The following is a 229,586-nucleotide window of genomic DNA, read 5'->3' as shown; positions in this document are numbered from 1 at the left end:
TATATTTATCCCAGAGCACCATCAAAACTATAAATTGGCTGGGAGGTAGTAGCACAGGCCTTTAATCCCAGCACTTGGGAAACAGAAGCAGACAGTTCTCTGTGCGTTTGAAGCCAGCCTAGTGTACAGAGCAAGTACCAAGATAGGCTCCCATGCTACACAGGAAAACCCTGTTTCAGGGGGTTGTGGGGGGAGACACAAATTGGTAGGGCCTCTTTGGCAGTGAAACTGGCAAGGTGTTTAGAAAAGTCATTATTCCATCTTTAGGAGCACATCCTAAAGTTGTGTGCAACAGTGTTAAGAAAATGGTAAAATGCTACTGTGATTTACATTTGTTTCCTCTGAATATGTTTCTTTGAAAGCAGCCCAGCATCCTCTTTCAGAAGTTTAGTTAAATATTTATAGTATAATTAGCCAGTGAAATACTATATAGCCCTAAATACAAAATCAAAATCAAATTAGGCATTTAGTTATGGAACGAGATGTTTTTGTGACATAATTGGAGAAATTAAGGCTCATAACACTGTGTATTTCATGGCAATCCAGTCACAGCCTTTCCCAGACTGTGAAGGAGGCTGAATGAAACTTCCCTGAGTAAAGCAGGGACAAATACCTAAACAATATAACTATGTACATATACATACATATAAATCCCTAAAATAGAGGTAGAGTAGAAATGTCTAGACAAGAGGTAGAACTATAAAGGGCAGCATGATAAATATCCCAAATTGTATCAATATACAAACCGTCTTGAATTCAAGAAAAGTATACATAATAGAATATGGCAAGAATAAATGTTCATAAATTGTACCAATATACGAAATGTCTTGAACATCAGTAAAAGTATACATACATAGAATATGGTAAGAATAATGTGCATAAAACATCACAAGTGGAAAGATTTCATACAATATAACACAATATAATATACAATTCTTCCGGGAAGGGAATATAAGCTTAATTTTACATAGCTTACCAAATAAGAATATATAACAATGTAAGCTGTACAATACTATTATCTCACTCTTACTCGTTGAAAAGCATTTGTGGTAACTTTCTACACTGCCTCTTTCCCGCCTATTACTGCGGACATCTGAATTATTCGGATAATATCCTAATCTTTCACAGCCTCATTTCTCCCAAATGTTTTCTTTTTTGTTTTTTGTTTGTTTTGTGTGTGTGTGTGTGTGTGTCACCATGAAAGTAATTATGACATGGTGATTTCATTAATGAAGCCCAAGTGGAAAAAAACGAGAACAGATTGGTGAAAATAAAGCAGGATGAAAATTTTTCTTTCTTCTTTTTTTTCTGTCCCTTCTCCCCTTCTTTCTCCCTCCCTCCCCTTTCCCACTCAACTATCCAACTATACAATTCAGGCTTTCTCAAACAAGTACATTTGAGTTCGATGTAGGCCTTCTCTCTCAATTCATAGGGTCATTAACTCATGAGTTAGGGTGCCCAGAGCTCACAGTCACACAAAATACCCACTGAGTGAGTGGCCTCTGGGACCTGTCTTGGGGATTCAAACAGTACAGATCATAGGGCACGGAAGAAATTGTATTATAAGAAATATTAGTATTAGGAGGAAATTGTATTATAAGATGATAGGGAGAGCTTAATAGAAGAAGGCAGAGATACTGGATAACAGACGTGGTTCCCTGAGATGGGGTAATGTCATGCTTCCAATCTGAGATTGATGTCAGAAACTGAGGTGACACATGGGGGTGAAGTGGGATGTCACTGAGTTTGATGAGGGCCTTTTTTTGTGTTAGGTGGAATTTGCTATAGAAATTAGGCTGTTGGATGAATGGAATTACACAAAGCTTTTACTGAGGCCTTTCCTGTAACTTCAGGTGGGCTTTAACTGGACACTCAACCATCACACACAAAGTCTACTGGGTCAATGACCAGTTGGTTTTGTCTCATGACTTTAAAGAGTGAAATTCAAGGACCACAGAGGAGACTTTTAGGACAAAGTTTTGCTGCAGGTGGGAGCTTGAGAGAGATAAGGCAGAACTCTTGGATGACAGGTTCAGGAATGTGTGCCAGCAGCTGCTAGACTATCTAGCTTCTTGGGAGGGCTACTCTTTCAGGAGAAGAGACTACAAGGATTCAGGAGCCAGAGCTCTCCTGGCATCCCTATTTTCTGTCAGGGACAAGTCTGAAACTGTTGCTTTGGGATCTCTGTCCTACCTGACCAGTTTCTGCCTCCTGCTCTCATCATAGTGACATTCAAGGGTCTTTAGCACATCCAGAAGTCAAAGTATAACTGAGAAAATTCTAACAAATGTTTTAAGATTGATTCCATATCATGAAAAGAAATCAATTAAAGACCTTTCCCAAGTTTCTCTGCAATACTTAGAACACCTCTACATGAATGACTTAAAGGGAAGGCCGTTCTTCCTATTGTAGGGTGAGAACTGTCTCCAAGAGAGTTTTTAAGGAGACACCACTGGATTTCAAACAAAGCCAACTTAGGGTTCAAGTCTTGAATTCTTGCAGACCAGGTAGTGATTTTCTATTTGCTTTAAAAAGAAAAAAAGAAAAATATTGACTGAGCAAATTTAGGAGGATGTGACTAAAGCAGCTGTTCATACTTTAAATTCTAAATCAACAACTAAATCCTTGCAGTGATTACTATTCATTTATAACCTTCTTTCTAATTATTTCTTTAGCTTGATAGAGAAATGCTTGCTTAAACTAACTAATCCTGTTTGCCAAAGAAGCCTCCAAAGTGGTACAAAGTTTCTAAATTATTCTGTTGAACTGTAGTAGGCAAGATTTCACCAGCATTATCAAGTAATTGGTAAGTCTACACACACACACACACACACAAACACAAGTGTGTGTGTGTGCACATGTCAGAATCCTGCAGTGAATTCTTCTCAATTAGAGAAATGTAAAAACAAAACAAAACAAAACAAAACAAAAAAACCTTTAAGTTCACTTTCTATCCTAAGACACCTGCCTAATTTCACCACTAGCATCTTCTTCTCAAGCCCTTGACACACAACTGTTCCTGTTCCTTCACCCTGGACCACTCTTCCTTAAAGACCCAGGAGCCAACTCATTTTCTTGTCTACTTTTTCACTGTGACTCTCACTAAACAAACAAAAATTGAATGTTCTCTATATGGCTAAATTATGCTCACTGTATTCAAGTGTTGATTTTTCTCCTTAGATTATGCTCACTGTATTCAAGTGTTGATTTTTCTCCTTAGCACTTACCTCCATATGACATATTATATATTTAAGTTCATTTGCATGTTGTTAGCTTGCCTCCCCCTACACCGTTAGCTCCCAGTAGATGAACAATGCCATACAGTAGTAAGGAGGTTTTAAAATACATTACTTCTCTGTCATTCTCTATCATCTAAAATAATGCCAGGGGGCCTAAAGATATGCTTGTTGTTCTTGCAGAGGGCCAAATTCAGTTCTCAGTGCCCATGTTTGGGAGCTCACAATTACCTATAATTCTGGCCTCTGCTGGTACTTGCATCACACATACATACCTAACCCATACATGTACCCATTTACACAATTAAAAGTAAAATAAATATGTAAAACGTAACACTGAAACATAAGAAAATATAGTAACTGTTTACCAAGTAAATAACAAATGCCTACTAAACAGAGAGAAGCAAATGACCAATGAAGATACTCAACTAGAAAGACAAGTAAATAAAAATCCAAAATGAGACTATGGTGACCAATGTTGATGCCAGCAGAAGATGATGAGGTGAGAGAAAGTCTTTGAAGATGAGCCATGTGCCAACCAGGAGCCTGGGCAACCAGAGAGTGCAGATTCAGAGGAAGTCTGTTACCCAAGGGACCTGGAGCAAAAATGTCTCATGGAATTGTGATCACCAAAATTAAGGGACATCATCTGGTCAATAATGGCAGAAAGAGAGGGTCCAGACTCCAAAGTAGACCTTTTAAAAACAATTCCCTGAAGTGATACTTCCTCCATGCCACCAGAAGCCATGTCTTGAACTGCCATATTGAGGTTTGTCTTACGAGGTCACTTTCCATTTGTAGCTCATGCTGCCAGGGTTTCTTGCGCTCTTGGTTCACTCAGCAATCATGGTTGGTTAAGGGCATTTGTGGACTTGTGTTGATGGGAAAGACAAGATTTTGGTACTCAAGCAATTAACCACCCAAGTCACTATGCTGACCATTCTTATCTGTGTTGTTGAATCAGCACAATGTAGGCTTCAAATTACAATGTAAACAAAATCAGTAGGTGATAAACGTATGTGGAGTATGGCATCTAGAGCTTCTGGATATGTAAAAGCACTGGCTAGGTTATGGTAGTTAAGTTGTGAAAACATTTAGCCAAAATGACCTAGCTCTAAGTAGGTATCTCTCATGCAGTCCTGGAAATATGGTCTTTCTTTCATTTACCGTATCACAGAACTCACCACCTACTGTCTACTTGTTTGGGAGGCTGTTTATTATTGTAGTAATGTATTACTTTCCCTTAGAAAAGGCATATTTCTTGGTAGCATTGTTACAATCTGCACGTAAAAGAGACAACAAAGAAGACTGCATGATTTTTATCACCCCTGACCCTATTCCCTCCTGAAGGTCACTGTAGGTATCCGTGTTCACAAGCCCTGATTACCTTAACTGTTTCTCTAAGATGTGGAGAAATTGTTACTCTCAGTGGTTTAATGATTCATCGAACCTGACATTCACAATTTTTTTAAAATTGTGAATCTGCCTGCATCTGACTGACTCTCCCTGCCTGTGTTGCCACAAGGAGTGAAGAAGTTTAAATTAATGTTTTATCCAGCAAAAAGATTTAGGGACTGTAGTCTGTCAGGTGTAAAATCTATTCAGCTATCCTTAGCACAGGGCTTGAATATTCCCTGTGGCTCAGCTGAATTGACTGGAAACATGATAAGGCATCTAAATTCTGCAGGTATTCCTAGCAACCAATTTGATTTTTGATGGACAAAGAGCCCCAGGAAAGTAGATGCCTTTGTACCCCGAGAAAAAAGAAATCCCCAACAAGATAGACATACCCTCATCAGCATGTTCCCGGAATGACAGCATGCAAGTGAGTGATCCATTTTGTTTTGAACTCTGCCTCTGTCAATGACAGTACACGATTTACTAGAACAAACCAAATGAATGCATTTGACTTGAGTTTTGACATTTGAAAACATGAAGCTGTATTTCTTTATGCAGCATTCTTGTTCCACAGTCTTAATTTGAACTCTCTTTTACAGACACCATTGCCAGAATGAGAATGCAAAGTAAGAATGAATCAGGGTGTAGTGGTTCACAACGATTTAATATTCCAGGAAGTGCATTGGTCTGTGTGGTTCAAAGCACCCGACCCCAAGAAGACACTAAGTCCTTGACTGTGTAGTCAGTCAGCGGGCACAGATTTCAATGCTCGCCTCCCCGTTCCTTCTGCAGGTTCATGTGACAGCTATGAGTGGAATTTTAAAGGGGATGTTTGAAGAAGCTGACAGCGCCTCACTCTGCTCTTCTGTGTGGGAATCAGATGATGACAGTGCTGAATGTCTTGATAGTGTCAGTCTGTCCACACCTGATCACTTACCCGTGAGTATCTGAAGCTGTGTTTCATGGTTTCCTCTGCATCATATTTGGGTGGTTGGTTCTTGGGGCCTTCAGCTTACTTCACTACCTTATGCCTGCTTCCCAGCTCTTCATCATATGGATGCATCCGGAAGTATCATTTTGTTTAATTAGTCCTCATGGTGTGTGTTGCTCCCCCTCCACATCTCTAATGGAATGGGGCTAAAGGAGGCAGAATTTATTCAGAGGTAAGCAGATAGCGACTGAAAAATCATTTCACCTTCAGCTTTCCAAAATAGGGCTTTGTTCGAAAAATCGAATCAGTGGAGCCATTTGCAGCATCAGAAACTGTAATCATGGTCAGTGTGTTAGGGCATCAGGGTGCTGTACACTCACCTGGACTAGATTTGTTTTTCCAGTTTGAGGACCAAACCCAGATTCTTGCACATGCTAGGCATATACTTTGCCACCGAGGCACATCCTCAGGACAGAGAAAGGGGGCAGAAAGGGGAGGGGAGAAGAGAGGAGAGGAGAAAGGAGAAAAGGTTGCTTAGATGGCTCAATCAGTAAGGTAAAGGCTCTTACCACTAAACTTGATGAACTCAGTCAGATCAATGGGGCCCATGTCATGGAAGGAAAGAACCCACTCTTGAAAATTTTCCTCTGACTCCCACATACATGCCCCCCCCACATAAGTATACACATGCAAATAAATAAATAAATGTATTATGGTAATAAAATGGACTAAAAAAAAAAAAGACATGTCACTGCAAAATCCAGACTCTGAAAGTTCTGAAATTCTGCAGAGGCAAAACTCAGATGTGATGCTGGCACATGAACTGTAGTAAAGATGGCTTTCTTCACGTCTATATTTTTTCTAGGGAGAGGAATGTGAGCAAAAATGTATAGCGTATATAGTAGGATATGTTCTGATCTATTATCCTACTTGCCTTCGAGTTATACTTATTGTAAAAAAAGGCATACATGAGTGAAGTTTCTATAAAGGGGAACGTGTTTTCTATAATTCTGCCCATTTGAACCTAATCATTAAGGAAAGAGGAGACTTGAAAACATGTTACTATTGTTTCATTTTAGTTTTGTGGCACCAGTGCTTGAACTGAGAGCCATGTACAGTTTGGACAGCTACACTAAAATCATCATAATAATTTCTTTATAATTTTTATTATATTTATTTGCACATGTGTTTATGTTTATGTGTATGGACAGCACATGTGTGGAAGTCGGAGGACAACTTGCATGATCTCTCTTTCCATTATAGGAGTCACAGGGATTAAACTTGGGTCATCAGACTTGGTAGCCGGTGCTTTTACCTGCAGACCCCTATAACTATTTCTTCAAAGTGTTACTATACTAAGCATATCGACAAAGCCCTGTAAGTTCACATAGCCTTTACATGATGTCACACTTGGCTTTGTGTTTCTGTGAAGAAGGCCATATCCAAAACTGACTTGGGGAGGAAAGGTTTACTTCAGCCTGTGGTTATATTCCATGATGAAAGTCAAGTCAGAGCATAAACTTGAGCAGAACCCTGGAAGCAGGAACTGAAGCAGACCATCAAGGGATGCTGCTAACCGGCTTGCTCTCCATGGCTCACTCAACCCACTTTTTTAAAAATACAACCCAAGACCACCTGCCTACAGATAGAATCACCTACAATGGGTTGAACCCTTCCACCTCAATCATCAAACAGGCTTGTCTACAGGTCAATCTGATAGGAATATTTTCTCAGTTTACATTTTATGATGAATAACTTGTATCCATTAATAAGTAAAGGCAAAAATTATTCAAACAAAGTAATACAATGTTATTTCCATGTAGAGTTTCCTATCTTTCCTATTTGTATTTAGAGAATTTGAAACTCACTGAGATAGCCTCAAAAGTCTTACAGACATTTGTAGAAATCTTTGTATGAACCCTAAAATTTCATTTTTTGTACCTTTTACTTCTTGCTCAAGATTTAAGATTTTATGTGGTACCTGGGCATATTTCATTATTACTAGAAGAATTTAGAATTCAAAATAGGTCAGATTTTGTAAGAAGTTTTAGGCTTTGTATTATTTATCTCATGATTAAAGTAGAACTTTGTTAAATGAACTTTGAAACAAGTATAAAAAGTCAGTAGAAGATTCACAATTCCTTGGGAAAGGAGAAGGCAGCCACAGTATCCAAGTAAGATTGTTCAGTGACACAAAATTAATTTGTGTCCAGACCAAGTATTTTAGGAGAACATGCTTTGAGGTCTGTTTCCTGTGTTTTTATAACCATCTTCTAAAATGCTGTACCCTTGAGAAAGGCCAGGACACTGGCTTTGTGTCTTGCTATGACCCTCTATGCCTAGAATGGCATAGAACATTTGACAATGTTTAAATTTCTTTGCTGAACAAACAGATCCATTCAGATAGTTCTGTTTTTTCTTTTCTTTCTTCCTTTCTTTTCTTTTTCTTTTTGTGTAGTACTGGAGTTTGATCTCAGTGCTCTCTCACTCAGTCACACTCCTTGCCACAATTCAAACTTCTCAAGTGCTGTAAGAATGACTCAAAATCCATTGCATGGAATTCCAAAGAATTAATGTAATTTTTCCTTAAAAAAGAATGAGTTTACTGAAGGCACACATCCTTAAAACAGCAATAGTTCAAATCAAACACAAGACTGTGGGGAATGCTCCAACGGTACCCCCTCTCTGTACTTGGAGGATCTCCTTTTTGAGCTGGGCACACTAGAGAACCTATCTAGCATTTCTCAATCATTTTTCCCTTTAGCCACTCCTGCAAAGCTCCATCGTCTAAGAGGCTGTTTCCCCGCAGAAGTACCTAATCTGATAGTACAGAGGATCAAGTTCCACACCTCTGTGATTTTCTTTTTTCTTAAGCTCCAATATTTTTTCAACATCCTTGGTATCTGTGCATCTCCTAAAGTCACAAATTGGTTCTTGCCTGGAAAAATCAATCTGAAGACTTCTCTATGCAAGACGTCAATTGATTTCTGCGACTTGTGAGCGCACAGAGTATCTGTAATGCTCATTTAAGCACCATCGGGTCCTACAGATGTGGTTCATGAAGCATTCCGGATGAAAGTGATGTTCTGGCATTTTATGGAATGTTAGAGAAAGTGCAGGTCCAGCAGCTGATCTGAACAGTTGAACAATTTCCTGGAAGAATAAAAGTAGCAGGCAGGAGTTTCCTTAAAAAATATTTTGATGTACGATAACTAGTCCATTACCCCTCTATCACTGCGGCCTATAGAGGAGACTCAAACCTGTTGTCATCAGAGAAGTCTTAAGTTGTAAACCTTTTCTTTTGGAGTAGTGATGGTTTTTGCTTTGTTTTATTTTTTCCATCACAAGGGCAGGTGATGAGCCTGTCTTGGTGACTTTTTCAGTGTTGGAGGGGAATATGTGCTGAGTCTCCTTTGTAGGTGAATGTTGATGTTTTCATTTGGTAACTTGCAAAAGAGACCTGTGAATGGGGCTCTACCAGGAGGAGGAAGATTTAATGAAAATATGATATTCTGAGGACATTTCTGTCAGTCCAGGCTATTCTCAATGTAGTCTCAAAAGTAAAACCTTATTAATTTGTTTGTGAAGCTGGGAGAAGAGAAGAAAACCCACAACCCCACATCCCCTTCTTTAAGATGGCCTAATCCTTGGTGCAGGATAACACAAAAGACAACAGTATTGCCGAATCTCATCCTTTTACTTCAAGAACATTAGCAGTGCCCTTGAGAACAGCTATGCTGATTCTCATTCTACAGCTGTGGAGGCCAAGACCATAGAGAGGTTTTGACAAGAATAAAAATGTAAGCTGTGGTAGAGTACTTAGGTGTCTACCCACAGACTCTGCCTTCCCACCTAACCCTGCAGTTCCATGGTTTACTTACATGACTGACTGCTAAGTATAGCGAACCAAGTCATCAAGTCAGTGACACGACTGCTTCATATGTGCCAACTTCTCTTAGATGTAGAATGAATCTGTCTTTTGGCAAAAGCAAGTGAGTCAAAAAGTGGTAGGCTGAGAATTCAAGCTGAGTGTGAAATGACAGTCTGTGTCCCTTTTCTGCTAGGAAGCGACAGGGCAGGTTTTCCTCGCATGTCACTGACATTGATGGAAATATCTCAGAGCAAACATGTTTTACATTTACTTGAAAGGAATTGGTTTGTGACATGATGTTACTTGTGATAATGATGGAAACATTGCCGTAAAAAGTGGGTGAGCTGAAGTGTGCAGAGAGAATCTTAAACAGCAACCAGCAAATCTAGAGTTATATAACTGCCTCTGTAGATAACAATCTTCATACATTTCAGTTTTGTCCCAGATGGGAACTGGGCATGTTGGACTCCCTGGAAACAGATGATATCCATCTGTCTTTCCAACTCCAGAGCCCAGTATTACTCCTGTCACAATTCAGACCTTCAGAAGCTCACTGTCCTCTGATTTCAGTTGAGCTCGGTCTCAACTTGCCACTAAGGGAGTAATTACATTCTTGTGCAGCCTATGCACAAAATTTGCTTTTACATTTGTTTGCTTTAAACCTTGACAAGCCAATGAAATTCAGCATTGAACGCAAAAGCATAGTGGGACCAAACTTCCAATAAAATTTGATGTGTCTGCAACAGTGCATCTAGAATAACAATGCTATGGTGTTAATTCTGTTAGCTGCAAGGGAAAAAAAGAATCACAGGGTAGTCCCGCGTCGAGGATGGTACTGCCTCTCACCTGAGTTGAAGGATAAGGCTTTATTAACATGAGATCTAAGATGTATAATAAAAGAGCCCCCACTTCCTGCATCTATTATTTACTCAGGATGTTTATCGGTGGATTGATTTTGGAACTGTATTTCATTCAGAGAAGAATTAGAGTAGTTATTAAATATTAATGGTACCATCTTCACATTAGTGATCGAAATGTTTTTGTCTGACAGAATAATCTATTTACAAATAAATCTTAGAACGTTTACATTTTATAAACATCTCAATAGAGTGTCATGTCTATCACTGGTGAGGGGACAGGGGCAGCATGCTGTCACTCTTAGTAGCCTCAGGAGTTCCCTTAATGCTTTAGAGACATCTATTGAAGCCAAACTTAAATTTGTATCTCTGGAGCATAAAATAATTTCAGTAATAGCTGGTTGTAAGCAGGAGTTTTATTAAAGATAATTTTAATGCAGACTTTCAGTAGAGGTTTAAGAGAAAGACACCCAAGTGTCTGTCTAGAGTTACACATCAAAAAGTAGCTAAGAAACTACTTTCCTCTTTCCTTTCTCTTTAATAAGTGAGATAATAGGGAAGCTGGGAGATGTCTTGGATGGAATTATAATCTATATATAATCTATATAAGACTAGAAGATGGAGGATTACACAATGGCTTCGGTATATGTTCCTTTCCTTTAAGTGGGGTTTCTGATGAGAATCCTAGCAGATTACAGGTGTACACCTGAAATGGAGAGAGGTTTCAGTCATTGGTTTCTCTACTGGCCAGAGGTCCCCCTGGATTCCCGGGTGAAGGGCTCTTTTCCATTCTGTGTCCCCACAGCTCCCCCATTTTTTCTTTCTACTTAACCTCAATATCCTTACTCTGGGATCATCTAAGAGTGGCCACAAGCACTGACTGGCTGATTGCTCAAAAATACTGTGGCTTGTAAATGGATCCAAATAAAGTGAGGTGATTAAATTTCTAATACCCATCTTCCTGGAGTCGCAATCTTCTGGGTTTGGTTTGAAATTGGGAGACTCGCTGGCTGGCTGTACACTGACTGCTGCTCATGATGACAGTGGCACTGCTGGTGGCATCAGTGCCTGAGGCAAAAGTCCTAGGCATCCTCTAAAGACTTTACAATTCATGGCATCGATCTGGCTTTTTGATGCTTTTGACAGCTCCAGGGTGGTACATCTGTGTGATGTGAATACGGAGAAGAAGTGCTTAGACAAGTAAAAAGTCATTTGGGGCAATTTCTGCATAGGATATATTATGTAATGCTTTAGTTTTAGCAAGTACATTCCTTTTTTTTTTTTAAATTTCCCAGTGAAAGTAACAAAGAAAGAGCAATCATTACAAACATAGCAAAAGCTAAACCAAAGGCCAATATGCAAAAACATGTAAAGTCATTCAAAGTCATTCATTTCCCTTTTTTTTTTTTTTTTTTTTTTTTTTGAGACAGGGTTACTCTGTGTAACAGTGAAACTTATTTTGTAGACCAGACTGGCTCCGAACTCACAGAAATCCACCTTCTTCTGCCTCCTGAGTGCTTGATGGGGGCATGCACCACCACCACCCTGCCTTTCATTTCTTTTTAATGATATTTAATTCTTAATAGGAAAGTGTTTCAAGTGAGCTAAAATGGAGACAATCTCAGTTGCATTTGACTTTGGTTTTTGTTGCAAATATAATAATGAAGTACTAACAAAGATCCATCTATATAGCTGGCAATTCTAAGAATTTGAATGAAAGTTTATTAAATAGTCAACTGTTAACTGCCACTTGAAATTACTTTTATGGAGGAGGATTTAATGAGTATCACCAAATATTAACATTACCAAAAATACTCCTCAAAACAGAAACCACACACGCAAAAAAAAAAAAAAAAAAAAAAAAGACAAACCCAAAGCAAATAACAATAACAATGCAGTAGACACTAACTGCAAGCAATTCTCAAAGCTCCATGGGAAGAAAATTAGGCAGGATGCTAACACACTGGGTACTTGAGCTTCGAGTCCTGTTGGTTGGAGCAAAGCCAAGGTGGTTTCTTGGTCAGGTTCATTTGTTGTGGGTCCTATTCCTTGTCACACACACGCAAGTGCAAGGATGTGCATGTTTTCTTCCATGGTTAGGCCATCATGTTGCTAGAAATACCATGAGGTACAGATAGGTATATTCTTTTAAATCATCTTTGTGAAGTTACTCTTAAATAGAGCAATACGTACATTTCATTTGAAATTTAGTGTCTTCAGTTTCTACATTTTAAAAGGCATATGTATTGTAAGGTTTGATATCAGAATTTGGCATTAACTCAATTTTGAGATTCTTGGTTTGGACGAAATAGCAAAAGTAAAGTTTAAATATGGGTCATGTGTTCAGTGAATTTAGTCCCCATTTCAACACATAAACTGGTCCATTAATTTTTTTTTCTTTCTTTTCTTCTTTCTTTGATCCTGTGTCAGGTTTGATTTTCTGCCATTTGCTGTTTCTATGGCAACTCTTATTTTGGCTTGCAGAGTAGTAGAGAGTTCAGATTATTTACATTTTCAGATATATATTTCAGGAATACTTACCAAATTTCACATTGATTTACTTAAAAATAGAGATGTGAAAATAATGATAGCTTTATGGATTATTTTTGAAATATTTTTGTGACAAAAATTGTATACAACCTAGATATCTAAAAAATTGTATACAACCTAGATATCTTGCAATTGGTTAGATAATTTCTGGGAAAGTGATAAAACTGATTGCTATGTGGGTGACAAGACCGGTGGGGGTAAATATATCAATTGGTATAAAATATATTCACATTGCTAAACACATATGGTTAATTATGTTTCCATTGGTGTGTGTGTATGTGTGTGTGAATTTTGTATTTGCAATATGAAGAAAAGTAAATGTGTTTTCTGAGAATTTTCAAGGGTGTTGGAATTATGAGTGATTTATATCATCTGTCTGTGTATCTATCTACCAATCTTATCTTCTCTAGCATACAATTTTTTCCCAACAAGAAATCTGTGTTCATGTATTGTAACTTCTTTTTTAAATGATTTATTCATTTTGTGTGTGTGTGTGTGTGTTGAGTGTTTTGCCTACGTGTACTGCATAGCTGGTGCCTGTGGAGGCCAGAAGAGGGGGCTGGATCTTCTAGAAATGGAGTTACAGATGGATGCTTAGAATCAACCCCAGGTCCTGTGTAAAAGCAGCAAATGTTCATTATCACTAAGACATATTTCCTACCCCTGTAACCTCTTCCTAGAATGCATCACTTATAATTGATGTTATGACATGTTCATATTTAAATCACATGGAAACCCTTTAACGATTGATACAAAACTTGACCAATACACACACACACACACACACACACACACACACACACACACACACACACACATATATATATATATATATATATATATTTATATACGCGCTTTAGACATATAAGTGCTTATTACCTGGTACCTTGCCCAAACTGACTTGGAATATGAGACATGTGTGTACATATGTATGTTTGTGGAAGATTAATTTTTATCTTTCCATGCCAAAAAATTAATACTGTGTATATATAACTTATTTTATATGGAGTAAAATTTCACGTTTATTTATGGTGTTTTGAAGATTTAAAATTGTTTTGTTTTTCACTTTGAGGCAGATTTTTTAATATGTTAAATTTAATATGAAGAAAGGTCTAGCTTTTGTTTGTTTATTTTATTTATTTTTTAGTTAAGGTGATTTTGGAACACCCTTCAATTTGGCCACAGATCGCTTTGTTCTATATTAAAGATGTATCTTTTCACTCAGGGTTTTAACCTCATCAAATTCCTTATGAGTACATCTGATCATCTGACCTGTTAATATGATGGACTGGAATATTTTTTCAACATAAAGATGTTATTATCTTTTATTCTTTTAATCTAAAGTAATATTTTAATCTCACATAAATACAATTTGAGTTGGGTGTTAGTGGTATATGCTTTTAATCCCAGTACTCAGGAGGCAGAGGCAGGCGGATCTCTATGAGTTCAAGGCCAGTCTGATCTACAGAGCTAGTTCCAGGACAGAATCCAAACCCTGTCTTGAAAAACCAAAAAAAAAAAAAATTATAAATTGTTATAGTAACGTGTGTGCATTTAAAGCATATTTTGTGTGCGTGTATATGGGTGCAGAGACTCATTCTGAAAAATGCAGCTTTTAGCTTCTACAGCATATGCCAGAGAGAAAGTTAAGACACTACAGCATGGCGAGAGCACAACAGTAAACAACAAAATGTGTTGAAAGATCTGAAGGTGGGGAGTTCATTCTTCAAACAGAATAAACAAAAACTAACTCACTCAAAATTAACAAAAATGGCTACCCATTTCCAAGAATTTCTATTCTATTAAGAAAAATGTACTCACATTTTTCCCTGTGACCTTTACTAAGCAGCTGTGGTGGAAAGAAAGTTCAGCATTGCTGGACTTTTGTTTGGGTGGGTAGGGGGATGTAGGGCTCATTTGGTCCCCTTACATGCTTTTGCAAGTGGGTTAGGTGACAAATCATCTCTTCACTTTGTTTCCCATACTCTCTTCATTTGTCCTGGAGGTAGGGCGTGGGGGACAGACAGCACAGCCCTGCTCTGTTGAACATTTTTCGATCTGTAGCTGCATATTAGCTTTAGACTTAGACACACTTCCTTGTAGTTGAGATCATTTTGTCTTCTGATGTCTCCATCCAGTGTGTATGTGTATCCTTTTTGAAGTCTGATTAGGACACACAAGTCAGAGAATACAAGTGCATTTCCTGTGTAATAGACAGGAATAAATGACCTCTCTAGATTCTGTTCCCTCCCTCCCTCCCTCCCTCTTTTCCTCCTTCCTCCCTCCCTCCACTCCCTTTAACTTAAATAACCATTTAAGATGAAAGAGAAAGTATTATGGTCAGTGACAACCTGCCCACATAACCGTGTTAACTTGCTTTCTCTTGTTGGCAATATATAACTAAGTCCATTAGCTTCATTTATTCTGATGTTTGTTCCCACACATCTTTATTCAGAGCTAATTGTCAGAGTTATATTGACTTTACACTGAAAGTGACAGTGGCCCCGTGCAATATCACTTTAAAAGAGGTGTCTTAGTGCATATAATAGAGAATGGCAGAGGTAAGAATCCATCAGGCAAACATGGACTTGGGGTTGGGACTTCCTTCTCCGTTGTAGCATGGATGTCTTCTGTATAGGGAACTGGGTTTCCTTCAATGGCATGTGGGACTGTGGACTTCTTAGCTGAGCTGTGGAATATTCAGCCCACACATGTACATATACAACCACCAAGCACCAAGCTCCTTTTTCCTACTGTTTGATAATTTATACATGCATACATACATACATACATACATAATATATTTTGATCAAATTCACCTCCAGTTCCCTTCCTTCTAGCTCCTCCTAACACCAGATTTTCCCTTCCAGCTGTACCAACTATCTTTAAAGCAGACAGCCTCTCAGGGGCCTTGTTCCTGAACTGAAAGAGCCCTCCATCCCCCAACAGCCTTCAGTTGCCAACAGTTCTTTAGCAGTGTGGGACTCCATGAGTCTTGTCTGACTCCCACCCCATCCCAATCCATGCTGGTACTTTGGGCTGGCTTGATCCTATGCAGGCCTTGGCCCTGCAGTCATAGCAGCTGTGAGTTCTTGTTTAGCACCGAGTTCTTCCACCCCTGGCCCCAGTTATTTCGGTCTTGAGAATTATTATAATGTGACAGCAATGCACCTCCTTTGTGTTCATAGCTAAATTTTGCTTTCTCTGTAAATTACATTTTTCTGCTGTGTCTACCAGTTTACTGGTTAGCCATGCCTACTAGGTTCAGCAAATAAGAGTCACTTGTGGGACATCGGAGATAGCGAGAAAGGAATGATCACAATGGCTCTAGCCCCAGAGAGCAACTTCTGCACAGGTCTGTTTCCTACCCAGCAGTACCAGGCAACCAACATGATCCCATTCTCCTTTATGCCCCTGCCTGATGGATGATGACCTCTTCCCTCTGTTGCTAACCTGTGAGTTTCTTAGTTTTCCCTGTTTGCTTGGCATCTCAACTCCATCAAACTTCTTTCTGTTATGTTACTTCTTAGGCTCTGTCTTCTGAACTGAACCTGAGAGAGGACCCTGGCATAGGCTCTGCGTCCTTCACTGATTCACTCAGTATGATCAAGAAAAACATGACCACCATGATAGCAATTCCTTTTGATCTAATTATAAATAAAATATTCTACAAAGGGATATCTGACATAATTCTTACATTTTATTTCTACAGAGAAGGTGACAACCTATTCTCACCAGAAAGTCTGTCTTACTATGTAGCTCTGGCTGTCTTGGAACTCACTCTGTACACAAGACTGAGACTCCAATTCACAGAGATCCTCCTGCTTCTGTTAGTGCTGGTATTAATGGCATGTGCCACCACATCTGACTTTATATTTAAAAAAAAAAACTATTTTCCTTTCTATTATTTTTGTGGTGCTATTTTGTTTATAATCTAACAAATAAAACTTGCCTGAGGATCAGAGTGCAGAGCTAGCCACATTAGTTAGCCATTGAGGCCAGGCAGTGGGTGGCACACACCTTTAATCTCAGCACTAGGAAGGTGGAGACAAGAGGAATATAAAGGGGGAGGAGGCAGGAGAGAGATGCAGCCTGAGGGTCCCTAGAGACAGGAATGCCCCTTTGGTCTGAGGATTCAGTAAAGGGAAGAACTAATGGTTGCCTGTTTTGCTTCTCTAATCACTCAGCCTTAACCCCTATATCCAACTCTGGGTTGTTTGTTTGTTTGTTTTTTACTTATTTGTTCATGTGTTTATTTTTGTTTTTTGAGACAGGGTTTCTCTGTAGCTTTGGAGGCTGTCCTGGAACTCGCTCAGTACATCAGGTTAACCTTGAACTCATGGAGATCTGCCTGTTCCTGCCTCCTGAGTGCTGGGATTAGAGGTGTGAACCACTATCACCTGGCTGTGTATTTTATCTTAATACTGATTAGAATTCATGCTAAAATTTGTACTTAAAATGTTTCCACGCATTTTGACTATATTTTCCTCTCTCCCAACTCCTCACGGATTCTCCTTTCCTATCCAAACCCACCAGAAAACAAACAAAAACAAACAAACTCACAAACTGGCATCTAAAAATTAGAGTAAAGTAAAACAATATAAAATAAGATTAATCAAACCAAAAAAAGACAAAGCAAACAAATAGAAGAAAAATAGTCACAGAAAAGCACAAGAAATAGATATAGACATCAAGCCATACATGTTGGTACATGCAGAAATCCCATAAAAATGCAAAACTGGAAACCATAATATATATGCAAATGACCAGTAAGGAAAAATAAAATACAATTTAAAAAAAATGCCTGCAAATCATTAGGGCACAAAGAACCTCCAGAAAATTCCACTGATTTCATTTTGTGTTCCTCATCTACTCCTTGACATGGGGCCTGCCCTTAAGAGTGGTTTTATACCCAGTGAGACCCCATTGGAGAAAACCAGTTTTTCCTTTATCAATTGGAGATAGTTCCTGGGTTAAGGATGGGGATTGTGTCCACTTCCCTTCTTAGCACAGGGACCCCATCTGGCTTATACCTGTGTAGGCCCTGTGCATGATGCCACAGTCTCTTGAGTTAGTATGTGCATCAGTCCGACAGTATTTAGAAAACCTTGTTTCCTTGGTGTCCTTATTTTTAGTTCTGTTTATCTATGTGTGGTCATGTTCAATTAGTGCAATGCCTGTAGAAGGCAGAAGAGGGCATCAGAATCCCCTGGAGCTATAGTTCTAGGTAGTTGTGAATTGCTGGATATTGGTGCTGGGAACTGAACTCAGATTCTCTGCAAAAGCAGTACACATTCCTAACTGCTGAGACATCCCTCCAGCCTTTAGTCCTCATCTTCAAAGAGAATAAAAGTTGTCAAGGTTGCCGTAACCATCAGTTAAGACCTTATTTGGGTATTCATACCCTCTAGACAGGTTTGCAGTACAGAAAACGTCCATCATAACTATTAAGTCAGGCACCTGAGTGTAGCAGGTCTTTATCTGTACTGCCAGCTCTCAAATAATATCATGGAGACTTCTTATTAATTATGAAAGCTGGGCCTATAGCTTAGGCTTCTTTATAATTTAAACTTGTTTCTCTTAGTCTACGTTCTGCCACTGACCACCCACCATCCTGCTTTCTCTGTGTCTCCTGTGTGCACCTAGATTCATCCCCAGTTTCTGTCTATGCATAGAAGTCCCGCCTATTTTTCTGGCCATGCAGCTTTTTAGTACACCAATCACAGCAATACATCTTCACACAGTGTACAAACATCCCATAGTACTTGAGGGTGCTGAATTAATTATAAGTTCAGCCAGCAAAGACTAAAGAGCTATGATTTTCATTCATGCCAGTGGACAGTGCTTATTCTTTCTTAAGTTTTATTTCTGTTCTCTGTGGTTGAGCATGAAAGCATACTAACATAGTGTTCAATTTAGATGTTTTCCTAAGACTAAGTAAGTACTTAGGCATTTCCTGGGAGCCTGGTCAATTTTAGCAATTCTCCATTTTTTATTCTTTTATTTATTTATTTATTTATTTTGGTGGCTTTAAGAAACCCTAATATCAACTTTAAAAATCCAAAATGTTTTTCAAAAGAGACTAAAATATTGTGCACACTGTGTTCTGGTTTACTTGTAAGTGTGCTTATAAGTAGTTGGGAGCTTTAAACTTGAGTGCTTTCATACTGACACATGTTTTTCTTTATCTTCATATCACAGAAATTGCTTCTGTTTTTTCTTTTCTAATCCAATTTTTCTCTCTTCCCCCTGTAAGTAACTCTTCCACAGTCTGCTTTATAGCCTTTCATGCTTTAATCTAAATATACATATTCCGGTGATAGCATTTTGTAAAAACATGAATCATATATATTATTCTGAAAACTAGTTTTCTCACTTGATAGCACATGGAATTTCCCAATGTTATTTATCATAGTTTTATTTTACTTTTTAAAATGGTTATAAACATTGCAACACACAGACATGTAAAATTTTGATAACTATCCCCCTGTGGGAGTTTTCCCTTCATTGTAGTTTTTATCCTACTATGAATATGCCCCAATACATAGTATTTTAAAAGTTTTCTTATATATATTCCTGCTTCAACTTTGTTGGATAGATGTACCAAGTGGAAGCAATTAGCACAATGCACACAGACAAATTATACTCTTCTCAAAATGAGGCAAAATACACACTTTCACACTTTGGGGGTACAAGTACAGCATTTCCTATGATTCCTGGCAACAGTTTTATTTATTCAATAAGGTAATCTCTGTGTGTTAATAATAATGGACAATAATAATAAATAATATTTGTATTAGCAGTCAAGGTAGACCATAAGCAAGCAAATAAAATAACATCACAAGTTTGTGATGTAGACAAAGAAGGTGGAGTGAGAACATATGAAGACAGAGTATTACAATTAAGATAGTAATGGGATCCTTGTCCAAGGAGGACATTGGTAAAGGCCTGATGGAGTCAGGGAGTGGGCCATCAATACCTGGGGCAGGAGAATACTTCAAGAGGAAAAGAACAGAACGCAGAAGATGATAGGCAGGAGGCTGGTACTTCTAGGAACAGGCAAGAGAAGCAGCAAGAAGTCCAGGTGGGGCCGTGTAGCCATGAGGAGACAGGGACTAAAGGAGAAATGGCAGAGCTGACATGATTCTAAACTTTTTAAAAATAATGGGCTGTAGGGCTGGAGAGATGGCGTAGAGGTTAAGAGCACTGATGTCCTGAGTTCAAATCCCAGCAACCACATGGTGGCTCACAACCATCTATAATGAGATCTGGTGCCCTCTTCTGGCCTGCAGTGGAAAAATGCAGGCAGAATGTTGTATACACAATAAATAAATCTTAAAAAAAAAAATAATAATAGGCTTTATTTAGGCTTTATCTTTGCTTTCAATTTGCAGGGCTTTGTATATGTTATTAAATAAGTGTATTAAGTGTAATAAAAGTACACAAGAGCCAGCCCAACAAAGCTCTTGATGCTTAGGGTTGGGACAGTTTAGATGACACAAACTAAATAGTTTTTTCTTTTTAATTGGCTTATATTGTATGTATGTAGTGATCACTTCATAAGACATTTTTGTTCAAGTATTGCACGTGTTTTAACTATATTCATGCTCATGCCCTTCCATTTCTTCCCTTCTAGTCCCTTCCTTCCTTCCTTCCTTTCTGTTTTTGTTTTGTTTTTGAGACAAGGTTTCTTGGTGTAGCTCTGGCTGTTCAAAAATTCACCCTGTTGAACAGGCTGGCAGACATCCACCTGCCTCTTCCTCCCATGTTCTGGATTACCAGCATGCACCACCATGATGAGCTTTTAAGAACTGAACCCAATACCTCACACAGGATAAACAAGCACTCTACTACTGAGCTGTATTCTTATCCATAAAATAACCTTTATTGCTATTATTATTATTATTATTATTATTAGTTTTTTTGAGACCTGGTTTCTCTGTATTGCTTTGAAGCCTGTCCTGGAATTAGCTCTGTAGACCAGGCTGGCCTTGAACTCACAGAGATCCCCCTGCCTCTGCCTCCCAAGTGTTGGGATTAAAGGCGTGTGCCACCAATGCTCAGCCAACCTTTCTCATTTTAAAATAACTTTAGATTCATGGGGACTTTGCGAACAAAGCACAGAGAATGTCTTGCCCAGCTTCCTCCAGTTAATTTCCCACACAACCTTGACACACTTGTCAAAACTAAGAAAATATCACCAAGACAATACCATTAAATAACTCCCACCTTATTATTAGTTTATCTATGAATATTCTTTTTGTGATCAAGGACCAACTGAGATAATACACCGAGTTAGATGTTGTGCCTTATTAGCCTTCATCTCTGGCTATTCCACAGCCTCACTTTATTTAATTCAGTGAATCCAGTTCACCTTCATGTCAGGAGTGGGGATGGAGCCTTGTTTCTCTATGTGTCACTTGGAGATCTTTGTAAGAATGTTTTCCTTCTTTGGCATGTTTAAGTCATTTGTTTAATTGCACAATCATTTATTCCTTGGGTTATGAGTGTATAGTATTGTTATTTAATCATTGCTTACATTGTTCTAACTTTGGCCACCAATCCATCTTCCTGGTAGTTGTTGAGTTGTTTTGTTTCTTCATTTTTTTTCTTATTGTGAGGGCTTAAACCATGGTCTTCAAGCACAATAGGCAGATGACCTATCAGTAAGGTATAGCCTCAGCCTGGCTAGTAATGTATTTATGAATGTTCCTTTCTTTCTGTATTATATGAACACCTTGGAATTCTACTGTCTTCATCCTTAGAAAATAAGATACTTGGTTTTTAATATGACTAATTATTGGTCTGAATGGGGTGTTGTGGCTGGCAGGAGAGGGGGGTCATGTTGCTCATGGTCCACCAACTGGTTATGCAATACTAACTAGTCCTTCCTGAAAACATAAATACAAATGACACTATACAGACTGAACAGGCTCTATTTATGTATTTAGGAATATGTATGTATATATAAAAAAACAGTAGTTAAAAAGAAAAGAAAAGCCATGAATGTGAAAGAGAGAGCAAGGTGCAGTATAGGGAAGGGTTTAGGAAGAAGACAAGGAAAAGGGAAACGATGTCATTGTGTTATAATTTCAAAAATACTTTTTTTTTTTTTAAGAATGCTTCTGGTTCCCCCTGAGGAACTGACATCTAAGGGCTCGTTCACCTTTTCCTGTCTTCTGTAGGCACCTGTACACATGTAGCACACACACACACACACACACACACACACCACCACCACCACCACCACCACCACCACCACAAATAAAAATAAAACGTATAAATTTAAATAGCGACAATCTACCCTTAAATGGGAAAAACAGGAAGTCTAGAGGAGGTAAACTGTTGTGTGTGTCTTCGTTCCTTCTTTCCTTTCTTTTCATTGCATTTGTGGACATTTCAAATATGAGAAGGCTGTTGGCTATGCAGGTAAAACTATGAAATAGAGTGTAAAGTACCTGCTACTCTCAAGGTCGTGGTAGAAGTCTGTTCTAGAACTCTGAATTTTCTTAGATTTATTTATAAATGGCACTATTTAAAGACATGGTGGTGGATATGATTTCTTAGGATTGATTTAGAAAAGAACTCATACCCGAATCTGCTAACAGGGAAAATAATCAAGCAAAGAGGTTGAAAAAAAGACAGTAAATGAGGTACAACTGAAGCCAGGAGAACGAAGCCTCGCTTTGCAATCGAGTGATGAAATGAGTTCGGGAATGGGCAGTAACCACCCCAGTCACATTTCCCTGGGCACTTTGGGTGTAAAGCGCTGAGGCGTCCTGGGTGCTTTGGTAGTGCTCAACTTCACTGCTGACCTGTGAAGTCTTCGTGGAGCAGGGGAGAAGAACCTTTGTTTGAATGAGTTCAGCTTTTGCTAAGAAATGCCCTTCCTTTAGAAGTTTTCTTGTAAATGTAATGGAGAAATGTGGCGACAGCAAGATGGAGAGATCTTGTAAGAGAAAAATGTGTGTCTTGAGGATGGGAGGTCTCATAGCATATTTACATGTGGGTGTTAATGAGTAAGAAAAATGGAGGATAAAAAGATGTTAGCAATGATGTGAAGAAGGAAGAAAAAAGAAAGAAAGAAAGAAAGAAAGAAAGAAAGAAAGAAAGAAAAGAAAGAAAGGGTATAATTGAAGCAGTAAAGACCTAACAGTGAGAGGATATAGAGTCAGAGATTTCAGAGGAGACATTGTTCTTAGGTAGCAGAGAGAAGTTTCTCTGTATGACATGACTAAAGTTTAACAATACAAACACCATGTGATTTGTGGTGTCTTTCTTAGTTTTTCTAGAGGTGGTAACATAGACCAAGCATAAGCAGGTAGGAGGAAACAGGGAGATATTCAATGGAACTATTTATTTGTATCACATAAATCAAGTATAGCTTAGCAAGCACACTACTGGGGAACCATTAGAAGTTCGAGGTTGTAGTTTAAAAGTTATACTGGTAACTCAAAGACATTTGCTTTCTGTGGTTGCAGTCCTCTCTTTAGCTACTGGGGTAGGAAGAAAGGTGAGTTTAGCTAGTGATGCTGTTGTTGCTGCTGCTTCTGCTTCTGGGAGGTGAGGCAGTAGAATCCACCAAAGGGCTTGCAATCAGTTTTACTTGTTGAAAACAGAATCTTATGTAACATTGAGACATGGTTTCTTTCTTTCTTTTTTAAGAAAAAGAATAAGAAGATATCAACAGACTGAGAAAGTATTTTTGGAAATATAGACTCTTCAGAAGATCCTGCAGTTCATGAGGCCGCAAGGTGAGGTGTCTACATTACTATTGTAATGCCTTCAAGCGTTGAATGGAACTGTGTCATTGTCCCTGGTTATGACTGCTAATTTGTAATTGGGAAAGCAAACTGTTCTTACTTAATGTACATGATGTTTTTAGCAATGTATCTTTGCGGTCTTTGAAAGCTTATCTATAACAGAATTTTAGTATTTAGTTCCATGAGGGGTGATTTAAAAAAGTAATAATTTCTCTCATTTTTAGAAGGTAGCACCATTCTCAGGAAAATGAATGCTAGGCATATGAATACATTTTATTTCTTATTACATTAACAGCAAGGCATGCTGGTGCATGCCTTCAATCACAGGACTTGGGAGGCAGAGACCAGTGTCTCTCTAGGAGTCCAGTCATGCAGGCCAGTCAGGGTTATGTAGGGAGAGCTAGTTTCACAACCCTATACGTCAGGTTCAGAGAACTTCAAAAGAGAGAAGGTAGAAAGATTTTAAGAGTGAGGAAACCATGGCATCTGCTGGGAGAGGGTCTATTCTAAAAATAAAAAAGGGGGGAAGGGAGGATGAGGGGGAGCATTAGAGAAGAGATAGAGAGTGGGCACATATGGGAGGAATCATGGAGATGAGTTGGTGACAAATGTGATCAAGCTGCGTTATATGATATTCTCAAAGAATTATGTATACACTCGTATGTATATGTACATATATATATATGTATATATATGTACATATACATACATATGTGCACACAGATGTGTGTGTGTGTGTGAATTCATTATCTGACTTTCTTAAAAGTTTAAGAATTACTTTTGTGAAGAAATTTTGCCAGCTATAAAATGATGATTCCTTTGAATGATCAAAAAAATCCTATAAAGAAAAACAAGTTAAGCTGTTGTTAAATACCTTGTTATAATAATGACATGAAATATGTACTTAGAAGTTATGACTGTAGCATGGACTAAACGTCACATCATGGGATCCTTTTAAGTAGTGGATGATTTCTTCCTCACTGATATCGTGAGCCCAATTGTCATAGATCATAATTTTAAATAAAAATAGTTGATGGACTTTTATTTTGATTTGGTCAGGCTTGTCTTCAGTCTGGCTTTTCTTATTCATCTAAGGGTTGATTTACTTATTTAGGATTCACCATATATAAACCAGTGGATTTATGCTTGGGTTATTTGGAAATGAGTAAGATATGGTCTTGTTGCCAACAGCTGTCCAATGAATATGTTATCCAGAGCAAATTTTATTATTAATTCAATACATAATTTAAAAATAAAAGCTAGATTGTAGAAGGGCATGTAATGAATTCTAAAGCCATGTGGAAATTATGTGGGGATTATTCATGTTTTGACATCATGCCATGTATTAGCCTAGAAAACCAAGAGTTTGTACCCTAAAAACCTTGTTTGGTCTATGTGAGCTCACACCCAGTGGGTTGTTTTGCAGTATGGCAGTAGCTCCTTAGCTTATATATAGTAGCATATATAAGAACATAGAGAATGTCAGGCAGGGCAGGTTCTCTAGTCACAATTGCAAATTGAATGTTGTGGAAAATAGCTATGTAAACACCTATGAAAATAACAAAGGGAGTCCCCACCCCCAACTCGCCTTTTTGCCTTATTTGCATGAATTTCATTACCCTCACTAGAGACTTATTTCCTGGTGACTGAAAAAGGCTAACAAGGTGGGGGTGGGATGCTATGAGCTCCTAAGGGATCTCATGCAGATCATAGCTGAGTGGGTAGCAGGACCTGGAACTTTTTCAAGGAAGTTTTGTGTTTGTTTGTTTGTAAATTAAAGCAATCAAATAATTGAAAACTTTAGACTTGGCAAAGATGAAGGGAAGCCAGGTGTGGTGATACAGACTTTGAGCCTTTAGATAGCACTTCAGAAGGAAGCTGTAGGTGGATCTCTCTAAGTTAGAAGCCAACCTGGTCCTCATCACAAGTTCCAGGCCAGCCAGAGCAATACAGAGAGAACCTGTCTTGGTAAAAAAACAAAGCAAAACACAAAGGAGTCAATGAAAATGCCCCACACCTTGTTCTGTCATTAGAAAAGTAGTTCCATTTAGTTATGCAACAACTGTCACTGTTCAGTGTGTGCCAAGTTTGTGCCTCGAAGTGGAGAAAGAGCAATGAACAAAATACATCAGTGTGCTTGCCATCCAGAAATCCCATGCCAGTGGTAGATAATACAGGTGATTAAGTGACGTAGTTGTGTGTTAGGTTTGGTTGTGTGACTGCCATGGAGAGAAATTAAAGGAAAATATGGAGTAAACTTCCATGTGGGATTGATTCTTTAGGAAGCCCCAGTGACTTAGCACAGCACGAGTTACACAAGACATAGATGAGATGCCACTTTCATTCACATGGAACAATTGTGGGACAGTTCCCAAATTATTACCTATTGAGATGAATTTGTAGCTGTGTATCACATAAGTATCCTCCTTAATTTCACCAGAAAGACAGCTTAGTATAACAATTCCTACATCTTCTAAAAGACACATATCTAGCCATCATATCAGCTGAGAAGATTAAGATTCCTTTGCTGGGCGTTGGTGGCATACACTTTTTGTCTCAGCACTTGGGAGGTAGAGGCACACGGATCTCTGTGAGTTCCAGCCTGGTCTACAGAGCTAGTTCCAGGACAGGCTCCAAAGCAATACAGACAAACCCTGTCTCAAAAAACAAAACGAAATTTCTGCATTGTAAGAGTAAAAGGATCATAGAGTGAGTGCCGTGTTTGTTTAGTAGCTATCTGAATTAAACTGTAGCAAGGTAGTGTTTATTCCATGATGTAATGAAGATTAATGGCCAGCTCCCAGAGCTGGCCACATAGGCAACCTGTATTTGTTTTAGAAAACCAAAATTATGGGGGGGGGGGATGACAATGTACAAGGCAGAGGACTGTTAGTAACTTACAAAGAAACAGGAGATTTCTGGTGCAATGTCAATCTGTTGGGTCACAGATTATTTCAAACCTGTATTGACCTTTCTCACATTCACATATGAAAACTTTTATTTGAGGGTACCTAAGGTGTGACTTTGCCAAAGTAAATGTGTTCTCAATTCCTTTGATTTCATCTTCCCAAATTTTGTTCTTACAAATTTGCTATCCCAGGAATCATTCTCAAACATGTAGTATGAATCTAGCTTCCTGTAGATTCTCCCTGCCTTTCACAAATCTGCCCTGCATGCACACAGCTAAGCTTGGCATCACCTGGTGTGGTTCTGCTCACCTGGTGTGGTCCTACTTACCTGTTGTGGTCCTGCTCTGGGCTCTCGTTTCCTTCTCTGCTAGCATCTGTCCTCTGCAATTATCCAGATGGTTTCTGGCCTTCTTCTTCTGTAATTCTGATAAAGATTTGACCTAATATACAGTACTCAACCTCAGCATTGTTAACATTGGTGATGAGATTCTATGCATTGTGGGATGCCTAACACATGCCATGAGTACCCAACTCTACAATGTCTTTGAACATTGCCCATTGTCTCACTTAATCAAAATAATCCACATCTGAAAATCACTAATCAAATTTGAAAATCTAGGCCCTCAAAGACTTCTGTCTACATCAAACAGAAAGCCTTTCACCACTAAGATATCATACTCAGTTACAATGTTTCACTTGTTTAAGTGAACAGTACTGCTGTTTGACCACTTGCATTTTTAAACTTCTCTGTTGGCTTCTTCCTAATTTTATATTTATAATGTGTTTTATAAGATGGTAAGCCTGAATATAAAAAGGGTGTGGAAAAATAAGATAAAGAAGTCAGGGGATGCTTTTATCTTCCTCCCCATTTTTTATACTTAGTGAAAATCCCAGTGCCTTTGAACTTTCCATATTCTTTCCCAGTCAGAAGGGGATTTTTTGCATGTGCACTGGCTGCTTGTTCTGCATTGCTCTCCAGCTTGTTTTCCCAGACAGAACATGTGACCTTGAGCCCACACTACCTCCACTCCTCTCTACCCTTAAAGGTACCACAGAAGCATTTAGGACTGAGCTGAGTCTGCTTTTCAATCTCCAGATAGATAGCATTCAGTAATCCCTCCCTGCTGACTGTGGTCTGACACTTGTAGAATTGTCACCCGCTCCAGTCACAGAGTCTCCCTCCTTCACTCAATGCACCTACTATTCTAACAAGAAAATTGAGGTCACTGTGCAGAAATGACTTGTGAGTCCTTGCAATTTCTTCTCTATAAACATTCTTATTTTCCTCCAGTCTCAAAGCAGGATCAGTTCTTCCGCTATTCAGGCAAAGCCTGCGTCTGATTCTATCCTTTTTCCCAGGCTAAGACCTTTTGCCATCCATTATCTCCGTTTGTCCTTTACCTTCAGCCTTGACTTCACTGATGCCTCTTTATCTTCTGCCTACTAGACTCTGTAGACTTCTATCCAAAAACCAAACAAAAACAATACTGATCGCTTCCTCCCTCACTGCCTCCACATTCAATCTCTCTCCTTCCGAATGCATTGCACTCTGAAGCAGCAGTCTCCATTCATTTCCCTTGTCTCCGAGAGTCTCTCAGTCCTCCACACTGGGCCATCTGATTTCTAACCCCATTTAACAGAGCATGCTCTCTCTAAAGGCATACATGACCTACAGCCTTTATCTTGTCCAGCTCTCTCAAGGGTATTTGGCAGTGTTAACTTTATTTACTTCCATTCTCTAGGCTGTTCTTGCTCCCTTCCTTTGTTTTTCTTACTTCCTAGGGATCTTTTTGTAAAGGTCTGTTTCCTAGTTTCCTATTTGTAGGCCTTCCATTGTGAACTTATGAATCGCAAACCCAAATACCAGTAGATAGTTACAGGTAAAAATAAGTGTGTCTACTTGGCTACCTGAAAACAATAAACACTAATAGGTTTAAAAATCACGCCCACCATACCACGCACAAAGCAAAAGATACCCAGCCTACAATCCACAATCCTAGAGGAGCAAGAACCCTCTTCCAGAAATGGACGCAGATGCAGAAATCCACAACTAACCATTGGACAGAGCTCCTGGAGAACAATCAAAGTGAGGGAGGAGGGATAATATGAACAAAGAAGTCAAGACCATAATGGGGAAATGCACAGAATCAGCTGGCCTGAGCTAGTGAGAGGTCACTGGCTATGCTCTGACATATGGGGAACCTGCATAAGACCAAACTAGACTCCCTTAATATATGTGACAATGGTGTGGCTGGGACAATATATGAGGCCACTGGCAGTAGGTCCAAGATTTAACTCTAATGTGCAAATGACTTAGTGGAGCTCATTCTATATGGAGAGGTAATTTCCTCAGCCTAGACACAGGGTGTGGAGAGTAGAGAGGTGACTTTGGTCCTGCCTCAATGAGATGATGGAACAGACTTAGTAGACTTCCTAGGGGAGGCCTTACCCTCTCCAAAGAGAAGATGGGAGGTGGGGTTGGAGAAAGTTGCAGGGAGCAGAAGGTGAGGAGGAAGGGAGAACTAAGATTGGAATGTAAAAAATAAATTAATAATTTTTTTAAAAAATGCTCACCAAAATACTCAATATTTACTCCTGTGTTGAATGGTCAGGACTCTGGGAAATTGTTCCACAGCCATTCCCTTTTTGTCCTCCAATCATGTTAGTAAAGCTACAGAATTACATTGGCTATATATATCTACAGAATATTAATGCCCAGTGTATCACCTGAGCAATGAAGTCCACTACAATCCCAAAATAGCCTTTCAATGTCATTCTCTCCTGTTTATAAAGACATAATCACAAAATGCAACAGAAAAATAATCATGTCATTGAAAAGGGGTTTTAAAATTGTTACTGAATCCAAAGATTCATAATGAATTAGTATTTGATAAAGATAGAGGGAGGAGCTAATGACTATGACTTATTGAGAGGAAGGTTTTAAATTCATTCCTTAAGGTCTTGAGAAAAACCTAGATAAGGCATATATAACAGCATCAAAGTAAATTCTAAATATTTTAAAGACAATTATTATTTCACACTGTGACTATTGATGTTTAATAAGGATCAGGAGAAACAAACAGGACAAATAGATGTTTATTCAGGGAGAAATAATTTACAACATAGACAGATGAACACCAGCAGGTTTCTGGTCCCAAGGATGCCTCCAGATGTTCTCCTGCCCCTGTGCTGCAAGCAAGAGAGCTCTCCAAGCCCCCTCCTCAGACTTAGTTCCCCAGGGGTTACTTCCACCCCTGTCTCCACCCCAAATGGGCGTGGTCTGTGCCACAGGTGCAAAGTGAATATCTCACTACATGTGACATAAGCAATTTTTTGGACACTGACTGCTCTCGCTTTCCATCTCACTACTACAAAGTCCTGACTACCCGCCCTCCATCTCTACCAAGAGTTCATATCTGTTGTTCTGTTTTGTGATCCCCCCAGGACTAAATAGGAGCATATGTGTGATTTCAATGGATATAACTATCCACTGAAGGCTAATGGGCTCATCAGAGTTAGTGATTCCCCTCTCAGAATCTTTTGGTAGAACAGTTCAGAGGTAAAGAGTTGTCTATATGAGTTCCTCCCCTTTCTTGGTTGACTGTTAAGAGGGTTAGTATTGCATTGGCCCAGTGCAGGTAGCTACAGTTGATGGGAGTTAATAACTATAGCAAATCTAGGGTATGGGGTTCATAGCCCTTCATCTTATCTTTCAGGTCATACATACTACCAGCTTCCTCTTCAGCAATATTCCTTGAACCTTGGAGAGTTGGTTGGGGCATGACCCACACCCCTCACTTACAGGCATCCATAAAGCTCTGTATTCACTACTTCTCATTGTAAGAAGGGGCATGCTTCTCTGTCGAAGGCTGGGAGCCATTTTTGTCTATGGGTATAAGCAGATGTGTTTACAAGGTAGTTTGCTGCTATGTTAACTTAGTTAACTATCAGAAATATGTTCCCTACATTCCCCATGGAGGGATATTCCCTTAATCTAGAGGCAGGAGGGACAGTCTAGTCCCTATTCCAAATGACTTGACAGATTTTGTTGACCCCTCCCGGAAGGCATCACCCTCCCGGTGGAGTGTGGGGGGGATAGGAGAGGGATGGGAGGGATGGAGGGAGGGAGAGGGAACTGGGATCAATATATAAAATAAGAAAAAAGAAAGAAAGAAAGGGAGGAAGGAAGGAAGGAAGGAAGGAAGGAAGAAAGGAAGGAAGAAAGAAAAAGAAATATGCTCCCCATGTGGATCTACTACCTTCCTTCCCATACCTGGGTTTTTAGCCAGGCTTACAGTCCCAGGCATTTATTTTAAAATGCATTGAATATTCAATAAATGCATACAGGTTGCAGCCATTCATATCTCAATTGTCTAGCAAAAATGTTAAGCTCTGTAAGAATGCAAAGGAGTAAGAATCTGGCCTTTGTTTTAAAATTTAAAACCAGTAAAATTTTCTCTTGGTATACCATTCTATTTGGTGTGATAATTTCATGTCCATCTGCCTTCGGTACAATCAAGACAAAGGATAGTTGCATCCATCTCAAAATTATTTTGAGCTGCCCCTTGACAACTTCTTCCCATCTCCATCCCACGCAACTAATTCAACCTAGGAAGTTGTGGTTCTCCCCTTTCCCGCATGTGGTTATCAGTCACAGAACAAAGACTGCAGTCTTTTGCTTTTGTCTCCATCATTAGCTTGATGTTCAGAGACTCATTAATGCTGTTGTATGTGTCACGTTTGTCACTTACTATTGATAAGTCACAGTCTATAAACTTGCCTCAGTTTGTCTACACTCTTCCATCCTGAAGAACCCTTGGATCATTTTGGGAGCTTTAAATGATGTTGCTATCCACATCAGTTTATGAAGTGTTTTGCTTGTTTTACTTTTTATGAGAACTCAGTATGGTTTGAAAATGAAGCACTTTGTACAGGCTGTCTGTTTGAAAATCTGATGTGGGGCAACTCTTGTGAAAGTTGTGGAAAGTTTAGGAGGTGGCGCTGTGCTAGAGAAAGTAGATTGCTAGGGGCTGGCATTAAGGTTCTTCAACCTGGCTCCACTTCCTGTCTGCTTTCTATTTCCTGACTGCTGACAAAGTTCCAGCCACTATGCTTTCTCCACCATAATGAACTATATCCTTTCATGAATGGTAAACCCAGATAAGCCATCCATTCCTTAATTGCTTCTTCTTAGATATTTGGTACAGCGACAAGTAACCATTACACAAAATCCATGAAAGGGAGTGGGGACCGTATAGTGGTAAATGTGATTAGGTATTCTTAGACCTTAGAAAGTGGTTCTGGGAGAGATGTGAAACTTTGGGCTTAGAAAGGCCTAAAATGCTGTAAGTAGAACTTTTTGTTTGTTTTGTTATTCAAGAGGGTTTCTCTGTGTAACACTCCTAAATGTCCTGGAAGTCACTCTGTAGACCAGGCTGGCCTTGAACCCACAGAGATTGGCCTGCCTCTGCCTCCCAAATGCTGAGATCAAAGGTGTGTAGCACCACCTGGCTGAAAGTAGAATTTAATGGGCATTCCGGAAATAGTAAGATCAGAATACTGAGAGAAAGGCAGACAGTAGAGGCCTGCCACATGAGACTACAGAGGGGAAAGGGCATCTGTTGGGAACTGGAACAAACTGGCCGCCTATATTCTGAGTGAGACTGCAAATGAGACTACATACAAAACTAAGGAATGAAGTTTTTTGGCAGAGACAATTTCAGGACGGCATAGTGATTAGGGTGTGTCATGGTGCCTCCTCACTTCTCTTATCTGTGTCTTACCAGAACAAAGAGCAAATGGGACCAGAAAGATGAAAGTGTTCAGTGCGTGAGAAAAGCATCATGGGTGTGTTCAAAGATGTAGGTATGGTTCAGTAGCTATAATTGTTAAGTAAGTGGCATTAAAGACAGACACTTCCCTGCACTGGGATAATATGAGCAACACCCGAGTCTTGCCTTCATTGTAAGATCCTGCCAAGTTGCAAAACCGCACGTTCATTTGAAAGGCGAGAACTTGAACTTCTGATTGGTGTAATTTAAGAAAATCAGCACATGAGAGAAAGATGCCATGCCACAGGATTCCAGCAGAGGGTTTTCTTTTTTGGGGGGGGGAATCATAAAAATGGGAAAGGGAAGGGAGAAGACCAGCCTCTGGAGACAGCAGTAGCAGGAGAGACAAGAGCAGAAAGATACAGAGAGAGGAGGGAGGGAGGACAGATAGACAGAGAGAGGGAGAGAAAGAGAGAGGAGGATGGTAGGTGGGCAGATCCCTTTTAAAAGGGAACATAGTGCATATGCACAGGTGGTGCTCTTAGTGGCTGCAGCTGAGGGCATACTGTCAGAACCCCAAGGACAAGCCAATAGGGATGCCTGAACACAAACACTGATATCAATACCTTTGAGCAGGTTGAAAAGATCTTCTTAGGAAAGTGTTTCAGCTTCAAAGGCATGCAGATGCCACTACAACTATACTCTGTAGGAGCCAGGCTACACTTTGAGCTGACAGCAGAACTTGGCAGCATTGACCATGCAGTACTGATTTTCCAAGCACTACCAGGGCTCTTAGCTGCTGAGCCATCTCTCCAGCCCTAGTCCTTGGAGTTTTAGTCCAACTCCTGTCTCTCTGCTTCCTGACCACAGAACAGACGTGATATGGCCAGCTGCCTCACACTTCTGCTGACATGCCTTTCCTGCCATGATGTACTGTATGCCCTATTGAATTTACTATAAGCCAGAATGATTTCTCCCTCCCTTAAGTTGCTTCTTGACAGGTACATTTGGCCATGACCACAAGAAAGGAAATTAATAATACAGAACCTACAATTTCATTGGATGGGGAATTTTGTTTGTTAAGTGATACAAGACTGTAGAAAGTAACTAGTTTATTCCACATTTCCAGTTGAAATATATGAAATTCACATGTTTTTTCACAGTCCCATCAGCATTTGGTACTATTGTGTTTTCATTTATTTTATCTTAGACACTTGATGTCAAGACCAGATGACTTGCTTGAACATGACTGAAAGGGGGAGTGAGAATTGGGAAAAGAGACAGAAGATAGAGTCAGGAGGGATCTCAGTGACTACTGCAGATGCCCCAAGTTTATTACTCACAGCCACTGTACACCCCAAGCAAAAGGGGAGGGCAAAAGACTTCCTTACCATGATACAAGGAACAAGGAATAAACAAACATAATTACCTCCTTAACACTCAAAACATCTGGTAATCATGCCCTAAGTCAAGCATACTGTTATTTGTTCTTGAGGGCAAAAACATCCAGTGTTCACACCATAGGTGACACATTCTGTTGTTTAGCCTTGAAGAGCAAGAATAGGTTTGAACTCTCTGGCCTTAAGTCAAGATGGAACAGAATCAATAAATCAATAACAATGGATCCTGACACTTGATTGGACACTATGGATTCATCTTATTGATGTTTATTAAAATATCTTACTGTGACTTTGAGTCTCTCTCTCACACACACACACACATATATATATGAAAAAACATACACTTGAAAAACTCCTCCTTGTATATATAAGATAATATATAGCTAACATTATTAAAATACAGATATTAAATATCATTCTAAGTCATATCAAGATAATTTACAAGGCCTTGTGCAAGCTTCACAAAACAAGTTCTGAGGATATTGAAACTGCAAACTCAAAAAAGCTCAATGTAAATGCTGATCAAAGACATTGTATAGTGATCATAGGAGCATATAAAACATTCTTGATTTCTGTAGATTCTTGTGAACCTATCTTATCAGTACATACTTATGATCTGAAGATTACACAAATGTAATAAAAATGAAGATGTTGGGCTAGGCGGTGGTGGCACACACCTTTAATCCCCGCACTCCTGAAGCAAAGGCAGGTGGATCTCTGTGAGTTTGAGGCCAGCCTAACCTACAGAATGAGTTCTAGGACAGCCAAAGCTACACAGAGAACCCTTGTCTAGAAAAACTGAAGAAACAAAGAACCTTAAAAAAAAAAAAAGAAAGAAAAAACAAGGATGATTGTAGCAGTTTATTTATATATATAACTTCCAAATGAAACAAACAAAAAAACTGAAAATTTGTGTTATACTTGGCCAGTTTTGTCCTACTCTGTGTTATGTATTCTCTGAATAAATGTTTTTATTATAGCCATACCTACCCTTTATGAGTTCAAAGGATGGATATATATAAGAAATTCCTAATGAGTATTTTTTCAGAAACTTTTATTTAAATTAGAAACAATCCTATTTTACATACTAATCCCAGTTCCCTCTCCCCCCTACTCTCCCATGACCTCCACGTACCCCTTCCTATCCCCCATCCAATCCCCAGGGAGGGTGAGGTCTCCCATGAGGGATCATCAAAGTCTGTCACATCATTTGGGGCACAGCCTAGGCCCTCCCTCATAGAGTATTTTCATTAAGATATTTCTAGCAGGTGTTACCCCCAAGATGCTTTTTCAAAAGGGATTTTTGACATTATATAAGGATTTAATTTTTTTCACAGTGTGATTTTCACTTATCATTATCAGTGTCATAAAACCAGCTCTGTTAAACACAGTAGAGCTGTGTAGGTATTATATTCTTGAGATATTTTTTATTTTAAAGTGGCATGAGTAACAGCTATTGAAACAGTTAGAATAGTCTAATAGGGAGCTTGAGAGATGACCCAGTGGCTAAGAACACTTACTGCTCATCCAGAGACCAAGATTGATTCTCAATCTCTAAGGGTACCAGGCACCCACATGGTATACGTACACATATGCAGACAAACACACACACACACACACACACATAAACAATTTAAAAAAGGGTACCCTAGTAGACTCAGGTGCATTCTCTCTTTCCTAATTTTCATTACGCACCTTAGAATACACGAGGAACCAGACTGCTTTGAAATCCCTTAGTTCTGCTGTTGTAAAAGGGATTTTTTTTTTTACTTAGCCATGTCTCTTTGATGACTTCATGGGGTCAAAGGGAACAACAAAGTGCTGAGAGAGGCCAAGCCACTTCATGCTCTGTGTCGATGCTTCCAGAGGATTATTGATGCCTGGGAATTTGAAAAATGAGAGCAGAAGCAAGTTTTTACATGACCTTTACCCTTTCTCACAGACTACAAGATGGCCACTGCTATAAAATGAACACAGCAGTTTTCCTTTCCTTTCCTTTCCTTTTCTTTTTCTTTTTTTTTTTTTTTCTTTTCTTTTCTTGTTTTGGTCAACCGAAAATAGTAAATTTCTCTCTTATTAGGGAAGGTTTCATAGAGTAAATACAAATCTTGGCCAAGTATTTTTGCTTTTTTTGGGGGGTGGGGTGCAAGTAGAATATTTCTGTTTTATTTCCTCTATTACTCAATATCTATTATGTAATCTTGTATTTAAGTTTGCAATCTTCATATCAAGTTCATGAGTGTTAGACAAGATTAATATACAATGTATGCACATATGGAACTATACTATCAAATCCTGTTATCTGCATAATTAATGTGTGTTAATATTAATGTTTTTAAAAGAGTTAGGTATGTGTATTTATGAAGAATAGGCCCAGTATAAGACAATACTTTACTGTTTTCAATTTGTGTTGATTATGGTGTGTATAAAACAAATGTACAATAAGCCTTGTATAATTGAAGGTGAATTTTACTCATAGCTATAAACTTTGTACAAAGGAGTAAAGAAAAATATAGTTAAAATAGCATACATTATTAAAACTAGCTATCTAATCAAAACTTGTCCTACTTTTTCTAATAAACAGACTTCTGAGCTTCATGAGATTAAAGCTAGGGGCTGTAGAAGTAGTACAGTTGTAAAGCACTTGCCCAGCTTGTCTGAGGACCTGGGATCAATCCCCAGCATTTGTGAAACAAAACAGCCTGAAAACTACATATATCCATGAAGGTCAGGACAGAAAATTGAATCTATGTTTTGTTTCCTTATTGTTGTCTTCTTACATTAAATTTGCTGACTCTCTACTACTTCTCATTGTCATACTCTGTGCTAACCCTTGTGTATCTTTTCTATGTGGCCTAAATGTTATCGGAATTTGTAATCTGTGATTTAGAAATTTTCTGAGAAAAAGACTTAAAAACATGAAAAATTTTGCCACATGGGTTCTTTTACACACTGAAGATGGGCGTGCAAATTTCCTTTCAAATATTTGTATATGTGTGTTAGTAGTTTTCTGCTGCTGGTCTGGTCCCACTACCTTGCCAGCACCAAATAATACACAGAGACTCTGTATTAGATATAAATGCTGTTGGCCAGTTACTAGTTTCTTATCAGCTAACTCTGTCTTAAATATTAACCCATTTCTATTAATCTAAGTATTTCCACATGGTCTTATCTTACTGGAGACAGGGGCTGGTGCTCTTTCTCCATCCTCCATCTTGAATTTCCTCCCTTCCACTTCCTCACTCCTCCTAGTCTCCTCATCCTACCTATCTTGCTTTCCTATTGGCCAACAGTGCTTTATTCATTGACCAATAAGAGAAACATATTTACAGAATGACATCCCAGCATGTGTGTGTGCAAGTGCATATGTAGGAGTGTGTGTGTGTGTGTGTGTGTGTGTGCACTGTGTGATATATAGGAATGGAGGGGGTGCTTGTGAATCTTTGTGCATGGGGACAACAGAGTAGGACTTTAGATGTCCTGTCCTATTCTTTGTGTTATTCCCTTAAATAGGGTTTTCCACTAAACCTGGGGCTAGGCTGGCAGCCAGCAAGCCCATGTTCTTCCCATTTCTTCACATAGACTCCTGGGGGCACAGGAGAATGAAGCTGTTTTCAGCTTTTCACGTAGGTTCTTGGGCTTTGAACACAGTCTTCATGCTTGTATAGCAAGTGCTTTCACTAGCTAAGCCCTCTCTCTAGCATGAGCAACTCTTTACAATAGTAATGGGAAATATTTTTCAAAACCATCAATTCCTTTGAGTCCTCCATGACTCTAACTAATGTACAGATATATTCATATGGGTATATGAAGGATGTTCATGGGCAACTTGATCACATTAGTGAAAAATATAAAATTTTCTTAATACCTGTCAATTATATCAGCCTATTTAATGGAATAATATATATATATATATATTTAATAAAAGGAATGAAGTATCTCTAATATCTAGAAGACAAGAGAGCAGTAAAGATTTCAAGATTAGTGGGATTGATATGTAAAATAAGAAAAAATAGTAAATATATAAAAAGATTTGAAGATTAGAAAATATTTTGTGTCTATAAGAATAATAATCTTAATATAATACCTTGGTGCATTTATACAGTATACCAGATTAATAATGACAGTTATCCTTGAGAGGTAGGGATATTGCTAAGCTTCTAGCATAGCATTTTAAACCTATATTTTCATAATGTTTTAAATTATTAATGAAGTTACACAAAACATACAATAAAACACTAAAACATTGTATGAAATGTTATCAACTAAGAAACCATTGCTTATGTTGAGACATAAGACCTGATTGACACAGTAATACTGTGGAGCCTATTATAGATGAAGCTATAATTGCTCGGGTTGTATTTACCAGTATTTGGTTGCTTTTTGTTTTCCTACTTAAATGCAAATATTATGCATGGACCTTTGGATCTTGCACAAAGGTTGTGTCTTGAAGACCAGGTACATAATTAAAATGTTTTAGCAAGCTGTTCTTTTGGCTCAAATTTTAAAATTTCATAATTACTTACTTTGGAAGGAGAACAAAAAGCATCTCCCTCCTGCTGCCGAGAAGAAAATCTTGTCATCTTAACCTTAATTATGAAGTAGTCATGGGTTGCAAAATGATTTTGGCAAAATTTCGATGCCCTGTCCTTGTAAACCATTTGGTTCTCAAATGGACAGATGATATACAAAGTGTCCTTCCTGTCATCTTGGACAAGACCAAGAATGAGGCAAGCCTGCTGCAAGGAAGCCAGTGCAGGGAAGGGAATTGCTAACCTTGGCAGTTTTTATGCCCAGTCTGATCACAGTGACAGGTTTATTGCCATGATGAGAGAAAATAAAACCTTGCTGGTCTAGAGAGGGACTTGAAAATGAAAAAGGGATCACTGTGTGGAAAATGAGATCATGGCTTGGACCACTGTCACCATTATCAACAGCAAGCATATACTGAACAGTGCAAGATGAAAGGCACTGAATTAAGTGCACTGAGGCTGTGCTTATAAAACCCACATGTGACACTGACAGAATGGCATATGCTTACAGTAGATTTAATGCTCTATCTAGCCATTCCAGACATTGCCGCAATTGGTAAAGTTTGAAGGTGTCTGTTTCCTATAGAACCATGACTCATTTTTGACAAAAAAAAAAAAAAAACCTACTGGAAATTTGCATGCAAAATTAGAGGTCCAGTTATCCATAGATGCCTAGTTCTATTTTGAAATGATGTTTTTAGCTTCACACTAGAGGTAAGAGAACACCATTTAGATTTCATCTCCAGATTATGTGCATCTTTGCCTGCCAATAGTATGCTTCCAAAATTGAGTTATTCAAATATATCAATGTAAAAATTCTAAGATTTTATGAGTTTAAGTATGATGGATGCTGTTACGTACATTTGTTGTGTGTTAAAAAATAGACTCTTGTTGTGAGAATGATAGTTTAGGACAGGTAGCCTGAGTTTGAAAATGAAGATTCATTTTCCTGCACATTAAGGGTTTTTTGTTTGTTTGTTTGTTTTTGCTGCTGTTGAATTTATTGCAGGAAGTTGATTGCCAAGTGCTGTACGATACTTCCAATTGTTACTAGGTGGTGATGCAGGCAAAGTCAAGGGTTGAGGAACATTCAAAGCTTCTGCAGGCAAGGTTCAAAGAGCCTTAGATACCTTCCCTAGGATGTGGCCAGGACATCAGGTCACTAGGCAAATTACATTCCTCACCAACTTCACAGCCAAGTGCACACTTCGGCCTGGCTAGGCAGACTGACATTATAGTTGTTTATCTGGTTGGTATTAATTATACTTAAATAACTTTCAATGTGTCCATCTTAGTATTTTTTTAACTTCTTCCATAAAAGTCAATGCCAAAACTTTCTGTACTGTTTGCATGACATTTACCTGAATGTGGCTTTCACAAGACTGCCTGTCTACCAACATGCTCGTATTGAAGGACCATTCAAAAGTCCCACCTTATCATATGCAATATTGTTTCCATCTGGTAAAAAATAAATAATGCTAATTTTTAAGATTTTTTTTCTGGGTGTTTATTGCCACCACCTTTACAGAATTACCCTTGGAATTCCTAGAGTACTTAATGTAAAATATGTGTTATGGACTTCCACTCCATATAATGAACAAAAGTATGTGTTAAGGCTTCTTAAGTGACTCCTACATAGACATATTTTTGGCAGAATCAGTTCAGTCTTCCCAAAGTAGTATCTACTCATAAACTCTGCAAATGAGAATTGTATGTATACCAGTTATTGGAAACATTAAATGTTATCATGTAGAAGAACATGACTTCAAAATCCTAAAAATTTGCAATTTCAAATACTATACATTAATGTTAACTGTGTTGCATTTAAGATCTGTTGTGCTGTACTAGCTATTGCCACTGTTTCTGTATTCTGTCATGTGGATGGTATTCAAAGTGAGCAGAGAACAAGATCTAGAAGGAAATCAAGCAAGAATCATTGCTTTCCTTTTCTTCTACCACTTCTCAGTTGACTCCCCAAATAACTAGCCACATTAATCTAGATTTCTGTTCTTTTGAATCACTGTATTATGTCTGCTGTCCAGGAAGGGAGATAAATCCCCTTCTTTAGATGTCAGGACAGAGGGATGGAGGGAACATTCCCCAGTACTAACCACTAACCCACGGTTGCTTTCTCTTCTATGTGACTGAAGCAAAGCAAAGCTGAAAGAACCTACTTTCCAGGAGCTGGTGTGTTTACACATCCCCACCAGATGGGGAAAAGATGCTTCAGGCTTTTGTTAGCACAGTGATTTAGAGACAGAGTCTCAGGTACCTCCAAGGCCCTTGATACCAGGACCATAACGTTAATTTTCTAAATGAACTAGTCTTTTGTATTTGATACATAGAGAATGATGTCTATCTATTCTATCAGATAAATGTCAATGTCATATTAGAAGTAGCTGAAAGCAAGGGCTTATTATCATCAATTAATATGTCAGGTTTATGAATGTAAATGGGAAGAAAGTTTCCAGCAATTATTCAGAACGTGGCTTCTACTTTCAAAGAACTCATTTCAAAAAATTATTTATGCTACCATGAAGAATTATCATTAGATTGTTCACTTAGAACTTTCTTCTCTTGGTCTTATTGAAGTTTTCTTAACTTCTTTTTTTTATCTTGCCTTTCCTTTTCCTCACAACCCCCTTTCTATTTTCTTCTTGTATTGATTTTTATAAAGATTTTTTTTAACCTTCATTTTTTTTTTTTTTTACCTTCATTGAATTTATGGCCTGGAACTGCAGCTTGCCTTCCATTTTTCTTTTTGATGTGTTCAATTCAGAATCATTTATTAGCTCTCACGTGCATAGGCATGGAGGAGCCTGCGTGAAAGAGAGACAGCAGCACTTGACACCACTGGGCTTTCCCAGGCTGCTTTCAGGATGGGGAGAAAAGTAAAATCAGAATGAGTGTGGGCAAAGGAAAAGGACCCAGTGGCCTTGGTCCTGAATACATTAAGGACCTACTCCCATGCCATGCCCTTTTCTAAATCTTCCATGCTGTGCTGTAGAACTGATTTGTGCATGTAAATAGGCTACAGAGAAAAATGGTCAATTAAGCTCTCTCTGTGATCCTCATGGTATTTTTTATACTCCTCTCTGGAGATACATGTAGACATTGTGTTTCATGCCTTCAGTTGAAGTGCCCCTCCCCAATAAGGAAGCAGTTTTTCTTGGTGCCTTAGTTACGTTTCCATCACTGTGATAAAGCACTGTGACTGGAAACAACCTGAGGAGGAAACGGCTTGTTTCCCCTTACAATGCTCAGGTGTACTATGTCACCTAGGGCAATCAGGGCAGGACCTTGAAGGCAGAAGCTGAAACAGGGGCCTTAGAGTTGTGCTGCTTACTAGTTTGCATTCCATGGCTTTCTCAGCCTGCTTTCTCATACACACCAGGATCACCAGCCAGGAGTGGCACTACCCACAGTGATTTGGTCCCTCCCACATCTAACACTAATTTTAAAAATGCACCACAGGCTTACCCACAGGTCACTTCGCTAGAAGCATTTTCTCTATTGAGAGAACCTCTTCCTAAACGACTCTATTTTGTGTCAAATTGAAATAAAACTGGCCAGGACACTTGACATAGGTATATTCTACCCTTCCATACTTTCTGGCATATACCAGTGCATCTGTGAGCCCTGTCTTGGGAACGCACCTCATAAATGATCTTATATGAGGAAGGGTCTGCTATTTTGAATCTTATCATTGCTAGGTAACTACCCTAGTGAATTTTTAAATACTAAGAGCTATAAATAACATTTTCTCCACTCTTTCCTTTACAATTATCCCAAGTATCCATGCAACCTGTTTCCACATTCAGTGAAAAAAAAAATACTTTCAATGATGGATGATATGAAGCATATGCTATCATGTTAGTAGGCTGGGAATGTACAGTAGTATTTAATTAAACAACCAGGCTTAATGTTTTATTTGGATTTTACCTTTTTTGTTTTATTAACTTATTTGTTTAAATTTCAGGCATCTTTTTGCATCAACTTACATGGTTTATTGATGTTTGTGACAGTACAAAGCAATGTTTGTATTAGTTCAAATATTGTCTGTGTATTTTCAGTAGATCTCACAGATCAATGTAATCTGTTTTGACTCTGCAGCATCCTGGAAAACCCACCTGCTTTCCTTGACAAAAGACAGGAAGAAGTGATAATTTGCCTTTCCTTCCTGCTCCCCAACTAGGCCACTTAATCCTCACAACCAATCTTCCTCACTACAAAATTTCTCTCTCCTGGAGGAGCTAACATTTGTATCTGATGGTATAAAAGAGCCCCACCTGTTTTGTAAAATAATAGACATTTTTTTCACTAGTGCCTATGGAGTTTAAGCCTCTTTGCACCACTCCGTCTATATGTCTTTGGTTGAGAACTATAAGAAAACAATAGCTTTAAGTACCTCAGTAGCTCACAATGCAATTCACAGAGTCAACATCCAACAAAAAATGCTTAATAAGTGCATTTTGATGGTTTTTAAAAATTTACATTTTAGTGCTTCCTTATCATAGTTCATTCATATATTTAGTGTGGAGGGTATATGTTCATGTATGTACACCTATTCATGTAGATGTGTGTGCACAACCATGTATTTGTGTTGAGGCCAGAGGTCAACTACAGGCATTTTTCTCAGTCATTCTCCATGTTATGTTTCTGAGACAGGGACTCTCACTGAACCTAGAGTTCACTGGTTTGTTTAGACTAGCTAGTCAACAAACCTTAGGGATCTCCCCGTCTGTAGCCCGTAGTTCAGGGTTTGTAGCTATTTGCCTCTGGCCTGACTTCTAGGCAGGTTTTGTGGACCAAAGCTCAAGTCCTCATACCTGCCGGGAAACAATTCACCCACTGACTTAGCTCCTCACTTTATTTATTTATCTAATTTAAATTTGAAAGTACTGTCAATCAAATCCAGAGTGTTGTATATGATAGGCAAATACTACCACTGTGTTATGTTCCAGCTTCTAGAATCTTTTTGTTTGAATGAATGTGAGTTTGTATTTTAACTGTAAATGGTTGCCTGCTTTAGATGTGATGAACAATAAGACACAGGAGATTATATGGTGAAAATACTTGGTGTTAAAAGGGCAGAAATGGCAATGAAACTCGGTGTATGGCTGAGTATTTAGCACAGTGCTTCTCTACCTTCCCAGTGCTAGGACCCTTTAATATGATTCCTCATGTTATGATGACCCCAAGCCATAAGATTATTTTTGTTGCTACTTCATAACTTTAATTTTGCTGCTGTTATGAATTGTAGTGTAAATATTTTTGGAAATAGAGGTTTGCTAAAAGGGTCAAGACCCATAGGTCCTAGGTCTTATTCCTGCAAGTGTGTACTCTTTCTCTCTCTCTTTCTCTCTTTCTCTGTCTCTCTCTGTCTCTCTCTCTCTCTCTCACACACACACACACACAAGCACATTTTGAATATTAACTAATTCTGAGCCTGGGGTTTCTTATTTTCTTGCAAGGCTGATTTATTTTTTAATTAAAAGTACATTAGCAGCATTGCTAGAGGAAATTATTAGACAAAGATGCTAGAAATGAGAGTATTGAAAAGCAAAGCCTTCACTTCACTTCTGAGAGCTTGTCCGAGTTGATGATTTGCCAGGAAACCTAAAGGATGAAATGCCAGAAGGGACTGACCTGCAGTCTTTCCCCAGAAAAATAACACACATTACAATGCTGTCCAGGCCAGCCTCTGACCTCACTCTGTTCCTGGGTAGCAGACAATGCTGTCTCGCTGAAGCAAGGTGTTGGCAAGCACCCAGTTTGCCTCTCTCCCTCTCTACACCAAATGCTTTGATTCGGCTGCTGCGGAACGTGTTTGTGTTATTTGCTTCAGTGCCTTGCCTTGGCAACAGCTCCCTGTCTTTATTGTTAAATTTAGTGTGCTGATCGTGTTTTAATTTTAGTTTTCAGCATGCTGTTTAACATTCCTACCAGTGTAAACAGTACTGGCTAAGTTGATAATTCTCTCCAAGACAGATGCTAATAAAGTTTTCACCCAGTAATGTGAAAGTCTTCATTTTTGCATGTTAAATTTTCATAGTTCTGTTGGGGGGAAATAATTGCTCTCTGTGATCTGGTCCTTTGCTAGACTGCCAGGCAAGGCAGTTGCTTCTAATGCTTAACTGTGGGAGTCAGCTCCTTGTTCACATTCTCTGCATGCTAAACCCCAGAGATCCCTGCTGACTCTGCTCCTGTATTCCACAGCACACCTTATTGATCTCCCCAGTTTTATTGTACCAGTTGGTTGTTTTCCCCAGGAATCCCTGCTGGCAGGTCCCTACAGGATTCTGGCTACATTCTGAATTACCTACTTAGCAGGAATTTCTCAAGCCTGAATAGTGATTCTAGTGACCTGGAAGGCTGGCTCAGCTATGCAGTCCTGCCTGGGAGCTGCCATTCATTTCTGGTCCCCTCAGTTTGGTAATCCTTGTCTTTGGTATCATTTCTGGGTAGTTTGTGTAATGTGCATCTAGAAATAACATCACAGGAACACTGTGAAAGTATTTATAAAACCAAATCTCTTCACATGGCAATGACAGTGGGTTTTTTTTTTTTTTTTTCTGAAAAATAGGACTCGTGAAAGAACATGTTACATTATAATATCTGTGTCCCCGTGACTGCTTGAATTTGGATTTACTAATTTTTTTCTGTGTTTTTCCAATATGTATTTCTGCCTTGAAATGTCATGTGATAATTGTACATTGTTGCAGGGTCCAGTGTGACATTTCAGGACTTGGGAATTACATGCAGCCTGTGTGGGATGTGCCATCAGTTACTGTTCACAGTTCCAATTCTAGCTTAGTCTCCAGCACTTGGTTTTTCTGTCAGCCTGATTAAATGCTTGGTAACTGTCGGTCTCTACCAAATGCTGGCTCTGTAAATAGTGAGAAAGGGTTACCAAGCTCGTTTTCTTATTGCACAAGGCACATTTGGAAATGACGTATGTTTATGGAGGAAAGACACTTACTTTGCCTTCTTTGTCACATTTAGCATGTAGGACTGTGGCTCTCAGTGGCACCAGAGCACTAGACCGGAGTCCTACAGAGCAGTCATTACACTAAGACTTCTTCTGTCCACTTCAAGCTGCTTAAACACAGGGGTTCTCCCTCTTCCATTATGAATGGCACCTGACTTCAACATGTTCTGCCCAAGTATAGCACAGATTCCTCTCCCTCCCCATCACTGTGCTGGAAGCTATGGCGTCTAGGATACCATAGGATGGAGAAGTGAATGAGTTCTCTGCCCACGGAGGACTCAAAATGAAATGTCCCCTGAACACCCCTGATGGTCCTGCAGACTCCTGACCCTTTGACAACTCGTTCTCCTTTTTATAATCCTTAGGCTGTTTGGAGAATTATAAAATTTGTAAAATGATAAAATTTGGGGAATTATAAAATTCTCCAAACAGTCTAAGAAAGATGCATGTCCGTAGTTACTAGGGAAGGACTGGATAGAGTCAATTATTCCTTTCTACTGACTTTGTATTCTGTTTTAAGTGTTCTTGTTGCTGGCTTTTGTTGCTTTGTTTTTAAAAGTTTACTACATTTAGTAAACACATGGACACAAACAAAACAAATAAATACAAATTAATTAAAAATGTTAATACTGTAGCCTTTTCATGCATGATTGTTCTTTTTACATGTAGTTTTGATATGAATTTTTGTACTTTAGCAAAGAAATGCCTTAACCTTAATGGTGAGCATACACCTATTTTCACAAGCACTAAGCCAAATGATATTTTTGTTTTGAATTTACCAAGAATCTGGGTTTACCTAACTGTAGCACATCTCCTGACTGCTTGAAACAAATCAAAAAACCAACTGGCTCTTATTAGCAGTTGAAGTATGTCACATGGCTCCGTCATTTCCTAGGTGGGCTAAGGGTGACAGTTACCTGACTTCCAGGATGGCTGAAACATCAATTGACTCACATTTAATTTGAAGCCTTGGGATTTTCTTCTTGTTTGCTGGACTAGGCTGCATCATCCATCTTCCTTAAGTGTGTCCTGCATTTTGGACTGCAAACTGCACTTGCCCGTGAGGGCTTCTGAAATCAAATTTGTTATTCTTTTTATCAATTGAATTTTTATCTGATTGTTATACCTTTCAACCAGTAGAAGAAAATGCTTATGGTAGGGGATCTACACATTGAAGTACATTTATTTAGTAAAGATTGGAATACGATTTAGTTGTACTAGGTTACCTAAGATTTTGTGAACATTTAATTAAATTTTAATGAGAACTCAAAACTGGATACATGATTATTGCTGTAGCTCCAGAATCATTCAGCTGTGGTTTAAGAGGTCATGCCTGGCTTTCTATGTATGTTTTTAAAAGTCTGGTATACACATACCAAGATAGGGAAGGGATTTAATTCATTAGGTTCAATCATTTTTTTTCCTAATCAGAGTTTTGCTAATAGTCTTTTGACAGAGGAAAACATATTAAAACACGAGGACTGAATTTGTTTTGTATTTGTAATAAATTTAATGTTTTTAAGTCACTCATCCAATATCTATTAGCTGAACTTATACTATATGCAAGATAGTGTTCTAGGACTTTGAAAACATGAACAAATAAAAAGGATTGAGAAACCTGCCTTCCAAGTGGCTTACCTTTCTAGTGAATGAAGACAGGTAAGTAGTAATCAATAGAATACTATTTTATTATATATATACATATGTGTGTGTGTGTGTGTGTGTGTGTGTGTGTGTGTGTGTACACAGACATGTATACACATATATACCTTGCAAGTGCATTATATAAAATGTAAGAATTCTGTGTGTAGTGAATATCATATAGGATATCATAAAGTAAAATGGAAAAATAAAGAAAATTGGGATTAGGTGAATGGAAACTGAGTACGAAATATTGATGGTAGTAGTTTAGCTCTATTTCACCAAGAAGATGGAGGATTTGTGAGTAGAGGAATTGTGTAGGGGAAACATCCATGTTCTTGGAGGAGAGGGCAGACAAAAGAAAGCCCCATGTTCATAGCACAGTGACAAAGCTATGGATAGCTGGAATGGATGATGAGGAAAGACTTCTAAACAATGACTTCTGAAAGATAAAGGACCCTGTGTATAGGGGCCTTTGGGCTAATAGAGGGCATTAATATAAATAAGCACAAGCCATTGGTGGCTTTTAGGAAGTGTGATGTGATACTTAAAAGGCTCTACTTGTTTAAAATTGAATGTGAAAGAGAAGGAAATCCCAGAAAGAACAAAGAAGAACGTCTTAGGGGCTAGGATCAGAGGGATGCTAATAAGACACAGGAATTGTTCTGTTTCTGAAGACAGCAAGAACTAACCACAGGATCTGTTGACAAGTTTCTAAGGTGCTGGTGAAGCAGGAGTACAAAAACAGAAGTTGAGACGTGGACATGTGAGCTTAGAGTGTCCACTATAGAGAGGATGGAGATACTGGGGAGAGTGTTAAGTCCGGGAAAAGGATGGGATTCAGGAGAGCAGCGCTGGCACAGAATGTGTCACATTACAAGGCCCATGGTAGATACAGCCATGTGAGTACACAAAATCACAAAGAACTTATCAGTGGAAAAGGTAGTTGAGAATGTAAATTGGACCCCGGTTCTCTCCTGCATTAACAGATCAGGGAGGTAAAGATTTAGGACTGTCCAGCAAATCAGGAGGAAACACAAAAAGGGGGTATTACAAGCAACAAGGGAAGAGTAAGTGGCTCTAAGGAGAAAGCAATTGGTATCAGTTGTTTCTGTTGGGAAGTAAATGTGGACTAAGCATTAATTGCTGAATTTGACATCATGAGAAACATGGGCGGTCTTGGTTTGTGCATGTCCATTGGTCAGGTAGAAATAAAGTCTGACTTAAAGGTTTTTTGTTTTGGGGGGGCTTTTTTGTTTTGTTTTGTTTTAAAGAAAGTGGCTGGAGAAGAGCTAAGGTGTTCATTAGCAAATATTTCATGGAGATTTGCTGTAAAAGAAACCCAAGAAAGCAAGAGCAACTGCTGAGGAGATCATGTGAGCAGTTCTTACTTTAAATAAGAGAGATCACAGTGCTGTAAGACACACCATAGGAAAGAAAGTCAGTGGCTAGGGAGAAGGAGAGCTACCCTGCTCCATGTCCTGAGAGGGTTGAATAAGGCGAGATCTAGCATATTAGGGAAAAGATAATGTATTTGACATTGAAGAATGACAGCATCATAAGCCAAGTTCAGCATTCAAGTTACAAGGAGAAGACATTTGGATTTATTGTCATTTTCCCCCAGATTTTGAATATCCCCCCCACATCTATCATCTATCTATCTATCTATCTATCTATCTATCTATCTATCTATCTATCCATCTATCATCTATCTACCTACCTATCTCCCTCCCTCCCTCCCACCCTCTCTCTAACTCTCTTCTTCCCCTCTCCTTCTCCCTCTGTATGTCTCTCTCTTTCTTTTTTAAGGCAGAGTTTCTCTATGTAGCCCCAGCTGTCCTGAGTTTCAATGTATAATTACAAATGGCCTTAAATTCACAGACATTCACCTGCCTTTGCCTTCAGAATGCTGAGATTAAAGATAGGTGCCAACATACCTGGGTAGATTATAAGCACAGACCACATCTTTATTATAAACCATGTGAGTATGATGTTCAGAATAGATCTTGACACATTAAATAGGTACTTAATAAATATTTGCCAATTGACTGGTTATGTAAAGGGGTTATCTTCCTTCCTTTCTTTTTCCTTCCTTCCATTCTTTCTTCTTCTCTTCAGTGATTCTTAAATTTATCACAATAAATTCTTTTTCACTTAAATGAAAAAAAAACATTGTTAAGATTCCAGACACCCATATTTGGTGGTTTTAATTGAAAACGTATATTTTAAAAGTTCTGCTTGGCTGATTTGCTCAATAGTCTATGATTCTGAACCAAAATATACATAGGAACTAAATGCTTGTAATGTGTCAGGGCTTTTCAGTTATAAACTTCAACGTGTATTTTGACTATAGACAAGGAAACCGAGGCCCAGAGATATCAGTTGTCTTGACTGAAATTGCAACATAGAGAGGAATGCCAGGCTTGAATGTTTGTCTTGGTCTGTGGCTTTTCTCCTCACTGTCCTGCTTTCCAGGTCTGTCTGGGATAGTGTTGATGTTCACAAATGCTACCCAAAAGCCCAGGGCAAAGTTTTCTTTGAGTAATTTATATGCTAAATAATTCCCCAATCATGTAATTTCAAAACTGTTTTCTAAGAATTTTACCCTGACTTAAAGAATTTATAAATAGTACCTCTTTCTTTTAAAAAATGCACAACACACTGGAGAGAACTCAGAAAACTTCCCTCAGATGACACCACGTATAGCCAGATTAATTTCTTTATGTCTTTACTTTTGATAGGTACCTGTCTAGTATGTGGAAGGGGGTGTAATTTGGGACTCTGGATACTATTAGAGAACAGAAAGTGATTTATTTATGCTTCTTTGCAAAGACAGAATTCCAACCGACTTAACAATTTTGTCCATTTTTGGTATATTTTGATTTTTTTAATTACATAAAATTCAGCATGTTTAATAAAAATGGAATTTCCCCTATGTTTTTAACTTTCTCTCCCCCTACCCTTTGTTAGTGTTTGATATGTTTCTTTAAACCTTATGTGCTATCTTTGGTTTTCTTTCAGCTTTAAGGCATATCTAGGAAATGATTTCATTTTCACATCCATAGAACCTCCTATATTAGGGTTCACTCTTCACTTAAGTATTTCATTGTGGAAGGGCATTTGAATTTATTTTCATTGTTATAAAATAGTATTACAGGAAACACCTATGTTGCTAAAAGAGACTATGTCCCTACAAATTGCTGGCCAAAAGACCTATGTATTGAACAGCTATGGAAGACAATGCCAAGTTAGGAACAAAAGCTCTCTCTTCAAAGTTGTAGTCAATCAAGAGCCTGTTGTCTATAGAACATTGCCTCCCCTGCCTGCCCTGTCCTGAATATTTGCAGTCTTAATATCTGCCAGTCCACTGTGGTTTTTTCCCATTGATTTGTCATGAGCATATTATGTCAGAAACAGGCAAATATGTTTATATCTTTCCAGAATGTCAGAATTCGTTGAATAATAATGAATTATAAGGTACAGTGGCTTCAATGGCAGTGATTGGCCAGATACTCTCACTTTGCATGATAATACCAGCAGAGGTCTTTCATTCCAATCTTTATTGCCAATACTTTCATATGGAACATTATACATCACAATGTAAACCTATATATATGTTTACAGAGTGAATTTAAAGAGTTACAAGGCCACAGCAGGATTGAGGTAGCAAAAGTTCTAAGAATCAGAGAAACAGAGATGTAAATTGAGTCTGCATTGGTATAACAGAGAAGATAGTTGAAAAAGGAAAAGACACTGGAGAAGGTGTGTGCCAGCTGTGAGTCAAGCCACACTGGTCACATGTTAAAGAGTGAAGTTGCAGAGTTGAGTTCACAGTCAAGGGAGGAAGAGTATGGCCGAGTGTATTTTCTGTTGCCTGATAAAACCACCATGACCAAAGCAATTTGAGGAGGAAAGGGTTTATTTCATCTCATAACTACCAGAAATCAAGGCAGGAATTAGAAAAGAAGCTGTGGAGGACAGTTGCATACCACCTTGATCTTCACCCTAGGACTACCTGCCCAGGGATTGTACCATTCAGTGTGCTGGGCCCATCCACATGGATCATGAGCCAAGAAAACACGATATAGTTCTGACTGTAGTCCAATCTGATGGGGACATTTTTCTCAATGGAGGGTCCCTCTTCTCATTGTATCAAGGTGACAAACAAACGAAACCAAACAAAACAGTAGCAGCAACAACAACAACAACTAGCCAATACATAGCAGGACTAACCAGTGCTGACAAGCATGGGTGGGAGGGCATATGGCAGGTCCAGACAAACTGGAGGACAGACAGTAGGGGCTGAGCTGAGCTGAGCTGGAGCTCCTGGGGTAGTTAGATTCCTAATGCCTAGATGCACATACCAGGCTGTCAGATGGCAGGTTGGTGAATCCATTGCCATTACACTGTTGGGTGTCCAATACTTTATGGGTTTCAGGAGAGGGAGTTACACTCTTTCCTTTGTCTGGTGCTGTCAAGAAGTTCTCAGTCTTAGTTCCCCCAACATGATTTTTAACACATCCATGTCTCCCTACAGTCCCAGTTCCACACAATAAATTTATAGGATATCACTCTTTCTACTTCCAGGATAAGTCATTTATCTGCCTGTGCTGGTGGTGGCAGGCAGATGGTGCTGGTCGTGTACATGTCAACTCAGGTCTCCCTCCATCTACAAGATGGAGTCAAAAGCTATTTGTTAGAGTCATTCGGGGCAAAACACAATCTGAACAATCAGTCTCCCTACGCCATAAGGAGTGATTTTGAGCAGGGCAAAGCCTGGCTGGGTAGTATCTTTTACTATCAATTCGTATTTCCTTATTACTAATAGGATCGCTGTTTCATATGTGTGTTGACAATTTGGAATCCTTTTTAAAGCAGTCACATGAAATTCAAAAGATGTTCAATTTCTCAAGGATCTTATTTTCCTTGTTAGCTTCACGGGAACACTCCAATCTGTATCTTAATTACTCAGAGAACAACATACATGTAGGCCATTGTTATTCAAATAGGAAGTATTGCTTTTGTTAATATTATTTTCTTGACTATAAAAGGAAGATATGTCAATCTCAAGGGGGAAGAATGACTCAAATGTAGAGAAACAAATAAAGAAGACCATTAAGAGCACGCATGGTTAAGAAAAATGTTGATCCACTTGTTGTGACCCAAAGTAGTCGCTCTGAACACTCTAGCACTGCTACTGCTATACTTTACCAGGTACTTGAGTGTTTCATTTCACACAAATGAGAAAAGATCATACAGGTCGTTTTGAAGCCTCAAGTATTTAAAATTTACTCTGCTGTTCCTCTGAAAGTAGCTTGTGCTTAGGGTAAAACCACTTTCGCTGTGTGAAATTCACAAGGCTCAGCCCCACTTTGTCTATGTGAAAAATAATTTATGGTGTGCTGTTACTTCCTCAAAAAGTGTCAACTACCTGAGTGCTACAGAAGCATTTAAGGGAGGGGTTCTCAACCTTTCCAATGCTTCAATCCTTTAATACAATTTCCTCATGTTGTGGTGACCCCCAACCATAAGATTGTGGTTTGCTACTGTTATGAATTATAATGTAAATATCTGGTATGCAGGATATGTGATATGCAACCCCTGTGAAAAGGCTCACTGGTTGAGAACTTCTGATTTAGAAGGACAACTCAAGGAATAATGAGGTGGAAAGTTTCTTGAACTCTGTGTCAGGAAGAATGACTCAGTCTTGCTTTCCCTGAAGTTATCATGGTTAGAATGTAGCAGGGGGATTTAGCATGTTAGGGACCTCATTTTCTGTCATTTGCTAATAATAATAAAGTCAAAACTGGTCATGGGTTAACCTGAATCTGGGTTATCCCCAGTTATCCATGGAACTACATCTATCTTACGAGGCAGGGGAGAAAGGCAGGGGAATTCTGGGCACAGGTGAAGGGAAAGGAGGTCCTTAGAATCCAGCTGAAGCATCATGCCAGTAGAGAAGAGATCAACCCCATTTACAGAGAAGCACATGCACAACCCCTTGTACAACCCCAGTGGCTCCTGGTTTTACCTTTTCATCTCCTAATCCCATCCAAGGCATTGCAGAGCCACACATGTCACTTATCTCTCTTATCCAAAGAAAATAAGGAAACAAATTACAACAATAAAACAAAACAAAACACCAAAAATAAAACATCTTTTCATAGCAGTCTTACCCCAACAGAACATACAGCGCCTGAGAGGTTGCTCAGCAGGTAAAGCGGCTTGCCTTCAAGCCTGAGAACCTGGGTTCAATCCCAGTGACCCACACGGTGGAGAGAAAAAACCAACTCCATCAAGCTGTCCTCTGGTGGCCACATTTGTACAGTGGTATTTGCAAGACCATGCATACACAAAAATAAAGAAAAGTCATAAAAATTTAATGGTGGATACCAAGATAATTGCCTACACTCTCTGCTGAGCCCATCCCCAAACTTGAGTATATCTTACTTTCTTCTATTCTTTGGGGAAAGGCATACCTCAACGGGGGTGTGTCTATAGTGTGTGCCATACTCCTTCCTTCCTTCCTTTCTTTCTTTTTTAAACCCTCATGCTTATGCCTACATCAAAAATCTCAACAAAATCTCCAATTTTGTTTTTTTAATCATAAACCAATTAGTCCTGAAATCTTTTCTGCAGCAAAGTTCCAAATACTGATTTGGTCTATGTCTCTGGAACTCTAGGGGGATCCTCAGGCTGTTGTGTGGAGTAGCATGGAGCTTTGCCATTGTACAGGCATCTTATAGCTAGATTAATGCAAGAAATAATGTTATTTTTGCTGTTCTATCAAGAGATACATAGCTATACATATGCAAGAGTAGACACTACACCAGGGTTGTCTTGATTAATTTTTTAAGTGGCATAAAGGGGCCACATTTAATCTTAGATACTGTGGTCTTTCTGTCAACTCAGTTGTGGACAGGGTGGTGTTGAAATAAAGGGGTTCGTCAGAATTGTGTCAAAAAAAAAAAAAAAAAAGAACACAATCCATATTCATTGATTCTTCAGAACTATTCTGTTAGGGATTTCTATTCTGGGCTGTGCAGAAAGGAAATTAACATTTTAAAAGAGTCGTTATTTTACCATTGCTTTTAACTACCACCTTTTCGTTATTTTCCTAGTATAACTTTTTTTCTTTAGTAAAGAGAATGATAGCTCACAAAAACCTGCTTTTGAATTCTTGGATACTTTGAATCTGAGTACTTTATCTATGCATAACTGAAATTTCCCTAGAAACCCCAAAGGTGTGATTCGAGGGGTGATTCATATTGTAAAGCTGACTTTATTTCTTATCTACACAAAGATTACATAGATAGGGCACCTAAATCTCAGAATTCTATGTAATCTGGCAATTATTAGAATGCTACATTTTTTTTTCTAATATGAAAATATAATTGCTTCTCTGACATTCACAACTGAAACCTATTAATTTATCGTGGGAATGTATGAACAATACGTATAAATTTAAAGAGACCACTTGGGAAGTTTAAATCTATAGTTAGTAAGTTCTGTTCTCTCAATGATGAAAGCCTAAGATTTTTGGTATTGTTTCAGTTGACTTAAATACACTGCAGGTTTAACCAGACCCTAATTTTAAAAGTAAATGTAGAGGTCTCATTTACAGAAGACAGTAGCGGTTTCCCTGAGCTGTGACACAATTTCTTTTATTGTGTCCATTTATATCTTTACAAAATTGCTGAGACACACATCTCACTAACACTCAAACTGGGAAGAACTGAAGAGGCGAGAAATACAACACAATCCGGCATGACAGACAGCTAGGGACTAATCCTCCCACCCCCACCCCCGCTTTTGCTTTCTTATTTTATTTATTTAGTCATAAAAGCACCAACAAGGCCACCCAGGTTCTAGAATGAAAATGAAGATTCATTGTAGGGCAGCTGAAGGGGCTTTCGGCCTTGTAACAGTCCATATGGTACTGCCAGTGTGTCCTTTCACATTTGTACTGATGTGTGGAGATAATCGTCAGTGACCTTGGAGATGTGGAGGGAGAGGGAAGCTCTCATGGCTCTTAGTTTTCCTTTAGTCTGCCTCTGCTCACCGAAGAACCTTAGCATCTCAGTACAGGAAGCTTTCAAAAACAGTCATCAATTGCATGGCCATTATGTGTGCATGACCTTGGGCGTTCTGAATTCATCTGAAATTCGTCCCTATCTTGAGCAGAGACTTGGGATAGAGTGAAATGATAAACATTCTTCTCAGATATGTGTTGCTCACTGATAATGACTGAGGGTGGAGGGCAAGGACATTAATAAAATCCTCGCACTTTCAATATGGCATTTCATGCAAAAGACAAGAGACAAAAAGGAAGGGGAGCACAAAGCAGATGCCAAAAGGAAAGCAGGAAAAATGCTCCTTTGTAGAATTTTATAATAAACACCACCCTGTTTTAGAGAGAATTCAATTTCTCAGTGAGTCTGTGGATGAATTATGATGTGGTCCTATGGGAGACGGAAAAATCAAGGGGAATGGAGTGGACAATTTATTTTGAATAGACTGGGAATTGTGTTAACTGCTCAATTAAGTGCCAATGGTTTAGAATTAGCTGAGTCATTGTCTTTCTGGGACAAATAAATACTAGCTGTTGGAATTTGCTCTGTTTCACATAAATGTGAACTAAAATGTGCTTACATTGTTGCAGTTGACATCAGAACAAACCCAGAGCACCTTCATTCGAGAGTAGAAAGGAAGACCCATTCATTCACCCTGTTTCCCAAAGCACTGTCCAGGCACAGATTCTCTTGAGTTCCTATTTCTAGGCAGACAAAGATAGATGTTTTCCACTGGGTGAATCTGGCCCAGTCTGTGCTCCGTGTTGCCCATTGTTCACTGCCCTACCTTCTTCTGCCCCTACCTTTTACAGCATGTTCCCTGAACCTATCAGGAGGAGCCTAAATGTTTACTGAGCCTACCAAGAGCGGCCACTTAATAAAAATATGGAGGTCAGCTTTTGTGAAAGCAGACTCCAATCGTGTGCCTTATTGTCTAATCTCCCTTCCTCCATCTCCCCTCCACTGTCACATCTGAAGCTACTCCCTCACATCCACCTCGTCCCACAGTAGCCATGTGTCTGGACACCTATTACCACCCATTACTAGGCTTTCATCCTTTGACTCTAAGTCATCCTTGGACTACAGCTATGTTCCAAACTCCTTGCCACACATGTGTTGAGATATGCTCCTGCTTGCTAAATGTCTTCCTCACTGGCTCTCTCTCATCACCGAGCTATGTATTCTGTTACATATTCTCTCCATTCCAATATGAGCCTATAAAAGAATGTTGAAACAGAAGTCTTCAAAAGTCCCCACTAAGGGAATAATTATTTCCATGGTGTCTTATCTAGTTCCCTATTTTTTTTTTCAGTTTTTTTTCAGTTTCCCTGGATACTCAAGTGGGTACTGAGACCTCCTACTTTCTGTCGGTTTGCTGCCCTGCCCCATGTCTCTAGGTGCTAAACAACAAGCAGAGATGGAGGAATTTCCCATTAAAAACTCTCACGTGTGTCCTCTGTGTATCCAGCAGTGGCAGGAGGCAGTTTTGAGCCCCCTGCAGATCTTGATAATAGCTACTCCTTTCTAATTCTAGCTGTTCATTGCTAAAATAGAAAGCCAGGAACAGAGCAAGGGTGTATTCCCTGGGGAATCTAAACTGTGGCACTTCATAACAAAGTAAAAAGCATGTTCCCTTGCATATTGCTTTGCAAACTGGGAGGCCTTACCAGGAAGTGCTGCATTACCATTCTGCCTCTGGTAGCAGGAAGGACCATGTGTGGGCTCTTCCAAAGACAACAGCTCAAAGCTTCATGCAAATTTAAACTATCGGGTCAACTTGTTCTCAAATGAGTCAGATCAGTAAGAAAACAACAACACAACAACAAACCACCCAGAGCATTTGAAAAGTAGCTGAAGACATATAGAAATGCAGCAAATATGCAAATGATGGAATATATTTCTAAGAATCCTAGCCTACCATTCATAGGGTGTGATGCAACCTGTGGCCCAACCTCAGAGAAGCCTCCAAGAAGGCTTTAAGAAGAATGCTGTTCCCAAAACATGGAGAGCTCCTATAGATGACCAGCCACACTCAGAAAATCTATGACCACTTCCTTTTCCTTATATCTTCCATTCAGAAGCATGGTGAGCAGGAGGGATCATATGTAAATGCAATTTAAAAAGAAAGACAAAGCTCTTAATTGTTTTTCAAAAGTAGGTAAATCACTTATTGAACTTTGACTTTTATAGGTTTATCCTATATGGAAATATTTTTGTTCAAAACTTACCTCCTGGTGTTCTTAACCCCACAGTGTCCAAAACCCCACAGCAATTTCATTCAGTAATCTGGAGAGAAAGGGCCTTCTAATCCATCAGAGTTCCCCCTCAATCAGTAAGGTAAGGCAAGCTTTGGGTTGGCAGTAAAAGCGGGTGATAGTCAGCTGTGGGCATGGAGAGCAAAGGAAATCTAATTTTAAAAGTTTCATTATGAACTCAGAGCTGAGCAATCACTGTATATTCACTTTAATCTTCACTGCCCTGAAAGGCATAAAATATATCGTTATCTTTTCTCTAGTACATGACAGACCCACTATTGTCCTGGAGATTTTAGCTCCATCTTCTGTCCCACTTTCTCACATCTCACCTTCTGGGATTCTGGGTAATGTCAGTACCTTGTTGATGGTCCTTCCGGTGGAAATTTTGTTCTCTCTCTCTCTTCTTGTGCACGCACCTTCCATACCATTACTGTAGCCTGCTCTTGTGCACACATTACTGTAGCTTACTGTGTTCTCACTCATATGCAGCCCATTCCTTCCCTGCTACTCCTTACCTTGCTAGCTACTTCTTACTAATTATACAACTCATATAATTCTTCAAACCTACTGGGGCGTGTACAATTGATCCCACTACCTTTCTGCTCACATCTTCCCTCCCTTTCTAAAATCAATTAGGGTCTATGGCCCATCATTATAACAAACATCCTTAAAGTCACTGAGTTCTCTTTGCTCATTCCTCTTGCCTATAATGCCCGCAAAGCATGACCCATCCTAGTGCCAGTCCAACCCTTTGCACATTGTCCACTTATCTTCTTATAACTGAACCACACTGCAGAGAAGGACACAGATTTGGTAATCCATTTCCATTCAAGTTAACTACCCAAAATTCAGCTAATCTTGGGTAGGGACCATCAACCTTGTTAGCTAGATCTGCTCAGTTCTTCCCCATTCAAAAGCTTTTCCAGTACCTGTTCCCAGCACCCTCCCCTCATATAATCTGAGAAAATAGAAACAAGATCTTAGTTGTCCTCTGCCCCTGGCCTCTCCTTTACACTTCCTATTATAATATGTGATTCTATCCAATGCTGCATGCTCAGCATGCACAGTAGGTCTTATTCCTTTGAACCAACTCCCAAACTCTGCTCTTCAAATTCTCCACTCTCCTCGGCTTTCCTTTTGTCATATTATTTCTACCAGCACATGAGCACACTGTTTTTCGCTTAAAAATGAAAAGTCTTACCCCCTCCCACCTACACTTCCCCATGCACCTTCTGTGCACGGCTCCATTTTGATTTGCTTGGCAAGAACACTAGAAAGGAGCTGCTTACATTTCCCTTACAACATCATCAAAACTGCTTGCCAAGGTCACAGTGCCTTCTGTGATTTTTAAAGTTAATTGTAAATTCTCAATCTTCTACTTATGTGACCCATCAGTAGAGATTGCTACTGACTGCTTTCATGCTGAATGCCCAGGCTTTTTTTTTTTTTTTTTTTTTTTTTTTTGTATTTTGCTGTGAGCAGACAACATTCTCTTAGTCTTTCTCCTTTCAGATTTTCTGTCTTGTCTCTCTTTTGTCTGCAGCTACTTCATTGGGGTGCATGGACCTCAGTCCAAAGATTATTTCTGCTACATTGTGAGTTTGAAGCCAATTTGTGCTACATGACCCTCTTTAAAAAAAAAAAAAAAAGATTGTGTGACAGCAAACTGAATCCTGTAGTCTGGGGACTTAAAATATGGTATCTTCATGGAAATCTTATTTTAGTTTAGTCCTGGCATGAACTCTATGCCTTGCATATAATGAGTTGGATACAATTCCCCGTTTGATGCCTCCAAGTCAATATATCATAGATGTTCTTAACTTAGTGTGATCTAACCTGGATCCTTCATCTTACTTACTACTCAGGAAGCCTTGGCAGTGGCTTCTAGCACCAGATGCTAATCATCCTACCATATAGTTGCACAGATGACAAGACCTTGGGTCTGAAGTGTCTACTTTTCTCTGCCTGCTCACCTAACACTCATCACATGACTTTGACTTCTTTTCTTTGGTTTTGGAACAAACTATTTGCTTGACCATAGTGTGATCCAAGCCACCACTATCTTTATCTGAATGATTATAATTGCACCCTAACACTTCCTGCTTCTCTACATCCTGCTTTCCTTTTGTGTGTCTGGAAGATAGCAATGGTTGCCTTTAGCCCCATTCAGATCATTTACTCTTCTCCCCAGTAGCTGTTTTACTTAGTCTAGTGTCCTTCAGGTTCCAGCATCCTCTGCTGCTCTTTTTCTTGTTCAGCAAACAGCCCATAGCTGTCTCACCTCCCATCCTCCTCGTACCAGCTCTTCTTCAACATTCTGTCCTCTTTGTTCCTCGAGAATGTCTCATTGTTCTGCAATTGCTACTTCTTCTTTCTTAAATACTCCTCACCCCAGATATTCTTGTGACCTACTTCCTCATCCCCTTCAGGGCATTGTTCAGCTATCCCTGCCTATGATCATGCTGTTTCAAATTTGCTGGATATTTCTTGTGTCTCTGTGCTCTATCTCCAATCCCCAGATACTACCTCCAGTCCCCATGCACTTTCTCCTAAACAAATACATAGACTATTAGTCAATGTTTTTTAGGACTTATTTATGCAAGAAAAAAATTCTGTGTCCAAAGAATGCCTGATACAATGGAAATCACTTTTCACAGATAGGGAGATTGCAAAGCATATGGCCTAAATCAGGTATCAATAAACTGTTCTACTGGGATGCTAAATGGGCAACCTCTCTTCTATACATCTTGTTTAGTCCCTTCTCTTCCAAGCCCCCCACATGGTTTGCCTAGCATCTTCAACCATTCATGCTTGTCAAGATCTGCAGCATAAATAACTCAATGTACTTAGCTAGTGTTCTTGCTAACGGCAAAATTCTAGTGGTTTTCTAATGCCCACATTCACCACTAGGTGGGAGGGAGCAGCTTGGTACAGATGCCCCACCGCCTGGGTGAAACCTAATGCCCCAGGTCCCTATCTCACCCCTGACATCAGGTAATGCATGGGAAATAAGAATCTGGAAAACGATAAGCTGATGGATGTTTATTCAGGGAAGAAATCACGTATACCAGAAACAGATGACCACTGCAGGTCCCCGTCCCAAGGATGTCTCTGGATGTTCTCTGTCTCTGACCAGTAAGTAAGTGTGTGAGCTGGATTCCAGGGCCCCCCCCCAGACCTAGTCCCCCCAGGTCATGCCCACATGTGTCCAAGTGTCCCAGTGGGTGTGGGCAGTGCTACAGGTGAGGACAGGGTGGATATCTCACTACAGTTTTCAAAGGGAGAAGAGTTATTTTCCAACACAACTTGGGAACCAATGAGATCATTTCCTTATTTCATAAATTCAGAGGTAGATTCTTCATAGATGGCTAGACATTGGCCATACAAAGGAAAATTCCTTTTCAGGTAGTTGGAACAGCATGTGTAGTACTATGGAAGTATGCAGTTGCCTCTGTGGTTCTCTATCATTGAGGAATAGATTTTACAATGGTAAGACAAGGGCAAAAAAACCAGAAGCAATATGGTAGAGGGCTGTTGTACCATGCTAAGTGCCTAAAGAAGGCATCTGTCTGGTTGAGATTATTTTTAGATTTCTCATTTTCATGTACTGTGAAGAGGGAGATCAAGGACTCAACCAGGACCCTGATCCAGTTAAGCCATGACCAGATTGGGGATGCTGTGGGATGTGTACAAGTGAGAAACATTTGGAGGAAAAATGATCATGGACAGTAAGTAAGTATAACTAGAGAAAGGGCAGGACAGTTCTGGGAGTGGCTACCAGTGTCTTTGGAGCAGAAAATAGGGATGATGTTGCTGGGCTAGGATGGGGTGCTATACACAGGCATCAAACACTGACACTGCGATGCCCTGGGGAAACCCAAGTTGGTAAAAATAAGTCTTCAGCTCTAAAGAGCAGCAAAGACTATGCCCACAGACCACACTAGGATTAAGAAGAGGTGAGTCCAGACTCATCATAGCAACCAAGAACCAAACAGTGGAGAGATAGAAGACAACTAAGGGAATTTAATGTGGATGAGGGAAGGTGAAAAATAAAGACTAGGTCTTCAGAAACAATAAAGAGAGACAGTGTTCATTTGGGAAATGTCAGTTTCAAAGGAATTGTGCTGGATTCACTGTAAAATGGATAGGACTCAGAACATTACAATCCTTAGTCAGCTGCCTGGTTTTGCTAATATTCTCATTAATAAGCATACACTTTTTGATCAGTGTTCAGTCACTGTTACATGTTACTATATGCCTTGGGAGATTGTAGGCTAAGAAAGAGTAGAAGAAGACAGGTTGACATATGGAAACATGCCAACCTTTTAAAGCAAGGGTCAGCAACTCTGGTGATTGGCACAAATGTGTTCACTGTGTGCTTTTGTATGGCCTTTAGACAAAATGAAATGGTTTTAAAAACAAAACAAATGACATATTAATGAAATTCAAATTTTGTTGTGTATACATGAAAATTGACTACAGTGGGTTGCACCAATTTATATACATAATTGACATATTTGTACATTTGTTTGCACACAGCTACTTTGTCATTACCACAGAATTAGGTGGTCACAACAACTACCACATGCCTGGTTCATTAGGGAAAGACCTGGGGAACCTCTGATTTACAATACAACCCCTGCAAAAACAGAGGAAGAGGAGTCCCAGAAAATGGGTGAAGGTGGTATCGAGGGTGTGCGAGGGAAGCTTAGCCTTGAATGATAAAGGATGTTTCAACATAGGAAGCCAGAGGAAAGGCTGATAGCATTGTACAAACACAGGCAGGTTTGTATGTGCAGGAGGAGAAAAGGGAGGAAAGCCCCTCCCCCACCTTGCACCCAAGTTAAGGTGTTGAACTGTCATCGATCATGTCATTCTGGAGGACAAAAACTGTCCAATTCATATCTGCCCTCCCACAGCCTTTACACATGGAATTTCTTTCAGCCACTCTCACTAAATATTTAATTGAATCCCAGGTGAAAGTCTATTATAAGCACATTCCTAGAAACCTCTGCCCTTAGGGCCTTGCATTTAATTCTCCCACTATCTAGGTCTACATTTATTAAAGTTTGATGTTACATTTAGAGGCGTGAAGAAAAGGGAAGCCAGCTTCTTATTTAGTTAATTTTCGGTTCACTAAATGGAGCCAATATAGTCAGAGAGAGTTAATATTCTTATTAAAATTGGCTTTTTTTTTCAGCGTAAATGGTTTTTATAAATCATTAAGAGTTTAGGAAACAGGTAATATAAAATATGAAGCATTAGTGCAGATTCTCTTTAAAAATTACTGACAATGTAAAAAAAAAAAAGGTACAAGAATAGTCACAAACGTAATAGGGGGACAAAAAAGCCTGCCACAGGGAACAGGAAGAACAAGAAAACTCATTCATTTTCTTTGGGCCACGTAGAATTTCCTCTTAAGATGTGAATTGTAAGGCCCCTGGGGCTGCATTGCTCATGCATGGAAACACTGATTAGTGTATTACACTCACATGCACATATATTGCCAGCCTGACTCTTATAAGTAAATGTTGAGTCATCTGAAAGTGTCAGGTCCAGGAAGCCAAAGGACCTGGTTGAGGCTTTCCTGTGTCTAAGCAAACAGATTTCCAAAAGACTTTACATGGCTGCAGAACAATTTCTTGGGCCTCCAGGAAGGATTATGCCTTCAGCTACCCATGTAAAATGATATTCACAGTTGAAACTGTCTAGGAAAGAAATCCATCATTTTATCATTTAACAAAAGCTATGTTTCCACGTAAAATGATTGGGTTTGTAAGATACAAACACAAAATTACACGACAACATATGTATTCACATCAATTTTCCAAACAACCACAAAGCTTAGTTCTCTAAAAAGTAAGCATCACGTGTTTACCTGAAAGTGCCAGTGATTAAAGTATTGCTCAATCTATAGTGAACTCACAAATTAATTTCACACTGTTTTTTGATGTCCATCACTCTCCCCAGTAAATCTTTCTATCTCCAAGGGAGTTGGCCCTGGATGACCTACAAAGGTATTTATCATGGGATCCTGCTTCATCATTAATCTGCTTGTAGACATAGATTGCTGAAAGGAATCCTTTCTACCAGAGATTCTCAACTTATGGGTCATGACCCTTTGGCAAACCTCTGTCTCCAAAAATGTTTATATTATGATTCATAACAGTAGCAAAATTATAATTATAAAGTAGCAATGAACATAATTGTAAGGTTGATGGTCACTGCAACATGAGGAACTGTCACTGCAATATGAGGAACTGTATTAAAGTGTCGAAGCATTTGGAAGTTTGAGAAGCACTGATCTGAAGTGACTGAAAATAGAGCTTCAGCTCTTTGTGGCACAGAATGTGTCTATATACTATATATTAGTAACCTGGCATGTTGCATAAGAGTAGCCAGGTATATTTCCACACTTCCATGTCTTAGCCTGCAATCTACAAACTCCAGAGTTTCTTCTATAGTACAGCAAGGTCTTGCAGTAAAGAGATGTGTGAGATATGGTAGAGGAGAAAGGTGGTGAGGATTTTGGGGGAGGGAAAGAGATGGCAATTATATCTAAAAAATAGAAAATAATATTAATTCTGCATTTATATCATCTTCATGTTCTGTGTGTTGCATAGTGTGTCATAACTGTAATAGTATTTAAAATGGACAGTTTATGTTCTGAAATCAATCCAAGATCAAAGGCTCTAAATGGGTTCTATTACTGATATTCAGAATTTCATAAACTCTCATTATTTTATCCAGAAATTTCCCCCTACTCAATGGTGAAGTGATGAACCTTTCTCCTAAAACGATTCCAAAGTGGAACTGTAGATGTAAATGAAATATAAAGTTTACTCTAGTGGAACAAAAATTGCACACTCTTGTCTCTAAAGTGACATTGAACATGTCTGCTGCTGGCTTCTGTGGTGTGGGGTGGCGCCATTATTACATCCTTCCAGCATTCAAGTCAACTACAGTGTTCTAAACACCATGGGCGACTTCTCTGTCCATCATTCTTCCTGTGTTTTTTTCCTATAATGTCCTATAACTCAGCTGAGCTTTACACCATTCTCTGGCTGCCTGGAAGCCACTTGGCTCACCGTGAGGGCTGTCATCTCTCCCCAACTCAGATAGCATCCACAAAGATTTCAGAAAGCACAACTGCAATTATGTAGCATTTAACACCCAACAGAGCTTCATATTTCAAGTCCTTGTGACTTTTTGTGAGGAAGGAAAAAAAAAAAAAAAAAGCCACAGAAATGGGTACTTCATAAAGGAGGGTCAAATATCTTGATATAACATTGTTAGGTACTCTATTACACAGTTGATCAGATTTTTTTTTCTGCTAATGTACTTGGCTGAGCAGTTACTCCTTTGGTTATTTTTCTTTAATCTTTCAAAAAATTACATTTATTTTATTTTTATGTGTATGGATGTTTTGCCGACATGTATGTATTTGAGCCACGAGCATGCCTGCTATCCATAAATGTCAGAAGAAGGCATCAGATCCCCTGGAACTGGAGTTGCAGATGATTGTGAACTGCCATATGGGTGCTGGGAATCGAACCCTGGTCCTCTGCGGTAACAGCATTGCTCTTAACAGCTGAGCCACCTCTCCAGCCCCATTTGACTCTTTAGGTTATTTATTTCAATAGTATTCACGATGAGGTTTGCCTCATTGAAGCTTACATTAGAAAGACACACAGTGCTATCGTTCATTTATTTAAAGTTGTCATCCAGGTGCACGTAGTGTATTGAGGGACAGGAAACATGCCTTTAAATATTGTATAGGTGTCTCTCATAAAGCAAACACTATTAATTCCTTACACTAGTGAGAATTTCTGCCTGTCAAATTCTGTATGGAAAGAAGTGTTGTTTCTTGTAGTTGTTAAAAAGAAAGTCTACACACTTGAAAAGAGCAATAGTCGCAATAGGAAGTGGTGCATTGTGACCCCTGTGCCTTACTTCTGGCTGTAAAGCCCAATAAAACTTACAAGTGGCACTTCTACCCTGTAGGACTATGTAAGGGCAGAATAAATGTTTAAACCTCAAGAGAAGCAGGAATCCACAGATACATGGGGGTGAATTTGTGTTTGGAAGCACAAACCCTGTAAAACACTATGAAATGGGGCTCATAAAGACACAAGGGTGGGCAGCTCTGTTTTTAAATCCTCTCCAAGAATAATTTCTACTTTTCTAATTGTGTTGTAGATATTCTTCAAAAAGTCATTTCAACTTTAGCTGTTTATTTACTGTGACCAAAATAGACTGTTCATTTAGATTTCACTCTCTTTGCAAATACCCTCAAATTGTATTTACTCCTACACATTATTTTTTATGAGCTTAATACCAACATTTACAAAATTATTGTAATTCATGCCACAGTGAAATGTCTGTTATTCAAGAAAATTTTCTCTAAGACTGGACATTTTAAAATATTCTGTAACATACCCTGTTCTTTGCTTCCAGAGAAAAGAATCAATAGTATGAATTTAAAAAAAAGAGTTCTCTCTCTCTCTCTGTCTCTGTCTCTCTCTGTCTCTCTGTCTCTCTCTCTCTCTCTCTGTCTGTCTCATTTTCTAATCCAGCTCTTGCAGATTTGCTTGAGGAGAGAATTTTCATTATTAACCAATGTCTCGGTGATGTTACAGACTACTAAACTCCATTGAAATTGATTCCAAGTGAAACTGAAATATTATGCTTCTCCATGTAATAGTTACCAACAGTTTTATTTAACACATGCGATAAATTTAAAAGACATCTCCATAGACAGAAATACTAATGTTCTTTGAGTAACTTGCTCTAAAATGTGCAAAGGTCTGTTGAAAAAGCTGGACTATTCCAAAATGTGTGCAAATCTCCACTCAATACCCAGGAACCCCAAAGAAACTGTTAGGGAGGGATGCATCCAAAATCACAGTGATTGTGCATGGTATTGAGAGCAGGTTGATGCACATCTTTTCCTTATTTGAAAGAAAAAAAAAAAGGAAGGGGAAAGAATGTTGACGGCAAGATTGGTGGTAACAACTGCTACCTGAAAAAAGGGGACCAAGAAATTTTTTATCAGTAGGAAAAAATTTTAACAATTTTTTTGTTGCCAGCTGGAGTGGCCATAGAAGGGGCAAAACTGTAAGACATCTTTTCTGATGCAAATCTTGTAACCCTGTGGTTGGGAAGAAACAAGTGTTTACCATGGTTCCAGCTTTCAATCTATTTTATTTAGACAAGTTTAGGAAATACAAATGGGAAGTCAGTGTTCAACATTTCTGTCCTCTAAACAACCTGAGGTTTTATGAGCAGTATCCACTATCCTAAAAGCATCTGCCTCAACGTTTGTGTGCACTTTTTGTTGGTTTCAAAATAGATGTTCTCAAGAACGTATTACTCAGAACCTCTCATAGGTAAGTCTCAAGATGGGTTCTGAGGCTGCAAGTACAAAATCAGGCAGGGCCTTTGACATCGATGCCCTTGCTTCTGCATGTTTCTAGAAGTGGAAATGCGTTTGCATAATGTGCAGCGGAAGAATTCAATCAATAAAAGAAGAAATTATGAGAAATATGACCAGAAATTGTGAGAAACTCTATGTCCAGACATCTTACAGTTGCTATTGTACTGCCCTCTGACATGGGACTCTAGGGCCTCCCTCCTAATTTATGGCTAAAGATTGGTTGAGAAATGCACATTAAAAATGCCCCTTGCTGGGTGTTGGTGGCACACACCTTTAATCCCAGCACTCACGAGGCAGAGGCACATGGATCTCTGTGAGTTCCAGCCTGGTCTACGAGCTAGTTCCAGGACAGGCTCCAAAGCAATACAGAGAAAACTTGACTCAGGAAAAAAAAATGTCCCTCATGCTGTTGCCTGGGAAACATTCCCCAACAATGCTGCAATAATTGGTTCTTCCTCAGTAACAGAACCCACTGTTCATAACATCTAGCTATGGAAAGCTTGGTCATCAGATCTCCCTGGGACATCAAGAAAGGAAGAGCCCACCTGAGAAACCTCTGCCTCTAGGGCACTCTACAATCGTGAAGGAGCCTTGGCAGGAGGACACTAATATTTTTTCCCAATTAGGTGCTTTTACCCCAGGTCTTCAGTTTTTAGGTTTTTAGTTTTATTTTACTGTTAATTTTTAACTAGATCTGCATAATGTCCTGCTGTACATTAGTCTAAATTCTTGAGTTTTCTTTCTCATCTAAATAAGTATCATACTCCTCTAGGTTTCCCGGGCCATACCTCCCCTTTGTGTGTGTGTGTGTGTGTGTGTGTGTGTGTGTGTGTGTGTGTGTGTGTGGTGAAGGTACAACCTCTCTCCTCCACAGGCAGATAAACTACCTTATCTTGCTGTGGCCCCATAACCATCCCAAGTGTCTTTGTATGCCATCCTTTGTAACTCTGGGAAAGAGGAGTGGGCACGAAACTGCTCTGCAGTACCTGGGAGAAGGATTTAACAAAACAGCCCCGTGTTTGGTTACTTGTAGAAGATGTTGAAAAGGAACCCTCATCAATCAAAAGCAATCAGGTCTTCAGGGAGCTGAGTAGACAGCGATATTAAGCTTCGAATCTAGCCTAGGGGGAGTGTTGGTGTCAGGGATCAATTCCTTTCATCTCTAACTGCTTAAATTTACAGCAATTGAAATTGTTCAGAGGCACATTCTGATTTTTAAATGCTTTCTTTGCTAATTGCAATATAACTAACATCAACACAATAACAATTTGAATATTGTTTCACTTTATATTGCATTGATAACAGTAAAACCAGAAAAGCATAAAAAAAGTCCAAGTAGGAAAAAACAAAATCATCCAATGCCTCATTCCAAGAGATCACTGTTGTTTTAAAAAATTATTTTGATTTGACTTTTTTCACTTAGTTTGTGCTTATATATTTAAAACACAGTAATCCCTTGGAATTAATGGAATAAAGATTCTGGGACCCAACTTTTGACAGAAGTATGTGAGATGCTGTAGAACCTTGCATAAAATGGTACTGCACTGCACAGAAGTAGCGTACATCCTGTTATATATACTAGATCATTTTTAGATTTCTTATAATACTGAATACAGTATAGTGCTATGAAAATAGTTTTTAGGGAGTAATTATAAGAAAAAGAATCTGTCCAAGTTCAATACAAATCAATTTTTTTCCTAAGTGCTTGTGTGTTTGGTAGACTTCCGTACATATGAACCAGTGGACACAGAGAGAAGCAATTGTGCTGAGACCACAGTCTATATATTATTTTGTACTCATTCATAATCACTAATTATTTTATGTTTCTCTCCAGTTTTCTTTTATGAGCACTTGTTGCAATTACACCTATTATATTTATGGTAATTTTTGTCATCAATTTTTCTCCTGCAAACATTTTTATTGTCTTTACATACTCATGGCTGTAGTTTTAATGGTTATCTGATATTCTACAGTATGGAGAATATATTTTAAATATATTTGCATGCTTCCAAGTTTTAACTATTAAAGTGGGATGTACTCATATCTTTGTATTCAAAACTACATTCTTCTGGTCCATTATATCTTGCTGCTCCTTGATTCCAAAATTTCTAAACTATCATAATTAGACAGATAGAGGTAAGCATAGGCTTCCACAGGTCAAAGTGTATAAATATAACAAACTGTTAGACTATGAGTAGCCATAAGTAGTAGTAATCATAAGCCAAATATCATCTTACCCATGTCATAGATAACTATCAGGAATTAAAAGGTAAAGATGGCCAACAAACATTAATAATATCCATGGTGGTCAGCTAAATTTATCAGAGTTATAATATTCCAGTACACCATACTCTCCTAGGAAGTCTCATTTCTGCTTTCACGTGCTACATGTGTGACTTCATATTTCCATATAAAATCTAGGAACCACAAATGAATGAAGATATGATAATTGTCTTTCTGGGACCAGTTTAGTCTTGAGTTGCATCTGTTTTCCAACAAACAGTATAATTTTGTCTTTATGGCAAAAGTAATCCATTGAATATATAGCATGTTTGTTTGTTACTATTCCTCTTGGACACCTAGATTGGTCCCATGACTCAGCTTTTATGAATAGTACTGTAATAATATTATTGATGGCAAGTATTTCTGTGATATACTGATGTAGAATCCTTCAAATAAATATCCAGGAGATATAGAGGCATGTCATACAGTAGATCTATTTTTAGGTTTTTGAGGTACTTCTACACTGATCACCTAAGGACCTAGACTAGTTTACATTTCCATTAGTAATAGATGGGGGTTCCCTCTTGCCAATATCTTCATCAGAATGTACTTACATAATTATTAATTAATAAAAATGAACCAATTTTTATCAGTTTGTTTATAAGGTTATTGGTTTCCTTCTATGTCTTGTTGGTTGTCCAAATTAATACAAGTAGAAAAAGAGATCTGTGGTGTACACAGACTTCCTAAATTAAGCACTATGTGATCTAACATTAAGGAACAGACAGATTCCTTATCCATATGTAGCATATTTGTGGCTCTAACAGACACACCCCAGTATCAGAAGGTTGCATAATTTCTTTCTCCCATAAATAAAACCAAGAACCAAATATGCTTAGATTGTGGTTTCATGTAATGGTGTTCTCTGATAAAAATAGACATGAATAATGAATACTAAATAGGAACCTGACTATATGAACAAGAAAGAAAATGCATGCTTCCTGCCAGGCAGCCTGCCACTAGCATTAGTAGCCATGGAAGTGAGCTCATTAATACATTTGCCTAAAGGAGAAATCTAATTTACTCCTTGTATTTATTTATTCAGGTTCTATGTTAATATAAGCATGGAGGTGGATTTCTCTATCAGGAGCACGGTTTTAATCTGCCTAAGCTACTTTTATATACTAGTGTCTTATATGCTCATAACAGTTATGTTCAGTTGATGGCATTCTAGATTTGAAGCACTGTGCAAAAAGCAGCCTTTCTTTGTTCATTTTTAATCTTTAATAATGTCACTAAGAGAAAGCCTATATTCTTTAAAGTTAGCTATGATGGAAACAATTCATATCTAAGTATCTAAGTAATAGATTTTGTCTGCAAGCTTCCCTTCCAGATTGGTGCACTGAGAGACAAAGATGGTGTCTTCAACCCCTTATAATTCTGTCCTCTTGTCTGATGCATGGGAATGGCTTAAGTATAGCATTGAATGGCTCAACATCTAAGTATCTTGAATTTTAACCTTGGTTAACAGTATCATCATTTTGTGTGTGTGTGTGTTTACTAAATTAAAAACCCTGTATGTGGAGTTTTCTTTCCTTCATCCCCAATTTGAGTGTCTGCCAAAGTGTTCATTGCTCAGTCTTCTTCTCTACCCTGAGACTACCACCCTATTCATTCAGAGCTTTATATTTATTTCTGAAATAATTTAACAATTTCTCAGGTTCTCTCTCCAATTTGTGTTTTTGAAGAGTTTGCAGAGCTTCTTACAAAAGATATAACCAAGCGCCTTCACTATCTTGTATAGTGCAGATTGATGCTAGGAGGGGCTCCAAGAATCAAAATTGCAAATGCTTGGTCCCACCAGACTGACCATCTTTGGACTGGCTTCCTCAGTGCTCTCCACAAGTGCATCTACCATCCTCACAATTGTGTTACCTCTTTTGTAAGGCTCATCATGACAGGGTACCATTTCTAGAGTCAGACTAGATTTAGCCTTAAGTCAGACTTCATTAACTGACTGAATTACTTACCTGATCTGTGTCTCAGCTATGTTATCTATAAAAAAAGAGATGCTTAAGAAAACTCCTTCATAGACTCGTTTCAATAATTTATGTGAATTAAGTACTGATTATAAAACATTTTGGTCTGTGTATGGTAACTATTAGGTGAATTTAGATAACACTGTCCACTCTTGTCTTTATGTTATTGCTTATTCTTCAATTTATAATGTTTTCATCATCCTTCTACTAACTCTTTGAATCTGCTTCTGTACATAGACGGAAACCCACTTACTCACCAGATACACTGTTTATCTCTCTTAACAAGTCAGAATATAAAACTCAGTTCCAAACATTGTTAGTCAGTGAATATAAAATAGATGCTACCATCACATTTCTATCTGCTTATATATTTGCATCAATTACTCCATATGAATAATATCCCAAGGTCGTTTCTTATGTACCCATTATATACAAGGTTTATTAGATAGATCAAACATTTGTGGGTTTGTGTAGATGAAAACAAACAACAACAACAACAACAACAATACCTTTCTCTATGTTTTGACTCCAAAGCAATTTTGTAGCCTCTTTAGTTATGGTATATAATATTATTGACATGAAAAATTCATTCATTCTATTTCATTGTTCCTTTTGTTTCCTTTTAACAGTTCAGTTCATGGTTGATTTTAGGTTGTATCATTTAAATCCATATATTATTTTGTCCCAAGTTAGATATCTACTTCAGCCTAAGCAGCAATTACTATAACCATTGCTAATGGCCACTGTGACATAAGTGTATCCTTTGTGTTCCTAGGAGGCTTGCTTCATTTGGTCTTTTCTTTTAACAAATGTTGTTTTCTAATGTCTTTGTGGGAGTAAAAGGAAGGGTCAAGGGAAATCTGGACACGTCATTCTTTGGGTCACTTTGCATTTGGATTTCTTTGCAGCCAGGTTCAGATGATTTATGTTCCTATTGTAGTTGCTGTGGTAGTAGTTATAGAGCAATTCCAGCTATTTAACCTGTGTCCTTCAGAGAGTTCATTCACTGACTGCTAAATTTAACATCTGCTGCTTTCATAGTATAATGTCTCAGTAGAATGAAAAACCACAAGGATATGTGTTAGCCAGTATTTCTCTAAGTATGTTATGCCTAACTCATTATTATCAAAATTACATTTTTCTTTTCTATCCAACCAGAACATATTTTTTCCCTCCATTAGCCCCTCCTTGGGTGGTGAAATCAGACATAGAGAAAACAATGTAAATACTGTCCTGTATGTCCTTTATTCAAAGAAGTTTGCTTTGGCCTCCCAAACATGTTAATAATAATTGACATTAAATATTTTCACAGTATTTGAAAGTTGACAATCTGAGGGCAGCACAAATCAAAATATGTGCAACATTATTGATCATAATAGAGTCAGCTAAATTAATGTTCTCTAGTCTGGTTAGGACCTGTACTTTAGCCATTGAATCATTAGCTTTTGAAGCCATAAATGAAGTCAAAGGTCAGTTTATCTCACCATGTTTAAGATTCCATCATTGTGTCTCCTTGACTCTCTTCTTGCCTCAGTTATCAACCTTAGTTCAAGCTCACTGTTTCTACCCACGTCTTCCAACACTTTGTTGCTGGGACAGTACTTCACTGAGCTATCCATTGGCCTTACCTCTCATTCTTTGCTGACCTCACAGCATCACATATACACGGGAAATACTCTCCTCTCAAGCTTCATGCTGCTCAAAGGGGCCACCACCTTTCTTCTTTTTTTTTTAACTTTTGAACACATGCCTATAATTCCTATCTCACCAAGTCAACTCAAATTTCTTCTTACTATAGTTTGTAAAGCTTTGCTCTTGTCTCTGTGTATTCTCCAAGGTGACATTTATGTAGTAATTCAGTTTCTCCTAGCATGTCTGTGGGTGGCTTCTCCATCATGGCAGGCTTGAGGTAGTCAATCTCCTTACATAGCTCAGGGGACTTGGAGTAAGTGTTTCAAGTTGAAGCCACAGGTTGTTTTCTTTTTTAGGATCTATCCTTACAATGTTCAGAATACCACTCCTGGAAAAGAATTCAGTAGAGGCAGCCACAAGGCAAGGTAAAAGAGTTAGGCTGTACTCTTTAACTAAAGAATAGCGAAGCATTTTCAACCTTTATTTACATATATCATTTTATTTTTGAAAGATTTGCTTTCTGTTTTAGATTATGATACCCAAAAGGAAAATTTTCAATAGGCTACTCAATGAACTATTTTATACTATAACAATATTTTTATTTTAATCGAGAATATCAACATGAAAATTTATAATGATTTGACACAAAGTACATATTGAATTGATAAGATGTTTAAAATTGAAACAAGGTAGCCATGTCACCACCTTCCTATTATATTCTCCACATCAGTATTCTTGTTTTTTTTTTTTTTTTTTTTTTTTTTAAGGTAGAGTGGCTCTGATCTTCTTGAGAACAGTTAATATTTCACTTTTATATTCCTAGCAACTGTCTCAGAGCATGAGACATGGTAACTTCCAAGAAGTGTTTGTTGAATTGGACTCACTTATTCCTCAATTTTTAAACTGATATAGTGAATTTACCGACTTCCCAGAACAGGCTGGGAGGAGATGAAGGGCAACCTCATCAATGGGGAAATGAACAGCAGGTGCTGGGGTAAATGCCAGACAACAAGGCCTTGAAAAACAGACACGTAGTGCAATACCTCTTCCTGTTCTGCGGATCATCTTCTTAGCAAAAGTCTATGCCTGTGTTAACTTTGGACGCCAGAAATTAAACATCTTAGATTCCTTTTGATAATCTTTGCCTATTTTGAAGAAAAAAAGTATGAACCCAAATGATTCTATATCAACTTTCCTTCAGAGGAAGAGTTGAACTATTTTTTCCAGTTCACAACTTTTAATATCATAAATTAAGACACCCCTTTAATCTTGAATGCAATGAACTGTTTTAAGCTGTGATCTTGTGTGTCTCTGTCAATTTATATCTGAAAAACTCTTGGCTGATGAAAGTGTTACATAAGCAGAAGCGCCGATGTTTATTGTGTGATGTGAGAATCTCTGCTGTAGTTAGTTTTCTTGCCATGTTGCAGACAGAGGATTCCAGACTTTTGATTGGAATGCTATGCCCATTTTGTGATTTGTTTTAATCATGAGGCAAGTTCTTGTGATTTTAAATTACTTCTTCAATGTCTTCCATTTTTTATACATTAGACAAAGATGATCTCTTCCTACAAAAATCCTATTTGTATTTGATATAAAGATAATTTATTATAATTACTGCAAGTGGTTTAACCTGTTAAACCTGTTAAAATTTAACCTGTTTTATTTTTATTAATATTAATTACCAATACTTGGTTAAATCCAACTTACAGAGTTAAAACATAGAAATATTACTATATATTTCAAGACTAGTTTACGTGCCACAATAACTTCCCAAGGTTATTTAAGACAATAACAACCTGGATTATTACTATTGTCCATTCTTCCCCTTTCTAGGTCTCTCTGGCTCTGGCAGCTACCTTTATTCCTTTTCCACATAGATGATTTTATCAGGCTTTTACAGTTAACATATTGTGTTGATAGTCTTCCTATCAGCAGGTCTTCCTTTTTTCTAGGCATTTGTTTCCAGCTATTTTATATTGATTTTGCTTTAGTTCTCATTAAATTTTTTTTCATACCTATCTACAAAATTCACACATATATGGATTTTTTTCCTCCTCCTCCCTCCCACTCTGTGATCTCCAGAACTACCAAAGAAACTCTGAAGCTACTGATGTTTTTTTTACAGACTCTTTCATTCTACTTGGCAACCATTTTACCTCACTGTTTTGAAGTGATGCAGTAGAAGAAAAAAAAAAAATGGCTGCCTTTTGTTTATTTCCTTGAACTCTTCAAGTAATATAAAGAAAAAAAAAATGTTGAAATTGTTTTCCTTAAGTACTTATTTTTAATCACACTGATTTTATTCTCTATTATTTTTTAGATTTAGCCGACAAAACGTTTACATTGCAATGTTTTTCTTTTAGCAAATAGGAGGTTATTGATTGGAGGTTGATGTGAGTGTGTGTATATTGATGAACATATGTATGTATGTACCTTCATTCCTTTTAAAATTCAGGACTGACATCTTTATAAGTATATGCATATACTGGTGCAGGAAATCCATTTTTCTGATTATTGTATGGCGCTTCTGGCATTTCCTTCTGTGATCTTCGTTGAATTTGCATGTATTTGCCATAAGATAATCACTGAAATTTGTGAGTGAAAGGCTTCTTTCAAATACCAATTCAAGTTAGGCAGGCTATGAACAAAATATCCCATAAAATATATGGAATGCTTAATCAAATTCCATTAATTAAATAGGTTTTTGTTTGTTGTTTGTTTGAATATCCTTAATTGATTTTCAAATTTTGAGAATTTATTTTTGGAATCCATAGTATACATGTATTAAAACAGTATCTAGGCAGCAAAAGTTTCCTGTAAATGTTGAGCCATCATCACTAGAAGTACTTGGTAGCAATAAAATCAGATAAGATAAACCATATGCTCTATTGAGGTAAGCTGTCTAAAATAAGTTACCTTGATTTTAAGAATTAGTATGAACCATCTGTTCTTTAACTTAAGATCTTCATTGTTCATTGTAGTCAGCTGTTCTAGGAATGTGTCATCTTTTGAGAAGATAAATTAATCACCTACCTCATTTATACATTTAATAAAAAGAATCTAACCCCCTCATCTTCCTTATCAAAGAGAATTGTAATCTCTGTTTTTTTCATGTAGAGTGTCTTTTAGAGATGGGGATATTACTGAAGGAAATTTTAAGGGAACCAGCATTCAGCCTTTTAATGGGGGTTCCAGCATTCAGCCTTTTAATGGGGGTTGGCGGGACCAAGAAAAGAAATAGTTGCATTTAAAAGGTTAAAATGTATTGTGAGTTGGTCCATTAGAACAAGGCTCATCCTAATATTTATACAACAGTATTTTCAGGAACATAAGGTAGGAAAAGGCTTGAGCAAGTTTTCTTCCCATAAACTCTTTACTCAACCTTCAATTAACATAAAAGCTATCCCCCCCCCCCTTTAATGGTTGTGGAAACATTTTCAATAATAAAATCTTGTGAAGGGATTTCCCCAAATTGTGGTACGTTAACGTCTGAGGGCAGTTCCCTAATTTGTAATTTCTCCCTTCTAGTAGAGTCAGCTGATAAAAAATATCCATAGACACAGTGAAGTCAGTGGCACGCCTGGCTTTCTCAGACAGAACTCCATGTGATCACATATAGGCAGCCTCACGGAGGCTGAGGCCGTGCAGCTAGCAGTAGGTAATGAGCCTTTGTGCCAGCGAAGCTCTTGTCTCGGAACAATAAAGCATATGGTACCAGCAATAAAACACAGGGCTGGGAAATGTAAGAAGATTCCACTGAACCAGGAAGAACGATGCCGGTCGCGATGCTGACACGTACTATAAAATGATCATCGATTTATTTTGGATTCTAATGAATAAAGAGTGCCAGGACTCGACTACAGCTATTTGAACAGGTCGGTGATTTTTTTAAAGCCCCCCACAGCACTTCCTTGTATTTGATTGCATTTAAATTAGGTCGGGTTAATGTGTGTTTTGCCTTAAACGACAACTTTACAAGGTATTTGCAATGTGTAATATGAAGGATGCACTTGAATTGACCCAGCAAGATTGAATTTTTGATGTAGTCAAATATAACAAAAATGCTGGCATTATTATGTTAAATTCAAAAGTTGTTTATTCTATTTAAGAATTTATAGGTTAGAAAAATGTCATTTAATAATTTCTAATACTTTAGGTATGCAGAAATATATAAAGCAGAATGGCTAATCAATAGCTGCTATAAAAAAGCTCCACTTTTCCATATTAAAAAATTCTGTATTGCCTTAATTTGTGTTTCTTTTGGAAGATAAGTCATTCAGAATTTGCTAATGTTTTCTAGTATACTGCAAGATATTTATGCAAAAATGTATAATTTTTAAATAAAAAATTAAAAGAAAAAATTTAAATGTTATTTAAAGATATGTTTAGGCTTTAGTAATATATCCATACTACTGCTTAAATGCTTTTTATTAAACCTTCTATATAATAAAAAAAACCCTATATACTAGATGTTAGTTATAAATACGTGAAGAAAAACATATCAACTTGATTTTTAAAACAGGATTGGATTAATCATTTGATGAACAGTATCCCACCGGTTCACTATTTCAGAAAAGAAGTATACATCTTTTTGGGTATTAATAAAATATCTGCATCTGGAAAATAACTAGCTCTTGGGTTTCCGAGTCGTAGAGAAGTTTGTATTTCAAATAGACAGATTGCTGTGTGTAGGGATTTGAGGCCAGGAGTAACTCTAACAGATAACAGCTCACCACTCAAAATCATTGGAAAAGACAAGCGCTGCTGTGGGGTGACTCTTCGAATTGAAATACGCAGTTTAACTTTGCCCTACGTTTTTACTGCTATATCGTTTAAAGGCATTCAGGGACCTAAATTCTTCACAATTAATTTTTGGGTACCATTTATGATGATGATCTTTAAGACACCTGGGCACATTTAACATTTTTAGAATTACTATAAAGTGACTGAATCTATGTGTATACTGCCTAATGTAAATTGATGTCTGTAAATGTTGTTTAAGCCACCACAACAAAAACAGCCCATATGTCTGATTATGCATGCATTACACTTAAAAAAAAAAAAAGAGCTATGTCTCCAAAACAAGAGAAGTTAATGACGATTTAAAATTGGCCTTCCACACGTATTTAAATGAAGTATTTGACTATTTGGGTTTCCTTGGTTACCAGAGTCGCTGCAGACAGCTTCTTGTGGTGCGGAGACGGTAAACAAGTAGCATAAGACTGAAACAACCACTAAAATCTTTCATCCATTAATGGACCTAAGGGGTGTGATGTTGACAGCCTGGTGAAGCATGCCCTCTCCTCATTGCGGGTCCCGGTGCTGGGGAGGGGGCAGGGGGAGGATGCAGGTACCCTGGCTGAACCTCAGCTCCACATTTCCTTACCCAGCATTCCGCTTAGGCTGCTGGAGCCTTGCCTGAGCCTTATGCAAATGAGACCAGCACAAGCTTTGACTGCAGAAGAGGAGGGGGCAGAAAGGAGTTCAAAGGTCACGGGGCTGGCTGAAAGCTGGATCAGTTGCCTGGGGAAAAATGTATCCTGGGCTTCTGCAGCCTTGTTTTGCAGCTGTTAAAGGAAGTGCGCTTTATTTCTGAAGGTTTTACAGCGTGTGCCGTAGTCATTCAAAGTGCATGCAGGTACGATGACATTTCGTGATGCGTCTGATTTTATTTCTGTTAAAGACACTGATGGTGATTGGTTAAATTCTCTGTGGCAGTTGGCAGGATGTTGCTGGTTTTCAGGCAACCCTTGGTAGTTTCTTTTTCTTAATATTATTTTTCATTTTTCTCCTAGTGTTTCTCTATTTGGGTTTTTTTTTTTTTTTTGTTCTGATAGAATATTTCCTCAGAAAAACCGTTGGGCTTGGGTTTCTGAATAATTGTGCCTTTTGGACATGTGTTTATTTTGGAGAGCTATCTGGTTGAAATATCTAGATAAATATTAACATTTAAAACTTTCAGTGGATTTTTCTTAATTTTTAAGGAAATGTATTTTAAATAAGAACTGAATTCCAGCCTAAGACTTTTGTGAGTTTTGTGGAATTAAATAATAGAGTTCTTTTGTTCACAGCTGCAAAACACCATAAGGATAATTTCAAGAAGTTACATTTTAATTTTAAGACAGGGTTTGGTTTTGAGAATTTTCACCATCCATTGTATTGTTAAAAATATTACTAGTGTAGTGATTATTTATTTTTGGTTTAAATTCCTTTGATCCTTTTCATTTTTCTAATTGTCACTATTTTTTTTTTCTTTTTTTGGACTTTTCAGACAATGTTACTTACATTTAACACATTCAACTTCCTATGACTTTGCTTTTCAGTTATATTAGGGTCCTAAAGGGTTCCTCGTCAATGTGGTAAGCAGGACAAAGCTTCCCCCGTTTTCCCCCAGCACACACTAATATCACACTTTTGTAGAATGTGTGATTACATCATAGTAAATCTGCCCCACACCAAACAAGTGTGTATTCACATTTATTGTTCACACTGCTTTTTAATTTTCACACTATATTTTAAGTATAGTCCAACTATGTTCATCCACTTCATCAAAAAATATAAATGGGTAGTTCAACAGTTATAGTGTTGATGAGTAAAGTATGGTATTTTCATTTGCATTGCATCTGTCTCTATCACAGGTTGTGTGTGTATTGGAAACAATGAAGGTGCAAGATAGGCAGTTAGCCATGAAATTACCGCTTTATGCATCCATATTTATGTGAAAAGTTTGAAAAGTGAAATTTATAAAGCTTACATGTAAGCTTTATTGAGAAAGCCAAGTATTTTCTTGCACTTGGGGAGTTAATTTTATTATAATGATGTGGGTAGTTTGGCAACAATATCTTTCATGTGATTTGAGTGGAGCAGACCAAAACAGGAATGTGTGGACATTCAATCAGTGAAGGACAGTTACTTCAAATATTTATGCTATTTACTTTGTAGTGATTGATCTTTTCCAGATTCTCACTCTTTATCACTCACTCCCCGGAACGTTATGACATTTATCCAGGACACTGAGTTGAGTTTATGAAATGGAATTCATGTTTTTGTTTTTAAAAAGTGCAAAAGATGGCAGTATTCTTTTTTTCCTGAATACTTCTTGCTGTGAAACTTTCAATGACTTAAGCTACAGGAAATACATTTTAAATAAATTACTTTCTTTTTTCCCATTGATCAGAAGATGCTGGCCTCTGATCTCAACATTACTTGTAGATGTTTATTAAAATTACTAAACATTGCATGTATACATGTATGTATTCCATGTGCTGTAGTGCACATTATATATCTGTTGTCACATTGTGTATGTTATTATATAATCAGGAAGCTAAACAAAATCTTTCAGATTGTTTAGCCATACTTTAGTGACGTTAAAAAAAAAAATCCTTTCTGTTAATTTAGATAGTGCCAGTAGTTCCTGCCTACCCACCCCGTGTGTATTCCAGGCAGAGAAAAAAAAGACATGAGGTTAATATTAATATAGGCAGTGCAACACTTTTGACTTTGGGCCTGTAGCAGCTACCAAGGAGCATATTTTGAATATAGAAATAAAAATACAGTCTGAGCAAAAAAATAGAACCCATGAAGAGTCTTAAAGAAAACATGATAATAGATATATGTGGAATAAAGAACATTGTTGTGCTTCTGTGAGCCACAAGAGAGCTATTTATGTCCTGAAGCTAATTTATGGCTTTGAATATCCTGGGTAATTTATGTCTGGATGCAAATTCACCCCTAACTTTGAAGTCTTTTTGCATTGGCTTAATCCATCCTGCTTCCATGTAGATAGATCCCAGCAGCTTGCATGCAGTGTGCTTATGATCTGAGTTTCTAAACGTATATAGAAAAATGTATTTATGTAAATATAATTCAAATTAAACTTGAGAGTAAAGAGAGTAATTGAAACACCAGCCCTTGGGGGTAGATAGGTAGTGTATGTGATGAAACAATGTCATATTCAACTTCAAAGGAATCTTTAAGGATTTTTTTTTTCAAAACTAAATATCCCCATTTCTGATTCCAAGCCTGTCTTTGTCATCATTTGAAACTAGAGACCATATTGTAGGCTTGGAAAAGATTTTTAGGACAAACATGTTATTCAGTCTAGGAGCATGGAGCAGAGCCTAAAATCTACAAACAACTGTTGTCATTTCAAATTAACGTGTATAGATTTTGATTTTATGATCACTGTATTTGTCCATCCCCTGAACTTCTACAGCCTATGAAATAGAAAAGAACAAAGTGACTTTTAACGCCAATAGGGAAATGTTCAAAACCATTACTGGGTATTCAAAGCAACTGCATTATTTTAACATGGCAGCTCTTAAAGACACAATCAAAACAAGAGATTGTCTTTTGATTGCCTGTTTTAGATTAAATAAAATTGAATCATTTTGTCGAAAAATATAAGCTCAACACAATTATAAAGTGATTTTAAGGATCTTATTAGAACCATAGCAATATTACAGTGGCCATCTTATGCAGATGGAAATGAGCACAACATAAAGATTATTTTCCAAATAGCAGGAGTTTATAAGTCTCAGGGTGCTTTGTTTAGGTTTTTAATGCTAATAGCATTCATGGAAACAAACAAAATCACATCACTCTGCCTTGCTGAGCAAAGTGGAAGTCAGTATAGACTTTTCTTCCTGATATCAGAGCCATTAATTCAGTCTTTATTTATTTGCCATCTCCAAAACACAAAACTGTAGCTTGATTGTCCTCCAGTACCAAGTAGCCTCTTAGTTGTGCATTCTTGTTATATTCATTTTTTATACCTTTATGGATTTTATTTTCTCTTTACTTGTTTAGTTTTTATTTTAACATAATAATTATTCCACAAGACAACCATTCAAAAATAAACTTTGTGATCAATTTCTTGGTGGTTTTACACTAAGTTCTCAAATGCAGAGACTTTGTTAAGCAAGGAAATGAAATTAACATGTTACCATACTCCATGCCCCATATACTGATTTTCCTACTTTTCACACACACACACACACACACACACACACACACACACACACACACACAGTGTATTAGGCACAAAAATACAAAGAATAAGCAAAATTTGTTTGTATTTTGTCCTCGGGGTAATCTCAATTAAATGAGAAATTATTCCTGTTGTTGCAAGACTTGTCATATTAGACTATTGACAATAACTTGACTGTACTTTATATCTAATAGGAAAACATGTACTCTTAAGTACATAATACACAAGGACCAACTTTTAGTGCCATTAACTAATTATTAGAGCCAGATGTACCTCTTTTACCAGCTTCAGGAGTTTTCCAAGCCTGATGGCATATTCACAGACTTCTCACTAATGGGATGGAGGAGACTGCTTTATTGTCTCCATGCAGATTTAGGAATCCATACATACACTGAGTTTCCCTTGAACCTGTTCATGGCTCACATTATTTCCAGTCCCAAGGAACATATGATCACATGCCATTTGAAAATTTACTACAGCTAAGACAGAAGATGGGTTGTGGTACTTACTACTAATTTTGTAGATATGTAAATACACTCTAAAGAATTGTGTGAATATAAAGGAACATGGAGCTTAGTATGGAAAGAAACATTTTAAGAAAGAAAGCAGCCGGACAGTTGCAGCACACACCGTTAATCCCAGCACTGGGCAGGCAGAGGCAGGTGGATCTCTTTGAGTTGGAGGCCTCCCTGGTCTACACAAGGAGTTCCAGGACAGCCAGGAATGCACAGAGAAAGTCTCAAAACAAACAAACGAACAACAAAACAAAGTCAAACAAACAACTCAAAATACAAGTTCAAAGTATCTGGAAATAGCCAATATGTCATATATTGGCCTTTTGTTTACCATTCTTCTTCTTCTTCTTCTTTTTTTTTTTTTTTTTTTTTTTTTGGTTTTGGTTTTGGTTTTGAAATAAGCAGTGCACCCCAGTCTGGTCCAAATTCACTATGTAGCCCAGGCTATCCTGGAGCATTTGGCCATCCTTCTTATCAGTCTTCCAGATGCTGGAATTACAGGTATGCATCCCCCATGCCCAGTTTGTGATCTTTTTAACACCAACATTTTTAAGGAACTGAGAAGTCTTGCTTTCAAAATTAGATGGTTTGTTTAAAACAAGAAGACATGAAACCTTAGGAAAATCCAAAAACAGTTTGAAAAATACGGTATGTAATATTGCATACTATATCCTTACTTTTTGGTTGTTACATAGTTGTTATGTAGTCGATAGATGATTTCAGTCTTATGGGATGTACAGAAGCTGAATAAGAGCGTGGCTAAAAGTGTAGATTCAAATCCCAACCTTGATGTCATTCCCAAAGTGTGTTCTGGAACTATTACACATGTTTTCCCAAAGCAAAAAAGAGTACCAGATCTCACTGAAGGTCAAACTTAGGTAGCACTAAGAGCTAATGCCTTGAGTTGTAACCAGGCAGGAGCAGGAACAGCCATCATGATCACTGAGGTTCAAAAGACATATGACTTTGTAGATACCTTGAATCTCCAGATGTGATGTAGCAAAGTAGAGAGTTTAGTTTTATTTGTTTATTTTAATAGCTTTTACTGGTTTTCAAATTTCTCCTTTTGCTGTCCATTTTTCCTTGATTCTTGTAGTGAACATGTTAGTTTCTCACCTTGGCTACATTCAGACATTCTTGTTGCATCAGAGGACTCTGAAATCCAGTTGTTTGTTTGTTTGTTTGTTTGTTTGTTTGTTTTGTCAAAGGAAGAGCTTGGCACATTTTGGGTTCTCCCTGATGACGTAAACATACCAATTTGTTTGCTCATGAAGTGACCTTTATGCCACAGATTTGTTGCTATTTTAAGTTTCTCATAAACTATAATGTTGGTTAAGTAACATTGCTTGAATTGATTTAGTGACAGATATTCTCAAATAAACTTTAGAAAACCCACCTGTTATTTTCTTATAAATAATTTTAGTAGCATGGCTGGAAGGGTCTTTTCTCATGAATGTCATGACTCTGCTTCTTTAGGGAACTCACTTTAAGAGGAAAACTCCTAGACTTTGGTCTCCACCTTTGAAAAGATGGGGTGGCCTTTGTGTAACTTATGATTTCTTTTGTAAAGAAGTTTTAATTTATGCTGATCGGATATTGGCTAAAATATGAAAACCCAGGTATTTAATCTGACCACACAGAGATTACTTCTGCTAGTTACCATGTAATGCAATGTCTGCTTCCTTGTCTTAGAGAGTAAAAATCCCTGTTTTACCTGAGGGGTTGATTCACTTTAAAGAATGTCCAGAGTTCCTTTTATGAAACTCCTGCTATTTTCTGTGTAATTTCACTAATAGAGGATAGGTTTGATTCTAACACCTGGCCTTGTCTTTTTCTCATATCTGTTTTAAAATGCTGTCTTAGGAAAACAGTGTTGTTGTTTTTCAGTTCTGTTCTTTCATAATTGTCTAATAATTCTTCTGAAGGAAAACACTCTATACAGGTTAGTCTATTGTATTTTTCACTCAGACACTTTCTAAAGACAGAGAAATTTTCAAGTGCTAAGTAGGAAAAACAGAGTTGGGTTTCATTGCCACTCTAATAATTCTGTTCCTCCATGTCTCTGTGGTATTTTCCCCCCATCCTAATGTTCTTAGTTTTCACTGTTGCTCAAGACATTAGCTAAGTACTGTTCTTTGCTCCTAATAGCACACATAGAAAATAAATTTTTCATCGGTTTCACTTGATACTTCTGCTGTTAGAATGGAAAAATTAGCTTACAGCAGGCCGATGAACATTTTTCAAGAGTTTTAAAAGCCTTTCATTTTCTTGATTGGTTTTCTCTGCCCTTGCTAACCAAAAAGTCAAATACTCTGCAAGCTGACTTTGGAGAAAGAGTTTTGACTCTTAGGCCAGCATGTAATCAATTAAACTAATTTCCCAAAGAACAGATGTTCAATTCTTAAGAGGAAAGCCATTAAAAAGCATATTCTGGCTTCCTCTCGGAATGCCAACCCTAAAGACACACAAAGGCAGGTAACTCGGCGAGACTCTTAGGTGTGTGCCCCAGGCATAGTCATACCAAATCCTTTGTCGTTCAACAAAACAAGTCAGTTTAGCCACTCAGTCTGCACATTGAGAAGGAACACAAATGTGAAGAGTTAGACACCAGTTCTTACTTGGAGGCCAAAACCTTTGTCATTTAGACCCCAAGCAGTAGCAGTAACTGTACCAGGACCTCTTACTAGTCTTGCCCCAGCCTATATTTTGGTAGAATTGGAAACTACACTTGACAAATAACACTCTTAAAATGATGCCACTTGTTAATAGTTGACTCAGAAGTGATAGTACATGCACTGAGAGCACTGAAATGTATATTAGTCCCCAATAGCTTGTACATTCAAAAGTGGTCCCGCATCAGGCGGGCAAGCAGCTGTAACAACAGTTAACATTGTCATACTTACTTAGGTCATGTCAGCACAGAGCAATGATCACTTCAACCTAATTTGCTATTGGTCAGGGAATATTTTTTTCTAGACAACAACAGGTTCTATCCTAAAATTTTGAGCAAACAATCTATAGAGATGTCTGAAAACTTGGTGTCCTTTATTAAAACTATCTAGTAGGGTTTGAGGGAAGGCAATGGAAAAGGGGTATAAAGTACCCATTTGGTTTGTAGTAAATGCTTAGTGAATTCTGACTGGAATTATTATATGTAGGATGAGGCAATACAACCATCTTTTAGGGAAGGCAGATTTTGGGGGAAATACACTCCAACCCAGAACATACCAGAACATACTTATCACAAAGCCACAAATTTATAGATGCATAAACTTTTTTTTTTTTTTACTTATAAACACCATTGTGGTGGTGTTTGTTTAAGAATGCTGTGAGAGGATAATGAATTTGCAAGCAATATTCTGGGAGATATGGCAGGGTCTTTCCATGCATGCCAGGACATGTGAGGCTGTAGTGCCAGGGCATAGCCCGGTGGTAGACAGAACACTTGCTTAGTACACTTCAAGTGCTGGGTTAAATCCCTAGCTCCTCCTCCAAAGCAAACCAACTTGAGGGAGCTGCAAAGAGCTTCTTCTGCAAATTGGATAACTCACTCATCTGGTAAAGCAAGTGGGCACAATGGATTCTCAAACTTCTTTTGTCCCTGTGAGCTAGTGTGTTCCAATGAATCATTTCTCCAAGTTCTTTATTCATCAAAGCAGAAGGAAGGACAGTTAATAACCTTAGTGCAGCTTGGTGGGGCCCACAAGTGGATATCGCATATGCTTGTGCTTCTATGTATTTTTTCCTCTGGAAGAAGGGTCTGTTGCTTCTAACACTTTTTTTTTTTAACTTCAAATTATTAGATAGCAAAAATATTTAAATCCACCGCATAAGAACTAAAATCTTTAACTCATAATCACAAACATCCCTGGCTCGGAGGGGGGGTCATAGTCGTGGAACCCCACAATCATTTCTCCAACAAACATATTTATTAGACAGCAGTGTGGCCAGGGTTCTTGGCTTACACAGGCACCTGGGCAGGCGAGGTGCTGGCTGACTTGTATTGCTCACACTGGCAACCCACCAGCAGCGTTTTTCACATTGGTAGTGCCCCACAGAAACACCTACAGGGTTTTACCTTGTCAAATCAGTGCCAAATCCTGCTCCTCTTGGCAGCAAATAAGCTACTTTCTTGCCAAATGGGCTTAGGCAGAAATGGCCCTAGTATTGGGGAAGAAGATAATTTTAGTTTCTTAGGAAGACAGATATTTCTCAAAATGTATAGAGTGATATGTGCCCAAGGCACCCTCATGCTCTCGTAGCTGTTACTTGATTGAACAACCAAGGATGACGGAGCATCTAATAAAGCCTAAATGTTTTTGAAGAGATATTCCCTATACACGTACATGTGCTTTCTTTCTTTTAATAAAAGCTTATGCATTGTAGTCATCACACCACAGTTGGAAGAGTAGGAAAGAACACAGTGCAGTCACACCGAGTTCTAATTCCAGGTTGGCGAGAATCCTCAAAGAGTAGCTAATTTGGTGTGGCATGGCACAGTAAAGAAATTAGAATTTTCTCCATCTTCCCCTATTTCTTCATGCAACTATTTTGCTTTACATTTTCCCCAGCTTACAGATTTTGACTTGTAAAAGAAACAGAAACTTAAATGTGACCGGAAGAAATATTGCTAAATAATAGGCGCAAAAATAAATAAAACGAGCACAAATGCACACAGCTTCTCCAGCGGTTTAAACAATGCCTTCATCCATAGTGTAGAAGTACCTGTAGAGGAAATATTGAAGCAAGGAGATGCTACATATGAGAAAGAGTTCAAAATGGTCCTTGGCACTTAAGTGATGGTGATGTCTGAGAAGAGTGATGTCACATAATTCTTGGTATTGAAAAAGTGGTTTCTGCCTTGTGCTGATCTCAGATCTACAGACTACTTATGCTAAACAGTGAAAGTCCAGTAAACAAGGAACAAAGAAAAAACAAATGAAGGAAAATAATTTTGGGGATCTTAACAAAGGAAATCTTTCAGAACAAAATGAAAACTTTCAAAAAGAAGAAAAAAAAAACCATATTTTCAGATAATATGATTTCTGACAAAAAGCAATTTCATTTTAAAAGGACAACTGATTAAATAATAATGATTTTATTTGGCAGAAACTGAGTCATTTTTGATTAATATGATCACATAAGGGTAGAACATCAGAAATTAATCATAGTTTTACAGATGAGGTGTGAAAAGGATTTAATACACTAGAAGTTAAAAGTTATCCACATATTTAGGAACATTTGGTGAAATAAAGTGTTTACCCCAAAGAAAAAAGTAATAACTAATATGAATTTTTTAAACTGAGTTCTCTTTAATGGTACAGTAAAACATTCCCACTGTGACTTGAGTGAAGCACAGTCTATATATATGGTCCAGTGGACAGCCTGTCTGCTCCTGTGTCCTGCTGGCTCACTTGACTTCTTACTCATTTTGTTATACTTTCTATCACAAAGAACCATCACATACTTCTGAACTGGCTGAAGCAACTAGAAGAAACATTAAAATCATCTCCTATCCTGGACAGAAATCCCTGTCCATAACTTCATGCAGACTCTAGTGTTTTCTGGACCCTTAGTGAACTAAAGCAAACACCCTCACCTGACCAAGTTCATTGAACTAGAACTTGACTAGAGTGTCTAACCATTTTGTAATTGTTGAAGAATTTGTTAAAAGAATGTAAAAAAAAAAAATATGGATTTGTGCTTTGACTAGCCCTGACCCCTTGCTCACAAAATCAAATTAAGTCAAATAAAAAAGCCCTCATTTACACACTGTAATTCAAGTAGTCTGACTGTCAGATGCAGATTTTTGTTACTCATCTTTGTGATTAAAGATTAATTTCCTTTTAAATTGTTTGCAAAATTATCAGTGCAGAGATTAACACACTCCCCCAGGTAAACATGAGCTAATGGTCTCTAGATGACTGCCTTTGTTCCTGGTAAAATGTTCCCTAACAATTAACCACCTGCTTAACACTTCCATGGAATAAGGACTGACTAGACCAAATTAACTTGTTGCTCCTGCTGTCCTGCCTCTCCATCCATCAAGCTAGGTGAGAGACCTCCCAGTATTCTAGAAAGCAGCACCTTTCAACCTGTGGGTAGCCACCCCTTTGGGGCCAAACCATCCTTTCACAGGGATCCCATATCAGATATCCTGCACATCAGATATTTGCATGTGATTCATAACAGTAGCAAGATTACAGTTATGAAGTAGCAATGAAAATAATTTTATGGCTGGGGATCACCACAATACAAGGAACTGTGAGAAGGAAGGTTGAGAAGCACTGCTATAAAGAAACACATGCCATGTCAGTATTTCTTCCCAGCTCATTTTTTCCTTCTGCAGTAATAGGCAGGCCTGCCCTTCTCTGACTAACCACCACTCTCTTCTTCACTTCTCCACGTTGTTTATAAATTTGTGATTCACCCTAATGACTTTCTTCTTTCCCTCTTGACGTATTTTCATCTGGTTTCTGGATGGCAGGAGTACAGTGTTGCTGCTATACAGGGTTCTTTGCCTTAGCTCACGTTTTCCTACATAGACTTTTGCTTTGTTTTTCGAGACAGGGTTTCTCTGTATTGCTTTGGAGCCTGTCCTGGAAATCACTCTGTAGACCAGGCTGGCCTCGAACTCACAATGATCCGCCTGCCTCTGCCTCCCAAGTGCTGGGATTAAAGGCGTGGGCCACCAACACCCATCCACATAGATGTTTTTTGTTGATGACACATTTAGTTTACTTCCTTACGAGGAGAGATTAGAACCATCATTTTAAAATGCAGAATGCTCAGTTAAGTTGAATTTCATACAAACAAAAATAATTTAGTCAAAAGTATGTTTGAAATGTCATCCTTTTGGGGGGGAATTCAAGTAAAATTTGGTTTAGTACATTTTTACTTATTAACTCTGGCAATTTTAAATTCTAAAATGGCACATTTGCAGATTAGATTGCCTGGTCCTCATTTGAATGTATTTATTTATTTATTTATTTATTTTTTTTCCTTGCTTTTTAATTTAAATTTGAAACAAGGTTGTTTTACATGTCAATCCCAGTTCCCTCACACACCCTCACCAAACCCAGCCCTTCCCCTTTCTGCTTCCCAAGAAGGGTGAGGCCTTCCATGGGGAGTCTTCACAGTCTGTCATATCATTTAGGGCAGAGCCTCGACCCTCCCCTATGCGTCTAGGCTGAGGGAGTATCCCTCTATGTGGAATGGGCTTCCAAAGTCCATTCATGTACTAGGGATAAATACTGATCCATTACTAGAGACCCCATAGATTTCCCATTCCTCCTAAATAACACCCACATTCATGGGGTCTGGGTCAGTCCTATTCTGGTTTCCCAGCTATCAGACTGGGGTTCATGAGCTCCCCATGTCAGGTCAGCTGATTTTGTGGCTTTCTCCAGCCTGGTCTTGACCCCTTTGCTCATCATTCCTCCCTCTCTGTAACAGGATTTCGGCTAGTGTTAGGATGTGGGTGTATGCTTCTGCTTCCATCAGCTACTAGATAAAGGCTCTGGGACGGTATATAAGGTAGTCATCAATCTCATTATCATGGAAGGGCATTAAAGTTAGCCTTTCCACTATTGCTTGGCTTGATAGTTGGGTTCATCCTTATAGATCTCTGGACATTTTCCTAGTGCCAGATTTCTCCTTAAATCTATAATCGTTCCCTCTATTATTGTATCTCTTTTCTTGTCCTCCTCTATTCTTTCCCTGTTTCAATCTTCCTGTTCTCTCATGCCCACCTCTCCCCTCCTCTTCTCCCCTTCTATTTCTCCTAACTCCCTCTCCCCTCCCACAGTGCTCCCAGTTTGCTTGGAAGATCTTGTCCCTTTCCCCTTCTCCAGGGGGCCATGCATGTCTCTTTCAGGGTCCTCCTTGTTTCCTAGCTTCTCTGGTGGTGTGAATTGTAGGCTGGTAATCCTTTGCTTAATGTCTAAAATCCATATATGAGTGAGTACATACTGTGTTTGTCTTTTTGTCACTGGGTTACCTCACTCCATCATTTCCCTGTGAATTTCAGGATTCCATTTTTTTTTTTTTCTGCTAAGTAGTACTTCATTGTGTAAATATACCACATTCTCTCCATGCATACTTCAGTTGAGGGGCATCTAGGTGGCTTCCAGGTTCTGGCTATTACAAATAATGCTGCTATGAGCATAGCTGAATAGATGTCCTTGTTGTATGAATGTGCAGCTTTTGGGTATATGCCTAAGAGTGGAATTACTGGACATTGAGGTAGACCGATTCCCATTTTCCTGAGGAAGAGCTATACTGATTTCTAAAGTGGCTGTTTGCACTCCCACCAACAGTTGAGAAGTGTGCCCTTTTCTCCACATTCTGTCCAGCATAAACTGTCATTGGTGTTTCTAATTTTAGCCATTCTAACAGGAGTAAGATGGTATCTCAGAGATGTTTTGATTTGTATTTCCCTGATGGCTAAGGATGTTGAGCATTTTCTTAAGTGTTTTTCAGCCATTTTAGGTTCTTCCATTGAGAATTTTCTATTTAGTTCTGTACCCTACTTTTCAGTTGGATTATTTGGTGTTTTGGTAACTAGCTCCTTGAGTTCTTTGTATATTTTGGAAATGAGCCCTGTGTATTTATTTATTGTTAAGCTATATTTTCTAGTTTTCCCCCCCTCAGACCTCCCCACTCTCTTTCTCATGTAAGTTAGAAATATATTAAGGGGAATAGCATTTTTTTCTTTGTCATTATTTCCGTCTGTTTCCAACAATGTTGACAGGAATCTGAGCAATGCTTCTATCTAATACATTGTGAATAAATAGCTTACATAACTTAAGAACAGTGTGCTACTAAGTGTCTTTGTTAATGTTTTAACATAAAGCAGTTCTTAATTAGGTTTGGCAGGAAAATAAGAGGTGGTTGCTAGATGGGTTGGCATGGAACTTTAACCACAGCACTTGGGAGACAGAAGCAGATGGATCTGTGAGATCCAAGCTAACCACTTAAGAGTTCCAGGTCAGCCTGGGCTGTATAATGAGACCTTGTGTCCAAGATAAGAAGTTGTACATATAAAGAATAGAGGTCTGGGCTAAGAACCTAGTCAACTTAATTCCAGGATTGTGTTGATAAATGGAAAGAAATAGGATAAATGAAAAGAAATATGAGACAGCAGAGGACATTGGCTTTGAAATGGAGTTGACTTCCATAAATCCCCAGTGAGATCTTCTGGAGTAGAGTCCATCCCCCTTCCACCAGTTGATCAAGAAATTGTTTATTAGACAGCAAAGTCCCTGGTCCAGGACAGTCCAAAAATACATTAGTTTTTAGAACATTGAATTCAAGCTATGAGATCTGCAGACAAATTACTGAACCCTAGTCATGGTGGCAGCAAAGCTTACCAAAAATATCAAAGACTTTCTACAACACTGACTCTGGTAGGGCTGTGCTCTTTGCTGATGTTTCAAGTTTTTTGTTTGTTTGATTTTGTATCTCATCTTACTCTGGGCAAACAAATCCAGGATTTTTAAAAGTATCTTCTTTTGTGCATGTCCTGCTTATAATTGGCTTTATAACTGAGAGGGCATTTTGATATCAGTTTCATCTAATTTTGATCCTCACTTAATCAATTATACCAGTTATTTTCATATAGGACTTGGATCAATGAATTGGCTGAATACTTGTTTTCCTTTCCTGGAGCTTTCAGTCTAGAAGGGCAAACGGACAAGGCACAGTAATTAAGGCTTAGAAGTAATGGTTTCATTCAGGATCAGAGCATGTATCCACTGTGCACCTATTACATAGTTGGTACCTCTCTCTCTCTCTCTCTCTCTCTCTCTCTCTCTCTCTCTCTCTGTCTCTCTCTTGCTTGTTTTGTTTTTTTTTTTTTTTTTGAGACAGGGTTTTTCTGTATACCCCTGGCTGCCCTGGAGCTAGCACTGTAGACCAGGCTAGCCTCTGCTGCTCTTGTGCTGGGATTAAAAGTGTGTGCCACCACCGCCAGGCTGATGGTACTCTTCTGTATCTTGGAACATCAATAAGGAAAACAAGGAAGATCTTCCACTTCTTTCTGTCCTTAGAGACTACAACACTAAGAAAACACACAAATACCTGCTGTAGTTTTAAAAAGTAGTAAATGCTATGGAAAAAGATGAAAAAGTAGTTAAGAGGACAATTACCCCAAATAGCTTTGGGGACAGAGAAATACTAGGTTTAAGACATAGGAACATCCTTAGAAATGAAGTATCAGTCAAGCAGAGGTCCCAGATAAATGGCTAAATTGGTCAGGCTAGGAGGCTGAATTCTTAATGGCCTTGGGGGATTTGACCCAAAGTCACCTTGGTGTTTTAAACTATAGACTGGTGTGATGGTCTCTGTATTTTAGAATTCTCATTCTGTCTGTGACTAGGAATATCTATCAAAAACAGAGAGCAGTGAATAAGAGAGGAGGATGGTGCCTGGGACTGGCATGTTTCCTGAACTAGACAGTGAGAGCTGAGAAGTCAGTTACTCTAGACTTAGCTTTCCATTTTGTTACATTCAGAATAAGTCAGTGCCTGCCCAATTTTTCTTTGACCTCTCATTCTGTATAAAACCAATTTGAAATGCTCACACTTTTCTCTTTTGTTAACTACCCAGTTTGTGTCTCATCTTTTAAGTAAAAAGTAGATTATGTGTTGTTTAGGGAGCAATGATAGGTGTAGAGTGGACATTGGTTGTCTTCACTTGGATCTGTATCTGTACAGCGTATGTTGCTGTGAGATGCACCGCCTGGCAGATAATTTTACATACCAGTAACATCATCTCCCTAATTCCTTGTACTCTCTCCTCTCCCAGTAAGATGAAGTAGATGATAGAGGAGGTGACTGTATCTCCCTCTGGCACTCTATTAAAATCTGCTAGAGCTTATATACTAGAAAGGAGTGGACCATCTGTTCTTCACATTTCATTAGTACATTTGATATGCCCATATAGTAACATAAGACAGATGTTCTGCTTCACCTTTGCACAAGCAAGCCGGGCCCTTAACCAGTTTCTATATAATGGATATGTTGCTCCACCAAGCAACCTCTTGCCCATGCCCACTGTGTTTTGTTCAGCCGAAGCCCTTTCTGTTCTCAAGATCTAGATGGAAGTTGCATCTAGCCTTTAACTCAGTCACTGAAGTTCTTGTCTGAAATGAACTAACAAAGCAAGACAAAAATTTCAGTTTTCATCTTATTAAGTCCTGCTTGAAGGATTGAGAGAGGGAGAGAGGAGCACTAAGGGCCAAATCTAGGTGATGCTTGAGCCTGGTTCCTTGTTGATAGATTTCCTGTTCCTCCTCCATGAGAAATTCATCCTGCTTAAGGAAGCTGTTTTTTTGGGGGGGGGGGGTGAAACTAGACAGCAGTGCTTTAATGGCTTCCATCGCAACATCTTGTTACAGAAATGTGTATCTTGACCGGAGGTTTCCGTCTTATATTATTGGGTGTCTTGGAGTCTGTCCCCCATGAATTACTTTGCATCTTGCTTGAAGTGAAATCATTTTAAAATTTATGTCCCGTCCTACTTTTATTTCAAGACTCTACTTAAAATATCTTTTTTCCTCCTCTCGACTGGCTCAGAGATGCATGAACATTTTATGCCTTTCACACCCTTTGAGATGAAGAAAATTATAGGCTAATCTGAATAGTGGTAAAATGAGAGTAGACTAGAGAGTTTTATTCTCAGGAGAATGGACAATGATATATTTTTCTGTGGCTATCAGCCATCTCCATAGCTAATTCAGTCTCTTAGATCATTTTGGGGTGTTTTGCTACTTGGTGGAACCTCTCAGAGTGGTCTCATGCTCTGGGACAGTGGGTCATTTGCTTTTAACTCTTTTTTTCTTATATACATATACATATACATATACATATACATATATATATATATATATATATATATATTTCTCCACTCAGTGAGTGAAACATAAATATATCAGCTACTTAACACTTGCCTAAAAGGATTGAATTGAAATTAAGAATGAAGACATGATACATCTCACTTCATTATGCTTGATTTTATTAAAAGTCACACCAGAGGAAGCAGGAAAACTGACTGGAAATTGAGCACTGAGTTGTGTCCAACACATTCACGGGGAGTAAACTCCAAGAAAGAAGTTGCTGGAACACAAACTGACAATCTGGCAAGTGTTTCCCTGTTTGAGAATGTATTAGAGATAACCTGTTTGGTGCTTCACAAAAGGCTAATCCCTGTGTCTTTCAGAGCTGGATCTGGCTTGGAAATGGAAAAGATGCATCATTAATCACCTCTTTCCCAGGTTACACTGCTGCTACTGATTCAGGTTGTCCTCTTTGAGAACTCCCAAATCAGAGTGTGGAGAGCTGGTTCAGCCCAGGGGATCTGAGCAGGCTGCTTGTTCTGTGATCTGTACAGGCAAGGGGTGGATTTTAGAGATTTCTGAGAGCAGTTCTGAGATCATGTAACTGAGTGATATTTTAAACGTGTTCCCTCTTGATCTCCTAGACTGACAGCTGAGTATGGCGGGGAGAACTTACCTGAGAGTTCAAATGTCTAATCAGCTTGCAATACCATAAGCTAAGTTAACTTAATTTCTCAAGGGAGATTGTGCTGAAATACCAGAGCTAATTTATTTACTAAAGTATCATTACATTGAGAAGAAAGTTGGTATCATCTAGGTGATTGTCAAAGTAAAACAGGAATGGTGAGGGCTAAGCAAGCATCCGGGGAAGAGAAAAATCATTCATGTAGAACAAATGGCTTAGAAGGAAATATGTCCACTGGTCACTCCCTGGTTCCACTCCATTGTCATAATCCCCAGCCTCATAGCCTCAGGAAATTTCTGGAAAGGCAGTAGCAGCTTCAACAGCCAGGTAGCATGGGGACAAAGTTCATGTTGTATCAGCATTAAAATGGAAACCACCTAAAATTCAGAACTGATTTCATATGCTTCATTATGCTTTGCTAACTAGGTTCCTTGAATTTGAAATTTTCTAAATATAAAAAATTTTACATCCTGCTTTCAGTGTTTCTTCTAGATGAAGTTTGCACAGCACAGTAATCATTTCAGACTTTGAAGACTTTGGAGGCATTGCCATGTGTTTGTTTATTGTTTGTTTTTTAAAGCAGAATTTCATGGACTCAAGGGGCTTTTCTTATTTTGCCAACAAAAAGACTAATGGTACTGCATTAAGCTGCACTATTTCCTAAAGACATTAGAAAACCATGGAAGTGCTGGGCTAACTGGAGTGTCAAGGATGCCTATTAATTTTCAGCCTGTTTTTGTTAAGTTGAAATAGGAAAAATTAACCTGGTTTGTGATACTTTCAAGGGACGGCTCCTGTTCAGCCCATGTAGTAAAAAGCCATATGAAAATGACAGGAGACACTGACTACTTAGTCAACCCACAGCTTTCAACAGTCAGACTTCAATGCCTGGTTGCTCATTCCTGCTCCAGGTACATGCGACGACGCTGCAGCTATGAGTGGAATTTTAAAGAGGAAGTTTGAAGATGTTGACGCCTCCTCACCCTGCTCCTCTGCCAGGGAGTCAGATGATGAAGTCTCCAGCAGTGAGAGTGCTGACAGTGGGGATAGTGTCAATCCTTCCACCTCTAATCACTTCACCCGTGAGTACTGGAACCAGTCAGGGGCCCACTGTCGGGTTCTGGGGAGGGTGCGTTGGGGGAGGAGGTCATTGTGTAGTGTTGGTCATTTTTATTTTTACCTTTATGGCTGGACATGTGTTTTTAAATTTTTATACTCATGAAATGAAATAGATCAAGCAAAAATGAGATGGTTTTGAGACATGTTGGTGGATTCCATTATTTAAGTGCAATTGGCCGTGTTTTATTTGGTCCTTTTAGACCACTGAGTTGACAAGAGTAGGCGTTTTATTCCTTCAACTTTTCAAGGAAGCATGTAATACACCTGGCACAGGTGAGAAGAAGGAGTAAGGAATAAACTGAAGTTAGGAAAACACCACATCCTCCCATAACTGAAATATCTGGGAGAAAATAAAAGGCTACATTTTGCATTTGCTAATGGAAAGTGTTGGCAGTGATAAGAAACAGTTTGATCGGCCACACACTGAAGTGTGTGAACTTGGAGAAAGCCTCCAAGTTCTCAGCTGCAGCCCCTTCCCAGGTATTTCTTCTCTCTTCCCTGGGAGTTACAAAGTCCACCAAGGTGAAAAAAAGAAGGCGTGCCATATTCTCTGCCACTCTGTCACCTTGGCCATTTTTGCCAGGTATAGTAATATGAGGCTCAAAGAAGGGGTGGGAGAAATTCTTAAGATCTTGCAACCTAAGCACAAGAAACTGACATGGAATAGCTACATGTTTCTAAAACTAGGAGATTTTATTTGTCTCGATAGATAGCTGGGCTTTTGTAGAATTATTATTTGAGATTACAATATAATTACATCATTTCCCCCTTCCCATTCTTCCCTCCAAACCCTCCCTGAACGCCTCCTTGTTTTTTTTCAAATGCATGGTTCTTGTTTTTTGATGCTGCATTTTGATTATTATATTTACATGATATTGGCTTTGTGCATGGTAAGGGAGCATAGAGTATGATGAAGTGGAGGTCAGACGACAGCTGTGGGAATTGATTCTCCCCACCACCATGTGGGTTCCCGGGATCAAATGCTTGGCACTTAGCACCTTTACCCACTAAGCCATCTTGCCAGCCTTGTTTGTTTTACCAGCTGATTTTATTAATATATGAATCTCAAGCATCTCCTTGTTTTTGGAACTGTGACAACCTCCTTTAGGGGGGAAAGAAAACCCAAATGCTTCAAACTTTGAAAATGAGATAGTAAAGAACCAGTACACATGAAGTCTGAGGTGCATATACTATAATCAGTGGCTTTTCCTTTGAACAACCTGAGATAAATGGAAAGAAAAGATGATTACAACTGTTACAGTGGAAAAGTGACAAAACAGGAGGGCAGGGTTACTGTGATTTGCACTGTAACTCAGCACATGATTTGTACATATCGTGGTGTTATGAGGTGAGCTTGTGCTTGGTTTGGAAGACGTATGTTGACCTTTTTGGTTTTATGCCAGTGACAAGGGCAGTATCACCAGCATCAAGCAGGGCAAGTGAGGCGAGCCGCATGAAAGGGAGTCCATAACATGTCAGTAGCGTGCACGTGCTGTGCCCGGGATTCTGAAATTACCGAACTTACTAGAAACATGTGACTGTACTAGTGACTGGGGCTAAGACAGTCTAAGGTTGAGAATTATAGAAGATTTAATAAAGATGCATATTATATCTTTGTATATAAAGGCATATATGCCTTCTGGATTGATGTATAAAGCAGAGTTCAAATCCAGAAAAACTCTCAAGTAGGTCATTATTTTTAGGAGGTGAAATGAGCCAGGCAATGGTAGCACACACCTTTAATTCTAGCACTCAGGAGGCAGAGGCATGTGGATCTCTGAGTTGGAGGCCAGCCTGGTCTACAGAGCGAGTTCCAGGACCACCAAGGCTACACAAAGAAAACCTGTCTCAAAAAACAAAGCATATATATATATATATATATATATATATATATATATATATATTTCTTGAGAAATAAGTAATTGTAATGAGATTTTTTTTTTAAAAAAGAAAGCATAGCCCAGTATCAATAGTGTGGCAGAAACTAAAGGCCTTGAACCAGACCAATGACTCATTGTAAGGAATACTTACAAGTAAAATAAAGACCTAATGTTGAAAGCCCATTCCAAATATCAAATTACCATTCACAACAATATGGTTGGTTTTTTTTCCCCTGTAATGCTTTATCTAGCAAAATATAGAAAATTCTGGCCTTGTATGTACAAGAAATTAATGTAAAGAAAATAAGTGGGATTGGTGAAGATCATTTCCCAGTCTGTGGGCTGCTGTTTTGTCTTGTTGACTGTGTCCTTTGCCTTACAGAAGCTTCTCAGTTTCAGGAGGAACCATTTATTAATTGTCGATCTCAGTGTCTGTGCTACTGGTGTTATGTTCAGGAAACAGTCTCCTGTACCAATTTCTTCAAGGGCACCTCCCACTTTCTCTTCTAAGAAGTTCAGTGTGGCTGGATTTATATTGAGGTCTTTGATCCATTTGGACTTAAGGTTTGTTCATGGGATCTGAAATCTTCTACAGGTCAGCATCCAGTTATGCCAGCACCATTTGTTGAAGATGCTTTCTTTTTTCCATTGTATAATTTTAGTTTCTTTGTCAAAAATCAGGTGTTTGTAGATGTGTCAGGGTTTTCAATTCGATTTCATTGGTCTACCTGTCTGTTTTTGTGCCAATACCAAGCTGTTTTCATTATTATAGCTCTATAATAGAGCTTGACGTCAGGGATGACGATGCCTCCGGAAGTTTCTTTATTGTACAGGATTATTTTGGCTATCTGAGTTTTTTGTTTTTCCATATAAAGATGAGTATTGTTCTTTCAAGGTCTGTGAAGAATTGTGCTGGGATTTTGTCAGGATTGCTGTGTGCTTTGAAGAAATAGGAAAAAGTTCACATTGGAACACAACATATTTAATGATATTAAAGCATCAAACATATCTGCTATAAAATATTGAAGTAAAAACAGTTTATATTAGAAATGTATATTTAATAAGATACAAGATTATTTTCTAGCATATAGAAAACATATATAAATATATTTTTGAGACAGATTTTAAAGTGTTCAAGGCTAGTCTATTATGTGACAGAAGAAAATGTCCTGGAACTCCCGGTCGATCCTCCTTCCTTTACTTTCAAAGTGCCTTACTTATAGGCCTGCATCTCCCTGCCCTGTCTTTGCTATGTTAGTAATTGAACCCAGAGCTTTGTATATGCTAAACAAGAACTCTACCAACTGTGACTTACCCCCTGCCCTCATAAGAGATGAAAGCTAAGTCATGTCTCAGAGATAATCCATAGTAGAGAATATGATCACCTCATACAGTAAAGCACTTAGCAATAATAGCAAAAAAGCTTAGATTAAAACAATGCTTATATTTTATTAATATTAAGTCATGCATGAAGATTTCACCACTATGAAGTTAGTATTCCTCCCTCTAATAGAAAATGCTAACACCAAAATGTTGACAGAGGCCACAGTATCAATTGTAGGTGTACGTGTTGCTGTTAATAAGAATTCAGGAAGTGCTTTTTCAGTATAAGGTCCATTCAAATATTCCTGATTCTGTATTCAGAGAATATGTGTGAAGGGGGAAACATCAAAAGCAACGGAAAATTATGTAAGTGATGATGTTGGTGTTTAGTTGTAGCAAGAGAAGACGGGAGATGGCAGCATGTTCAAGCGTGGGAAAATGATTCCTTATGTCACAGTCACACATTAATGAATTTATTTTCATGATAGTTATGAAAAGTACAGGTGAAATGTTTAGGAGATAGTGTGAAGAAAGGCAGGAGACAGACTTTTCTTTATACCAACAGGGAAGCCTATGCATGCTCAGAAGAAAAGACTAGTTCCATGACTGGAAAATTGGAAACAATTTGATTTGTTGAAAGATTAGATTGATGGATGGGTTTTTGTATCCACTTATTTTTATTTCTGTTAGTGTTATATTGCATTCCCGAGAGAGATGTTTCACAGTTGCCCTGCAAAAAATGATCGTTCAATGTTTCTCACTTTTTATTGATGTATGCAGAAAAGGGAAGAAATTACATGAGGAACTGGTATGTGTGTGTGTGTGTGTGTGTGTGTGTGTGTATCGACTTTTTGCCCAGTTCTTACATCTTATACTCAGGGGTTCATATCTGCTCAGCAAGCATGTTAGCTACTGAGCCAACTCCCCATTTTGCCATCAGAGAACATACTCTGTGATAGCTAAGAAGTCCCTAAAATGTTTGAGCTCATCATGTACTATTGGTTCTAGCTAGTTTACCAAAATGTCATTTCAAGTGCCTGGGAGGCCAGATAAGATCTCTGATCACCTTAAGGTGGTTATGAACTGCTCCAGATGGGTGCTGTAAACCATAGGTGGGTCCTCTGGGGGGAGGCACAGTTCTGTTGACTACTAAGCCATTATTCCAGCCTTACAAATTCTAATTGTTAAAGGCAATGGAGTTATTAATTTGATTATAATGCTCTTTCCACATAGTAGTCTGTTTTGCTCCCTGCCTTCACACTATGGGGGTGAGGGGTGGGGGATATGAGCTTTGAAAAGTTACACAGGATCAAATGTCAAAGCTTCTACTCAAAATACAAAAGATAAGAGGACTTCAACCAGTGTGAGAACAGTAGTTATAATTTTTGTCTCTTTCCTTTTAAATGTATTTTGATTATGGTTGTGGTGGCATGCACTTTTCATCTAAGTACTTGGCTGGATCCTGGTGACTTTTTTTTTTTTTTTCATCAGATTGATCTATATAATGAGTTTCAGGCTGGCCAGAGCTACAGAGCAAGACCTTGTCTCAAAGATTAAAAACAATACTAATTAAATGTATTTGCTGCTCCAGAAATCAATTCCATAACATATTAGAAAATATTTTCTTTACAATTTCAACTAAATTACAGAAGTGTTTACCAGCAATATCATCTTGATGGGAACCTATGATTATAATCTTATAATCCTTTGGAGATTTACTAATGAATCCTATTCCTCTAATTTGCTTTTCTACCATCAAAAATGAAGATGGCATTCTGTCTTGAATTGAAGAGGAATTTTTAAGACTGCTAAAGTTGAAACAATTTGGATTCACACTGAAATTTTAGAAAAATGTTTATTTAAGTCTCAGTTACCATAGCTTTATCCTTCCATTTTAGACAAGTGGGTGTGCTCTGCGCTGTGTAGTCAGTAGCACATTGTACACTAGAGCTTTTCTTCGTTGTTTTCACAAATACAGAAATTAATAAGATTGGTCAGTACATGTCAGCCGCTGTGGTAGTGCAAAATGCCATACTATTCTAAGCCTGCTGTTAAGGCTTTCAATTTGTAGCATACCACATTATGGTAATAACAGCTTCAAAATGTAAATTAGGAAGAATGTGATGGCTTTTTCCTTGAACTTCTGAATTTTGCTAGGCAACTAGCACACTTACCAGCGATCAACCAAGGTCGTAGTTTGTACTCTCCTCGGAATAGAAGCAGCAGATTCCACAGGATGGAGGAGCACATTGTTTCACCAAATCCCCGTGGCTCCTTAGCCAGTCACTCTGTCAAAAGAAGAGTTTCTGAATTTTTTTTTTCCTTCTGCCCTCTGAAGGTTCTTGGCACTTTGCATAATCAACGAGAAGCTAGGTGATGAAACATGGTCCCTAAAGGAACACATTATTTCTCCTACAGCCGTGCTCCAACAAATAAATGCATACCATACAGGGCGTGGATTGTAAAGAGGTCAAGGGATGGCTGTCTGTACTACCCTGAACATAGGAGCAGGAAGTGGCTGCCTTTCACAGGGCTAACATTTCCCAAGTCACAGAAGGCTCCCACATTGTTGAGTTCTTTTAACACACAAATATTGTTGTGCAATTAGGAGTTATTATAGCCGTTACAAAAGTAGAAATTAATCATCACAGATGTGTTTATGCTTTTCCCAAGAGCTGAGAATGTGTCTTTCTCCTTGCTTCCTTTGCTCCTTCTCTCCTTCCGTCTTCCCTCAGCCCACCTTTTCCTTTGAATCTGTGGTGCACAAACACGTGAGTCAGAGATTTCCTTCAGTTCTCCTCTCCCTTGTTCCCCATTTCATAATAGGGTTTAATTTGAATAATCAGTAGAAAGTGGATTTCAATGTGAAGCTTTCCTGGAAGTACAGCTGGGACATGTCTGCCATTTTATCTTTATTAAGCAGTTAAAATACACTAAAGACTTGGATTCAACTTCAAAGACTGTAATATAATTTATGTCACAGGCTCTGTGCTAGCAGCCACATGTGAGTGAGTGAGCAGTCACTGTTACTGGAGCAAATAGCACAGATACCCCACGTTGTGGTACCATTTTGAAAGCTCATTTTGCAAGAGAGTTGCAGCAACCCATCCCTTGATTTCATGGGGTTTTTGTTTGTTTTTTTATTTTAAACAACAGAGGAGCATTTATATAGAAGCTCATTATGGGTGTATGGAATCCTGAGCAGGAGGAGAGACTCAGTGATACTAAAAAAACTCTTTTCTACTCCCTGATACTGACCCTAGACACAATATTTCAAGTTAGGCCTACATTTAACAAAATGTAAGCAGTATAAACTCACCCCTGAAATGCCACTGTTATATTAAGAGATCCCTCCTTATTTTGTAAAAAATGACCAATTAACATGAGCTTCTGAGAATAGATGTGAAGCCAGTGGTAGAGCACCTCTGGCATCATCAAGATCACCACCAGGTCAAGTACACATCTGGATAAGATCACCACCAGGTCATGTACACATCTGGATATCAGAGATAGGTCAGCTAAGTCATTAGGTGTTTGGTTTAGTTGTCAGAAAGAAAATGGTTGAAGTGTAGGGATAGTGATGAGAGAAGGAAGGTAACACGAATGAGCAATTATCGAGAAAATATTAACTTGAATATTCTATAAGGGTTATTGATTGATATGAGGGGAGCTGGTATTACATGCCTTCACCTGAGAGGCTGTGGAAATCAATAATGTATTAGAAATAGCGATCCACACTACATCCTCTGGCAACTTAGATCATATCCAGACTGAAATGCATGTTCTGTTGTCTTGCCAACTCTAACTATTTACGTTCTCTATGCTAAAAGGGTCATATGAAATATTTCTCCACCGAGCCTCACCCCAGTCTTCCTTTCTACCTCTTACTTGGAACATACTGGCATTCCACTAACTTTAAACACATTAGCAATGGCACTGCCCCTCTCCCACTTTGTGTTAACTAGCAGGCAGCAATGATGTCTAACGGTACAACGGTTCACGGTTGGCTTGCTGTCCTCTATCGTGAACCCTTTCCTTCTGCTGTATTCATGACCCTGGCTAGCACTCAATTTAGTACCTGGCGAGCTCCTCTAGAACCTTCTGAAATATAAAATTCCTGTCCTCCACATTTAGACTGTAGCTCCCTTTTTTGAGCTGGCCTGTATAGAATTTTACCCTCTTGATTTTCATACACCATTGCACCCATCACTCATATCTCTTTCAGTTCTTGTAGTTAAACCCAGGACCTCACACCCTCTAGGAAGAACATAAGTCACTAAGCTGTGACCCGATCCCTGGCACTTACTCATCCTTCTACACTTTATCACTTGTCCCATTACTTCAGTCTACCATTTCATTATCTTTCATTATGTGGCCTTCACCCCATGCCAGCTTTTCATTTGGAACACCTGAAATCTTTTTATCCTTTTGAGAAAATTAAATGCACGGCATTTTCCAAGATCAGCTTTTCATTAGTGCACTGTAACCATCTTTTTAGGTGTCTAGAGTCAATTTTCTTTCTTAAATCAGTGTTTACAATTGTCGCAGCTTCTCCTCCCTCCACTTTCCCAGAATACATAGCATCTCTCTTTGCCTCCTCATCATCCTGCAACCTTCTTTCTTATCTGTCTCCAATTGTGTGCCTTTACATTAGTAAGCAGTACCTCCCATGAGCTTTTAAGGAATGTGTGCATGCTCAGGCCCCTGTGTGACTCGCATCTGGTAAACACTTTAGTGTTTGTTTAATTTGATGAATATATGGACAACTGATTGGACATTAGCTATCTGGCATTCACTTCTGTGCTGGTAGTGTGTAGAAATACAAAAGCAAGTAGGATATAATCTGCTTTGCAAGGGAATTCACAGTCACTTGAACATCTTTCCAACACTTAATGTATTCTATTTTTTATAGCATTGCTATTGGTGCAAATGCCTCATCTTTTCTGGATATTTAAAGAACTTTACTATTCATTGTTTTTCCTATTTTTATTGGTTCTGATTCAACTCTTGTTAAATACTTGCTAAATTCCATTCTATCTTGAATGACTTGTCTTTTCCTGTAAAACTCAATCATATAAAGAATGATGCCTTTATTTAGGACCCAATGGTGGCATGGGCATTGGTGAGAATGCATATGAATTCATATGCTGTTAGTAATTTATGACTTGATGGATGTCATTGCAAAGTATCAAGATCCTAGTTTATCAGTTATCCTATTCAAATATGCATGCAGTGGTGATCTGTGCTTTAAAAAGGGTTTCACGGTAATTATGTATTCTCAGCATGTACCTTCCCGGTTTCGTTTGCTTATATATATAGCTTTCCCAGGCAGAAGCAGCACTGCTTAATTGGAGGCTGTGCAGCTGTTTATGCAGTAGCTGTGTAACACACTTGAGGGAATGCAAGTTGCTTTCACCTTCACCATCTTTTCAATCAGCTGGGGAAAAGGCATTACAAAGTCAGATGACGAACATCATATAAATACAGTTAATTTGGTTTTCATTCGGTTCATTTGAAATTCAGGATGGGACCAAACATTTAGCATTTAGCTTCAATAAATAGTGACATTAGATTTAGCTTTTTTTTTTTTTTTTTTTTTTTTATCTCAGGCTGCTAAGATTTATTTGAAAAGAAAAGAAAGAAGTATGTCCTTTTTTTCACGTATAAGTTGTTTTTTTTCCCCCACAGTCATGTTCTGTATTGATGCATTTCAGATGTACTCATTTATATCTCTTGGTGTCCTACCACCTGAGCCTACATAGCTGTCATCTTCTGTGCCCTCTTATCCAAACCTTCCAGCTTCTCACCTCCCTCAAGTGTGAAAGCCACATGTCTTCCCTGAGTAAGGATCATTCAAACGCCAAAGGCTCCATGACCCTCAGTGGTGCTTTATGATCACACCCACACTCCTGCCTTCCTGTCATCCCCAAACTCCAACCACACCGATCTTATCCACCTTTTTAAACAGAAAGAACATTGATATTTTTAAAAATGTGTTTTTATTGATCTTTAAAGACTTTTGTGGAAATTAGTGAATTTAAAATTTTATCTGTATTTTTATTTATATTTTTATTGATTTTAAACAGATTTTTGTATGATATTTTATTTCATATTTGACCATCAGTGTTAGTCCACCTGAAGGCTACAAATCCACAGTGCTCATCTCTTGGAAATGTGATGAAAAGTGATGGGTATCTTGGAAAGTCTTTCAAGTAGCCCAGCCCCCCCCAAAAGAAATGATACTGAAAAATAGAAACACCAATACTGTGTGTTTATTATACTGTTCTCTACATTTGTATTACTTAACATCCTATAACACATAAAATATGTATGTGGGCACATCTTGTTCTAAAATTGCTACAGAAGGATGAAGGTTTTAAAACAGGTCAAGTATAATTTTTTAAAAGAGTAAATGGAAGAGCTTTATTTTTCATAACTGGTCTTGACAATTAAAATTTAAAAATAGTTAAAAATGCTTGATTAGCTCAAGTCTGTGTATGGAACAGAGAGCTTAAAGACAAACCCACGTTTCTGTGTATCTATGAGTATTATTTACATATATTGAAGTCCTATTGACCAATTTCTTTTGCTTTCAGCTTAGGCTCCACTAAAAGTAAGGATCACATAAATGATTGTTGTGGATTTTGTATTAACTATCTTCATACAACCAAACATGAATTTCACATGTAGTGCAGTAAGACAATGCAGAAAAGTTTAACATGTGCCTAGACCCAGTTAAGGGAAGCTGGTTGGAATGAGGTGTTGTAACTGTTTGTTAGGCTACCGCCAACAGTGTTTTCATAACTGAAGGGAAATCCACGATATAGTCAATGATTTCTAAGTACTACCTTCAAGGCTGCCTGAAATATGGACTTTCATAAAGGGGCATTATCTGACAACAAAGTAATACTATAATTAAAATTGTCTAAGGGAAGTCATAAAAGAATGAATAACTAGAAGGAATGATTTGCTTTTTTTTTAATACATACAGCTATCTAACATCATGAAATATTGTCTGGAACACTAAATAGATGTTCGTGGTCTAGGTCAGAGGTAGTGCTTGCCTACAAAGTATAAGGTCCTGGGTCTGTATCTAGCACCAAGTAGGTGTGTTCTCATGGAAACAAATGTGTTGTTTATGTGCTAATTGTGGCTTAATATTTCTCAGTTCAACTTGTCAGTCCAATATGTAGGCATTTGGTCAGCATGTTTTCTCAGAGTTTTAAGGGCCATAAAGTATCCTCTTTAACACGACTGAAGATTCTACCATTAATATGATCCACCTGCGATGATCATGATATATGATGACTGTTATAACTCATGCATAAATATTAAAGTGTTCAGTAGATGAAAATTTTGTATCCTTGTTAACATTGCACAAATTCTAATAAAAGATTATCTATTTAGACACAAGAATTATAACACCTAGAACCCTAGATTTGCTTATTTGTAAATACTAATAGGGATTGGCTCCTCATCATAAGCTAAAATGATTAAGGTAAAATGGCTTAAACTGTACCTATATTCAATAACATCTCCAAAAAGGTTGCTATGGTGATATAGGCATTGATAATGATGATAATGTTTATGTGAAGCAGCAACAAGAATTTTGATAGTAGCTAATATTAAAAAATGAACTTAAAAAGAGTAAAAATTCAGAAAAAATACAATTGTTTTTTTTCTTTGTTTATCTTTTTTTCCTGCCTGTTTATTTTGAAGGTTTTTTGTTTTTTGGTTTTTTTTTTTTTGTTTTGTTTTGTTTTTGTTTTGAGTGGGAGAAAAGCCTAGAAAAGACATAGATGAGTAGCTCAAACACAAATACCCATGAATACAAACAGATCCTGTTAGAATGAATGAGTCATGAGGACAATAAGGAATAAACCACAGTTGTGACAGAAGTATATACCTCCAGAGTTTTCTCTTTCCCTTCTTGCTGTCTTTAATACTTTTTAAAATCATTGATTTGTGCAGTAATCACAGTAGTAAAAACTGGCATATACTGAGACTTTAACCATCGTTAATGGGAGAGACTGCACAGACATCTTATGTGAGTCATTTTAGCAATCCTGTGGGACATAGTAAGACAGTCAAACATCTCTACAGGATTCCAAAGCCAGATAGCAATTTGTCTGGCTTTTCATTCTGCATGCCTCTAACTGGGTCCTGCTTTTAATATTCTTACATTGTTTCCTATGATGATGACTGAAAATAGCTGTATTACTCATTCTTATTCTAACATTACATTTCAAACTTCAGAAACATCTCAGGGTGTTTTATAGTAAAGTCTACTATTAATAAAGCAGCACACAGATCCCATTCTCAATGAAACATCCAACAAGTATTACAGGAACTGCATTCAAATGGAATGTTCTGTATTTGCCTACTGGCTGTTTTAACATAAATCTGTTGGTGTCGGACTCCTGAACGTTTGTATTCCGATGCTACATCTCATAGAACTTAGATCTTTGATGGCTTAGATCATTCTGAAGCTGAGATGCTCCCCCTCCCACACCTTTCTGCAGTATTTTCATCTTAGAATAGAAAGAATGAAGGAAAAGGGGGTGCAGATACTGTTGCAACTGACTGAGCAGGGAAGTCTGGGCATTGTGAAACCTCTTAGCTTGTCTCCTTGTGAGAAGTGCTTCAGATGCTGAAGCAAGGGTGTTTTGGCAGCTGCCTTCCTCTTGATTGACTGCATCAGGCTTTAAAAATACCAATGCAATCATTAGCATCAGGCACTCTCAGAGTCCTTGTGTAGACCTTCTTAATGGAAGCCTGTGAGGACTCTAAGAGAGCTCTCCAAGGCAAGGTTTATGGGAGACAGTCAGAGCGAGTGTTTGCTTGGTGTCATTTAGATTCATTCACCTGAATGAATATCAATATGAATATCTGAATATCAATAAAATGTGACTTTTCAGAAGATACCGAGACAGAGAAGTAAGTGTTGGCACAAGTTATTTGTAGGCTTTCTCCTCCCTCCCCTGCCCGTGCTCCTATAACACTTATCCATTATAGTTTGCTAGAAGAAATCAATGCCCAGGAAAATCAGAGATGAAAGGAGGGAGAGAGAGGATGATACAGTTGATTGGACAAAATAATGTGTACTTAAAATATTCAAAAATAGGAGATTGGGAAAGGATAAGGGATGACAAAAAAAGGTAGGAGTGTGTTTGGCTCAGGCACAGCACACACAGCACAGGAGAGAGCAAGTGGCAGATAAGAATGTGAATTATAAAGCCAACTGTTACTGTTCCTATCAGCATCTCTCAAAGCTTCCAGTGTGGAGAAAGAATCTCTTCATTTCAACTGACAATCAGGATGGGTTGTTTTTATCTTACAATGATAAAAATGGTAACATTTTTAAAAATATGTTTACTCTTATCTTTTACATGTATTAATATGTTTATTTACTACTACTCCAGCTCTATGACAGTTTTCATGTGGCAAAACTGGAATTTCAAGAAATTTGGTTGTTAATGCTTTCTTGGGTCCTGCTGTTAGTGAATTGTGGAGTCCGGTTGAGGTCCTAGCCATCTCCACTTTAGCGTTTGTACTCTTCATACTGAAAATAGCTGATCAGTAAATCCTTTATTTGTTTTCTGATATGCAATTTCTAGCCTCTGTATTATTTTAACAATTATAGAATTCTATGTAGGCATGGTGTAATTTTTGAATAGAAAATAAAATAATTATTAAATCATATAAATTAAGGGAGTCATCATCACGCAGCTTTTTTTTTCCTGTTGCCAAAGAAAACAAAAACACACACTTCAACACATTTGTTTTTATTTTCAATTTGTTAAAGATTTACTTGTTTTTGTTTTGTTTTGTTTTGTTTTGTTTGTATTTTGAGACAAGGTTTTGGGGTTTCTCTGTGTAGCTTTGGAGCCTGTCCTGTAACTTGCTTTGTAGACCAGGCTGGACTGGAACTCACAGAGATCCCCCTGCCTTTGACTTTCAAGTGCTGGGATTAAAGGCATGTGACAGCCCCCCCCCCCCAGCAAGATTTACTTTTCTCTAAAGATTTATCATTATTTAGTTGAAGTATAATATATAAACCCACAACAAAATATTTGCTAACACAGTAAATACTTTTTACACACTGAGCAATCTTCTTTGTGACATTATTTTTGGTAACCACCTAGTTTCCCATAGTTTTCCAAACTATACTTTGAGTAGAGTAGCTACAAATTTATGATGTAGCTCTCAAATATTAGAACTGTGGACATGAGAGTGAACAGAGCCTCTGTGGCTTTGATGGGTTGGTTCTTCACCTCTCCCCCCTCCCCCGCCTCTGCCCCCAGGCCTGTTAATAAAACATCTGGTTGGAGCCTATAGTGCAAACTGGAGGGACAGGAACCTTTGAAAGAGCAGGGCCTTCTGGGAGAAAATTAAGTCAGAAAGACAGGCTCTTGAAGGACAGATAGAGACCTATGATTCTAATCTCCTCTTCTCTTCCCTCTCCCCTTCCTTTCTTTATGGTTGACATGAGATGAACAGGGTCTTCCTCCATGTTTTTCCACTACGAAGTATTGTGCAACCACTGACCTAATTCTCAAAGTCACATTGTCATGAGATTGGTGAGACAAACCTCTGTAACTATGAGACAGGACATTTTTCCATATTACATTGATTATTTCAGGTATTACATTATAGTAACCCAAAGCATACTAACAAAACTGCTATAAGGACATGAGGCCATTTTATTAGAGGCTTAAGGATATTTGAATTTAAGCATTTTATAACTATTAAGTCAATCAACTTCTAAAAATATTACTTAAATATCTAAATAGCTTTTTCTTCTTGCCTATATGTTTATTTTGTTTGTTTTACACTTTCAGTCATTCTTCTAAAACATATCATTAACATACTCTTCTTTTTTCACCAGGAGTGTAACGGATGGGGTTGTGTTGGCTTACACAAGCCATTCTTTTATGCTCAGTGGTACTGAGTTTGTTATTAAACATAACCATAATAACATTAAATTAACATGTTCACAAAATTACCTTAAAATAATAATAAACATTTAAAATATTCCATTTGTACTTATACACTGAATTTTGCTATGACATCTATCAGGCTCTCTTTTGGGCTACCAACCAGCTCCCAAACAATATTAGAAACAGTATTAGTTAATATTAGCTATGAATGATCAGCCTTAGCTTATACTTATCCCACTAGCTCTTATAACTTAAATTAACCTGTTTCCTTTTATCTACATTTTGCCTCAGGGTGTTTTACCTTTCTTTCATTGTGTATGTCCTACTCCATGTCTGGCTGGCAGCTGCATGGCTGCCTGGTTCTGAGCATCTCCTTTTTTTTTTTTTTTTTTTTTTTTTTTTTTTCTTCCTTGGTCTCTCTCTTGTTCCCTCCTCTTCCTTGAGCCTAGATTTCTCCTCCTACTTATTCTCTCTGCCCTCTAGCACCACCTACCCCTCTACTGCCTAGCTATTGGCTGTTCAACTTTTTATTAGGCCAATCAGGTGCTTTAAGCAGATGAGGTAAAGCAGCAACACATCCTTGCATAATTAAACAAATGCATAATAAACAAAAGCAACACAACTTTACATAATTAAACAAATGTAACACACTTTACATAGTTAAATATTCCATAAAAATGACATATCCTATGACATACATTCTTGATATTTTTTAATCTATTAAGAGTTAACAGTACATACTCCTATACCCACCATCAGGGGTCATGAAGTCCGTCATATGAAGTAAGCTGTGATAGGCATATTGAACCTGGAAGTTGCCAAACCCCGAAAGCACAGATTGGTTGTTTTCTTTTAGATTGTTTAAACAAGAAAAGTGGGGGAAAATGATTAATGCAAATTTCTGTGGCTTCGGTATCTTAAGCTGACCCCAAATCTCAGTAAATATTCCTACAGTGCAAAAACCTACTGTCTAGTTCAGTAAAGAAGTCATTCATATGAATGACTGTAGGAATACTTACTGAACAAGTGAATGTCTCAAAATGTTTTCATTTTCCATTTACTTGCTTATGTAAATGAGAACATCAACCAGGGCTCACATCAGGATTGCATGTGCCATTGCCTTTCAACTGTAGAAAACAGCTATGTAAGCAATAATAAGGTGAAAATCAATCAGCTGATTCTGTGAAAACTATTTACAGTTAAGTTATAATAAAGAATATACTTTTGTCATTTACATATTATTTATTCTTTATGTAATACATTTTATAGTAAATGTATGCTTGAGGGGCAGCCTTAAGCATTACCAGATCATCACTGGGTATCTTAAATTTTCTTAATTCTTACTTTTGAACTGTGGAGACAGAATTGTTTTGCCGTGGCATTTTGTTTGTTTTGATAAAGATTAGCTCAGAAAAAAAAAATTCTTAAAACTAAGAATTTAGATGATAGAGCTAGTCTTTATTTACTTAGTAGTTGTAGTTTTCCACCTTTTTGTGTATATTTTTGTCCACTGTCAGTCTCATTTTGCTGTAAGCCTGTGTCTGTTGTGCCACCAACTCACTCACTTAATTAGTATTTGGATTTCAAATGAGGTTAAAATGCCCAGCTCAGGATCACTCTCAGCGTGACGGCTGGATGTGTTTCGCTGGTCACCCATCATTCTGAGAGCACTGCTGTGTCGGGTCTTTAGGACCATCCTCACTGGAGAATGCTCTAGATCCCAGCGACTATGTAGGGCTCAATGACCTTAGCTCACCGAACAAAGTTAATAGGATCTTCCAACAAAATTACTCCATGTATTATTTGACCACTGAAGGTGATAGGTATTTTTGTTCAGAAAGAAGACTGGAAAACTATGATTAGCTTTCTCCATGTTTTGAAACTAACATGTGGTATGTTATCATCATAGCTTTCCTGGAATCAACATTAGGTGATATTTTTAGTCACTCATCATCTCTGTCACTGAATCAAATGCTCTGAAATTCACAGGTAGGCTTCTTAGCCATCAGAAAGTCACGAGCATATGAAAGTCATTTTAAACATTGGAAATTGACAGTCATTACCCCACTACATGCAACGGTGGAAGCAGCATTAGGAAGTGTTTGCTACCCATTCATCTGCTTTTGTGGACACTTCCCTAGTATTCAGTATAGGCAGAGTGATTATAGCCTTGACTGCTCTGGTGGTTACAAATAAGAGGCTTTACGGGCTGGGAAATGCTCTGAATTAAATTACAAAGAATATGTATTAGGAAATCTGAAATTTAAATTAGTTTAAATATGATTTGGTAATATATTCAGAATTGGAGACCATATAACATATATCAATATTAAGCTTAATGTTCCCAATAAAGTCAGTTACATGTGCAGTGTGAGTTTGGGAGGCTTCTCATGAGTGCAAGGAACATGTTCTTTGCTTATTCATACACTTTATACTCTGAATGTAGGGATGACTAAATATTAGGACCCTAAAGTCAATAACATCCAAAGAATGTATGACAGTATTGAAGCAAGTACATGGGGATGTGGCGGGGGGGGGGGGGTAGGGAGAGAACAGTTTTTTGTAGTGTAATTTCTCCTAAATTATAGGCAAAAAGGGCTGGGGAGTTAGCTCCATGGTGGAACACTTGTGTAAAATTCTTTGGTTTGGTTGATCCCCAGCACCACAAAATATAAAAATTAAAGTAAAAAAGAGAACAAATATAAAATGTAGAAAAATAGCAACAGAGAAGAGAATTGCCAAGTATCTTCCAATTGTTAATTTTGCTGAGACCTATATATGAAAGAAGGCAAAGGAAATGTCATAACCTCCACAAGAAAGTCTTCATGTATTTTCATTAAAACCTTTTAAAAATTGAATTCACACAATTTGAAAGCTACAACTACAAACCATATTGACTCTTTTAACTGCTAGAAACATTTCACTAGTAGATAATACTAGGGAGCAATCTGTGATTCATGGCTATGCAATTTCATCTATGGCTTGATTTGGGGGTTTGTTTTATCCCATATTATATATGATCTCCACATGCAAAATCAAGTGAAATTCATACCAAAGCTCATGATTTCCTTGGGTGTTATAGAGCAAACTTGGTTTTTCACCTATGTCAGGCAAGTACTGTACTACTGAGCTACAGTTGTAGCCTTTGTAGTTACAAAACTATACACATACACACAAACTGCAAAATAAAGCAATGTGGATCCCAAGGAGATGACGAAGATATTCACAAATTCTTGACTTGTGGTAGCAGTATATCTCTACTGCTAATATCTTAGCACAAGAAAATTCCTTCTCAGGACTGGAGTAAAAAACACATAAGCATGATTCTCCTTTGCATTATGTCATAGTTTGAATGTAATCAGTCTCCATAAGCTCAAAGGGAGCCACACTATTAAGTTGTGTGGCTTTGTTGAAGTAAGCCTTGCATTGTTGGATGAAGTGTATCACTGTGGAGGAGGGCTTTGAGGTCTCATATATGTTCAAGCCAAGCCCAGTGTCTCAAATCACTTCCTGTTTTCTGCAGGTCAAGGTGTAGGACTCTTAGCTTCTTCTCCAGCCCCATGTCTGTCTGCATACCACCATGCCTCACCATGATGGTAATGGACTAGACCTGTGGAAATGAATGCCACCCCAATTAAATGTTTTTCCTTTATAAGAGTTGCTGTGATCATGGTATCTCTTAACAGTAATAGAAACCCTAACCCCAACTTACTAAGAATTGCCAGTCTAGTCATCTGTTGTCAAAAAAAAGTTTCAAAGTTAAATAAAATGAAGAAGTAAAATAGCCAGATGCTGCCTGGAAAATGAGTAAAGAATGTCTGTGGAGACACTCGATTAAGATTATTTCAATCAAGATACATTTATATAAAGTAAGTGCAAACTCAAAGTGGCCTTTCCCCATGTATTTTTCCCATTAGAACCTAATGTGACAAATAAAAATTGTGGCAACAAAGAAAAGTGTTGGTTCTGAAGACTTGAAAAATGGCTGCCCTAGATATCCTAATGGCTGATATTGGTTGTCACCTTGACACAACAGGGAACAGGGAATCTTGATTAGAAAATTGTCTCCATCAGATTACTTGTGGGCATGTCTATAGAACTTTTTCTGGTTGCTGATCAATGTTGGAGAGCCCTGTTGGAGAAAGTGAGTGCTATCACTTTCAGGTGGGTGATTTAAGAAGACAGCTGAAGTTTCAGAAAAGTAGCTGAAGAAGTTAGAAGAAGTTAGCCAGTGAGCAGCAATCCTCCACATACGCAGGTTCAGTCTCTGACCTTGTGTTCATGCTTTAGCTTTCCTCAATGCCAGACTGTAAAGTATAAGATGAAATAAATCCTTCCTACCACAAGTTAGTTTTGGTTAGTGTTTTAATTCAGCAACAGAAATGAACACCAGAATTTTAGAATATTAATTTTTTCCAGAAATAAGAATAAATCATCAGACCCAATAAATGTAGACATTCACTGTTACTAGAATTTCATATATGCTCTCACACTTGGACAGGGGACTTTTTAAAAATCAACAGTATGTAAGATTTTGGTCTAAGAGTCGATATAAGGTTAATAGGATAGAAAAGCTTCTATTCAGATGTCATCATATGATTTGTTACATATTTACAGAATTGCCTTTTTTTGATAGATTATAACCGATTTTCCATTTTAGTCTACAAAGCAAGGCAATAGTGAGCAGGATTAGAATAAGGGACCCATGCACTACCACAAGATGCCAGGGTGCCATGCAGGCCTGGGCTGCAGCTGAGGTCAGTCCATGACCCTACAGCAGCCAGGATCTGTGTTGATATCTGTGGTTCCTGATACCATCAAAGGCCATGCTGATGCCAGGGGTATTGGCCACTACCTCAGCCATAGGGTCCCTCTCCTCGGTCCATGACATCGAGGTCCATAGTGACATCTAAGTCCAGGCTGCTACTGAGGACTATATCTAGGTCCATGGTCCTATACTGTGTTGATGTTCCTGGCCAGTGGTACCACCAAAGATCACAGGGATGCCAGAGGTTGGGCCATAATCTATGGCCATGTTGGTGTCTGAGAGCTATTCCACTACCAGGACCAGGGTAATCTGGGTGGCCTGCACAACCACATGGGGTCATGGGGTCATCTGGGCCTAGACTGCTGCTATGAGACATGTCTGGGTCTGTGGTCCAGAAGCATGTTCCTATTGCCACAAGGGTCTGTGCAGATGCCAGTGTCTGGATAGCCATCCCAGATCATGTTGGTGGCTGAAGGCTTTGCTTCCACTGGGGCCATACCTATCTGGGTGGCCTGTGTTACCACTTGAGCCATGGTAACACCCAGGGCCCCAGCTACTGCTAAGAGCCATGTCTGGGTCCATATTCCTGATGCAGCTGGAGTCTGTGATGATGTCCATCCATAGCCAATGTTACCAGAGGGAGTCATAGGAAACATGTGTGTTGAAATCTGAGTGCTGACTTGTCTCCACCCTCCATGGGATGCTTATGCTTGCCCCCCTCACTCCACCTACCCCGCACTAGGGAGAGATGGCTCCATCCCTCACCCCAACCTGCCCACACTGGAGAAGAGCTGGCCTCTATGGCATGGGCATAACAGAGTGGCCCCAGGGGCCCAGGCAAGCTCAGCTACCATCCAGACCCACATCCTGGGCTTGTTTGGCCCACCTTAAATCTACCCCATCTATGATTGGCTGGATTTCATGAAGAGACTAGTTCTGCCTAACAGTAACATCAGGATCTCTATAAGGAGTTTAGGTGAAGGTCCAGTGATGATGGTGTGTGTGCCAGAGGTTTTGAACCACACCAATGACTCATTGCAGTGAACATTTTTTAGAGAGCATATTAGGCTGAAGGATATATTGTGTGACACACCACAGCTCCTGATGCCACTAGGATGAATGAGGAGGTATTGGAAAGATGGAGGAGCAAGGTGGTTTTTATTTGTTTGTTTTGTTTTTAATTAATTTTGGGGGGTCATGAGGTGAGAGGCAGATATCGAATGATTGGAGGGTGAGTGATATTGGAGTGTATGATGTGGAATTCCTAAATCATCAATAAAGAATTATGTTAAAAAAAATCAGAAGCATTATAGGAAGGGACATGTGCAATAGAAAAAAAGAACAAATGACCCAATCCATCAATCAAACTAGAGAACCATCCAAACCACACCCTTACTAATGAGCTGGTTTTCCTCTAGGCTCCATGTGGGGCCCTTGAGTATTCTCACTCCTATGGCCCACTGTCAATCTTGGCAGTGTCTTTCTCTATACCCTGCCCTATCATTCTGCTCTGTATAAAGTTTTCTTTTTGCTTCTGTGAGGGGAAAACAAGGATAAGTGGTTCAATAGTGCAGGAGTGATATCTTACACTGCTATTGGTGATGCATCTCTCTGTGCAATGCACCCCTACACATTTCCATAGAAATTTATCTTAAGAATTGAATTCTCTTTTGCAACCAAAATTTCAATGTTGGCCACTGATCAAATGACATAAAGCTTTGCTTTCCAAACTCAAATCAAAATTTTCCTTGTGTGCATTAACTAGTTGCTTATCAGACGGCTTTCTAGTTTGCTTCTCACCCTTTTCCAATGTCCTCAGTGTAAAAGAGCATGAGATGATCCCGCTGTGATGTGGCTTAAGCTAGAAGTGGGATACAAACTACAGCAGGGACAGTCCCTGGGAGGATAAGAGGTCCGGCGTCATTGCAATCTGGAAGGTGTGTTGGGTTTCTCACAGCTGTCCTTGGCAGGTTTTACTGCAGGCATCCTATCAAGATATTGTTTGTATTCTGATTTCTGCTTTGGTCTTTCTCTTCTTTAAAACCATGGTGCCAAGTCTTCTTTTCTTCTCATTCTTCTTCCACAGGGACAGTTTTCTTTATACGTTCTTCTATTTGATAAACTAAGGTGGGAGCTAAAGGAAATAAAACCGTAGGCTGGCCCTCAAGGAAATCCTAGTTTTATTGAATGGAAATGGAAACAAAAATCAGCTTTCTAACCCAGCATAAAAATAAGGCAGTAGACAAAGAAAAATGCATAAAAGATCAGTCAGGGTTGGTTAAAGGGGTGTGGACTTACAGATGGGGTCTTATTCAGCCACAAAATTATGTATTTTTTAAAATGTAAATACTACACAGAGAGACATATATTTATGTTATAGCTAAATAGTTCATAAAGAGAATTTAGTGTAGGTTCTCATTGCCTTTTCTGATTCTTGGTAAATTTATCCTAGAGAAAAACACGGTGGATTTTAAATAGTCTGATTACATTTTAATATATTTCTATATGTTTAGGCATTTGAGTGCACGAGCACGTGCGCGCGCTCACACACACACACACCTCCTGCACTCAAGCATTCCACTTCTCCCTGCCACCTTCCTTGTGTCTTGCCTCCTGTTTTGATTTCCCACTTGATCTCTCTCCCTATGTGTGCAATTCAATGTTTCTAAGAGGAGAGTGTTTGCTTTGCTCTTAGTGCCTTCATCTTTCTCACTTGGAGAATTGTCTACAGGTCATTTAACAGGTGCTTCTCCTCTCAAAACCTTTGAAAGGCGGACAGATTTCTCTTTGTGCTCATCTGTTTTGAAATGTTTCCTTTCTAATACAAATGGTTCTGCATATTTCCTATACTTTTAAAACATCGTGATTTCTGAGTTACTAAGTCAATAAAAAACATGTTCCTCAACTAAAATCTTCCTTATGGATAGATATTTTTAATTTTAGCTGCTTTCATCTTTTCTTTGGTAAATTTTACATTACCAAGTTAGCACTCATATTATTATGTCCCTAGGCCTCTTATATTAGTGAGTTTTCTTTTGTTAAGACAAATACCCAGAATAAACAACCAGTGGAAAGATTTGTTTTGGCTCACAGGGTCAGAAATTCAGTCCACGGTCACGTGGCTCTGTTGGTTCTGGCCTGTAGTAAGGCAGAACAGCATGGCATAGATCACGTGACTGAGGGGATCTGTTTATCTAATGGTAGCCAAAAAGCAGAGAAAGACAGAGAGACAGGCAGACAGAGACAGACAGCAGACAGACAGGAACACACACACACACACACACACACACACACACACAGGGGAGAGGAGCGTCAGGGAAATGTATGCCTTCTAATATTGCCGCATTCCAGTGATTTACTCCTGCCATCTAAACCCTGATCTCTGAACATTCTGCAGTTTCCACAGCACCACCAATAAACACACGGGCTATTTTGAGGAATTTAAGATCCAAGCTGCAACACTCCCTAATTCTCATTTGTCTTTTGGTGTGTTGATTCTAGGTATGTACATTTTTATGAGTCAAATTATTCATATTGGGAGGGAATGTAGATTAGGGAGGGACTAGAGAGAGTTTGATGGAGGCAATGGTAGATGGACACAATGAAAGCTATTTACATTACATAAACAGATGGAAATTTAAAATAATAAAAGTATTATAAAGGTGTAAAGAGTAGGGTTTTTCCTCCCGCCATCTGGTCTTGTCCGCCACCGCGCCAGCCCCAATTAACACACCGAGACTCTGTATTTGATATAATTCTGTTGGCCAGTTACTTGTTTCTTATCGGCTAGCTCTGTCTTAATTACTAACCCATTTCTATGTATTTCCACGTGGTCTTACCGGAGAGCGGGAGCTGGCAGTTCTGTTCTCTCCCTTCTCTCCGTGTTGACTCCTCCTTACTACTTCCTCTTTTCTCCTTGTCTCCTAGTCCCTCCTATCTTCCTTTCCTATTGGCCAACAGTGCTTTATTCATTAAACCAGTATGAGAAACATATTTACATAATGACATCTCCCATCTCTTTTCTGTCTAAAATAAAAAGAAGGGTTTTTTTTTTTTTTTTTTTTTGACATCTCCCATCATAAAGGTGCTAGAGAGATGGCTCAGCAATTAAGAGTGCCTACTGTTCTTCAGAGGACATGAGTTCAGTTCCCAGAACCTACATAGCAACTCATAATAGTGTGTGACTCAGGTTTCAGGACATCTGATACCTTCTTCTGGTTTCTGAGGACACCAGACATAGAGGCAGTGTACATATATACAGGAAGACATTTGTATATACACATAAAATAAAACAAGTAAACAAGAGTTGGAGGAAAGGAACTTGGGCAAGGCTGAAGGAAGGAAAAGTGAAGAGGAAAAGGGGAAAGTGATGATTATAATTTAATTAAAATGCATAAAATGCAGTAAAATACATAATAAAGATAAACATGCATTTTTAATAGCTTTCTACCTTTTTTTTTTTTTACTTTGTAGTAGTTTGGGTGTAATAGTAAAATAATAGTAGCTTCAGCTATGTTATGGACTGTATGTTTGTGTGAATGTATGTTTAGGTGTAGGTGGCTTAAGCTGAGCGAAGTCTAGGTCTCTTGATGTAGGGGTCTGTCTGACCATAAGCAGTCTACTGTTGAGATGGCATCTTGACATTTTGCAAAACCCCATTACTCTTCTCTCCATCTGCCTCCCGAGTTGAACTGTGGCTAAGCGAGCTCCTACCATGTTCCCATCCCTGGAGCAAGTGGGGAAGACTAGGAAATGAGAAGGAGAGTGACTTTCTAAACAAGCCCCAGATGTTGCTGAATGTTATCTTTATTCACATCCACTAGGCATGAGATTGTCATACGATCTTTCTTCCCTGTAAAGGAGTAGGAGGGGTAAGCTGAAAATCATATAAATACAAAGTAATTGAAATTCTGGGGAAAGAAAGACTGCTTCCTGTAACAATGAACATGGGGAAGTAATGTGCTTTTCTCCTAATGAGGCGTCACACTTTCAGGAATTTTCACCTTTTCCAAGAGGCTATTCAGTCAGAGTTTTGATATAGCTTAGGGTGTAAATACATTTACATATTGATTTCTTAAATTAAAAATAGATTTTTTTCAGATAGTATTTTTCTGATCACAATTTCTCCTCCTCAAATTCTTCCCATATCTTTTCCATCTCCCCACCCACCCAAATCCACACCCTATCTTTCTCTCTTTCTGTACAAAACAAGCAAGCAAATAAACAAATCAGACTAAGACAAATGGTAAAGAAGAGACAAAGAGAAAGCACAAGAAACCCACAGAGATACACACACTCGAACCAACAGATAGCCGACAAAAACATAAATCAGAAATCATAACATACAAACAAAAGACTGGTAAGGTAAGAAAGTGCCCAGATAAGGCATTATGAGACACACAAAATGAACAGAAACAAAACAAAAACAAACAACCCCCCTCAAAACAAAACCTTCCAAAAGTTCCATTGAGTTCATTTCATGTTGAATATCCACTACTCCCTTAAGTGTGGTTTGTACACCCAGTGAGACTCCTTTAGAAAAACATCATTTTTCTTTGTGAGTGATGGTCAGCTGGGTTAGCAATAGTCTGTGTCCACTTCTCTTCACTGTGCTGGAACCCCACCTGACTTATACCTCAAGTGTGGGCCCTGTGCATGCTGCCATAGTCTTCGAGTTCATATATGCTTCAGTCCTGTTGTGTTTAAGAGGCCTTGTTTCCTTGGTGTCCTCTATCCTTACTGGCTCTTATACTTTCTGCCTCCTCATCTGCAAAATTGCTTGAGGGGAGGGATTTGATGGAGACATCCCATTTAGGACAGGGAAGTTCAAGGTCTCTCACTCTCTGCACATTGCTCACTTGTGTGTCACTGTATTTGTTCTCATTTGTAGCAGAAGGAAGCTTCTTTGGCAATGGCTGAGCAAGATACTGATTTATGAGTGCAGCAGAAATGTTAGAAGTCATTATCTTGAACAGTGGTTTTTGGTTTTCTCCTAGGTCCATGGCCTATCTAGTCTTAGGTTCTTGTCTACATAAGCAGTGTAAGGCATGTGTTCCAACTTATAGAATGGGCCTTAAATTCAATCAGATAGTGGTTGGTTACTCTCACAACTTTTCTGCAACTATTGGGCCAGCATATCATGAAGGCAGGTTCACAATGCAGATCAAAGAGCTTGTAGTTAGGTTGGTGTTTATCTTTCTCTTCTGGTTGCATGGAGAGTACTGTCAGGTACCATGAACACTAGCCAGTAAGGGTGAAGGTAGGTACCAGCTTGACGTCATGTTTAATAAGTTATGAAGGTGTTGTCTTCAAAAATAGGACCTTACTATCAGTTTGTGGAGAACAGCCAGTAGCCTCAGCAATAGCCTGGTTTGTCCAGGTGTTTTCCATGGGCATTCTTTGGCCAACAACTCAATGAAATAGAACCCATTTCTGACACTAGAGTTTTCATTTGATGGGAAGAGATGCCTAGTTGGGGCTTTGTCTCCTTCATTATTTAGTGATTTCATTTAGATTCCTGTCAAATATGTATATACTTTAAGAACCTTCTACTGTAGAGTCCTCAAATGGCCCTCTGTTTTAGCTGTCCCTCCCTGTTTTTCCTGCCTTGCTGCCACCACTGCCATACCTGTCTTCCCAACCCTTCTCCATTTAATCCTCCTATTCAGTCCTCCACTCCTGTTAACTATATTTTATTTCCCCTTTCTGAGGAGACCCTTCCATTTCTAGCCCTTACTCTCTATGGTTATATGGAGTGTAGACTGCTTATCAAAGACTTAAAAGCTAACATCAATATATAAGCAGACATGTGCCATATTTGTCTTTTTGGGTTTAAGCTACCTCATTCAGGATGATTTTTTTTCTAACTCCAATTATTTACCTGTAAATTTCATGGTTTCATTTTTAAACAGCTGAATAATAGTTCATGGTGTAAATGTATAACATTTTCTTCATCTACTCTTCAATAGAGTGATATCTAGTCAGTTTCCATTTTTTGTCTTTTATGAATAGAGGAGCAAAGAAAATGGATGAGTAATTGTCTCTCTAATAGGACATAGAATCTTTTCAGTACATGCCCAAGAGTGGTGTAGCTAGATCTTGAGGTAGATCTATTCCCAGCTTTCTGAGTAACTGCTGAACTGATTTCTGCAGTGGCTGTACCAGTTTGCATTCCATCTAGCAATGGAAGAGTGTTCCCCTTACCTGACATCCTCAGTAAGATGTCACTTGTGTTATTGATCTTGGCCATTCTCACAGATGTAAGATAAAATTTTAAAGTAGTTTTGATTTGCACTTCCCTGGTGACTAAAGATGTTGAACATTTCTTTGAGTGCTCTTAACCATTTGTGTTCCATCTTGTGAGTATTATCTATTTATTGCTTGTTCTCAATGTCTCTTTGAAGTGAAGATTTTTGCCGTAAGATGTTTTGGTGATACACAGTCTGTGGAGATCTTTTCTCCCTTCTGGAATGCCCACTTAGGAGACATGGATTCTGTAGAGATGGCTGCTTGGGGCTTTTTATTTCCCAGCTTTCTGTTTTGTAACCTTCTTTCCCTTTTCTCCCTGCCCCCTTTCTTCATGAAATCTAGTGTCTGTTCACTGCTCTCTATCAGCTTCATTTCTTCTGTTTCCTTGGTGCTTTCCCTTAATTCTCCCCACTCCAACAAGCCATGGACACAGGGTCGCAATTCTTGGCTGTTACTCCAGTACAATTATTTCGTTTCTTCTTTAATCTTGGTCCCTAAAAGTCTTGGTGAAGCACCCCAAAATCCAATGAAGCAGAGGGCATATGTAATTTGGCAATTTTATGAAATAAATATTATTATTTTATTGATTTTAAAAAGTTTTTTTCTTATATCCAGAAGAGAATTGTAAAATAATCTTAATTGTATGATAGCATGAGTCTTTAGGTTTTGAATATCTGTGCCTACCATGACTTAACAGGGCCCCTAAAAGGGACTGGGCAAGAGTTTCTGTTTCCAATCAGTCATTTTTCCTCCTGAAGCATTCTCCAAAATTGAGCTTTTATTTCCTTTGATGTAGACTCACCATCTCCTTATTCTCCGGTATTTAAACCACCACATTACCTCAAGGTAGCACAGTCCCTGCCCAGACCCTTGATGGCCAGCTGCTCTCCTCCATCATTAAAACACACACCTCATAAATGTCCCTTGATGAATCCTCCTTACATACAACCCCTACCCTAACTAAGAAAAATGTGTTTCTTATATAGACTATGAGGAGAGCAAAACCCAGAGCGGTTGTCAGCTTTCCTCCCTGGCACCCTCTCTTTCCCCTTCCCTGGCACCTCACTCCTTTGTCTGTTTCTTCTACACCAGCAGCCTCTGGGTGTGGGAGTTGTCTCTGTTAACCTGTGAAGCAGTCATTCTCATTTCACAAAGAGGGAACAGCATGAAGAGGCTAAAGAAGGCTGCAGAACAAGGGAATCTAAAAAGGGGCCAAGCCGAGACTGAAACCCCAGCCTGACTCTCTGAAGCCAACCTCAAGTCAAACTTCTCTACAGACAAACTTGTCACGCTATGCCTGTACAGAAGTGACGCAAAGCAGCCGAAAAAGTGGGGCGGTTTAAGAGATCCAATTTTATATCTCTACTCCATCATCTGAGTTGTATCCTAGCAAGTCACTCAAGTTTCTGATTCATCTGTAAAACAGTGCCAGCCCAGTACATATGGGGGCCTGATGAATTTGTCAAGCTCCTTCTGTGGGCCAGGAGTAGTCACAGATACTGGAGTTAGGACAACACATCCTTGTTTTCAAGGAGCCACCATTTTATTGGAGGATAGGACATAAAAACTTAAATCGTGGATCTTCCTTCTGGGTGCTCTGAAGAAAAATGAAAGAATGAGGAGAGAGGGGAGGAAAGAAGGATTTGAAACTGCTTGCCCAACATGGAGAAACATAAGAAGGCCAAAAGAAGTAAAGGAGCAACCATGAAGATAGCAGGGATAAGACTATTATAAGGAAAAGGAAGTGTGCTCAGGTCTCATGTTATATTCAATAGTAACCAATTCAAAGCCTATAGCCAGTCAGGTTACTACATAGAATACTTACTAAACAAGGTATTCAGTAGGCAAACATCTTTTCCCATCAAAGCACTGGTCATGCTCAGTGTTTCTTTCTCTCAAGCATAGGTGTCTTAGTCAGAGTTTCTATTGCTGTGAAGGGACTATGGCCATGACAACTTCTTATAAATGGAATCGTTTAATTGTGTGGCTTGCAGAATTCAGAGGTTTAGTTCATTATCATTATGGTGAGACATGGCAGCATGTAGACAGGTGCTGGAGAAGGAGATAAGAGATTTACATCTGGATTTGCAGGCAACAAGAAGTGAACTGAGACATTGAGCGTGGCTTGGACATTTTTGAGACCTCAAAGCCCATTGCCACAGTGACACACTTCCTCCAGCAAAGCCACACTATTCTAACAAAGCCACACATCCTGGGGGCCAGTTATATTCAAACTTCCACAATAGGTTCAGCATGCAAAGTACCAAACACATCTAAACCTTACATATTACTGCACTGTTACAATGGGAGGTCTCATTTGCTGTCCTGTAAGCAAGTCAGCCCAGATTGGCTGTTGCTACATACCACTTCTCTGTCCTTTGTACCCAGTGGTCACATGGTCTACCTGGGGTTATTTATGTTCTCTCTAAATTAGGGAGGATCCACACATTGGCCTCCATTTTCCACACCTTCCCACCTATCCCATTTCTCTCCAGAAACAATGAACTGCTTCCTCTCCCTAGTGTGTCCCTCCCCATGGTGGCATGGTATGCTGCTGGTTCCCTTGTGTTCTGTGACACAGGGTGTGGCACTTACCCTCCTTTCATGTTTTATTCCTCATAGAAGTTAATTTCCATTTCTTCTCAAACTCCTTCAGTCTTCCGCTGTTTTTCTTCAGACTCTGTTTCTGATCTTTTTAAATGCAATACTTATGTGCATATCTGTGGGTGTACACCACATGTGTACAAGTGTCTACAGAGACCAGAAGAGAGGATTAGATCCCTGGGTGCTAAAGTGATAGACAGGTTGTTGGGAATCACCTGCCACGTGTCCTGGGAATGGCATTGATGTACTGTGAAGTACCAGAAGCTCTCTTATTGGCTAAGCCATCTCTCCAGGATAAGCCTTCCTGCAGCTTATCTTGATATTTTGTCAGTTTCTGTCAGTGGTTCCTTCCCCCCCCCCCCCCCCCGATATTCACCTGTTCAGTGAACATGTGGGCACGTATGTAACACAGCTGCTGCCTCTCCTCTCTATTCACCTTCTCTCCCAACCTGGAAGACTTCTATGCGCCAAGTACATCCTCCTGTCTCCTTTTTGTCTTCTGGACTTCCCATGCTAGCTTATTTATTTTCATTCTGGTGTCTTCTCTTTACCTGAGGTTCTTTAACTGTGTCTTCTGGGAATGCTTTTATACTCACTGTTTTCTGTTAGAGCCATGGTGTCTAAGTTAGGGTTACTATTGCTGTGATGAAGCACCATGACCAAAAAACACACTGGGGAGGAAAGGGTTTATTTGGCTAACACTTCCAATGTCACCATTCCTCATTGGATGAATCAACAGGAGCTCAAACAAGGTAGGAACCTGAAGGCAGGAGCTAATGCAGAGGCTTAGGAGGGGTGCTGCTTGCTGGATTTCTCTCTATGGCTTACTCAGCATGGTTTCTTATAGAACCCAGGAAAACCTTCCCAGGAGTGGCCCCACCCACAGTAGGCAGGGCCCTCCCCCATTGGTCACTAGTTAAGGCCCTACAGGCCTGCCCATAGTCTTATCTTATTGAGGCATTTTCTCAGTTGAGGATCTCCCCTTTCAGTAAATACAGCTTGTGTCAAACTGACTTAAAACTAGCCAGCACACATGGGTTGAATTCCTGTGGGTTTTTCCCCCATTTTAGTTCCTTGGCAGGCAGTCTCCTAGTCCTGCATCTTTTAAAGAATGTCCTTTTCTTCACCCTTTGCATTGTCCCCATTTTATTTTCCTCTTATATTGGTAATAATCTCTTTTCACATAAAAGAAGTCTCCATCCAATGATAACAGTTTTTCCTTCTTCCACATGATTTTGCTTTTCACATAAGTCTCCTGTGCCCCATTAGTAAATGTGCTTGCACAGATGCCCCTTGCTCGTTGCCACACAGGGACACAGTCAGGGTGTACTGTTTTCTCATTCAAGAACCAGGGACTACTCACAGAGTTCACAGGTCACAATCTCTCCCACAGTATACTTATACAAGACCCTGTCTTGAAACTACAAGGCCCCCTTTTACATTATCCTGATTTATTACTAGGGCTTTAAATATTTCCAAGAGTTGGAAAGGCAGGCAAAAAAGTTCCCTGAAAGCTGTTAACATATTTTGGAAGCAAATGGGAAAGTGTTAGCCTCTCCTTACTTGGTGAAATTACTATAATGTTGTCTAACTATGTTATTTTTTCTTTTTTACCAAACCAAAATCAAGCCTATCCTTGATTTCTCATACTTGTTTTGTGTGTTGTCTCTTAGTATGAGACTGGTTGGAAGGGAGTTCTCCAGAGATCACTTCCTCCCAACTACTAACACTCTTCCTTCAAGTTATAGTCCTGATAGTCTTGTATACACTCACACACACACTTTTCTGTTTTTCTTGTCCTCCTTAACTGATCACAATGCCGCCGCTTTTCAATTTCTTTCTGTACTTACTATCTCTAGAGTATCTCCCTGTAGACTAGTGGTTCTCAGACCGTGGTCCCTGAAATAGATCCATCAGCTATGTGAGAAATACCGATCAGAAATCTGGGGATGGCGCCCAAAAATCTGTGCCTTTATCACATCTCCAGGTGGTATTATATTGGAACCAGCTGGTCACAGGCTCCTTATATCTTCCTCAAATCTGTGCTCGATGCTTCTATGTTGGTAGCTTAAAATTGGTCAAATTGGGAATATTTACACCACAGAAATTGGCAAACACTACAAACCAGAACTTTCTGTTCTGAGAGACATTCTCTAGCCCAGGACCGCTGCCAAATGATTCTGATAGAAAGTTTGAGAACATTTTCAGAAGTCATTTCTAGCACTCCACCTGTTCTAGTGAAGTCTACATTCTGATTCCCCAGGCTTCTGCCACATTGTCTCAGGCCCTGTTCCTCCTTCATGCTTCAGACTGTAAAAACCAATGAGAACAGGAGTGTACGCTCACAGCTTTCCTGCTGCTGCGTCTTTAGGGCATTATAGTAGCATGGGATAGCTCTGCACCCACAGGCATACATGTCCCTTGCAGTGCTCATACTTTCTTGTATCCTTCACACATCCCACACACAGAGAAAGCATCCATGACCTTCCCTCACATGCTGAGGACTCTGGAGGACTCTGGGGTTGACCTTTCTTTTCTGTAAAGTAGCAGATGCACTTTGGGTATGTGACTGACTAGTCCAGGGTCACTAGTCTCCGAGTCAGGAGAGAGTAAGCCAGTTCGTCCAGCATCTTTTATGAAATAGTCTACCAAGAGAGCAGTGAGGGCATCCAGGCATGTTTGCTGCAGAAATCGCATTAGTAATCATTAAGCCTCAGAGCCATTTAATCCACTGGTGACAACCTAAAATAACACCCTGGCATGAATTTCTCCCTTCTAACCCTGCCTTTCTCCCCATGTAAAAACTTCATCTTTGTCTTCCTTTTGCACTCCCCTTCTACAGACGCTCTTTCATTTCTGGCCACCCTGTCTGTGGATTTCAGCAGACCGTTTCTCCTCTCAGATCCAGAAGACCCCAAGTTGACTGCCTGTGGTTCAGCTCTGACCACTTGAAAGAAAGGTTGCAGCTTTCCTTTTTGTGCTTGGTGAATCTGATTGTTTAAAACAAGCTCCCCTTTCACAGACTCTAGAAATCCTACAAAAGTTTCACCATTGTATCTGTGTATAGACTAAAATAAGGCCTAGGGGGCACCATCATAGGGGGCCAGTTCTTTGATTTTTGAAGAAATAAAAAAAAATCTCCTGCATTGCCCCTTTTCTAGCCTGAAAAATTAAAGTCTAGTGTTCTTAGGGAACAATGCATTAATCCTCAAGCTCGTGTATAGCTTTGGAATTGGTCTTTTCATTTTCTATAATGTGGCCTTTAGAATTGCATTTCTCCCCCTTCTCTGCCTAAATCTGATTCCTTTTCTTCCAGGGTTTTATTTATTCCCAGTGCCTTATCTGCCCTCTTTACCTTATGGAGCTATCTGTTTGTAGTGCTTTCTCTTTGATCACTTTGAAATATACTCTGTATTTCCCATTTGTTTCCCTAGTTCCCTGGGGTGTTAGCTGCAGTGAGTGGTAGACATATATGCTACCCACTGGAAATGTGCTGGGTTCCAGTGGCTGTAGCTATGTAGTAATGACCCAGAGCATGTGTCTACAGAAACCTCTCCAGATCCACTCTGCTGCATTTTCCTATTCTTCTTATCAAATGAAAGGCACACACAGCTCTCGCTCAAAGTGAATTTAAGTACTATTTTAATAAACACTGACCTTCTATCAACTAGTGGAACTTTTATCCGAAATTCTTCCATTTCTCATAGCATCAAATTGATGATACTGGGCATTTTTGAGGCAAGTTCATTGATTCTTCAGAGCCAGTAGAGCCTATTGCCTTTATATAGCCAACAAACATTGACTAGAAGGCTATCAAGAGGCATACAGAAAAGATATATGGATGCCCCAGGGAGGCTAATTATTTGCTCAACGTTTTCTTATTGGGGCCCTGGTTTTCAATTATATGTATACCTGTTTCATTATATTCAAAGTGAGAGATTTATTACCCACATGAAACATTATAGAACATTAAAACTTGATCATAATTGCCTTGCTATGACACTTTCTGAACCAGATAACTTCCAAGGAAACATATTAGAGGGTTTTTAAATCTAAGCGATAAAATCAATCAGTCGTCCCTGATGAACAATAGTTGTTCCCTGCTTTACGCAACATCAGTATTTTCTGCTCCCAGTGACTGCACTGGAGGCTGGGAACAGCACGTTGATCAAATTGGCTCTGCCTGGGCATTGAAAAGGGCAGCTTGGTGTGTCCACAACTAGCCTCATCAGCAGGGGGGAGAGCTGACAGGAAGGGCTGTTTTATATTTTAACCCAAGGGATCTGCTGCCTTTGGTTAGAACACAACCAATTTACAGCTTGCCTGTGTCCTATAGAAATCCAACTTTCTCGACACATGTATTCTATTTGTTGTGTTGATATTCTGTAATTGTTTATGAATAATTTCATAGAAAGCATCCCTTAACAGTCACCACACTTGTCTACTCATAAGAATTAAGGATATTAAGAAAAAGACAAGAGAGGCCAGAGATGTGGTTCACTGGTATAGTATGAGATGCTGGGTTTAATTCCCAAAACATCCTCTCCAAGAGAAGGAAAGCTAATATATAAATATCAGAAGACCTAAATCTGGCAAAAAAGGCAGGACCATAAAGAGATAAATTATGTGAACCATCAACTAGACAAAAAAAAATATGGCACTATGTTTCAGTTCTATTTTCATAGCTATCTTCCTGTCTATAAACCATAGTTGATGAAACTATAGCCTGTGGTAAACCAAACCTTCTCTGTCATTAATTTTTATTAGTAAAATTTTACTGACTCTCAACTATGTTTAATAATTTACATATTGTCTGTGTTTATTTTTGCACTACAGTGACAGAATTGAACAGTTTTAGGAAACTGAACAGCCCACAAACACAAAATGCTTTGTATCTGGAGTGTTGGTTGTGCAATAAAATATATACTAATCTACTTCAATAGATGACTTAAAATATGATGGCCACTTAGAGCATCAAGTTCACACTTGGGCATAGTATTTTCGTGATTTCAGTGCAGCATGCCCAGACCACAAATGACATCAAGATCTGATCAACACAACTGGACAACAGAAAGCCAGTGAGTGTTTTGGAGCACTGAATTTGTACAGCCTAGGCGTTAAACCTGAATTTACAGAGGAAAAGCTAATTTAAAATTGTCTTCTGTATCACACTTTTGTCATCCTATTAAGAAGCAAAGGGAGTTGGTGAGATTGTTCAGTGTTTAAGAGCATTAGCTGTTCTTCCAGAGGTCCCGGGTTCGATTTTCAGTAACCACAAGGCAGTTCAAAACTTTTTTATGTTCTCTTCTGGATTCTGTGGGTATCAGGCATACACATGATGCACAGACATGCATGCAAGTGAAGCGCCCATACACTTAGAAATAAACGTCTTTTAAAAAAGGAAACAAAAATAACAGGAAAAATTAATCTATCTTCTTGATAATACATCTTGCAAATGAACTTTAGACTAAAATTCAAAACAAAATCAATATCTAAAAATCAGCATTTTTTCATTTATGTTGAAGTACATTCTCCATCAGAATTCTTTACTTTGGTTCATTAAAACAACTTGGATTAAATGAATGTTTTTCACAGCACATCTCCACTAAGTATGCCCTGCCCCATGACTCACCCTTGTGGTCACTGTACCACTTTTTAAAAATCATGACTGTGCATGATGATGACATGTGCTACATACCTTACCTGACTTTATATTGCATTTTTCCTCTGCAAAGGAGAAACCATTTTTGTTTTTGTTTTTCGAGACAGGGTTTCTCTGTGTAGCTTTGGAGGCTGTCCTGAAACTTGCTCTGTAGACCAGCCTGGCCTGGAACTCACAGAAATCTACCTGCTTCTGCCTCCCAAGTGCTGGGATAAAAGCCATGCACCACCACCGCCCAGCTCTTTATACCATTTTTAAAGCATGAAGTAAAATAACCTAAAAAATACTCAACACTATCTTATCTCTTTGTTCATTTCAGACCTGATGAGAATATTTCTATCTCCGTAAATGCAAAAGCAAAAAACAAGCAAACAAACATCTTCAGCAGAGTGCAGCAGACAGCGATTATGCAGTCAAGGCCTGTTTAACATCTCTTTGAGAATTCAACCCAGTCTTTAGTGACAGTACCAAGTTAAGTGACCAAATATCATGTGCTAATCTAATAGGACTTGATAATCATCCTGTTGCCTAAGAAGACAGCTGAGACCATCACCAGTGTTCTTTTACTGTCTTCACCAGGAACAAGGTTGGGTTATGGCTCATTAACCTCTTGGAATAAGGAAATTTGAAGTCTCCATCATTAAAAACTAATAATATTGTGATAGCCTATTATGAAGCCAAACACGTTGCCATTAGTGATCTCTTTACCTGTTGTATTTCATTAGGATTTGTTAAAAAGCTTATACCTAGAATATTTAGGTACTTCTTAATTGCAAAGAAAAATAGGACTCTTTTGAGAATTACAGATTTTTAAATCTTGTTTTGCTCAACATTCTGCTGCCTTTCTTCTTTTTTCACTTAGCAACTTCAATCCCTCAGCTCACAACTTTCCAAGCCTCCCCACTGAGCACAGAATAAAACCCTGCCTCTTGATACCAAGTGTAAGCATGGATCCAAGCAAACTTCTTACATGTTCAATTGTGTAACTGTGTCTTTCCTTATTGTTCATTTCCTGGCACAGAGCGTGTGCCTGCAAATGTTACCAGTAACTAGTAACTTAATTAGAGGAAGAATGCCTACTGCACCTACTCTTTGCTGCTCTGTTAGTGTGTTCTGTTATTTACAGCCTCTGAGAATTTTTCAGAACCATCAAAATCTTACCTACGCTCAAAATAGAACACTACATAAAGCTTGTCCCAATCTTTCAGTAGCTATGGTTCATTTCCTTATGGGAATTCATAGCATCACCTGAATCGGCCACACTACTCAACCAACTCATTATTTCTATATATATTCATTTATAGGACATCGTTATTAAATATTATATGAGTAAATACATGGCTCATCTACTATTTCTTTCTGCAATGTATAGTTCTTAGTACTTAGGTTATGAGGAAAAACCAGATTGTCAAGGGCCTTGCTCTCTCAAAGCCTATTCTCTGGGAAGAGGGGCCTGATATGCAGCTCACTGCCTACCTAACATGATATGCTACAATGGACTCTCCAAAATGTAAATGAAGGAAAAGAATAAAAGAGTGTTGGATGGGTGTTCAGTGGAGACAGAAAAGTTAGGGGAGGCCTGTCGGGGTAAAAGACACGAGTAAAGTCCTGAATTACAGGAGGATGTCACTTAAGCCCCGTGTTATGCCTTAAGAACACAAAGATAGGAAACACGTTCCTTACTGGCAACCTACATGAAGGTGTCAGCAGTTATACTCACCTGTCAGGCTATGTATGGTATAACCTGCAGATGGAAGACATTCTAACACTGATCTGGTTGCGTGCAAATTTTCTCATGCTTCTGTGTTCCTTTCACCATTGTGACCGTATGCTGTGTTTGTGTGGGCACTCCCAGAGTGTCTAACAGTCCCCAAGCACAGAAGGCTCATTGAGTTGGTGAATTCAGCCAACACAGTCCTGAGAGTCCTCCCAGACTTATTCTGCAGCTGGGAGAGCAGCCGCCCTGGTGCTCCTGTCTCCAAGCTCTTGGCTGAGCTAGCTGATTGACCTCCCCCTGTGAATTGCTGTACATACTGAGCAGCCCCACAGCATCGTATCTGAGGAGTGGGAGAGCTGCCAAAGCCTAGTAGCCAGGCTGGGCCCCTGCGGTGCCTGTGCAGTTGTATCTTCTGATCCGTTCAAATGCTAGTTGCCATCCTGCTGGAGGTGACTGTGCAATCTGGACAGATTCATTCTTTTCCCTCTGTGTCTTTGAAAAAAAATGTACCAAACAAACACCATCCAGGATAATTTGAGTCTAGCTGAACTAAAGACAACTGCCTGCTTCCATCCCCCACCCACACACACACACAAAGAAGGCATTTTAAATTTAAGTGGTGTGCCTTTGCAGCATCCTCAGAGACATATCTCAGACCGATATGGTCAAGTGCTATATTGGAAAGACTAGCATTAGAAAATAGCAAGGGGGGAATAAAAGACAAGAAGGTTTTACTCAGGTAGGAACAGTGCATAATCTCTATGAACTAATACCAATTTAGATTTCTAGGCTGAAACTCTGTGTTGTAGTCCTAAGTGGTCACTGCATGATAAATGGGCAGCCTTTCTGCATCTGTCTGCTCTTTATCCCTGTTTCTTTCCCTCCTGAATTTCTCTCCCATAGCTGTAAATCCATCCCACTCCATTATGCTGATAACTAAACATAGTGTGGTGATTTGTAGACCAAGAGTAATGAAGTCTATTTAATTTTGCAAACTAATTTTCCAAACTTACATAGATACATAAAAAGGCCCCAAAAGTATTCTTATCAACATGAAGAAAAACAAAGGACTGACACAAATATCCTTGCTCTTATGAGCTGTGGCCAATGGCAGACTCACATGTAAACAGATTGGCAACTTCTGAGGACCCTTCCTGGAAATTTCCTGAGGGGCTGGAGACAGGACTCTGGATAGAAGCACACATTGCAGTCCCAGCAGATCTGGGTTCTGTCCCTAGTACCCACACAGTGTGGCTCACAACTGCCAATAATCCAACCTCCAGGGGAATGCAACACCTTCTAGCCTCTCAACTGCATACACAGAACTAAAAATCAAACAAAATCATAAAACAGCCAAAATGCCTTAACTAAAGGTATTTTATAGTGTGTCTTCATGAACTCACATATACTTCATTGGATGTAGGAATAAATGGATGAATTAGCAGTGGATAGGTGAAGAACTGTTGCATGTTTGTAATGCAGGACCATTGTCAGTGTTTTAGAAATGTGCACATGAAAATAGCTTTTCATTGACAAGGCGTGCCGGAGGGGATGTTTTTCTGATAATATGAATATTTTTTTATCTTTTCTCAGTTCTCATAACCAACAGCATCAATGTGAAAAATGCATTCTCACATATGACTTTGGCTTTATTAGAACCGAATTATAAAATCAACACCATATTTATCATCAGCAGATGGAAACTGTAAAAATGACACACATAATATTTATACATATGATATAGTCACATGCATATTTTAACTTACAAGAAAAAACATACTTTTGCCGATTGCAAGATTCCACCTTGCTATTTGTCTTACTTTCTAAGTAGATTATTAAATATTCATTGACTCATTAGCTGAAAGGCTGCTGAGTCTTTATTGGTGTTGGGACATGCCACAGTTTGGGTTATAACTATGGGCTTGAGGCTGCCGCTGTAGAGGAACCACACGAACACCACAGTGGACTCAACTCTGAACCAGGTCAGGCTTCACTTGTTGTTAGTTTCTGTTTTATTTTTTAATCTGCATGTCTGATATGATAGTGCTAGGGATGGCAGGAAATGTTGCTAGACTAGATCAGCAAGCAACTCAGAGAGCTGTGATTATCGGTTGATTCCATGAGGCCTTATTAGGAACTCATTAAAAAAATGTATTGGAATTTAAAGGAACAAACCTAAATCCTGAATAACAAGAATGCACTTTAGAAGACTAGGGTTCTGATCATGGGAACTTGACATCTCAGAAAGAAATAAAATGTAAATCTAGGACCACAGTCGAGGCACTGAACTGCCGGTCCTTACAAAGCAGTGCGGAGGAAAGACTGTGGTCCAGTGTGAGCATAGCCCTGGTATGAAGACGGAACAGGTTACTGTTCACTTGGGAGCTGCCAATAGACTAGAGCTAGCAATGCACTTCAGGCTCATTCTTCTTGGCTCAGAATTAGTGGCCACAAATGGCTGTGAGGGACAAGAAGGGAATGACACATTCATAACTATTATTAAGTGGTTTCTGTTCTTGAGGCTAGCTGACAGATTCCATGAGTAAGTGCTAGGGCTTATGCTTAATGGGATTTTGAAAACGTAAAGCATATGGTCGTAAGTGTCTGGGTATCAGATGACTCATTTGTAGTACTGCCGTTTCATGAGTACATTAAACCGAATCTTATTGTTTTAAATCCCAAAAACTATGGAAATTTTATTAACCTACAAAATACAGAAAATGAAGTGTTGGGAAATCTGCATTTTGTGTTACTCCCTGCTTAAGAGTTGGAAAGTGCCCTGCAGTGAGACAGATTGTTTAGAAAGTATAACTTTATTGCCCTAAGACAGGCATGATTAGCATCATTATGGGTTATCTTTGAATTTTAAAAATGAATTATTATATAATTGTTATGTATTATTCAACACATTTTATCATTTGACCTTTGTTTTGGCTGAGTGTGAGAGCAGACCTTTTTAGTATTCTTGTAACATCTGTAAAATCTTATTGGTTTTATAGACTTCAAAAAAAAAAAAAACCCTCCATGTATAAAACAGATAAACATATCCACACACATATTTGTGTAGTGGCAATTATTTAGATGGTTTTTAATTTGCTGTTATTAAGCACAACCAAATAATGAACATTTACATATAAACTTTAATTTTTTTCTGAAAGCATTCTCAATATTGATTCTTAGATTTAGAATGATTTCTTCAAAACAGATGAATAGTCACTAAGGTTTATGGGATAAACTGAGAAAACATTTCAGATAGCAACAATAATTAATATACCAATTATTAATGCAGCAAAAGACTCCTCTATGATCGTACCACAACTGATGATAAATGTAACTTTATATTATTTTCCAGTTATACGGGAAAAAGTTATGTCTTTTTATTATTTTGATTTTTATTTTATAATTCTCTTGTTTCTCGCATGCTGAAATTAGGTGTGCGAGTTACCACACTTGATTTCTTAATGACATTGATGTCTAATGAAGTTCAACAATTTCTTGTATATATTTAACACCTTTGTATACTTCAAATCAGCTTTCTAGTCATGAACTTTGCTTATCAATACAATCTAGGAAAAATATCTGATATGCAGGGGAAAATGTACTGTCAATGTATTAGTTACTTTTCTGTTGCTGTGACAAAATGCCATAGCCGAGCTATTTTGCTCTATGGTTCCAGAAGGATAAAAGCCCCCTGTGAGTTGGAAGCATAACAGCCAGGGAGAGGCATGTCAGCAGAGGAAAAACTGGGAGCTCGCGTCTGAACACGAGCATGAAATCAAGAAAGGAAGTAGAAATGACTTGAAGCTTTCATCTCAAAGCACATCTCCATTGACAAACTTTCTAAAACAAGGCCACACCTCCTAAATATCCCTAAACAATGCCACTGATTGAGAACCAAGGGTTCAAGTACTGGAGCCTCTGAGGGACATTTCTCATTCAAAGTACCACAAACACCCTTCTTTGTTCACGGTAGTTATGTTCCATAAATGTTTGGTGAACAATGGATTATCAAATAATGAGCTATTTTCCCATGTGACCTATAGAGTTTGGATGTTGTGAGCCTCTGTTCATAACACTTTCATCCATCAATCCTTTTGCTTCTGTGCTTTGTTTATATGTATGTTGTCTACACTGAGATGAAAGGGAATAGCACTGGAAGCTGCCAGCACACGTGCTGTGGTATCTAACACAGACACATTCCTCATGAGGAACATCTCAGCCCTCTGCATTTACAAATATAAGTAAGGTTAGCACCGCGGTTACCAACAAAAACCCTAAAGATAGTTCAGCTGGAAAGATGGCTGGCTCGACTGTTGAATATATATATATATATATATATATATATATATATATGTATGTATATACATATATATGTATATACATATATGTATGTATCTGTATACATACGTATATATATATATATATATATATATATGTAGTTTAGTCATTTTAAAAAGACTAAATCAAGATAAAAATCCTGTAAGTCCTATAGTTTTAAATTATTAAGCAAGAATCACCACAGCCTGCAGCAAGAAAAGGGCAGATCTGAGAATGCTGAAGTCCTGACTGGCACCTAAGAAGCAGGGGAAGTGGGAGGGTGTGGCTGTGAGCCTGGTTGATGCTGAATGCAAATCTTACTTGCCTGGTGTTCGACTTAGACACGAACCGCTCTAGTTCCATTTCATCCTCCACAAAGACATTGCGGTGGCTCTCTTAGACTAAATGCCTCTCTTTTGTCTACTGTTCACAGATGCAGTCTGAGAATACAGTATCGTTCTTACATATGCTTGTCAGTTATAGTAGCCTCTCTCTTTTCTCCTTCTTCCCTTCCCTCCATCTTTCCATCTCTCCCTCCCTCACTTCTTCCCTTTTAACACTTCAAAGTATATTAATTCATGCCTAAAAGGCAAACTAAAATCCTCAAATAGATGAACAAGATAAGAGGCCAGCTGGAATGACACATACCTCAAACACTGTCACAAGGATTTGGGTTCAGTTTTCCTTCCATAAGAGGTGGATAACGACTACACAGTGAGCTGCCTACCTTAAAATATGGACAGTTCAGCAGACGTACGAATCTTTGTAACTGTCGCTACCATTATGAACACCACCCTGAAAGGTTCCACATGGCCTTTTTATAGATAATTTTTATTATTTTTTTTCTTTGATGATAGTGGTCTCTTTATCCATGATTTGGTCTTTGCAGTTCTAATTACCTGAGTTCAAGAAAGGCCCAAAAATACTAAATAAATAAATTCCAAAATTAAGTTTTGTAAATTTTAAATTGAACATCTTTTTGCAATTCACTACCCTTCTGGCCTGCCTGGGACACTAATTATCCAGTTTTTCTAGTGTGGCTCTGATGTATATGCACCTACTGGTCAGTCACTAAGTCACTATCTTGGTCATCACTTTGTCTGTCATGTATTGTATTGGGTTGGGTTTTTTTTTTTTTTTTAATTTAAGGTGTGTGTGTGTGTGTGTGTGTGTGTGTGTGTGTGTGTGTGTGTGTGTGTGTGTGTGTGTGAGGGTTTCTCTGTGTAACAGCCTTGGCAGTCCTGGAACTCACTCTGTAGACCAGGCTGGCCTGGAACTCACAAGCCTCTGCCTCCCAAGTGCTGGGATTAAAGGTGTGCACCACCATCGCCCAGCGTATTGCAATGTTTTTATCTATGTAGGCGCTAGAGAAACAGAGTAGAAGAGACACAGTGGCACAACACAAAGGGAACAGATTAACTTCATTACCATGTGGCAAGGGTGAAGGGCCCATAGAAGGTTCAGTACTGAAGCCAGGTTGTGGCTTGCCTTTCACTGCCAGTGTGACTGGATTTTCTTCACCTATGAAACACACAAGTGTGTGTGTCTGTGAGGATGTTTCCAGCAAGGGTTAAACGAGGAGAGGGGACAGGACCTGAGTATAGGCAGCTCTATCAATGGCTTGGGTCTCAGCTTGAATCAAAAAGGTGCATCTGGCTGAGTACCTGCAGCCCTGCTCTCTGCTCCTTATAGTCCCAAATATTAGGGTCATAGCCAGCTGGATGCTTCTGCACCACAACTGCTGTGACTTCTCTGCATGATGGAGGGAACCCTCTTAAACCATGAGCCTAAATATTCACTTCTTCCCTTAAGTTGCTCTTGGGTATCTGGCCACAGTAGTTCATACAGTTAGCTTCAGGCATCTGTTGAAGATCTTAAAATCCATCCTCCAGTAGATACAGAGGCACTGCTGAACTTGTCAACACATCAGTTGTGTCTCCGTTGTGTCTTCTATAAAGACCAAATAAAAGGACTAAAGGAGGGGCTGGAGAGATGGCTCAGCAGTTAAGAACACTGGCTGCTCTTCCAGAGGACCCAGGTTCAATTGCTAGCTCCCACATAGCAGCTCAAAACCATCTGTCACTCCAGTTCCAAGGGTTCTGACACTCTCACACAGACGTACATGTATCAAAACACCAAATGCACACAAAATAAAATATCATTCAGAACAGAATTAAAAGAAATGCATTTAGATTCCAGAATATTGTATGTTTTAAAATTACCAAATACAGGATAGGGTCCATCAACACTAATCATAGAATTAGGGAAGAGAGTGATAGGGCCCTACCCCTCCCTGAGGATTTATATGTCTTCCAGGGTTGACAGAAGAAATTGATACATTTTTGGTAGTACCATAGGCACTGGTAAAGTGCCCATACTCCTATAAACAAACTCTTCCAATGCTATTGCAAGTAAGTCTAGGGAAATTCATTGGTTAAAAAGAAGAGAAAAAGAAAAAGGAAAATAAATAAAATAAGATACAAAAGTAGTTGTAGGACTAGCTGAGAAGAGGAAGGGATTAGTGGGAGTGGAGGGAGAAAAACAAAGGTAATAAAAGTGAATACTTATAACAATGCATTAATGGACATGCGTGAAAACATCTTATGAAATTCACTAATATGTACTAAGAAAAACTATTAAAAACAAAACCACCAAAACAGGCATTTTAATTGTAAAGTCATTGTCATGTGAGGCTTATTGCTACCAATACAGAATTAACAGTGACTGTTCAAGGTCAGGAATGCTACGGCTTCAAATTATATTAAGGATTTTTTTGATTTCTTTTTTTTTAATAGATATGTGCATAGTACTTCTTATGTGCCAAACGTGGTTCAATGCTTTATGAATATTAGTTTATCCCTTGTAACAACAGTATTGTATGGCATTATGAAAAACGATTTGTGAATGAGGTGAATGAATTAACACCATTCTGTAAGTAAATGCTATGCTCGGGATCTGAGCTAAATGATTTGGTTCTAGAGGCCATATCTATCACCACCACTCCTTCTTTCTAAAAGGCCTAGCAGAGTCCACAAAAGGAGCAGGGGTGAGGTAGCTGAGCTAAGGTCAGGGGGAACCTGTTCCTGACCAAGAATCTGAGTCATTAAGGTTTAGAGTTCAGGCCTCCAGGGGTCTAGCAACAGAGGCTCCCAATGTCTGTTCCTGATGGCTTCTAAGAATCAGGCAACTTGCTGTGTCTACTGTTTTCCTAATTATTCAGCATGATTATCATTCCTTAGTTCCAGAGTGTGGGTGTAAGGAGAGGGACTTTTGCAAGGGACTGGTATGGTCTGCACTTAAATAAACAAGGAGGCTGTGTGCTGATTTGGTGGTTTCACTTTAGCTCACTGAACCTCTCTTTCCTTTATAAAGTTGTTATCTTCATCCTGTCCTTCCCGTTTAAATGATGGTCATGTTGCCTAGAATTCAGAGTTCATTCTTAAGAGGTGCAAAGAGCCAACTCTGGTCTGTGGCAAGCACCCAAAGGAGACATTGTTGAGACAACACTTGAGCCCATGCCAACTTTCCTCTCACCCATTGTTACATCCTCTGTGCTCCAAATTCCTATTGTTGCATGCCTCTCTCATTAAAATGCCGGGCCACCATGCAGTGTCTTGATGTGATATACAGTGTAAAAGCATGGCTAGAATCAGCAGTCCCACTAGATTATAAGACATCACAATGTTGACATTATGGGTTGCTTTCAAGTATCTCTGAATTACCTGGGTACCCTGGATTATCATCACTCAGACTTTTTCCCGCAAATAAGAGTTCTTTAGTTCCAAGAATCTGCCAGCCATTCTCAATTCTATCATCTTGCTAAACACAAAGAGAACATTTTTCTGAATGAAGTAATTAAATAAGTCATCTCTGGGGCCAGTAATCATCCTTTAATTTCCCCAGGATTACTTACATATTAATTTTTTTTTAAGATGCATGTTGCTGTTTTTATTGAGACTTAACCGCAGGCCAGTAGTCTGGGTACCAAGGCAGGTCAGCTTATGTTCATTTCACTTCTCACACTTTTGCCCAAGTCTTAAGGCCAAGTGGCTTTTGGTTAGTGAATGGGTCTCAGGCGGGAGCTAGAGATGAAAGTGCTACTCCTATAAATCGCTGCTGATGGAGTTTAGACCATGCTCCTAAGAGAAACTTAGAGGAACTGGCAAACAGACTACTGAAAACCAGTGTGGAGATTTGGCTGTGTCAAATGATGAAAGGAGAATGGAAATTGTTTAGAAGTGATGCTCTTTAAGGATACAAAGGTTGAATCGAGGGTGTTTTATGAAATGTGGCAATCAGTATTCTGCCCATTTTCTTGCTTCTGTTCCAAAGAACATAAACTCCTAATATTTAGAAGGAAACAAACATCCTGAAGTTGTAGCTGTAACCACAGTGCTCAATAAAGCTTCTGATAGCAGGGAGATGGAGCGGAGAAGCAAGAAGTACCAAGGTGCTGCAGTAAAGCGGCGCTTTGTTCTTGACCCAGGAGTCTTATTTTTTTTTTTTTTGATCCCCTATCCTTAAATATTAGTAAGATATTTATGATGATGCTAGGCATCGAACCCACGGCCTCAGGAATGCTAGGCAAGGACGCTGCTGCTATAATAATTTTCTGTCTCGGACAATGTTTTAGTTGCAGGGTAAGTCAGTCCCAGAAAAAAAAAACAAAACAAAACAAACAAAAGCAAACAAAACAAAACAAAACAAACAAACAAACAAAAAAAAAAAACCTACCACCTACCATCAACTTACACTCTTGACTACACTGTGGCATTGGATGGTGCTCTCAAACCACTTCTAAATGCTTATTTATCTGCTTTGTCTCAAGCTCTAGATCTTATATTTGTCTCATAAACAAGCAAAAGCATGTCTTAGAGCTTGTCTGCATCTCTTAAAATTTCATAGGATATTAACATATTTTAAACAACATACTTTTTTTTTTTTAACACATGGCAGTCTCTGCTCTAAGACACAGATGACAATTTAAATACCAAGAGGCAAAAATCATTTCAAAAACCCATCACTAATGGACTGCTACAGGCAAGAACGTCAGTCAAGTTTTTGCTGGAGGTCAATACCAATTAGTGATATGTTATCTGCAGGGTTTTTCTTTCAAAGTCATTTCCATTCAAGTAACACTCTGTGCTACCAGCTACTTGCTTCAGAGAGATGGACTCACAAGCTCATTATTGATGGATTGTTTAGAGCCAGGTTGGTTTTGTTATGTTAGATCTTCTGATATGTAAAATATAGCATATTTCAAATGGTTTGTTAATGTAAAGTTATGTGTACCCTGGAGCCATGAGGATAATATGTCCTCTCTTTAATACATGTTTTTTCCCTTTGACAAGTTATGCTGGGAAGTAGTAAACTGGCTAGAAATTAATGAGGAAAGAAGACATTTGACCACGAGGATTGCAGTCATAGCTGGTGGATCTCATTTTGTTTCAAAGTTATGCACAGAGGTTTAGAGGATTCAGATATTGGTGATTTTGCCCATCATGTGCTGTAGTAAATTGTACATACCAAGTGTGCCCTCATGCACAGCCCCCTGTTGTTTTCCAGAGGTTCCACACCAAGTGAGATACGTCCCATCTCCCTGTGTCCTTACCTAATAACAGCCAAAGGAGGGCACATGTGTATGGTTTTTTATTGCTGATTATGAGGCTAGGGTATTTTGGTTCTGTGGTGGTGATGTTTGAGCTGTGTCACATCTTTTTTGTTGTTGTTTGTAGATACTGAATGGTAGTTCTGTGTCAGACTCTGAGCTCAGTAAATTCTTTCACTCCTGGTTTTAAAGGGTTAGTGCATACTCCGCCTTTGTTCTTGCTGTAACAAAACATCATGATTTGTGATGCAGAAATTTATTTCTCCCAGGTCTAGGAACTAGGAAGCTGACATAATATCAGTGAAGGCTTCATGGATGTCACCTTCTTGTTATGTTTTCATATTGTGCACGGGGTAAGGGTTTCTCTTGGATCCTTTCTATAGGAGCAATAATCATGCTGATTAGGGAAACACCCCCGTAAACCATTGTTGCTAAGAAAATAACTAATGACAGCAACTCAGGGGGAGGTATTATAACTTTCACAGTTGGAGAGTGCAGTACATCACAGAGGTGAAGGAATGGTGACAGGTGACTCTATGGCAGCAGGCATGTGAAGCTTAGTCTCCTCACTTCCTCTCATCTTGGTGTAACAATGAGCAGAGGTCAGAAGGGAGAGGGCCCTGGGTATCGAACCCCAAAGCCTACTCATAGTGCCTGACATTGCCCAGCAAGAACCCACACCCTAAAGGCTCCACAATACCACCCACCAAAGCAAAACTTTCAGCTGGGGACAGGTGTTCCAACATCAGAGCCAGTGGATCATATTTCATTCACACCCCAGCATCACAAATACCATTACATTGGATGTTACGGTTTCAACAAATAAACTTTTTAGATGGCATAAAACATCCAAACATAATAGCTACTAGGGATTATGAAAAAGAACCACAGACTCAATAACTCTCTCTCTCTCTCTCTCTCTCTCTCTCTCTCTCTCTCTCTCTCTCTCTCTCTCTCTCTCATTTATAGGAAAATTATAGCTCAAAGTTGTTGTGGATGTTTGCATCCCCACACCCATTCCTCACTGCCAACCAAGAAACAGAAGGTCTCCCAGCCACCCCAGCTGTCCCCGCAGCTGCCCTTGTACTTTGTGCTTTATCTCTGCAGCTTCTCAACTTCCTTCAAAATTCCCTGACATATGTAGCCAGTAAAATACCACTGATTAGTGTCCTCCTATTAGGCTATTTAAAGTGGTTTACATTTTAATTTGGAATACATTTAACAAGGGCTCTTTTAGGTCTGATGAGGTGTTTTTTCTTTTGATTTTTTTTTCTTTTTTTAATCATGTTTTCATTTTTCATCAATCCTGACAGAGTTCAAAGCTCCAGAGCCTGGTCTTTGACTCTGTCTAGCGCTCCAGTATAAACTCCAAGTGATCTCAGAAGAATTTTCTTGCTTTTATCGCAGTGCAGAGTTGTTCTGCTGTGCTCCATTGTTTTTAAGCACTGTTAGGACCTGGATTATTATGATGTATTGAACTTGACAGGGCTATATTGTTGGAGCAGATGAAAAAAAGTGTTCAGGAAGTCATCGAGCAGGTGGAAAATACTGTTTAATCCTTCTAACTGGAGCAGCTTATGGTGGTACTGAAGGAAAAAAAAAACATAAAACACAGTAAAGCAGGTGAGCAGAGCTGAAGAATAGTAAACATCTCCTCCGTTCATTTTGTGAATGTCTCATGCAGCTTCATTTTACAGTGAGATGGCCCGTGCCCCCCAAGTATTTCTCCGGTACTGGTAATGAATTGCATTGCCCTCTTGGTTGTAAGAGCGCCGGTGTTCTGCTGAGGAGACATATGGTTTCCATTTATTTTAATGTGTCTTTGACATCGGGAGAATTGCTGAGACAGCAGAGGAAAGTGCTTACACCTTGGACTGCAGCCAGAGCTGTGATTATTTATGTGTAGTAAGGACTACCTTTTCCCAGTAAGAAACGATGTGGTCTTGAGGTTATACATGTTGGGGTTCTAATGAAGCTAGAGCCAGGAGTTTATGTGTTTTGAAAATCACTGTTCCTTCGGTGACTGCAAAATGTGTTTCCTGAGCATGAAGTTTTACTGTCTAATTGTGTGTGTGAGAGATTAAGGAAACCAGCTGGGGAAGAGGTGGTACTTACTTTCTCCTCGATAATAAAGGAACAGCATCACCAAGATAGTACTGTGCACATGCAATATTTTTCATCTGTGATTCAGGTTTCTCACGAAAGCAATTATTTCTCATAATATTCCTGTGAGGTGCATGGATGTAATTCTGAAAGTATTATTAAAGGAACTGAAGAGTGAAGATGCTCATTAATACAATTCATATAGTATGTCATATCAACTATTATAATTCAGATTTCATTGACTAAATCATTTGGCCATTTATTATTTTGAAAATATTAGAAAAGAAATGTATTTTACCATCTGTTTTGGTGTTGCATACTTACCATAAGAAAGTATCCTTTAAAAACAGAAGACAAATAGATACATCAATAGCCTTTATTCCATGTGTAATTATTAACATTGCTCTGAGAAGATGCTAAGATTCTCTCAAAATTTATATTATCTTAATAATAAAGATAGTAGAAAAAACTAATAGCATTGATTAAGATACTGTAAAAATGGTTCTCAGTGGAAATAGTGCCATGTGGCTAGTTAAATATGTGAAACAAAACATAAATTCCCAACCTTGGTCAGCTTTGGGCATTGCTAAGCAGAATGGTGTACCTGGATTTTGTGCCCTTAATAGCATATTGTGTTTCAAATATTCTGCTTGAGTATTTTAATGTTTAAACTGCAATTAAGTGACTTGTAATATAAAAATAAAACCAAAGCAGAAATAGCAGAATTGTAGCCAAAATTCATGGTTCATTGGACTAGAGACTAGGTCAACGAATTGATGCAAAAGGAAAAACATGTATCTAAGTGAGAACAAAAGGCATTACACCATTAGTGGCACAATATAAGCTTGGTTTACGTTAATAATTTGGGTCTTCAATATTAATGACATTTTAATGGTAGGGCAGTCATGTCACACCCTCAGGGAAATCGAATCTATATAAAAGGGCCTGTCCATCCCAGAATAATTATATATAACAAGGAGATAAAAGGGAGAAATTTGTTGCTGTTGTTGTTGTTTAATTTTGCTCTTTTAATTTCAACTTTATAACCTGAAAGTGCATATTTTGCTTTTGTCCTAACAAGAATGATCATAACATGCCTCACTTTTATAATTACTCAAGGATCATGAAGCAAGGAAATGGTATCCTTAATAAAAAGAAACGTATGGATGCGAAATAGCTACTCGAATGTGATCACCTCTCGTGGGTTAATCACTTTAATTATGTGTGGCATGGAGGCTGGAAGGTCAACTTGACATTTCTTTGTCACCTACAGTGTTTGGAGTTTATGCCAGAATCTTGAGCAGAACGTTGTCTTTTGTACCAAGCTGAGAATATCAATAGACGACTGCTCTGTTGCACTGGAAACATAAAGGAAAACGCAGTCTGCAGAGCCCTGAACACCCTGGGCTGTGCCTGTCCAGAGAGACAGAGGAGAGCTGGTCCCCCCGAGCAGATCTCCTGCCAGCTCCTGCTGATGGAGCTGACACAGTGAATGGATGAGGACGTGATGTGCATGTTCATGATCTTAAACAAAGCTTTGTCAGGCAGCCTCAAGGGTCAGCTTTCCATAGCATTTCTGTTCCTGCCTGCCACTTTTTTTTTTTTTTTTTTTCATGTATACTCAGTGTCTTTGCCCGCCTTAAAGGGCACTTGTTTTTTTCACATGATCTTATATTAGAAGGTTGTTTTTATCCTTGAGGTCAAACAAAAGTGTCTCATTGTGAATGATTTGACTTAGAGGCTATAGTTCAGCAACTTCTTCTCTTGCAAGTCTCAGGTAAATCAACTGTGAATATTTTCAACTTAGTATTTAGAACAGGATGGGAGGCATACCTACCTTAGGGCCAAGAGTGGTGCCTAGTGCCGTGTATGAACTATAAACCCTGCCCTGCAATGAATTTAAATCAGAATGCTAACTGCTTTTTGAGTATGTTTTTATATTTGTATGTAGTCCAATCCATTTGCCAGTTACAGGTACATAAGTTGGTAAGTTGTCCTGAGATGTGGAAGAATAATACTTAGGGGATAAAAAGAGAGGTGTGCTATGCTTTTTAAAAGCCAGATAGGGGATGTAGTTCACTGGTAAGCACTTGTCTAGTATGTTTGAAGCCCTGGGTTCAATCCCCAGTACTGCAGAAAGAGAAAGAGATGGGGGAAGCTGTTATTCACAATCCAGACAAACCAATATATCACTGAGGAACATTCATGAACTTAAGATTACTTTTGAAGATGACTGTCATAATAGTAAGGACAGCACTTTAAAAATCATGGACATAACTTGCTTCCTTGAATCTGACAGTTTCCCACTGATGTGGCCGCCGGTAGGTAAATGGTCAATGTACATCACATACTTCAAGTCATTTGAATTTCATGATTCTAAAGAAAACATTCTCAGTTAGTCACTTTTCATGGAGCCAAGCTTCATGGTGCTTCCTCCATAATGCTCTCCATGTGAAGTTTCCCTCACATAAAGGAATTGCCCTAAAGGCTTGATCTAAATAGATTTGAAATTATGACTGGGACCCATATATTAGGGCAACTTGAGGGACCTAGAGGAATAAAAGGGGTGCCTAGAACAAGCCAATGCTGCTTTTGGGTGCTAATTGGGCCTCCCTTTCATGGGAATAAGTCTATTTTGCTTACTATAGCCATTTTCCTTCCTCACTTGTTAAAATGAGGCCATGTATGGAACATCCAAGGGCAGCTCAGCCCTGACAATAATGCCTGGCTGGAGAGAAAGAATGTATGATCCCAGGAAGCCTGCAGGTAGTATTCATAAAGACTGAGTTGGTCTGAACCTTACTGGACATTTGCCCATTACCTAATCTATTATTTTCTATATAAGATCATTTCTAGTGAAGTTGGAGTCTCTGTAAGGTAAGCCTGCCAGCTGGGTAATTGACTCTTCCCTTCAAAATGTAAGCACTAATGTTCACACTTTACAATCCCACACTAATTTTACCTATGTCACTTAAGCAAACACACACTCACACACACACACACACACACACACACACACACACACACACACACTTTATTGCTTGAGTTTTCCTAAGAACAGCAACAAAAACCAACCATGATGATTTTAGCAGTCTCATTTTGCATCTAACAAGATTTGCCTAAAATCTAAAAATAAATTCAACTTATGAACTTAACTGGCATTTTCCTTTTGAATATTAAGCATAGGAGATGAAAGTATGTTGTTGATGCTGTACCTAACAGATATAGCTAAATTTTCCCTTTGTTTAATATAAGACTGGACTGTGACCTTTCAACTTCCATGTGCCAAGTTTAATGTCAGTATACACAGCTCCTCTTCCTGTGTCCACCTCCAGTAAGACTTTGTTGATGGTTATTGATGCCAGAGAGTTTGGTGATAGTGCCTGCATTGCTTTAAAGAGCATTTGCTCTGCATAACTGTTTCTAGTGGAATCAATGATCCAGAGGTTCATCTGGACCACTGTGTGGGTGAGCTATGTGTACAGAAATCATCAATGGAAGGGACACATGCTGGTGGTGTTGACAGATGCCTTAGTTATAAACCAAATTAATCAGGAAAAAATAATATAAACTCTTATAGTCTGAATGATGTATTGAACGTATATAGATGAGATGCTTTCTTTTCTTTTTTTAGTAACTTTTTGATTCGATTTTTAAAATAATTCATCTTTCTTTCGCAGCTCCTCACAGATCTTCCCCCAGCTCCCTACTGACCCTACTTTGTATTCTCTCCCTCACACTACTCATGGAATAGAACAAAATCAGTAAAAATTTCTTAGAGCCTAATATGATCCAACCTTCATTGATTGATTTGCTAACTTTCATACATTGATTTGCTCATGTTCTGAAAAGATTATGTAAAGACAGAGTTTCTCTCCTGCCCAGTTCCACAGCCATTTAGTCTGAAATAAACACACTGAGGCTTATATTAATTATAAACTGTTTGTCAGTGGCTCAGGCTTCTTACTGGTTAGCTCGCTCTTAATTATTAACCAATTTCTAGTAAACTATGTAGTGCCACAAGGCTGTGGCTTACCTGTAGTGCCCTGGCATGTTATTCCTTTGGTGGCTACATGGTGCCTCTCTGGCTACTCTTTCTCTACCTTTCCATATGTCCCAGGTAGTTTGACTGTAAACAATAATCATTTCCTTCCTTCTTTCCTTCCTCCTTCCTCTTCCTTCCATCCTATCTTTCTTTCTCTCCCTCTCTCTTTCTCCCTTCCTTTTGTCCTCCCTCCTCCTCTCCTCTTTCTTTCTTTTTTTCCTTGAAGCAGGATGTCAGTCTGGCCTGGAACTTACTATGTAAACCAGGGTGGCCTTGAACTTCTGATCACTCTGCCTCCATCTCTTAAGTGCTAGTATTACAGGTATGTGCCACAATGCCTAGTTTTTGATAGTTTATTTTAACTCATGTTTTGTATGGGTTCAGAAAATGCAGAATATTTGTCTATTCAGGGCAATTGTTTCTTTTAAACATGGTCAATTGTGGGTTTGGGTTTACATTTTCAATTCAATGTCTTTATTCTTCCTTTATATAACGTATTGTAGATTCTGTGATTTATCTGTGTTCTTATCTTGATGTTATATGTTCAATCATTTCCCAACCTTCGGGATTTTGTTGTTTTGGTTTTGAGAGAGCGTCTCACTTTGCCACACAGACTCTAGGGTGCTCCCAAGAGCTGCCTTCTGGGAGGTAGATGTGGCATCGTTGTGCTTAGATGCTTCAGTATTCTGGTGGCAATTGTAGTTGGATGAAAGGAAATAAACTGAAAGACACTTCAAATTGGTGTGGAGGATGAAAACTGTCCTTTTTGAAAGCAGTACTAAAAGCCACATTCTCATCTTTTTTTCTCTTGCTCTTGACCCCACTGCAGTAAAGCTTACAACAACACATACACAAAGTGGAGTTCATTCATTCTCTACAAAGAGATGCCTCCTAATGGCCCATGCTGGGGCTCTGATTTAATCATCAAAGGAGGGTCCTGGGTGTCTCCTAACATTCTAGAAACCCACAGAATGTCCATTAGACTGAATTTTGAGTATTTCAAAGTCTTTCATTCCATCAGCTTTTACAATGTTGTTTATAATATTAAAGCAACCAATTAGCATATGTGTGCACTATAACCTGTAGCATACAGCAGGAGGCACAGTTCCTAATGCACTCTTACAGTGTTAGTTCTACCTAGGACACAGCTGAAGAGTGTTTGCCCTCTCCCACATTGCCAGTCTCACAAGCAGCTCCAAACAGGGTGGTTAATTTAGCTTTGGGAAAAGGGTAGCATAATAGAGACATCCAAGTAGGTGAATAACACACTGTTTAAAAAAGGGGGGTGGTGGTCCACGCCTTTAATCCCAGCACTTGGGAGGCAGAGGCAGGTGGATCTCTGTAAGTTTGAGGCCAGTCTGGTCTACAAGAGCTAGTTGCAGGACACCTTCCAAAGCCACAGAGAAACCCTGTCTCGAAAAACAAACAAAAATTGTCTAGAGAGCCACTGATTTTTCTGAAGACATAAGCCACAAATTATCAGAGGTATTTATGATAATAACCCTGAATGAGTGCATTAAACACTTCCCCTGGTCCCTATAGTTCTGGTTCCAAAGGATAGTATCTTAAGAGATAACCAGAGCAAAAAGGTGGAAGGTTTCCCCTAAACTACAGAGTGTCCTGCTTCACCCGCTGTCAGTCAGTGACAGATGGAGGCTTCTGGTCTGGAGGCAGAATTTCGCTTTATAAGGGGATGTCTTCTGTCTTGACAGTCTTCTCTGTTTTGAAGGTGATTTAAGCTTAGTGTTATGAAGTAGAGCAACATCTTTCAATCAAAGTTAAAAACTGTCTCTACTGCCATGTATACAAGGATGTTGCAATAAATAATTTTCAAGGATATGCAAGTATTTAAGTAGTATACATGTGTGAAAGCATTTACATTCTGGAAATTTCTTCTGAAAAGGTGAAATAATAGAAAACAGGAAAGGAGCCTAAGAAGCTTGCCACCAAGCTGAACAAAAGGGTGTCCTACCCACCCCATAAAATTAATAAAATTAATAAAATTAATAAAAAAAAAGAGGTTAGGTAAGAAAGTTGAATTTTCACAGTAATGTCATTCTCTTACTGTCTAAACTTTGAGTCTCTTTCTTGCATCATGGTCCAGGGTTTTCCACAGATGTTTCCTCTCTGGAAAGTGCTGGCACATAATAGGCTCTCTATCAGTGTTCATTAAGTAAATAACCTAAAAATTGAGATTCATCATACCAGTCTTCCTGCAAATATGCAACGATGTTATCTTGATGTCTGAGGCCTCCTATTCACCATCTGCTATTCTTCATGTGCACCCATGCTTTCCAGCAGATTTCATAAAAATGTGCCCTGAAGAGAGTGGCTGAGAACCATACAAGCCTCTTTGCTTACAGTTCTGGAAGTCAAAGTGTTGGTCGGGTGGTGTTCACTCACAAGGAAGAGTTCTTCCTTGCGTATTCCTACTTCTGGTAGCATCCTTGGCTGTTGGCTGTGTAGTTCAGTGTCTGTGACCACCTTCCTACGGCATTTCTTTCTGTGTCTCTTTGCATTGTCTCCCTTCTTTGTAAGTCAGTGCCCTAGTTTCAGCCTTTTGTAAGGTCACCTGTGTAAGGTCACCTTCTTTGTATAAATAAAGCCTTTATAAAGATCAGAGGGTGGAGCTTGTAAGGCCACCTGTGTGGTGATGTATTGTTTGTACAAAAAAAAAAAAAAAAAAAAAAAAGCCTTTCTGAAGATCAGAAGGTGGGGCTTGCCACTAGCTAACAGATAAACAGGAAGTGAGAGGATTGGGCAGAGAAGAGATTATAGGTGGGAGGAAACAGGAACTTGCTCTCTAGTCAGCTCTAGGAAGTTGGCCAGGTAAGGTGTGACTGTGGCTTGCTCCTTCAAATCTCTGATCTTTCAGACTCACTTCATTTGTGCAAACAAGATATCACTACACACCTGTCTGATTGGATTATTGTGACTGATGGTTTCATTTTCATCTGACTGTATGTATAAGGATCCTTTTTCCAAAAGGATTGTATTCTAAAGGACTTCAACTTGTCTGTGTGGGAAGGACATGGATATCAGACCCCTAACAGTCTGGATGCATTCCTTTCCAAGTCATAAACCAACTTATCATATGACATAAAATTTTGGTGTTTTAGGTTTAAGTTTACTTTGAACATTAGCTATATTAAACAAAGTCTAACGCGGTTAAATAAGGATCAGGATAAACAAATAGCCCGAATAGATGTTTATTCAGGGAGAAATAACTTACAACCTAGACAGATGAACACCAGGAAATTCAACCCGATCCTCTCCTGTCCGAGTCACGCCAGAAAGAGAGCGCCTTTCCTGGCCCCCTCCGACCTCCTTCCACAGGTCACTCCGCCCATGGCTCCACCCCCCAATGGGCGTGGTCAGTGCCACAGAACTATCTCACTACAAAAGTCACTTGAGCTTCCTAAGTCTGGGTTGTTCTACCATGGAATAAAAGGATTCTGTCACATAGCCCATCTGGTGGTCCAGCTTTGGAGGTCCTGTTGATAACATATGACTCTCTTTTGCTCAATCTTAGTGAGTACACAAGTTCCTCATTGCTCAGTCCATTCTTCTGTCCCCACAACTGATAAGAATGGTTCTAATCATCAACACATAAAAATATGCAAGAATGTGTATATCTTAATTAATTTGATTTGGCAATTCCATGGTGTAACATCCCTGTTGTAGATGACAGCATGCGGATTTTATTACATTAAAAAAAAAAAAAAAAAGAAGAGATAGCAGTCCTGTGGAATGTTTAGTTATATCAATATTTGTATGATAATAGTGTTGTCTATAATATTATTTAAAGGGAAGATTGTATTTTACCTAATAGAAGCTATGTTAGATTTAAGTTGTTAAAATATCTAAGTAGTGCCAATAAGCTGTTTTTCATGAATTTTTGATACTGTGGGTTATTTTGTCTTTTCAGTGTTACGAGCAATACATCTCTATTGGCATGTGGCAATTATACATATCCACAGTCACAACTAGTTCTTTCAATACATATACCTATATAGTATGCAATTTTCCATTGAGTATAAATAGCATTTCCATAAGCATTTGCCATTTATTTGTTTTGGAACCCTTCAGTGTCTTTATTCTTATTCTTTATAAAATATTAAATAACTTTTTGTGCCCTATAACCACCTTTCTGTTCAATAAAATATTAGAACTTATGCCTTTCATTTGTTTGATGGGTTTTTTAATTTTTTATTAATTTATTTTTTACATTTCAATCCCAGTTCCCCCTCTCTCCTCTCCTTCCACTCCCCTCAATCTCCCCACCCACCTCCCATCTGCTCTTCGGAGAGGGTAAGCTGTCCCCTAGGAAATCTACTAAGTCTGTCCATCATCTTGTTAGGCAGGACCAAGGCACCTCTTCACCCCCACACCCCTGTGTCTAGGCTAACCAAGGTATCTCTCCATATAGAATTGATGGTCTGGTATTTTTGTTTTGTTTTTTAAGGCAAAGCACATTCTTAAAAATGATACCCAAGGTATGGAGGGTTACATGTTGTGACTTTTCTGATCATGTTATAGTATTGCCTGTGTGAAATCCTGAAAACCAAAGCTCGAGAGATTCAAGGAAATGAGGAATTAAAATCTGCTGCGAATTCCAAAAATAATTGGCAGCTCTCCAGAAGTTTGCTTCAACGGCCATTATAGAAACGTTTAAAATCTACTCTATTATGCCTAGAAAAAGAAAAAGGAAAAAAAATGTTAAGAAAGGAAATGAAAAGGCCTGTTTGCCAGCTCCGGGACTCAGTAATTTTCAAGCCGGCAAGGCTCCACACATTCTGATTGTCAATGGACTCCGGGTCCAGGGAGTTTTCTTGGTCTTGTTTGGGGGGGGAGCTGCTGTGGGCTGCACTGACCGGCTTCTTTCTCTTTCAGCTTCCTCCATCCTCAAAAGGGAGAAACGGCTGAGGACAAAGAATGTCCACTTCAGCTGTGTCACGGTGTACTACTTCACCAGGAGGCAGGGCTTCACCAGCGTGCCCAGCCAGGGGGGCAGCACTCTGGGCATGTCCAGCCGTCACAACAGCGTGCGCCAGTACACCCTGGGCGAGTTTGCAAGGGAGCAGGAACGGCTGCACCGGGAGATGCTGAGGGAACACCTCAGGGAGGAGAAGCTCAACTCTCTAAAGCTAAAGGTGACACATCAGTTCGCTTTTTTGCAAAATCTTGTATTCTTGCAGTATCTGAGCTAACCATTTTTTATTCATGGAGCAGAATATTTTACATGGCAAGCAAGCTAACCATGAAGTCTTTTGTTTGTTTGTTTGTTTCTAGTCTCTTTCTTTTCTTAAAGCACTAAGTATACTCTATTCATGGGACACTTATCTGACATTATTTATTCTCCCTCCCACAAATATTTACTACTGGATATGTCTGATCGCTACATCAAATATACCTTTATGAGTGTTCTTGGACCGGAGCTAAGCAGGAAACTAAACATAGTTTCCTATTCAGGGAACTTGAATTTTAGTAGGAGGGGAAAATATCAATCAAGTGGGCAAAGGAAATTGAATTAAATTTTTATTCAGGGCTATGGAAGAAGGTTGTCAAGTGTTAGGAAAGTCTTTGACAGCAAACAGATGTGCCAAGAAGTGAAGGAATGCAACTGAAAGAGGGGAAAGGAAGATCTGAGGTAGAGACTAGGCACAGAGGGTGGCAAGGTGTGTTTGCTGGACCGGAGGCAGGTGAGTTACATGAAGGAGGCTGTGGAACCACATTAAAGTGTCTGTGTCTCTTCATCTTCAGGAAAGCAAAAGTTACCATGAGTCTTAAGCATGAGTCTAAATTGTAATAGTGTGGTCACATAATTATGTGGTAATAGTTTGAGGGTGAAGAAGGCCATGGTAAGAGCGAAGGGGTATCCAGTCAGACCAGTGAGGGAACTATCAAAGCTGGCCAAGAGAGAGGTGAGAATAGGGTAAATTGGACCGAACATAAAGGGGAGAAAAAGGAATGTGCTGGAGAGGAGGACCTTAGGAGGTGTGATTGGTAGTAGCACTGGGTGGTGAGCTGGATTTTCAAGGACAGCGGGAGACTCAGAAACCATGGAGAACTGGCTTGCTGATGAATGGCTGTAGATGGCACACTATTGCTGGCTTGCTATGACATAGAAAGGCAAAAAAAGTTACATGTGGTGATGAGGCTAGACAGCAAGGTCTTCTTCCAATGTCGGAGTTGAAGGATGTCTATGGTGTCAAGAAATGTGGAGACAACATCTAGCTTGGAGAAAAATAAAATGCAGAAAATGCCTTGAGTGAACCTGTTAATGTGTAAAATCATTGTCCCCCTGATATCTAATGACAAAGAAAATATTTTGGGAGCAGTCCCATTAACCTACCTACTAACCTCATTAGTTCCTGAAGCACTATAAGAATCTTTGACACCTTTACCTTTAAGAAATCAATTAGCAAAGGTGTGGCATATGCCTCAAGATATGGATACATCTGCCTCACAATCTCTTCTGTATTTTACTGTTTATATGCCTGCTCTCAATTGCATGCAAAGACAGTAAGTTAAACTGAGCTTGACAGAAGCCAGGCTCCAGGATGTCTTACATTCCTTTTGCCAATATTTTTGGCAAGTTTCACTGCAAAGTCCTTGCTCTGGTTGTTTTGTCTCTGATTGATTTTCATGTACTTAATTTGACAATGATTATTAACTTGACTTCTGAACTCCAGCCTTTCTCTGTAAACCAACTCTACTGCCTCCCCAGAGATGACATCAGTCTCCAAGTTCAAATATTAGTAAATCAATGATATGGCTACCAATCACAAGGTGATTTTTATTTGCTAAGCATTTTATATGTATGATTGAATGAATCCTCATGAAGACCCAACGGGATAAAATCATCAGAACATAGCTGAGATAAAAGGATCGCATAGTCAGGAAAACAACAACAACAACAACAAAACAAAACAAAACAAAACAAAACAAAAAACCCTCACCAAGTAGGAAATTAGTTGATAGTTGATATTGCTTTGGTCCTTTTTATTATTAAATTAATTGATTAACCCATAGAGGAAGTAGGAAGGATACTCTGCCCTTTTCCAAGGTGTGGTGGTGTGTGCAGCTGAGTGACTGTAAACCCTCTGAGAACAGGAAGAATTACAGTGGTGGCTGGGCACAGGATTCTCTGAAGGAACTGCAAGCCACAGCAGCCTTCCCCACATGAGGCAGTGAGCCACTTTGATACTGTAATTTTTATGCCTCCTTCCCAGTGCTTTTCTAACAAATAGAACAAGAAAAGAAGAAACGACAAGAGCACTGTTGATGACTCATTAATAAAATTGTGCTTAGGGGTAGGTGTGGACAAGCAGACAAGCGAGCCAGTGTCATGCTGGTAGGTGTCCTACAATTTCATTCTTATGTAAAAACATATAGCCTTTCCTTTGGTTATAGCCACCTGTTCCAAATGACCATGAAGCTAACAGGGGGTTCTGAAATGATCTGAGCTTAGCCTCTCTAGACTTAGTACATTTGTACTCAGAAACTCAGTTACATGAAACTAAAACCTCACAGCAGTGTGGGCCGGTGTTCTAAAATATATAAGATGGAAAGCCTATGTGTTTTCACTGCAGTTCTTCTAGCATTAATTTTCATGTTTTTTTTAAGTATCATGAACTATACTTGTCTAAGGCTGATTATCCCCAAATTAACTAGCACAAAATGATAATTGTGCCAAAATTTTTACTGATCATAGGGATTTTTCTTTTAACACATTTGTTCCCAAGTATAAATTCCTCTGTGAAGGAAATGTGGCAAAACTGTTTCCATGGCTTTGGGCTGGAACAATAGAGAAGCCTTGCTACAGAAGGGCGGTCCAAAGAGGAAAGAAAGGATTCTTAATGATAAGCTTTGCTGCTGGGCATTGTGACACACACCTGTGTTCTTAGCACTCTAGAGGCAGAAGCAGGATTTTCAGCTCCAAATGGAGTAGGGCTATTAATAAAGCCTTGTTGAGGCAGGGGTGGGGGAGGGAGAGGAAGAGAGAGAGACACTTAGTTCAAATGGATTTTTCCTGAGATGGTATTCTGGGAGTGTCAGTAAACTCCCTCTGGAGTAATGACAGAAGCAGCATCTGACACACTGAACCTTTCCCAAACCCTCATGTTGGAGTCACAGTAACTCACTAGGCTTTCAGTTTCCTTATTTGAAAAGATAATGGCCTGATCCAGCGATGATAAAGTCCTCACACACAATGCCTCTGAATTCCCCAGGGTGTCTGCTGAGCTCCAAATAGAGGAGCTATTTATACGTGCATCTAGAAGTTTCCCTATAATAAATATACTGGAAATAAATCAAGAATAGAAATTTAGGTTTTTGCTTTTAATTTGATATTTCATTTCCTGAGTTATGTTATACAGATATCAAGAAATTACATAGATGTTGATACTTAGATTTGTAGAACAAATCCAATTTTATTGGAGCATTTCAAGTGTACCGTTTTTGTTGGCACCATGGATGTTCCACACATTGACTATAAATAGGCAATGGAAGAAACTAATTGAATAAAATGTGTATTCCTAGAAGAAATGAGTAGCTTTAGGGTTTCTAAATTACAGAGTACAGTTTTCCTTTTTCTGTTAAGCCCATTCAGATGTTACACACTTCATGGTAATCAATGCAGTCATCGTAATACTATACTCCTTTGCAAATTAAGTGCTTAGATTTAATAATCCATAGCACACTATTGAACAATTGCATTGGCCTTTATTCCTATCTCTCTTGTTTCTTGGAAATGCATTCAGCAACTGTTTGTATTTTCCACCGAGGGTTGGTGTCCTAGTTGTCTCTGTTTTTGTCCTAGAGGACCCTACCACATTGTTCTGAGAAACTGAGTGTAGCTTGTATATATGTGACCTCCCTCTCCTTGCCAGTGTTTCTACAATCAAACCATTCTTCCTTTACTTCTTGGGATCAAAGCTCCATTCTTCTGGAGCTGCTCTGCTGGGTTACCCATCCTTCTCAGTTTCTTCATTGTGTGCTCATGAGTCATGCTTGGTTATTGACTCCTCTTTCCAAATTTAAAGCAAAGACAGTGGCCAGATTCTAATGATGAATCCTCAAAAACAATGTCCATCTAAATCTTTTTCACTCAAAATCTCAGAGTAGTAAGTACTGTAATCATTTAGTGTCTTACCCACACAATGTTTTCCACTTCACCTCCAGCTCAGCTCTCTGTGTCTCTCCCAAAGTCTTGGGATTGCTTATCCAGATAAAGAATTCAGATGTCCTTAGAAATAGGTTGGATTAGTCACTTGGAAGGGCTGGTGAATTATTTCACCAACCCACAGTTTCAACATTTTTTAGATGTGGCTCTAATGTTCTTTCTTATAGTGCAGTTTGTTTTTAGACATGGCTTTAGCGTTAGTTATGGTGTGGCTGAAAGCTAATTACTGTTCAGAACTTCACTGTTACACTCTGTGGAGATTGCGTCAGAACACATGAGGTAGGAAAGCATTTATAATGCATCTTAAACAGAGGCAAGCTTTAGTACCAAATGGAAAACGTTACTATGCCAAGTACTTTCTCTGTCTAATCACACTTACACAACCTATTTTGACAAGTACAGAGAAAATATACCTAAGCAAAGTGATGGAAACTGACAGGGTAGGTTTCTACCCTGTGTATGATAATGTACTTAAGAATATGCTCTTTCAAAATATTGCAGTATTTTACTTGACAGGGAACAATCAAGCATATGCAATCAAATCTTTATGTTCTTCCTGTGAAAATAATGTTAGTTTTTTAATCTGGGAAAAATACTGCATGCATTCTCATGATTTAATTTGGGGTACACACAGTGATGTCACTTACTAGAATGAATTGTATTTTCGTTCTCTCCCATTGTACCTCGGAACTTGTTAACCACAAACAACAATGTCTTCACAGTGTTGACTGCTTAAGTGTTTACCAGCACACTGCTGAATGCATCCTGGCTTATTATTTGCCACTGGAAGAGACAATGTTGATCTAAGCTAGAAGGAAGGTTGAGTTTTAGAAAAGATACATTTTAGACTTTAACATTATTCTTTCTGGTGACTTTTGTGGTGATATGGATTCCAAAGACTTCTTATGATTTCAGATGACTTACTTACTGAGTTGTAAGGCCTCATTATGTTGCATAAGCTCTGGCTGAAGTGATGAAGTAGGTTTTAATTTGCCACCTGAAGTTGATAGCTAATAAATTGAAGAACTATAAAATTGAATAGATATCAAAGCATTATGAAAGTTTTTCTTCAATTTGCCAAAGACCTTATAAACTGGGTCATCCTTCTTAACCCTGAGCACACAACTAGGAATTCTTTCATTCAATACATGTCTTGTCATGCCAGCTTGAATTATCCATCTCTGGTTATCCACAGTTCATTATCTTGTTAAAATAGTGTGTTTTAGCCTTGCGTCTTTAACGAGGAAGTTCCTTTTTCCACAGAGAAACCAGCAACCAAATCCCATGCCTTTCACCGCAAATGTACACTGTGGAACATAAAATGTATTTATTTTCTGAATTCTGCATGTTTAAAAGCAGTGCCTGGAGGGATGCACATATCTAAACACAGTTTATGATTTCTATGTATTTCTGTTCTGTAGTGTTAAATATCCCCAGTTCCTCCCACTGTGTCTATGGGGCAGGGACCTTAATGCCCTGGGTTCCCCATCCCCATACAATCCTGTTTACTATCACACAAACAACAGATGTACCAGTGTGCAGATCTGCCCAGTGTAGAGGAATGTGTTGCACTGTCTACTTTCAACTCTCATGTGCTCTTTCCATATATGCAAATGAAGATTACAATAGCTTTGGGGCTCTTGATCACTTTGTTCATATTAAGTAGGTAGAACAAAAAAGAAAGTAGAAGGAGGGCTAAGCAAGCCAGCAAACCTCAATTCTTTTAAGCCAAACATGCATCATGATATAAATAAAAAGTGAAAATATTCTTAGTATCTCCAGGTATAGAGCTCTTTTTAATGCTAGACACAAAGGGGTTGGTAAGGTTTGGTTGTATTCTAACAAACAATCTTGCCCTTATCCAGGTTTTGATTTGAAAATTGTGTTTTACAAGGCAGAGCTAAGTTTGGGAAGTTCCATCGAAGCAGTGATCCTTAGGAGAAATGGGGGTGTGGCTCCTGCATCGCCCCACTATGATTATGATTCCTGCCAGGGATCCTTTCCAGTAAGAGCCACTGTCACTGGTGGATACACTGACATTTGCAACAGAAGCAGAGTCACTGTTTCCAGAGTCATTTTCACTATCCAGCCACACTCACTAGATACTATTACTTCATGTGAAGAGTGTACATGGAACCTTCTCAGAGCCTCAAAGTGAGTTCTTAGGGTTATACAAGAACAATACAAGACAATAACACTGGGCTTTCCAACTGTGATGTGTGGGTTGTGGGGACAGAGAGCAACTGAGCAGAGAGCCTAGTCCTCTGTGCGCCTTGCTTTTAGCTGTTCTGTACTGAGATTTCACAAAGTTCATTTGAAAAACGGTCAGCTTTCTCTCTCATGAAACCCATCAGTAGTTTCCTATTCAATGCTCTCATTTCTCCTCTTTGCTGAGACCATCTGTTTAAATCATTCTTTTTAGAATATTGCTTTCCCGAATTAGCATTTTAAAAAAAACAATTCATTCCCATTTTGATCATCATTTAATTTCTTTCCCCCCCCCCCGACTCCTCCCAGATGTTAGAATGAGTGATCATAACTTAGGCTCTTTCATTACTGCCAAGCCTGGGAATTCTCACGTGGAGTCCCTGAGCACTCTTCCACTGCATCGCTTCCTCATATTTGCTGTAAATCTTTCCTGGAATGTCTGTTCTCCCATTTCTGGCTTGAGGTTCACTTTCTTCTAAGACACTGTGAAGTCAAAAATGCAAGCTAATAATTCTGCTTTATGTCTTGATACCTCACCTTCCTTGTGCTGTTCTTTCTTCCCCCTTTTACTTCTACAATGTGCATGTATGTTTTAGTGCATTTATTATGCTGTGTCATGTTTATTACATTCTTTTCCCCTGCTGACTTGGAGGTCCTTAGATGGCAGAACCAAAGTCCCATACCTACAATAGAAACTAGTAGTGTAACCTAGTGATTAAGAAAATCTATTCATTTATTAAAATCAATTTATTAACCAATTTAAGATATAGCATTATCAAGGTGCTAGGAGTAGAATAGAGATTAAAACAGAAGCTTTTCCCACAGTGTGTACACAGTATGATAGGAGAAATATATGTGACATCAACCAGTAAATGGAAACACATATGGCATCAACCAGGGAACAAACGACACTGGTTAGATGAAACCCAGAATAAATGACTAAGCTGAGAAAATCAAGACTCACACATTAGGTCACTCAGCTTTGGCCTGTTTCTCCTAATAGCATCCCCATCAGAAAGGCTACCTCTACATGTCATTGACTGGAGACACCCCCCATATGCTCTGTTTTCTTCAGTATTCTATGTTCTCTGTGTCTGATTCATAGCCTGTATTTCTGAAGGAGCTAATCTAAAGGAAGCATGAACTATTCTTTGTTTCCTGGCCCACTCTTGTACTGAGGTCAACCTTTAGATCATAGCTGTTTTCCAGTGATTTCATGTTTGCTTGTTTTTTTCTGTTGTTGTTTTGTTTTGTTTTTGTTTTTGCAAATTCTTCTATAAACATTTTCTACCATTAAAGGTTTTCACTCTAAACTAGTCTTGACTATATAGAAAGACTTTGGGGAAGAATAAACCCAGAGTTTGATTATGAGTTACATCATTCATTCAGTTAGACTTGGACTACCTTTTACAAGTACCAGTCTTCCCAAGTATAAGATAAATGCTTTTGTTGTCCCATGAAGTGGGATAATTGTGGAATTCACTGATTGGTCCTGAACATGCAATAACTCAGCTTGTTCTCAGAAGCAGCATCTTAATTGTGCTGGAGGGCACATCATAGTCCCACTTTAATCTTTATATGTGTTAGTAATTTTGTAAGGACCAGAACATTTTGTTACTAGGAAAACCATTTAAGTGCTTTATTTAAGTGATCTTATTTTCACTTTTGTTTTAACATTTGAGTTCATCAATATTTTCATCATTTTTTCCTCATCATAACCATTTTGTATTGAATTAGTTTTTCAGTGTACTTACTGACACCAATAATTTTAACCTTATATTTCCTACAACACAATGCATCCATTAACCTACATATTATCCAGATTATTGGAATCATGGACTCAATCCATTTCTTGGTTCTAAACAGTGAAATAGAATGGAAATAAATCACAATTAAAAGTGAAACTTTTTCTCCTGCTTTGACTACCTTAAAATTGTGAGTAATTAATTGACTTGTAGTATGATATAATGATTTTTCTCTTACCTTATATTTTTTCTTTCATTTGCATTCATTTATCTGCATCACACTGCCTGGATCATAAAATGTAATGACAGTAAAATGTATCTGCTTTTGGAATGAGGTAAAATAAAGTTGAAAGCTGCCCAGCGTCCTATACCCATGCATGTACAAGCAGCACTAAATAGACTTACCGGTTTTAAAAGAAAAATACAGCAAGATTACAAGAAGTTGGGAGGGGCAGTAGCAGTGAGATAGAAAAGGAATTGGAAAGGTGAGAATTGTGATGATATATTATTTATGATTTATTAACGCTTGCCTGAGGATTCAGAAAGCCAAGTCAGTCTCAAGCTATAAAAGTCAGGCAGTAGTGATACACACCTTTAATCCTAACATCAAGAAGCTAGGAGGTGGTGGTACAAACCTTTAATTCTAGGACTCAAGATTAAGAGGTAGACAGATCTCTGAGTTCAAGGCCACCCAGACCTACACAAGACTAATCTAGTCCTAAAGAGAAACAGCTCACACAAAGATGATCTCAGCACCTGGGATTACACAAGGCCTTTAATCGCAGCACTAGAGGGGTATAAAAGATAGGAGCACGGTCTTCAATAGTCAGTATCAGGCATTCATTTCTCCAGCCACAATGAGGATAGGCAAACAGTGAAGTCTCAGGATTCTCCAAGAGCTAGTGGCCTGCTACTTAGCCTTTCTGATCTTCAGCTTGAAGTTTGAACCCCAACATTACTCTCTGGGCCTTTTATTTTCTGTGTTACAGATAATGGTGATAGTTTGTTCAAACTCTATTATGTGCATGGAATTATCAATAATTTCAAATAATCAATATGAAACTATCAATAGCAAAAGTAAAAATAAAGTAAGTTCTGGAGAAACAAAAGTTAAGTCAGCAATTAAAATGGAAGAAGAGGAAGTTGAATGTCAGTTTTTCCTTGGGCATACTGTGTTTGACTCAAATACAAAAATCACCCTCTGATTTTCACACTTCTGTGTCACCTGTCTCTGGTGTGTCCAGATGTGCAAACTGTCTGCTGAACTGGCTTACTAGTGCCAATCAGTGGGTTCAAATTTGTGAAACTGAAAGGCTTGGATTCTGTCATTCTAAGGCCAGTTGTAGTGCTTTTATTTCCAGAGTGAGTCTGAACACATTTGCTTGAGTAAAGTCCCATGTTTAGAGTTGTCAGTGATGTAATTCAGGACTACATTTTAGAGTTCAAGTAGTATGAAGTACATGAATGCATAGAAATAGATGAAAAATACAAGATCAAAACAATGGTACCAGGTCACAAATAAATTACTCATCAGCTAAGGCAGGAGAAAAGAGAGAAGCTTCTGTTTGAACACTGGCATTTATTTCCAAGTTTTTGTTGCTTACAGACCACAAATGGGAGCCATTCCTCAATTCCAATCATCTGGATAGCATATACAGGTTAATGAATGCACCATGTTCTATTCTTAATCAGACTTTTGACACCACTATTGCTCAGTGAGTGGAGTTTCTGCATCCACTATGTGGGTTTGATTGCTGGTCCAATTTCCCTCATGTTGGTATTCAGGCATCACACCAGCTTGCCTGAGGATCGAGAAATGATAGCAGGACATGCCAGCAATAACAGCCAAGCTGTGACACTGTGACTACCTATGAGTTGCTCACTCTCCTTATGCGCAGGCACTATACCCCCTTATAAAAAGCAAGTGCCTTCTCTCTTCCTTTGCTGCAGCTCAGGGGCAGCCTCTACACCCTTCCACCTCCCTAATAAACCTCTAACATGAGCCCTGCTGTATGGTGTGACTTTGTGGCACCCCTTGTCTCCCACCTGCCAAGGCACCTTCCGCTGTTAAATCATTGTGTAAACCTCTGACAATTTTCCCTTTTCACAGCTGTGCCAGCCCCTCTCCTATGTGTGTCTACTGTGCGTTCTCGAGTGTTGTGTTAACCCTAGCTCAGGAGTCCTTCTAAATGGAGTTAAAAATATTTAGATTCATTGTCTGTTTATTCCAGTCCATTGTGGTTGGGTTATGTGCTAGCACACTCATCCTGAAATTATTAATTATGTAAAATGTGTATCTGTTTGCCATGGCTGCGAGCAATACAAGCTGTATGTAATTAGATATTTAGGATCATGACTTAGTGTATTTTGTCATTCCTCAGTTTTCTCCATAGGGTAAACAGATAGTGATAATATGTACCCTCTGAGGTTTTGTGATGCTGAATGCACCAATGCAGGTAAAATGCTCACATAAGCTTCTGATACACAGATTATACAACTTGCTGTTATTGCATCATACCTGTTTCTCCTACTTCTCTTCACCTCCACTTCTAATTTCTCCTTCTTTCACATGTAAACCAGAGAATTAAAAGCCAAAAGCCAAGATTCTTGATAGTGCTTTTTTTTTTTTTTTTTTTTTTTTTTTTTTTTGGTGTGTGTGTGTTCCTAGTCAAATAAATACTGTCATTGAGGTACATTTCTACCCCTTGGTTTTTCAAACAGTTTTTTTTTTAAATATGTATCTGAGGGTGACCTCAAATCTATAATCCCTTGCCTTTACTTCCCAGATACTGGAATTATAGGCATGCACCAACTCACCTGGCTTTTTTCCTTTTTAAATGAGTTTTTTTCAGTTATTGTAAAATATAATGGGTTTCATTATAACATTTTCGTACATGTATATCATCAAGCTTTTTTTGTATGCCTCTCATCATTGCCCTTTCTGTTGTCCTGCATTTCTCCAAAAAGTCCCTCTTCTGTTGTCATATAGAGATGCTAGAAGGATGGGTGGTGGTTTACATTTCTACCATCAGAGTAAATGGTCATTTTTCTAGACATTTTCCTTGGAGTTTGCTGTCATTTGTTTTCTTAATTATATAGATTATAACCCAGGGTGAAATGGAATATTAATGTAGTTTTAATTTGCATTTTCCTATTGCTAGGAATGTTGATTTTTTTCTTGTAATTATCGACTATTTCTATTTTTTCTTTTGAGAACTAACCAGTTAATGTGCCCACTTGTTGAATGACTGACTTTAATTGAGAATGGTTAATTTTTATGTTGTATATATGAATGCTTGGCCAAATATGTAGTTGGCAAAGAGTTACTCCAATTCTGAAGGCTTTATGTGGCTTTGAAACACATCAAAAGTGAGTGTATATTTGAAAGTACCTGTTATTATGTATGCTATGTGTCTACAACATTATTTTTTATTTGTTAATATATCCATTAACAAGTACTTTCAATTTAACTGCTCTAAGTCAAAATCATTCAGTCAACAAACGAGCATATTAGCTTCTCTCAGAATTGTACCAGGTACCACTAGAACCTTTCTGTCTATGAGATGTAGGCAAAGAATACTGAAATGGGAAGTGTCTCCTATCAGTCTAACACTGGAGAGGTCACAAGAAATCTGAGACTCATTGATGAATAAAATAACAAGCCTCCCTTTAAAGACAAGTAAGTGATTCTGTTCTGAAGTAGGGAAAACACTTAAAAGTGACACTCAGGTCATAGGAGAGCAGTTCCGTTGAACCTGAATGGTCTTACCAATGAAGATGGCCATGAAATAAGTGTCTCAGCAAGAGCAGAAGAGGCAAGTCTGGAACTTCTTTGTACCAGATCTTGAGAACAAAATAAATGGGTGAAGGGAAAAAGGAGGGAGATTCTTGGCTTGTTCTTGTATTGTTCTCAGTGGAGGAGGTACATTTGAAAGCAGCAAGTGTAGCACTCAGATCTTAAAAGCATTTAAACTAGGCGGTTTAAACCTTGTCTTACACATACATACCACATACATACGTGTGTGTGTGTGTGTGTGTGTGTGTGTGTGTGTGTGTGTGTGTATGTGTGAACGCACAAACTGCAGTTAAAGGGCCTGGTAGGGAATATGTCCCAAAGGCAACCATGATAATTGATCTCCGTTGTCAGTTTTACTGGATTTAGAATTACCCAGGAGATATATCTGGGTCAGTGTTTTCAGAAAGGGTTATCTGAGGATAGAAGGCCCACTTGTTATGAGTATGTTTTTCCCTGCTGGCCCGCCTGGTCTCACCACCACGCCAGCCCCAAATAACACAGAGAGACGCTGTATTAGATATAAAGTTGTTAGCCTGTTACTTATTGGCTATCTCTGTCTAAATATTAAGCCATTTCTACTATTCTAAGTATTTCCTCGTGGTCTCATCTTACTGGAGAGAGGGGTCAGCGTTCTGCTCTCTCCAGTCTCTCCACGCTGACTCTCCTCCTTACTCCTTCCTCTCTCTTCTAGTCTCCTAGTCCCGCCTATCTTGCTTTGCTATTGGTCAAGAGTGCTTTATTCATTAACCAATAAGGTAAACATATTTGCAGAATGACATCTCCCATCACCCACTATCTCATGGGATTAATAGAAAGAGAAGAGGTAAGGCAAGCTACCTGCTTTCTGTGTCCCTGTATTCACAGCAGTGAAAAGCTCTCTCACATCCCTGCTACCGAGCTCCTTGTCATGGTAGACTGTGCACTACCAGATACTAAGCCCAAATAAGCTCTTCTTCTCTTATAGTGCTTTCTGACTTGAGAGGGGGAAAGCACTTAATAGAAGCAACATAAAAACCAGAAATTGGGCCAATTGTCCAAGCTCAGTTGGATTGTCCCCAGTCTTCATTAGAAATGACCATGAAGAGTTGGGGAGCTAACTAAGACCACCTCAATGTTGTGGGAGATTTAAAAACAATTGATTACAGCTCTTGAACAAGAGTATAAACAGTGTGTAGCTATGTGGAAAAGAATTTTGATTCTTAATTAAACTTTTATTTTGAAATGAAATTATTTATTGTAACTGAAGGATATAAATTATACAAGACCCAGAATGTATTCCTGAGGACATTTATATTCAGAGTAAATTGAATCTTCAGCCAGACATATGGAAATATAAATTATTTTTCTTAATTGTTAGGTACCAGTTGGTTATGATATCCTCACAGTCTTGCTATACTTTTGTGTGCTTTCAAATCCTTTTTTCTTTTTGTTCCTTTTTTGGTGGGAAAAGTTTTACTACACAGCCATAGCCCAGATTAACTTCAAACCCACACTTTTTTTTTGCTTCAGTTTACAGTGTTGAGATTACAGGCCTTCCTTGCCTGGCCTCACTTTATCCTGATGTTTAAGATTTCATGTATTTTATGATAGATAGCAAGCTTCTGCTTTCAAGATCTGATTCTAGTTCTCTAAGCTATAAAGCTATAGATTTTCTTGTGACAATCATCTTGTATCTAACTATGCAAAGTAGCATTACAGTACTACACAGAGAGAGAGAGAGAGAAAGAGAGAGAGACAGAGGGTGAGTACAGGGAATATGAAGATGCCATGGGGCAGATATATTGGAATTACCATTTACATGTACTCTGTAGTCAGAAGCTTGCTAAGACTCACACAGGCAAGCCAGGGATCAGCTAAGAGAGATCTCAGCACGACTGAGTTACAGGAAAGGGAAGTGGGGAGCATTCTGACTCTCATGAAGCTTAGCTCAGCCAAGATCCAGTGTGCTAGATGGTTATGCATTTGAATTTCTTAGAAAAAATAAGATTTTTATACATGGAAAAATGCAGCTTGTTAGTAAGTGAGAATTAATAGAAATGCTTACATCCAAGGTTACACCTTGGTTTTGGCCATCACAATTTAACCAGTACATGTAGAAATTATGTCAGGCTTGGGAGAAGGCTTTGTTAGAAAGTGCTTGTGGCACAAACCTGACGACCAAAGTTTGCATCCCCAGCTCCCATGTATAAAGCTGTGTATAACAGGCAGAGACAGGGAAAGTTGAGGACAGATCCTGGGGGCATGTTATCCATTCAGTCTCACTGAAATAGGAAATTCCAGGTTTAGTGAAAATCCCTCAAAAACTAAGGAGAAAGGTAGAGTAAGGTAATCCAAATATCAACCCCTCACCTACATGTATGTGCACCCCTACACAAACATGTCTATTTATGGACACTTTCACACAAATGTCAAGGGGAGAAAAACAATGAATCTTAGTAAGAAACAATGCCCAATAATAAGACCTTCCAGAGGTCACAGGCTCAAGCTCTAAAATACAATACATAACTAACTAGCTTTTGAAAACACACCACAAAGCCCCTTCATGTATCTTAGGATGCACTTATTCCTGGGTTTTTCTTCTGTGGAACCTTCTCTAGAGGTGGACAAAAATATACTTTTAATGTTGTTCTGCGATACATTCAGAATTGGAAAATGGAAAGCTGCTATCAAATAGTAAACATTTCTATCTAAATATGAACTCAGTCTATAAAGATGAAAGCATAATGTCTGATGTCTCTGGAGTATTTTGTCTGTCTAGTGGATGAACTGTCAAGATCACCAGGCATAGCAATAGCCATAATTAATGAACTAGGAAGGCAGTAAATTAAACAGTATCTTCTATATTTAGATATTCCATGATTTATTTCTTATGAAGTTTCTGCCTTTATTACTGAGCTATTACTACTACTACTACTACTACTACTACTACTACTCTCTCTCTCACATACACACACACACACACACAATATCTCTTGGTCATATTCAGGAAAACTTCTAAATGTTTTGTATGAAGGAAACAATAATAATAACAAATGAAATACATATCCAGGGCTTAATGATAGATAAAATTAATATAGAAAAGAAATATAAATAGGCATAGCTATCATGAGTAGGCAAGGAATGAGTGACCACAAGAGCTTTTCCACAGAAAGTGAGCCTTTGGTCAAAGGTTTGCATGCACTCCTTTGAGAATCTGGTTTATTGTCTCAGATGCAGGCTGATGAGTCCTTGCCAGCACTAATCTATGTCCTTGTCTTACTGAGAGCATGCTGACCTGGCTCATTATGTCTATCAAGCCCTCCTTCTTGGAGTGTTCTGGTAATAACTGATGTTTGTGATCCTGGCAGCAAAGTGAATCCCCCTATGTCCTGAATGTGCACTTTTGCTGGGTCCCGAAAGACAGACATATTATTCCAAGGACATGATGTTTGCTGAGTAAGGTGGTCATGGCTCCCACTGAGATGTGGTCACTTCTGATCCAGGGCATATTTTCTCTGACATCGGAGATGTCAACATGAGCTTTTGGGCATCAGTGTCTGTAACCTCTGTTCACACTATGGCCACTCAAGCTGTAATTGCAGTCACTGACATTAAGAGGTTAAGAGTTGATTTGACCAATCCTCTGTGAGCAGAGCATTTAAAAAGCCAATTGTTTTGACATTACTGTTCTTTTCCCTCTGACTTCTGTGGTTGCACAGACTATGTGCATGACAGCTGAGCTCATCCCCAGCAAAATGAAGTGGGGGGGGGATGGTTGGACTCTGCCCAAATGACATTCTTGTTTACTTCCTTGTGTTTTTAGATGACTAAGAATGGCACAGTGGAATCCGAAGAAGCCAGCACTCTGACAGTGGATGACATTTCCGATGATGACATTGATTTAGACAACACAGAAGTAGATGAATACTTCTTCCTGCAACCCCTGCCCACAAAGAAACGGAGAGCCCTACTTCGTGCCTCTGGAGTGAAGAAGATCGACGTGGAAGAAAAACACGAGCTGAGAGCCATCCGCCTGTCTCGGGAGGACTGCGGCTGTGACTGCAGAGTGTTCTGTGATCCAGAAACATGTACCTGCAGCCTGGCAGGCATTAAGTGTCAGGTAAGGATTGGGATCTCAGGGCATCTGAAGAAAAGATGTCACATGCCACCCCAGAAAGAAGCAGTCATATTGTGTATATTGTTTATTTTTTTTTAAACTGGGAGAAGAAAACACTGTAAAGGAAAGACACATGATTCAAGGGGAAAGAAATCCTAATTCATAGGCATTCATAAAAATACGTATACATACTGAGTATACTGTGAATGGCAGCTCAAACTGCAACTGAGGCAATTGAAGGCATTTCCTCCCAGATTCTGTCATTACATCAGTAACATCAGCTTATGTTAGCTTTTTTTTTTTTTTTTTTTTTGGTTTTCATATAGTCTGGTAGAGGACACTGTATTTTCCATTTGAGTTCATATTTTTCTGGTCCATCCTGGGGGGGTATAAAGTTCCCCACTAGTGATATGGACTAGAGTAGTTCCTAGTCAGACAGTCCTCAAAAGACTAAATTGCATTCTTACCTTGTCTGAAATAGGCATCCCAGGAAAACACTGTGCCCAGTGTCATTTCTACACTGATCAGGTTGAGATGCTGTCAAACCCACAGTAGAATCCAACTAGAAACATTTTTGAGGGGCACTGCCACTGTGTTTATCTGTTGCTTGTGATGGATTTTACTCTTCAACGTACTGAGACATGGCTGCAAACCCCTAAATGTTCTCATACCCTTTCAGTGAAAAATGAAATGAAGTTACAATGAACAGCGTGTACTCAGGGCTTAATAAGACAAGGGGAGCTGTCTTATTGTGACAACAAGATTAGATGGAGGAATATGCAGAAGTAAGGAGAGGACGTTTTGCAATTTGGGAGTCATCTCATAACAGTGAAAAGTCTATTTCATTCCACAGAGCCTGTATTTGACTTTATATGAATAATAGTGGGAAATGGCCTTACCAACCTCACCTGGTGATGACACTTTTTAAAACTTCAAGTTTAAAACTCATTAAAAATAAAAGCAATAGTTTACCAATTCCTGGACAAGGTGATTTTCTGGTTCCGTCCATCTAGAATTCACCAGAGCCCTGTGATTGGTTACCTGTTCTTACTTTATGCAGGAATAACTTCATTCATTTAGAAAGAGAAAGTCACGTAGGCAGCTGAAAGCAAAGGATAGTTCTTTTCCACTCTCCTGATGAGAACATATTTGCCCTCTCTATTCCCCCTCTCCTTCCTGTTTTGAATATAGTACCTCATGGACACAAGTACTCTACTACTACTGAGCTAATATTTGCAAACTATATTATTTTAAGAAAGGGTTTTACTAAGTTGCCTGGTCTCTAGCTTGTAGGCCTTCTGATTCCCTGCTGTTACATTTATTGGCACCAGGTAAATCCATTTGAGTTGGGCTTCTATTCTAAGTGGGAAGCAGTCAAGGGACCTGCATCCATGTTTCAAGGATGTAGTTGTACTTTCCTCTGGGCCATCAGCTCACAAATAACATTACAGAGACTTACTATAAATTATGAAAGCTTGTCCTTAGCTTGGGCTTTTTTCCAACTAACTCATAATTTAACCTACCTTCTGCCATGTGGCCAGTTACTTCTCCTGTGTACCATATATCTGACTTATCCATTGTCTAGGTGGCATCTCTGCCTTTTTTCTTCCCAGTATTCCTCTCTCTTTCCAGAAAATTTCACCTATTCTCTCTCACCTAGCTCTTGGCCATTTAGCTCTTTGTTAAACCAATCACAGTGACACATATTCATAGTGTAAATAAATATTCTGCAACATTCAAATATAGCAAGCTTTCTTGTTGTATGATCTTTGGATCATCCCAGAGACTTACTATTATTAGGCCTTTTTTCCAACTAGCTCTTATAACTTAAGTAACCCATATTTTTTCTTTTAGTTTACATTCTGCCATATGGCTCAGTTACCTCTCCTCAATACAGTACATACAACTTGCTTCGAGTCTGCTGGAGAATTCTGCCAGCCTAGATTCCTCTTCCTCTTCCTCTCTTTTGCCTGAAGTCCCTTCTAGCCTCTCTGTTGGCTAGCCTCTCCTGCCTAACTGTTGGTCATTCATTTTTTTTATTACACCAATCACAGCAACACATCTTTATAAAGTGTAAAACTATTCTGCAACATAATAGCCCTTTAAAGTAGTGAGACTGCAACAGTGTGACACTGTGTGGCTTTGAGTAGTGTCATCCCAGATACCTATAGCAATGACAGCCACCTCATAAGATGTAAATGAAAGAACATAGTAGCATCAAGGTGGTGTCATAGAAATTAGATTAAAGAGCCCAGGAGACTAGTCTGTGTGTGACTTAAAAAAGTGGGTAGGTGCGTTGGAATGTAATGGAAGGGAACCAGGGTTGCAAAACGGGAGCAAAATCAAATGGGAAAGGAGAATGAAAAGTAGAGAGTAGAAAAATGAGAACGCTATGGAGGGTGCAGTGAAATTTAAATTCTTACTTATACCCTCAACGCAGCACTCTTTGAGACATACATTTAAAAACAGCTCATTCATAAGTCTTCACTTCCCATGCTCATTTCTTACTTTCAGCTTATTCATCATTGGCTGTGACATAAGTAGAACTTGAGTGCATTACTTAATTCAGAGTAGTTGTTAGAAAGTCCTTGATTTTATTTGGTCTGTAATAGCTCCATGGCGCTAATCTGTGCTCTTCCTTCCAAGGTGGATCGTATGTCTTTCCCATGTGGCTGCACTAAAGAAGGTTGTAGTAACACAGCAGGTAGAATTGAATTTAATCCTATCCGTGTCCGGACTCATTTTTTGCACACAATAATGAAACTTGAACTCGAGAAAAACCGAGAGCAGCAAATCCCCACGCTGAACGGCTGCCATGGTGAGATAAGCACCCACAGCACTTCCATGGGCCCCGTCGCTCACTCTGTGGAATATTCCATCGCAGACAATTTTGAGATTGAAAGCGAACCCCAGGCCACAGTGCTGCACCTGCAGGAGGAATTGGATTGCCAAGGGGAGGAGGAGGAAGAGGAGGAAGATGGAAGCAGTTTCTGCAGTGGAGTTACTGACTCGAGCACACAAAGCTTGGCCCCCAGTGAATCAGACGAGGAGGAAGAGGAGGAGGAGGATGAAGAGGAAGAGGAGGAGGAAGATGAGGATGACGACAAGGGAGACAGCTTTGTAGAAGGGCTTGGAGGCCATGCTGAAGTCGTCCCTCTTCCTTCTGTTCTTTGTTACTCTGATGGCACCGCTGTTCATGAAAGCCACACAAAAAATGCTTCGTTTTACACTAGCTCTTCAACTCTGTACTACCAAATTGATAGCCACATCCCAGGACCTCCTAGCCAGATCTCTGACAACTATTCTGAAAGAGATACTGTCAAAAACGGTGCCCTGTCGCTGGTGCCTTACACCATGACCCCAGAACGGTTTGTTGACTATGCCAGACAAGCAGAAGAGGCCTATGGGGCCTCCCACTACCCAGCTGCCAACCCTTCTGTCATTGTTTGCTGCCCCACTTCTGAAAACGATAGCGGGGTGCCCTGTAACACCTTATATCCTGAACACAGATCCAATCTTCCCCAAGTGGAATTTCACTCATACTTGAAAGGCCCTTCCCAGGAAGGGTTTGTCTCTACGTTGAATGGCGACAGCCACATTTCAGAGCATCCTGCAGAAAATTCTCTGAGCCTTGCAGAAAAGAGCCGATTACACGAGGAGTGCATCAAATCCCCCGTGGTGGAAACAGTCCCCGTTTAGTTGCTTAAATTATTCTATTACAGGACCAAGTCTTCTACTTAAGGCACTGTATTGCATTTGCTCGGCTCATGGTTTAACCTGAAGACCAAGAAAATGTGGATTGTACTTAATCTTCCAGACAGTGTTTCTTTCCCTTCTTTCTAGTTTCCCAACTGTCGCGTGGCACAAATAAAAATGCAGTCGCTATGGGGATTTTAAACGGTTTTGAACTGTTTTGATAGAAAATGCTAAATTAAAAAAAAATGCATATCTCACAGTTGCCTACCTGTCAAACTGTGTGAAACCTGCCAAGCTATGCAGATCATAGCTCCAAGTTTTAGGTTATCGGGCCTGTGCAAGATTGTTAACTAAGACTAGAAAATAATCAGATTTAGAGTCCTAATTTTCGATATATCTGAAGATGATGGTGACTTTTTAATTGTAAAAGTAATTATTGTAAGAAAAAGATTGAACTGTTTCTTGTGTATTTTATTTATGGTAGTTTAGAAGTCCTGCTTTGATGAAAATGAACAGCATGTTCTTTGAAGCTGCAGTTGCGTTAGCTAGCACTACAGAGCATGCCCAGGAGGATTGCACCTGGAACCCGCCCACATTTTTATGATCATGACTAAGCAGATTTGCAAATACTTTCTTAAGGACGACATAGGCCTATTTTTGCTATTTGGGACAAATGAGTCTATATGTGCAGGTCCTTACGCAGTTTTTCTCTAAAGTTAAGAGTTAGGACAATCCTCTGGTGAGGGTCCAGTTCACTGCCCTCCCTCTGCTGAGAAAGATGGAATTGCCTTTCTTGTAAAACAGCGTCATCTTGTTTATCAGCTTAGACAGCACCTTTAAACTCTACCCCCTCCATCAAAATGCACTTTAGTGCCCCTTCATGGTACCTCCTGTGGGGTGGGGGGGTCTCAGAATGCTTTGAAATCAAGTTTGTTTGGCTTTTTTTTTCTTTTTTAATTATGAAAAAGTTAACTAATGTAAGGTTCATACAATAGAGATAATAGAGAATAGTTCCAATGGCATGAAGGAAAAAGACTTGTTTTCCTTCACCATTCTGAGGACCTAACTCAGTAACACAGAGGAGGCTTGGAACAAAACCAGAAGAGCACAGCCTCAGAAACCAATCTGTTCTACACAGTGATCAACTCATCTCTACGAAAGCAAAAACACGTCATGAGATTTCCACTTAGGGACTAGCTGATTCAAGGCAGGCCTGCACTCACATACTCACAAGGCCTTACTTTTCAGAAGCATTTTTATTGGTCTTGCCTAGGACAGTGCCTAGGTCATGCACCACAGTCCAGAATGCATTGCAAAGGCGCCCACTTCACCTTCTCTTACTTAGTAAAGGGAATACAGAGAAAGGAAAACTTGCACTGTCTGCCTCTGGCTTGCCTAATTGGTGCCCGGGAGGACTTTGATCAACCCCTTTTCCTGTAAGCTTAAATAACTATAGGACAAGTGCTATGGTTTCCCCCAAGGCAATGATTTTGCTGAATCCATTTCCCAGTTCCGACATCCTATTCTTACACCATTTCACATGCATTATGACTATTTAAAAGTAGACACACCCTGCTATGTAGTGACTGCATCCCTAATGTTTTTTATGCCTCCTAGACTCGGGCATTAAATATCTTACAGATTTCAGTTCCTTACACCATACTGTTTTACTTGATCAAACTCCAATGTGCTTAGAATCCTTCAGTGAGGAGGAGTTCCTGTTTAAGCTCAATATGGGGAAAACTCCTTTGCTTGTGGAATTTGTTCCTGCCCATCTCTACACCACCTCAAGGCCAAATCAACATTATTATTAGCATTAAAAGTGCTTTGGGTTTGTCATGCTCTAGAGAGCAGTAGTGGGGTGTGGGGCTGCTTGTTTTGCTTGATTGGTGCGGCCACTCTGATGGGAGTGTGCTCTGCCTGTTGTAGTGTGACCAGAGTTATCTTCAGTGTTGCCCCTTTTAGTCTTTCATCTCCACTTTCCCTGGCTCCTGCCTACACAATCCGAAGAGCAGGGACTCAAAGAGAAAACGACAATAGGCTATTGTTACTTCATTTAAGCAAATGAGAGAATTCCATTTTTTTTGCTGGACCATTCTACCCTCTGGAAGTATTGGCTGGTGAGGCAGTCTCAGGCTCTTGTTGGGACAGAGTGTAGGGAGGCACAGGGCAACCCTGACTAGGGTAGAGTTGAAGGGGTAATGACAGTCCAGTTCCTGAGCCCTTAGAAATGTTTATTTCAGTCCAGCCTTATGTTACAAGGCTTAAAGCCTACCATTTTGTGTGTGGCTGGGTTTCTCTTGCTCAGCTTTATTTTTTCCAGAAGGACACTTCAAAAACAGAGCTTCCTTCCTCTCTTTATTCAGTTGGGATAGAAAGTCTCACTCTGCTAAAAATAATTACCTTTTTGAGCGTGAAAACAACCATCCCAATTCTTTGCATACCTAAGTAAGACATAGACATCTCTCACAAGTCATAATAGGTACAGGCTACCTATTTTAACAAAAACAACAATAACACTATGTACTTTGTTATATACACACAAATATAGAATACACATGTACCATAACTTAGAGTGCAACAGATTATAGGTAGTAGCTAGTAATGAGTACTGGATCATTAGTTCCTACAGTACAATCAGGCTGTGTTTTGTCTAAAAATATAGAAGATAATTTTGACAGCACTTGATAGAAAAATGCTGGGCTAAAGTTACAAATAGTATTAATGAGGAATTATCTCATTGTATCTTCCTTTCCCAGTAAAAACTGAGAACACAGTAATTCTGGATTGTTCTTTCCATTAATAGGCTTATTCAATAAAAAACTGCCCACATGCAAGGCAAGTGCTACAGTGATTTCCGTTTTTCAAAGGGAGGGATGGGGTTGGATGCAGCCAGGTTGAAACACTTGGAATCTTTGCACCAAGGCACAATGATACGACCTGCAGCTGCTGCCTTGCTTCTGTGATATATCTAACCAATTGGAGTCTTTCTGTGTGCACAGCTCCCGAGTCTTGCACTATCAATGGCAAAGCCCCAGTGCTCCAGAACCTATTGTTATAAAGGTTTGATTCCCAGCTCTATTCCTGATCAGTCACATTCCCTTTATCTTTTTTTTTCCATTTTTTATTGGTTAAAAAAAAAAGACAATTTTAAGCCGGTCCCAATGTATTGACTATTATTTACTAAAATATAGGTTAAAAATCCAATTGTCTCTTTTCTTTTAGTAGATTGAATAGTAGACTTCTTGGAAACCAGTCTTTGTGGGGGAATTATGTTTTTCTCATCATGTAATGTCAACCATATAGTAAAAAAAAAAATCTAACATTTCTTTATGTGATGAAATCACTTGATGGCAGTATGGTATCCTCTGGCATGCTCCTACAAAACAGTACCAGTCATAGAAACCTGCCACAGTCCTTAAGACGTGCAGAGATTATACTGATTCCATTCTAGGAAAATTTTGATTTAGATTTCATTAAACAAGAATATGTGCCATAATTTATTTCTTTATCAATACCTCACGTTTTAATTGTTGCCTTGTACAATCTCTTAATAACTTAGTGTTGATCTTCAGAATTTGTTAAATATCCATGTTTTTCTTCTAACAACTATTTATTGAACATCTCCTATGTTATAACAGCTGACCTGGTAGCAAAAAAGAGCAGGGGAACTGCATATTCAGCAGGGTGAGGACACTGGAGGGATGGCATGAGATGGTCAAGCATGGTCAGATCCATTTACACGGAATCCAGTACCCTGTTGGAAACACTGTTGCAGATTCTGCTCATTCCACACAAACTGCTTCTAAAAGGAGCTGATTTCCCCTAAATTAATGGAACTTATTGCACCCCTCCTGATACTAGGAAATAAATTTGGGTTCAGGGAAAGGATGTTCATTAAGTTGTTTCTTGGCTGCAGAGCTATCTAATAAAATGTCAAATGTATGCCAATAAACTCCCACCAGTTTTGATTCATACAAAACCCAGAGAACTTCAAGGCAGTGTGGGACATGACCCTCTTACTCATTTTATAAACAGAGTTTTAAAATGGTAGACCCCCTACACCAAAGGCATTACCTAGAAGCACATAGACAATGACAGAGGTCATTAGTGATCCTTCCTTTCAGCTGTAGTTATAATCCAGTGACAGTTTAGAGTCATTATAGTTGACATATAAAATGACAAGTGTAAATGGAAGGCATCTTTATGTTTCCAAGGTCAAAATGACTATAATTTGAAATTGTAACTATTTGTTGTATAGTTGTCAGGACCAACACTCAAAGTGCAAGGCTTACTCACTTCTACTTCTAATACAAAATTGAAATTTCTTACTGTATAATTTTTCCAAGAACTGTGAACTTGTGTTGGAGTCACTTAAATGTCACAGCTTTGCACCAACAGTTCAGCTCATTGGGTGTTTTTGGTAGCACGACAGACTTTAATTGACTACAGAACCACAATTTGAAAATTCACTGAAATTGTAAAAGGGCCAGGATAGGGGTTTAGATGGAATGAGAGTTTAGAACTGGTAGTATTTGCTAAGAACTATGGATATGTCTCAACAGAGTTGGGCTGGGGGGTTAGTGCACTGAAGTTTCATAAATGGCAGGTACTCCAACCCAAGAAAATAATTTTTGATGTGGCTGACTGCAGAGCCCATTTGCTGGCCAACATCCAAAGCAGTTGTGATTCATTCTCTATCATATAAGAACACAGACTCTAGCAATCAAAAAAAAGTCTTTAAACACACACACACACACACACACACACACACACACACACACACACCAAAAGCTAGCATTGTTGACAAAGGAAATTTAGAAGGAGAATTCTTTAACAAATGTGACTCTGAAACAGTCACTTATAACCTTTGCCTCAGTTCTTCTCACTCCAGTACTCACCAAGCAAGACGGTGAGACCCAGTGTCTTCTAAACAACATGGATGTCTGTCTCTTTCATTGCTCATCAGAAACTTAAACCTAAAACCTTTGTATTACATGGGTTTTCCGACTGTAAGCTGTCTTGCCTGCTGTGGGGGTTTCCACACTGAGTGATAAATCAGATAGAATGAGAAGATTTGAGAGAGTAGGATTGTGCTACAGAGCCTAAACTGGATGCCTTTTCAGTATGTTGTTTATAAGAAAAATGTTTTAATGCCCTTAACATAGAAGCTGGATCTTTAGTGCAAGCAGATATTAGTTATGCATGGGAAAGGAAATTACTCCAAAGATTTATGTCCTGTTGGTTATTGTTTTCTTTCCATGCCACTAGCCTTTCACTATGCAGGACTATTGCTTTGTATCTGACCCTTGATGCTTGCTTACATTTCAAGCAAAGACAATTCTATTGTTGTTTGATTTCATCTTTCACAAAAGCTGGTGGGACCAACCTTGTAAAGGAGGTTGATGCTCGTTGTTATTTTAGACAGCGTTTGTGCTCAGTGGGCTTGCTGGAATTCCTCAGGCCATCTCATTAGCATACTGATAGCAAAGTCGGTTCAAATTATAGTTTTTGTTACATGTGCAAGGTCATCTAAGTATTTTTAAGGGTAATGCATATTGATTAGAAAGGACTGTATGGAGATAAATTGGGGAGAAATCAGCCTTACTTTTGTCAAAATTGATTTACATGACTTTATCGATTTTTAGTTGTAGCGTTAAAATAGCTTCATAGTTAAATGCCTTATTTCTTTATAACCCTTTTCCAATTGTGTCTGGCTTGGAATGAGCCTAAAAGTTCTTTATTAATGAATACCTGGAAGAAAACTGAACTTCAAGGTGTCTCTTTAAAAATTATCTATCTGTGTCATGTCTTACTGCACACAAAATCAAACTCTCATCCTCTTGTCTGGTTCATGTGCCCCTAAAATAATTTGAGTTTTTATCCCTGTGTTGAAAAAATATCAAGAGGGAATTTATAGAGCATTTTATCCAGTATTGCTTTGCCCTCATTTCCATGCTGGCCACCAATTTTTCTCCCTTTTCTTAGAAATGCCATGAGTATTGAAAACAAATTAAAGGAACTATTTAAATTACAAAAGTTTATTTAAATATGAAGAAGGGAAAGTACTCATTTTTAAGTCTGAATTCCCTTAAAGATGAAGATAATATCTAAAGCTAGGAAATAAATTGTGCCCTTAAAAAATAGTGTTTATACTTGATTAATGGAATGGTACCCAAATGGTATTTGGACTTGATAGATTTTAAATTTTAATAGCTGCAAAAGTCATCTTGGGTATTTTTTTTTTTTTTTTTTTGGATTTGTTTTTTTTTTTTTTTTTTTCACAATTAATCACAGTCTACTGCCCTGGTATACCATTGGAACCCTGATTTGTTAGGCTCTACTCATGCCCAATAGGTAACTTAGGACAGCTTAATCTTCTTAAAGATACTCACAGAGGCCAACTAAGCATGAGTAAGGGAAGATTTATGATTCTTCTGTATTCTTCAGATTGCATAGGCCTGAGCCTAAGAGAATTCTCCACAGGTCACATGGCTTGTTCATCTACCTCTGGGGAGGACGGTCACTCAGGCATAGCCAACAGCACAGATACCAGTTTCTTCTTGACATCTCTAGGGAAGATGTTTCCTTGGCAACACAATCCAGCTCTTGGGTTTTCTCATGATAAGAACATATCTTGGCCAGTCTTTGTGGATGAGGTATCTGGAAACAGTTGTGGTAATTTGAGCGATTATACTGAAAGACTGTCAGAGTTGAACTCTCACTTCGTCTGATGATTATTATTACATAAGGCAATTCTCCAAATGTCTTAAGATATCAAATTTTCAAAGAAAAATGAAGGTACTCAGACACTTAGTAATATAGCCTGCTTTTAGAAAATAGGGCATTAGGCAGCTTTTATCCATTTATATTTGCTTTCTAAAAATTACTGTCACATCAGTAATTTTCAAACTGGTTTAGATCCAGGTTGCAAGCATTAAAAGTACAGTCAAGTGATTTGACCTTATACTGTTCAATTCTCTGAAAAGTTACAATTTTAAACCGAGATTTAAAAGGGCATTTTTCTACGTGCTTGCTTGTGAACAAGTACCTTTTTGTTAACCTTCCCTTAGCATAAGTAACAAACAAGAATCTAGACTTTTTCTTCTCCTCCTGGAGAACATGTGACTGTGTGAAAAAATCTGATCTTGAATAACATGACTCCAAAGAAACACTGTGCCACCATTTAATCCCAGTCTGTGTCTATGAGGATATTATGCAAACAATGGCTGTTTGTATTCTCACAAATTACCAGAGTGATTTTAAAACTTGTCATCTTGAAAAGGCCTGTAAACTAAAGGAGTTCTGGAAAAGGTGATGTTTGTTTTAGTTTTGTTTTGTTCCCCGCCCCCATGACGATGACATCACTTGTCCTAAACACTCCCTGCAAACTGCAGCTTTCAGAGCCTTTTTCTGTGTGCACCAACAGGAAGTTGAGAACCACCCTGGACAGCAGGGTTTCCTTTCTACATGGATCTTTTTCCATCTCAATATGGCTGCTTTTTCCCACCTGGGCGCTTGTGTGAAACAGCCACATCAGTGTACTTGGTCTCCATGAGTAATACTATGGGGAAGTGACCCAGTGACACTCTCAGTTAAAAAAAAGAAAAAAAAAAAAAAAAAAAAAAAAAAAGAAAAAGAAAAAAGAAAAAAAAAGTTTCTGTAGAATGCTAGTGTAATGAATGGTGAATAAAATCTGGCCTATGTTTTAATTGACTCTAGGCACCTCAACAGAAAGAAGTCTGAGGCATAGTTTGTGAAACATGTTTCAAAAGTGTTTGATGATGTATAATAAATGCTAGACAATTTCAGTACAGAAATAGTAAAAGGAAAAACCTGAACCTGTAGATTACATCTCTGTTCCTAAGAACTCAGCCTTCGTTGTGTCATAGTAATGTCTCTCTACTTTCTCTTTAGTTTACAGCATTTTGGTGTAATTACCTCTTAAGATAGAACTATTAATACCTATGTACTGGTTAATGCCTGTTAATGCAGAAAAGGCACTTTGTTATTTCAATGTGTTTCCCTCAATGTCACAGGGTATATGAATTTGATAGGGATGGTCATTTGGCATTGGTCAACAAAACATTTTCCACATCTAAAATCCACATATACAATTGTTGTCATCCTCTGCAGTGTCTTTGTCTTGATCATAGTCTTAGACATCAACCATATGTCCACTTGCAATTGCCATAGGAACTTGGTACATTTGAAAACCCTGGTAAGATGTAGTGAACTGAAAATGTGGGTGGATCACATGATCCTGAGGACTCCTGTACCTTCTGTCTGTGTTGAACCACCCATGCATTTGGAATGGTCTATTGAGGGTATTGGTTTTGGGTGTTTGGTTTTAGGCCTATTGGAAGCTGGCAGGGGGTAATGCATCACTAAAAACTCAGAAAAGCCACAGTACTATAAAGTACATTTTAACATTGATCAATTGAATTTTATCTTTCAACAGATTTGTATCATTTCTTTTACCCAACAGATCATCAATAGATAACTTCATCGCTGTTATGTGCATTCTGGTGTCTTGTAAGGTTGAGAGGGAAGAAAATCAAACTACAATCCATACAGTCATTTTACAGTATGATGTCATGTTGTTTGTCACAGTTTCTAGACTGATTTTTCTTGTGTACAAGTTATGACATCAAAGATGCCAAAGGGGATATGAAATAAGCTACAATGATATCCAACAGAATTTAACCTGGACTTTATGTTGTAATAATTTATTCATATTAGCTGTAATCGTCTGTATTTATAATTTCAGTATTTATTATGAATGACATGGAAATTTCTGTATTTATTGTGGCTTTTTGTTGCAGTGTGTGTATGTATATATATGTATATATACATGCATATATATTACAAATAAGCATTTTAAAGTCTGATCTTTAAGTTTCTTTTATTAGTGGCACTTGTATTGTGCTGTACTTTTTATTATATATTGTACAATAGCTTGTCCATTTGTTTGCAACAGAGTAAAACTGGTTTCTAAATTGTAAATCCTGTTGGAGTTTTATTGCTATCTGTGTAAAACTGATGTTCTTGTGTCCTAAGCGTCAGTGTTTTCTGCCTTCCTTCACACTCGTATGCATTTCAGAACACCTGCACCAGGGACTGGGCAGATAGCTTCCATGGTAAAGTGCAAGTCCTACAAGCCAAGGGACCTGAGTTTGATCCCCAGAACATATATAAAAGAGCCAGAAGTGGTCAACACACTGGTTATTTCAGCCCTGCAAAGGCTGAGACAGTTGGGTCTCTGGGGTCACTTTTAGCCTGCCTGAAATAACTGGTTTTAGGCCAGTGAGAGAACTTTTCTTTAAAAATTGAGTAAACATAAATAAGTGAATAGTTCCTGAAGAATGACAAAGAAAGTTGTCTACACACATAGGAGCAAGACAGACACACACACACACACACACACACACACCCTTCCCTCCAGTGTCACAGATAACATCCTTAAAAAGCAGTTTCTACAAAATGGCTCATTACATTATCATTTCAAAAATGTGTTAACTCTATGATGATTAATCCCAGAGTGTAAATGCTTACCACACTTTTCCTTCTCAGCTTCTCAACCCATTCATCAAGTAATGATGTGTAAACAAACATGAAGACCAAAGGGAACTCAACATAAATGAAATTTCAGAAGATTTGTCTTTTTTTTTTCAGCAAAAGAATATACTGTCTTGTAAGTAAGTGTCATTTAATTCAGCTGTATAGGGTTTTTTGTTTTGTTTTTCTAAGTTTATGTTTGTTTGTTTGTTTGTTTGTTGGCTTTGCTTTCCTTAAAGCCAAAATGGTGTGATATAATATTGAAAACATGCACACACAAAGGTTCTCATATATGGCTATCTGCTTAGAGATGTTAACTAAAATAATGAAAGCAATTTTATTTGGATCAGGACAAAGAAAGACCTCGTTCTTAAACTCCTATCATACATAGGGCATGGTCTTCAATCTGGTTTCTTATATTGGGATACTACATCTATAGTCTTGAGAAGTAAATAATGTGAAGTTGTTTGATGATGCTCTAACTTCAGTTTGATCATGTTATTGAAGTATCTTCCATCCTTATCCACAATAAAATGAAGTCTATCTTCTTTGGAATGGCTTACAAGGTGTCTGAGATCCAGGTACAATCAACTAACTCTCCCTAACCATTTCCCTTCATCACTCTTTTTGCCTCTCCTGTACTCCTGACCCATAAAATAGACTGTTTAGCTATTACATGTAACCCAGCTCCCACTGTCATGGTAGCACAACGGCCATCGACTTAGTTTTCAACAGAAGACTCTAGTGTCCCTTTTATCATGTCACCATTCCGATTACCCTCAAAACTGATGACAAGCTCTGCTATGCCACAAACATACATTAATTAGAAACCCTTTGATCTCATTGAACTTGTTCATAAACTTGTTCCCTCCTCCAAAGTTCCTTGGATCCAAGGGTCGTGGACACACACACACACACACACACACACACACACACAGAGAGAGAGAGAGAGAGAGAGAGAGAGAGAGAGAGAGAGAGAGAGAGAGAGAGAGAGTTATACTTCAGGAAGAAAGATTTTTTTCTTTTCTTCTGTGTATGTCTCTTCAGTACAAGACAGTGGACTCTGTTAAGAACAGATCTGGCATGTTGGTTCAGTGGCTAAACTCTTGCCCCACAAGCATGAGAAACTGGAAATGATCCTCACAAATCATATAAATCCAGATACAGTAGCATACATCTGCAATCCCTGTGTTCCTACAATGACATGGGAGGCAGATACAAGAGAATCCCCAAAAGCCTGTAGCAAGTTACCCTAATGTATTCAGCAGCAGAAAGAAAAAGACCCTGCTTGTCAAACAGTGTTGAAGCAAGGGGGGAAGGAGGAAGAGAGAAAGAGGATCAAAGGTGAGAAGCCTCTCAGAAGAAGGGAGATGCCAGCTTTCCATGTGAGTCCAACAAATTCTAGCTAGGTGATAACTGGTGTGTGTGTGTGTGTGTGTGTGTGTGTGTGTGTGTGTGTGTGTGTAGGGCATTAAGGGTAAAATTGCTCCTTGTAGTCATTCCTTGGTAACCTGAAATGGCTAGGCCTTTCAAACCAAATTACAATTGTTCACTGAATGTCACACTACAGAAAGAAAGTGGTTTTTGGTGACTTGGCACTCTGCTACGGAGGACAAGCATGTGACAAGCAGAAAGCTAAAGAGTTTGTGGTCAGCAATCTCTGAAGCTAGGACAGGTCCATCCTTGCAGGAGTGACTTAGACTGTACCCCAGTTTTGTGCCTTCCCATCTATTCCCCACATCTTAAATTTCAAGGCATAACACTCCCAGGATCCTGAAATTTCCCTTCCAAGGGGACACTCCGAAGAGCAGAGAAAGAATGAACCACACACCTTGCTGCTCTGGCTGTTTCTAGAACCATAACTGATTTTCGTTTACATCTTTCATTGTTAGTTCCCACTCTCTCATCTTCAGCTAGCACTTCTTGCAGCCATAATGATAACCTACCTGGTGACATAATTTATGCCCAAAAGACATCTATCTGAACTGCTTCCCTGCCCTCATGTGTTGACACACCTTTTCTTATGATCAAGGTCAAGTACCTGCACCCAAATAGTAACTGTCTACCTTATCTAAAGTGCCTAGATGCAGCCTTCTATAAACCACTTGGTGCCTGGTAAAAGTGCATCCCCTTTAAGAAACTATCCCAGCAGCCTTTTGGAGCTTGCAAAGTTGTGGTAGAAGATGCACATTTGGTTTTCAGTGAGTTCTTTTAAGGAAAGCAGTCTTCCTTCCATGTTGACTTCTGCATATAGTTCTTTATACAGTGCATAACTGCCTCTCAGTATCTTCCAACATCCCCATGTATTTAAAACCAAAATGATCCTCAAGTGTCTTACATGTAATGGAGGAGCGATACTGTATACAACTCATGTGCATGTTCCCATATTATACAACATCCCCTGATTCTTTTAATACCTGACACTATGTAAATATTGTATAAATAGTAGCGTGCCACATTGCTTAAGAAAAAAATGACAAAACAAACAAATAAAAAAAAAACGTTTGTGTCACAGGTATCTATTTAGTCAAATATTTTCCATTCATAATTGGTTGAATGCATGAATGTAACCCACCAGATATGAAAGGCTGGCTACATTACTTTACAAAGGTTCATGACCCAATGCATAAACTGCACCTGGAGAATAAATAGTACTTTGTTCTTGCAGAGTGTTGTCACCAAATTTTCATCTCAACTGTACTGTTTTAGGTTCAATAGCTCTGAAGCCTGTAGTGTGACCGATGGTTCTCATGACAATATGTTCTGTTCACACCTCCTTTTCTGTGAGGTAGTCCTGTTCTGATGTGAGGCTTTGTGGGCTCTCATATAAGACCATCAAATACAGAGCAAGCTTCTGAGTCCCCACAGGTAAGAATGACAAATTAATGCTTAGAATATTTTAAATTATTTAGAAATAAACCCCAAATATTTCTGATCTTTCTAGTATATGAAGGGCCACCGTGATCTAGTATACGAATTGGCCATGTGAGTATCTCATTAGACTTCAGAAAAACAACAGCATCCCCAGGGCTCAGGATCAACCTCTGTGTCTGGAAATCTGTACAGTTGGCAGCAGCCGGGCTTTTATCCTCCCTGGTAAGAGGTAGGCCACAGTCATAGGCCAGGCAGTGTCTTCATGTCTCCCTGACACCCAATCCCTAAGCCTGCCATGGCAACACTGGGGAAGCCCAGGATCAGGGCCAGCTGCTGTCAGCTAGCCAAGATAGTCAGCCCATATCAGTACTATCCAAAACAGATGTAATATGAGCTGTAAGGATGAGCTGCCATGCTATTGCAAATTATCTCACAGACACATTTAAAAAGGAAATCAATGTTGATGACATTTTATCTAAACTAATGTATATTTTCCATGTGTGCTCAATATACAACTACTAGAAATGTTTTACCCACGTGTCACTATTTGGAAAGTGTGTATTTGAAACTTTGGTTTATTTCAGCATGGAGTCATTGCATGTGGCTAGTGAATTCTCTGTTAGATATCACAGACTCTGGGTGTGATTCATCTACTACAGAGTGTGCTCTCCTCTCATAGTAGTTGACATAGAATGAAAATGTGTGTACTCTATGGCCACTCACTCATGCCACCCACATACTAGTTGAAAGACATCCTTGCCCTAGTCTTCTTCTAATGGCTTCCCTTTTGGGTCTCTGGCTGGTCAGCCAGGTCCAACCACCTCAGCCCAAGCTCATACATGGAAGAACCCACTTCCCCCAGACAAACAGAATGTTCAGTGACACCACAAAAGCTGTGTGCTAGGGGTCTTCCCTGCCATTGTTTTTCAAATCTGTTCCTGGGTAAATCTAGAATCTAACTTCCATGCATTTGGGCCTGGGGTATGGGGGGAGCTTGCATATGAGCACTTTGTAGGCCAGCCCATCTGTGAGTCACAGCCAAATATTTTTTCCTCTTCCATCAATCAGCCTCTCAGGATTCTCTGTAGGGAATGCAGCACGTGCTGAGGAAGAGGGGCTGGCGTAAGTGGTGAATGTATAGGACATAAGCCTCCTAATTGAATGCCCCTGTGCCTTACGGCCTAGGTCGTGCTGGAGCCTTGTGTTTGGCTTGTAGAATGCATCTGAGGATGGAGGACTGTCAGTTTTGCAATGTCTTTTTGTGATGAAATGGATTGCTTGTCTGTTCATTGCATGTAGACGTATATGTGTGTGGATGAACATGTGTAATCACTGGTGTGGAGGTCAGAGGACAATGTGAGGGAGAGGGTTCTCTCCTTCCAGCATGTGAGTCACAGGGATTGTTGGGCATGGTGACAGGTGCCTTGACCTGCTGAGCCACATAGCCAGCACTGTCATACTGTGTGGTTCCAGAAGCCAAGTCACACATTTACCATGAGGCCCTGGTAACTTGTTGTGAGCTGTTTTCCAAAGCAAAAATATGTTACTTGTTTAAGTTACTTTCCCATTGCTGTGAGAAAAACATCTGGCAAGAGCAAATTGTGGAAAGAAGTATTTACTTTGGCTTAAAAACAGAACATAATCCATCATGGCGGGGAAGCATGATGGCAGGAGCATAAACAGCTGATCACATTGTACGTGAAGTCAGGAAGCAGAGAATGATGGATGCTACTGCTTAGCTCCCATTCTTCTTGATGTGGCAGTGCACTTGTAACCCCAGCACCCAGAAGACAGATGGAGGAAAACCACAAGTTCAAGTCAGCTTTGGCTACACAATGAGAGCTTGTCTTAATAAGATCGGAGGAGATAGTAACAATATGAAAAACAAAACCATAATCATTTCGTTCTCTTTGGCATCTGTTCTCTACAAGGAGTGAAGGTGACTTGATGGGGATGGGCATTTCTGTAACTTTGACACCCTTAAGGATACTCTTACTTCACTCCATTGCTTTAGGATGCAAAACCTGAGTTGTACTTACAAACCTGACTGGGGGTAGGGATGGATAGGAACAGTTTCAGGCTCCCACTTGTCTTTCTCTTCCATTATGATCTTTATCCCATAGGCAAGGTATCCAGTATGGGACTACAGATATAAGAAATTCACTAACCTCATGTATGTAGCCAAGGAAATGTCCGCTGCAGCCTTCCTGTAAACTAGACCTTGACCAAGACTCCTATTATTACCTGGTTCTCAAGTATCCCATAATCAATGGAATGACCACAGTGACAATTCAAGTTCTTCAGTCAGGGTCCACATTGTTCCAGTGCCAAACAGCTTTTTAAATATTTGAGTGTTCCTCTTTTCTCTCCCTCATTGTCAACCAAGCAAATGGTTATGGGTTCCTTTTAGAAAGGGCTGAGGTATTCGTCTCAATGTGCACTCACTTGTTTGGTGTGGGATGGTTTTCCTCCTAGGGAGCTAGCCTTTCTTTCAGCCAGTGGGTTCTGGGTATGAAAACTAAATCATGTCTGCTAAGGTAGAAAAGTTTATAACAACTTACTGGGGTGGTTACCTGGGCTAACAAATAGCTCTTGGTTATTTATTCTAATTTCTTGTGTTGGGTTTAACTGAGAAATATCCTTATTTTAAATTATTGCCCAAAATAAAGAATGTCTTTAAGATATTTTCATACACATATAATTATTGTGCTCTGCCCATATTTCCCCCTCATAACTCTTAAGTTGGCCTCACCCCTACCAGTATACCTTTTTACACACACACACATAAACAAACACATACAATGTGCTTGCGTGTTGACACAGTCCCTAGAGATGCCTGATTCTATTAACCACCTTCAACATGCTCTGTGTCTCAGGACCCCTTTGTGGTCACTTTGATTCATTACCTTGGTTGCTTCCACCCAGCATTAACAGTTAAGTGCCTCTACCTGAGGCAAGGCAACCTGATTTGGAATATCCATAGTTTACATACCATTACCATGAGGTCCCCATTTCTAGCCAAGGAGCGAATGATACAGCTATGAAAGCTACTTTGCCAACTGCATTTGAGGGCCATTTCTGGCAGTAAATGTTATATGGCAATGCCTGGAGACTCGGACGTGGAGTTTGACATGCAAGCTATGTATTTGACTTCAGCACCTGCACAAAGAATACCAGGGACATTGGGTCCACTCTTAGTTCCTATTATTCTCATCCACTCTTAGTTCCTATTTTCATCCACTCTTAGTTCCTATTCTCATCCACTCTTAGTTCCTATTCTCATTAATAGAAGAATTCAAGAACAGACTCAAACAGAAGCTTGACAGAAACTTTATTAGAGTTTAAAAGAAAAACTCAAGGACAGGCAAGCTGCTATTTTTGGCAGCTACCTGGGGAAGAAGAAAGAGATGGGGTGAGGGGTGGTGTGGGGAATCATGTCATGTAAGTTAAGTCAGCATAAAGATCAACCATGTGGGGACAAGCAAGCACACAGTAGGGGGGTGGAGCTTTAGAAAAAGAGAAAGGAATTTGAAAGTACTAGAGACAGCACACTTAGGCTGCACTGTGACTCACACATGAGACAGTAAAGGGAAAAGTGATTGCAGACCCAAGGGAACATCATGATGTTGTAGGGGCTGCAGTAATGGGTAGGATCCTGGGAAAAGGTAATTGTCTCTCCCATCAAGATGGCTTAGAATGAGCCTGCCTTCCTAAGGGCTGGTCCCTTATCCAGGCAATTGTCCTGCCAACTGAAATGCTCTATCTCCACCTAGGCCGGAGATTTCATTCTCTCAACCAGAGGGGAAACAGTCCCCCTACCAGCGGCCTTCACTGCTGTTGTGACACAAATTGGAGAAGTAGAAAAGTTGCGCTGTGACCCAGGACTCACAGGTGTTCAGCTGCATGTCTGGCATGCATGGGAGTTTTTCCTCCGCAAGCCAGAGCTGTATTGTGATGGGCCCTCCCCTGATAGGTCACTGCATATGAGGAGCCAAAGAAAGTTTTTATTGTGAGCAGACATTTGCCTATAGCTGAGACCATTTTTGAGGGCTTACATGTCAATCCTGAAGGAATACCCCTGGCATATCTCTGAGTGATATAACCTGTTTGTCACTCAAAAGAAGGAATAAAGGTGTGATTTTTTAAAAAAAAAATCTAGGAAAATCCAGTGTAAGAGTGAAGAGACAAGTAGAACCTTGAACTTGGGTTTGAAAAACTGACTGTGTGTATTTACTGGTTCGAAGTTGGCCCTTCATGATACTCAGACAAGGAATAGGGAGTTGAATTCTGATTGGTGCAAGCTAAGAGGAATTCATTTTCTAGAATATGTTCTGAAGAGAGCGGTAAGAACAGTAAAGGAACTGGGGGCCAAAATAAAAGAGGACTAGTTAAGAGAAATGACTTTAGTATTGAATAATAGGTACCTAAAGGGCCACAAAAATATGTCCTGTGGAATTAAGGGATGAAAGCCCTGGAAGACAGAAGTTGCTATAATGTTGGGGGACAGTTTTAATAATTAAGAACAAATAAAGCAATGCAGATATAAGGTTGGGTAAAGGCAGAAGGAGGCATTTCTGATCAAAGCAGCCATTACAACCAACACTGGAAATTTCTAATTAATTAGATGTAAGACCATCAAAGAGTGACAAGAAAAGAGACTATGAAGCCAGTGCCGGCTCACCCACGTCCTTCGAAGTCACACAGCAAAAACAGTGAACAGCGTGTGATTTTAAGGGAGTGAAGCTTCAGGGAGGTGGAAAGTGATTTAGAGGGTGGCTATAAGAAGGAAGCGATTGTGAGTGACCGAGGCTTTCTGGCTGACTCACCTCTGTTTACAGTACCTGGCTTTGAACCTGCATCAGGATGTCCTAAGTCCAAATCAAACAAATGAAAGCACAGCAAAGCTCCCAGAGTTATCTGCACAAGACCAGTGTGGGAAATGTGCTCCAAAGATACGTCAAAGGTTCAACTGAAGGGACGAGTCGAGGATGACAGATGGATTTCCTCATTTGCCCCTTTTGTCCCCAGTGGTATGCTTGCTGCTGCTGACCAGAAACATTAAGGGAGGAGTGACTGATGGCTGGGGGAAAGGGCAACAAGAAAAGGTGAGTTTAAAAGCCCCACTAGTCATTCTCAACCAGGCGCTGTCTGTTGAAATTCCAAGTCACGTGCTTCTCTGTGCACAGGTTCCGGGGTCACCACCACCCGGCTAGTGTGGAACGGCTTCTGTTTCTTTGTTGCGTTCTCTTTGATAAAGCAAAGCATTAAGCCAATTACCGAGATTATTCAGATGAAAACTTTACTTTTGCCTGAATTAGCCAGAGAATTGAAGCATAAACGGACCTTTTCACTTGACTGATTGAGATAATTGCTTCCCTTTGCTAGGAGAGACCTATCCTTGGAAGTCCGTGTTTGGCCACCAAAACATGTTTGTAATATCCATTATCGACATTTCTTGAAACAACCATGTGTGGCTAGTTGCCACACTCAAATGCCTGTGTGCTGCTTTGTAGGTAGCTGAAACAATGCAGGAAACAATGGCATGTCTCAGAAGCTCAGCAGCTTGAATTATTTCATTTTCAGCTGTCTCTAAAACACATCTGCTCAGCCCAGCAGAAGAGACTAAAAAGCATCTAGGGAGGTCGGGGGAAGTGACTGGGCAGGTCGGTTCAGTGGAAAGAAAATACACAAAGAAGCAAGAATGGCTTCCAGGTGCACGGGAACAAATGGCTGTTCCTGAAAGGACTGGGTAGGCGGACTTGAAAGAAACATGTAATTTACATTTAATATTGGAGGAGTGAGAGGAGTTCATAAAGAAACCTGAGCAGGAGCAGACAATTACAACAGCGCGGGACTGGCAGCGGAGCCTTTGGCCAGCATCTGAGGGAATAGAAGCTTTTGCTTAAGGGCACTGGGAAAGACGAAATCTAAAAGCTCAGTTCTGGCAGCTTTTCCTACGGTAGCTGTGATGAGAGCCTGAAGGAAAGAACGCGGTCAGCAATGGCCTAGAAAACCCACTGAACAAGATGGACTTTAGAAAAGCCTCGCAAAGGCCAGGTCTCTGTAATCACTTTGTGATGGCGCCCCTTACTGGTCAACAAGCAGAACACCCGAGTTCCAGATCCTGAAGGGAAATGGAAGGTTTTTCCTCAGGTATTCATTATTGCTTCTAAGTTCTTGTGTTTTAAAATAATAATGGTGGTAATAATAATAATTTACTAGAATAGATTTTATTATTTCCTTAATAATGAAGGTTTTCAGAAAATCCATCACTTTTATTCTTTGACTTGTGTATTTAAAGTGTTAAATGCTAGGTTTTATGATTATAAAATGACTGCTTTAACCTTTTTGATGTTACATCACACAGATTTTCAAAACCATTTGAGGTGGTTGAATGAGACACATAGATCTATCTCAAATAAGTCCCTCTCTTCCTCCCCCAACCCCTCCCCTTATCTTCCCTCCCCTCTGGTCTCCTCCTCTCTCAAAAGAGACTGTAATAAGAAAGCTGACATTGTTTAAAATAACCACTTTCTTTTTTGGTGGCTATTGACTTATTGCTTGACATATTGCTTTAATTATGACAAATATCAATGTTCCCAAAGTATGCCTGACATTTTGTAACCATCACAAGTCATTGAAAATCTTCAATATTGAAACAGAGGAACTGAGAAAAATCAAACCATTGTATGTGAAGTAATAAAAATTGGGTGTTTTGCTTTCATATTTTTCTGAAGGTCATTAAAATATCAAACAATCCATGAAGTGTATCTCATTCATTTTTTCCCCTACACACTTACCACTTACTCACATTGTCATTGATTAAAAATAAGACCTAGAATATTTCTATATTATTGCACTGTCAATATCAACTATTCTGTGTGTCTTTTGTTATCAAGAAGTCTTTGGAGAACCAGTGAGTACTAGTATCCCAACAATGCTTTCTTTTAATATAAATCAATACTAAGAGATCTTACTATACAAAACAATACAAGCACGAAAACTGTTTCAATCATTTTGAGATTTCTTTTTAATTTCTGCACTAGGTTGATACTTTTGAACAATTAATTAAAATAGTTCATTTCAGGTCTTTTTTTTATTTTTGTGCACCATTTTACTTTTATATTTTTAGGCTCAAGATTCTAAGATTACATTGTGGAAACAAGGAGCTTCCCAATCCTCCATAGCATCAGATTTGGTCTGCTGGCAGGCCTGGCCCGAATGGGCAAAGCCTTGGACTTACTCTCATTCTTCTTAAACACTGATGTTCCCTGAGGTTTTGCCCCTCTAGACACTTGGAAAAAAGGACATTCATGAGTGGTTCCTTCAAGGTTTCAGTTAGGAGTGACATGCATCCCTTCCACCCAAACATTGTAATGTGCAAAGTCAATCACATGGGCACAGAACTGGTTTTTAATTTCTATTATTACAAGTGATTTCCTACAAATACACTTTACTCTTCCATAGAAGGCAAAGGCAATAGATAATCCTGCCATACCATGAGCTTGGAAAGAGGACAGAACCCTGACAGGGAGCAGCTTCAGTCACTCCCAGGAGTCAAGTACACCAACAGGATACAGTGCAATTTATGTTTTGATTCTTTTCTTTTCCATTCTTTCTTTCTTCCTTTCTAACAGAAAGAGGTCTGACAATTTATTTCCTGGTTAGAGTTAATGTCTGAACTTCTTTCCAGGTCTTACATTTTACTAAAATAAATTGAGCTTAAATTGAGCTCATGGGAGGTTTCACAGTGATTGACTGATTAGATTGTTAGGGCTACTCGGACAGATGTGAGGTACTGCAGCAATGACATGGGAGCAGCTGCTTTCAGGTCTCTGGCCTCAGCTTGAGTGTTGTCATGGTGACAACTGCCAGCAGGAACCTACTGGGAGCCCAGTGGATGCCTTGGCTGCCAGGGCTGTGTATCAGACAATGTGCCATTCCCAGTCTTCCAGAAATAAGCAGAATGAACTCTTTAGCAGGGGTGCTTCTTGTTTACTACCTAAGGGATGATTTATTCTTGCTTGAACTACCAATTGCCCAGTGTCGATTCAGACAAAACAACTCTATTTTCTCATTTTGCCTGTGCATGCTTCCTCTCCACTGATTTTTCATACTGCACTGCCCTGTTTCCACTTTTCAAGACATACAACTAGTGCAGTTAGTAGAGCAACCTCAACTCGTGATTTTAGGTATTATGGAAAAATAAAAACAGAAATAAGTCCTCTAGCATTGTACTGCCTAACAGACTGTCTATGGCCATGTAAGTTAGTGTTCTGCATCCATATGGTGTCCAACAGCTCCATGGGAGAGGCTCACTTGGTATCTGTCCAATGCAACAATACAACAAAGTAACTGTATTTCCTAACTAATCCCTCCCTCCCTCCCTCCCTCTCTCTCTCTCTCTCTCTCTCTCTCTCTCTCTCTCTCTCTCTCTCTCTCTCTCTCTCATCATGTAAGTAACTACATGTGGCCAGGGATCTTGTATGGAATGCATAGTTTCAGAATTACACTCAAATCCACCTACCTAGGCATAGAGGAAACACTACAGTGATAGTCTGTAATCTAACAAATAAAGCTTGCCTGAAAATCAGAATACAGAGCTAAGCCACTAGTTAACCACACATCTAGTTAAGACCTAAGCCATTAGCTGCCCCCCCCATTAAACCACTAGTTAGTCACACACTTAAGCCACTAGTTTGCCATAGAGGATTGGCAGTGGGGGTCACACCTTTAATCCCAGCACTCAGAAGACAGAGGCGAATAGATCTCTGTGAGTTCAAGGCCACCCTGGGCTATATGAGAGTGAATTAATCTAAAAGAGAAACAGAGCTCACCATTGATCCCAGCACTTGGGATGACATGCCTTTAATCCCATTACTAGGGAGGTGGAGACAGGAGTGATACAATTGGGTTGAGAGAGGAATAAGGAGAAAGGACACAGGAATTCATTGTAGTCTAGGAGTCTGAGCAGCAGTGCAGTCTGGAGATGCAATCTGAGGACAGGATCTCCCCATCTGTGGTACAGGTAAGAACTCTAGTAGTCAGCTGCTTTGATTTTCTGATCTTCAGCTTAAACCCCAATATCTGTTTCTTGGTTTTTATTATTTGTGCTACAATAGTCAGTAGTGTGTCACTCAAAATCATGCACTTACTATATTCTCTAAGGCATACTAAGATTATTGCTGAGTAAGGTGTTCTGTAGCATTTTCTAACTGGCTCTTGCAAATCTAACTTCCAACTATTAATTACATAGCTAAGAAAGAGTAATAGGAGGTATGATGACTTGAATAGTATGGGTCATAATCCTGTAGAAGCAAACCTTAAATGGGAGAGAAGCTGCTAACTCTAAATAATTTATTACCCACACTATTGTGATTCTGCAGGGGAGCCAGGGCCCAGCTATAAGATGACTGTGTCCGTGTTAGTTATAGTTGCTGGCATTCATTTTGTGGCTTTGCCAAATACTTCTTTTCTGTATTAAAAGGGACATATTATTTAGTGTGCTTACAATATGCTAATGGCTTACATAAATCTCATATATTATTTTTTAAACAACCCATACATTAAGGGTTGTTTTGCACATTACATAATTAAGCTAATAACTGAAAGAAACTACATGCACTCAAACCAAGTGCATCCAGAGCCCAGATTCTTAGGGAATTCCATTCCCTGGCTTTTAGTATCTCTTCCAACTTTTAATTACCATTTAAATGATTGCCATGCATTTAAACAGGTCGGAAATTCCTAACTACACCCCATTTAAAAGTGTGAAAACAGCTCTAACCATGTCCTAACCTGTACCCACATAAGATGCCCCAATTCATCCAGTGGCTGTTTATCTTAGCTTTGAATTAAGAATAACCTTGGACGTTCAAAAAAAAAAAAAAAAAAAAAACCCACAGATACCAGGGACTTTCACATGTTAGTGAAATCAGAATCTCTGGGAATAGGCCAAGGGACCCATTTTGATCACACTGGGCAGGTTAAAGTAAGCAACAGCTCTTACAGACCAGTTGCAGCAGACAGCGCCTGCATCGAGAACCTGTTGTAAATTCAGGAATCCCTTCCAAGATAAAGGCTTTTCTATGTGGGTTGATCTATTTTGTGCTGTTTCCTGGAAAAGCTGCCAAGCTGAGGTGAGGAGGCCATCTCACCATGCAAGCAGGACTCTGACCGTGATGGCTGACAATCCCTGATGCAAAGAAAAGTTCCACTCTTAGAGACTAGAAGCTTCTTCCCCATTAAAACCAGGAAGGAAAGTGCTGTGAAGATGACTGACAGGAGAGAGAAGGGTCTGGCAGTCCTGCTCTGCTTCCTTCCCATGGTCACTGGTCCACTTTCAGGAGGCAATGCGGTTTAAGAGACTAGCCTGTAGGCAGACGATGAGTCAAGCGAGACGGCTTGTGACAGTTGCTTTTCTTCAAGAAGTAAATGAGCTGCACAACTCAGGCAGTCCATGAACTAAAAAAGCACACCAGCTACACTTTCACAGCTAAACCGGATTGCCTTTTGGTTCTTGATCCAAATATGATGTGAAATCTCACCATTTACCACCCCCCACATGGACCCATGAACTATCACAGACCAGTATCTCAGAATCCCTTAATGCAGCTTAACTTTGACATGATTTTAGAGGTGCCTTGCTTATCTGAAAACACTATTAAATATAGCTTCATTTTCTTTTCTAGAGTCTCCTGACTATGCTGATTCTTATTGCTATAATTTTAAAAAACGGCAGGAGAGAGATACCATCATGCAACAGGGCTCATGTGGAGGGTTTTAACTGGGGGAAGGGAATAGCAAAGTGGGGAGGGGAGGAGAGAGACTGGCCTCTGGAGACTGGCGGGGGTGCACAAGAGATGAAGGAGAGGCAGAGATGAGAGAGGGAGGGATGTAGCTGTAGCATCCCTCTGACCCTAAGTCCAACTACTGGCAAGTGCATCCTGCCAGATGACAGGCAGCATTCCTGAATGCTAACACCTATCTTCATTCTGAAGGACTACTTCCAGAAGTCTCTGTAGGACTCATTTGGTGGGCATGAATTTTTTTAACCTGTTTGTAGAATGGTGTATTTTTTTGTTGTTTGTTTGTTTTTTCTTTCTTCCTCAACCGTGGCTGATAGTTTTGCTGGGTACAGCAGCCCAGGTTAACACCTGTGGTATTTTGGAACATGGAGTACATGTTCTCTTCTGGCTTTCAAGGTTTCCATTTGACTGTCTCCTAGAGTTCTCAGAGGGCTGATAGTCCGCTAACAGCTTCCCTTCACACCTCTTCCCTGTAGGACTCTACAGTAACAGCATGTGGGGTTTTAAATCATGGAGGAGATGGTGCTGTGGTAGAGTAGTAATAAGAAATGAATATTGTGATCTTTCCAACACAGAATTACCCCAAATGAAACACCTTCTTAGAAACCAAGTTCCACTCCTTTGATTGAAAAGTCATCTAGAGCACATAGTGAAGTCATTATCCAACTTCAGTAAAGGATTAAAAAAAAGGTCTGGGGGTGGGGAGAGTAGAATTCCATTCTGGCAAGTTCTCTCATTCCCACATTATCTGTGTTCCTTCCCTTAACCCTCCAGATAAGCAAAACAGTAGGCACACATTTTATTTGACTACAGCCCATTCACTTCAGCACTTTTCTCTAAGTTCTCACAGTGTTGCATGTTAAGTAAGGTTCACTGAAGGTCAAAGTCTACTTTCTCTTCAGGACATTGTCCTTGGAACTCTTGTGTCACTGCCACTGCCCTGGAGTGACCACAAGGAAGCATGGCAGTGTACTCATTCCTCAGTATGAAGAAGTAATTAGCTCCTCACTTGGGAGCACCCCCTAAAGTAATACTAAGGGTATTTACTAAGGGTAATACTAAGACCTTAGAACTAAGCCAACTGTGCGGATTTTCAAATTCACATTATGAGCTAAGTTTCAACAACTTTGTAAAAAAAAAAAAAAAAAAAAAACACTCATTGAAATGTATTTACTTAATTTGACTTAATTTGTTAGTTTAGATATGAAATAGTTTGGGCAGTTACTTTATAAGGAAGTCATTTGGGCCCAGTGTTGTAGTGGTTTAATGGTTCCCAAGTGTGCTCTGGCCTCTAGTGAGGCAGGTTAGGGTACAAGTGAATGAAGACGTAAGCTACTCACCTCACAGCCAGAAGCAAAGAAAAAGAAAAAAGAGAAGAGAGGAAAATCAGGTCCCATAATTCACTCTGAGACCACATCCACAATGGTGTAAGAATTTCATGTTGTCCTCCATATCACATATTAACGTGTCAATCTTCAGGAAAAGCCTTGTTAACTCATAGGCCCACAGGAACCATCTAATGCCCAAGCTATAGCAGATATTTGTCTTCATTATTAAGCTGTTAAAGTTTCTTTGGTTGATTTGTAGATGTTAATATCTGTACCCCAGTGGAACAGTATAGCCCTTTACAATATATTTTTTACTGACATTTAACAAGCACACTGTAATAACATCATGTTGAAGTAAATTATTTAATAGATATTAGTATTCACAAACTTGTGCAGTCATTACTGTTGATCTATTTTCAAATAAGTTCATTATTCTAAAATGAAAATATAGCATTTCTCCTATTTATCTTTGCAGGCCATTAGCAATTGCTATTCTAATATCTCATTTCATAGATTCACTTGATTCTGGACATTTTATTTAAACTGAATCATTGCATAAGACATCATGGGTGGCTGGCTTCTTTCACAAAGCAACCTGTTCTCGATAATCATCTATATTGTGAACATTGTGAGCTACAATGTGACTGGATAATATTCCATAGTCTGAATGTATATTTTATACATTTACATGTTGCTAAATATTTGAATACTTTCCATTTTCCAGATAATATGGATATACCATTGCTAAAAAAATTTCTGAAACCATTTTTATTGTGGAAGATACATAATATATTTTCAATTTTATTGGATATACACTTAAGAATATAATTTTTGGGTCGAATGGTAATCTGTGTGCTCTCCTTTCTCTATACCTTTGTCATAAAGGTTATTATAGCCATGATGCTACTAGGATATCTCACTGTGGATTCACTTACATTTCTGTAATCAATAATGATATCAGACATCTTTTCACATACAATATTGATTATTTATATGTCTGTTTTAGAGAGACCTCTGAAATTTTAATCATTTTTAAAGCTTCAGAGACTACAGCATTTGGACTAAATAACAGTATAGAAATTGGGTACACCTAAAAGCAAGGCAGAGTCTTGTCCCATTTTTTTAAATACTAATTTATTTCTAATCATCAAGCTTTCTATGGCATCTCTTGACTCACAGTAGTCAAATTTAGGACTTGAACAGGAAATCCATGATGAAATCACTTTCTGCTTCCTGAACACTTTGTAGGATGAGGATGATGAAATGGCTGCTTCCTTCCACTTAGATCTGAGTCAGTGATTGACATTCAATCCATGGCATCCATTTGCTTCTGATGTATTATTGTTCTATTACATCATAGATTTATAATTATTATTTGGAACACATGTCATTTGTTTGTTAATTATATCTTCTCTTTGGAAATGCAAAGACATTGTTGATTATCATTGTACTTTATGATAATGTTGATTATCATTGTAAGTGCTAGCACAGTGGCCACCATGTGGTAGAATGGGCTCAGATTTCAGGCACATGGGATTTCTTCCTTGCAAAGCACGATGGTCAGAGAAATGTATGATACAGGTAAGAATATTCTAGAAGACTACTAGATTTTCCAGTGTCAGAAAGTACTAAGAGGCAAGAAAAGAGGCGATAAAAGGGTCACCACAAGGAAAATAGCATTGTAGCTTCCAGTGGTCTTTCTACAACTTCTCCCTTTGGTCTGTAGCATTCTCACATCAGTACCACATGAAGCTCAAACTTACCCTAATCAGACACTCCATCACTTAGGAAATATTTCTCCATCACTGTGAAATGGAGCTCACTGTATGAGAAAAGCCGTATTCTCATTTGCTACCTTATTATATTCTAATGAAACTTATCTCGATTCAGCTAGCATTAGATGGTTGGTAGATGATAGGTAGATAGATGGGCAGATTGGATGTGTGTGTGTGTGTGTGTGTGTGTGTGTGTGTGTGTGTGTGTGTGTGACCATCAAAGATAAATATTACCTTAGGGTGAAAGAATTATAAAATTATTTCAAACAAATTAAACCAGGAAAGAAGTAGTAGTCACCATTTTAATATCTAAAAAATAGGTATCAACCAAGACCAGTAAGAGGAAATAAAGAAGATAACTTCATATTGATTAAGGAAATAATTCATCAGAGAACATTATAATTTTAAACATCCACACACTTACTGAACATAAATATACCTGATTTTATCAAACAAATATTACTATATTTAAAGTCATATTAACCCCAGCATAGTAACAGAAGGTTGCAAAAAATATATACAAAAATATTGGAGTTAAAAGACATCATAGATCAAGAATTTAATGGACAGCTATAGAACAGTCCACTCAAATGCTACAAAATGCACATTTTCCTCAGCAACCCATGGGAATCACTCTAAAATAGATCACATACTGGGACACAAAGCTGGTTTCAACAAGCACAGGAAAATTGAAATAATTTTCTGTATTTTATGACTACAATGACATCAAGCTAGAAATCACTAAAAGAGAAACTATAAAAGATACATAGACTCATGGTGACTAACCAATCCACCCTGAGTAAGGACTGGATTGTTAAAGAAATCAAGAAGGAAATCTACAAGTTCCTAGAGTCAAATGAAAATGAAAACACAACATATCAAAACCTACGAGGTACAAGGAAAGCAGTCCTAAGAGGTAATTATATTTTTCTAAATGCTTTCATTACAAAAATTAGTTATATCTCAAATTAGCAACTTAAAGATACATGTTAAGACCTTAGAAAAACAATAACAAATCAAATACAAAATTAGTAGACAGAATATTATAGTATAGGGCAAGATATAAGTGAAGTAGATCTGGGTGGTAGTAGTAGTGGTGCACACCTTTAATCCCAGCACCCTGGAGTCAGGGATAGGCATATCTCTTGAGTTTGAGCTAGCTACAGAGAGAGACTTCTAGGACACAAAGAAACACTGTCCTTTCCTCTCCTCCCACATCAAACAAAAACCACCACCACCAAATGAAATAGAACTTAAATGAACATAAAAGAATTGATGATTGATGAACACAGAGTTTGTTCTTTGGAGGGGGAAAAAAAAAGACCGGCAAACTCTTAGTCAAATTAGATGCCCAGCCCTGAGGAGTCTAGATCATAGTGAATCTCAGATGTCAGATATCAAGCTGCAGAAGATGGGGTTATCCTGTTAGACTCTGGTTTCATTGTAGTGTGGCTGTGTTTATGCCCTGGCTCCTCTCTGTTGGAATGAACACTTCTAACATTTTATAAAATTTTATTTTATGGGAACAGACAATGAACAAACTGTGGATATTTTAAGGAGACTGAACTCTTATGTAGTAGTTTTGTTTACTTGGGTCATAGTGTTGGGGATTGAACCCACAGACTTGTGCATGCTGAGAGATCACCCTAGCACTGAGCACTATCTCTAGTCACACCTTTAATTTGTGGATTGTTTGAATATTTTAAAAGACTATGGGACTTTTAAAAATTGGGCTTTGTTTTATGTTGTCACATTAACATGAGATTTTTGAGGACAAGAAGTGAGAAGGAAATGGATATTACTAAGGAGTTGTGTGTCAATTTGACAAGGAGTCAGTTTTGCTGCTTAATGTTTGTCAGTTCAATACAACCTGAGAGGAGGTAACACCACCTGAGGGATTACCTTAATCAGCTGAGCCAGTGGCCATAAAAGCATATTCTTAATTGATTATTGGTGTGGGAAGGCCCAGCTGAATGTGGCAATTTGAATGCCAGAGCAGCTCCAGGAGTCCTGGGTTATATAAGAAAGCAAGCTGAGCAAGCAACAGACATAAAACCAGTCAGCCGTGTTCCTCCTTGGCCTTTGCTTCAGTCCCTGCTTCAGGTTTCTTCCTTATGTCCCTGCACTGGCTTGCCTACATGATGGTCTATAATCTATAAGCCAACACACTCCCTTCTTCCCCAAATTGTTTTTGGTCAGTGTTTTTCCACAGCAACGCAAATCTAACTAGAACAACACCTCTAACCCCAGCACTTAGGAGGCTCACACAGGAAAATCTCAAACTTAAGGCGGGCCTACAGGACAAAGGCAAGAACTTACCTCAAAACAAAATGAAGCAAAACTTGAAATTCACACTTGCTTTGCTATTTTGTTGTTACTTTGTCGAAGCTGTTACTTTCTTCAATTGTTCTATTTTTATATAATTTCGAAGTTTAACTAGAACATGTTAACTGTACAAAGGGTTTCATTTTGTACTTTCATGTTTTTCCCTATATACCTATGAGAGAAGAAAAATTCTCAGGGGCACTATTTTATTTCACATCTTCCTGCATAGGACATAATTGTGGCCTTCTTTAGAGCTGAGTAAAACTCCTTGGTGGGTTTGTACCACATTCTCTTTATTCCCTCAAAATTCATGGGTTTCTGTCCTGGTTCCATAACTTGGCTATTGTGAACAGTGCAGAGATAAATGTGGGTGTGTGATATCACTATGGCAACCCAATTTGATTTTCTGAGTATATACACAGAAATGGCGTATCTGTATGTAGGTTCTATTTCAGTTTTTTGAGAAGTCCCATAATGACTTCCCTGACAATTATAGAAATTTTTATTACCAACAGCAAAGCATAAGATTCTTTCTTTCTACCTGGAAGCAACTTAGATGCCCCTCAATTTAAAAATGGTTAATGAAGATGTGGCACATCTACACAATGGAATACTATTCTGCAGAAAAAAAATAATGGTATCTTGAAATTCACAGGCAAGTGGATGGCACTTGAAGAAACCATCCTGAATGAGGTAACCCAGTCACAAAAAGAGGAACACAGTATGTACTCACTCATATATGGATTTTAGACCTAGATCAAAGGATCACCAGCCTATAATTCACACAACCAGAGGAACTAGGATACAAGGTGTATTCTAAGAGATTCATATAAAGTCCCTCACAGAACTGGGAAGGGACAAGTCCCCCAGAGCTCAGGGGAAGTGGGGAGGGTGGCAGCGAATGGAGAGAGAAGTAGGAGAAAACGAGGGGGAGGAAAGGAAGACATGTGCGACCAGGAAGATTGAACCCGGTTAGGAATAGAAGACAGGAAAGAGAGAGAGAGAGAAAGAGAGAGAGAACATAAAAGAGGGAGCCAATATTGGTTTGAAGATAAAACTGAACACAAAGAAAGGTCTAGAGAACTACAAGACTGCTGCCAACTAACAATTTGAGCTTCCGTGGAAAGGCTACCATAAATGCTCTTCCCGGAGAGTGAGATCAACAACTAACTTATCCATGGAGCCCTCAACTAATGCCTGTTGGAAACAGGAGCAAACACTCATACATAAACACTGAGTTGAAGTAGAAACCAGATGCAGATGGAGAGAACAAAACCAGGCGGCAGAAACACATAGAGACAGCTTACCTGAACAAGGAGGAGCTAACGGGCCACCAGACTGATAGCTGGGAAGCCAGCATGGGACTGACTCAGGCCCCCCTGAATATGGGTCTCAGCCAGAAGGACTGAGCAGTCTAAGAGACCTCAGACAGTGGAGCCAGGATGTATCCCTGGTGCACAAAAGGTCCTTGCGAACACATCCCCCATGGAGGGATAACTGCCTTAATCTAGAGATAGGAGAGAAGCCCTAGTCCCGACTTCACATGACCTGTCAGATCTACATGACCCCAACTGGATGGCATTCCCCTACATATGGAATTGGGGTGGGGGGATGGGAGGGGAGGGTGGTTAGAGTGCAGATGAGAGGGCAGAGAGGGTGAAAGGGAGGGAATGAGGGAGGGAAGGAGGGGGAGGGAACTGGGATCAACATGTAAAATAATAAATTAAATTTAAAAAAATGCTTTGACTCCAAAATTTAAGTTCAAGGACAAGTTACTGGGGAAAAGGATTTCTAGTTTTGTTTCTACAGAAAATGAAAAGATGTGGATTCCTTCCAGACTAATGGGGTTTGATCAAGCCAGACCACCTGAAACAGAGTATCAGGTGATCCTACATTCAAAACAGCTGGACAAAGCAGCCTTACAGACTACAGCCAGGATTTCTGCATCTTCTTAGAATCCCCCATGACAGCGCCCCTCCCCAGCAGGAAGTAGTTTGGAAAGAATGATGCCCAAATTCCCAAATATTGTCTATAAATGTTTGTTTTCATTTAAATGGATATAAAAGAAAGAAAGAAAGAAATGAGGAAGACAAGTCTTAAGAGGGCCAGTGTGCTGCTTTGCATGAGAATGGCCTCCATTGGCTCATAGATTGTTAGGGCTGTTTGGGAAGGATTAGGAGGCATGGTCTTCTTGGGTGAGGTGTGTCAGTTGAGGTAGGTTTGAGATTTCAAAAGTCTATGCCATCATTCCCTTTATCACTCTGCCTGGTTCTTGTGGCTGGAGATGTGAGCTCACGGCTACTGCTCCAGTGCCATGCTTACCTGTCTTCTGCCATGCTCCTGTCCATAATGAAATTGGAATCTAACTTTCTGGAACCGTGAGCTCCAAATTAAACACTTTTTTTGTTAAAAAAAAAAAAAGATTTTTTTTTTCCATTCACATCTTCATCAGTCTTTGTTGTCTTTTTCTCAATGGCAGCCATTCTGGAGTGGGATGGCATTCTAATGTAGTGGTCATTTGCAGTTTCTTGATGGCTAAGAGTGTTGAATAAATTTCATACATTTATTGGCTATTTATAATTCATTATATGACAAGTCTCTGGTCAGTTAAATTGCTGAGTTATTGTTGGAATCTTTGTTCTTTTATTGTGTCACGTTATAGGACTAAGAGATGGGGATTAAGAGATTGGGAGTTGATTAGGGCAGAAGGGAGAAATCCTTACAAGTGAGATCATTGCCTTTATAAAAGGGTCTCCAGAGAGTTCTCCTGACCTTTTATGCTACATTAAAAACAGGGGGAAGGTAGAAGTTAACAACATAGGAAACAGCCCTTGCCAGAATTTGACCATGTTTGCACTCTGGTCTTAAAATTCTAGCTACCAGAACTGTGAAAGATGAATTCCTGTTATCTACAAATGCCCCAAGTCAGTGAGTAAATATCACAGGTTGCATTTTTACATTTGCTTTCTTTATCAAACATTGTTTCATCTTGATGCATTGGAGTATAAGTAGCAGAATGATAATGCCCATTCATCACTAAATCTTCACTGATGATTGAATCCATTATGCTACTACCCATTTGAGTTTCAAAACTCTATGAAATATGAAGAATGATGTGATAGTTAATGTCAACTGTCTTCTTGATGTAAGTTAGAATAATGTGGGAGATGGGACTCTGAGTATATCTGTAGGTGGGATTTATCTTGATTACGTTAATTGAAATGGAAAGACCCACCCACTCCTGGGTGGCACCATTCCCTAGGTAGCAGATTTCAGACTGCAAGAGTGGAAAAAGTGAGCTACACATCAGGATCTATGATCTATGTGTGTATCCCTTGCTCTGTGCTTCTTAACTGGACATGCCATGTGACTTGCTACCTCATGCTCCTGCTGCTGTGACTTCCCCATGCAAAGACAGTCTGAGACCTTTAATGAAGAGCTGGAATAAACCTTTCCCCCTAAACTTGCTTTCACCAGAGCCTTTATTGCAGCAACAGGAAAAGAAACAGAAACAGAGGATGATCATAAACTCCTTGAGCTTTCAAATTAACATTGGATTCAGGTTTCTACTGACTGGAACATCTTTTCAAGATTTTGAAGCAGTTTTTGGACTCATCAAAAGGGGGAGGGGCAGAAAAAGCAGTAACGATTGTCAACCCTGCCAGGTGTTTCTTTTTCCCTAATGCTTTTCAAATATTCAAAGCTGCTCCACTATGAGAAAAAAAAATCCCTCTCATCTTAGTTGCTGACCTAATTCAGCAGAGCATAGCCTATTAAATATTTATTAAACATCAGTTCATGGAAGCACTGTATCAAATGGGTCCACAAGGGTAATGCTCGATGGGCAGGTTTCCAGTTCATACAGAAGTATAGCTTTGAATTAGGAGTGAAGCTGATGCTTGGAAAGGGCTAAGTACAGCACGACCCCGACTATCTGGAAAAAAGGCATTGTGTACAATAGTACCAAGTATAGAGGGACGGATTAAAATGTGAAGTCGGAGAAACAATGCACATAACATTGAACATGCACCTTCCACTCGTCACTGGTCCTCACCTTTGCAGCTGTTTCTTCCTTCCATCAGCTAAGTGCAGGTCTGAGAGTGGAATCTTACACTTGTGTAATCTGAGAGCCTCTCAGTAAGGAAGTAAAACAAAATGATGAGCACAAAATGAAGAAGAAAAACTAAGTACTTGTGTATGATGAATACTTAAATCTAAATGAATCCTGAGTGCTAAAAATATAACACAAAATCACCAAAATGAGTTTCCTTCAGTAGAGAGACCTGACAAGCTAGTGTTGTATTTTTTCTCTGCATTTGAACAAATCTGAATAATTTAGAACAGAGTATGAAAAAAAAATAATTCCATCCTATGGCTAGCATTTGAACTAATATTGATATCAACAATCTGATTACTCTTTTAGGGCTGACTTTAAGCAATTGCTTTAAACTTCCCCGTGTAGTTACTACCTTCAGCCTATGACACTGCAGGCAAAAATTTCCTGTTACCTTATCAGATAGTTAATCACCAATCATTCCAAATCTGGACCCTAATCTAGAGAAAAGCCAGGGGATCCTGGGATGTCACGGGAAGATAACAAAATGAATGAGAGCAGGGAAAAATAAAAGGAAAGGGGAAAACAGAAGTGACTTGTCAAACTCGTCCTGCTGAACATTGGCCCATAGGCTTTGGTAACTTCTCTTCTCCCATCCATTATGAAATAAATTTGAACATCAAAAGGCAAGCCCACTTCCACTGTTGAAGAAACGGATCTAAAAATAAGCAGCAAGCAAATGAGAAGGGCCAGAATGAGGCGATCCACTTTTAGGTTAACTGGAAAGCCCAGATGGAGGATGTTAGTTTATCTTTGCTTCAAAAACAAAGACCAGAAAATATAAATGCCATCAACGGTTGACGGTTCTCAAACCAAAATTTCTGGTTTCATATTTAAGGCCATGCCCATTTAGAACAAAACACATTCATTTGGGTTTCGTGGTTTGGGGAAAGGATGGCTGGGAGGAGGTGCAGGCCACAGTGGAGAATTCCTGGGCAATCTGTTGCAGGCCTCTGGAGATCACCATGCAGGCAGTTCTTGCACCATCATAGTCAAAATAGCAACACAACCACAAATAATTCAAAGCCGGAAGCACTTTTCCCCCACCGGTTCAAACTGGTTCTCTCTACTTCTCACAGATGGCTCAGGCAGTCCTTCCTCCTCTTCAAAGCTTTCCTTTGCTGAAGCAGTAGCAGCTGCCATTGCTCTCTACTTGACAGAAACATACAATTCCCATGGTTCCCCTATGACTCCTTTAAATGCCCCCTCCATCGAAGCACAATGCAAATCCTTCTATGTTGTGTTTGTTTGAAGCTTGCTGCTTTGGCTGGTCACCTTCACATCCGGTAGGCACTTGTTACTTGATGTAGCAAAGGCCTGTTGTAGCTTAGCAAAAACTCCTACCCTAGTGGAGAAAGGTTTGTCAGTGATACACTGAGATGAATTAGAGCCTACATGGTCACTTTAGAGAAAGGGATGAGAACAAAGTGATGGGAAATGGATAAATGTGCCCTCTTACTATCTGTGCTTGCCAGCTTTTCCTCAGAATTTTCTCACACCTGGTGCCAGTAATCCAATCCAGGTAACACTTGTTCTTCTTACAGGAAATGGTCTCTTTTGTTCATCTGCTTTTTCATGTCTAACCACAGCACATTTCATGTATATGGAGAAAATGTAAAATTTACCTGCACTTGAAACAATAAAAGAAAATATACCCACATGATGCACAGATTAAAATACAGGGGATGAGAATAAAATATGGGTTATATATTTGATTCTGGGAGAAGTCACTTAACAAGAGAAACCAATGACCCGCAAGTTCCCGCTCCAAAGATCCATACCCAGGCTGCTTTCAATGACCCTACGAGAACCAAGAGAGCAAGCTCGATTTGGGACCAGTCTGTGACGGTTTGGGCGTGGTCAGTGCAAGAGGTGCTTGTGGGGTAGATATTTCACTACACCTTCATGCATCTACTTTGAGAATAGAACCAAGGACTAGAGAGTGACTACTCTTCTAGTAGGCCTGGGTTTGGTTCCTAGCAACTACCAGGTGGTTCACAACTGCCTATGACTCTACCTGTGTGGGTTTGATGCTCTAGCTTCCTCAAGTGCACAAACACACACACTCTCACGTACATATGTATACCTAAAAATAAATATTTTTAAAACACATAATTATTTAAAGAAACAGAATCACAGGTCCTTGGATGTCTGTTCCCGACCCTATGCCTACTCTGCCACACTCTCAGCTAATCATGATCTCTGCTTCTGTGTTGTACGCACCTCAACTGTTACTACTCATGACAGTTTCCCTATCCGTGCTTTACCTTAGCAACACATAACTTTAGTTGTTACCTCTCAGCACAGCCACAAGCCTAATGGAGGAAAAGTCAGTTCTCCCACTGAGAGGAGACATGTTCGCAGAGAAAATGAGTTGACAAAGGTGCTTCAGCTTGGTATGGCTTCATGGTCCCTGGGAATTTGATTAAGTCAATGGTAGGGAAGTCCCAGGAGACAGAGGCACCACCAAGCCAAGGCATGGGGTGGTGCTGGAGCTGAAGGCCCAGTGGCTGCAGGGTCTGGATGGGCCCTTCTTCTGAGTGAGGGCAGGTGCAAGATCGCGCTATTATCCTGTGAGACACTAACGTGTTAGGCAACAGCTAGAAACCTGAAGGACAGTAAAGCAGGCTGACTCTATCTTGCTCTTCAAAGTGGAATCAAGCAGGTATCTTCCACTACAACCCGGACACCCACACGGGAGATGCCATGCCCCAGGGTCAACTTTTCCCTCCCTCTGTACTCTGTGTTTACCTCATTGTTGCTCTTACCCCAGTTAGATAATCTCTTCCTTATTAAACTGGGTGTTTTCTGAGGGGGTGGATTATCTTATTCACTTTTAATAGGTCAGCTAATGTTTGTTTTAGTGCATAAATTTGTATAAACCCCAGTCTCTTGAAATGTAAAACGTGAAAAATTATGAGGTGAAATTTGTGTCCTTGGTTCTCTGACTTTATTAGGAATAGAACATTCTGAATCTCTCTTGTGTCAAGTTGACTCCCCAAGTTCTCCTGGCATTCTCTGTGTTTTGGGCCTGGCACACCTCACAACAATTCAGTTCCCGTGTCATTCCACAAGTGAGAAGACCTTCACAATAATAGTGTACAGAAAAATAAATGGCATGGGAATGAAAATTTTCACTTTAATGTGTATATATTGTATGCAACAAACTATGTTTTAATAATTTTCTTCTACTCTGTTAAGACTAGAAATTGTTTTTACTTTCACAATTAGGAAATGGGCAGTCACAGGAATAATAATCAACAGAAAAAGCTACTATGTTCCAATTAAACTTTTTCAGCCTTAGCTTTCTTAAACAAACATACCTTTGCTGCTTTAAGTTATCATTAAAGCAAAAGTTAATAAAAACATATTAAAATATCAGACATTACCTGATGGGAGATGCCATTCTGTAAATATGTTTCTCATACTGGTTAATAAATAAAGAACTGTTGGCCAATAGGAAAGCAAGATAGGAGGGACTAGGAGACAAGGAGAAAAAAGGAAGTAGTAAGGAGGAGTCAACATGGAGAGAAGGAAGAGACCAGAACTGCCGCCCCCGCTTTCTGATAAGACCATGTGGAAATACTTAGAAATGGGTTAGTAATAAAAAAAACTAGTACCTGGCCAACAGCATTATATCAAATACAGAGTCTTGGTGTATTAATTGGGGCTGGTGCGGCGGCAGGACAAGACCCCCGACGGGAGGAAAACCATACTCCTTACAATTACCCACCATTCAGATGAATGATATTACCTTGTTCTATGTTTTTTCATTGATGGAGTCATGATGGAGGTGATAAATTTGGGTTTCGGCTCTCACCCAGGTACTTGAACTCTGGACATGAAACGTTAAGTATGTGTTCTCTGGCTGAGCAATGGTCCTGGCCTTATTTTACTGCTTCTTTTTATTTATCCATATATTTGTATAAATGGATGTTTTGATTGCTTCTATGTCTGTATTACTGTGTGTCTGGTGCATGTAGAGGCCAGGAAGGGGACCCTGGATGCTCTGGAACTGGAGTTACAGATGGTTGTGATCCACTATGTGAGTGCTGAGAATTAAACTCAGTCTTCTGAAAGGGTAGCCAGGGTCCATAGCCACTGAGATACCTCTCTGTCCACCATATTACTTCTTAACAAGACGTTTTCATGCAGTTTCCCCCAAGGATCTTTCCAACTCAATGAACTCATTTTTAAATTTCAGCAGTTTAACCTGCACATATATAATAAAATTGAAAAATAAAAACAAAAGAAAAAAACCCACCAAATTTTAAAAAGTAGATGCCTTATGGGAGAGAATTAGGTTTGCTGAGTCTAGCCACATTTTCTAAAACATAATTTTCCCCATATTTATATTTCATACATAAAAATTTCCTGTATTATTTTATAGTATGTATATAATATAATGTATATTAAAGTGATTCCATTCTAGCAAGCATGGCAGTTATCCCAACTGTTCACTAAAAAGACTCTCAAGTATTTATATGATTTTTCAGGTGGGGCCCAGTGGTCAATGAGTTTCACATCAGCATTTGGCTGACAGGGGCAAGTGGATCTCTTTGAATCTGAGGTCAGCTTAGAGGACATAATGAGGCTCTGTCTCAAAAGATATAAAAAACGGTTTTGTTTTTGTGTTATGCGTAGAGGTATTTTCTCTGCATGTATCTGTATCACATGTATGTAGTGCCCATGAAGGATAGAAAAGGGTGTTGAATCCTATGTGCTTGGAGTTACAGACAGTTGTGAGCTGCCATGTAGGTGCTGGGAATAGAACCTGGTTCCTTTGGAAGATTAGCTAGTCCTCTTAACTGCTCAACCATTTTCTCCAGCCCCAACGCCCAGCTTCAAAGATGTACTTATTTATTATGGATACAGTGTTCTGCCTGCAGGTATGCCTGCAAGCAAGAATAGGGCACTAGATCTCATTAGGGATGGTTGTGAGCCACCATGTGGTTGCTGGGAATTGAACTCAGGGACCTCTGGAAGAGCAGTCAGTGCTCTTAACCTCTGAGTCATCTCTCCAGCCCTCCCTATCACTTAATACTTTATGGGTTTCGTTACCTTCTTTGTGTATGTGGTGCTGGGCTGGAGTGCAACTAATTTACTCCACCATGGTGCTGTAGCTACAGCCTCACTCTTCTTTTTATTATAGGATAAACTTCTAGGCATAGACTTAAGGAGACAAATGGCCATAAATACATACCACTAAATGGTAGTCCATAAACGCAGTATCGGTTCCTGGTTCCACCAGCACTGTATGTTCTTTCTCTCTCAGCCACCACTGACACTAAAGAACATGTACCTGTCCATTTGATTAGCAGATACTTGTCTCCTAGATTTCCTGGTTTGAATATTTGACTGGTAGACTGAGCAGTCTTTGAAATGTTTCTTAGTCAATATCTACTCTCCCTTTCATGTACTGGGGCTGTTTGTTGCTCACTCTTCTGTTAGGTGCTTTGTTTTACTGATTTGTAAGCTCCTCGTGTACTTAGGACTCCAGACTTTGTCATAGGAGCAGCTGAGTCATTGCTTTCCCAGATGTCTGCCCCCTACTGCCCTGCCAACCTCTGAACTTGTTTACTACATAGCAAAGGAGAATTCACATTGCTAATAAACTGACCTAAGAACAGGGAAACTATAGTAGAGCAGACACTGGTGTATGTCATTAAGAGCACAATTTAGAACTAGAGAAGCTGGAAAGGCTACCTTGCGGGCTTTAGAGACAACAAAGAAGTAGGAAGTCAGGAACACTGGAGGCTGGAAGCTGGGGAAAGCAAGGGAACAGATTTTCCTTTAGCATTTTAAGAAGCAACACAGTTTTGCCAGTACATTGGTGCTTACCCAGTGAGGACCATTTCAGACTTCTGACCTTCAGCAGTGTACGGTGACAGGCACACTTACAGCCATGACAGAAAACTGATATATATGTTGCCAAGTTTTTGGGGTTTTTTGGGCCAAGTCTTTATACACAGAATCTTTACAAAGCTCTTTTGCTCCCAACTACAGAGACACAGATAAAGGTTGGACTGGGCATATTTATTTAGGGGGTAGAATAAAAGGACATTATTATGTTTTCTCCTTTCTGTTCTTTAACTAATCTTTTCTTGGAGGTGGCTAGTAGTTAAGGCTAAAAAGATGAGAAAATGAGGTTTGGAGAGGTAGCTTGGTGGTTAAGAGCCCTGACTGCTCTCGCAAGGACTGGGTTTGGTTTGCAGTACACATATCAGGGAGGTTCACAACTGCCCAAAACTCCAACCTTAATGGATCCAATGCCCTCTTCCGGCCTCTATGTGCACCTGCATCAATGTGCACGCTGTGCACCAGTGCAATCTGAGAAAGTGCTGTGAAGTGGTACGGCTAAAGATTGTGGAGATGCTGGGACCAGGGTCGTTTTATGACATTTTCTGAGGAGAGGTAAAGAAATGTCAAGTTTGTCAGCTGACCTGTTGGGAAACAGCGTAGGACCGACCTAGACTCCTTGAATGTAGGTATCAGTTAGGAGGTCTGGGCAATCTGTGGGGCCTCTGGTAGTGGGTCAGTATTTATCCCTAGTGTATAAATGGACTTTGGGAGCCCATTCCACATAGAGGGATTCTCCCTCAGGTTAGACACATGGGGGAAGGCCTGGGCCCTACTCCAAATGATATGACAGATGTTGAAGATTCCCCATGGAAGGCCTCACCTTCCTTGGGAAGCAGAAAGGGGATAGGATAGGGAGCCCCACCTTCCCTGGGGAGCAGAATAGGGGGTTGGTGGGGGGCAGGGGAGGAAGGGAGGGAAAGGGAACTGGGATTGACATGTAAAACATGTAAAAAAAGAAAAAATAAATGGAAACATATGTAACGATTTAACAAATAAAAATTAATAAAAACACACACAAAAAGAAAAGAAATGCCTAGTTTGGTGAACTGTGGCTACTGACAATAGCATTGGTTTCCCCAAGCCAATAGTTTAAGGCTTCTATGGTGGTGACTTGATTCTCTTAGAGAGAAGCACAGCTCATGAGAAGCTCAGGAAGGATTCATAAAGGTCTCATGAGCCTCCTGAATCTCATGACCCTCACTTCCCTCTAAATAGAAAGCTGATAGGTCTGGTCTCTGGAGGGTCATGTGTTATCACAGTTACTCTGATGCAAGATGGTGACAGTCAGGGCACATTCAGAGGAAAGAGCTACCATAGAAGTTGCATGATTGCTGGTGGGAGAGTCAGAGGACCAGCTATATTCAAGATTGTTAAGCAAACACGGAACTAAACTGAAGACAGAGAGCTTGGTTCACCAATACAGAAAAGATATCTATAAATAGAAACAGAAAGGCTAAAATATTCAAGTATGAAAGGGGAGGTGACAAGAACTACAGATGTATGCATAGGCTCATAGTTTGGATATATGTTACTGATTATTGTGCAAGCACAGTTCTGTCATACAAGACACCCTAGAAGTTATGGTACCTTAGTGACAAGGAGCATGTGGCCTTCCAGATCTTGACTTCTATATGTTTCCTCCAAATATCAAGCAGGCTCTGCAGAGAGCCAGATTATTCCAAGGCTGGAAATGAATAACTAAAAAATGACTCAGGATATGAAATTACCTGATGGACACAGGCAAAGTATTCTAATCTGAATAAGCAATAATGATAGCCAGATTGCAATCCATTGAATGAAAGCAGACACTCATCAGGCCAGAGTGAGCCAGTGCATGAAAAACATATTTCTCATGGAGCACAATGCCAGCGGATAAGCACAGTTGGAATGATGACACAAGTGAGAATGGCAGCTGAACCAGGCAGGAGCCAGCAGTTGCTACCAGGTTCCTTGGCAGAAATTTGAGAAGCAAAATGTTTTCGTGGTTTGGGGCTATCTCTTCACAAGATACTTTCACCTACAAAGGGGAAAAGTGGTGGATTTATAGAGCGAGATCCAAACCCAAGCAGGCAATTGAAGTTAACATTCCCAGGGGTGGGGTGTGTTGATATGGCAATGTTCTGAAAGTGACATCATTTCTGAGCTCTCTGGTTAGAATGCATTGCCAGAGTCTACACAGGAGGAAAATTGGGTGTCCCCTCATTCACATGCAAGAATCAACCATATTGAATGTCAGGTTGGCATTATTAACACTCTAAAATCTCAAATTGCATGGCCATGTGTGGAGGACTTGCAAGCAGCTCCAGGTTGAAAGGAACTGAAACCACCAAACACAACACACAATTCTGAATTGAGTCCTGTACGGAGAGGGGAAAAATGGCGTCACTGGGACAGTTAAGAGATTTAAAAAGTATATATTTTTGGGATTATATGCCACTGTGTAAGAGTGGGGATTATAGGGTAATTTTTAGGAAGTAGTTTTTTTAACCACAAGATTCCCAAGGATGGAACTGAAGCCTTTAGGCTTGGTGGCAGGCAGTTTATGTTTTGAGCCATCCCCCTACCCCCAGCTACTTAGAGATGTTTTGATGAGGTGTTTGAGATGGGTTAGATGCTAGTGTTGGGTCAAATTTGAAAATTGATTTTATATGGTTGAATCTTTATTATTTGTGAGGATGCCTTTGTATGAAATTTATCACTGAATATATAGAAGCAAAAGGACACCATGTCTGTAATTTGACCCCAAAATGATCAAGAAAATGATTCCAAGCCCAATTCATAAGTGTTTGCATTCCATAATGGAATCTTTGTATATTATCTAGAGGTAGTGGGAAACCTTTGTAAGATTTTCACAGGTAGATGGGATATTGCAGTCTGCAAGTCATTAGTCAAACATGGATTAAACAGTGCCGCTCTAACGTGAGTCATTAGTCAAAACTTGTTTAGAGAAGCTTTCAAATGAAGCATGTTCAATTAAATAAGCTGTCATTTTACCAAGTGTTCATAAGTAACGTGGGAAGTTCACGCTCAGCATCTGCAGAACTTAAAGGCAGAAGCTTCACAGATGTATAATGTGATAAACAGCCTGCAGTATGTACCACAAAATCATTGAAGAACTAATTTATTTATGTCTGTTTATCTGACAAAGTACACAGTCCTTTCCTTCACACTGCAGTGTTGCTCCCAACTAGCAGACACTGACAGAGAGTGACCCACACCTAGAGGAGTGAAGCATTTGATCCCGCTGTGTAGGCAAAATCAGCACTTGGAACTGTCCTACAATTGATAGTGTATGGTACAGTAGAGAGCAGCTGAGACATACTCCCCTCAGTCTGTGGAGCAAGATGCTCCCCCTAAGTGCCTATCAGCAACCTGTACTCTACCTATGACTAGAAGTTGGGACCAGAGGTTTAAATGAGAGAACTCCATCAGTTAGGATTGGGCAGACAAGCTGAGAATGTTCCTTGAGGGGTATCAGCCCTTCACTAGTTGCGGTCCTGAGAACTCACATGCAGCCCAAATAAACATCCTATGAGTGCCAGAAAAATACAACTCTTAAGTGACCCAAAGAGCTGGACAGAATATGAAAGAGAAAGAACTCTGTGAATGACTTGAAAAGCCTATATGATATCATACAGCCCCCAAAAGGACAGTGAAACCTCAGTGAGGCTCAAACTCCAGGTTCTGCTGAAGTAAAGATACAAATTCAGACCTCAGACTGTTTTCAGCCAATAACTGAATCTCAGTGAAAGGTATCAAAATTCGGGTGAAATGCAGGGACCAACTAGATTGAGCCAACCCTCATCTTTAGCAGCTTGACAGCCCCCACTCCCACCCCCACCCCCGTTCTCTGTGGGAAATACTGTGTGCTTATATCTAGATATAATTCAGATACAATGCTTAGTGCAAAACATGAAAATAGCAAGAAGAGGCATGAAAGAAGCAGAAAAATATTACCCATAGGAAATGGAAGCAGGCATAGGATACACTTGTTTTGAAATGATGGATAGGAACTGGAAAACATATTGAAAAACATCTGAGCAGGAGAAGGGAAACTTTATTAAGATTCAAGTGAAAATACTGGATATAAAACATTCAGCATCCAAAGTGAAGAATTTCAATAATGATAGATGTGCACATGGAAACACACACACACACACACACACACACACACGCAAACACAAACACACACACACACACACACTATATTAATAGCAATAGGTGATATCAATGGCAGGTCTGAAACACAAAATCAAACAACTTTACCCAACTAACATTATAGAGCTATGCATTGAGTTTTCATGAAACACTGGGCAAAACTGATCACATGCTTGGTTGTGAGATGCCTAAGTAAATCTCACAGTGGTAAAATCGTGAGAAATATGGTGCCTGACCACACAGAGCTGAACTGGAGACTTCAGAGACTGGGAAGTCAGAAGTACTTTTATCTGGCATGTATGAGAACCATCAACCACAATATCAAAAAGACACTAAGATAGATCTAACCAAGGAAACTGGGCAAAGAGGGAAAATACCAGCTCATTACAAGAAATAAAGCTGTTTCTCTTCAACAAAGTCACGGCCTTTTATATAAAAGAAAATTCTGAAGCCTCCATTAATGATGTTTCAGGACTAATAAGTTGAGCAAGGTTGGAGAAGTTTGGCCAGTGTGTAAAAATTATTTCCTTTTTTTATACATCTGCAGCAAAAACTCCAAAACTGAAAGTAAGAAAACTTTATATTTATGACAGAAACTATTAAAGCTGATCAAGTTAAAGAAGTGCAAAAAAATATTTTTGTTTGGTTTTTCAAGACTGGGTTTCTCAGTAGTCTCTGCTGTCTGGGAACTCCCTCTGTATACCAGGCTGTCCCCGCCTCCCGAGTGCTGGGATTAAAGGTGTGCACCACCTCTGCCCAGCAAGAATCACAAAATTTATACTTGATAAACTCTAAACCATTGCTGAAAGATGCAGTTAAGAGGGAGAATGTGCACCATCACACATCAGAGGATGACCTGTGGGACAGGGGGCAGTCAAGACACTGAGTATTGAGATGTGCTCAGTCACAGAACAGAATCCATGGAGTCTCACAGATCACCCTGCTGGAGGAGTTCACAAATGGTGTTGGGAAATGAGATACCTTCATGAAAAATTAAACAAGGGAATCTCAACACCCTTGATCATTCCATGTAAAAGTTATTTCAACATGTATTGCTGACCTCAAATGAAGGTGAGAACAGTAAAACATCTGAGGGTAATGCAGGGAAGTGTGTCACCTGCTGCAGGGGGACAAAGATCTCGTAGGAAGAGTGCATAAAGAACAGAACATTAAAGAAATGAGATGACTTTTTATGGAGAGTAAGACATTTCTGACATGGAAGGACATTGTACATGAAGTAAGCAGGCAAGTTCTAGACCAATATGCAATCCATATGCTGAACAAAGGACTTTTAATATATATACACACACATACACACACACACAATAAGAACATTTTCCTAATAAATACTCACAGAAAATCCAACTTAAACATGAAAATGTACTCAAAATCATTTTCAGAAAAATAAAAATTAAAACCATCACAAATACCATTCTACACTCACTAGAGTGTCTAAAAACAAAACCTGAAAACACTGAATGTTAGATGCTGCCATTGGTTGGTGGCAGGCATGTAATATATCTTAACCTATTAAAAAATTGAAAGAACATTTTAAATTTAATTGTATATAGGATCCAAGAGTCTTGTTCTTAGGTGTGCACCTTTTTTTAAAAAAGTGAAAGGAAGCTGGATATGCACTGTATTCTCTGTGCTGCAGAGGTGGGAGGAGAAAAATTGGGAATTCGGGATCATGATCATCCACATGGTACCCTCGAGGCAATCCTGGCTATAGGAGTCTGTCTCACAAACAACAAACAGAAATGTGAAAACACATTCAAAAAAAAGGTTTGTCCTCAACTACTCATAATCCCTGTGCTCAAAACTTCAAAAATTTTTTAAAAAGGAAACAGAACAAAACAAACAAACAAAAAACCTTGAAATACCTACCAGGGGAAGGAGGGATTATTAAAATGCAGAGGCTTTGGAACAACTATAAATGGAGCATTACTCAGCAACGAAAAACAAGAAAGTCTGTAGATAGGCAAAACCTCATGATTTAATCTCAAATGCATTGTAATCCATAACAAAAAAGATATAAAATGTAGGCTTATATTTATACAAAGGTAGTTATAACAAACACATATCACAGTATCACAAGTAGTGATCACAAGCTCAGATCACAAGTAGTGTCTTTCTGAGTGGAAACTTCAAGTCCAAAGAGACACAAGGCATTTTCTGACAGAATAGAACCTTATTTCAACTTGGGTGACAATTACAAATACCTACAACCAAAGCTTAACACCTGTGCATTTTAGCAAATATGACTCATTGCTATAGACACAGTTTGATGAAAGCACAAACATCTGCAGGGAGGGAATAAAACAGGAATATGCTATCAGCTGCTGCTAAGCACTCACACCATGAAAGGCTGGTCCCCAACATGGAAGTGTTAGGTGTGCAGAACCTGTCACATAGAGTTCAATATATAAGTTGGCTAAATGCTGCGGGCAGCTTTCTGGTGTGCTGACTGACACTGGCTCTATGGAGTTAGTGCTCAAGAGAACGAGCTGTTGACTAGAGAACAAGAGTGGCCCCTGCATCCCACCCAGGTCTCCTGTCTCACCCTGTGTTCTCTTCTGCACCCAGATATTCCTTCTCATTCCCCCCCCCCACCATGTTGTGACCCAGTTACAGGGACCCTTGCTGGTGGCTGAAGAGGTACTGACAGCTGATCTACTTTCTGCCTCAAAAACTGTTGAGCCTTTATACTCATTCTTTTAGAACCTAGTGAGAAAGCAAGGATGCAGTAGGGAACACATTCTGGCAAAAGTTGACTTCAGGATCCAGTCACAGCTGAACTGGGCTTGGAGACAACACCCAGGAGCCCACAAATGGGCCACGCCCAGGAATGAGCCAGGTGCAGAACATTGGTCTGGTATTTGATGGTGGCTGAAGCAATATCTTCACCAGTTAAGACCCAAAGCTTCTTCTCACTCTGCTTTATTCTGCCTGCCCATCATTTCTGTTCTTCTCTCTGGGTTTCCAAACTGTTCTGCAAACAACTCAATATCCTTTCAGCAAACTCCTTTTCCACGTAAATCATCCAGAGTTAATTTTAATGCTGGCAGTAAGAACTCTGATGGAAAACTAGAATAACAATGCAATAACAGAAATGGACATGATGTCCCTCCTCATTAACCAGACTTTACAGCTAAATAGGAGGTTCTGGATTTCCTGGGGGAGGGGGAGAACAACTCTTTTGTAATGTCCTGGATTCTGTTCATATTTTCAAAGAAGAATATTTTTATGATTAATATCATATTTTAATGAGGAGGCACTTTTGAAAGACTTACTGGAAAATTGGACTTAGTAATTTACATAATAGATGCCTGAGGTTTTTTAAAGGGACACCTAAAATCACATTACAAAGTAGAGATGGTTCATGACTAACCATCCAAGAGCACACTGTGATTGATGTAGTAATTAAAGAAATGCTGGTATTTGCTACTTTGTTACTTGAAAAGTGTGAAGACATGCTCAGTGTCCCGACTTTTCCTCTTTAGAACTTTTTGTTACACATATTTAGTGTGTGTGTGTGTGTGTGTGTGTGTGTGTGTGTGTGTGTGTGTGTGTACATGGCATGGCATGGTGCTGGTCCAGAAGACAACTGGGAGTCAGTTCTCTCTTTCTACCATGTGGGTCCTGGGAGAGCAAATTCAAGTTTGAAGGCTTGGTGTTAGGTACCTGTACTGGCTGAGCCATCTTTCTAGGTGGAAACACATATTCTTACCTCACTTTCATGGAGATGTCTTTTATATGAACACCAAGGCAAGTTACCACACAGTGTAAGGCACTGACATTAATATAGGCCTAAGTATGGTAAACAAGTGTGTGTGCCACAGAGTGATCTGTCCTGATGTATGCTATTTTAGAAATGAAAGATATAAAGTATGCTGTTATGAAGACAACCCAGAGAAAAGAACTACAAGTTGAAAAATAATATAGATGCTGTCATAGGAAAGAGGCCACTGCTGAGCCTGGAACACAGGCTGAGAAAAGTGGCTGAGAGGAAGCAGGGTTATACCAAGCGCTGACTGGCCACACATGGGTCAGGTAGGCTAAGATAGCTAGCACAGGAACATTTTGGAGCCACTTAAAGGCAGCTGACCAATGCATTTTTCTTTAAAAGTAACTCAAGTTGCTGTGAAAAAATCAACTAAAGAATGGCAGAAAGGCAGGAAAATAATTACAAAACCACTCGAGATCATCTCCATGTATGGTTTGAAGCTGGGTATCAGGGATACACCGAAAAGCTCGAGGTGCTGTGGACACCGAGAAATGAGTTTCATAATGAGCTTGTGATGATTGTCTTAAGTAAACAAAGGAGGAACTGGGTTTTCAATTTGGCAAGAGGTCATGGAAGAATGAGTGTTTTCATTAAGAATATCGAATTCTACTTTTACTTCCTTCTGATTTATTCCAAAACCTCCCAAAGAAAATGATGAAGATTTATAAAAATCAAATCCATAGCAAACAAGATCAAGACAGGGAGAGTTGTAGTGATATATTACTTATGATTTATTAAAGCTTGCCTGAGGATTCAGAAAGCAAAGTCAGCCTCAAGCTATAGAGATCAGGCAGTGGTGATACACACCTTTAATCCCAGGAGCCAGCAGCTGGTGGTGGTTCACACTTTTAATCCTAGGACTCAGTATTGAGGTAGACTGATCTCTGTGAGTCCAAGGCCACCCAGATCTACACAAGATTGATCCAGTCCTAAAGAGAAACAGCTCACACAAAGATGATCTCAGCACCTGGAAACATGTGCCTTTAATTCAGCACTAGAGAAGTATAAAAGATAGGAGCAGGATCTTTAGTAGTCAGTGTCAGGATTCATTCGCCAGCCACATTGAGGATAAGAAGACATTCAGTCTCAGGATTCTCCATCCATGCTGAGGAGAGGGCAGCAGGATCAGCTCATTCAGCCTGAGGTAGTGGTAAGAGCTAGTGGCTAGCTATGTTGCTTTTCTGATCTCCAGTTTGAAGCATGAGCCCTAATATCTGTCTCTGGGTCTTTTACTTTTTGTTACAGAGAGTCTCAGTGACAGCACCCTGAGAAACCAGAGGGCAAAGCAGTAGCATCAAGGAACCTAAAGAGAGCATTCCACAGCCACTGCAAGACCACACAAGAACCCTGTTCCATCTAGTGCCTGTGGAAGACACAGTGAAGGGTAGAAGATGGGCTATGGGTGTATTGACTGTTAGACTCCTGGGTCCTTTCTCAGACCCAAGCACCCACCCTGGGATCCTCTCCTACTCTTAAGCACCTACCCTAGGATTCTCTCCCACACCTAAGCACTCACTTGGAGATGTACTTTGTTTGAAGTAAGCAGAGGGTGTCTAGGACAGTGGAAGACAAGAACCATCTGGTCTCTTAGGTGCAGGCATATCTACACTCTCTAGGTAAAGCACTGGAAGATTCTCCTTGGGAATTTGACTAGCCAACAAGCTCTACTTATATTCTAGAATTTTCCAGTATTTTGTAGAGACAGAAAATTCAAAATTACTAAACATTTGAGGAAAGCAACTACTCCGAAGTGTAGGGAGTAAAATTATCAGAGATGAAGGTGTCATGGAGAACAGAGATTATGGAAGTAGATGGAAATTTCAAAAATATACCACTAATAATATCCTTACAAAGAAAAATAAATACTGGGGATGTTATATCTGCCTAGCATGTCTGAAGACCCAGGTTTGATCCCCAGTACAAAAAAAATTAAAGTCACATTCCTAAAAATGATTGAGTAATATACAAGCAGCATTCAAAATAGTAACCTGGAACTGTAGTACTTAGTAGAAGGCATACTGGAAAGTAAAATATTCTATATCCCAATCCTTTGATGATATTGGATGTCAGTAAAAAAAAGGTTACTCAAATAGATCAGTGAATCAACAAATGAGGGTTCTCAGATAATATTTCCAGAAAGAAAAAAGAATACAAAAGAGATTGCAGTTAAGAAAGTTTTTCAAAACTCTCCAGAATGTATGTATTTAAAGGGTTCATAAAACTCATAGTCCTATGATGAGTTATTCAGGACACTGGGGCAAATTTTAAAAAAAATCTATATGTATTCAAAGAAGAAAAAGATAAGATCACTAACAAGTATCAAGTCACATTCAAATTTTTAATATTAGAATTCAGAGAAGATGAAACGAAACCTTCAGCATGATATAAAAGATTTCCAGGGGCTGGAAAGTTGGCTAAGGGTTAAAAGCACTTGTTTGCTCTTGGAGAGGACCTGGGTTCAATTCCCAGTACCCCCATGACAGATAACAACCATCTGTGTAACACCAGTCACAGGGGGATTTAATGACCTCTAAACTGCCAAGGATATTGCATGTATGGGATTTGTGAACATACAGGCAAATAGTCATACAAAATAAAAAAAAAAGTTAAAACGATTTCCAACCAAGAAATCTAACAATTAAAGGTATTTCAAACATCAGGTATCCAAAAAAAAAAAAAAAAAAATGTATACATCCTGGTTACTTCCCCAAAAGTGACTATAAGATGTGCTTTTCTGGGGAGGAGAGGGAAGCATGTGTGACTAGGGAGATTGAGTCAGGGTAGGAATAGAAGACAGAAGAGAGAGAGAGAGAGAGAGAGAGAGAGAGAGAGAGAGAGAGAGAGAGAGAGAATGAACATAAAAGAGGGAGCCATTATTGGTTTGGAGAGAAAACTGAACCTAAAGAAAGGTCTAGAGACCTACAAGACTCCCAAATAACAATTTGAGCAACTGTGGAAAGGTTACCATAAATGCCCTTCCCAGATAATGAGATCAACAACTAACTTATCCACCATCATGGATCCCTCATCTAGTACCTGTTGGAAACAGAAGCAAACACCCATAACTAAATACTGAGTCGAATTAGAATCCAGATGCAGAGGGAGAGGACAAAACCAGGTTGCAGAAACACATAGAGACACCTGACCTGAACAAGGAGGAGCTAATGAGCCCCCCCCCCAAGAATGATAGCTGGGAATCCAGCATAGGACTGACTCAGACCCCCTGAATATGGGTCTCAGACAGAAGGACTGAGCAGTCTAAAGGACCTCAGACAGTGGAGCCAGGATGTATTCCTGGTGCACAAAAGGACCTTGAGGACACATCCCCCATGGAGGGGTACTCCCTTAAGCTAGAGACAGTAGAGAAGTCCTAGTCCCTACTTCAAATGACTTGACAGATTTACATGACCCCTCCTGGATGGCATTGCCCTACATGTGGAATGGGGGTGGGAGGATGGGAGGGGAGGGTGATCAGGATGCATGTGAGGGGGGAGAAAGGGTAAGAGGGAGGGAGGAAGGGAGGAGGAACTGGGATCGACATGTAAAATAAAATAATAATAATAAAAGATGTGCTCTTCTGAAATAAGAAAGCAGACAAAAGGGTACAGAGATAAAACCCATGAAACCAGAGAGAAAAAGGAAACTTACAATGCCAAGATAGAGGCAAGTATGTCATTCAAGGAAAGCAGCTACTTGTGTAAGGGGATAGGTAGTGAATGCTTTTTGTTTGTTTGTTTTTAATATGTATCAATGGTTTAGGATTTCTGCATCACATTATAGTCTGTGATGGAAAAAAACCATGGGAGTTGAGGGAAGAGAATTATTAAAATGAAATATGGAAACTATTCTGTATAAGAATGAAAAGTATAGCCAGGCTTAGTTTTATACACCTCATCTCAGCACTTGGGATCAGAATTTAAAGACTAGCCTCAGCAACATAGCAAGTTACAAGCCTTACTCTGATAACTGAGACCCTGTCTCAAAAAAAAATAATAATTTCAATAAATAAACAAACCAGACTAAAATGTAGACTAGATGGGAAGTAGGCAGTAGGTCTCAAGTTGTATAAATGAACTAGGGTAGAGCCTGTAGTCAGAATATATGCTCCTCAATGTAACAGGGTCACCAAACCTTAGTAGGCCCCATACCTTAACACAACTGACTTCATGGTTTTATAACCACTTAGGTTATAAAACTCAGCAATTAGACAGTACCACCTGCCAAAACAAAGAAACAAACAAACCTAATCCATCTGTCCTAATTAGGGTTTCTATTGCTGTGAAGAAACATCATGACCATGGCAACTCTTTGTAACACAAATTATAAAAACCCAGAGACAGATATTGGGTTTCAAATTGAAGATCAGAGAAACAAAGCAGCTGACCACTAGCTCTTACCTCTACCTCAGGCTGAAAGGGCTTCCCTGTCTTCAGTGTGGCTGGAAAATAAATCCCTCCTGAAGCCCTTTGCTTTTTCCTTTTATACCTCCCTAGTGCTGAGATTAAAGGGGTGTGATCCCAAGTGCTGAGAAAAACCTTTGTGTGAACTATTTCTCTTTAGGACTGGACCAATTTCATGTAGCTCAGTGTGGCTTGTCTTGAGTCCTGGGATTAAAGGTGTGTGCCACCTCTGCCTGGCTCTATGGTTTGTGGCTAGCTTTGCTTTCTCTACCCTTAGGCAAGCTTTAATAAATCATAAATATATTATCATGACAACTCTTACAAAAGAAAAATATTTAATTGGATTGGCTTACATTTTCAAAGGTTTAGTCCACTATCATACTGGTAAGATGTGGTGGCATGCAAGCAGGCATGGTGTTGGAGAAGTAACCAAGTGTTCTACATCTTGGTATGCAGGGGACAGTAAAAAGTGGATACAGGCAGTCAGAAAAAATAGTTTAAACATAATAAAGTCTCTAATGAGAGAGTAAAGTAATAAGTAAGAATTCCACATAAAGACAGGAAATACACAGAGCAACTGGATCCTGTATGTTGTTTTATTGATTTTAAATTTCTGAATGCAGATAGGGAGAACAGCAGATGGGGAGAGACACTGGATTATGAAAGGAACTTCAGAATTAAACCAATCTATATACTTTAGAGATGTCTTGACTTCAAAATGGAATTGGGAAAATGTATCACACTGGGGGAGAGGTTATGCCTTTGTGCCCACAGGAAACAAAAGTTAGAGTTCTCTTCAAAATGAATGAGGATCAAATTTGATTGTGAGATGCCTCCTGCAAATCTTGGCTACAGACATGAAGACAGAAACCAAGAAAGGCTGCAGGGCAGGTGACATATATGTTGATCCCTCTACTATGGGAACAGCACTGAAACTAGATGAGACATGATAAATCTTATTGGCTATAGAGTCCTCATAACTTATTATTACATGCCAGCCTTTCATATGGCATGGATAGAGGTTTGGTTATACAGTCCAACTGGACTTATAAAGTTGACAGATGCCCTTTTATCTGTTTAAACAGAACAAAAAGTCATCTTTAATTTATTTGTGCACACTGCACATTCCATACTTGTGTTGATGCAGATAGACATGTTACCTTTAAAAGTTTGTGTTTTCAGAATAAAAGGACAAAACAATAAAGACAAGTAGCACAGATGATACAGCCTCTCAGAATGCCTCTGTTACAGTTTCCTCAAAATTCTGCATCCAGAACAACTTCAAAGCTGCTGACACTGGTCCAGCCTTACAAACTATCCAGCCAAGACTTCTGATAAGCTCTACACTTAACCATTACACAAAGACAAAACAAACAAACAAAACAAAAAAACAGTTAGCTCTCCCAGGACGTAACCATTATTCCAATTTTCTCAGGGTTTCCTAAAGATGCCTACAGACAACAAGAAGCAGTCTAGGGAACATGATGCCCATATTTCCAAGAGGTGGGGTGGGTGGTTTTTGGTCATTTGATGGATTATGGATGTTTGTCATCATTAGGGTGGCTAAGTAGAAGTTGTTATTGGTCATGGTCAGAAAAAAAAATGCTAAACAAAGGAGCAAAGATTAGATTCAAGGATCTCTTTCTGAAAGTAAAAAGGGGGATATATTATAGAAATGACTGGATAAAAGGGTATATTGTTGAGTCTACTTTTAAACAACCACTAGTCTTAGATATTTTACATTGGTGTGGATTTTGTATATTGATACAAATTTAAGGTTAGTTTTTGTTATACTGTATGTATGGTTCTAATTTTGTTTAAGGTCTTTTACCTATGAAGCTCCTTTAAAAATGTTATGTTTAATTAATAGATACAAGTTTATAGTTAGTCATCTATATAATCAAACTTGTAGTAATGTTAGGTATGTTTTCAAGGTTAAACAGATATATTCGAGATAGGTAGTCTTCTAACACTTAAGAGATCTATAGAATATGGAATTAAGATGTTTTAATAAGTTAAGGTTTTTCATGACAGTAAGGCATATCTGCTCCTGGCAGCACCAATCTACTTCATAAAAGGATTACGGGCATTGAAGAACCTTCATGTGAAGTTTGCTTTTGTTGTGGCAACATTAGCCACTGGGCAAGAAACTGCCCTTGCTTCAACTGCTGACAGTATATTGTCCAAATTGGATGAATAGGACACAAAAGCAGGTAGCAATCAAACTTTTTCAAAATTCCTGCTTCACAAAAGTCTGTTAGATATTCTAAGCCTGTATGCCAAACATGGATGCTCTAATATTGCAGAGGGACCTTGGGTGACAGCTGCTTCTGTTATTTCATATTTTTGGAAGTTGTTATTATGCACTTCCTGTTTACTTGGGTAATATTGTATCTTTCTCAGGTCTCTGATGAAGTCCAAGTCAAGATAGTTAGTTTTTCTTGTTACCACATTCAAAGAAATTCACAAAAGAGCTATAAAGAGTATAAGGTTGAGGGACATAAAAGCTTAAATTTTTTATCTGAGATAATGTTTTGAGGTCTGAAAAGATAGATTAGGGTTGGTAATGTAAGTTAGGATAAAAAGTAAACTAGGTACAAAACTTTTGACTCACCAAAATAGGATATTGGAACATTTTCTTTAAATTTGTCAAATACAGGTAGACTAGACATTGTAAATGTAATAATTATTCTTACTGTGTATAGTTTCACTGTTTTGGAATTAAAACCTTTCTTTTTTGCAATCAGTGAGGCGTAGGTAAAGATCTCTGTGAGCTGAAGGCCAGTCTGGCCTAGAGTGAGTTCCAGGACAGCAAGAGATACACAGATGAAACCCTGTTTCAAAAAACAACAAAAGAACAAAACCAAAAAAAAAAAAAAAAAAAAAAAAAAACCTTTCTTTTTTTATTTAGATAGAAAGGGGAAATGTTAAAATGTTGTTGGATACTTGTACACTGGGTGAAGATGTATTGCTGTGATTGTTGTAATAAAAAGCTAAATAGCCAATAGCTAGGCAGGAAGTATTGGCAGGATTTCCAGGGAGAGAAAGGAAAAGTAGGAGAAATCTAGGTATACAAGAGATGCCAAGATACACAGAGAGGAAACAGGTGGTGCATGATGCTAGAGAGGTAATGCTACTTGATAGAATGTAGGTTAATATAAATGGATTAATTTAAATTATAAGGGATAGTTAGGAACAAACCTAAGTTACAGGCCAAGCCTTCATAATTAATAAGAAGTCTCAATGTCATTATTTGGGAGCTGGCTTGCAGGACAGAGAAAGACTAATTAAAGAATGAAGCCCAGCCATAAAACCAAAAGAGAATGGCAGTAAACAAAACCAAAATACTTTTTTATTCTTAGCAGATGTTCAAGGCAAGATAAGGAAGACAGTTTTCATATAAATGGATTTCCCGAACAAGGGACAAGAGTAGGAGTTGGCTGACTAGAGGCTCCCTGGAGGAATAAAATGTATCAAATCAGTACAAAAAATATAGGAAGGAGCTGCCAGGAATCCATGGTGGTAGCAACAGAGGTAGACAGAGATTAATGTCTGGGGATGCCCAAGTAATGTGGATGTGAAGAGATTACCTTGACTGATAATTAACCAGGGATGGCAGAGCCCACTATGGGTAGCACATCCCTAAGCATGTGGGCCTGAGCTGCATAAGAAAGCTATCTGAGCAAGACAGTGAGTGAGCCACATAGGCAAGTTTTCTGTGGTTCCTGTCTCCAAGTTCTTGCCTTGAGTTCCTACCCATACTTCCCTCAATGATGGATTGTAATCTGGAAGTGTAAACCAAACAAACCCTTTCCTATCCTCGTCACTTTTATCACAACAGAACAAGTAACTAGAGCACATGCCTATACCTCAAGCCAGCACACTCAATGCCTCATTGAGGCTGTCGTCTTTGGTAATGCCACCTTGTATCAAGTTGGAAATAAAACTAATGCCATTTAATTATCATTTAATTTAGAGCCTATTTTCTGTATTTGGCTGATGGAGCCATCAGGTTCTCAGAACTTTTTTTTTCCCCCTCTGAAACATCATTGTGTTGTGATGCCATAATTGTGGGATGTCCACATTACTAGATTATGATCTGCATGAGACAGGGATTATATTATTGTACATTACTAGTACTTAGTGCTTAATATGTTCAATAAAACAGAAAAGATGTTTCATAAGTAGTACTGAAAACTAGAGAGCACAGTGACACTATGTGTTTGTTTTCCTGTAGCAAAATCCTGAGAAGAGCAACTTAAAGGCAGAAAGCCCTATTCTGATGCATCCTTCAGAGGTTTCAGATCATGGGTGTTGGCTCCATTGCTTTGGTTGTGTAGTAATCTCACGTTGGAACATAAATACTTACTTCAAAGCATCCAGGAAACAAAGTGGCGGGAAGAGGGGGTAACTGAAGGAACAAATTCCCCCTCCAAGGGCACACACAACCCTAGTGACATCACTTCTTTTCATCGTACCACACCTCCAAACAGTTCAACTACCTTCTAATCATGGCACAGATTGGTGATGATGTCTGCCAACACATGACACTTGGGGGCTTCCAACCCAAACCCTAGCACTCTGTGCAAGAGAAGGCGAATTACTTCTTCAGTGCAACTGTGCCAAGGTTAGATGATTGGGGAAAAGTGGTTAATACATAAATTCATTATAAAAACTACATGAAATATTTCTATTGAAAACATCCATGCACATACATACATGCACCTTTCATTTTCTGCATACCAATTCCTGCACATGTGTGCTGCTGTACAGCCAAGGCATTTATCGGAGTATGAACAAATTTCCAAGAGCTCCGAGTATCTTTCACCCAAGCCACACTACAACCACAGTGCAAGGTATTTATTTCTGTTGTCAATAAAATGAATTGTAAGCTTGGAATTCACCTTGAAGACAAAAAAAAAAAAACTGAATTTCTCCTAAGAATTCAACCTTGTTTCCTCAGAAATAATGACTTTTCCCCCATTTATCTTTATTTTGTTTAATTGAGCAGGGTCACCTTTGACATAGCTTGTCCTTCAGTTCTCTATGTAGCTGAAGATGACTTTAAACTTTGAATTATTACACCTCTATCTCCCAAATGCTGGGGTTATAGGCTGGTACTACCACACCTATTTTTAATGTGGTGCTGGAGCTTAATCCAGGGCATGTCGGGAAGCACTCTTCCACCTGAGCTCTATCCCTAGCCCTTCACATATGCCTTGGTGTGCATCCTCTGGTAACATAGTAATGGAAAATTCATCATAACTAGCAGTTTTAGTGTATTATTTTTCTCCTGTGGCTACAAAGTAGGCACTACTCAACTTCTGTTGAATTGACCCTGAGCAGTACAGGATACTAGACTCAGCTCTGATGGCCTTTGGAATGGTCCTCTGGAATGAAGGCAGCATGCCAGGTCTTCAGTAGAAACCGGACCATTTGCCCTGTCAGCTTCAAATTGAGCAAGAGTTCCACAATCTTACACTTGAGTGCAGGCAAATCACACAAGTGGATGACAGCCAGACTCTATAAATTACTGTTAATATTGTTCCAGAACTCATGACAGTATAAGAGAGACTCTCCCCACCAAGGACCAATATGACACTTGAGGAACAGCCTTGGGCAACTGTGTCAGGTAAGGACCTTTTCTGTGGATTTATTTAACATGTCACAAACATCATCAGCCCAATTTAAGAGACCTGACTTGGACCACAAGGCATCAACCTATGTGTCTTTGAGAGGGTCTTCATCATGGTTTCATTTTTAAAACATGTTTTACTCAAGTGCATTTATAAAATATCGTTGAAAATTTGTCCTGTTTTGTATTGTTTTTAGAGATAAAATAATTAACGAGAGAAGCTTTTGTGCATGATCATTCAAGTCTAGTAGAACAAACTGAGAAAGAGAAACTGCACATATAAGTGGCAAAATACACTAGGCTTACTATTGCATGACATTATTAGCTAACATTTGTTATTAATGGACTACCCAAGTTAAAAGGTG

General features: G+C 39.0%; 1 protein-coding gene across 3 annotated transcripts; it reads left to right on the top strand.

The window, feature by feature from the left end:
- The first annotated feature begins 23,574 nt into the window (after nucleotides 1–23,574).
- On the top strand, nucleotides 23,575–172,647 carry Csrnp3 (cysteine and serine rich nuclear protein 3). Of its 3 annotated transcripts, none has more exons than XM_051184557.1 (5): nucleotides 23,575–23,597; nucleotides 95,447–95,617; nucleotides 152,763–153,022; nucleotides 168,608–168,904; nucleotides 171,548–172,647. In XM_051184557.1, the coding sequence occupies exons 1-5, from the start codon at nucleotides 23,585–23,587 to the stop codon at nucleotides 172,598–172,600; spliced, it is 1,794 nt and encodes a 597-aa protein (XP_051040514.1). In that variant the 5' UTR covers nucleotides 23,575–23,584; the 3' UTR covers nucleotides 172,601–172,647. The 3 variants fall into 3 exon arrangements, with proteins under 3 accessions (XP_051040514.1, XP_051040515.1, XP_051040516.1); XM_051184558.1 differs by lacking the exon at nucleotides 23,575–23,597 and adding an exon at nucleotides 76,075–76,385; XM_051184559.1 differs by lacking the exon at nucleotides 23,575–23,597 and adding an exon at nucleotides 77,759–78,148.
- Nucleotides 172,648–229,586: the final 56,939 nt, after the last annotated feature.

Source organism: Phodopus roborovskii, unplaced genomic scaffold (genome assembly GCF_943737965.1).
Source record: "Phodopus roborovskii unplaced genomic scaffold, PHOROB, whole genome shotgun sequence".
NCBI classification, from domain to species: domain Eukaryota; kingdom Metazoa; phylum Chordata; class Mammalia; order Rodentia; family Cricetidae; genus Phodopus; species Phodopus roborovskii.
This window is presented reverse-complemented; position numbering and strand designations above follow the sequence as displayed.

Bases quoted from the DNA above. Each gene is read 5' to 3' on its own strand.
- Csrnp3 (XM_051184557.1), top strand. The intron at 153,023-168,607 runs GTGACACATCAG...TTGTGTTTTTAG, and splicing joins TCAACTCTCTAAAGCTAAAG to ATGACTAAGAATGGCACAGT. The intron at 168,905-171,547 runs GTAAGGATTGGG...CTTCCTTCCAAG, and splicing joins TGGCAGGCATTAAGTGTCAG to GTGGATCGTATGTCTTTCCC.